The sequence below is a fragment of the Clarias gariepinus genome, chromosome 18 (assembly GCF_024256425.1).
Source record: "Clarias gariepinus isolate MV-2021 ecotype Netherlands chromosome 18, CGAR_prim_01v2, whole genome shotgun sequence".
Classification (NCBI taxonomy): domain Eukaryota; kingdom Metazoa; phylum Chordata; class Actinopteri; order Siluriformes; family Clariidae; genus Clarias; species Clarias gariepinus.
This window is the reverse complement of record NC_071117.1, coordinates 14,041,463-14,285,255: the sequence shown is the minus strand read 5'-3', so window position 1 is coordinate 14,285,255 and position 243,793 is coordinate 14,041,463. Positions and strand designations below refer to the sequence as shown.

Sequence of the window (243,793 nt, the reverse complement as noted above, 5' to 3'; positions counted from 1 at the left end):
TCTGACACTAAAAGGCCAAACTCTGTTATGGTATGATAATGCCTCTGTGCTCCATAAAGATGTGATTTGCTAAGGTTGGAGTGGACAAGTCGAAGATTGGTGTGGAAGAAGTCAAGCGGTCTCCATAGAGTGCTGACCTCAACCTTACTCAGTATCCCTGGGACAAACTGGAACACCAAATTCCCCACAGTTCTTCTCACAAAATATCAGTACCTGACTTCACTAATCTCCTTGTGGATAAACGAACACAAATCCCCTCAGCCACAGTCAGATCTCCAAAATCTACTGGAAATCCTTCACAGATAAATCGATGGAGCTATTTATAACAGTGAAAGAGGACATTTGCATGTGGTGGTTGGATGTCTAAAAACTTTGAGCCATGCAGTGTAGCTAATATATTTTCCTTATAATATATACAGTGCAGTCTTTTTTGCATTAGTGTTACATTTACAGTACTCAGATCTAACAACCAAAAGATCAGATCAGGGTTTAAGATATTTACAGTCATGCCACAGCTTCTCAATTAAATTTAAGACTGGGCTTTGACTTGGCCACTCTAAAACCTTTTTTATTTTTGACCCATTGCTGAGCATTGTGGACTCGCTGTTTTGGATCGTTGTCCTGCTGCATAACCCAAGTCACGAACTGATGGCTGGACATTCTCCTACAGGATTTTCTGGTAGAGGGCAAGTCATCCAGGTTTTGAAGCTGCCACACTACCACCGCCATGTTTGATAGTTGGTATGATGTTCTTTTAATAAAACATTGTTACTTTCATGCCGGATGTTATGGGATGCATACGTTCCAAAATTTTCTACTTTTATGTCATCAGTCTATAGATTATTTGCTCAAAAATATCAATAATTAAAATATTTCTGAAAAATGTGTGTTACTTGTGTGTGCTTTTTTATTCTGCATTGGCTTTCACCTTGCAACATTTGCCCAGTTTCTTTCTTCCTGTATTGTTAAGTAAAGACCTTAACTGAGGCAAGTGAATCCTGCAGTTCTTTAGATGTTGTCCTGGGTTGTTTTATAAGCTTCTGGCAGAGTTGTCTTTTTGCTCTTGGAGTAATTTTGGTAGGGGCTGGCCACTTTTGGGAAGGTTTACCGTGAGCTTTTCAACATCACAGTTCATTCATGATTCATGATTCACATTTAGAACTCATTCTCTACTTCGCTAAAGTACTTGTGTATGATTTAGCAGTCTGTGACTGTTATTCTGTGCTGCTGCAGACCTGCATTTTCCCTCAGGATTAATAAAGATTTATCTTATCTATTATCCTAATTAGCTTTGTTCCATCAATGAAATCCTAATTTGCCAAACTGTCGATTCATTGTTGTGTTGTACATAAAAAAGATTTATCTCAGGATCTTAAAATGTTTCCCAGCATGTTGTTAATGAAACACAGGGGTATAATAGTGATAAATTATAAAGAAGCTACACACAAACACACAGGTATCTTTGAAATCAGTTGATTATTACAGGCCACTTTTAAGCATTACAAATGCCATCGTTAAAATGAACTGATACTCAGTTTGGAACACATCCCACAAATACCTCACTCTTGGGGTGTCTTAAAAAAATTATTGGTGGCATATAATTCTACTGAACAACTTTAACTAATTTGAGGTCCAGTTTCATGACTGAATAGCTGGGTTGAACAATGAGAGAGCTGACTGGGAAACACAACAATCCCATCTTCTCCACTGAAATATTCATATGATCTAATACGAACAAATTAAATTTATTCTCAAAAAACATTAAAATAAAACAAATTCTGTAAAACTATATATGCAATTAAAAAAAAATACAAAGCCAGTAAGATTGCAAACTAATTCTTACATATAAAACAAAAGTAATTCAACATTTCAAAATATATCTAAATTCAATCAACTTGTCTTTGGTGGGAGTGTTCAGTCACATGGTGTTATTCTCATTGTGTGTTTGCGGTGGAAGTTTAGCTGGGTCGTTAGCCTCCCACAGCTTGTTGAACTCGTCCATGTAGGGTTGAACGAGCTCCGGTTCCTCGGTCACTATCACGTTCTCCTTGTTGCTCTGCACTGCGGTCATGGTCCAGTTGAGGGAGCCAGTGATCAGCTTCCTGCCGTCCAACAAGGCAAACTTATGATGCATGTGCGTAGTGATGATCATTTCGTGTCTCACACAAATACCTGAACATGGGAAGAGTTACAAATAGAAGAGATTAGAATTATTACAATCAGATTTCCTAATCTACACACAGCCGTAAATTTGTGGACACCTGATCCATCACACCCACAAAGCTGGAAGCAGAAAATTGTCTAGAATGTCTTTGAATGTGGTAACATTATGATTTCGCTTTACTGGAGCTAAGAGGCCCAAAGCTGTTGCAAAATTACATTACCTCTGAGCACATAGTGAGATCTATCAAGATGTCATGGATGCGTCCGACGACCCATCAATGAGAAGACTCATCAATAAGCTGTGCCTCATATGTCGTTTGTTGGAGGTGAGATGGAAGATCTCATGCGGTTTCCTAGAGCCCTGATCTCAATCCTAGTGAAAACCTTTGAGATGAACTGGGATCAACATTGATTAAACCCCAGATCTCTTCACAGCACATCAATGCCTGACCTCACTTATGCTCTTTTAGCTGTATGAACACAAACCCTCACAGCCTCACTCCAAAATCTAGTGGAAAATCTCCCCGGAAGGGTGAAGGCTACATTTCCCTGGCAGTTGGATACTTAACATGGCTTGATAGATCAACTACAATTGGTGTAAGAAAAAAATATTATTTTTTTAATACTCTACATAAAATAATGAATAATCTAAAATTAACTGATTTCATCCAACATAAAAATGAAGGCCATGTCTTCTTTACTAATTTGGTTCAAACTGAATAATCATATTTGTAGTAAAGCAAACGTCACCTTTATTTGTCTTAAACAAAAATGATCACATGGCTTGCTAACATAATAAACACGGCACAAGACAGAACATGATGAAGTTGTGTGGTGGTGTAATTAGAGCTGTGTACGCCTTTGGGCTTTCTGACGAACACACAACTTCCTGATACATTTGTCCGGGTAGAATAAAATGCTTGAACCCCGTCGAAGCGAAAGCACTACTGGCCTTGAGGCTTATGTGTGTGCGTGTGTGTAATATAAGCACATGCTTTTAGGACACAGTATGCTGATTATGCCGTCTCTGTACACAAGGCCAAACCCTTTTTAACTCATTATGCTCATGCGCAGGGATGACTGCTACCTGTTAAATTACACTCTCTGATGCAACCATGACTTAAGCTATTGTGTGTCCACACAGGTGGAACAAGCTCGCAGATGATATTAGGTGTGCCCCAACTGTCATCATTTTCATGTCACCTGTTAAACCTCCTGTGCCAAAGATAAAGCGTACAGTAGACCTTAGACCTTATGTGTTTTCTTTATTAATCGATTATATTAATTAATCCTGGTGATTTATTTATGCAGGAATCTAAAATATGCTACTACTCCACGATATAAACAGCATATGTACTGTGTGTTCTAAACAGATTCCTCTGTACACAATAATTTATGTATTTCTTTTGCTCTTTTTTAAGTTTCCACAGTGTCTGCTAGTTTTTTTGTTGTTGGATTCTTCCCCGATTTTCTCTCTAATTTAGTCATGTCCGAATAACTTTAACACAGTGCGGTGATGAGACTCTTAGCCGCAGTAAAATATTTGAATTGTGCAAACGTTTTAAAGGCCGTATGTCCTTGAATGACAATCCCGGCTGAGGTGGCTTGGCCCAACACAGCCATTCCCATGAACATTCAGGTTATGACTATTTGACATACAGTAGATAAAGAAGGGGCATCTTTAACGTAGCTGTCCATACCCGCCTTGCGGAGGATGCCAATCTGAGAGCCGTTAATAGACATGTAGTCTCTATCCGTAAGCACTTGCACCCGCACACCCTGGCGGTGTAACAGCAGCACGGCCCGGCTCAGCTCAGTGTTGGAGAATGAGAACATACAAAGGTCAAGCGACACACGTGCTGAGAGAAGGTGCTTCAGTAGTCTGGAAAAGGGCGTGTCCAGGCCATGAGGGAGAGGACACACACTGTGAATGAAAGGAATAGTAAACAAAGTGTAATTAAAAATCAATAAATAACAAAACAGTAGGAGCAACCAAACAACCACAAACAGCCTCCTATAATTTTAATGCAATATAATAAAAATGTTACCATGGTCGATCCCTGCCTGTATTGTACAAGTGCTCCAAACATGCTGGCGGTGAAGGAAAGAACAGGACCTCTTTCAGGGGGTTACGGGAACCTCTTCTGAACCATAGATGCCGAGTCAGCAACCAGTCCAACCCTTCCCGGCCTAACGCAATAGCAACTGCCCCGAGGCCTAGCAGCTTCAGTAACTCCACCAGCATCTTCAGTAACTACACCATCTTGTACGACACAGACAGAGGAGAGGTGGTAAAAGTGAGATGTCAAATATGCTAATAAATAACCTGCAGGATAAATCAACTTTACACTGAAATCTGCATGTCTTTGGACTGTGGGAGGAAACCGGCTAAGCACTATATCAGTCGATGCCACTGGAATATATTTTAATACATTCATGGACCCGTAATCAGACTACGATTAATGGAAATTTGCATGGTAGTTAATTCATTCATACATCTTCTATACCGCTTTTTCTTGTATAAAGGGTTTAGGGCACTAAACTTAACCTAAGGCGGAGCTACACCTTGGACAGGGTGCCAATTTATCACAGGACATACATACAAACTCACTCTCACACAATTTAGCAATTCGGGAACGCCAATTAGCCTAAACTACATGTTTTTGGCCTGTAGAAGGAAACCGGAGTACCCAGAAGAAACCCACCAAGCATGGTGAGAACATGCAAAGTCCATGCTCACAGACCTCGAGGCAGGAATCAAACCCGGCCCGTAGAGGTCCGAGGCGACAGTACTAATCACTACGCCACCATGCTGCAGACACTGAAATACAGTATATTTTAACAAATTCATAAACCCTTAATGTGACTAAGACTAATGTAAAATATACTTGGTTATTAAAATTAATTATTGGTCATTGTTGTGATTTAATAGAATGATCAAAGCATTTAACCAAACGTCCGCAGACTTTATTTTTTAGCCTGATTATGATTAGTGTATTGTGCTGCACCTGTACATCCGGGTAACATTATCTGGCACTTGTTTGACAGCTAGTTAGTTAGTTGGTTAGCTAATTTAATAAGTGACCAAAAATACAAACTTATTATACATAAGTCAAGGTTTTCTGCTCGCTTTTGACTTGTGCAACTAAAATTAATTTTCTAATTCACTGTTATATCCCAGGGTTTATTTTCACAGACAATTTTGAATAATGACTAACCGTTGAGCTAACATTGATAACCGGATGCTACCGTTTCCATAGCTACAAGCAACCGGACGCGATATTAAACCAGACAGACATCTTTAAAATTAAAATAGTAGTTATAATAATATTCACTAAATCTAATTATAAACAATAGAATATTGTCTGGGCTACCTGTATAACCAAAAAGAATCACTTCCGAACAGACTGTTTGCTTAAGCCACCTCTGGAAACCGCAAATTAACAACTCGGTTCTTTTGAATCGACTCTTTTCCTAAAGAGTCAAACTAATTGACTCAAAATTCAACTTTCTCTAAAATAGTCGAGTGGCTTAATTTGTTTGAAGTATAATATATTGTAATCTGTAAACATTTTTTTTATTTGCTTGCGTTTCCAGGGTAAAAATTACACTGTAAATTCCCTTAGTGACTCCTTTAAAAAGAATCGATTCAGTAAAGTGACTCACACGCTGAGCACGCTGTTATGAGTTCAGGGAAAACAAGTCGAGGTTAATAGCTCCCTCTAGTGACACCGAAGGAGAAGTACCTTCGCAAGAGTAGAGATAGTGAGATAGTTCTGCAAAGTGTTCTCTTTCTCTCCCTCCCTCACACACACACACACTCACACACACTTGTTAGAATTGTTGTACTTACGGCAAAAGGCAGGGTGCCAATCCAATGCAGGGTACACACACGTATGCACACATTCTGGGAAATTTGGGAACGCCATTCGGCCAAATTTGCAAGTCTTTTGGACTTTGGGAGGAAACACACCAAGCACACAGACCTGACAATACATAGATTTTACATCTACCAAAAAATGAAAACGTACCATTGTGCAATTTAACAAAGTGCAAGTTGAATATGTAGATATATTCATACAATAAATAAATAAATAAATAGGTTATGGCCAATAAGCTTCTGTGTAGATATAACAGTATGAATAGATAATTACAGTACATTATAAAAGAAAAAGTCTAATAGCTGTATTATAAAATATCCAATATATGTAATAATTAGTAGTAAATATGTAAGAGCGTGCATTTCCTATATGCTACATTGAAACTTTTTTTTTATACATACTGTTCATTTAGAGAATTTTTTAGATACTTATTTTAAATTTTAATCATAAATTTCATGAACTGATTTTTGGCATTTGATTGACCAGTGTATGATTAAAGTACTTTCATTACCTCTGTCTTGCATCACTCACTTTTTGCCCTGCTGTCACTTTGAATTGTTTTATCTCACTTGCACTAGTCTGTCCACTGAATATTCATCCGTAATGACTGTATTTTCACATATTCATCTCATTCTTTACATATATGTATATATATTTTATATATTACTTTCTGTTTTCTGTTAGTCATTTCTCTTGACGCGTGTGTCACAGAACAAATCATGTCACACTTCAGAGGGTGCTGAAAACCACCGAACAAATCATTGGCAACCAGCTACCCACCCTGGAAAACATGTACAAAAGACGCTGTCTACAAAGGGCGAGACGCATTATCAAAGATTCCTCTCATCCAAATCATGGACTGTTTAGTCATCGGACAGGGACTACAGATGCATCAGAGCCTGCACCAAGGGACAAAATAAAAAAAAAAAAATAATAATGGCTGTTAATGCACTAAACAGCTGATCATAGACTGTTAGCTAACACATCACTGCACTGTCACTTTCTGTTTATATTACACTGCTCCGTTTTTTACCACTATGCATCTTTGCACCATCAATAATCATGCTCATCATTGCACTACTCTACTGTATATTCCACCACTGTACAAATAAGAACTCACACATGTACACATGCATATCCTGTCACTTTTAGGCATGTAATGTTCCAGACATGCTAATCCACTACAATGTTTGCACAGTTATTCATTTACATCGTATTATTCTGTACACTATTATAGACATAGACCTATATATACATATCTATTTCACATCTTTATTGTCTAATGCACCTTCTGTTTACTATAGCACATTCACTGCGCAATGTTGCACAGTTATGTTGTACATTATTATATAACTATATATACCATAACTTTATTACAAAATGCATCTTCTGTTTGTATAACACATAGTATGTATTTATTGTAAATGGGCCCCTTATGCACTTCTGGCTAAATGCTAACTGCATTTCTTGGCTCTGTGCATGTACTCTGTACGATGACAATAAAGTTGAATCTAATCTAAACTAAAAAAATTTTTTACTGTATGCTCTACACGATTGACAATTTTAAATTGTCTATTGTGTTACTATCCTTGCTACTGGATGTTTTAGATTTCCTCATGAATCAATAAGGTATCTATCTATCTATTTATTTATCTATCTATGTGGTGTAGCAATGTTTCATAGGTGACAGAATCATAACTCCTATCTGTCGCCACTAGGTGGAGCACAACACCAATTTTTCTCCAACCGTTGTGCCCGCCACTATCTACTGCAGGACATCCAGTGTCTCACAGAGAAGGACCAAATGTTTCATGACAGCACAGATGGAGAGAAGCATACATCGTGCACATGCTATAAATAAACTTATTTCTAAAACTAAATAGGATCCTGATAACAATCGTTAAATATATTTATGATTTACAGTAAAATAGGGTGTGATGCCTAATGGATGCTGCATCCTGTTTGTGGGCGTGATGCTAATGGACCGTTAGCACAAAACCGGAAGTACGTCCATCTCTTGAGAAAGACCCAGGTTCATTTTTTTTTTTTTTTAATAATCACGGTATAACTTTGCACATCTCTCTATGGTACAGATTTTGTGATATGTGTAAATTAGCTGCACTAATCCATATCTCAATTACATTACAAAGTATATAAATACAACATATTTTCCAGCATTTAAACAGAACAGTATATACTGTAAATAATAGTATCTATAGTATATAATAGTGTATATTGTATTTTATATATAAATATATATAAAATAAATATACTCTGCGTGCGTCCTAAATCGCACCCTAAAGCACTAGGTAGTGCGCTTAAACCGCTCTTATATCCCTTAAACCTGGTAACCTAGACTACGTTTAAGTGTAGGTCTGCTTGCGGATAAAAACCGTCTGCTAACGGATACGGCTCGTGCTCACTCCTTCAGAACGGTCCATTGGTCCGTTTCTGGTAATATGGGTGGGACTTGAACGACGCTCGATCCGCTGATTCGTTGAGTCGGAAATGTGGGCGGGGAAGGAAATTGGACGCTAGTAGGAGCACGCCACGGTTTCCTAAAGGCGCAGAGAGAGAATGGGAGAGGGCTCGGAGATGTGTCCGTAGTGTACAAGAGAATGAGATATAAAGAATCATATCAATTAATTCATCAATGAATAAATAAGATAAAAGAGAAAGCGTGTCTTGTTTACTGAAAGGACGGTTGGAAACGTTTGGATATTTACTTGATTTCATCTGTTGTTCTCAATAAGACCGGAGAGGATTGTTTGTTGGGTAAGTCTGTTCATTTAGATTATAATTAACCCCAGGCTGTTGGTGTTAACTGTGTTGAGCAAAATGGAGAGAGTGTTTTTGGGGGGATGTTGAGCCTCCCAGAGGCGGTTAGGAGTCAGGACTGACGCCCTGCTGCTGCTCCTGTGCTTCACGTAAGCTGTTATTGTCTCCTCCAGTAATGAGACAATTCATTCTACTGGGGGGCAAAAACTATTGCGCATGTCGCTAAGAGACATATGTCTCTCCGTATATTTATGTCTATGCCAGTACGTGATAACAAGTTAGACACAAAACAATGCTACAGTCAGAAATATGGAGCTCCTTGGGCTGGTCATTCATTGTGCTAAAGCCATAGACACATTACTCTTGTCTCTGTGTGTGTGTGTGTGTGTGTGGGTCCAGTTAAAAAAAATCCAATCAGAACCTAATTATAAACTCATCCTTGATGCATCTCTTGATATAATCTTCATCTTTTTATCACCGTGACACATTTTTAGTAGTGACAAATCTAAAATGTCCTTCAGGTGCTGGTTTTATTGTCCACTTGATGTTGGGTGTGTTCAAACTCACCCCGGTGGACACTACAGCATTAACACACACACACCCCGAGTTATAAAATCAACTAATTTTCCTATTAATGTTAATCTAAATGCTTGATAAAATCCTTAGAAATGCTTCATTATGCTTAGTTTGGACATTTGTATTTTTGTCCTGTCCTGTCCTGTCCTTCTTTAAAAAAAAAATTCTCAATTCCCTGTAAAGTGCACGTTTTTGTGCACCTCTTAACAAGACGATGAGCCGAATAGGGTGTGTGAGATCCAAAAAATGTGCAGTGCGACACCAGGATCAGGAACGCTGCCCCACATACTGTAGACTACGCAGGAAGTCACGTCTAAGGCAACCGGACCTGCACCTTTTTTTTTCTTTTTCTTTTTTACTCATAGACGTGCAGCTGTCTTGTTGTACATCTTCATCGGCACTAATCCCACTTTTAAAATATATGGTTGATATTAATGCATCTCGGGTTACGTCTGCTATTAATCAGATGGTGACATCGGTTCTTCAGGTTACTGTTGCACGCTTATATGAAGCACCAGACAGTGTTCATGTCCTGTATTTACAGTGCATTCAAGGTCTGTGTCAAGTCACTCAGTGTGTTCGTGGCATAAAACCTGTCTGAGAAACATGTATGTCAAATCTGATCCGATGTCTAGCCAGCGTGTCTGATTTATCTCTGTCCTAATTCCAAGACATAGAACATCCTATATGTTTGGTTAAAGTTGCTCTATATTACTGACCTGCCTCTGTTCAAAACAAAAACTCATTTATTTAGAATGGCTTTTGATGTTTAATAAATTTATGTGTTTTGTTTTATATATTTTATTGCCATGTTATTGTGATGCTGTCAAGCACTTTGGTTCAACATAGGTTGCTGTAAGGTGATAAATAAATAAATAAATGTTGATTGATTGAAAGAGCTTTAAGTTGTTGCGAACTCATCTACAGTAATCATTTCTGTATCACTAGCACAGGTAAACTTAAATGCATCTCGGTTTATGTTTAGATCAAAACACCATTTCGAGTGATGAAAACACATCAGTTTTATTCCGCTTTTCAAATTTAAAATGGAAAACTGTGGGAAAAAATCTGTTAGGTCTGCTGTGGATCTAAGGACAATGTAGTGTTTTGAATTAAGGTCTTCTTTTCATGTAATTTTTCACAATTCCAAGATGGTAGAACCTGGAGAAAACCCACCAAGCACAGGGAAATTTAAGCAATTTCCCTCTGGGATTAATAAAGTTATTTGAATCTTGAATCTTAAATCTTGAAAACATGCAAACGGCATGCACGCAGACCCAAGGCAGGAATCGAAACCTCGAAAAAGTTACAGTTAATTCTCGATTTTTTGCACAGCCCTAGTAGGACTTACTATAATTGCAATGTCAGTTTCTGTGTTTGGTATTTTAATTTCATGTTCAGCTGCTTTACATTATAGCGTAAAAAAAGCACCGCTCATCCTTACACAAAAATGTGTTTTGTTTATGTTGTCAAATCATTTGTTAATTCTTGCTTAGCGCTACTTGAAAGCAAAAACATGAGCCCACACACTTTATTTAAAAAGTGTATTGTTTATTTTTGAACAGAAATAATTAAACCCCTTCCTATGAAGAAAAAAAAAATTGTCATTAATAAATGTTTATGTAAATAATCACTTGCTTTTGTTCTTTTCATTATATCATAACAAAATATTTTAATAGAAGTCTAGAGGAGACACAAAAGAATACCATAACAAGACAAGGTGGGCAAGACGTTGGCCATCGGTCTTGCTCTTGTCAAAAAAAAGTTGTCACTTTGTTGACTTCCGATGCACGTAAAGCTTTAGCGTACATCACCAAAGCCACTATTTCTTACAGCACCGTTATCATCAGGGCTTACATTCCCCTGGTTCCCTTAACTTTTTGCATTGTTAGCTGAGAGATAACGTTGACACATAAGGATTGTGCTTCCTTTCACTGGACGTGCATTTTCAGAAATTGACTTTATTTCTCATTTTTCAGGCCAGTGCTCTGGATTATGTCTCTGCACATTATTTCTCATTTCGGTCATAGTCAGACGATTTCCTTGCCATTATCACCATAGTTTGCTACAGAATGGACACAAGGCCTCGTTGTTTGCTCGTCGTTTGTGCCAGTGTGTCTTGGCTGAAAGCAAACACAAGCTCGAGGTGCAGTGTTTACCCGTGTGTGCCTCGGAAAACAGGCCATGACGCTCAATCGACGGAGGTTACACGAGGTGAAGCGAGTCACGTCACCAGGATCTCGTGCAGCATTAAGCGCGTCACTGACAGATCGGTCCAATGTAACCAGAGGCTGAATTACACTTTACATCCTGCTTGAGTTTGAGATGAGGAGGAAACGGAGACCGTTTCTGCTGCAGAGACACCTTCTTTCCCGTCATACCCCGGTGCTGACATCCACACCGGACTGAACGGAAAAGGCGACAGCAAGTAGTTTTCCACCTCAGGAAATTCCTGCTGAGCCTTAAGCAGAGACAAGACGAGGATGGTTGTCTCGCTCTGAATATTCTCAGTCTTATTTACATTCGTCTGCTCAAGCCTGGATTGTCATGGTGTCTTGGTTCTACTGTCAGCATTGACGTGGCCATGACTCTCGAGTTCGAGTGTACATAAAACAGCTTTCTCTTCAGCATTTGTAGCCTGAAAAAGGTGGTGGAGTGATTGTGATCCAAAACCAACCAGAGTCCATAAATTATATTGATCTATACTATGTTTTGTAGAGCTTCTTGGCATTTTTATAGCAAATAGGATAAAAATGTGCTCGTCCAGCACTTTATACGTCAACATGGGAATGTTGTCACGTCAGAGACATGCAGAAAGGAAGTGGACACCAAATTGTTTACTGTAAACTGACATCTTTTAGAAGGCCCAGGTCATGACATGTTTTTTTTTCTTTCCTTTTTTATTGAATTAAACTACAAGGGTCATTCAAGCCAAAACAGTACTTTTGATTGTGCAAAATAACAAAAGACAGTTATGAGAGTAAAACCTTTTAAAAAACTTTTATTTCTCTATATAATCCCCTGCTACACTAATGCACTTATTTCAGCATTTCACTTGTGCTTATATACCAACTAGGTTTTCTCAGTATGCCAGAGCCATGATTGGAGTTCCTGCTTTACATCTGAAATGCTGGCCTTCCAGGAACTTCTTTAACGGCCCTAACATGTGGAAATAGCTTGGAGCAAGGTCAGGACTGTATGGGGGTTGTGGCAATAACTCCCAGCTGAGTTCCTGTAAACGTGCCAGTGTTGTTGAGGATGGGTTCCCTGTTGAGTCTGGTTCCTCTCAAGGTTTCTTCCGAATGTTATCTCAGGGAGTTTTTTCTTTCCACTGTTTCCCTCAGCTCACTCATCAAGAAAAATCTGATAATTATGATACAAACCACTTATTTCCCTGAATTTTTATTTCGTAAAGCTGCTTTGTGTCAATATAAATAAAACTGAATTGAATTGTTAAAATTGTCTCTTTGCCCAAAGTTGGTAACAAATTATCCATTGATTTTCAAGAATCACTCACTCAATGGTCACAGGAATGAATGCAGTGGGCTCCGAGACACCACGGCCAGGATTGTCATTTACCGCCTTCTTTAAACACTGGTGCCATTTAAATGTTTTATGCGGATAAGAATCTTATCACCATACTGTGCTTGGAGTCTTCTGTAAATGTCAGTTGGTTTTACACCTTCAATCACAAGTTCAACACTTTAACGTAATTTAAGAGTCCAGTTTTAAGATTTCTAGGCACGCTTAAAGATGGGTTTATTACAATTTGAAAAGAAAAAAAGTAATAGTCATAGTGTGATCAGGTTGGAACATCATTCCAAGACTGTGCAGTCTGGCTTTGGAATTCTCCTGATAATCAACTCTGAAATACAAAAATACTTGACTACATTTAGAGAAAGAGAAAGATTAATCGTAGACACAAGGATTGGATGTTTTCCTTGCTTTTAAGGAAAGTGTAAAAAATGACATACTTTTTGTCCTAGTTGTGACCTTATGGAAGAAGAGTTCCCCAAACTTGTTGCACAGCTCTCCTGTTCGCTGGTGGGGTGTGTTTTAACAGTTTCTCATTTACGTAGACACTGAAACAGTGCATATGAAGGAGGAGTGAAACAAGAGGATTGCATTATCTAAGGGCAATTTTAGTTGAAGCATTAACATGCGCCTATTTTGGAGGACCTCTGAGTTAACTTTTCAAAGAACCATTAGCAAACTTGATATCAGTTTTAGACATCAGAATTGGCAGTGGAAGCGTACAGTGACTCTACCACCGTACCACTTTACAAGGCAAACTGCTGATCAGGAAAATCTGAGGTGGATAGTTTTGCCCTGTGCTGCGACATGTGGAAACCAAGTGTGCTGTTTGTGGTGTGAGCTGTTGAAGAAGTCTTACGACTTGGCACCAGAATATCTGATGAAGAAATCAGCTGCCTAAGGACTTACTCATGCTCCTCATGGGGAAAGATAAGAAGAAAGGTTTGTTATGTATTTGAAAATGTGTGTGTGTGTGTCCAAGGTCACCATTAGTCCATTAGATGCACGCCTTTGGGGTCGTACTGTGCATTATGTCCATCTTTTTCAGAGTAAGTTCTCTCCCTCTCTTTAATCTAATGAGCTTTACTGTATATAATGGATGATGAGAACTAGAAGGGGACTTTGATGCTTTGATCTAGCATGCTTGACACATACACCCCTGAGGGATCCCACACAAAAGACTGGACTCTAAGGAGGTGTCGTCTTTCCAAAGCCCTCCTGAGGGTCTGAGATTTGGGGGGGAGGGGGGGGGATAGGTTCAAAGGGACCTGTAGGCCAACGTGGAGGACAGTTAGCAGGCAGGGAGAAACAAGAAAGGAGATCCTTGGCTACTCAAAGCTCTGTCACTGCACAAGCAGGTGGGCAATGGTGTGATGCAGAGTGTCTGGCTTTGGACACAGTCATTAATCTAAAGCTGACTCGTCATCTGTAGTTTTTTTCTGGATACACCCCGGTGGCACCAGTCCCCTCTTGATCATGTTACATTAGGGGGAAAGCAAATAATGCATGGCTGTGTTTTTGTAGTCCACTGGGTGGTGGTACTAATTGAGTCTTTATTAGCGCTACTTCTTTAGATATTAGCCTCATGGCGTGTAGATTGCTAATGGGTTAGCTGTGGTCGGTCTAGAAATGGTTTCCACCCCAACAATCATACAGTTCTTTTAGCTTTTCATCGATGGCCTTGGATGCCACAGCTCTCCTGTGAATCATTTCCAAAAGAGCTGCTTGATACAAACTCGGCAAAGAAAACGGGACAGGAGGAGGGAGAAGAAGTGAGAGTGAGAAATAGAGACAGCTGGAATCTACATGTAAGAACTGAATCAGGAATTATAAAGCAATCATCGTTGTCGTATTGAGTTGTAGAGTACTACAACAACATAACTGGACTGTTCGGTTTTATTATAATTATATCGTAATGTATTGTATAAGTCATGACTGAACTGCTTAAAGCTTAACGCTTTTAATAATAGTTTGGGCAAGCATAGTATTTAATAATGCACCAAAGCCCATGCTTAAGTCAGTACAGGGAAGTGTTTTATATACTTATTTGGGTATTGGTGATGACACCCACAGTGGCAGGTGGTGTGCTCCATGGCGTGACTCTTGTTAACAGCAGCCTGCAGGTCAACAGCAGGTGGCTTGAGTTCGTTACCCCCTCTTGCATAATGAGCCAATCAAACGCAACACTGCGGTCATGTGACAGGAAGCAGTTGTCCCAGGACACTTCATGTTTGTGCAGGTCTAAGGTTAATCCAGAGCAGTTACTTATGTTATGTGTCAGAGTGTAAGAGATGCCGCCGTGTGTGTTCCACATGACGGACTCAAATAATCACTAAACACTAGCACTGTTATCTTTTTTTTTTTCCCAGTCCAAATTCAGCCAGGCTCTGAAACAATCCATTGTTTCGCTGATGACCTTCTTTGTCTTGTCCTTGAAAGTAAAAAAATATTAGTGCTTGTTTCATTGTGTGTGTCTACGCAATCCCCATGTCTAGCCAAATTCAAACCCAGTGATTTTCCACAATGACCCATATTGGTATTTTTAAGCGTTATTTAGGTGTGCTGATTTGTGAGTAGAGTTTGTCCCCATAAAATAAAGTTAGATTTGGGGTCACCAGTTTGGATTTGGTATCCAGTGAAGTTCTTAGACACCCTTGAATTAACGCGGGGAATACGCTGTGTGAGATAGATTAAGGTTATGGTGAAGGATGTTATGTACCCTTTAATAGTTTGCTGACTATTGGAGTTCATCGCAAATCACATACTAGTGTGCTGAACCGTGTTCCAAAAACATGCAACAATGACATGCCAGGTATGTTGTGTAAAAGTTGGCATCTCATGTATATTCTAGTAAATGAATTACTCACTCAAATTGCTCCAAACGGTTTTGATCGTCATCTTAGGACCAGCAATTTGTGCAATTTCTTGATCAATATGGTGTGAGTGATGCATACTAACTTCTGCTCCACACTCCACTCCAGGAGGTGAGAGCTCATTAACTCAAAAGAAGAAGAAGGGGTAGTCTTTCAAAACCTTTTTGGATAATTCAGTTTTGGATCGTTAATGTTTGAGAGTTTAACTAAATTATTTTAAAGGTGCGACTCAATTCTGAATAAAAAAACTGGTTCATTGATTCAATTGACCAGTTATATCGCACAGTTATATCGCTTGACTGGTTATATTGCACACACATACTGCACACACATATTAAGATAAGGTAATCTTGAAATTCTGTCTCAAAGTAAATGATGATTAGACAGACATTCAAAAGCTCCTGCAAAGACTGTGATGGATAACTGGCTTAGCAGATAATGCTTGTTCAACGGAAACTAATAGGAAGAAGCCCTCATCATGGCAGAGAGTTTAAGGACTTGACATAATGTAGGGCTACACAAGTACAGGGGTCATCTCCTGTTGGACTGTGAACCAGGAAACATATTTAAGTGGAACCAAACCAAGTACTTAAATTTACTGTACCTAAAACCCCCTCCCCTTATTTAGATCTTCAAAAATAATGAATCACGCACCGCATGTCTGTTCCTGCCTTTTATATTCTAATAAAAATGATCTTGGCACAGCATTTTTCGGAAACATGTTCCCCATGTGCTGCCTGATTTATGGCTGTAAAATGAGCCTCATAAGACCAGACATTCATCACCATGAAGGATGTAGTTTCACGTTCACCTGAAGCCTTCAATGTGGAGATGCTGCTCACTACAAGAACGAAAAAACAGTAAAATGTGTTCTAGTTCTTGAAAGATATATTATAATGGCTCTCTGTCTTGCGTGCTCAGCCATGTTTGACCTCTTCTGACCCCAGTGATCTCACCATGACGACAGCCTTTTCTCCAGCCAGCTGGAATAGCCATTATGGAGGTTCCTTCCCCTCCCAGAGTTCAGCATGTTCTCATGCAGGGAGCTTTGGACAACCGAGGCCACTCCTCACAGTTTGACCTTAAAATCTCCAAGAGTGCACACTCGAGCATTCAAGTACTCAGAAACCTTAAATCGGCCAAGTGAGCTCACTCCTCTGGGTTCTCCGAAAGGTTGCTCAAAAATGCAAATCGGAAACGATCCTAAAGAGAGTGAGAGCTGCTTCTCAGTGTGCTGCTTATCATTCCATGTGATCTTTTGCTCTATTTGCCTTAAATTTTGTAATGGGAGTCGGTAACTAATCCGTATTGTGGATCCAACTTGGCATGTTTTGGTAATTAAAATGGATTTTTCATAATCACTATTTTTCATAATCAATAGTTTGAAATGCACAGAAAATCGTCCGCTCATCTATGTACTATTATCAATGATTCTCCCATCAACAGTTTAAACTATATCTTAGTCATTTTGCTAGCACAACATGGAGTGCTAATATACATTTATTACCATGTAACAGGATGTTCTTTAAAACCCATCAGTACATCTGAATTGAGGGGATCTTCTCATGATAGCTGTAAAGATGTTTCTAGAAAACTGATACGGAATAGTGATGAAACTGATCAATTAATTAGTTAAGAGTCATCTGCAATTCCTCACATTTCAGATTCACATTCAGTTTTCAACAATGTAAACATCAAAGAAGCCAAATAAGACTTGGCTGATTAAGTTTAATTAGCAAGGTTAGAGTAAAACAAAAAGTAAAGTGTAGACTCTGGATGAAGGAAGTAGACATGCCTTGTGTTCAGTTCTCGCGTTGATAAGTATACATGTCAGGGTCACCCGGTTTTAAAAGTCATCACCTACACAGGCACCGGCAGGATTACATTTCACAGTCTGCACAAGAACTGCACATTTTTGCCCCTTACAGATACACCACCATCAAACCGTACTGTATGGATTTCGAAGGCCAGATTTTATGCTACTGTTAAATCCTTACTGCGTACAGCAGGTCGCTTTTTATTTTTAAAACCGTAAAAAATGTTCATGCTCAATTCTAGGCTATGTATTTGCCTGTTTACACACAAGTCAAGTTAAATGTGGGAAAAGCTATAAATGTGCATTGACCTTCAGACTCCGGTGATATAAAAACTTACCAAAATTATAAAAATAAGGACTACAGCTGTCACAGGATTACACCCGGTCACATATTTACATAGGCCTATCTGTTTACTTAATTTTGTGTTTTTCTTGCAATATGATCTATATGCATATCTTGCGCTACTTAAGCTAGGATTTTTTTTTTGGCAAAAATTAATGTAGGACATCGCATTGTTTAAAGTATGTACGGAAAAATACACTTTTTTGTATGTCAACTACAGCACAGTTGTTTACTGTGATGTTCTGCTGGTCATGCGCTGCAGCTTTGTTTCAAATCCATCTGTTGAAACCAATAATTATGGAAAGGATAATGATGGACTATCAACATCATTGAATGTCAGGGAGGATTATGCTGAACTTGGCGCTGAGAGAGAGAGAGACTCCACCGCGTGCTAAAATTACAGATCCATGTCGAGGATCAGACGCCACTGTATCTGATCTCTATCTCTTCTCTTTCCCTGCTGTGTTAAGCAGTTTATCTTCCTCCGTGTTGTTTCCTCTCGCTGTGTTTTACTGTTTATAGATCTATTTTTTCTCAGTTTATCTGTTTTCATTCCTTGCATGGCCTCGCGTTCACATTCCATCTCCAGAGCACGACCTTTTGAGAGAACAGTATGTGTAGCGATATAGATTGTGTAAGATAATGTGATGGCTTACATATTTTAGATAAATACTGTAACAATTATGTGAGAGTTAGGAAAATTGTTTGCTGACATGTTTATGAATCAGACTAGCTTTATGGTAGAGGCATGTATTTGAGAAGCATCTGTCTGTAAAAATAAACTGTAAAATCTTATAATTTAAAATAGATAGATAAATTTGTATAGATTTATGACTCTCCAAATTTTAAAGGTAAAATCTAAAAAAAAATCATGTTACGCTTACAAACTTTATGAGTTGGAAATGATAAATGTGAATAAATATAATTTATTATAATATGTTACTCAAACATACATACTGTAGTCCTGTCAGCAGCCAACATACATGTTACTAAATGTGATTTAAAAATTGTCTTGATAATAAATATCGATAAATATCCTTCAGTATGGGATCATCCCCATTTTCCCCTGGTCTTTATAGCAAATAAAACACAGTTCCCCATCGCTCAATGTGTTTAATGAAATTATTTCTGGACACCTCCAAAATAACATTAAATGATAACCATTGGTTTTGTTGTGTTTAAAAAGTTTTGAATCTTTATTCCTATAAGATAAACTGGATAATAATATAGAAATATTTTATTTTGAATTGGGTCACATTTGTCTCAAACAGAATACTTAACAGTAAATTTAGCATGAACAGGAAATGCACTAGGGAACATTGGACCCTGGGATCGTTGTTATTCCCCCTTAAATACAAGTTTAAATTCCTCTCAGAAACCCATCACGTCGGCTCATCACGGCTACCCTGTTAAGACGTTTTTAGTGGTACCTAATGGGTTTCTGGTGTTCTATAATGGTAGTGTAATGGATTGTGCTCTTTCTAATGGTTTCTGAGGGCTTATCTAATTAGATTTTGCTGGTCATCATCTGCCCATGAAAGAAGGCGCTTTTGGGTTCTGGGTGAATTTAATAGTAATCAAAAATCTTTAATAGAAAACTATAGAAATTGTTAAACCAATTTCTGTTAATCCAATTCCCAATTCCTTAATGGAAACGCAGGGAGATTTGACTAATGGATTTTTTTTTTTTTCAGCAGAAAATATATTTTTTTGGTGGAGATTGTGACCTTTAATGTATTCATGATATAAAGTCCTCCTGTCAGGTTCGCTCTTTTGTAATTAGTTGGCTAACATCAACAGTGAACATTATTATAGTTTATAAACACGACTAAAAATAATAATAATAATTCTGTAAGCAATCCTGTCAGTTTCTGTAATGCTAGCTGACTAGCTTTAGCAGTGAAAACGACGGGCACTAATGAGTGTGACTTAAAAATCCTGTCAGAAATTCTGTCTGGTGTGGGTGTTTTTTTTTGTTTGTTTTTTCAAATACATCTGCCTTTTTTGCTAGCTACCGCTTTGCTAGCTTTTCTGTGAGAGATTTACTTACAACAAAACGTACAAAATTAGCTGATTGATTTTGCTTCATACAGATGGTTGGCAGTAGATTATTTTTGATTTACTTGTTTTTTTTTTTCAGGCAGATGCTCAAATAATTTAATAGGGAATTTCCACTGGCAGTGTGAAATGATTCCAGACTTTACAGAGGAATATACTGACTAAAATAAGTATATAGATCTTGCCTTGTGTATACTTTTCTGTTTTTTTTTTTGTTTTTTTTGTTTTTTATGAAGATGATGATTTTTTTTTTCCTGCCTTAGTGCAATCCAGAGACTTTCAAATTCGCTAAACGTGAAATGTGGTTGAAACCACATTTTGTGTGTGTGTGTGTGTGTGTGTGTGTGTGTGTCCTGGAAATTATTAATCCTTTGACCAACACTAACTCATCAGCTGCACCACAACCAACAACTCACTTCCTTTTCATTTTGTGAAGTGGAACATATAAAACGAAGAGTTTTTTTTTTCTTCTTTTTTCAGGAGCTGACAGGCTCGGCTGGAGAAACCAATATGAGTAGTATTGAACAGCGGAAAATACTCACATACTTAAATATCTTTTTTCAGATTGTGAAAGATATGGTCTTGGTTTCAAACTCGTATTAGAAACTTTAAATATGGCCCAAGTATGATGTTATTACCAGCACCATCGGTTCAGTTTTAAATAAATATTGAATTAGGGTCATAAATATAAGTAGTTTGAATCAATATTTAATTGTGACTTTTTGTTCTGTTGGCACTTTGTAAGCAAAACTCATCACTGTGATTCCCATGTGTCGTAAAAAACGAAGTTATCTATATTGCTGAGTCCTGTGGTATTGAGTCGCAGTTACGCTTTTGAACATTCTCATGTTTCAGGTTTCATTCAATATTAGATGTCTTCTTTAATTCTAGTGTATAGGGGTGAGGTGTATGATTTAAAGAGCAACTCAAGTGGCCCTTTTCTTCCACGCATTTTTTATTTTTATTTTTTTTATTTGATCGTCTACAGCGGTACTACTTTATTTTTATAATATTCTGACGGTTCGATACTGACAGCACAAAAAAAAAAAATTAAAAACGCTTTAGACACTAACTTAAAAAGCTTCAGGCACTAACGTCCAAGTATTGTTAATTAAATGTTTGTTTGTATCTCAGACAATGTGAATGAAAAAGCCTGAGCTGCATGATTATTATATAAAAAAAGAAATGGAGCCAGAATGTTTGGAGATTTATACTAGGTTCAGTAAGACAGACTAAACCTTTGTATGTGTTGAAATCGTGTCAGCATTTGCAAAAGCTTCGCAAGAAGTTATTTATTAAGGAAAAGCACCACAGTTGCCTGCAGTCTGCCAAGTTTTTTTTTCCATTTTTCTTTTTTTTCTTTCTTTTTTTTTGATCATTTACAGTTTACCTCTCATTAATATTTTTTATCGAATTTCCACATTGATTTGCCTGAAATGCGATTCAATTATTTTTTTTATTTCCTCTTTAAAATATCCATAATTATAATACTGTTCTTGCTAAAAATCACAGATTGTAGAACCGATAATCAGGACACAACAGTAAAGTCGTGTGTATGTGAAGTGAGTCTCAGAGCAGGGTGTGGAGTTCTCGGCACACGGGCCACATGATTGCAGCTGGTTGAAGGTCTCTGTGTTTATTGTTGACTTTTCGGTCTCTGCCCATGTGACCTCATCATGCACTGAGCAAAACCAGAAACGGAGGACGGCTTCGCTCTCTAACGCCGATCTGAGATCCGTTGTGTATGTGGTCGACAGGGTGGACGACATATGATGAAGCCGTTTCAGATTGGAGTCATCGCGTTAGCGCCGTCTCAGTAACGCGTGCAGTGACCCATTTTCTGCCGGACACACTCCCACATACACGACAATCACACTTAGAGCGGATTTTATGAAACGAGCTTTGAATCAGGTCATGAGTCATGCTTGGTCACAGTCCACATCACAGCAATAAAACAGAAGAGAGAGATTGTTTCCTATCAGATGTGTTTGATGTTCACAGAGGTGTGTCGTTACTGAAGAAGTACACAGAGGAATACACACTCAGAGGTGACGCAACCTTCTCTGTTACACATCTGTAAATCCCTTGGTCAGAGTGGTGGCTGCTTCATTCTGGTGTTACTCTAAACGACACACCAATGTGCCAGACGGAAACGGCGAGCCCGGTACATGGATCAGGTTTGCAGGTGGTACACGCTGACTTTGATGCCCACAGACCGTTCCAGGGTCATCAAGGTTACAGTGATGGAGTGTGTTGCTACTTTCTACAGCATACCATATTAATTTCACTGTCCAGGTATAAACGTGACGTGCATAGAACCTCTTATGCAGAAGTAGCTGTTTTCTATTGTCTGTGTGGTTCCTCAGGGTGGGGTATTACTGAATGCAGGATACACCAGTTACTTCCAGTTAGACTGGAATAAAGCCATGTGCACCGCACCCTATATAATTTATATGCTATGATATTACTTGCTAATCTTTACACATTTATGTAGAAGCACAACAAAAACATCTCCCTCTTCTGACCAGTAAAATGCCACTTAAACGTACAAGGCATGTTCAAATCAATCTAGGACTTCTGATATAATCCCCTCCCCGCTGCACTAGTGCTTGCATGCCATCAAGGTAGAATGTTTTTTCCGAGCCATGATTGGGCTGGCTGCTTCACGTCTGAAACGCTGGCCTCCCAGGAACTCTTTTAATAAAACCCTTTCTTTAATGAAAAAAATAAAAGACTAGTTTAATCACCGAAGACATTCTATTTTTTTGCAGGACAATGGACAACCTCATACCACTCACCGCACCACTTCCACATTACAGGAACTTAGCCGCGAGTTATTGCCACGTCATGTTCTTCTTACTACCCTACGGTACACAGCAGCCTTCCTTTGATTGTACATAATAGTAATGATCGGTTTCACTGCATACGTTCGCAAATAAATCTTATTATGGGCTATTTGACAGGTTTATAATAACGCACCATGGGGTAGGAAAGCAAAAAGAGAGAATAGGGGAGGAGGGGGGATGGGAATGAGAGAATGAGTGCGGCTGTTCTTGATATCTGGTGTCGCCGTGGGAAAATTCCATCTGCATGGCTCACTGTAATTCCCAGCGTTTGTGTGTGCATGCGTGAGATCAGACAGAGGCCATGGAGAAGCCTAAAGCTGACACTGGATTTGCGGTCATGCAGCTTAATTGAATCCAGAGCATGGCATGGTCTGGTGTGGAGAATTTGACACGAGCGTCTGTGTGGCGCTAAGAGAGGGTATGCGTCCGTTTGTGGAGACTTGAACGCGAATGCTAATTCCTGCCGATTCATTTTCCAGTTTTAACCTGGGAATACATCATTTAAACATAACCCTCTGATCTGTTTACAGTCCCAGCTGTGGCTGTCCTGATTCTGGGATTAATATTAATTTACATGAATAAAACAGGACGGACAACTCGTGCATTATTTAGCTAGCGGTCTGCACAGAAAGTGAGAGTAATTAGTAATGCAGTAACATATTGGAGGCTACTGAGCTGATTTAATTCAGATAGTACAGATGGAAAAATGTTTATTCTGTTCGGCGAAACTACAGATGGTTTATATTTTATTATTTTTTTACTTTTTTAAAAAAGTTACAAAAGTTTTTTTTTGCATGATGCATTTTCAAAATTACGCAATTTATTTAAAGTGTTTTTATTAATTAGAATAGACTTTGGAAATAATATTTACAGTGCCATCTGTAACAAATATCACAAAACAATGCCTCATGCTTTAAGTAGAAGGTGTTCACAAACATGTTTAGCATTATTAGCTCTAGATGGTACGATTATTCATTGTCAACTTCTTTGACAGAGTTGATAGGGACAGAGTTATTTTGTACTATTATATTGTTACATTATAATTGTCTTGAGATAAATCTGTAGATAGTTGTTTGTTAAATCTGACATGCTGAATGTTACCAGGGAGGTGGTGGTGCGGTTAGCGCTGTGGCCTCACACCTCCAGGGTTGAGGGTTCGATTTACAGTCCAAGGTAAGCAGAGTAGGTTAAATGACATTGCAAATTGCCAAGAGTGTATATATGTGTGCGTGTTCCCATGTGTGTGTGTGTGTGTGTGTGTGTCTAGGGTATCCCCGCCTCGTGCCCAAAGTCTAACGAGACTCTGGACAGTATGAGCCATATATAGCGATACCTGATGATACAGTAAGCCATGTGTGTGTGTATATATGTGTGTATATGTATATATGTGTGTGTATGTATGTTTGTGTGTGTGTGTGTGTGTGTGTGTTTGTGTGTGGTCATGTGACCCCTCAGGGAAAGCTAGACCAGTATTCAAAGTAACTTCATTACCCATAAAGTCATTTGCATATATTACATGTGGCTTTGGAAATATGGGCACTGGTGGCTCAGTGGTAGGTGTTTCCCTGCCATGCGGAAGGCCCGGGTTCGATTCCCAGCCAGTGCCCAAATCCCAACCACTGGATGCAGTGCTGGTCTCAAGCCCGGATAAAATGGGAGGGTTGCGTCAGGAAGGGCAGCTGGCGTAAAACCTGTGCCAAGTTGTAGTGCGGACTGGGTATTCCGCTGTGGCGACCCCTTGCCGGGAGCAGCCGAAAGACCAACAACAACACGTGGCTTTGGACACACAGTTTTGTCAGTAGATGATCTTGCTGCTCTTCACTAGCGGCGCTGACGGTCAGTCCGGATTCTACAGTCGTGTGTCTCTAGTTGATTCGTATTCCTGAGAAAAGTGCCGTCTGGTCAATACTAATGCGTTTCCATGCTTCGACTTGAAAGTGATGATGCGCATCGATTTTCTGTTCCATGCACACGTCCTACATCAGCGATGTTTTTATTTAAAACCTTGCTTTCGCATCTAAACTGTTGTTCATAAGCTTAAACGCAAAGGTCAATGCAAACGCTGAAGCCTAAATACAGGCTCGTTGTCATAGTTACACGTCCTTATAATGTTTATGTAGGCATGGGCGATGGTGTGTTGCGGTTAGCATTGCTTTTGCGGTCCATGCTGACTCACTGTGGTGTGTGTGTGTGTGTATCCTCTCTCAGAGCAGTGTAATGCAGAAATCAATACGGCGCAGCAACCAACAGCAGCTGATGCTAATGAGAGTAAAGTCAGCCGCACTGTCACACCTCTCTATTAGTACGATCCATCTCCCCCCTTCTCTCTCTCCTGTACAGTGTGTGTGTGTGATCAGTGCCGAGTCAGCTTCTCCATCCTTAGCTGTCTCAGCGCTGGGATTTTTCCTCTGACATCACCTCCTTTACCGAGTCCTCATACCCCACACCCCCCGTTTCCCGTCCGGGGTTTTATCTTCCGCCGCAGCCGTGCGCTGAGCAGGAAGTCGGCCTGCGGACGGACGCACCTGGCAAGATCCCGACAGGCGCAGAGTATAGAAAGTACAGTGTATCTGTATGTGTGTAAAGGGTTCCTGCGGTTTACGGAGCATTCATGTGGTTTACAGCCATGGAGAATGAGGCTTCTGTGATCTTCACACGCTTCTCAGCTTATGTGTACACACATTCACTAAGCTTTAACGAAAGGGTCATGTTGTCCTGAAATGTGCCTCATATATACAGTAATGTTTAAGTAAAGTCACATGCAAGTAAATACCGTAGAATAAGGATTAATAATTTTTGTCTTCAAAAAAAAACATAAAAAGTGGCGAAAACATATAAAGCCAAGTAAACAGTAATTAAGAATCTGGCGTATTTGACCCTTTAGTCTTATTACTCTTCTATATAATTTGTGCAGTTTTATAAGGAAATTAGTTACTAATTTTTGCTCAGCGTCCTACAAAACCACCCACAGATCTTCCAACGACTTTCTGTTGCACCTGCTTCTTTTTTTTATGCAAAACCATCAGCTTCAGTTTTGTTTTTTTGAAAAGTGGTCGCTTATATAATGTGCTGCCTTCTTTTTTGGCACACACAATATTTCCTTTTAATTCTATGGTGGATATTGATGTTAGAAAATCTGAATTTATTACATTTCTGCATTAAGTCAATTCAAAAAAAAAAAACAAGACTTTTGCTGAGTATGCGGCAAGATTTTTCATATCTTTAAAAACTTTTAGTAGATTAGTAACTGATATTAGCAGCTAGTATTAGCCTGTTTCTTTATCCCTTGAGTATTGGACATGCGTGAAGCTTTTTATTTGTCCTTTAGTGTTTGGTAGCTTTGCTTTTGATGTCAGATTGAAAGTAAAGGCAAATGTCTGATTCTTGCTGTTAAAGTTCAGCAAGGACATCTGCTGCAGTGCGTTCTGGGAAACCAGGTAGGGTAACCTATTACCTGAGTGATCTGTTTTAGGATATTGTATTGTAGAAAAAATAAGGATATTGTATTCAGAATTCTGTTGCCACCAGGACAATAATATACAGAGAATGAATACACACAAGCACAGAGTGCACAGTATTTACAAGTTATAGGGCAACAGAAACAACCAGAAAAACATTAGCTATAGACTATATAGATATAATGACTTATATATCTTGAAGCCTGTTTCTTGGTACACAATTAAGTATCAGAGTGAGACCTCACACTGGCAGTGGCGTCTTGCTTTTTAAACGAGATTCACGACAGCAGGAGAAGCAACACAAAGCAACTGCGTGTTCGACATCGTTTAAACTGTTAAATATAGACTTCCACTTACTTTTTAGCCCCATTAACTTCAAAGCAGTGCAGAAATGGAAGGCACACAATTCAGAACCAAACAAGTCCTGATTGAAAAACTGTATTAATTACATTTTTAGTATCTAAATCAAAATAAATATGTCTGTAACGGATGTGTGATTATCACCGAGATAAGTTCCCCGGGAGTGGGAAATGAAGAGAAAGTGTCTTTACTGAGTCTAGGGGCAAATGTTGAACTGCCAGTAAACATCATGACTACATAGCATTCATCTCAAAACTGCTATATAATTATTATTGAAGGGAAGACAGACATGAGACAAAGTCGTCCTGGCTGCTCCAGCTATGACGCCGAATGCAAACTTTTTTTGTCAAGGTTTTTTATGTTGTGCAAGTACCAGTAGATTACACAAAACTGTTTGGATGCCAGGAACTACTTTAAAGACCCAAACATGTGGAAATGGCTTGGAACGAGGTCAAGACTGTTCTCGCACCATTTAAATGTTTTTCTGCGGCTATGGGTCTCATCACGGTACCGCGATGTCAGTCTTCGATGTCAATCCAGTTTCGTTCCTAAGAAATTTCATCACCGGTCTCGGATTAACTCGAACACCCCTCATCTCTTCACCTGATGTTTTTCCAACACTGGTTTTGCCTCGATTTATTTTTTGGCATATGATTTCCTGGATCATAACTGACCTTGTTTTAGTTTTATTGACTCATGATTTCTTTTTCTCCTGACTCACTGTCTAAAACCGACACAAAGCTTTTTACTCTTCTCATTCCTTTTATAAAATCTTTTTAAAGCAGGTATTCTGCAGTTTTTTTTTTCCGACACACTTTTTTACTACCAACAAAAAAGAGCCAGTTTAACCAGTAAACTCTGACTTGCTCGGGTTTTAGTCATCTTGTGATGCTAATTTTGGACACAGCACGTGAGTTTACAAAAGAGCACATGGTGGGCAGTTTGGTGAGACGCCTCTTTGTCATGCGAGACGCACACAGCCCGGCTGCCGCGCAGACAGACGGCTCGCACAGTTGCGGCCCAGTGCGCAGCTGTGATCTGAGTGTTTTCTTTCTACACACATACACACATACAGTCTGTTCTTTGTGTCTTGATGAATGCCTAGGTGATTTATTTATTTATTTTTATCCTTGTAAGTGGTTTGTTTGTGTTTGACTAAGTTCATAGAAATAAAAAATAAGGATTGAGCGTAAAAATTACTTTTTTATTTTTGTGTGTGTGTGTTGAGGGCTGTTTTATCCAAAGGAGACAGATGCACTCACCCACGCAGCTGGTATAGCTTATACTTGTGTGTGTGTGTGTGTGTGTGTGTGTGTGTGTGTGTGTGTGTGTGTGTGTGTGTGTGTGTGCTTTCACAGCGTTTTCTACCACACATGGCTGAATCGATGTGGACTAAAAGCAGTTCTTGATGCAGCTCCTTTAGTCCCACTCTGAATATGTCTCGTTTCTTCTCTCTGTCCTTTCTCACCCAGGTTTCTTTGGACCTTACTGGATTGTAACCTGGTCACTGAGAGAGAGAGAGAGAGCATCTGAAAACAAAGGTAGGCTGCTTTGTTTTTGTTGCTTAATGTGTGGATGTGGGTAAGTGTGCATGTACGAATGATAAAATATTTTCCAGAATTTTCAGCTCTGATTTGTCATTATTTAAAATTGACATAGTATAGATACGATTATTTCATTTTTTCTGTCTCAGAACCAGGAGAAAAGTAAAATGAGTCATGGGTAGTGATTCGGCTAAATCATGGCTTCCGGGAGTGTGTCACGTGACTTGGAATGATTTGTAGCTTATCAGCATAGGATATGAATAAAAAATCTGTGAAGAAAAGATATCTTATGACTCATAGGTACGTTTTTGTAAGTCTGTTCCTCGTCATAGGCAGTAGGAACGGGAATCACCAGTCACCACCAGGTACGATATTATCAAGGTGCTGATTCAGTTCATATGGTGATTCTGTATGTATCATGATTTTATAAATTTGCAATCGGAAGTTAATATTTTAATATAAAAAAATATTTAATATTTAATATAAAATGTAATATCTCAAAAGGTTTATACATTAGCTTTATTCAAAAACTTCACAAATGAATTGAACGTGAGTAATTAAATGTAGCCAATTCTTTATAAGCATTTAAATAATAAAAAACTTACTTACACAGTCATAAACAGAACGATATGCACTGAAATGCTTATATGACCATCCATGATCTTAAAATCTAAATGATCAATAAGAAAAAAATTAGGGAATGAGAATACGAATAGAATATAGAAAATTTTAACTACAAATACAAGAGTTTAACTCTTAACTTAACTTAAAGCTACATTAACTGACATGAAAATATGTGAATTGTTCCAAGCGTACCACCGTATCCTAGAATATATAGGAAGAATATAGGATATATAACGTTTTACTGCCTTAAATGCCTCCAAAGTCTCAAAACTGATTGATCATCAGCAAGCGCAGAAGCACACTACTTCTAAGGCACGCGATTTTCAAAACTAATTAGTGCTCGCAGTGTTTTGAGACTGGTGTAAGCGTGTGTAATGAGGGGATTTTGAGACTAATTTGCTCACAGAGTTTGGAGGAAAAAAAAAACACATCTGTGGCTTTTAACACAGAAGATTTTTTTATGATGTAAAATGTCTTTCTGTTGCGCCACTCGAAAGCTTGCGTGTTCGGTACAGAATTTTTTTATACCTGAAGCTGATTGGTTAATCGCCAGTCATAGACGGTCAAGCTAAAAACCAGCCAATTCTCATCACTGGGATGAAAGACCGGTGCATTTCCAGTATAAATGTCAAAATTGTAACAATTTCAATCGATCAATTTTTATCGTAGAAACCCGTAGTCCCTCATAGCGCATTAGTGAGTAATTCTTGTTATCCGTTGCCAAAATCTTCTGCTTTTCCATGCCTTCATGTAGTGCCATCATATTATCTGCAATTTGCCCAGAATGCCAATTTTTGTGGAAGACCAAGCTTGGACCAATTATTTCTTCTTTCTTATGTGTGTACAGAGCTTTGTGATCAGCTCCTTTTTTATAATGTGCTGATTTGTCATGGCTTGTGGTAGACAAAACTCAAAGCGTTATTTTTTCCCCCGAAGTTTGACCTACATAGCAACAGTAACCAAGTGTGGGTGGAGCTTGGGATCAATCCATCATGGTTTACCCAGCTTAGTGGTACAGTACATCAGTAATCAATAATTAAGGAGCTTAACAGCAGCATGAAAGAGGTTTTTGTTCATAATCGTAGTAATGTTAATAATTCAAGATAATTAAGATCCTTCCCGGAAACTGCCTTTATTTTATTATTATTTAAAAACGCATAACATGCAGTCATTTAACTGTGCTGTAAATACCAGATCCGCGAAAAGCCTCGCAGCAAGTTGATTCGAGCTCTTCTGCTTCGAGAACCGAGAATAGCTCAAAGATCCAGTAGACCGTGTGAGCTCAGGCTGTGAAATCCTTCCGAGGAAGTGAGTAAAAGGCGATGAATAACCAGCACGGCAACTCCTGCTGCGTGATGGGTGCCTGGTATCTGAACGCATGTTTTTATAGATTACAGGGCAGAAGAGTCTGAGTGATATCTGAGTGAGGATTACAGATGTAGGTGAAGGTCTGAGAGGAGAGTGGGATGAACGGGGTGGTGACAGACAGAGCTGGGCTTTTTGAGGATAAGATTCAGTTTAACTGAAAACATGCGAGGCTGTGATGATCCCCTGAGAGTACAATTAAAGATGGAGTGTTGGAATTTTTACTGCACATCCAGGGATTGCGAAACATGGAGTCGGCTTCCACTGGGGCTGGAGTCTAGTAAGGACAAGGACAGTGTCCTCTTTTTAAATATATAGTTCTCACAGTATGCAGTTAAAGTTAGAGACTTTAGCACATAGCCACTCCTCCTTTACCGTGATTGACTGGCACATGGGCCACTCCTCCTTTACCGTGATTGACTGGCACATGGGCCACGCTTCCTTCACTGCGAATGACTGGCACATGGGCCATGCCTCCTTTACTGCGACTGACTGGCACATGAGCCACGCCTCCTTTGGCACATAGGCCACACCTTTATTGTAAATTTCTGACACTTATGCCATGTCTTCCATAATGTGACCACTCCTCATTTGGGACAGCCTGACACATATGCCGTGCCACATTAAGTGAGACTTCCTAACATATAGCCCACGCCTTTTTCGGGACTGCCTGATGCATAGGCCACGCCTTCTTAAGTGTGACTGACTGACATATAGGCCGTCTCTTTTTTTTTTTTTTTTTATTGGGACAGCCTGGTGCATAGGTCATGCTACGTTCAGCACTACTGCCTGACACATAGGCCACGCCTCCTTCACTGCGATTGCCTGACACATAGGCCACGCCTCCTTCCCTGGGTTTCACAGGAACATAGACCACTCCTCTTTCTATGAAACTGGAGCTTGCGTAGCACATTTGTCTGCCTGTTATTTAAATCATGTGGTGTGTTAATGGGATTAAAAAATGTATCATTATTATTACTGACCCACTGACACAACTGTTGCTAATTGTAGCTCAGAATAACACAAAGCCATCTTCTGTTCTGTGGTAAACAATCCTCAGCCAGCTGCCTCCCAGGGTCAAAGGTCATGGACCAACTGGAGTACGACGGTGTGTCGCAGGCCTTCAAGGGGAAAATGGCATTCCCAGCTGCTCAGCTAAGCACACATGGATGCACACACACACGCACACAGAGCGGGCAATTTTTTCCTCTTCTATGGTGCTGGTGCGTTTAATTGCCTGCAGTAACACTTAAAGCAGCCACCTGCTACTTTGTGTTTGTGTGCATGCTAATGTTTTATGTGTGTGTTTTTATTTTACTCATGCACTTTTATAAATTATTTTTTAAAGTAATAAATCACGGAGACGATCTAAACCGAAGTAATTTTCCAGGGAAGTGCATGAAAAATTCCCAGCCATTCCCTCAAATGAGCCTTAGTGTTAAGTGTTCTGTTAAGAGATCCCTGTTCACCCCCCAGAAAGATGAAACTGTGACGCATATTTAAGGCAGCTGATGAGGAAATGGTCATGATTTCATATCAGTACAGAGGAACGACGTCCAGACAAACACTAAAGTCAAAGAAATGTCTGGAATGCGCAGCGAAGTAGAAATAAAGTGTTCGCAGCATTAATGAGTAGCAGGAAACAAGGAGAGACACAATGGAGGTGATAATTAAACCAAACTGTCTAAACTGTAAAATTTGCACACCGTGCAACCATACTTCTATGGCAGGTCGCAATATGTGCATCCAGTTCAGTGTTTTCTTCGAAGCGACATCCAAAACAAAACTTACACACACATAAACAAAAGAGGTGGAGCTTTCAGCATTTTTGTCCTTATTGGTCATGATCTGGATTAAAACATGTAGGAAAAACTAAGGTCCCTGTCATGACCAATCAGGACAAAAATGCTGAAAGCTCCACCTTTTTTGTTTGAGTGTGTAACACGTCTGCACACCCTTCCCACACTGCAGAGACTCTGCAAAAAACTTCATTTTGAGGTGTTAAAGCATCCTCCCTATAGTCCCAATCTCGCTTCACCAGACTTTCACCTGTGTGGCCCTCTGAAAGCAGTCATATGAGGACAAAAGATTCACTTCTGATGAAGAAGTGAAGACAGCAGTGCATTCATGGCTCACAGCTCAGCATTTTTTCATAACATAATGAGGGAATATGAAAGCTTGTGGACAGATGGAGAAAGTGTTTTGAAAAGCATGGAGATAATGTCGAAAAATTATGTATTTGTCTTTCCCAAAAATTCATTAAAATAAAGTCTACAGCCAGAGTGAGGAAAATTTTTGACCCACCTTGGTATTATTATTAACATTGGATGGAATGTGATGAAATCTTGAATAAATACACTGAGTGTTTTAAATCTCAGAGATTTGCAGTCACAAGGAAACCGATGTAAGATTTTCCATCCAAACCTCTGATTGTTAGAACACGTAGACGATATAGCTGGAAATAAGCGTGACGATGACTGTATCCTCTTTCGCCTGCAGTAATCCCAGGAGCCCGGATGTTCCCGCTTCCTCACACAGTCACAAGATGCCAAAACATCCTCTCCTCTATCACGCCGCCTTTAAAAAGTTCTTTGTTAAAAAGTCAGCACTCTTTCTGCCTCTTAGCGATCAACCAATGTGTTTGAGCCTCACTCTGAAAAGACGTCAAGTTTAGTGCTGTTAAAAGCATTGTGTCTAACCTGGTGCTACATTCTTTTTTTTGATGTCGTACTATATATATTGTATATTATAGTGTTATAGCAGATTTTACACTGTCTGAGTAAAGCTGGTCTCTTCTGAACAGAATCTGCAGTCCAAGACATCGAGACAAGATGTTCTTCTTTTTGTTATGTCATGAACAGTTGTGAGAGCGGTCAAGCTTACTCAGAGATGACATCTTGGCTTGCAACTTTCATTTTATTGCATAAGGCTACATTAGATACATTAGTGGTCAAAAGAGGTAGAAGAACCAGTGCATCACATAGATGATCGCTCAGAACAGTATCTAGGGAACCAAGCCAAGTCAGCGACCTAGGGTTTTTTGCCTGCCTTTTTTTGGTTCATTGGCTTTTTTTTTTATTGGACCAGACAGGCTAGCCTTTGGTTTCTACGGGCCTGCATGATCCTTGGGTGCCCATGATCCTGTCACCAGTTCACTGATATATAATTGATATTTAATATTAATATGTTAATGATATATGGTGTTAATGTTATGACTGATTGGTCTGTCGGATATATAGTCATGATGTATAGTTTGTGTCCTCAGGTTTTTGTTTTTGAGTAACAGGAGAGGAAGTTCTGGTCTTATGCTGTTGTAGCCCCATCGGCTTTAGGGTTTGATGTTCTTGTGCATTCCGGGATTTTTTTTTTGATTACCACTGTTATAGTTGATCAGCAGTTTTTTTTCCCCCCAATAATCATACCAACCCTACTGGTAGCAACATTCAGGACACAATTGAAATCACACCTTTTTTGTATTATTCTAAAACATAGACCAGGCTCTTGTCCTGTATCTGCATGATTTTATGCATTGTGTTGCTGCCACATGATGAGCTGATTAGGTAAATGTTTAAGTGTGAATGCGTTACTGATTCTCATAAATATTCTTCCTAAATGTCGTTGTTGAGTTTTCTCCCTTAAATGAAGGATGTTTTAAGGAGACACTATGGATCTGCTCTCATTCCATTCAGAGTGCTTAGATTAGATTTCTGCAGTGTCATCTAAGGCTGAGGGAGTGATGTCAGCGCTCCCTGCAGTCCAGCCATCACTCAAAGCATGGCTGTCTCGATTCTCGCTCCGTGGACAAATTGCTGTCAAGCCAATGAAGACGCATGTCTCCACCAGGTCATTAAAACACACATGAATTAACGGCTGTTTCACTGTGTTTGTCTCAGTGATCGTAATACTGACAGCGCACACACACACATCTCCTGCGTCACAAGCGGAGCAGTGCTATGAAAACAGCTGTGTGTATGCACACACATGTTTGAGCGTGCACACGTGTGTAGAGATCTTATCTACTTTTGAGTAATGTGGCTCTTTTTAAGTATTTCATTACAGCTACTGTAATTATACTGTCGCCTCACAGCATCATCATTTCATAATGTCTTAGTTAGTGGGATTCAATTTAGTTTACAATTATTTAAAGCCTTCTGATGGATTTTAATAATCAAGACTCCATAGTTGAATACAGTCACAGACTAGGATGCTGCTTTGCGCTGGTATCACCTAAATCACTCGGGGTAAAGAAATGGAAGGAATGTTCCATTATAATGTCAATATAAGTAATAATAAATTTAGTTTGTGTTATTTACTCAGTGTAACCATTTATAGCCAATATTAAACTTTCGCTGAAATCTTTAAAATTTATATCATATATATATACCTCGTATATAAAGAGCCTCTCCACCGGGTTGTTGCTTAGTCTGCTGGTCTTTAATCAGACATGGAAATAAAATTTTTAGCATCTCTGATGAGTGAATCAAAGATATATTGATGTATTAAAGGTTTTTCTGTGTAATATTTCATCTTCTGCATTAACACACAGACTTTGAGGAAGCCCTGAGACCTGTGTAGTAAAATACGGAACCTTTAATAGAAGTCCCAGTCATATTAAATATGCTGTATAAAACAAAAAAACAAAATAGAATGAGAATATTACAATATAGTATGATGTAAATTGTTGAGTGTTGAATAAACCTTGTGTTTGAAAACTTAAGAAGCACATCTTTATATGTGACATGGTAATGAGCAGGATTGTTTAGTTACTCAACTTTATACCATATTGAACATTAAAAGGATCAAAAAATGTGTCCAATAAACTGTACGAGACGTCCTTGTCCAACAGGTTTTCCTGCCGACCAGTAAAATGTTTAGTAATTTGTTGGTTGTCAAAAATGTTAGAATATATATATATATATATATATATATATATATATATATATATACACATACTGTATATTCATTTTTTTTTTAAGAGTTTGTTACAATTTTAAATAAACGTAGCAATTTATTTGCTCCTACCAGACAGGTTGCTGTGGCGCCTGCGAACGTGTTAACAGTTTAGAACGCACCACCTATACGACTACTGATAAACTACTACATTTTACCACAAACTGCAAATATATATACATCTTTTAAAAATCATTTTACTACATCGATTTTTGAGTCAGTGTGGCACTACAGGAATCGCCACACAAACTAATCACGATATTTAACTGATTCGATTTTTTTTCTCCCGTCTCTAATTTATACATTTCTCCACTGTGTGTGTGTAAGTGATGGAGAGGCTCACTACAAGGAGATTGTGTTTCAGAGCCATATGAGTGTTGCTAGGGAACTGAGTGTAGAAATGCAGACTGAAATAGACAGAGGGATGAAGTGAGTGATGACAGAGAATGCAGAGAAGGAGAGAGAAAGAAACCGAGAAGCACAAGAGACGAGAAGAAGGCAAAGAACAAGGGATCCAGACCCAGTCGAGCCAGCTCGTCCTTATAGTAGTCCCCCCCCCCCAGACCGACATGCGTAGACTATCTCACACACGTTAAGCAGAGGAATGATCCGTAAGTGTCCCAAGTGTGTGATGTGTGAAAGCGATATGAATATTGTCCCTGTGTAAAGGCACAAGTTGATCGTTCTAATGAAATGGTTGCAATTACCCTGAGACAGATGTCATGCTGCGTAAGATGATACACAGGATTGTGTGTGTGGGTGTCAAGGTTGTGACAGACAGGAGTGAAGAACAGACACTGAGATATCATTTTGGATTAATACAATCTAGTAAAAATCTAGCTTTTGACATGAATGACATTCCAGCGATTTAAGTCACGATGCGTTGGAAATGTGGATGCTACTGTATCTATAAGCTAGCAAAGGACAGGCGCTAGTTTATTTGTATCATTTAATTATGCTACATATAGATCATTTAAAGACAAAATTAATGTAAAAATGAGACAGAATTGTTGGGAATGTTAACATTTTCCTCAGCTGTGTCGATAGATTTTTAAAAAGAGTCTGAAATTGTACTCTCGTTACACCTTAGCGTTAACGACCAAGCAAATTTTCACTGTGCTAGCAAACACTGATTCTGCCTGGGGAGTCTTATGTAAACTCTCAGTCTTCTTTGTTGTTTTTTAAATATGTGTGTGTGGATTCTTCTGTTTGTGTCCATACAAGTACTTTTATTTGACACGACCTCTTGGGTAATGTTGACTTTGCCTTTGTTCTCTCCTATCCTGGTGCTTTTATAGACTTTGTTAATTCCTGTCCCCTTTCCGCAAAGATCCACAATGCCCCTTCATCCTTCCAAAAAAAACCTCAAAGAAGCTCGTAGGGCGTTTCTACATTAGGCACAATTGATTTGTACTGTACCCAGGAACGATTATTTTATTATGCTCTTTGTACTCGGGTACAACAACTTGGGTATTTACAGTACACTCTCCAAGACAGCAGGTGGCAGTATACACTAATAAAGTTAATCTTCGTGCTATGACAAATATTATTGATATTTCTAAAAGAAATGTCAAGTGCAACACATTTGCATTTTTTGTATTTTATCAGCTTTGGCTGTCTCAGTCAGAGGATGAGTTTGGCGTTTGCTATGCGCGCAGAGATTTTGAGAAGAGACCAACGCACCAACGTTGTGCCTAAACAAAGATCTACTTCTACTTCCTCTTCATAAACGATTGGCTTACATATCTGGAATGATTGTGGTCAAAATAAACCAGACCTTGGGGTCAAGTTTTCCCAATATTATGAAAATGCCCTTAGGCTGATCCAAGATCCAGGGATTAACACGGTCCTCAGTCACAATACAGAACTGATCTGAGATCTGTGTCAGAGCATCTTCCCCTGGCAAGGAACTTACATGCATCTCCCTCGAGCCACCCATGCCTCTGCTTAAAACGTTTAATTAAAGATATTTCTGACCTAACGTGATATCTGACGTCTCGGATTTCTAGGTTCAATGTGTTGCCATTTCAGTGTGTGATGAGAGCAGTGTTCGATACTGAAACACTTAGGACAGGTCTGAGATCAGCACTTTAAAGGCAATCTTACCTGAGCTGTTTTTTTTAGTTTAATAGATTGTAATTGTTACTTTCAGCTATTGTCTTTTGTTTAAATCTTCTACAGTACAGCACTGTTAAATTCTCAAATTAGTCTGTGTAGAAAGCGTTTATAAATCATCAGCTCTAACTGTAGCAGGTGTGTTCAAGTCAAAACAAGACTTTTGATTGTACACAATAACTGAACACGGTTTAGTTTCTCTATATAATCTCTTGCTATACTAATGCACTTATCCCAGCGTTTCATTAGTGCTTTGATACCATCAATGTAGAAAGTTTATCAGTACGCCGGAGCCATGATCGGACTGTTCACTTCACGTTTGAAACGATGGCCTCTCAGGAATTCCTAATAATAAACAGATACAAATGTATTTTGTTCATTAACAAAGAAAAAAAATCAAATAGTTGGTGAGTTATGAACTCTTTATTAGAAACACAGGAGCTAGCATAATTGACCAATGCAGTAGGATATGAGACAATCACAGCTATATAGTACATATTGGCAATCAAAATAGCAGTGGATAGTGCACTACTGAAGCTGTAGCAAGGTAGAGTAAGTGCTCCCATAGACTTCTACTGATATTTAAAGGACTAAGGAATTTAAATAAGATAGTCTTTTTTGTGTGTGGTGATGTTATTTATAAGTTTCCAATACTCAGGTTTAATGGTCCCTAATGTAGTTTTTGTAAGCGTCAGCTTAACTAAAATTTATCTGTAGACAAAATTTAAGATAAAAAAAAGTTTTAACATTAAAATTTTAAGCATATAAGTATGGCAGTTTTTCAGGGAAAGACTAAGGTGCATGGACAAATATATCTTATAAAACTTTAGCATGTAATAAAGAGAAATAAGCAAGGTCCCTTTGAGTAGACATCTGCGCCTGTATTCACAAAGCTTCTTAGATTTCTCTCAGAAGTCTCCTATCTTAGTTTAAAGAGTCCTAGCTGGGAGTCTTAGACTAAAAGTGATTTAGGAAACTTCTCAGAGCAACTCTAAGTAAGGAAAGTACAAAAACCTTAACCTTAATGAGGAGCTGTGGTTGACCCCGTTACTAGGGATGATGCAGCAATTCAAGGACTGTGATTGGTTAATAAACTCTGACCGCTGCAAAGGTCTTGAAAATAGAATATACATGATTATACAATTTCTTCTTTATATTTTATTATCATGACTACAGGCTACTTTATGCAAAGTTTCTGTTAAAGGCTAAATATCTTAAAGATAATAAACAGCCAAATGTTGAAACTGGGATCAAAATGGCTCAGCTTTTACCAATTTACACGATTGTAGGACAGTCTATTTAAGTTACACTTTTGGATGGTATGCACTCAACAGTCCAAGAGAGATTGAAGGGAGTAAAACAACAAGAAAACCAAATTAGACAGAAGAGCAGTGTTTACTTTTAGCTTTACGTGTTCAGTGTTTGGAGAATATTTTTTCTTTCCGACTTTTGTCTTGAGCCTCTTAAAAGTCATCCTCTCTATTTTTAACAATTTTTACTTTAGGAGTTGTTTTTAGGGCTAAGATGTTTTGTGAATCTTTTTAACTTTATTAAGATTTAGTCCTGAATTTAAGGAGAAATTCTAAGAATTTTCTTAGAATTTCGTCACTAGGAACAACTTTTAGGCTTAAGAAGCTTTTTAAGTACAGGTCCTGATCAAGTATATAGTCCTTAATTAAAAAAAAAAAAAAAAGATATTTTTGTAATTATATTTAGAACTACTTTTTAAAATAATTTCAAAAGCATCTTTGGGTTTAGAAATGTTTTATATGCCAATGTCTTCCCATGTAACTTCATACACTCTCATAGCTCTTACAGTGACATCATACTGACAAGAATTCTAGCACATGAAATGTTTTGCCACAAATGAGGCCGTTCCATCAGTGTAAATCTGATATCTATAGCTCCATCCTAACCATGAGGAGCCAGAGGGCTAATCTGTCCTGTGAGCAACAGTTAAAAGTGTCTGGTTTTGTAACGGGAATTCCCGCTGCAGACTTCTTCCTCTAGTTAACAGTAGCTCTTGTGTAGTGAGGGCCTTCAAGCCAGGTAACGTCATCTCCAGTGGCTGCATTTTTTTTCTGTAATCCTAAAGCCCTTCCTTTTTTAACAGTCAGAACTCCATTCGTTTTTTTTTTCCTCCCTCATTGGCTGTACCAGCGCAAAGCCCGTTCTTACTCCGGAAGCTCACACCATAGAAATATAATGTACTGGGGTAAAGGAGTGGGTGGTGGCACACTACTAAAAATACCCCTCCTTTCCTCCACACCCAAACATTAATCCCCAACAGCCATTCAACATTGTCTCTTTACAGTTGCCCATCACAATTGGCCATTTGTAGAGCGATGCAGCAGTGTAGATCTCAAAAGGTCAGTCGGGTCGTTTATGAAGCCGTACAGTAGCGTATTTGCCAAAGGTCACTTAACACTACGACCCTTCATTCTTTTCATTTGCAAGTTCATTTACCGGGACGTATTGAAATGTCACCAGCAATGTTGTGATAACTTTTTCAACTCGGGACTTTTCAGCCTAGACGTATTGTACAGTAACCTGCTCCTGTGGTTTAGAGATAATAAACAAACATTCTCATGAAACGGCTAAAAACGCTTAAAATGCAAAAATGAGTGTGGAGTCACGATGGAGGCGTTAAGCAGAAGTCAAACAATATAACGGATATGACTATGTTGTTGTTGTTTTTATCCATGTGCAGACAGAAGCTTGATGTCAAACAATCGTCCTGTAGGTTTTTCCATCTAACATGACGAAGTCTATTGTACTGAAATACAAATGTATTTAAAATGTCTGTGACTGCCTCACATCATGACCTGATTTGAGATCAGTATACAAGGGCGCATCACAGAGTTTTCAACTGAACACAGGTAGGCATGATGCTAGTCAAGTGAAATGTTCACACACACAGACAGGCAAGTACACACACACACACACACATCACACGCACACAAGCTCTCCTCCGATAATTCAGTTAGTTTTTAAGCAGCAGGTGGTGAAGAGCACTTGATTAGATTTGAAAAGGGAGCTGTGTATGTTTTCAGGGATCGTAAGTGTGGGAGTTAAACACACACACTGAGGATGTGTGTGTTTTTAAACGGTAAGGAGGGTTAGGTCGTCTGTCTTTTGTTTCCTTTTATTATTTCCTTGCCAACCCTGATTTGAGTTTGTGTGAGCAAGAAAGGAAAAAAGAAAGACAAGACTGAGAAAGACGTAGAGAAGGAGACAGAGGGTGGGAGAAACCTAACCGAACCACTCATGGGAGAGAGTTGAAGTGTTCAACTCATTGTTTCTTGTACACACACACACACACACACACACACGCACATGCACATGTACACATACACTCATCTTGCTTTGGTGTCAATGTCCAATCTTTACACCCAATCAGTCTTTCAAGATTTAATGATCCTGTTTAATGCACAGAGGGTGCGTTTACTTTTGCAAAATATAAGATGTTCAATATTTTAAAGTTATCTGCTAAAATTGTTTGTGTGCATGTTTGTCACTAAGACTTCACATACTCGCAGGTGGTGTTTTTTTGTTGTTTTTTTTAAACAGCTGCATTTAGACACGCACACGAGGGTGATGAAAACAAACCTTGCAGCTGTTATGAGTGTGTCAAAAGAACATCTCTGTCTACTTCTAGCACACACTTTTATCATATGTGTAGCAACACACAATGCCTTTCTTTTCACACACTAAAGTTTTTTTATTATTATTCGGACAAACACAATGAAACCCTTTATCCTGACCTATTCACCCTGTTTTTTGTTTTTTTAAATTAAGTAAAAAGTTGAGTTTTTTTTGTTGTTAACAAAGATTAAGATGAGGCAACTTAAGGCTTAAACGTGAAATTTTCATTTCCAAATTTAGTCGTCTCACTTTCTCCTGGTGTCAGTTTCTCAGAGCGAGCGAGAGATGAATGTCCTCAGCTGCCCTTTTTATGCATGTAGTGTCTAACCACACGGAGAGTTGATTTTCTCACTAGGGTTTAGCATCTTGTGCTGATTATAGCCACGTGGAAATGCCGTGTTAGATGTACATGCTGAAGAAATGAAACATAGATATAGGTAAACACATATGAAGAACATCCATCTGTCTCGCCATCCAGTGAGAGATGGATGCTTTTGCATTTCATTACGGTTCAGTAGTTGACGGGCATCGTCAGTGTATTTTTCTATGCGGTAGTATGCCAGGGACGTCGCCTCAGAAACAAGGATGCCCTGAGTCTCTCAAGGATGTGCCGGAGAAAAGGACATTAAACAAAGTGCTTTTCCATCATGACCAACTTTGACCACCCAAACAGAAATGTGTTTAGTAAAAAAAAAAAAAATTCCGTTGCAAAACTGCTCAACTGACAGACTCCGGAAACCCCTTGTCCCCAGAGCCATTCAGCTTTTCAGCACCGTTCTGCAGCGGCATGGGAATGTGGACTCAAGGATCAAGGGTTAAGGCTCTTCTGTTCTATACATCATGGTGCACACATCTTTAAGCTTCAGGGTCTGCTCACTACTCTCAGTGTTGCATATTATGCCAACATGCATTAGACCCAGTCAGTTTTTTGCACAATTATTACAATTTACACTGTTACATAAGTAACACTTCCACGTTGCACTGCATTTCACTTGTTGTTATTGTTCATGTGATAAAAAAATAAAACGAATATTTAATATTTAAGTAAAAACTTTAAAGTTTTACTGTTAACATAATTATGGTTAGATTTAAACAAAATAATAACACATCAGCAGTTATGACCTGGTCGATCTTTGGCTTCCAATTCTAAAGATGTATGTTCGAGGGAACCACCCTCTCATTCTACGCCCTGGTAAGCCGTGGTTTTCATCTTAAACAACACTTTGCCTACTTTATAACTGCTTAAGTAAGTCGTTTAGAAACAGATACAAACCTACAAAGCTTAACTAGCCCCTGACACAAGGCAGTCCCTCTCCAACCGCTGATCAGGGGACCTACTTGGTGATTGTACACCCCATCAAACTAGCTTTTTTTATTTAACATTTAATTTAGGAATTAACCCAGACGTTAAGCTGATATTCTAAAGCAGAATAATTAGAGATAAAAAGGGAAACTTACAAGATTTGCAGGACTCTCAACCACCTCCATGGTTTATTTTTTTTCTTTCACTTTTGACGGCATAATACCAGTTAAAAATACCCTGAAAATGACACTAACTGTCAGTCGCGAACTGTCTGTCTGTTAGCAGAGTGAAATACCTGGTTAAATAAACAAATCATGATCAGTTAATAATAATTTATGTTTGTGGATTTGTTGTATAAAACGGCTTCCGTGCCTTTTATCATCACATCCGTGCTGATATTCATCACAACAGCACTCCCTCTTGCGTGATATTGCTTAAGTAACAAACACAGACGGACACAAATCCACTGACCTGTATCAAGGAACAGTGTCAATCCGAAAGTTAAACTGACTCTCAGGGTTTCCCCTGCTGGGCTCTAATACGGGAAACCACATGACGTGATGGGGAAAGAAAAATAAGTTGATGAACAAATAAAAAAAAAAAAAGTAGCTGAGATTTAAACTCACAGCATTTTGTTTACTTATGTAGAACTTTAACCCTGAGGGTTAAAATCCACAAAGAAGGAAAAGTGTGTCAAAGTGTTTTTTTTTTCTTCCCCCCAACAGTTTACTGTGAAAAGTGATGTTGTAATTTTCACATTGTGTTTTAAGTTCATGGCTTTTGAAATGTAAAAACAATTAGTTTTGATCCTTTTTGAGAGAATAAAAAAGCTTTATAAATTTCATTTAGGTGTTTATAGTAGAGTAAAATGTATGACAGAGTTGCATACATAACTAGCTTGCACACACTTTAGTGTTGGGAATTCGACTCTGATACACTGATAGGCAAGTTTACGCACTATATCGAGTATAATTAATTAAAGAAGCATTTGGGGCAGAGGTGCAGCACATACAGTATATAGCTGGGAATTTTTTTTAATAAAAGTTATATTTTATGATTGTTTTTTGTGTTGATTCATGTATCACCTCACTGACCAAAACCAAATTTATTATTTATTTTTTTATGTACGTACTGTATGTTCACATGTGCTTAAGTTTATTTAGGATTGTAACAAAATCTCCACAAAAAAATAGGAAACTTCAATTGCGATATTTATAAAATCGTGATGTTAATAGAATCGCAATACAAATTGAATCAGCACATACTGTAGGTAGCAATGATAATACCGTATTAGCTGGTCCCTGGCCATTCCCGTGCCTAATGGTGAAGGAGCGCTTTGACAGGGTTTCCTGTCATTTCTGCTGTATTCACACTCTGACCCTGTGCGCTGTAGTAGTCTGCTCAACATCACACACTAGCGCACTATCAGACCTGCAGGATCATTCCTTTATCTAGGTTAGTACAGTATGATTTAAATGTTTTGATCTACAAATAGTAATGTGGTTTGTTGGACAGTAGAGGGCGCACCGTCATCACCTTAAACCCTTACAGCATTCCAGTTTAGGTTGCCTGCAGTAAAATCATACTCCTAATCATACTAGGTTGACTGGTTTCCTCAAGGTTTTTTTTTTTTTGGGGAGTGTGACAACAGCTGATTTTGCTCACCATGAGTAAAGAGAAACACCATGTGTACCAAGTCACCAGACTGTAGTTGAACCCCATGCTGAGGGTGATGCATGGGTAGGCACTGTTGCCATAGTGAAGACTAAGAGCAAAAAAAAAAAAAAAAGGGATAGTCTGAAAGAGCAAATAGCTGTTTCCATGGCAACTCTGCCAGTCTTGGGAGACGTGGTGAGGGTTGCCATGGAAACCAGGTTGCACCCATTGAGTTGGCAGATTCTGTCTAGCGACTGACGTTATGCCAAGAGTCTTCAAGTGGTTTCTGTCTCTCTGAGCCTGTGTGTGTATGTATTAGCCTAACCCTAATGCTCTCATATGGAGTGTGTGTGATGGATGAGCCGAATGAACACGAACATCACGCCAGGTTTCAGCAGGTCTCTGGCTTAATTTTCTGGTTCCTGCTTAAGGCTAAATCTTTGTGTTTAAAATAAAATCATAGCAAATGTTTTCTGATACACAGTACTGATGTGCTGCTGCATTAAAAAAAAAAAAAAAGCAGCGTCATTCTACTTAGCCAAATTAATGACATTAAATATTTAGGGTTATTAAGCTATCCCAGTAAAAGCATGATGCTCCGTAACCATGGACACTGTTGATATGACGACCACGATGGAAGACTGATGTAGCACATAGGAATTGAGATAGAGCGCGGAAGGTTGACGTGCTCCGAGGCATGTCGGTGTTGCCATAGCGACAGGAGACAAGACTAGCAAGGTGTGAGAAATTGAAATTGCAGAACGCAGGCTCTAAAGTTTGTCTCTGTCTGTGTGTGTGTGTGTGTGTGTGTGTGTGTGTGTGTGTGTGTGTGTGTGTGTGTGTGTTGCAGATGGAGCAGGTGTCGGATGATGAGCTGGACCACGCTGCCGAGGAGGACAGCGATAAGGAGGATCAGGACTTGGACAAGATGTTCGGAGCCTGGTTAGGCGAGCTGGACAAAATCACGCAGGTCACACACAAACACACACACATCTGTCTCTGATCTTGTCCAAGGAATGTGTTAGAATACTGTATGTTCTAATGCTTTTTTTTCATGCATATTTGTCTCTTCTTTCCAGAGTCTGGATGATGGACGTCATCCAGGAAAAGTCCAGAAAGCTCCTCTCAGAGAAGAGACCAACCTAGCCAACTTCTCCTACCGATTCTCCATGTACAACATCAATGGTCAGCACACACACACACACACACACACACACACAAGCATGACAACAACTGTGTCCTCTTGTACATCAACCCTCAGAAAATAAGTGAGACTTTTACATTTTGCCTCTTTTCATGTGAGTCTTGTCATGATTGACAGTTGTATTGCACTCTCACTGGAAGTTCCGCCCTTTTCTCGCCATCTTAACACTGATACTTTCTGGTCTCCTAACAATTCTTCAACTTGATTTTCATTCATCTTCTAAAGAGAATAGAGATTTTTCAAAAGGTAAAAAAAAATGTAAAATTGTAAATGTAAAAAAACCAACACTTTTCCATGCAAAAGATTTTTGATGGACTTTTCTGGCTGAAAGATAAACTAAAGTGTCGTTTTTAATGGTAATGATATTTCTAATTAGTATAAGTATGTCAGGAGTTTAAGTGAAGGCGTAAATCACGAACATTGTGAGTGAAGTCGCTTATATCCAAATGCAGTAACCAAAATCTTTCAGTGACAAGAGAGCAGGAAAAGCTCTCGTTACTTCTGCTACTAGTTAAAAAAATAATCAAGTTCGCCATCAGTTTTCCACGACATTTCCCTCACTGTTATCGCCCCCCACCTTTTTCTCCTCCACAGAAGCCATAAACCAGGGTGAGCCAGTGGACCTGGACGCCCTCATGGCCGACCTGTGCTCCATCGAGCAGGAGCTCAGTACCATCGGCAAGCCTTCCTCCTCCTCTTCCTCCTTCTCCTCGTCCTCCTCGTCCTCCTCTTCTTCCTCTGGTCGCCCCACCGACTTGAAGTCTCGGCAGCGGGCTGCACAGGGGCGTTCGGCCAGCGCTCGCCACGCCGGGGGCAGCAGCGGTGGGAGTGCGTGCAGCAGCAGCCAGGCCTCTCCGGCAGGTACCGTGCGAGCGGGTGGCGGCCAGAGCCGACCGATGGCCTCCAACTTCTCTTTGGACGACATCACGGCCCAGCTGGAGCAGGCGTCACGGAGCATGGACGAGGCCGCCCGTCAGACCTCAGAGTCGCCCGCGATCAACTCTCAGCTCAGGCGTGTGGGCTCGGTGGGCGGGGCCAGCGATCAGGAGGCGCGCTCAGTGGGCCGCTCGTCGCGATCGAGTGTCAACTCCGTCTCCGCCTCCAGCATGGACTCGCTGGACATGAGGGGACAAGATGGGGACGCACAGAGCCAAACGAGCACAGAGGTACACACACACAGATGCAACACATTACACCATCTAATCCAAACACCATTCACAAACGACCTTTATTTACATGTTTATTTTCTTTCATCATTTTTTTTATGTTTATTTTTTGCCTTTGATTACAAATAATGATCACGAAAAAAAAGACTCACACAAAGACTCACACAATAGTTCACAAAGTTTAGAGAATGTACAGAATCAACCCACAGAGTTCAGAAGTAAGTGATGTAAGCCTGTGGCTCGTTTCCCAGGGTGCTTTGCACTCTGAGGTCATAGAGGACAATGGTGCTCCCAGCTCCAGGGTGAGAATACAATAGTGGCAGATTTCACCAGGCTTTGGCTCGGCTGTGACCGAAAATTGAATTAGACTTTGAAACAGAACGAAACAGATGTGAGGGATTTCTGCCTGCATGACACACACACATAGAAACAGAGAGTCCCAAAAGGATTTTAAAATAAATCTTGAACCGCCTCGGTGTCTTTTACGCCATTATGGTCACTGACGGTTTCTACCACACTGTGTTGTAACACTTGATTCTGACAGCAGCAGCTCTGACAGTTAATGCGGTTCTATGGATTTCACATTTTATAGACAAAAACTCGAGTGGACGCTTCACATAAACCAGATTTTAAAGCCTGTAATCGTCGACACGGTGAGGGTTTCTGTGAGGCGGGTCTCTAGTTTGAGCAACACAGAAAACTTTCCAAGATCGAGGGTGTTGCCTCAGCAAGCTTTCTCAGTAATACAACCAGCTGCAAAAAAAAAAAAAAAAGTATTAAGAGCCGTATATTATACAGTAGGTCTCTATGTACACAAAACAGGCGTCACTAATTAGTTCGTCTGACCTGGCTGAAGAGTTGCGTTGAATAGAATCAACTGGTTTAGATAATGGATTGAACAAATATATATGGTGGGAGTTTAATGTCCTGAAGCTAGTGAGCCACAAAAATGGCGTTAATAAGGAGATACTCGAGTGAACAGCGAAGTTCTGTGGCAAATTTCTGAAGCAATCAAGCAGGCAAGTGACACCAGAGTACTGCAGACGTCTTTATGACTCTCTGTCCAGCCGGATCCAGCAGGTTTTCGAAGAATAATAAACGACTTCATACTAAATATTGATAGTCGTATAGCGACTTCATTGCATTTGTTTTAATACTTTTGGCCATCACCGTTATATTTGAATATTAAATCATATGCTATTCTTAAAAGAATTAAACTCAGTGTGCTGCGATGCTGGCATGTGACATGCAGTTGTAGGAAAATAAGTTTTTGTTCAGTCACACTTAAAATAATCGACCGGTAATGTCTTCTTTAGTCTCATCCTATAGGATCGACATCATTCAGACTGTATGTCTCAATCATTACAAGTGTGTTTTCACCTCGGAGCCGTTACACAACTGACACACGCACATTTTCGCTAAATCCAAGATTCGCTTAGTTTATCGATACATCCATCAGAGACTTAATGAAATTAAAGCTGCAACATGCAAACACACACACACACACACACACCACACACACCACACACACCTACATGCACATCTATTAAAGAATTTGCACTGGCTCTACTACAGTAGAATCAAATTACTTTTTTAGATTGGTTTTAATGAAAGCCAGATGTGGTTTAACAAGTTTTGTATCATGATGTCATTCTGTGGTGTGTGTGTGTGTGTGTGTGTGTGTGTTTGGGCTCTTTTGTACTGTACATATAAAAACAAACTCCAAACAGGAAGCAGATGTTAAGGTTCTTGTGTATTATCTTATTATCTACAGACCAAGGGGTTTGTACTGGAATAAACTTACGTGAAATGAAATATAAGCGTGTAAAATCTAAAATCAGGAAATGAGAAGAATATAACATAATATTTAATATTGTACTACGGAGTAATGGGAAGATTTGACTTGTTTTTTGGTGCGCAGTAGGAAACAGCCCAGCGTGTGACTATACGTGTGACTGTGAGTGTGCGACTGTCTGCAATTAACCCTCTTGTCCACTGTGTGTAATTGCAATTACCATTTCAGCCACAGCTAATTAATTATCATTGTGATGCCGGTTATTCATGTGAATGCATGTGTTGGAAACCCCATGACAGCATGACATAGCACCACCTCCGCCTGCCCCTTTTTGTCCAGTGTGTCATGATGCACGATGAGCATGACCGAGCCGACACAGTTCCGAGATCCAGCCTGCTTATATTAATATTCTACCTAGATATTAATAGGAGCTTTATCTTGCTGATTTCTAAACTGTGAGTTTTTTAGATGAGCTTGAGTATAGAACTAGGGGCAATAAGGAGCAATTATTAATGTTTAAAAATGTAAATAAACTTTTTGCAATTTTTATGATCATAGTGATATTTATTATTATTATTATATCATTAGATCTGTTTGGGAAGTAGGGTTGGGTAGTCTTGTAAGTAAAGAAAAGCGGAGGAACAAGCTAGTGATTTCAGCTGCTATAGCATGAGTCACATTAAATGCAATCATTAGGGGTTAAAACATAATTGCGGCTCATTAATAAATTACAAACTGTGAATGCTGGCAAATCACTGTAGTATAAGAGGAATAAAACACTTCAGGATAATAACACTAACAGCACATCCTCAAACATTTTATTCCCTAAATCAATTGCACATGTATTTAAAGATAGAAAGAAAGTATATTATACGTTAGAACCGTATTGACAGCTTTAAGAATAAAGACGACGTGTCACCTAATTTTATACTTTAACTTTTCCTACCACCCCCTTCGCCTGCCTGCATGATTGACATGTCTCTCTTTACCTGTATGTATGTGACGTCCCCACCTGGCCTACCCCCATTTCCCAGCATGCCACATTGAGAAGGTTCAATGGTAACGCCGCCAGACGGCACCTAGACTTCACCTCCCGCGAGGGGGAAGTGGATCAGTTCACTGTAAGTGTGTGTGAAGAACATGAATGTGTGTTTGTGTTTGTAATTTCCTCTAACCACTCAGAGTGTCCAGTTATATATTCCTATAATTGACATAACTCAAGCTAATTATTAATTTATAGTAATAAGCTGATCAGTTAATTGGTTAGAGTTAGTAGGTTTCCAGGACCGACACCAGTTTCTGTCTATCCTAGCAATTTTTTTATTAGTACTTTTTTTAATTTACTTTTTATTAGGTTTACATACATTTTATTAACACTCTCTGGCCATTGTTGGGTAAATCTACCATATAGGTCACTTCCTTTTTTCTGGAAGTTAATTCTATATTCTAAAGTTTGGGTTGCTGCTGTTGTAGTTTCTATGATTAGTTTACTTCCACAGTTGCCATGGTTTCCCTGAAAGCATCGCAGAAGTACAACATCCCAACTGTAAAAGATATCTGTGTTAGGGAACATATGCAAACCACCCTTCCGACCACACAATTATACTGTATGTTTCCGAATTACACATATTCTGGAGGGAACTGGTTATGTGTGAATTTTATGATTGCAACACATCAAGGTAGGTGGTGCTTGATCAAGGGCTATTTTCCGAAACTAAAGGTTTCGCCCATTTTGAGTGTTTAAATGAATGGTGAAAACTCAAGTTTTAATGTATGAAAATCAATCCCACAAGTCCTGGATTTTTTGGGGAAAGAAACATAACATAATGTTACATAACAATGTTGCCAGCTTCCATTGACCTTCAAATTGTGGTTAATATGTTACGGTGATTGTCCAGAGCACTGACATGTAACAAACTGTGCAACTGTAAGAGCTACAAAGTGACCATCCTAACCTGTGTGGTAGGTCGACCTAATAAAATGGCCAGTAAAGTTCTTAATTATATGTTAAAGACTCCACGTTTCCATTTCTGATTGAACGTTTAATAACAACACAATTCAATAAGGCTTACACCGCTGCACTTAGTGACTCCCGAACTGTTATTCATGTTTATTTAGTATGATGTTTTTCTTCCCATGGTTTATTTGTTCACACTTCTTTGTTTCCTTATGTGATTTTTATCTTTTATTTCTCTATTCAGTTAATATACCACGATCAACACGTGCATCGCTTTCACACTCTTTTCAATCACCATTTGCACATTTTCTAGATTGACCAGATCACGATAATTGCTCATTGTGCACTGACTGATCTTGTTTGTCTTTCTCCTTGCCGTTGTTAAAGCACTCGTACCTGGACAGGGAGACCTCTCTGATTGTCAAAAGCATTGCAGGAAAGCCTTCTCACCTGCTGACCAAGGTGATGCCTTTCGCTTGCTCCTTCCTCTTTATTTTTTACTCTTTTGGCATGCAAATGACCTGTGTTTATCACCTCCTAACCCCACCCCTGGAATCAACTGGTTTTCGTTGCTTCACCCTTTCTGCATCTGCCATGCCCACATGATTAGAAGCTCCTCCCACTTTCTTTCTCTCCGCACAGGAGTTTTTTTGTTATTATTCCGAAGGTGCTGGAGCAAGTTTACAATTAATCCCTAAGCTTAAGGTAATTTTACATGGCCTCCGAGTGGCACAGTGGTAAAGTTCTCGCCCTATTATCCTGAGATCGCTGGTTCGACCCCTGGGTGATGCTGTAACCTCTCGCAGCCGGAGGTCTAGAGAGAGCTGATTGGCCGAGCTCTCTCAGAGGGGAGGGATGAGAGATACTTTGTGCTCCCACAATAATTACAGCCCTACAGCCAATCAGAGGCATCTATGAGCTCACGCAAGCGGAAGGAGCGGATAGCCCTCAACAGTGAGTGAGCGAGCAGTTCGAAAAGATGCGGTAGTAGCCTTAATGTGGGAGCCCCCTACTGACGGGGAGGAATTGGACACGACTAAATGAGGGAGAAAATCGGAAAAAAAATTATACTTTTACATGACTAGATGAGCAAATCTTGAGGCCTGACCAACCGGCCTGTCTGAAAATCATGCCCATTTTTTGATTAAGTGTATTTTTCCTGTAAAGAAAATAAAAGAACCATGAATGTTAAAGTTAAGAGCACAGAGAAGTAATTTGTACAAAGTACAGTTACAGCTTTGTTACTTTGGTAACACTACTTGTGCCAACAAGCTGTAAATAAAGATAAAGTTCCTCCTTAGGGGTTTTGTGCCCAGTTTTCAAATTGTGGTTTAATGAGAATGTTTTAGAGTGTGCTCCAAAATGTATCAAATAAGAGCTACAGTGCTTTCAGAGAAATGAAACCCAGATGGTCTGTGTATTTTCAGACAACCCAGACATTACAGGACATAGTTTATACATTAAATGATGTTACTATTATTATTATTATTATTATTATTATTATTGTTAAGTCCTGATCTAGGATTGTTTTTATCCCTCAAATTCCTGTCACAGTGTAATGAGGTTCTACAAACTGAAGAAGCCTTTTTATCATCTCTGTACATGTAGAGTGCATAGGTATAATTTTTTTTATCTTCACACCAGCAGAGCGTGTATGTGTATATGTATTTTCTATTATGAATTTTCTATATCTGAGAATTTGAATACAAAGTGAAAGTCTGACAGTGTGTGTGGTCTAAAGGTAAGGCAAGTCATGTCGCCTCGACTCCGAATCCCAGGACAGAGAAACTGCTATGACGGTATTGCATTGTGCTCTTTTTACATTTTTTTTATTCTACAGTACCCTGACCCCGCCTTGTATTCAGTCAGTGAGCGTTCCTTCTTAAAATCAAGCACCATCTCCACTCTATCATTTAGTTGTACATGTTTGTGGGTGGTTGTTTGCATGTTTAGTGGTTTGAGGCTTACCATGTATTTACAAAAAGAATCCCAATTTGACATAAGTGGGAAATATGTTCTGGCTGCGCAAAGTAAACATGCACATGTAAACATTTCTAGAACATGTGATGCCTCAAGGTGATGTTAGTCCTTTTACGAAATATAAACGATCATCATCTGTGTCTCACACACAAGCACAAATATTTATCTATAACCATAAGATGGACATATTAGACCCGGACATCTCGTGGTATTCCATACACGGCAGCATGAAGTCACTTGACTGCCACATTTGTTTTCTCTGGCACTCACCTTATGGGTTCATTTAAACTTAGTTGTGTCTTTAAAACTAACAGCTGTTCCCATGAGTCCTAGCACTGTCCTTATGTGCCCTATAAATACTGTCCACACTTTATTATCATGTTCCCAAACATTGTCTACATGTTTCCAAATACCATGCTCATGTCCAACACTGTCCTCATATAGCCTGACACCATCCACATGTGCTCCAATGCTGTGCTCATGTGGTGCCCTGACACCATCCACTTGTTTTTCAACACCGTCTCTATGTACCCTGACTCCATCCACATGTGCCCTGACTTCATCCACATGTGCCCTGACTCCATCCACATGTGCCCTGACTCCATTGACATGTGTCGTGACTCCATCCACATGTGTTTCAACACCATCCCCATGTCCCAGTGTGCCCTGACACCATCCACATGTGTTTCAACACCGTCTCCATGTGGTGCCTTGACACCATCCATATGTGCTCCAACACTCTGCCCATGTGCCCTCACAACGTCCACATGTGCTCTAACACTGTGCCCATGTGGTGCCCTGACACCATCCACATGAGTTTCAGTACTGTCCCCATATGCCCTCACATCGTCCCCATGTTCTCCAACACCATCCACGTGTGCTCTCCAACAAAGTCCAAAAACATCCTCCTCATGCCCAGCAACATCCCTATGTGCCCTGACGTCGCCCCCAGAATGCCTTTTGAAGCTATAATTTATAAGATAAGTTCAGAAGCATCTCAGTTCAAAGTTATCTTGTTGTTGTTGCCAATTTTAATTCACTGATTCCATCAGTGACTAATTTAGTCTGCATGTCTGATTTGAAAAAAAAAAATTTTTGCAAAACTGTTGATTTGAATAGCTTTCAGACTTGTTTCCTGAAGGCATATTCTTGAAGCTTCTCAACAGCCAGAATCATGAAGTGCTCTAAAATCTTCTGTTAGACTTCTGTTGCATTAAATTTGGACTTGATAAAACACAGTCGGGAAAACACCAGCAGATGGCATGGCACCCAAAATCACTACTGACTTTGGAAATTTCACCCTGGACTTCAAGGAATTTGGAGAACCGTCCTCCAGACTCCCTGGGACCTTCCAAATGAGTGCAAAGATGACTTTCATCTAAAAAGAGGACTAGTTATTTTATAGAATAATTTTACATGTAAAAGTCAACAATCTGCATGAACATTACTCCAAAATGCTATCTCGTATCAGTGGAAGCTGTGAGCTTGTGTCTGGCTTGAGAGAAGGTCTAAGTCTCTCTTTGTTCCCATCACGTCCAGTCTCAGTGACTGACGTAAATGTTCATCACTGATTCTTAATCCTTTTGCAGTGTTTATTAATTGTATTCTTGAGAAGGTTTGCTTACAGATCCTGAAGAGTTTAGGCATTTTGATACCGTGCTTTTTAATGTTTTGTCCCCAAATGCGTCTTATAACAGTAGCAACGCAGTTCTGGAATTCAACCAGCTCCATTTAATAATAGGGCAAGACATCATCTGTCAGCACCAAATGGATTTTGTAAAAGAGGGATGATTTGCATGTAGATGAAGTCCCCAGAATCGTCTCCCTGTTGATCAGTTTTAACGCTTTCACACACTTTCGGTCTCAATGCCTTTTTTCTGCTTGGGAATGCGATCAGTGGTTTCTTAGTAAATATTCTCACAGAAAGATAGCAAAATATTCCCTCAGTTAAAAAGAGCTAGGTGCTAATTCAATTCTGGATCTGTCAGCTTTATGACAGTTTTGTTTTTGGTCTGGAGAATGTGTTGAGCTTAAAACGCGTGTTAAAATTCTGCCTCGGAACAATTACCTGACTTGTATGGCGCATGACATCACCATAATCAGAGCTCAGACAAAACCTCTAGCAATTGTCATTGGTTAAGCATTTTTGCTCTACTCAAGTTTCGCATTCCAGAATCCACTTTGCCACACAAGACTTGTTTGGCAGACGCCCTCATCCAAAGCAACTTACATTTTATTTCACATCATCTGTTGAGGGCCTTGCTCAAGGGCCCAGAAGTCGCAACTTGGTGGTGCTGAGGTTTAAACCTGGGACTTTTCCGATCAGTAGTCCAACACCTTAACCATTGAGCTACCCATCAACAAGGCCAAGAAGACCTCGCTTTGTGCCAGCTATGCTAAGCACATCGCCAGTTATCACATTTTGCTTTGCCCAGTAAAGTCCCAAATGTTTTATCATTTGGTGATTTTTCTCAAATCCATCCAGTCTTAATGGTGTTACTTTTGAGGCTTCATAGAGCTGCAAGCTCTTTCCAGATTTTAAAATCAAAAAAGATGCTCCACAGTGTCTCACATATCATTACTCTCATCACAGACCAGTCAAAAAGGTTTCACTTTGTGCTACTAAAGTTAAACCTTTATTTGTCACATATACATTACAGCACAGTGAAATTCCTTCTTCGCATATCCCAGTGTAACTGGGGTCAGAGCGCAAGGTCAGCCATGATACGGCGCCCCTAGAGCAGTTAGGGTTAAGGGCCTTGCTCAAGGGCCCAACAGTGGCAACCTGGTGGAGCTGGGAATTGAACCACCGATCTTCCGGTCGGTAAACTCAGTGCCTTAGCCCTCTAATCGACCACTGCCCCACCGAAATTTCTAAAGTTTCTCTCATGATAAAGTTTCTTTTCTAATAGAATCTGTTTTGCAAAGACAAACTTCAGCAGCTACCCTTTTCCTTCAAACAAACTCCCCATCTGAAATAGATTTGTCGCTGCATGCTATTAGTTTGGAGACCTTAAAGCTTGCCCGGATGCACAACTCATTGAGTTGAGCTTGCCTTTTAAATTCATCCTGCTGTGTTTCCAGTCCTTTTGTTTGTTTCTTTGCTTGCACCTTTGTTTGCATGCCATTATTTGGTTTCATAATCATGACAGACATCTTATTATATGCAAACTGACACAGCCTCTTGTCAAACCAGATAAATCACAGCTTACCGGGTATGAGTGAAGAAACGATTGCTTCCCATAGCTTGTCAAATCACCCTGCATTCCATCATGTTTTTCTCTTCCTGAACTTCACTGTTCTTTATTAAAGAAAAGAAAATACTGTACTAATCGACCAATATGGTCAGCTTTTTTGTCAGAAATCAGAGAAAATACAGCTACACTTGACTTATAAACTTGACTAGGTCATAAAAACCGTTCTTTTCTGAACCATATAAAGGTGACATGGAATATTCCCATGCCGTAAGGAAAAAAAAAACTCCATTGATGTAATAAACTGGTTTTAAAGTCCTGACCCTATCATAACACTGCCTTCAGAGGCTTGTACACTGGCCACTATGCTTTTCTTTATGCGCTTGCCTTCTTACCCTGATAAGCAAATCGCTTTGGAAAAGGAACAATCTGGACTTATCAGACCACATGACCTTTTTCCATTGCTTCAAAGTCTAATCTTTATTTTCCCCAGAAAGTTGGAGGCTTTTTTACTGATTAGTCTCACTAACAAGTGTTTTATCTTATTAAAAAAACAGCTCTTTAGTCCCAATCCTGTGTTGATTACAAATCTCCTTAGTGGTTTTCTTTGCCTGATCCAGCCCAATAATTTGATCCTTCTGAAACTGTGACTTTTTTTTTGTTTGTTTTTGTTTTTTTGGACAATGTTATTTCTCAAAGCATCGGTCAAGAATATGTTGCTGATATTGTTTACAAGTTTAAAATTCCTTCAAGAGGGCTGCACTTGCGGGCCCCTACAAAAGAGACGAAGAAGTATTAGAGTATTTCTTAAACAATGAAGAAGACGAGAGACTGAAACGGGTTCACTTCATTTATTCTGTATGAGGAAAGAGACAGCACGGCGAATTACAAAACATGAAGCAGAGAGAGAGAGAGAGTGAGGGAAGAAGAGGAAGGGGGAAGAGAAGGCAAGCGACTTCAAAGAGAATTTGAATATTTTTGTAACAGCCTCTGCAAAGCCTGTTATCTCTCGCTCTCTCTTTCTCTCGCTCAGCTCACAGGAATCTACCCTTGACAAAGACCTGCAAAATTTCTCCATGCACATTTTTCCTTTGTTTTTTTCCCCCCCGCTACATTCTTCTGAGTTTTTTCATCTGCATCATTTTCAATTTTAAATATGTTAATCCATAGCGGATCTCTCACTCACTCTGTCTTCACCTTCCTCACTATCAAGCTCTCTGGGCCTAAAGCGTGACAAAAATTAAGGGACAGTGGATTATTTTTCCAAAGGGCGTAAATAAAAAGTATATAGGGTCGATTGCCCCGGGTTTGATTGTAAATTTCCCGAACTGATGCCATTCCTTTTTCCACACCAATATAAAAAGGGGGTGATGGCAGTAGACGCCCGCTCGGACTCCGCGATAGGCCAACAGAAAGAAGGTCAAGAAAATGCTGCCCTTTGATTGGCTCTTAGGCTTTAGCTGCATACACTGATTGGAGCAGAATCTTCTGGGGTGCTTCTGGTTTTTATGATGGGGATTAGTCCAGAAGATTGGACACAGTCCCAGAGAATTGCAGCTGCTCTGCAGAAAGAGAAACGAGTGCAGAGATATGAAGCTGTGGAGTAAGACCGTGAGATACTGAGAGAAGGAAAGAGAGAGCACAGAAGAAGGGTGTAAATGGGGAAATGCAGCAAAAGGAAGACAGTGAAGGGAGGAGAGAAAAGGAGGGCGAAAATTTAATCGGGATACGCAGGATGACAGAAAAGAGAAAGAAAATAGAAAAAGTTCATAGATAAAGAATGATTGTGAGAAAGAACTGGAAGAGAAAAAAAATCAAGTAAGGAATTGCCTGGAGGAGTCAAGACAGTAAAGAACATTCAGAGATATATTGTAAGAGAAGACAGGAGCTGAGAAAAGAAGAGAGAAAGAGCAAGAGACGGGCAACGAGGTACAAAAAGTTATGAGGAAGCAGGAAAGCAGATATAGACGATCAGCGCCATGGAGAGAGACCGTAAAAGGAAACTAGTGAGACAGACGGAAAACTGGAGAGAGAAATGCAGAAAGAGGAGTGAGACAGAAAGAGAAGAGGTAGAGTAAGAGACAGGATGAAGAGTAGAGGATTGAAGCTGAGAGATCGAGGGAAAGAGAAGAGATGGACTGAAAAAGAGAGACAGACACTTGCAGTCTCTCTCTCTCTCTCTCTCTCTCTCTCTCTCCTGACCCCTCCCTCTCTTCCAGAGTACAGTGTGTAGAGCTGAAGATCAGCAGTGTGTCTGCTAACACCTCAGCCTGTCTCCATGTCTCCAGCTGTGTCTCGTGCTTGGACACATCATATATACACACAGACATTTCAGTGCGGTTTTGCATTACACACCTTCTGACCAACCAGGATTAACTTTTGTGCTGTCTTTTTGTCTTTTTCGCATCATGGACTCCGTTTTTTAGATGAACACATTTTTTGGCTTTTCCACTAAACCAACAACCGGGCTCCTGATCTGTTCTCCTGAACGAATCGACGTCCGGTTTCGTCCGTGAAATTTTCGGCTGCACGTCTTCATTACCGTGGACATTTTTTTAATGTGGAAAAGCAGCCATTCGTTCTCCTAGGGGTAGGTGCTTGGCGAGACAGGACAGGATGTGTGAGTAGGTCCTGAGCGCACGCAGAGACACAAGCTGCCGTGTTTAAAGAGCGAACATGGACATGATGACGGCGTGCTGGAGGGGACAGGTAGGGCTGATTGTAACAGGACATGAGAGGACGTGAAATCCACCTGTCGACTTTCAAAAAATGATTATTATTCAACATACAATGCTCTTGCTGGTGTGAAGGTATTTTTGTGCATGCATGTGTCTTTGTGTGTGTGTGTGTGTGTGTGTGTGTGTGTGTTGTAACATTGTTTTGTGTTTGTAGGAGGAGCAGGCTGCCAAAGCTAAGGCGGAAAAAATTCGTGTGGCTCTGGAGAAAATTAAGGAAGCGCAGGTCAAAAAGGTAGGTCTGCCAAAGGGGTGTGTGTGTGTGTGTGTCTTGGTTCCAGGGTTCAAAAATGTATTTATTCAAATGGCTAATAAAGAGCCAGTGGTACATGAAAGGGGAAAAAACTGACATTTTTAAATTGTGAAGGGTTTCATTAAAAATAATAATAATTATTATTATTATTATAATTTAATTTGCTTAATTTGGGAAAACAATTAATAGCACATCATGATACAATTTAATATGAATTTATCAATATATTATCCAACTGTTGTGTTTTTTTTCCTTTTGAGGTTATTGTGTTTCTTTTAATTCAGCACAAATATGTTTTTTGTTTGTTTGTTTGTTGTTGATTTTTTTTTTTTTTTATCCGTACTAATTATTGGTCACAATAGTTTATTTTACCAACTTTAGTTGATGTTACAGGCTGTTAGATTTAATTCAAGATTAGTTTAACAAAATGAGCCATTCCTGCAAAACTTAAATGTAAATTATACGTTTATACATAAAGAAAATAATGCATTATACAAAAGTAATGAATAAGGGGGCATGTTTGTATTTAATTTTATAAAAAAAAAATTTATTAACTGTCATGGGTGGTTCAAATTGCACGTCTTTTAGAATAACTCCTCCTCTATTCAAAGGTTCTACTTAACATAGTCTACATCACATGCGATGCAACTGAATGCCCCACTGTTTAGGGTGGTTTGTCTTCAATTCTGGTTTCCCCTTTATCCATCACAATGCTCTTGTCAATGGTGTCATCTCCGTAAACATTCTGTAGAGACCAATAAGCGCAACAAGGGGGGGGTTTAAAAAAGGATTGGGTGCATAATCAACAATGGTACAAATGCATGGTTTGTGATGGAGACCATGATGAGTAGTACCTTTGAGGAAGAGTGACTCTACCAACATGTGCATTTTGGACATTCTATGTCAAAAAAAATGTATGTCCACTTTTGCATTACTTTCAGTACAGCTCTTATAATTTTTCATTTAAAGGATTCACCTGCATTTTTTTTTCTGACACTGCTTTTATATATATATATATATAGGGTGCTATATATGCTATATATATGCTTTTATATATATATATATATAGGGTGCATTATTGATATTTTTGAAAAAAAATTATTAATGAATTTCTTGCATTTATTTGCATAATTACACGACTAGTAACATATAGGGTGGCATATTAAATAATGTTTTTATATTCCTATCGATATTATATTGTCAAGTTATAATAAAAGCAAGGCTTATTGATCTGTTAAAGATGATTCAGCAGTTAAGCCCAATTTATATTTTGGTTAAATTGGTTCAATCACCAAAATCTGTAGGAGTAACTGAGCAAGCTGAGCTATTTAAAAAAAAACAAAAAAAAACGAGGATATTGTTGCGCATGAATATAATAGAGCTCTGTATGAGCTGCCTGAAAGCTGGCTGTGCAGCATGCCGCAGTCAGACGAGGAGAGAGAGCGTGCTAGAAAATAGGTCAGTGTGTGTGTGGAGTGATTTAGTAACAGAGGAACGGTGCAAAGATTGACACAGCGATACATTTTTTTTTCTCCCCTTAATCGATGTTTATACATCCTGGACTAGTTTTTCAGTCATGGAAGAATAAAGTTTAGCCACTGAGACTGCATGTGCTCCTGACGCTGTACACACAGCAGCTGTCAAATTAAAGGAAAATCCATCATAGCGTCTTATTAAAGTGTTTGACAAGTCGGCGTTACAGCTCCAGTGCACCTTGGAATGTCTCAAGAGTGAGATCAGGACTTAATCGGTGTTCAGTCCTGGTGACCGTGAAAGACAAAGCATCAAATCATTCAGTAAGCTCTCATTGTCTGTGGAGTCAGTCTGAAGAGACCACGCCCAACAGGATCAAAAAGTTTATTATAGGATAAAGCTGATCTGTTTGACTAATTTGACTGAGATTTACACACAGTGACTCGCCACTCATGGCTGTCTGTGAGTTTATTTATGTGGAAGAGGGCAGATAGTGTTATGTTGCCCTGTGATGTATACATATCCTAAATTCGTTTTAATGCACAGATTTTTTAGAAATTAACGTGACTGCCCAAACACACCTGAGAGATGCAATATGCATGTTAACACAGTATGACGAATCACCACACAGTGACAAATATTCATTATGTTAGAGTTCTCCACTGTGCCCCCTACACATAGTATTGTATATGGGCAAGTACAGCACAACCTCAGCATACTTAAATATAAAGAATTTAATTCATTCTGGAGGCAAGTTACATTTAGGCATTTGTCAGATGCCCTTATTCAGAGTGACTTGCATTTTTATCCTATTATACATCTGAGCAATTGAGGGTTAAGGGCCTTGCTCAAGGGCCCAACAGGAACAACTTGGTGGTCATGGGATTTGAACCCGGGACCTTCTGAATCGTAGTCCAATGCTTTAACCATTTGAATTGTCCCATAAGAAATTATGTAAATGCAGATCATCTATTTCAACCACCCAAAAATATTAACAATCTAACAAAAACGTCTGAAAAATCATGTTGCTTCTGAACACATGCCGAAGGCAACGTTGGCATCGTTGCTGACTCCTTCAAGAGGGTTTTTACTGACTGAAAAAAATGTACAAACTCACTTTATCTGGCTTTTCACTGACGCAAACAAGATTTGAACGACTCCCGGATGTACGCACAACTTTGCCGGCTTTCGGTTCGTTCATTCGTACGCCGAAAATGCTTCTTGGGCCAAAATATCAATTCTTAATGTTAAAAATTCATAAGGAAGGGAATTTTATGGCAGCTCCCATTGTATATGAATGAATGTGTTGCCCATACTTTAACAGCAAGTATATTTCTGCCCTTAGCCTTCAGTTGATAGCTGTCATATGGTGGGTGGGACTCGACCCATTACAGATCAGTTGATCATTAAATCAATTTTTTAGTTAAATTGTGAAGTTTAGAAAAATTCCTGTAATTACAACTGGAAATCCTCCCAGAAAAGCCTAACATTTTGCAGTTTATTGTGACTATAGTATCTCATGATCTGACCAGTCCTTGTTCTTGTATATTGAGGAGAAGGTTTTGTCAACATAGTGGGGACGTTGTTGATCGTTCTTAAGTCAATGTTAACAGCTCTTTGTCCAGAGCTGAGCTGAGACGAGTCGTTTAAAGCCCAGTTCATAAGCGAGTGTCGTCTCATTGCACCAGTACGTTGAACTAAACACTACTAGACACATATTCACACACATGAAGAATAAACTGAGAGAAGCTCAGTGTGCTGAATGAGCCTCTGTTATGCCTTCGTTTCTTTATCAGGAGCTTATGAGGAAATGATGATGTTCAACCACAATAACGCAGCTCAGTGTAATCTGATGAAAAAAAAATGCCAGGTTTAATAGCATGCAAAGTTTATAAGCTTATGTCATCTCCTTTCAAGAATGTGCAGAGGCAGGAGCATTTAATGAACCTATTGGTACAGTTAAAGCTTGTCGAAGTGAAGCATTTGTCCGTTTATAGGTCGGATGGGGCTGGTTAACTTCATGCCTGATGGCGGAGATTTCTGTGCCAGAATGTGTTATTCGTAACAGATGTACTAGTAGTGCAAAAATAAATATCAGAGATAGGCAGTTTGTTATTCAGTGTATTTTCATAATGGCTGTAGAGGATTTTGTGTTTGTAAATGCATCATTTATGTCTTTTTACCATAAAGGCAAAAGAATAATTTATACTTTTGCAAAGAAACTAGCAGTAGTTTGAAATTAGCAGCAGTTTGATATGTCTCCTCTTGCTCTCCCTCCTTCCTGGTCAACAGCTGGTGATCCGCGTGCACATGTCGGACGAGAGCTCGAAAACCATGATGGTGGACGAGCGTCAGAGTGTGAGGCAGGTGCTGGACAGCCTGCTGGATAAGTCCCACTGCGGATACAGTCCCGACTGGGCTCTGGTGGAGACCATCACCGAGCTACAGATGGGTACGTGCTCCCATTGTTTAACAGACGCAAGAGAACTTGTACGTAAAGCTCATTTGCGGTGAGCCTGAAATTCAGAAAGAACAATACAAAAGGGTTTTTAGACTGAATCCTGTTTCCTGTGCCTAAAATAACAGATTACTTAGTCTACGTTCATGCATCACATTATACCATGTATTACATTCACTGTACATTGCGTAAAAAAATACATCACACTGTATGTAGAGAGCTCCTGCTCTATTTATTAACTTTTTATTTTCAACTAGTGAAACAAAAAAGCCAATTCACTTAAAGGTGAAAAATAAACAGCAACGCTTTGCCTCGAGTGGTTTTAAATTTTAGTTCACAAACATTCTCTCTCTTTGTTTTTGTTTTCAGAGCGTATTTTTGAGGACCATGAGAACCTGGTGGAGAACCTTCTTAACTGGACCAGAGACAGCCAGAACAAACTCATGTTCATCGAGCGGATCGAGAAGTACGCACTCTTTAAAAACCCACAGGTGAGACCTTTACGTTACCTTTAGAATCACATTACTTACGGACATCACATATAAATACACTTAACTGTCTGGTCCTAATGTTTTTCAGAACTACCTACTAGGAAGAAAGGAGACGTCCGAGATGGCTGACAGAAATAAGGAGGCACTGCTGGAGGTCTCGGATGCACACACGCGACACACATAACTGCACACACATGCTGGACTAGATTTAACTGAAATATATGATACTGTGGGCAGATGTTACTACATAAGTAACATACTTTTAAAATCTCTTTCCCATATCTCTTGTTTAAAGGTGTTGGATTAAGACTTTGTGTGTTCATAAGGTTTATAAATTGTTTACAAGCTCCAAAGTCTCTGGTTTAAACGCAAACTCTTACGCAGAAAACCTTATCGGAAAAAAATTATTCTTGTACTTTTTTTTTCTATGATTTTCATTTAGCATTCATTCCCAACATTCAGTAACGCACTCATACAGTATTTGTATTCTGCTTACAGCTTTTTCTCGTATGGCGAACTCTAAATTATAGATCAGAACAAAGTTAAAATGGAAGCCATCCTCTTCTTCTCGATCTGTTAACACAAAGATCGAGGTGGTAATTAATGCTAACACTGAGTGTGCATGTGTGTGTGTGTGTTCGCGTAGGAGTGTTTTTGCAGCGGCTCTGTATCAGTGCCTGAGATTGAGGGAGTGCTCTGGCTAAAGGATGATGGGAAAAAGTCCTGGAAGAAGCGCTACTTCTTATTGCGCGCTTCTGGCATTTACTTCGTGCCTAAGGGCAAAGCCAAGGTGTGTTTGTCCTTGTATTTTATCCTGTATTTTATTACTCATTTGTGTGTGTGCAAAAGGGACAGTAAACGAAACGAGTTTCTCAGTGGTATTTCCTGTTTATGGATCCACTTAGTGTAGTGTAAACCATATGTCTGTCTACTTTAACCCTTCGGGAATAGAGACGCACAAAACATACCGTGTTGTTCTCGAAGCACGTTAACCTCACATTTACTCTGAGATCACTATATTTTATGTATTTATACGTCCCTTGTGTCACCTTCATTCCAATTAATAAGCGTAATGGAGTCATAAAAAAAAAGAGAGAATGACATCATCTTTTATCGTTTCTCCTGCAGGCCTCTAAAGACTTGGTGTGCTTCCTGCAACTGGATCATGTAAATGTTTATTATGGACAAGACTACCGGAGCAAGTATAAGGCCCCCACTGACTACTGCCTCGCTCTCAAGGTGTGTGTGCATGTGTGTGTGAGAAACTTCACTGAATTCCAGTATATGTCATACTTGGTCAATAAGATCAATCTATGCACGCCTGGAAACATTGGGTCCCTCGGGTTTGACGCTGAAACATCCTGTATGTTGTAATACTGTTAGTCCTCCATTTCAGCCCCTCCAAGGACTGTCGTATATCAGAGCCATCTGACTGCCTGCCATTTAGCTGTTAGTCATACCAGACATGCTTTTTATATCTTTTTTTCTCTGCTTATGGAATTTCCCCAGTAACAGCGTATAAGATGCACAATGTTGATATGAGACTTGTGCATTATACACAACACAAGGTTCGAAGTTAAAAAAGGAAATAAAAACATAATAACTCTAATAAATCAATGTCGACAGTGTAGGTCACAGCAATTCAAGGACTGTCCTAGCGGTTGTGACCTCTTATTCTAATGAATGATTGATCATTTGGCATTGGCGTCCCACAGTATATTTTGCTACTCAAGCAGAATTGTGCACAAAGATACAGTTGGAATGTACCAGCTTGCTAAAGCTAATTTCATTAAGTTTTATGGTAGGTTTCCAATAAGGTTCAAACTAAGTTACAGGTTTAGTGGTTAGCACTGTCGCCTTGCACCACCAGGGTTGGGGTTCAATTCCCACGCCGGGTCTGTGTGCATGGAGTTTGCATGCTCTCCCCGTGCTTGGTGGGTTTCCTCCAGGTACTCCGGTTTCCTCTCACAGTTTTCAAAGACATGCTGGTTAGGCATATTGGTGTTCCTAAGATGCCAGTAGTGTGTGAATGACAATCGGGCGTCGATCCCTTAAGTAACTGCCACAGACACTATGGATATATCTTTAGATGTTCCGGATGACACTCATAGGTGATGGACCAAAATACCTAAATACCATACAGGTCTAGACACACACAGTATGCATTTCTATATTAGAATGAACATAAATGCATATATGTGTGTGTGAGCAACAAGCAGGATTAATGATATATGAGTGAGAGTGAATCTTGTAGAATACTGCCTGAGAGAGATCTTTTAGTACACTATTTATCCTTTGTATTGCCCATCATTTTCCACAGGACCAGCATTTATGTATGTGTTTTCCCTGGGACTATACTACTTAATATTCCATTCATTCTGTAAAATGTTCTACTGTCTGATTAAGGCGTGATTTATAGTGCGTGTATTTTACAGCTTGCATTGATGTGCTGCCCTCTGGTGGTAGCTATATAGCACCTCATCAGAGACGTTGTAGAAATCGTGTCTGTCATGCTAACACCCTGGCTTATCCTCCACAGCACCCTCAGATTCAGAAGAAGTCTCAGTACATCAAGTATCTGTGCTGTGATGATGTCAGAACCCTGCACCAGTGGGTCAACGGAATCCGCATTGCCAAGGTACACAATTTGCTTCTAAGCTCACCCAGCTCATGTCATGTCTTTCAACCAGCTTGATGTTGATCTGCGGACTGTGGTCCATGTTTACTCTATTAAACGCATACGATTTTTTATAAGAGTTGCAATATGTGTGTTTCTGCAGTATGGGAAACAGCTGTACCTGAACTATCAGGAGGCCATGAAACGCACGGAGGCCGCCTATGACTGGTCATCCCTATCCAGCTCCAGCATCAAGTCTGGCACCAGCTCAGTCAGCAACCCTGGTGCGTCAAATACAAACCTTAACAGTTTTTTTGTTAAAATCTTTAACGTTCCTAGAAGCTCCAACTTGATGGTGTATAATTTAACGTTATGTCAAAAACTATCACTGTTGGACCTGATCTATTCATACCTGATCTGCACATGCTATCACATTTTATTTTATTTTTTTTAGGTAGGTAGTAGTTATTCTAGTGGTCACAGTATTATATTAGCTTTGGGGGTTTGTTGCAATAAAGCCCACAGTGATAAACAGCTCTTGGTGGAATGTAATGAGTGCTTCGTTATTACTCTTATTCCATCTACTCCTAATTGAAATTAGATGTGCATAATCACACACACAGTAAGAGAATTTATAGCATTTAGAACAATGTCTTTCTAATTTATAACTTTTGTTTAAGAAGTGAGTCATTTTGCTTTACCCAGAGTTGCTGGATCATAAAAAATCTTGATATTTGTATGACCTAGTAGAGTCACAATCCAACCATTCAAGTCAGACCGACAGCGGGGTGTCAGATGGCACTTCATCCACACATGCACGATCACAGAGTGTCGTCAGCTCCATCTTCTCTGAGGCCTGGAAGAGAGGCACGCAGATGGAAGAGAGTAGCAGGGTGAGTTTTGAATGCCTAAACTAAAAGCTCTTTTGCAATCTTGTCTATGGTGTTCTGACCTCACCTAACCCCTCTTGGAATCACCACAAGTTTCCAAGTGCCCTAAGGCCAGTTATACCACTTAGCATGCATCCAAAATATCTTGCTTTTTTAGTACTTGATCTTACACTGAGTGCCAGAATTATTCTACGTATATTTGGTAAATATGGGTTAAATATGCTATGGAAAATGTCCTTGTGGTTAATTTTTCTAATCTCACACCTAAAGAGAAGAAAAATTTAACATTTAACTGATTTATATTTATTCTAAGAATTTATTTTTATATTACCAGTGATTTCAAATTCTGACAAGTGACAACAACTTTATTCCTAGTATTTACATGGAGACCGACTTTGTCACATAAGATGACCTGGTGTGTATTTCATTTATTTTTTTGTTTGTGTTTTCTCCTTAGTCAAGACCAGAGTCAACACGTTCAAGTCATTCTATCCACAGTGTGCATGGTGGCCACTCCAGCCATGTTCACTTTAACACCCCTCAATTGACGCAGCAGCATCAATCAATTTCAGTGCCACACCCACATGCACAATCAGCCTTGCAACCTCGTGGTAGCATTACTCAAACAGCCATTCAAGCTCCACCTCAGCCTGCACCAGTTCTACCCCTGCCAACACCAGCTCCTCCGCAGCCCCCGCAAGCTCCACCCAAACTCTCTCCAGTTCTAGCCCAGTCCACTCCCATTTTGCCCCAGACCTCATCAGCTCCACCCCAGTACTCTCCAGTTCTGACCCACACCTCTTCAGTACTGTCTAAAATGTCTCCAGCTCCGCCAACACCACCCCCTCCTCCTCCTCCTCCTCCTCCTCCGCCACCACCTCCTCCCATCTGTGTCCATCACTACTCAGGCCCACATATATTTGCGAAATATAGCACCATCAACCGCCTGAAGAATGCCTCTCAGACTCCTAAGCCACACCCCCAAGCACAGCAGGTGCTTCCAGTATCTTCCTCCCAGCCTTTAAAGTCTCACATAAACAATATTCCACCAGGAGCAATGGTCCCACCCCCACCACCTCCTCCTCCTCCACCACCCATGCCTGCTCCTGGTTCTGCCATGGCTGTTCTGAAACTTGGCCCTTCAAGCCCAGTCTCTGTACCTTCATTCACCCCACCACCCCCACCAATGCCATCTCCACCTCAGGCATCCATCAAATCCCATATTCTTCCATCTCCACCTCCAACACCAATCCAGTCCTACCCTCTTCCTCCACCTCCACCTCCTGTCCAATCCCAATCTTTTTTTCCACCTGCACATCCAACATCTACCCAATCCCACTCTTTCCCCCCACCTCCACCCCCAGCAACTATCCAATCCCAACCTTTTCCCCCACCTCCACCTCCAGCACCTGTTGAAACACACTCTTTTCCTCCACCTCCACCTCCAGTACCTATCCAGTCCCATCCTTTACCACCACCACCTCCAGCATCTCACAAATCCCACCCCTTTTTTCCATCTCCAGTGTCCATCCAGTCCCAGCCTTTTCCCCCACCTCCACCTCTTCAGTCCCAAACCCTTCCACCAGCCCCCTTCCAATCTGAGGGTTTTCCTCCACCTCCACTGCAAACTAACAACCTGCCTCCTCCACCCCTGCCACAACCAGCCCCAACTCCGTTAACTTCCAACGGCCTCAAACACATTCTAGCCCAGAAGTTCCCCAACATACCCAGGGATGTGTCCTCTCCAGGCACTCAAACTCAGTCACCACCACCCCCTCCTCCTCCTCCACCACCACCCCCTGTTCCTCCTGCCCCTCCACTCCCTCCTCAGCAGCAGCCCCCTGCTCTAGTACCACCTCCCCCTCCACCTCCTCCACCTCTGCTATCATCTGCTTTAGGGGTAACTCAGGCACTGGCTAAAACCTTCACTGGAGGATTTCCACCTCAAACTGCACCCAAACCATCAGGCGTTGGCATACAGGTGTCTTCAGTTTCTCCTCTTCTTCCAGGTCCCCCACCACCACCTCCCCCACCACCTCCACCACCTCCTGCACCATTGAAAACTCATCCACCACCTACACTACCCAAGCAGCAGAGCATCACCAAAACAATGCCCTCTTTGAACCAGAGCTCTACTGCATCATCTTTGGTCAAACAGATTGCCAGCCAGTTTCCAGGTGCTGTTCCCTCAGTGGGCAATCATGCAGAGGGTCACAGACCACCACCATCAGCACCTGCAGTAAAGACTAAACCAAAATGGCAACCAGGTGGACAAATTCAACAGCAGCAGCGGTCACCTGAGTTTCCACCACCACCTCCAGATACCACACTCACTTTCCCACCACCACCGCCTCCATGCCCACCTCCCCCACCTCCCCCATGTCCAGCACCACCACCACCACCTCCACTACCCCCTGCAGAGTTCAATTCTCCAATGAAGGTCCCTTCTGCATCCTACGGAGGAGGGATCAAGAAGCCTCCCCCAGCTCCTTTACGGGACTCAAGTGTTAAATTAGACTCTTCAGCCGAGTATCAGGAGTCCCGCCGAAATTTAGTGAGCAAGTTCAACCCCAGTTTACCATCATCTGCTCCAGTGTGTTCTGGATCTCCTACCAAGGATTCTTTTACTGGACCACCTGCCCCACCTAAACCTGGCAAGCTTAATCTGACCAATCTTCCACTGGGTTTGCAGAACAGAGTGGGTCAAAACCAGCAGCCCAGCACACATTTCCCCCCCCATGTCCCAACTGAGAACAACAGTTTCCCTCCTCCTCCTCCTCCCCCTCCCCCTCCACCTCCTCCTCCACCACCACCACATGTATCAGGTCTCCCAACTCCACCACCCCTACCAGGCACCCCAAAGGTAGCTGTTGTGAACCCTCAGCCCAAGCCTGCATGGAGCAAGAACTCTCTAAAGAAGACAGCACCCCCTACATTACTGGGCCGCAACAATTTAACACCAGAGCCTCCACCACTGACCCCACCTCTACAAGGAGGGTCCGCAACTCCAGCCTCTCCAAAAGGAAGTAGTCAGCCAAACTTTCTAGAGGACTTGAACCAGACTCTGAGGCGGAAGTCTTTGCGTAACTCTGCAGCCAAGTTGGACCCTGTGGCTACCATGGATGACATGGTACTGCCTCCACCTCCTCCAGAGCTTCTTGATCAGCAGAGACATAGTGGGAGTGGGTTTATGTCCAACAACATCTCTGGCTATGCAACAATAAGACGAGGTCCACCTCCTGCCCCACCTAAACGGGACAACACCACCAAACTGACAAACTAAGAGTACTGGAATGTCTGTGGATGCTCTTTGTTGATTCCTCAGCAGGGATGTGGATAAATAGCAATCGGTCTAACTGACTTTTAAACAATATTTAAACTGTCAAAATTACTCTCAGCTTTAAATATGCATCAGTGCACTCAGTAAAAAATTCAGTTTCAAATTATAAAATAAAGGAAATCTCTGCACCATACTGGTACTGCATGGACGAAAGGGCAAAAATTATATTAAGTAAACAAAACTGGTTTGTTTTTGGGTGGTTGAATGTGAAGAATTTATAGGCAATGAAATTTGGGAAGAATTTTGCCTTTGTTTTTTATATGAATTTATTTAAATGTATGAAGTCTTTTTTTTTATTTTGAGATGAAGTTGTTGGTGATGAAGGGTTGACAGTCATTGAGAGAGTAGTATATGTTAAGTGCTTTTGTACTGAGAGTCATAGGCTGGCCTGGCCCTTCCTATTTGCCTGAAAGAGACAGGGACTGAATATACTGGTGAATGTGCTTAGCATTCTTTAGGGGTGCTTTGGAATTTTCAAGAATGTTTGTGAAACGTCTTAAGTAGCAACTTTCTTAAAAATCAGTTCAGAAAATGATTCATGCTATTTATATCTAGGTAAAGGTCGACATACATTCTTTGGGAAAAGATTTGGGAAATATTTAATAAGGGACTTCTTATCAAAATAACCTACATAAAGAGACTTGTCATGATTGCTTACAAGATTCTGTGAGAGTATGGAATATGTTAAACATGTCTGACTTGCCTACACACTTCACATCAATTCAGTATTTTACTGTACAATATCGCCTGCTTTGTCCGTTTCTAAAAATGCTGTTTTATGTCAAGAATTCAGTCATCCTGGTTACAGTTTCTGAAATATCTTGAACTTCAAGTGGCTTGTTGTGTTGAGCTCATGTCCTGAAACTCTGGAACAATGTCCTAACTAATGGCTACTTATGATCTAATCCTTTAGTAGGAAGCAGTCAATGAAAAGTCCATCTTGTATAGACATGTCAAAAATTTTAATGTTTTGGTAAAATGACCAGTAGGATTTTATTTCACCAGTCCATATTACAACTTCCCTACTGAAATAACAACAATTTAAAAAAGAAATCTGACCACATAATAGCTGTTATTGAGCAGCAGAATGCAAAATAACCATGCCATATATGTATAAACATGTGTATTACCTTACAGAACCATGTATTCCACTTGAAAGGATATTTGTGTTTTTGAAGACAATTCAACAATATCATGTTTTTTTTAAGGTTTTTGATGATGTAAACATTAAATTATTAAAGATAATAATCCAGTCTTAAACCATGGGAACACGATGGAATAAATTCTTCTCTTTTAATGTTTGTGTCTAAACAAAAGTTAAATGAGGCAATGAAATGCTACATAAATGCTATAAATGTGTTTATACCATAGAATACCTAAAGGCATCTGTTAAATGAATATAAAAATAGAGCTTTGCAGATAAAGGTGGGTTGAACCACATGAAAAACAACTATCAGTATGTAAAATGCCCCTATAATTAACAGTTCGCATGAGTATAACAGCTGTTCCCTCTTTAATTAGTGTAGGGATGTGTGTGTGTGTAAATTTAACTTAATGGGTTTATCGATGAGTATCTGTGTGTACAGCCTAACCTTAACAACATAATTAGCTAGAACCAATGGCATAAGCAAGATGATGCTGTTTATTTTAACATTTGTTAAACAGAAAGCCCACAATGTGGACAGGTTATGTTACAAAAAATTTTACAGCATCATTTTTAAACATTTAAGTTATCTTCTTCTAAGTTAGGTAGCACCTCCGGAACTTTATAGCGCCTACACCTACACCAAAACCAGTCATACATTTCCAGAGGCTGTATTACTCTGGTTTTACTGGTACAAAAAAGTAGCCTGTAATTATTCGAGGTGGTTGCTCAAATAATCTTCATGGACAACACCATGGCGCCCAGGATATAGCTGTGGAGATGTGTCCGGGTCTGGAGAGGGAGTCGAAAGTACAGGCTCTGAAACAATTTTAACAAATAAACTAATTAGGCATTGAGAAGTACTGTGTAAGTTTAGTGACAGGTTTTAAGATGAATTAAACCTACTTAGATTGTAAAAAATGGTTTATCAAATCAAATGTACAAGATGTCTTGTTTGGGTTTCTTGTTCTTATCAAATCTGTTTGTTTTTACTTTATTATTGGTGAAAGTTAACACTAGAACATGCTGCACAAAACATTCCAGAAAAATAAATTGGTGTGTTTTAACATAACCCCCCTCAACTGGTGCATAAAATGGTATGATATGGACAACTCCCACTGCTCTGGGTGGATAATCGTAAGTGATATAACAACTATATCTATATAACTTTATCTGTTTAGCAAAGCCTTAAGTATGTGCTGTATCACAAGATGTAGATCAGAATTAATTCAATGAACACAAAATATGTCTATAAATTTACTTACCTCTACGACTAAGTCGATTTGGATCATATTGCCATCCAGTCCACATCTGAAACCACAAATTTAACAGTTTATTTAATTTGAATTCTCAGTTGGCCACTCAATTTCTTCCCTTGGATTCTTTTCTCAGGGGTGCTACACTGGATCATTTGATCTACATGTCATTTCCACAATCCACGCGTTTCTTGTGACTTGAACTGAGGATGCCCTCTATATCAAGTGGCAGAGTATTTTATATGGGCATAGAGTTAAGGGCCCAACGGTGGCCACCCAGCAGGAGTGGGGTTTGAGCCCCTGATCCTCTAAACAACAACCCAGAGTCTCAACCTCGTTGAGCCACACTACTCAGCAATTAGTTTAATTTTATTTAAATATTTTCGGCTATGCATACACCCTGGACCTGAGAGGACAACATGCTCAGTGTTTGGAGTAAGGCTTTACAGCTCTTTTAGATATAATACAGTATCTAAATGAAGTCTCATTTAGAAGTTTCTCACTCACCTCTTCACTGGACTCGGAGCTAGAACTTTGCGCAGGGCTGCATTTCATTGAGACTATATTAGTAAGCCTCTCGGTCAAATGTGTTCGCATGTGGCAGCCGGCCTCTCCCTGGAAAGGAAAAAAGAGATAGAGAACATTTAAGATAAGATTGGGATGAAATGGAGAAAGAGAAAACGAAAGCAGTGGTGGGTTAGTTTCCTGAAAGTCGTTATGCAAGAGTTAAGTAAACTAAACTAAAACTTTTGTTCTTTCATGGAACGTGTCATTCCAAACTGTGGGTTTCTTTGAATTTGCTCAGGCAGGCACTATTGGCATGGCACCAAATGGAGGTAAACTATATGAAAAGTTCAGAGTGTGGTTTTTTTTTTTTTTCAAGATCTGCCCATTTGCACACTGCTAATCTGTTACATTTGCTTTACTTTTCTTTTACAAATTCTGATTTCAAAGTGACCGAGTCACTTTATTTCATGACTTGGCTTGAAGAACTTGTACTTTTAGTCACTGTACACAAGCAAATGCGTACATAATCAATGAATGTTGCATGTTGTTCATTGATACACAAAACATGGATTTTAAAGGGACGATCCTATTTGCAAGCTGCAAAATAGCGAACATATTTTACTTAAAAGTAGATTTATTTGACTTTAAAGACCTGCCCCACGATACTGAAGCACTCAGAGCTCAAAGTAGTTTTTATTTTCCCTCAAAGGTAATGTTTTCTCAAGAATCCTCTTATATTAATTAAATATAACTTTTATCCTCTTATAATTGCTAACTAGCCAGCAGTTTGTTTGCTTATTTATTGCCCTAAAGAGATCCTCTCAGACATTCTGCCATGTCTGCTAATGTCAGCTAAAGCTGGCTAGTTAGCAGCTAGCATTCTGAGCATTTTATGAATAACTTAAAGTTCCTTTCAGAAATTTTTGTTAGAATAGTCAATATTTGGTGGCTAGGATTATGATTTAGCATTTAAGAATATAATTTTACCTAATATAAGTCACACTGATGAACACAGTTCACTGCTAACACTAGCCAGTTATAACAAACTTAGCAAGCTTGTCTGACAAACAGTTTATGTGAGCTAGCTTGGCTAACAAAATCTGTTTAAAAAGCATTTATATAAAGATATGTCAGATTCTATCTTGATCTATGTCAGTCAGTTTTATGAACCACAGAATTGTGAGAAATATAAGCAGAAATCACTGAGTCATGTAACACAGATCTGAGATCAGTTTTAGTGTTGTTCTTAACATTTCTGGAAAGAATGCGCATCAAAAGAGCTGGACCAAGATCAGTATATAATATCAGACAGGTTTGTGCTTACCGCAAAGAAGCCTCTCCGGTAGGCGCAGCCCTGAGGGTCGATCCCAGAGCCTTTCCGGCATTCAGTCTCCCTTATGCCAAATTTCAGCACCATATCATACGTGTTTGCCCCCAGTGGAACAACCTGGAGCACCGTGAAAGAGGAAAAACCTTCATTACATGCAGGATTCTTGGCACACACACACTCTTTTATTAGTTATTAGTGCACAAAATTAACAATTAAATCCATCAAAGTGTCTGCTCCAAGTGTGTGTGCTGTCCCAGGAACTTGTATTTACAAGGACTTTCGGGTAGTAAATTATATTATAGACGCCATTCTTAATGTCATTATAAATGTGTAACAAGTCGCAGGAAGCTTGGAGCCTATCTCAGGAAACTTCAGGCACAAGGCGTACACCCTGTGCTAATCCATCTTAGGGTACACATGCACGCATACAGTATACATACACACTTTGACACATTTTGGGAACACCAAGTAGCCTAAATTTGCAAGAATCCGGGTTCGATTTCCGCCTCTGTTCTCTCTGTGTGTTTGCATGTTTTCTCAGTGTTTGGTGGGCTTCCTCCTGGTACTCCGGTTTCCTCCCATAATCCAAAAATACGCAGATTAGGCTAAATGGCGTTCCCAAATTACCCTTAGTGTGTGAATGAGTATCTTTGTTTATACGTGTGTACCCCATGCTGTGGATTGGCACCCTGTCCAGGGTGTACCCTGCCTCATGTGTGACACATGAAGTCTCCTGATATAGACTCCTTATTCATACAAATTAATTCATTATTCATATTTAATTGTAGTGCTTGTTGTTTGCTCCAGTGTGTGAAAATTCTTTGGCTAAAAATGTTTTTTTTTTTTTTTTTTATGGAATTTTTACTGCAAGCATCCTGATATTTAAAAAAATAATAATAAAAATTTAACTTACTTTTGTGACTGTAGCCTTGGACACCCTGTAGAGGTGATACCGAGCGAACCGAGTGTTGATCTCATCCAGGGCCATCCTCAGTGCGTCATCTGCTTTAGAACTCAGTTCAAACAGAGGGAGCCCTGTTGGATGAAGGTAATTCCTGTTTTTAAACCGGTCGTCAAAAGAATAAATAAATTGAAAAAAATATATTTTTTATCATTTAGATTAGGATGGATACTAGTCCTCAAGCACAGTTTAGTCCTAAGGACTAGTTTTTTTATACTTGTACTGAAGTTGAGGTTTCAGATGTTCATTGTGAGTTCGTGAGTTCATTCATTTAAAACCCTTGCTCTGTTAGTGTGTGAGAGGCAGCTGAAGTAGAGACAAAGTGTACTGTTCTTTGAGTCTATTATGTGGACTATCAATAAGTTTGAATGTTCAAAGGCCATGGGAAACTGTAAAGCAGCTTAAACAATATAAATACAGCTGTATAATCTTGGATGGCAAACTCAGGTTTAATGCTCTCATATATATATATATATATATATATATATATATATATATATATATTTATTTTTTTTTATTTTATTTTTTTAGTGCCTTCAAATGGCTGGACCAGGCATTTGTTTCAGATTTGCAGTACAAAAAAAAAAATCATTGGATGCCTATGTTTTATACCACCAGTGTAAAGTATATACTATTCTCACTTGTTGATTTGATTTGTACTCAGCTTATTAGATACATTTTTTTATTTCCTGCATACAGAATGGTCTATATCAGAGCCGAGGTTTCATCAATTTATTGATTGTTAGAATATCACAGTCTAGACTTTGGCGTGGATGAATTTTTCAGCATTTGTACTACATTTAAATGTTTCTTTCTTAAATACTGTACATCATTAGAATTACATACAGAGAGTGAAATAACTGATTCAGGTTAATTTAACTTCCCATAGTCATTCAGCTCATCCATGGCTATGAAGCATAATAATTAGTGGTAATTTTAATATTATGAAAATAAAATGCATATATGAAACTCACCTAAACCTCCCAGGCACTGGAGAAACAGCACGAGCAGAACGCTGCACCTCATCTTTATCTGTCAATCAAACTTCAGTTTGTGACCAGCAGCACGCGCCGCTACCTTTAAATCCCCAGGGCCCTCCTCAGGTTGTGTTCTATTTCACAACAGTTCAGCCCTGATTTACTTCCCCTAACAACTTCCCTCATAAAGAGCCTTATCATTACATATAATTACATTTAGTTTTTAACTTTGTTTGCATTTCCACTGTTCTACCAAAAACCCAAAGGGCTTATACAGTGCTCCAATCTGAAACTCATAATTACTTAATCCTGATTCTTTCTTTTTTTTTGGCATGGTCCCCCTACAAAAAGGGAATAGGGAGCTTATTTTATTGGAATCAGACCTCCTCCTTTCCCAGTATGCCACTCTGTTTTACTTGGCCTCGCTCTTCTGTCTAGTCAGATAGATCAGGATCCATACTTCCTGGAACAGGCCTTCACTGTGTTAGTCTTATCACTAACCAGAGTACTGATCTAGGAACAGTTTTTTACTACAGAAAGCAGTATGTGGACAGTAGGGTCCAGATCTTAGACGTTTGTACAGTTATGCACAGGCTCGGAGACCTTATCTGTGGTCATGGACGCACAAAATGAAAGGTTTATCCAACTTTGTGAGAGCTGAGCCAACTGTAATGGATTAGGTAAATACAGCTAGTACTTAGTAGATCGGTTACTTAAGAAGTGAGGTAACAGTATTATGTAATCGCACTATTGGGAATTATTGTGTAACATCAATGATAGGAATGATTTTTGTGTAGCTGGAAAAAATATACAGTTCTGTTGTCTAACATGGCAAAGAACTGTATCAAATATTTACAAAATTCAACCTTCGCACTGCAGCGTTTAATAGAGTAGAGTATAAACCATGTCGACTTGGAATGCTCGTTTCAGTTATTTATCAGGGTATTTCCTGGTTCAGGGGGAATATTATTTTGTTAATACGGTGCTCATGGTTTTCTTAAAATAGATTTTTTCCTCATCATTCTACACACCGTACTCCACAATGAAAATGTTATAAAACATGTGTGATGTTACACACTCAATGTATTCTGTGTACAGGGTCATGGAGGGTCTGGAGCCTATCCCAGGAGCTTTAGCGCATGAGGCACGTACACCCTGGATGGGATGCCAATCCATCACAGGGCGCACATACATACACACACACTTATTTACACAATACAGTTGTAATTTGGAAATGACAATTTCCCTAATCTGCATGCGGGAGCAAACCAGAGCACCCAGAGGAAACCCACCAAACACGGGAAGAACATGCAAACTCCATGCAGACAGACTCGGGGGCAGGAATCGAACCCAGAATCAGGAGGTGCAAGGCGACAGCACTAACCGCTACATCACATGGTTAAGGCACCTTTGGCAGGAATAACAGCCTCAAATCTGCTTGTGAATGACACTACAATCTTGGCACTCCTTTCTTTTGGAGGTTCCTTCCATTCCTCTTGGCAGAATAATTTAAGCTCAACCAGGTTGGATGGTCAGCGTCGGTGCACAGGTTTGGATGCAGGCTGGGCCGATCCAGGACTTTCACAGAGTTGTGCTGAAGCCACTCTTGTGTTTTCCTGGCAGTATGCTTTGGAGAAATGTTTTGTTGAACTGTAAACCTTCATCCCAGCCTGAGATCTTTGAGCAGATTTTCCCTCTACACTGACTAGCTTCCCTATACATCTCATTTATAGTTACCCTTAGGTTCTTGGTTACATCTCCATAGATCCTCTATCCCTGATTACCCAGTTTGACTGGGTGGTCAGATCTGGGAATTCCAAACCTCTTTAATTTAAGAATGATGGTGCTCCTGGACATTTTCAATTAAAAGAAATGCTCTTGTATCCGTCACCAGATTAATGTCTTGACACACAATCCAGTCTCACAAGTCTACAGATAATTCTTTTAAACTCATGGCTTTTCCTACTTACAGTATGTGTATTGAATTCATTTAGGCAGAGATGGACTCAAGAGTTTACAAAAGTTGTAAAGGCATTTCAAGGACCACTGATAGGATTAGTCAAGAGCTCAAGCGTCATAACAAAGGATCTGAATACTTATGTAAATGGGATATTTTATAAATAAATTAAATATTAAAAAAATAATAATATATAATATATATATAACATGTGTTTTTACTCATTACCCGTTTGTCATTGTGGAGTATTTTGTAAAGAATAATAGTGATTATTATTAATATTAGCTTTTACTGTCTTCTTGTTTTATTTATATTTGATTTTCTGTGAAGTTACTGAAATTAAACAGAACAAGATAACATAAAAGTTGGACATTCTGGCTTTGAATATTCTACTGTACTTTAATGCCACTGCATGTGGATTATTTAATAAAATCACAACAGTTTACCATCAAAATTTAAACTCATATATTTTTTACATTTATATCTTTTTAAACAGTTTATATTTATTTAGAGACATTTGTCATCATTCCAACAGTTGTATTTGATGTTTTTTTACTTGGTATTTGCACCGTTGGCTTTTTTAATTATTCTGCGTCGCTTAAATTGCCCCATTGGGATAAATAAAGTTTTTTAAATGTAACCGAATTTAATTGAATAAAAACCAATAAAATTATTAAAATCCATTCTTGGTCAATGCCAACGCTAAACAAATAAATAATTTTAAAACAATTCAACACTGCACAATTTTTCTATACAAGCATTAAATATTGAATAAGCATGTATGCACCATAAATATTGTACGTTTTTAATAAGGTATCTGAAATGTTCTTTGTAATTCTAGTCCTCTTTAAAACTAGACGTGACCCAAAACCACCTTTCCTCAAACCATTTATTGTAAATATCCTTATAAATAAGTCTAATGAATCAAGTTAATACATATACTCTGTCCCAAAAATATTCATTATTCACATCAAGTCTTCAAATATAAAAAGAAGAAAATGCTTGTTCATCATGTAAGGCGTCTATCTTAAGAGAAAAGCGGACGTTTTGGAAAGACGGCCTCTGACCCGGGCAGAAATGAGACCAAAAAATAAGACCAAGACAAACGTGAAGATGCAAAGTGTGAGAAACAGTACTGTGTTTTGAAACAAACCAAACAGTCGGTTTGTTTGTTTGCAGCATGCTCACTGGACTCTAGACATTTTAGCTTCACCGTGCCAAGTGTGCTAAAAAAAATTACAGCTGATCAGAGGGCAGTTTTGATTTTTTTTTTTTTTTACTCTCTTATTTAAGGTTAGTCTTGGATCAGTTGAAAGGTCAAGTTACGAAAGTGGGTTTGTGAGCTAGGTAGGTCAAGCGCAATGCTACATTAAACTGAAGAATTTCTGTAGTATTTAAACTCCTTCAGTTGAAAACACCATCTGTCTTAAACACAATACATCTCAGTTTTCTAAAAACACCATAATCAAAAGAACAGTCTACAATCTGCAGGGGGGAAGTAAACATTCGCACTATGCACAAATCAGTCCCTTAACAGGAAGTCAGTTATAATGAGTTCTGAATGAGACAAGCAGCATGCTCTTCAAACTTCATCGCTCCAAAGTGCCCATCAGACTCTCCATGGCAGCCAAGAAGGATGCCCCAAACTCCTGATCGGAGAAGCGGCTCACGGACTGTCGCGCCCGACGCCGGGTCTCGAGTCGTGCTGCTGGCGTCATGGTGAAGATGCGTTCCATGGCATCAGCGTAGCTTTCTTCATCATCAGCCAGGAAACCTGTGATGCCACCTTCAAACGGTACCACAATATCCAACTTAGGACCACCAGACCTGTGGGCCAGAATCACTGTCCCAGCAGCCATGCACTCAACCACACCTGAGAAAGAGAGAGAGAGAGAGAGAGAGCGCAGGGGAATGTTTGGAGTGCTTCATTCAGAGCCAACATTACCATTCATCTAAATACATAAACAATAAATACATCAGCCATGACATTACAGTGTAAAATATAACACCCAATGTTGTGTTGTGTCCCCCTAGGGGGACAGGGGCAGCTCTGACCCTACAGGGCATGATCTCAATAAGACATGTAGGTCTGGGGGTGTGGTCTCCATGGAGCGGACAGGTTTGTCCTGTGCATTTTTATGGATGCTCGAACGGATTGGGGTCTGGGTAGTTTTGAGGACTGGGACTCTTTGCCTGCCACCACTATGCACGGTGAGCTGTGGAGCACCAAGTGTTCTGACAGCTTTCTATCGTGGCCAGCATTGATTATTTTTTTAGCAAGTTTTGCTACATTGGCTTTTCTGTGGGATAAGACAAAACGGGCTGGCCTTTGTTCCTCATAAGAACAAATGAGCAATGGTTGTGGTTGGCCATGATCCTGTCACATGTTATGGCTGATCGGTGTATAGATTACATCCTATCATCAAGTATTCAGAATACTACACTAATACTGGATAGTACGGGTAGGAATCACCATCGACTGCTCTATACAACATTATCATGATACCTAGGTGCCAACTAGTATCATGATTTCATAAATATCCCAGTGTTACAATTCTAAACAAACTTAGGAAATAGTTTGCTCCTGCTTTGGCATTGGTGGCTCAGTGAACAGTTTCCTGCCTGCCATGCGGAAGACCAGTGTTCGATTCCCAGCCAGTGCTCAAACCCCAGCCACTGGATGCTTAGCCGGTTCCAAGCCCGGGTACAAAGGGAGGGTTGCGTCAGGAAGGGCACCCTGCGTAAAACCTGTGCCAAAGCTTGTGTGCGGATCTGATGGTCCGCTGTGGTGACCCCTTATCGGGAGCAGCCAAAAGACCAACATCATCATTTTGGTGTCAGTGTGGCAATACCTGCTGGATTGCCACATAAAAGAATTCCCACACATACTTGGCATTAATCTGATCAAAGATCAGGACTTTTCTTCTAATACTAAACTTCCAAATACAAGAATCATTTTTTTATTCTCACCAATGCCAAAATGTTCGTTCCACATGGTGTGCAGCCCGATCGTAGCATCCCCCAACTCCTTCTTCAGCTCCTCAAATGGGATGTTCAGCTTAAACTCCACCCTATCGGCCACGCCCAGCTCCTGGCACAACCCCCTCAGCATCAACACCCTATCCTCATCTTCCTGGTTCCGGCATCCTCCAATTAGCACCAGCTTCACCAGGTCCCTCTTGCCAGGCCCCTCCCCACGTCTGTCCAGAAGCTTTCGGAAGGCTTTGATCTGCAGCCGGTGGTCTTTCTCTGGTCGAAACTGGGCCACAGATACTATGGTGTGGCACTTCCTGTCTTTGTCTTTGTCTTCTCCTTCCTTCTCCAGGGGGATGTCAAGGAAAGCCTGGACATCGCAGGGTGGGTAAACAACACTGGTGCGGTTCGGGGCACGCCACAGTGCCAGGATGTGACCCAGAGTCCAAGTAGAGTTGACCATGATCACGTCACTGCAGGAGCCGGCGAGACCGTACAGCAGGGCAAAGGCGCAGTAATACACCACCTTAATGGCGCTCAGAATGGGGTTATTACTGATGTAGTCTGCATTGTTGAACCTATAGATTAAAAAAAAAAAAAGATATGGTAGATATACTGTACATTATTACAATAATTAAAACTGAGCTAAACAGGCGATGATTCTTTTACGAGGGTGAGTCAATAATTATCCGCACTCCAATTATATTAAAAGTTTGGTTGGTTTTATTCAAGCCTACTGTCAGGAGTGAACATGGTACACCAGTTAAAGTTTTAAAGCATGCTTTCTCTCGATCTTGCTCCGTCGGACTTTCACGTTTGTTTCAGTTAAAGCAGTTCGCTTTTGATGAAGAACTGAAGACAGCGATGCATTCGTGACTTGAAGCTCAGAAGAGATCATGTCCAAAAATGCATTTTTGTATTTTTTTTCTAAAAGTGAATTAAAATCAATTCTAAAGCCACAGTGCGGATAATTTTTGACTCACCTTTATGTATGTATGTATGTATGTATGTATGTGTATCTTGTTCTGTTAAAACAGGTACCTGGGGTTTCTGTCACGGACCACTGATAACATGTCTGTGCTGATAGTGGGGTAGTGTACGTAGCTCGCCACGCTGCATCCACCAAGATAACGGAAGATGGGCAACGTGAACGCGTAGCCCATAGAATCAATGTAGAGATCAGGCGTGAAGGCCGTGAGCGCCTCCCAGCCCAGGAAGAGCGAGCCGATGCTCTGGCCCAGCAGGGTGAAGTGGGGATAGAGACTGGCCTCCACGAAAAGCCGATGTTTCAGGAAGATGAAGCGAACTGGACGTGGCAGGCGGATGTTAAAGCGGCGACGAGCACCATCCATGATCTGCTCGCCCGTAACACCCTGATCACCTGTGTAGATGACGAAATCTACATCTTTGTACCTGCAGTAAAGCAATGGGATACAGAGCTGAATACACTTATAATGCTAATGATTACATCATATTGGCCCTTGAGGACTGGATTTAGATAACTTGCCTGTACATTTTTACCCGAATTAACACATAAAATATTAATTAAATGGCTTCTAAGAGCCTTAACTCAAGTACATACCTGTTCTCCAGGGCTCGAATGGCACACCAGAGCACTCTTTCTCCTCCACCTCCTGCATTACAGTACGGGTGGAAGAAGGCGACAGCGGGTCGTCCATCTTGAGCTCGGCGTGCTTTCCTGCCAGACTGAAGCCAAGTGCGAATCCCAATGATGAACAGGAAAAGCACTCCCGTCAGGAACAGACACAGGTAAAAGCATGGCAAGAGCAATGACCACATCAATCTGCATCACACACACGGCAAGGAAGAAAGGAAGCAGTTTGGCTTACAATCAGGGGGGAAAAAAAACAACGGAGGAAGTGCTTACATAAACCTCTTATAATGCAGAATACAATTTTAAGTCCAAATGAAAACAGCATTGTTGGATTAATAATAATAATAATAATAGATTTTATTTGTAGGCGCCTTTCATGACACTCAAGGACACCTTACACACCATAAAAAAAAAATAATAATAATAATAAAAAAAAAAAATAATAATAATAATAATAATAATAAAATAAAATAAATAAATAAAATAAAAAACCAACAACAATAGAAAAGGACAATATACAAGCAATGCAGTGTTAAAAGTATGTCTGCCTGAAGAAATGTGTTTTTAAACGGGATTTGAAAACAGAAATAGAGTTACTATTTCGGATATCAAGAGGTAGTAGATTCTAGTAGTAGAAGCTCGAGATCCCATGGTTGCCAAACGCATACGAGGAAGAACCAAATTTGGTGACGGTGATGATCTCACATTTCTTGAAGGAGTATAGGTTAGGAGAAGATCTGTTAAATATGACGGAGCCAGATTATGTAATGCCTTATAAACAAAAAACAGAATTTTATAATGTATGCGCTGTTGAACAGGAAGCCAGTGTAACTGTTGAAGAACAGGAGTTATGTGGTCCATTGTAGGAGTTCTAGTTAGTATTCTAGCGGCTGAGTTCTGTACTAATTGTTAAAATTTCTGTACTAATCATTAAAATGATTAGACATTGCAAGAGTAGATCTTTTGTGCCATGTTAGGGTGTAACATTATAGAGCTTATATTCATTCAGAGCAACAGGACAAGCAATGCAGGCGAAGAATGCTGAATCCTCTCAGAACCTCAGATGGACAATGTACCATGACGCTGTTATAAATCTGAAGACAATTAGAGTTAGTCAGGAAGTTTGGCCTCAGGCTAAGATGGCCTTTAGAATGAACTGCGATTGTTCCTGGAAATATGCCATGTTATGAATATAGAAGCATAGGTGAGTTTCTTTAGGGTATCTTGTAGGGATGAGAATCACCAGGGCCCACCCGATTCGATATCTTCACAGTAAGTGACAATTTTGATTTGTATTGCGATTCTGTAAATTTCATGATTTAATACATTTTCCGGTTCTGTTTTTTTTTTCTCTCTAGATTTTGTTACAATTCTAAACAAACTCAGCAAATGACTTGCTCCTATCAGACAGGATGCTGTGCTGCCTGAAATAGTTTAGAGCGTGCCACCTGTAGGATTATAGAGGAACTGCAAAATTTCACTACCTCTTTTTTTTTTTTTTTTTAATGATTTTGGAGTACACAATACACGAATTGTCACACAACAGACTTGCAACACACCACTGAATTTTTTTGTCTTGTATGATAAATATGTTTGTCCTTAATCCCTCCTATCCTTATTTTCTTTCCATCTTTTTCATGGTTTCGTTGGAGAAAAGATCTTAGAAGCTAATTTTTTTTGTGAAGATTCACATGGCCATGCTGACTCCAAAGTATTTTTTTAAACTATCTTTATATGCGGTATATATTCAATATTTTATATATATTTATAATAGAGATAAACTGGTCATTCAGCCAGGGACCAGAATTGGTTGGGTTTCAGTTTGACTGGGCATGACCAGTGATTGGTCGTTCCGCCACAGATATAAACAATTCTGTACCGAGTACAGAAGCTTCCGAGTGGCGCATCAGAAACACATTTTTATAGTGTTTTGTTGTCAAAAATCTTGTGGTTAAAAGCCTCCGATCTGCCTTTTTCTCCAAACTCTGTGAGCGAATTTGTCTTAAACCCACTCATTACACATGCTTACAAGAGTCTCAAAACAGTGAGCGTAAATTACTTGAAAATCGCATGCATTAGAAGCCTCATGGACCTGTGTGTTCACTATCAAGTTGAGTTTTGAGACTCTGGAGGCATTTAAGGTGGACAGGTGGACGCACCTTTAACTTTTTTACACATTTTCATCCACTGTGGAAAAAGATAAATATTTGCTAAGTTTGATGATAAATAATAATTATGGCAGATCACAGAGATATGTGCTGCTCAGTCAAATGTTAAACTCTTGTATATGAAGTGATTTTGTATAGTTAAAATGCTGCTGTCTTTTTTTTAAGTGGTAAAACTAATTTTATAAGGAATGAGATACATTTAATTAATCGTTGAACCTTTTAAAGGTTTAAATTGTAACAAAATCAGGGGAAGTGTAATATTGAATCATGATACTTATAGAATCGAAATTTTGATCGAATCAGGACCTAGGTATCAGAAGGAGACTGCTGATTCTCATCATTAGTGTTCATGTGCAGCTATCGTGTGATGGAGAAGCGCTTATCTTCACCTCAGCAGCTACAGATGAAAAACTAATCTAATCATCACAGCATTCACAGTGAAATCTTGGAGACCTAAAATGCTGCCTTGAACTTTAGATCAAATTGGCCATGTTTTATCCAATCTACTGATAATGTCATGACTTAGACGGATCTGAGGATTCACCAAAGGACATAATATAATTTCAGAGAACTGATGACTTGCACTATTTCTCAGCTGAAGCTTATGAGTGTCAAGTTGAATTATTTTTATGCTATTAAACGTGTTACTCAGTCTATTTAAACTGTTTTATTTTCCAACACATACAATATTACTTCTGACACATTTACACATGGTAATATATTCACAAAACTAACACGCAGAGTCTAAAATACCAAAATCTAAAAAGTTCATTCATTATAAACAGTGAGAAAGCAAACATGAAGTTAAATTATTTCAACCAAACTAGATCATATCGTCTATGTTCCTTGTACATATTAAACAAATGTACAAAAATGAGTTTTAAATGTGGGTACGTCTATATTTAAAGTTTTAAACTATTATTACCTGATTAAATCGCACAAGCAGAAAGACAAGTGATCGTGTCCAGACATCTTCGTAAGAAATGACAACACAACATTCACACTTCCGGAGTCGCTTCCGGGTGCGTTCTTCTTCTACGCTTTATTTTAACGGTCTGTGTAAATGTGACCATGAACTGAGCATTTTCGCCACCTGTTGGACGGGAATGGAACTTATTATTGCCTTGTGCAAGAAAAGGACCTAAATTTGGGTCACACTCGTGGGATCTATTTCTAATATTGTTAGGGATAAACAAAATAGGTAAACATCTATGAGATATTATTTGGAAACTAATTAAATGCCCTAATGAAATAAGCGTCTACACTATCTACACTATCCTCAGTACTCATAACTCATCGTGGTCATTTGTGTCCTGCTGTCATTAATTAAACACAGATAATAAATTTTGCATTAATGGTCAATTTAAATATACACATACGTGTGTGCGGAAGGTTTTTCTCTGAGCGAGGACTGCAAAAGTTTAACTAGTAAAGTCAACATATCCAAATCAATACTGTTCACTGTCTCACGATTGCACAAGTGTGTTATAAGCCAACAGACCAAGGATGAGACCTCTGGGTTTATTAGCCATTTTAATATGTTTTCATTTAATTCTGAGAAAATGTTTCTGCACATCAGAACAGTAAGTACACTTTTTGCACCTTCAAGTATGTTATGTTTGTGTATGGCTAGATTATAGTCCAGATCATTGTGATTCGGTTCTGTTGATCATCCTGAAATCTGTCATGTGGTGTTGCTGAGAGATTTTATAGAATTGTTATTTTTATTTATATATATATATATATATATATATATATATATATATATATATTTATATATATATATATATATTATATCAGTAGTCAGTAGTCGCACCATCGTTGATGCAATCATGTGACCATCACAAGAGAGGCATACAGTATATTCTTCATGTTTAATTTTTTGGGGACTCCTCGCATGTATATCTTGAATCTAATGCCAAACATTTTTGGTGTTTATTCTTCTATAAACCAGAGACAAAGTTCTGTCCATCACTGCTACAACAGAGGAGCAAGTGAGCATACTGAAGAACATAACCAGCCATAATGAGGCATGTACTGTATATATACACACACTGTACAGTATATAGATATGAATTTGTACAGTAGTTGAACAGGTAGTAGCACTTAATCGGGCTTTTGACTTTGTATCTCGTGAATCTGTTGAGAGAATGGAATGAGTGTTCTATCATAGCTTGGGTGGCTCCAGTATTAATGTACAATGTTAAAAATAAGAAGAAGAAAGAAAGAAAAAATAAACATCAAAGGAGAAGGTATTGTATATACAGTACTGTGCAAATGTCTTGTGCCTTTCCTCATTACTTAATATTAAAATAAATTAAATGATGTAGATTAAAATAAAAGGCATGGGAACACATGTTTTATTGTAACACAATGCCGAAAGATCTACAACCTAGAAATTGGTTGTTTATGTAACAACCTCTGCAGCAACCTCATTTCCCCTCTCGTCTGTTCCAACATTCAGCATCACTGGTATCCTAATCACCGGCCTGATCATCTGTCTTCATCATCTGTACCTGTTTCTTCATGCTTTAGATGTTTTTTTTTTATATTTGAACGTTTCATAGGTCACTTCTCAGGTTAACAAACTAAGAATAGGAACTGAAAATGAGAGCCAAAGCAAAATATAAACAATTGAAATGAATCTTCTCTGTGTAGCTCAATCTGCTTTTGGCTTAAAGTATATAATACACAATTTCTGCGCCGTTAACATGGATTTTTTATATTTTTTATTTATTTGCTGTGGATCAGACGGTGCTCTGGCAGCCAGCATCTCCCAGTCACATCAAAGAGAACACACCGGTCCATCTGTACGTCCAGTACAGCAGCATATCTTTAATCACCGAGCTTCTAATCACGCATGGATTCTCCTTCAGGTAAAGCAGATGTCTTAAAGAACTACTCCTGAGTTTTACTGTAATCATTTTGCTCACTGGTATGAGTTTGAGCGACTAAGGATTAGGTCTGATCTCATAGTATCTGCTCATAGCTTTGCATTTGCCAGGATGACACAAACGCTGCATGTGCGTCAGTGTTCTCATATCAGACGTGTTGTGGTTTATGTAGCGTTCTGCTGGAAAACACGCAACAACTGATCCAGGAACAGACCCGAAACGAAACCACAGATCCCAGGAGTGGTGGCCTGCCTCACGAGAGATATCACTCTTTAGACGATGTAAATCAAGAGCTGCTCACGTTAACATCAAAAACGAAAAGATATCTCTGATGTTGTTTATTCTTCTGACTTATTTTGTTCATTTCATGATTGATCCAGATTTATTATTACCTCAATAAAACAACCCAAGATCATCCTGACATGACGCAACTCCTTCTCATTGGCTCATCATTTGAGAAAAATCCACTTTATGTCTTGAAGGTAGGTTTTTTATTTTTTGTTTAATTCTCATTCTTTCAAGGACACAAGGTCCAACTTTTTCTTGTTTTTTTGATTAAGAATTCATTTGCAAGTTTGGTGAACGAAGAGTCAACATTTTTGACAATTCTAATGATCTTCTGTGTTGTAGCTATCAGGAAGGCGAGGCCCAGTGGATAAAGCCATGTGGATGGATTGTGGCATTCATGCCCGAGAGTGGATCTCACCTGCGTTTTGCTTGTGGTTCATCAGATATGTGAGATTCACTGTAACAAATTATAGCACAATATTAGTTTTCAATTTATTATGTAATATACTCTTTTGGTAAAAAAATAAAAAAAATTTTTTTTGAAAAGCTAGCTACCTGGCAGCACGGTGGCATAGTGGTTAGCACTGTCGCCTTGCACCTCTAGGTTCCGGGTTCGATTCCCATCTCTGTGTGTATGGAGTTTGCATGTTCTCCTCGTGTTTAGTGGGTTTCTTCCAAAAGACCTGTAGATTGGGCTAATCGGCGTTACAAAATTGCCCATAGTGTGTAAAAGAGTGAGTGAGCATGTGTGTGTGTGTGTGTGTGTGCCCTGCAATGAATTCGTACCCTGTCCATGCCCTAAGTCTTCTGAAATAGGCAACCCTGAATACAGGATAAAGCGGTATAGATGCATCCCGCTAGAACCAAATATACAGCAGCGAATCAAAAGTTTTTGCACCCTTATGTGTTTTTCTTTTTCCTCACAACTTAAAAAATATCCGGCCTCAAATGGTTTTGGTTCTTATTTTATGTTATAATTGTAGCATACTGTCCAGTATGTCTTTAAAGATCTGTTTTATCCTAACAAATACATGTGCCGTAAGTCGAACTTTGTGTAAAAACAATTCATACAGCTATGAAAACTAATCCCTATTATAATTTGTTCCTGGTAAAAATCAATCAATTCTGATTTTGGACTAAACAAGCACAATGATTATAAAAACAATGCGTTTTGTACTCGTCCTTCCTCAGGCACTCATGTATTACAAGCATAACTCTGACATCACCAAAATGCTGGACAAGATGGACATTTACATCCTACCTGTCTTAAATCCGGATGGTTACAAGTACACATGGACCACGGTAAGACAGTGAGACAAAACAACCAAACAATATAGCAGACTGTATCCTATCTCAGCATGTCTCAGGACACGTGTGCAGATTTGAATGTGTAAATATACGTTGTGTTTCTGATCTCGTTAATGATTTGCTTCAGTAAGGTGTGTTTGGTGTCACTGTACAGAACCGCATGTGGAGGAAGAACCGGTCGACGAGAGCGGGCAGCTTGTGTGCCGGAGTCGACCTGAACAGGAACTTTGATGCCAACTGGTGCAGTGAGTAATAAAACCCTGGACTTTCTACACTGTGTTTCTTAACTACACGACTTATGGCAGGCAAATGTTGCCCCTATTTATTCGATTAAGTTCATCCTTATTGTTAATGAGCAGAGGAAGAGTGCAAAGCCAATGAAAGGCTGTAAAGAAAATCACATGAGGAGTAAAGTGTAAGGATGCGGTGAGGTGGCTGATGAGTCTGGAGAGTGATGAGACAGTAAACAAGTGTGCGGATACAGTGCAGATAGATTCATGGGCGGACTAATGGATTGTTAAGTAAAGCATTGTTTTTCATCAATTTTTCATCGCATTTCTCATTACAGGGAGAGATTTAAAGCTCTTGTCTACAATAATGCACACACATCGATCAGCCATAACATTAAAATGCAAAACATTCAGCCTAATATTGTGTGAGTTCCTCTTGTGTCACCTGGGAAGCTCTGGGCTCTCGGTGCATGAATCCACAACGAATCTATGGTGTCTGGCACATGTGGCATGGGTCCATTTGTCTTGCTTGTCTGGCGCATCCCACGAGTGCTCAATTAAATTGGGTTTTGTTTTTTGGAGCCTTTGGTTCTTTGCCTGCTGGGCCCAGTGCACACTGGGCTGTGGTGCACTGGGTCTTCTGGTGTCTTTCTATCATAGCTAGCATTGACATTTGTCTGTGATTTGTGCTGCATTGGCTTTTCTGTCGAACAGGACTTTGGTCCCCACAAGCCTTAATGTGTTAACATTTTTCGCCGATCACGGTGAATATTACAGATGTTGTAAAGTTAAACTATTTTTCAGGTTAAACAATCATTAAAGACAAGAACTTACATCTTTTGTTCTGCTGAACCCTTAACTTTCTGTTAATAAAGCGGTGGGAGCATCCAGCGATCCCTGTTCGGACATTTACTGCGGCCAGTATCCAGAGTCCGAGCCGGAGGTGCAAGCTGTGACCAATTTCCTGCGCAACAACAAGGACTCGATCAAACTTTACTTCTCCATGCATTCCTACTCGCAGATGCTGCTTTTCCCATACTCCTATACAAAGGAGCAGATTCCAAACCATGACGAGCTGGTGAGGCTTAACATGTAGAGCACATACATTAATAACATACAGTACAGTGCATTATCTAATAAGTAACTATTAGTAGTTTATTAGTAGTCTATTACTATTTAGTAGCTAGGTTATTATTATTATTATTATTATTATTATTATTATTATTATCTGTATTTCAGTTACAAATTATGCATGGATTATGGATAGTAAAGAGTATAAGAGTATAACTTTGCACTATATAATGTGTTTGTATTTGACTCCCTGACAGTTTAATCTAGTCCAGGATGCATCCCTTACAATACGGAGGCATTACAAAAGCCTATATCGCTATGGTTCTGGAGCAAAAACAATATGTAAGCTTTATTACTCATTTTAGAATATATTCATTATGCAGGGGAAAAAAGTCTTACACTTTTTTATAGCGTCTATCTACATTAATTGCGTTAAACGTTTTTTGCACGCTTTCACCGTGTCACTTCCTGCTTTCTCTCTTTCTTCAGATTTAGCTCCCGGGGGATCAGATGACTGGGCCTATGATCTGGGAATTAAATACTCGTTCACCTTCGAGCTGCAAGACCGCGGGCAATACGGCTTCCTCCTTCCCCCGAGCCTGATCCCTAACGCCTGCAATGAAGCTCTCGCCGGGGTCAAGACCATAGCAACACGTGTCTTAGGGAAACTGCAATGAATCACCACTTCTGCCTTCATCCTACATATATGAGCTTGTAAACACATAAGGTTCACACTGCCCTCAATAAGTTCATGTTATTCCAAGTCTTAACACATTCAGCTCATAATAAAGCACTTGTGTGATCGGTGTGTGATGTTGAAACTTTGCTGTGCAGTGGTTCCAATAATGGATGATGTTCCAGTAATGTTTTCACAATGATATACTCATGAATCATGAATTCAATTAGTCTTAGAAGAAATTATTTTTAGAATTATTAAGATAGTATTTAGTATTGAAATGCAACGACTGTTACAGTATATGTGTGATACAAGTAATATGGTATGATACTGGTCAATCAGCATTAGTCATTTTCTACTAATCTAAAATCCAAATAGTAAAAATAAAACAATAAAGCAAGTTTAAAGACAGCAAAATGTAACCTAGTTGTTATTTTGTTGATTTCTAACTTTGGTTAGGAAAACATAAAAGCCACCAAATTTGCACCAGTTAATCAGATTTGACCTGCTGAAATTATTTGGAGCTGGGACACAGGGAACTCCAACTAAGCAGGGGCTATTAGTTCCACAGTAAAAGTAATAGACTAAGCAGTTACTGTACATTTTTCTTGAACTTGAAGAATAAATAGTACGTGATTTCGACAATTTGGCATCAAATACTGTATCCATCAATTTTCCAGCTGCTGTTTATGCATGCAAATCACAAGTAGGACAAATAAACTGATGCACACCAGTGACCGGATGTAAAACATCCTCCTTTAAAGGTATTTAGTATGTACAGTATACTACCCATATATGTAATATGAATTCACATTTAATTTCTCAGCTTTTTATGTTTTAACTACATCCCAATTTCTATCCAGGGCATAATGTGCTGTAGAGGGTTGTAAAGAATTTTGGTTTTGTGCATTAACAAGTCTTTATTTCTCTCCAGATTACATTAACATCACTTTAACATATTAAAGGCTTTATTAACATGCATACAATATGTTACTCAATGCAAGACAGTTTTCTACATTAATGACCCTTAAAAGACATTTCATTTTTTTAGTTTATACCGTAGATGATCAGTAGTGCAATACATTAGCACAATACACAGCCCCGTCTGTGAGTGGGACAGTCAACTCTGCTACTTCTTCATGATGTGAACCAGTGATGTGAGAGGATCTGCTCGAGGGTTGGTCTTTTCTTCGGGTCTTGTTGCAGACACCACTTCAACAGACTGCAGGAAGCTGTGGGGCCAGGATTATATATTATATTCCAATATAACTGGTTAAATCTTGATATTTGATAACCTTTTGAAACTTCATTTAATACTTATATTTTCTCTCAACTAATCATTCTTTAAAACATTTCCATAGCTCTATAAATAATTCTAGATATTCTGCTGTGTAAGGTTTTTAGCTTTGTGTATGTTTGAATGAATAGTTTCCTCACCTTCAGACAGATGATCAGGGAAGTCCATGTGGCCTTCAACGATCTCTTTCACTCTACAGAAAACATCTCGTCCACATAACAGGTTGTACAGAAGAAGGCCAAGACCCCAGACGGTGGCAGGTTTTGCCTTGTACTCTCCTTCCACAAACAATTCTGGTGGGCGGAAAATCTTGGTGCCTAAATAAAAGGCAGAGAATGAGTATTATCAGTAAGATCACAAAACTTATGCATCACTAAATTCCCATCAATTCTATTCACATTTGAGGTACCGTTAAATTCCTTGTAAGGGGTGTCCTTAAGCAGATCACCACAGCCGAAATCGATCAGCTTCACTTCAATTGTCTGGGGGTTTACGAGAATGTTTTTTGAGTTGATATCCTGGTGGAAGACACCACGGTCACGGCAATGACGTGCAGCCTGAATCACCTGCCGCATGATGGTTCGAGCCAGTGATTCAGACATGTTTACAGTTTGCTGGTATTTGAAGAGGTCCACACAGGGGTCGGGCCGCTCCAGAACCAAGATGATAAATGAGGGTGTCTCGCACCATTCCACCAGCTCTATCACAAACTGACACTGAGGCGGCTTGCACACGATCTCCATTAGTGCCACCTCAAGAGGAAGACTGTGTATGTCACCGGGCTAAAAACAGGAGTAGATAGAGTTAGGATTGCATTACAGTGAATGTGAGGTCAAACGTCATATTAGTCAACTAATGATGAGTGAGAAATATGTCTGTGATAAATGAGTTTGGGTTCGAAATTCATTTTCATCTGAAAAAAAACCCCACAAAAACAATGAGTAAAGTTCACTTACCAGAGTGATATATTGCTCATTTGGACGCTTAGGCGTGAATTTCACGACCACCTGCAACAAAGAACTAGATATTTAGCTTCATTGAACACTCATCTAACTCATTAAGGAACTAGCCATAGATATATAATTATGACTCAATTTAATACATTTTAATAAATTAAGAAAACATGTAAATATTTTTATAATTTGGTACCTAAGTAATATTTAATGATTTCTAAGTCTTGTATTATATTCAGCAGTGCCAGTTAACTCTATCTGTGCAGATATTCACCTTTTTCCCATCTGATTTCCGAACTCCTGGGTAGACGGCGCCAAAGCTCCCTCCTCCCAGCATACCATCCAAAACGTATCGACTGAAAATGTTTTCTGTTGAACAACATTTTTAAAAAGAAGAAGAATTTTCAGAGATCCAGCTCTGTGATACTTCCACAGAGTCTAAAATAATAATTAATGAAATATCTGATCAGTGTTCCTGTTTTCTGTCTCATACCTGCATTTTCAGTCTTCTCTTTTTTCTCTGTTCTCCTCCTCTTGTTTGCCTTCTCCTTGGGCTGGGGCTCAGGTTCTTTATGATGAACATCCAATCTTTTTCTCTTTAGATTCCCCTTCCTTCCTTTTTTAGTGACCGAGGAGATCGTCTCAGTCTTTTCTGTCTTCACCTTCTGCTCTTCTTTGCTTTTCCCCCTCCTTTTAGCCAGCTTCTTCCTAGGCTGGGCCTCAGGTTCCTCATAGGCAAGATTCATCGTCTTTCTCTCAGTATGCCTCTCTTTCCTTCCCTTCCGGTCACAATCCATTACTTTTCTTTTTTTGTGGTTTGTGTCATGAAAGACGTTTGTAAATGGAGTGTTGTTTCCAGTGTGCTTTCTTCTGGCTTTAACCAATGATGTGAGCAGCTGGTGTATTGTGATGTCATAGTGTTCTGATGCTTCATGAGCCTCATGTTTAAAACAGTGTCATACAGTTGTTTATCCCCCATTATCTCCCTCATAGCACAATAGCATTTTTTTAAGATTCAAGATTCAGCATTTATTTGTTAAAAATAGACTAAGATAAGATACAGTTCCTCCAAATGCTGTGCATATAAGTGAAAGTGCAGACAATCTGAGAGCTTTTGCTTAGCTATAATACTAAGGCCCCTTATGTTCATTTATATGAAAGCGTCACTTGGCATTTGATTGAACTCAATCCATACCCTACACAGCGTCTGACGTCAACGTCAATATGTCTTGTAGAAATTACAATAAACGATTCCAGTTACCTAAGGTCATGCATAGCAAACGGCTAGCGGTTGGACACTTGCATTGCAGCTGTCACTGCTGCTGCCAACCATGCTGCCTAAGTAGACATCATTTAATTTATTTATCTTCTTTACTGCTTATTCTATACAGGGTCACAGGGACCAGAAGCCTGTTCCAGGAGACTTTAGGTAAAATATTGGGTAAACCCTCAATCGATCACAGGGCACACACACACTACAAGCAATTTGGGAATGCCAATTCGCCTAATCTGCATGTCTTTTGACCTTCGGAGAAAACCCACTAGGCACAGGAAGAAGTTGGAAACTGCACATACACCTGAGACAGGAATCAAACCTTCAACCTGGAGGTGCAAGGCCACAGTGCTAACCACTACACCACCATGCCATGTCTGAGTTTTATGGCTTAATATATTTTTAACTGATGAGATACATTTAAAAAAAAGACCACCTCCATACAGTTATCATGAATGAAAAAATATGTTAGCTATGGAGACAAAGCTGTTTTTTCATTTTTGGTACATTTGGCTATTTTAACATGGGGGGCTATTGATTGACTCACTTTCCAGTATCACAGTATCACTCACAGCCCCCAGTGGACATTCGAGGTACTGCATGTTTTGGCAATTCCGCCTTGGATTTATTTGTCAGAACCAGGGGTTGCCACTTGGCTCCCACACACACAGCCTTGAACCCAGTTCATAAAACGCAATGTATCTGTTTATTTTATTAAAGTAATTTCTAGTACTGTGTACAAATGTGTGTAAATGCTATGTCACGGAACGTGTCTCGCGCGTTTGTGAAATCAATATTGCGTTTGAATGAAAAAATAAATAATTTAAAAAACTTCCTTTTAGAGGGTGCAAATTCGTGGCAAAGTGGGCAATTCAGTACCACGCATAATACCAGAACTGAGTCGGTAAACGCCACATGAGACGTCCAGGCACCCTCCCACAATGCTCTGTCTGCGCTCTATCCCAAACGACAGAAGCACTCCCTACAGAAGCACACTGGGTAGTGTACAACCTTGTGTGGTTTCGCTCCTTACCTAGGGAGTCTATCTATTCAATAGGCAGGCGTTTGGGACGCGGCCCGAGAGATTGCGGAGTCTCGCTACCTAGCATCATGAAGGCGGCTTGGGGAGCCCCGTTTAACGAGCGGAGATATTTTTATTGTGTGTAATAATAATAATACACATTTCACAACAGTTTATGAAACTGGACACCAAGATTAACTAAACATTTCGGTAAGAGTTTTCTTCTCTTTTTTAAAAGGAGAAATCATATTGCTTTGTTAGCCGGTTAGCTTGACCGTTGGCTAGGTCGAGGAGCTAACGCTGCTAGTTAGCTGGATAGTTAACTGGATAAACAGGACCTAACTGAAGCTGTTTTGCATCTATATATGATAATGTTACTGATGAGAGGTATTAACCTATGAATATGAACTTTGGAAATAGTGTTTATGTACCTAATTACACTCGTCCTGAGCGGTTAGCTGTTTTGACTTGCTAGCATGCTAGTGCTAATCCCCTGGAGCTGGTGCTCAGTGTGGGACTTTCAGTTTTCCTCAAGGTTTAACGTTTGTTCCTGTCATTATTATTCTGTAAGTCACCTGAGAGGAATAAATTAGAAACATACTGCTTTATTCCTACTACACACAGTTTTTTTTTTTTATATAATAATAATAATAATAATAATACAAAAGCTCTTTTCTTTCTTTATATACAGTATGTGTGTGTATATATATATATATATATATATATATATATATATATATATACACACATATACACGAGGTGGTTTTAAAAAGTTTTGAGACTAGTTTTGGAACAAGGCACATTCGCCGGGAGCTTTCATAAGTCAGTGTGCCAAAAGACATCGTCCTGTTTACATCAGGATCCGTGCTAATTTGACCACGTCTGCGATTTCATCATCAAAAAAAATCAAACGTGGAATTCTGTGTGAAACTAGGCAAATCTACTACAGAGACGTTTGACACGACTTGGCAAATCTGAGGCGATGATGAGTCCTTCGAGGTTTTTTTTAGTGGCATGCGCGCTTCAAGAGCGGAAAACGAAAAATGACGTAACCATGCGGCAACTTGTGCATGATGATTGTTAGAGGACAATCCGCAACATTGCTGCCACTGTCGGTGTGTCATATGGAACAGTCCGGGTAATCCTGACACGTGATTTGGACCTGTACCATGTTGCTGCCAAGTTCGTCTCTAGGCTGAGCGGAAGAAACATCGCGTCGAAGTTTGCAGGAAACTCTGTCAGTGTGCCGTGGATGACCCGTCCTTCATGTCGAGGATCATTACCGGTGACGAAACATGGATGTACGGGTAGGACCCTTAGGCGAAGCAACAGTCTTATCGGATCTTTCCGTTCAAGGCTACTGTCTCCCCAGTCACTGCTGTTCAGGTGTGAATGTATTACATCAGTTCATTTGCAACTGCGGTGCAAGCAAAAATGCATGGTCCATTTGTGATTAGCAGTAAAGAACAGCAGTGATTTAAAATTATTATTATTTTTTGTGGTCTGAGGGTGTACCTCGTGCCGAAACAACTTACGGAAGAGCATAAACATAAGCGTTTCGATATCTGCAAACAGAATATGGACCGATACTCTCCTCTAAGGAAGGTAAATCATTACTGGTGATGAGACACGGATTCATGGAACGTAAACATCCTCGATTATATACCGAGAAAAAGTCAATCAACTAGAAAATTGACGCTTACAGTTTTCTGGGATTAGCAAGGAGCAGAATTGGAACATTATCGGGAAAAAGGTTCAACAATCAACAGTGCTTGTCACAGTGAGACACACTATTGAAGAGCTAAAGCCTAAACTTTGGATTTTACACTGAAGATCTTGCATGACGATGCCCGTCCTCACACTTTTGCCCACACTATCACTCTGCAAAAACACTTTGTTTTGAGGTGTTAAAGCATCTCCTCTATAGTCCTGATCTCACTCCATCAAATTTTTTTTTTTTTGCAAATATTTTTATTGAAAAAAGGAAAAACAATACAGTACTTGCAGTTACAGACATACAATTTGCCTTTCATTTTTCTAAATAAATATATTTATATATATTAATTATTATATATATATATATATTAAAAATATATTTAAACAAAAACACTCAAAAAACAAAGAACAAAGCCCACCCTCCCCCGTCCCACACGTCTCAACACAACCACCAAACATATTACATAAATATAACAGTAACGGGTATACATTTAATGAAAGCTATGATATCCTTTTGTGTAGAATTAAGTGTAAGTGAGCAATCAGGAATCCCAAATATAGCAATCAGAGGACTAGGTTGGAGAGTTACCCCAAGAACAGTCGACATAATAGCAAAATAACCTGTCCAGAAACCTTCCAGCCCAGGACACAGAAAAAAACATGTGGCTAAGGTGACATTTATCACATTTGTTTTCCACATCTGGATACATTTTAGAAAGTCTAGACTTGGAGAAATGTGCCCTGTGTGGAAGAGGTGGAAGACCGTACCCTCGCTATTGCCTGTTCCCAGTAACTCCATCAGACTTTCATCTGTTTGGTCGCCTGAAAGCAGTCCTACAAGGATGAAGATTAGCTTTTGATAATATGTAAAAATTTCTGCAGCCTGTATATATACGGCTTTTTAAAACCATCTGACCCCCAGAAGTGAAAAAGGAAATTAGCATAGACTCTTTCACTCATGTTTTTTTTTTTTTTTTATTAATCCTTGTGTAATACATCTTTATGAATGTACAATATGACAATACTGTATATTTTTTGTCTCAAGCCCTGCAGAATGTCCAAGATCAGGCGGAAGGTGACAGTGGAAAACTCGAAGACCATATCAGAGAGCAGCAGCAGTACGAACACTCCATCCCGCAGGCCCAGCGTCTTCGAGAGACTCGGACCCAGCACGGGCAGTAATGCCACAGAGGTGACGCACAATCGCGTTGACTACACAGTCTCTGACATTTCACTTTGACATCGAACAGCGCAGCATCTTCTGACTTTGACTTTCATTTTAATGTCTTCCAGACCCAGTGTAGAAATTGGTTGAAGACAGGAAACTGCAGTTACGGCAACACTTGTCGCTACACGCATGGAACTCCGGCAAGAGGCAAGAATTTTTCTGGAGGATTCAGCAGGTGAGGAGGCTTTCCTTCAGCCTGGTTCTGATGGACATAATGACATGCCAGGACTGTCAGAACAGCACACGCAAACACTTGTGTGAAAAGCAGAGGTGGGGAAAGTACACAAATACTGTAGTTGTGTAAATGTAGAGATTCCCTAGGGCAAAAATTATTGAAGTATAATTACATGTACACTTGAGGAAGAGTAAAAAAAAAAGTAGTCGGCTTAATCATAGTCTTGTAGGATGTAGCGGAGTAAAAGTGAAAAGTATCCTCTAATAAATCTACGTAGGTTAAAAAAACATATGCGTGAAAAAAATCACTTGAGTGCAGTACCGAGGTAATTGTACTCAGTTACCACAACTGTTTTTCCACCATTAGTGAAAAGCTGCTTTCATTACACCTTAAGACAAAGAAATAAGACAAAAAATCCTTGAGATGCTTGAGGTAAGAAATATGTCTAAATGATGCAAAAAAGTACACAAGATTAAGTTTTTTTTTTTTTTTTTGCTTTCCAGAGTTTTTTTTTTTTAATTTAATTTTTTTATGTGGCTGAAACATAAAGTGTGTTAAGATGTTAAGAAGCATTTTTTATATTGATCATGGTGTGACCAGGGAGACATGTGTGATTGAATCTGACCTTCATCAGTGTCATTTGAAGTAGTTAGGGATTTATGTGGAAATGTGAAAGTGAGGAAATAGTGCTGCTGTGGGTAATAAAGACAAATCAGAACGCTTTAAGTTTATATAAAAAAGTCACATTCTGTTCATTCTCATTAAAACATTGTAAGTGAAATGTTGTTTATAATTACATTTTAAAGTTGTTTACTGGCTCTATAACATGTATACAGGATATGCGGGGAAATTGATTCAGCTATGAATGCTGCTATTTTTAAATGCTTTATTCAATCTTTAATAGAGACCCACTGGTCGATCAGCCAGTGACGGGAATCGATTGTTTTTCAACTTGATAAATACGTAAGCATTTAAAGTAGTGCAACCAGAAACAGCATTATGATGTTTAACATTATGAAAAGTCACACGTATTCAAAAGCCTCCAAACTCTCCAAACAAATCCTATTGGGCTATGTTTACTTACTTATGTCTAACTAATCTGTGAAGCTGTTGAATAAGGCTATGGTATGTACATTTTAAGTTTAAGATACAAAAAAAAAAAAAATCTGAGAAAAACAATACCGAATCAGAATATTTATAAAATCACAATATTGACAGAATCACAATATAAATAAAATCGACACCCAGGTATCGTGATATTGTATCGGCTGGTGACTGCCAATGTGATTCCCATTCCCAATATACAAAGTGCTCTGCTTTGTGTGTGTGTGTGTGTGTGTGTGTGTGTGTGTGTGTGTGTGTGTGTGTGTGTGTGTGTGTAGGTCATCTGAGAGGCCCACTGGTGATCTCCGGGAGAGGATGAAAAATAAGAGACAGGATGTAGATGCAGACACTCAGAAAAGAGACCAAGACGAACCTACTTCACCCACAACTAGAGTAAGGCCGATTTAAAAAAAAAAAAAAATTATTTCTTATTTTTTAACAAATCAACCTATGATGCACCACTCCTTTTGGCCGGTGCGCTAATGTGACTGTGTGTGCATGTGAGTAGCAGAGAGATTCATCCCGAAGCAGACACAGAGAGAAAGAGGATATAAAGATTACTAAAGAGCGAACGCCAGGCAGCGAAGAGGAAGCAGCAGAGTGGGAGGCCAACCGTGAAGGTGAGACAGCCCTCTGAAATAGAGTGGATCGAAGGATACATGTGGTAGATTCATCACAACATGAGTCTGAATAATAGATACAAAATGTGGTTAGAGATGTTAATTTTTAAATTGTCTCCTTAATTATAAATGTTTAAAACATAAACCTTTCTTGTAAATCCCTTTTTTTTAATGCAAAGCATTTTTTTAGTCTTCAGTCCTTTTTGAATAAAAAGTAACACTATCAAAATGTCTTTTAAATATTTAGGACTGTGAAATGATGATTAAAATGATGTTTAACAGTTTTTTTTATTTACTTATTTATTTTTCTTTAATGCTCACCCTCTTTCTTTCTCCAAAAGACTCTGATAACGGTGACTACGATTACGAGTTATCCCTGGAAATGAAGAGGCAGAAGATCCAGAACGAGCTGATGAAGCTTGAGCAGGAGAACATGGAAAAACGGGACGAGCTACTCATTAAAAAGGTGGTACAAGCCCTTATGTATTAAACTGTCTACACATTGAATGAGCTGCCATTTATTTTATGTAAACTATATAAATGACATGTCTGCTTGACAAGCCCCCCCCCTTACTTTTTTTTTTTTTTTTTTTTTTTTTTGGAAAAGGAATCAGTGACCAAGGCCAGGACCAGCAGCTCTTCTAAAGATAAGGTACTTTAGCTCATATATATATATATATATATAAAAATCCTTTTCCCCAGGTTAGAATAAAACTGCACCAGATGAGCAAACAACTCGCTTTTTCTACTACGCAACTTTTAAAACTTTACATTTTGTCCACCAATTCTCGAGGCAATCATAAATGTTTATAGATTTTTATAGAATTAATTCTGCTGCAATACACACTATTTTAAATAAACATTTGTTTATGCTGCATATAACTGTAATCATCACGAATCTGCAGGGAACATAAGCATTGACTTGGCATTTTTAAAACAGCAAAAAAAAAACCACTATAATCTAATCTGCCTGTCTAAACGTGGTCTATCCTATTTACATCAAGGCCTGGTGTTCTGCTTGAATGGCACTATTACACATTTTGTGTACTGAAATGCATCTTGATTTTTTTTTAGGGGTCTCCCGATCACACCAGTTTGAAGAATTCGCCCCTGTCCCGCAAGTCCAGCGGCTCCCCTAAAAGAAAACCCAGCGGTTCTCCTAAACGCAAGTCCATTGGGAAAGTCAGCAGCTCTGGCAAGAAGGAGAAGAAATCATCCTCTTCGTCAGTCATCTCCTCCCCAGTGGTAGAGCAGAGCAGAACAGAGGATACTGAGAGCAGGTACATTTAAACATGTTTTAAACGAAATGCCCTCATTGGCTTTGAAATGAACCGGTTCCTGGCCTGTAAGGATATTTACAGTACCAGTCAAACGTTTGGACAACAACAGTTAAGTGTTATTTTAAGACATGATGGTCAGCTGTTTTGAAATAGTTTGTGCAAGAACAGTATCGTCGAGTGCGTTTGCAAAAGCTATGATGAAACTGGCTATCATGAAGACCTTCCCAGGAAAACAAGACCAACATCGCACAAAAATGCACATTTGCATATTACACACTCATTTGCACATGGTTTACATTTTCCACACCTGGAACTTCTGCTCGTATATTTGCTTACTTATTATATTCATATTTCATATTCTTTGATTATTTTCTTTTTTTATACTTAATTTTTCTTTTTAATGATCTGAATCTTATTTCATACTCTGAATACTGAATACTCTTTTCTTTAAATGTTTACGTCATGGGCAGTCGTGAGAGCATTTCATTGCACATCATACTGTTTATGACTGTGTATATGACAAATAAGATTTAAATATGAATTAAGATGAGTAATAGAATGGATTTTTGTCTGTCTGTGCATGCATTGCATAAAAACTACCGAACCTGTTTTTCACGGTGTTTGACTGAGCTTGAGGTAACATCATATCGGCTGTGTTTCATCACAATTGGCCTACAGGAAGAAAAAAAGATGCTAATTTGAAATTTAAAGAGAAAACACCTTTTTTTATCATTAAGAAAATAAATTTAAAAACCAATCTTGAAAAAAAAACATTAGTTCATCCCAAAATTTAACAGAAATTGGCGCTGTACAATTTTTAATTACGTGCTTAAAATAAAAACAGGAGGTCTGCAAAGATCTAATTTCTGTTTTAATAATAACTGTGTCAGTTTTAATAAAACAGGGTTTTGTGGTTACACACAATGGTAACGCTATTTGTTTTAAATACTGCAATTACATAAATTTAAAGGCTATAATGTCTCACTCCTGGCTCGGCCCTGATTCATGTCCCCAATGAATGTCTTGACCATGTATTTGTAAGGTACCAGGTGTGGCGTTGTAGACTAAAAAACATTGACCAGGCCTAAACTGCTATTCATACTATGTATGCTATGTTTTTTGTTTTTTTTTTTGTAAAAATGACTAATTTAACACTCTAATCTTTAATCAGATCGTCCAAGAGTGGACACAGCAAAAAGAAAGGGCCGCGCACGCCCAGCCCCCCTCCTCCTGTGCCCTTGGACCTGCCAGTAGGAGGCAAAAAGCACAAGGGCAAGCACAAGAACAAGGAGAAGAGTGAAGACAAGCAGAAAGAGACCAAGGAGCGGGGCAGGGACATCGATAAGCACAAGGAGAAGAAAGAGAAGCGCAGGTACACGCCTCTTGTGAACAAGCTGCCTTTATAGGATAAAACTGAAGCAGTTTTCGCTTTTATATTTGTTTTATGCTGTAACACAAACTGTAGATAAATAGATCTTTTAATATTAATGAATACCGTGGTGGGTGTTGTAGGGACCGCTCTGACAGCTCCCACAAGGCTAAGCGATCGGTGACATCAGAGGAACGTTCTGGAAGTGTGTCGTCTCCTGGGAGAGAGGTGTCTCCCCAGACCAGGAGGAAGTCCTCATCCCCCAAACCTGTCAGCCAAAAACAAAGCTCACCACAGAGGTAAGCAAAACCAGTGCAGTTTAACCAGCTAAAGCACTGGATATGCTATGGCCACGCCATCTTACATTTACATTTAGGCATTTGGCAGACGCTCTTATCCAGAGCGACTTACATTTTTATCTCATTACACATCTGAGCAGATGAGGGTTAAGGGCCTTGCTCAAGGGCCCACCAGTGGCAACTTGGTGGTTGTGGGATTGAACCTGGGATCTTCTAACCCGTAGTCCAATGCCTTAACCACTGAGCTACCCCTGTCCCCCCATCTTGCCAAGTAAGATTTATTTTTTGCTCACACACTTCCTCTGGAAATACAGTGAGGTCAATAAGTATTTGATCACCCTGTGATTTTACTTAGAAATCATGGAGGGGTCTACAATTTTCAGCATAGGTGCATAGGAAAACCAAGGAGTGGCTCCGTTAGAAGCATATGGACTATTTAAAAGCAAAATAACAGGTCTTTGTGGGTCAGAAATCTGGCTGATAAGCAAATTGATCATGTACTTATTTGACACAGTAATTCACAAATAAATTAAAAAATCATACAATGTGATTTCCGGATTTTTCTTTTTAGATTCTGTCTCTAACAGTGGAAATGCACCTATGCTGAAAATTGTAGACCCCTCCATGATTTCTAAGTAAAAGAACTTGCAAAATCACAGGGTGATCAAATACTTATTGACCTCACTATATATGTAAAAGTGGAAAGTGGATGTTGACTGGAATTAGAGATTTTTAGGATGGGGCGACTGATTCAAGCTAATGGAAGAGCAACTTTGACTGAAATAACTACTCGTTACAACTGAGGTATGCAGCAAAGCATTTGTGAAGCCACAACACGCACAACCTTGAGGCAGATGGGCTACAACAGCAGAAGACCCCATCGGGTACCACTCATCTCCACTACAAATAGGAAAAAGAGGCTACAATTTGCACGAGCTCACCAAAACTGGACAGTTGAAGACTGGAAAAATGTTGCCTGGTCTGATGAGTCTCGATTTCTGTTGAGACATCCAAATGGTAGAGTCAGAATTTGGTGTAAACAGAATGAGAACATGGATCCATCATGCCTTGTTACCACTATGCAGGCTGGTGGTGGTGGTGTTATAGTGTGGGGGATGTTTTCTTGGCACACTTTAGGCCCCTTAGTGCCAATTGGGCATCGTTTAAATGCCATGGGCTACCTGAGCATTGTTTCTGACCATGTCCATCTCTTTATGACCACCATGTACCCATCCTCTGATGGCTACTTCCAGCAGGATAATGCTCAACGGACATAATTAAATCAGAATTGCATGCAAGTGTGCCAAGTCTGGAAAAAGAAACACATTGTGTGATGAACGTTTATTAGCTTTATATCACAGGCACATGTTTGATATCTTTTTTTTTTTTTTTTTTTTTTTTTTTTTAAATACTTGTTTTGTTCCCTTATAGGTCTCGTACCCCACCGCGTAACCACCGGAGCCCATCTCCAACAACCCGCCCTCACCACTCTCCCTCATCTCATTCCGGATCTTCGCACCAGCGCCACTCTCCGTCTCCTCGCCGACGTCGTGGCTCCGCCTCACCGTCCTACCAACGAGACCTGCTCCCCCCCTTGTCATCCTCACCTACAGCGGCTCAGGCCTCACGCCGCTCACGTTCCCGTTCGCCTTCCACACCGCAACGGTCGAGCCCCGCCTCCCGCCATCACTCGCAGGGCCGGGAGCGGGAAAAAGAGAGAGGACGTGGGGAGAGGGAAAGAACCCCCACACACGACAGGCGCCATGAACGGCGAGATGGTACGAGTTTTTTTTTTTTTTTTTAACTCATAAATCTATAATTGTTAGATATTTGGTAATCTATTTATTCAGTATTTTTTTCTTTCAACATTTAGAAAGTCGTGGAAAGCGTGATAAAGACAGCGGACGGGATGATCGCAGCTACGAGACCGATCAGACCTCCTCGCGTGAAGACCGCGAGACACGAGAGAACCGAGACCGCCGCTTCGACCGGGACCGACGAGACACGCGCGATGATCGCCAGCACCGCAGCAGTGACGCCAAGGACGTGCGCGACACCAGAGACCGGACCGGCAGGGACTCGATGGAACAGAGAGAGCGAGATCGGGACAGGGAGAGGGAGCGAGAAAGAGAGAGGGAGAGGGAAAGGAATGATGCTCACAGGAAAGGTGATACATCGGTGCAGGAAGAGAGAAATTACGGAAGAGGACATGGTAGAGAAGAGGGGAGGAGCGAGGGCAGGGCAGACAACAGGAACGAATCTCGAGCAGAGAGGATGGGACGAGGGAGGGGACGTGCATCGGACAACCCCGAGAAGGGTGAGGAAATTATTCCGTCTGATGTTCTCAAAAGATGATGGTTTGTTGTTAATTTGTTATTATGCCCCCTACCCCTCTTCTCCGCACCAGGATCGGCTCGTGGGTCTCGTACATCGCAGGCAGACACCGGCGGCCATGATGGATGGGAGTCTCGTAGCAGCGGCCTAAGGGAGAGAAGCTCAGAGAGAAACACGGAGAGGGCGACAGAACGAGATCGCTATGACGGTGACAGGCAGCGTGGTGAGCAGACCCGAGATTCGTCTTACGACCGGCGTGGTAGTCAGGCAGACAGGGATCGCCGTGACCACAGGGACAGAGGTTATACATGATCTCATTCCTTTAAGACCTTCAAACTGATAAACATTTTAAAAACTCATTGCGTCAGAGTCATAACACGGCTTCTTTTTTCAGCAGATCAAAGAGCGCCTTCACCAAGTCGCCACCAGGGCCGTAGTGAGGACGCGGAGCGTGACGAAAGGAGGGACGACAGGAGAAGTGACAGAGGAGAGGACAGACGGGAGGACAGGGGCCGCGAGCGAGATGTCCGCGAGCGAGACCGAGAAAGGGACAGGGAGAGAGAGAGGGAGCGGGAAAGAGAGAAAGAGAGGGAGAGAGAGGCCGAGAGGGAGAGGGAAAGAGTCAGGGAGAGAGAGCGTGAGAGAGAACGGGAGCGAGAGAGGGAACGAGAGCGGGAGGAGCGCGAGAGGGAGCGAGAACGAGAGGAACGTGAGCGGGAGAGGGAAAGAGAACGAGAGAGAGAGGAGCGGGAGAGGGAAAGAGAGAGGGAACGAGAGAGAGAGGAGCGGGAACGGGAGAGGAAGGAGAGGGAACGGGAGAGAGAGCTGAGAGAGAGGGAGAGGCAGAGAGAATGGGAGGAGAGAGAGAAAGGCAGGGAGGAGAGGCGGGACAGAAGAGAGGAGGTACGAGATGAACGCTCCGTCAGAGACACTCATGAAGAGCGTAAGAACGCGTAAGTTTCAAAGCATTCATCATTTAGTCGTGTTGATCGAGTGTGGTTAGTGTAACTAAAAACCTTCTCTGCTTTACTTTGCTAGTGGGCGCAAGAGGCACCGCGTGGAGAACACGCCCAGCCCCCGGCCCTCCCCTAAAAAAGTGCGCGAAGGGAGCCCTGCAGACAGTGACGGCTACAACAGTACAGAGGAGAAAGGTAATTAGTAAAAGTGGACAATAAGTGAGAGATTGCCACTGTAGAGGCAGAAGCACAGACGACTACAGTACAAAGCACAAAGTGTTATTGTCTGGTTTCACAGAGCTCTTTTAATCGTGTGGTTTTTTTTTTTTTGCGCAGGTGATAAACACAGACTCTTGAGTCAGGTTGTCCGTCCTCAGGAGCCAAGCCGTTCGCCTCCTCGCGCATCCGTCGAAGACAAGTCCTCACGCTGGAGGGACAATGAACGTCGCGGCGACAAGAAGGATGTGCGCGGTCGGCACGAAGAAGCAGAGCCTCGTGCTGATCGAGGCACGATTCGGGGGATGGAGCGCCGTGGGGATCATCCTTCAGAGAGTTCTGTAAACACGCCAGCATCTGAGTCTCGAAGGGGTAAAGAGCAGAAAGATGCCATCACGCCACCTGCCCCCTCAGCTGCCGTCCCCGAGGTACGAGAGCCTGTACCGCTCAGCCACGAGGAGGGCAAGAAGAAAACAAAGTCTGTAAAAAAGAACCTGAAGAAAAACAGGAAAGAAGACGAGGGCAGCACTGGTGGAGATCGATTTAACCCCGAGCCCCCGGCCCCTTCTGTTTCCTCAGTGCCCCCTGAAGCACCACGCCCACTTCTCTCACCCCCTAAAATGGGCAAAAAGAAGTCTCTGGAGAGGAGGCGGAAGCGTTCCCGAGGTGCTGAGTCTGACCAATCGGAGGATGAGCAACCGATCAGCAAGAGACGCCGCGGTCCTCAGACACCTCCTCCGATCAACAAAGAGGACTTGCCTTCCCAGCGAGCGCTGATGTCTGGTCATGCTGCGGTGGCGGCGGCAGCAGCGCCGCTCAAAATGGACACTAACTTCAGTGACTGGTCCGACGAGGAGGTCCCGGAGCGCACCGAAGCTTCATCAGAGCGAGCTCCTGAGCGCCTGCTGCCCCGCCGGAACCCACCTCTAGCTCCGCTGCTCCCCGATCCTCCCATGGTGATGCACGCCCTTCCGCTGCAGCCGCTGCTTCCGCAGCACATGTTGCGCAAGCCACAGCAGGCCGATCAAAGGCAGCAACGCAGTAGCAGCATGGGTAGTAACCCTAGTCGGGCAGCGTCGCGCCGGCTCCGTTCGCCCTCCAACGACTCGGCCCACCGCACGGAGGACAGTCAGCCGGGGCCGCGGTCACGTAGAGCACGCGGACAGGGCGCTAATTCCCGCGACCGTGACAGAGAGCGGGACAGGGAGAGAGAAAGGGAACGAGAGAGGGAAAGGGTGGCAGCCACCGAACCCATCGGAGTAAGGGAGGAGAGGAAGTCGAGGATCGACCAATTGAGGAGAGGAGAGCCGAGTCGCAGCACTTCATCAGGTAATCGATTCCTGATGCACAATACACCCACAACTTGTTGTTGCTTGTGGTTGAATGCAAAACAAATTTAACAAAGATTTTTGGTCATCAAAGTTATTCTCTATGAATCATCAAAGGAACACACCAAGTAATGCAACTGTACTTTTTTTTTTTGTTATTGTTTTTTTCAGACCGACAGGACTCGCGTAGTCACAGCTCTAGACGCAGCTCTCCGGAGTCCGAGCGGCAAGGACGCTCTCGCGCCGGCTCACACGACAGCCGCGAGCGTGACCGGGACCGCGAGCGCGAACAGTTCGACCGCGACAGGAAGGAGTACCGACAGCCACCAAACCAGCCACCGCTATCACAGCAGCGCGACTGGGAGCCAGAGCCCCGAGTGCCAGAGTGGGGAGGTCGAGGCCGTGAGCCCCTCCTACTCCGCCCCAATCGGGAGCCGATCAGAGAGCGTGATTTGCGCGAGATGCGCGAAAGAGAAAGACTTCTGCCTGAGGGACTGCTCCCACACGAACGCATAGACCGCGACAGGGAGCGAGAGCGGGACAGAGACCGAGGAGAACGAGAGCGCATGCTGCCCTTCGAGCTCCCGCTGTTAGGGGAACCCAAGAGCCGAGCGGAGATGCGGATGGAGCGGGGAGACTACGAGCCCCTGCTGCCTCGAGAAGCCCATGTGGACATGGACAAACCCAGCGCTACAGACGAGCCGCATGTACCGATTGAATCCTGTGAGACCGAGAAGATAGACAGCCTTGATGGTAAGATGGTTTTCTGAATGATTGTACATTGAGAGAGTTCCAAGACCAGGCTTTAACTGTTTTTTTTTTTTTTTTTTTTCTTGTAGAGGATGAAGGGAAGGGTGAGGACGCTCAGTCAGTGGTGTCAGGTGGGGAGGAATACGAGCCCATCAGCGACGACGAGCTGGATGAGATCTTGGCCGACAGCCAGAAAAGAGACGATCAGCAAGATGAGGAGAAAGTCCCAGGTACAGAGACAGAATGTGCATCGTCTGAGGTTAACGTTGCAGAATGAATGAATGAACAGTACATTCAATTCATACTTAGAATGCCTCCTTGTACTCTCACTGCAAACCTGACATGCTTTTGCGACACCTACTTACACTAAGCATCATTAAAAGAGGCAGGTTTTTATTTGAGTCAAACTCGAGATGTTGATTTATGCTATGGCTTTTAGTAGCCAACTGACTAACGCAGTGGTCGGCAACTGGGGTGGCTTTTTTAAATTCATCTGCTGCAGCTCCCTGTGGCTTTGGAAAATAAATATTAAGTATATAATTTACATTTATTTTATTTTAGTTTGTTCTTTCTTTATTGAGCTTTTCGAACCCTGGTTTCATTCTGGTTTACAACTGACCAACTGCACGCTCAAGCACACGCGGGAAAACAATAATGGCACACAGAAGCAGACGTCATTTTTGGTTTGCTGCAAGTGGATAATTTTAGTTTTTTTTTTGTTTTTTTTTTCCCATAAATACGAGGAGGACTCAAATAGACACAGAGTTTAAAAAGGGTTTTGTGGCTTCCGGTGTTTTCTTTTTTTGTGGGAAACGTGTTAAAGGTTGCTGACCCCTGGTCTAACATCCACCATTCTCTCATTTTAACATCAAGCCCTTTTTACAACTTTCACATATTATTGATCTTATTAAGCTGATTTGCTGATCTTTAAATTAATTGATAAAATTTTTTTTGGTGCTCTGTAGGACCCTTGGACGTGATCGATGTAGACTGGTCTAGCCTGATGCCCAAGCAGAAACAGGAAACTCGGGCACCAGGAGCTGCGCTGCTTAGATTTACACCCGGAGCCATGCTGTTGCGCGCGGGTGTCTCTCGCCGTCTGGCCGGTCCTCAGCTCCTTGCGCGTGTTAAAGATGTCTGTGTTAAAGAGCTGGAGGATCCTAAAGGTGAGGAAATGACACAGATGATTATTTATGATGTACTATTTTTATTATTACTACTATTATATTTACATACAGTATAAAGTGTATGTGTGTATATAAGAGAATATTAATTATATAATTTGTATTATTTAGCCTGCACTAACAATTGTAAATATAAGCTATAATTCGAGTTGCACTGCACGTATTGTTTAAATTTCGTTATACAGTGGTGTGAAAAACTATTTGCCCCCTTCCTGATTTCTTATTTTTTTGCATGTTTGTCACACTTAAATGTTTCTGCTTATCAAAAACCGTTAACTATTAGTCAAAGATAACATAATTGAACACAAAATGCAGTTTTTAAATAAAGGTTTACGTTATTAAGCTCGTCTCAATTTTGCTAAAAAACATCTCAATGATTGCCAAGACTTTTGGGAAAATACCTTGTGGACCGACGAGACAAAACCTGAACTTTTTGGAAGGTGCGTGTCCCGTTACATCTGGCGTAAAAGTAACACAGCATTTCAGAAAAAGAACATCATACCAACAGTAAAATATGGTGGTGGTAGTGTGATGGTCTGGGGTTGTTTTGCTGCTTCAGGACCTGGAAGGCTTGCTGTGATAGATGGAACCATGAATTCTACTGTCTACCAAAAAATCCTGAAGGAGAATGTCCGGCCATCTGTTCGTCAACTCAAGCTGAAGCGATCTTGGGTGCTGCAGCAGGACAATGACCCAAAACACACCAGCAAATCCACCTCTGAATGGCTGAAGAAAAACAAAATGAAGACTTTGGAGTGGCCTAGTCAAAGTCCTGACCTGAATCCTATTGAGATGTTGTGGCATGACCTTAAAAAGGCGGTTCATGCTAGAAAACCCTCAAATAAAGCTGAATTACAACAATTCTGCAAAGATGAGTGGGCCAAAATTTCTCCAGAGCGCTGTAAAAGACTCATTGCAAGTTATCGCAAACACTTGATTGCAGTTATTGCTGCTAAGGGTGCCCCAACCAGTTATTAGGTTCAGGGGGCAATTACTTTTTCACACAGGGCCGTGTAGGTTTGGATTTTTTTTCTCCCTAAATAATAAAAACCATCATTTAAAAACTGCATTTTGTGTTTACTTGTGTTATCTTTGACTAATAGTTAAATGTGTTTGATGATCAGAAACATTTAAGTGTGACAAACATGCAAAAGAATAAGAAATCAGGAAGGGGGCAAATAGTTTTTCACACCACTGTATATAGTGACCATAAAGAATCTTCAATCCGTGCTTTTGTTGTTAGACTGGTGCTCTGTTGTCTAAATTGTTCTCACTGATGTTTTTCAGATGCGGAAAAGCTGTTCGAGCACGACCTTGGAGCGCTGAACATGGCTGCCCTGAACAGGAGGACGGAGAGAGCGAACCTGCTGAGAAACCTGGGGCCATGTGGCAAGGCTCTCTGTGCACGCCGAGACATCGCCATCCGTAGGCAACTCCTCAAAAACGACAAGGTACCATGCACAACCTGATGGTTCTGTTTTTTGTTGTTTAAGATGACATAAGATTATCAGATGTGTTTCCTTGAGAAAGTACTTTTACGACTGGGATTGAATGTGGGTTTTAGTAGCTGAAATGGTCTGTAGTATTGGTCTGTAGAGTCACTGACGAAATCAACGTGCAATATTGTTGATGAAAAAAGACGAGACTAAAATGTGGTTTAAAAAAATAAAAACTAATAAAACATCTGTATTTTTTTTTTTTTGTCAACATATGATTTTAACATTCCGCTGGGATACGGTGTTCATTCATTACTGCGCAAGCAGCAGTGTTTCCCAGGTCATGGCGCACAGCATATCAGAAGTAGTACCGGTATATAATTTTCTTCATATTGAACTGGAGAGAAAAAGCCGATGTGTAGTAATATATCGGAGGGGGAAACGGTGTGGGCACACAACTGCTGGTAAAAATACTACAAACCTGAAGAGACGCATCAAGGCATACCATAATCATCCAGTTTTACAGTTTTTTTTTGGTAATTGTTACCACATGATACAATAATTATATTAGACCTTATTTTATTTTACAGCCAAACACATTAAGCTAATAGGTTAGCAAATGATCGTGACCCATAGGAGCTATCCCTACAACAGTCTAAGTGTGTAAATTTATATAAAAAAAAAAAATCATAAGACTGTCCATACTGCTACTAATTATTTGTAGCTACATGTGGACATGCAGCAGTTGTTGTGATGGGTAAAAATAAATATAATGAGCTAAAAAAATCAGATGAAAAGATACGTTTTAAATGTTAAGATAATTATTTTGTGAAAAACCTTAAAAATGGTTTTGGCTACACTAGATTGACTGTAGGGTTAATAAACAAAAATATTATTGCTAAAATGTTATGTTTTAGACTAAATTACTTAAGGGTTCCTCTAACTAAAACTTGACTAAAATGTCCAGAGTTTTAGTCGACTAAAACTTGACTAAACAAAAATACAATTTTTTGACTCAAAATATGATAAAAACTAACAGGGACATTTATCCTCTGACTAAGACTAAAATTGAAAATAGCTAAAAAGGATGTCAGTAACTAGAGTATTCAACTGTTATAAGAACGCCTATACATTTATTTATATAAATTTTTTGTGTTTTAGTTATTGTGCAGGAGCTGCTAGTTTTTTTTTTTATCTTTCGGGCATATTACTTCCCCTTCACATTATGGTCAACACAGCTGTAAATTTGACAGCATGACAACACGCGTCAGTTTGCCGCATCCTCAACAGGACAAGAGGTGTTGGAATTTTCAGATAGTGTTCCCGAATTTTGTTGTATTCTGTTAACATCTGTCTACTTGTCTTGGTTGTGGTCTTAGGGGACGACAAAGCAGATCTACACCAGCGCTCCAGTGGTGGACCAAGAACTGCTGCAGCTCAGTGTACGTCTCTTCAAGAAGAAAATGGCTGCTGGGCAGGAAAAAGCCGACTCGGCGTCCGCGGCTAATAATAATAATACTACCCCAGCTGAGGTGTGTGTGTCTTGAGACGCCTCAGTGAGTAAAGTGTGTGCACACTGATCACCCGGACTTGACCGTCTCGTGCTGCAAAACACTGAAACTGTTTGTGAGTCAGTGATAACGGAATATTAAGCGCCGCTACACAGGACCATAGAGACTGGAGGAACACTAGCCTATGAAGATACTGTAGAAATTACGAAAGCCAACGAACTTTCTAAGTGTGGCAGAGAACTTTTGATGAGAACTGGCCTGGTAACGTTTTAGAAAAACTTTTTTTCTTTCTTTTTTTCCCTGCATTTATACCAGAGTTGCTTTTTGTGTTTTGTTTGATGTACTACGTATTAGAGTTGTGCATTAAAATAATCTTTGTCATTTTTTTGTCTCCATTTCTTTTTTAAATTCCTTTCCTTTTCTTCCTTTCCTTTTCCTTTGTTTTATCTGCTATGACATACAAGTTACCCAAAATAAGAATTTATTTACAAGATTATAAGAGAGACTATAGACTTTGTTGTTTGTCTTTTGGCTTGCTCCTATCAAGGGGATTTTCGCACCCCTGTTTTTATGTTGGATACCCATCCTGGTATCACCTTCCAGTTTTTATCCAGTCTTGGGACCGTCACTGCATCCAGTGGCCGGGATTTGGGCGGGAATTAAACCCAGGTCGAAGGCATGGCAGGCTTTAATTAACAAAAGTAAAAAAAAAGCCCTGGTCATAATAAACAGCTCAAAGATTTGCCAACATTTTGCCATTTTCTCCAAAAATAAAGGGCAAATTAAATAATGTACTTTTATTAAAATAAAATGTAAAATAATTTTTTTATTAAAATAAAATAAACTTTTGAATTAAATTAAATACAAATTTTAATAAAAATTCAACGATACGGTATATAACCATATAATTTTGTTTTATTTTAATTAAAAGTAAAGCCACTTTAAAAACTCTTGATTGTGGCTAGCATTATGTCGTGTACCAGATGACGTGTCTTCCCAGAGCATATTTTTGAAAGTCATACCCATTTTCCGGCAAAACCCCGCCTTTTCCGCCATGTTGGACTCGCTTCTCAATTTTCTATTGGCTAATCCTTCGTCGAACTGTCCAATCCTTGGCCTACATGTGAAAATGAACCAAGGGTATCCAATCACAGTGGTGGGGCAGGGCTGGTCGGATTACAGGTAGAAGAAAAAACGCAAAGCAACTGTCGAACTAGAAAAGTGGGTTACGCAGGCAGGCAGATCCGCCGTGCTGTAACTGGCCTGCGCGAACCGACCGCAAAGCAAATGATCCGTTTCTGATATCGGTGTTGTGTTTGAGTTTGTTTTGACAACCGCTGAATGAAGTGTTAGCTCGTCCACAGAGACCGAGGAAGAGGCACAGACTATAATGATGAAGATGATGTTTTCGCGAGTCCGTTTGGCGCTGATGTCCGCGCTGCTGCTCCTCGTACAGGATGCTGCGGCTTTCTATCTTCCGGGTTTAGCTCCGGTCAGTTTCTGTGAAAAACCTCAGGACGGGAAGGACGCTCAGAGGGAATGCCAGGTAACCCACTGTGTTTTATTTAACCTTTCGGCTTTTCTCTACGAGACGAAATGAAAACAATTTCAGTGTCATATCTCGTATTAGTCCTCTCGCGCTAGCTAGCTAGCTAACTAACTAGCTAGCGCTATTAGCTGCTAATCATGGCGCTAATATACACTCAGGATTTTTATTTCATTTCAACGGTGACTGTTTAACGCTCATGTCTGTATTTGAAATGTGCTTGGCTCTGAACGGTTACTTGCACTTTCGGGATTTTTTTTTTTTTTTTTTTTTAGCGTTTTAGCTTCTCTAAGGCTGTTTATTACTGTGGGAGCGGGTTGTGTCCCGAATCACTTTCTGGAAAATTTACTGCGCTGCCTCCACAGGCAGGAACATACGTTACTTTCTAGCCTGCTTAGCGCACTAAGAGTAATGAGTAAGTGAAATGCAGTGGATTCAGAACACAGCCAGTGAGCTAGCTTAATACAGTGCATATACGCGCGCGCTCTCCCCAAGTTCCTATGTAACGTCGGTTTTCATAAAATTAATCGTTATTATTATACTTTGTTAGACTGATTCCTGTCCGTGACGTAACTTTTGACGAATTTAACCATTTCAACATCAATCGTTTGAATGGAACAAGGAAGTCATCCGTGTCATCTGTTCATCCATAAACGATAACAACCGATTAAAGGTCAACGTTCATAATTTTTCAGTAGTGTCTTTTGTGACGTCATCGCCATTATAACTCAGTTTTCCTCTTTTTTGGCGGTTATTCCACTTACTTAAGAAGTTGTTATCCTGACAATACTAACAATGCACTCACTTATCTGCTAAATATGGGTTATTAAACATATGCACTTATTAGATCAGCTAAATGTAAGCAGGCATTGGTGGCCCAGTGGTAGGTTTCTTGCCTGCCATGCATGAGGAAGGCCCCAAGTTCAATTCTTGCCCACCCCAGCCACTGGATGTAGTGATCCTGGATAAAATAGGAGGGTTGTGCCAAATTTGTGTGCGGATCGGACAGTCCTTTGTGGCGACCCCGTAGGGAACAGCAACCGAAAGACAGACAGCAATAACTGTTGAAGAACTAGTTATGAAAAAGAACTAGTTATGAAAAAAATTTCAGTACTTGTAATTATTTCCAAGGACTGAATTTAAAATGAACATTAGTGATCAGGGAAGATTTAGCTTAGTGGTGAATTAGCTATGATGCTCCAGATTTGCTGATATGTTTTCCTTCCAGGTTTTCTTAACATCATCAAAACGTAGAGACAAAGTTTACGCAAGTTTGCGGTTACGTAAACCCATGTAAATCAGTTACTGCTAGAGACGCTCGTGTCCTACTTTTCCTATACACTGGGCATCACTAAATGACCCGGGCCGAGTTACAGACCTGCTCGGACCCTGATGTTTTTATATATTAACACACCAGTAACCTAAGTGTTTTTTTTTTTTTTTTTTTTGCCTTGATGTGGGCGAGGCTTTCTTTGCGATAGTTTACAGAGTGAGCGGAAGCAACATAAATGAAGGCACAACAGAGCATGACCTACTCCTAATGAAGGAATGTAGACTATGAAAACCGAACCTCTGAAGATGAATAGACAGATCGATGTATGTTATTCTATGCTTGAAGTTTAAAACTTGCGTTTTTTCTTATATTCCGAAACCGTAGCGATAATGAAAAGCAGTGATGTGAAACGGCGCTATGAGAGAAAACACCCTATATAGAGCAAATATAGCCTCAGCAGACCGAGCTGAGAGCTTGTGAAATACTCAAACTGAGATCCTGTTGTGACCGAGTCCTTTCGCATTTATTTACAAGTTCAGTAGAAGATTCAGTAAAGATGGACACACACATATATATATATATATATATATATATATATATATATATTAATTAGTATTATACACAAAGTTCTACACGTGTAGAGATCTGAATTCTATAAAAAAATACCAATGGTATATAAAAATTCCCCTGTGGTACCCCTGCTTTTCCCCCATATGCTTGTTTGTGGTTCTTTCTGAGACTTACCACTGAACTGAAAGCCTGCACACTTCCCTTGTCTACAAAAGCCAGCTCTGTGAAGATGAGGTGGGACTGGAAGAACTTGAGTAACCTGCACATAGCCTCGAACTCAACCCCACTCAAAACAATTGAGATGAACAGGAATGTTGACTCCCCCCGGCCTCCCCGCCCAACATGGCATCAACGCCTGAGCTCAGGAACACCAGTAACACTCTGAGAGAGAAATGACCTTAAATCCCAGATTTTTTATTGGTGTTTAACCAACCAAGCGGTTGGAATCCAGTAGAGTTAATTACCACCAACTCTAGGTCTCATTCTCCCTCAAGTCCAGCCTTCCCTTTAAAAAAAAATGATGTGTGCCTTTTATAATACTTCTCATAGTGCTTGATTATTCTGTTATACGAACAATTTGCTATCAGTGACGTTATCATTTTTATAATAACGTAGTTATGTTTTCTTGTTTCCATTTCGGTAGTAGCAGCTACAACAGTCAGGGGCATGAGTAGCTCAATGGTTAAGACGCACAGGTCACAGGTTCAAACCTTAAGGCCGCCAAATGTATTCTACTGTATGTAGCAAGATTGACATTTTTTATTTCATAAAAATAAGTAGGGCATGAAAATATGCTGGCCAATTTCCCAAGTTCAGTGCCCTTTGACCTAAGGAAATTTCTTTTTCAGAAGCACTCCATCAGCTAAATAAACTTCTCGTTCGTTGTAATTTCTGAGTCGTCTGATTTATCTTATCAGCTCTTATAATATTAGATGATCTTTGTCCAGTTTTGCTCTTAATGTATGTTTGAATTTCCTCTGTCTGTATTAACTGCTGTGTTTATTTCATTTCATTTGATTTTGCAGGACAAAATCGAGCTCTTCGTGAACAGATTGGATTCTGTGGAGTCGGTCTTGCCGTATGAATACACAGCGTGAGTAGTGTTGGTTTTTTTGTTGTTTTATTTTTTTTTTATCTGACCTGCTTTGTAACATTGCTACGGTTTGTGGTATGCATTGCGTCAGCTGCGCGTTAGGGATTTCTCTCTTGGAATGTGCTTAAACATCTTTTTTTTTTTGCAATTCTCTGTGACAGTCAAGCAACCTCGACAAAAGATTTCCTCACCTGTTTAGGCGGAGCTGTTCAGCCGGTTCGACCGGGCATCTCATTTTGTTTCATCACGATTTCAATTTTGAGCCTTTTATCATCCTTAGAGGGCACTTTTAAGCAGCGTGTAAAGGTTAATACGAGGTGTAACTGCAGGACAGAAGAAGGACAGTCCTGACATGAACACTGCGTTCTTCTCCTCCACGTCACAGTCCAGCAGCCTAAGGGGTTCAACTCGATATTTTTTACCACACCTCAGACTTGTAATGTTGTTTAAATAATCTGTATATATACACAATGTTTAAGGTGTGTCACTCGTCAAGCTGGATTTACATGAGCTCAGGAGTGGGACGTTATTATAAGTAATAGCAGGTGTCATTTACAATATAAATCAACATCCAAGTGTAAAGTATCATCGCAGTGAACAACCTGGCAGGGACACTTGCAGTAACACAGATTAAAGAATATCTGCATCTAGATTCCAACGCTGCGTGATACCGTTACCGTTATAGAGAGCACTCACACTGCGCCAGTATTTCAGCAGCTCTTAACGTATACGGCTATCGTATACACTCTCACGATAGATGCGTCGCAGTCCGATCCAGGATTTTAGCCCCCCAACCCCTGAAATTCTCGTTACCCGCCATAGACGACACTGCCTACTGTTACCTTCAGTAAGGATGCAAAACTCACCCAAAGGATTTTGATATACCTTTCCTAGGGCATTTATACAATAATCACCAAACCGGGCCGATGTGATCTAAAGTCATCGAGAATGCAAAATTGCAGAGGGATTTTTGATATCTCAAACGGGTCAGTCGTGACGATGCCTCTAACTTATGCCGAAAACTGGTTAATAACTTTCCGGTGTGCCCGGGTAGCGATGGCGCAGGGTGCTTGAGCCCGCTCATCGCTGCTTGAGACTATATTTTTATTTTTTTCATCTAAAATGTTTTCCATTCACGTCATCTACTCATCAATAGGCACGTAATACAGATTTAAATATTCCAGTATCTTTATTTGTAGCTTTTGTGACATGTACTCTTGATCAACAATCTCTCACTCCTCAGCACAGTTTCTTCCAAAAATATTGGAACAGAGGGACAGATCTTTATTTTCTGATAAAAAATTTTTTTTTTTATTAATGCTAACACAAAAAAAGCATAATAACACACACACACATGACATGACTGCGTTCAAATATTACATGTCATGACCTGTTTTGTGCTTGTTTTTGGCCTTAGGTTTGACTTCTGCACCGTCGAGGCTGAGAAACGGCCATCGGAAAACTTAGGCCAGGTGCTTTTCGGGGAGAGAATTGAGCCATCGCCTTACAAGGTAAGCACACACACATCTCATGCTTTAATTTGTGCGCATCACTCAGTCAGGGTTGGACAAGATAATCATTGTACCAAACATTAAACATTTTCTGAGTAGCTCCTGTTTCACGCAAACATAAACCCGAGAAATTATAGTCATTACGATACATTTCTCTGATATTAGTCTTTTTCTATAGATTGTATAAGAGATAAGGACCAGTACAGAGAGAAGGAAGGACGGCATTAATAAGTGTGTTAAACTAAAAAAAAAGAAAGAAAGTTTTTACTCATTTGGTTGAACTATTTGTTTTGTATTTGAGTAATGTGATATTGTGATATGCACAGTAAAATTTTTCTCCCGTTATTTTTATTATTACTGATATTTTTAGAGATACCATGGTCGCGCTTTCTTATCCGTTCATGCCCAAAGCATTTGAGGTTGCTAGGCCTTCCGGCACACTTGCTTAAGGTGGTGATGATGGAGAAAATAAGGAAAATCAGGGTCTTGCAGCATAAGTAGACATTGCCATCTGCATGTAGTGCGTCTGTTGATTGGAAGATCGGGCTTCTGGGAGATTAAATCGACAGAATCGACAGGCCCATTATATTAACTTTAACGTCTTCTGCAAACACACTCCCTAGGCCAAACACACTCCCTAGTGTTATTCAGAATGTGTAGGCTTTAAATAGTATTTACAATATATTAACCGAGTGGATAGAAATCAATCCTGTCAGAGTTGCAGCAGAAAAGTTTGTTTTAGAGGTGTTTGTTGGTACGTGGTTTTAGACACAGCTGTGCAGTTAGAAAGTGTTTTTTTTTTTTTCTTCTTCTTCTTTCTTTTTGTTGTGTTTTTAAGGCAGTTGTTTAAGCCCTCATGCTTACAGACTAATCACAGCCCATCACCTGCAATCCATTCAACCAGACAGAGAGGGTGAATACGAACACAATCTTATGAGATTATGTGGGACAAAAACCACAGAGGCTCGGCCCTCCACTTCCCTTAAATCGCTTTTTGCACTGAGGACAGCTCTGTATCTGTAGAGCACAGAAGACACACCAGTATTTCTTTTGTATTTCGGAGACTTGAGCACACCCCTTTGATTTCTGGATGTCATCAAGCACGTCTGACTCTTTAGGGAGGGACTCTTTTTAGCGACCGGCCAAACAACACAGAAGCAACGCTATGATAAGAAATGAAGAGAAGTTTCATTCAGGGTTGGTGATCCGGTCAAGCTGAAGACTCGCGCCTCAGCTGGATTTTCTGCCAGACTAGCTCTGTATAGGTCTGTAAAGGCTCATACAGGATTGTTAAAGTAATGTCTGAAATGGAATACAAGCTAGCCAGAATGGCTTAGGATCAGGAATCCGCGCCACATCAGTTGATGTAAATTGTTTTCTGGTCTGAGAACAGACGAACAATCGTCCTATAGATGACATCTGGTTGTTGTCCCCTCCTGCTCTTCTTTTTTTCCCCACTCTCTCTCACTCTAGTGTCTCCAGTAAACAAACAAAAAAACAACAGTATTTTCTTCAAGTCCAACTTGATTTTCTTCAAGTTTTGCTTGTTTTTCCAAGTCACGTTGCGGTTAAATGGTCAAATCCTTACACCAGGTTTTGCCCAGGTTTAACACGATTACACCGTAACAGTTTTTCCTACAGCAGTGTGTTCCAAGCCATTAAATCAAGATGTAGTAAGGAGTGTAATGTGGAAACCATGTTTACATTTCTAGTCTGTATAGACTGTGGTTTATACAAACACTGCCATAAACCCCTATTACTACACATCTTATCCACCAGCATGATTAACATTCTCCCTGCCCGTTTGGTAAATATTGTCGCCTGTAATTATGAAGCTTTACAGTACGAAACTAAAGGACAAAGGTCTTTGTTAAACCACTTAATGCTTTAAAGTTCGACCAGATAAATCAAGAAATATTTATTTACTTTTTTAGCGAACTCAAAAAGTGTGCCAAGTGATAGTCATTATTTAATTATGTCCTTTTAACAGTTTTCCTTCAAGCAAAAAGAGACGTGCAAGCATGTGTGCACCAAAAAATACAGCACCAGCAAAGCAGAAGATAAAGCCAACCTGGATTTCCTCAAGAAAGGCATGCTCCTTAACTACCAGCATCACTGGTAAGTCTTCGTTTTCATCCTCTTTCGTCATCTTGCATAGTAAGCACAACCTCTGAGCACTAGATGACCAGCATTTTATTTTCCCTCATCTTGCTCTTTATTGTCTTTGCAGGATTGTGGACAACATGCCTGTGACCTGGTGCTACGATGTAGAAGACAATCAGAAATTCTGCAACCCCGGGTTCCCCATCGGGTGCTACGTCACGGAAACCGGCTTGGCCAAAGATGCCTGCGTCGTCAATGTGAGTGTATTGGGTGTTTTCACTGGGGGCCACAGGATCGACTCCAAAGACATTTGACCACAAAGCCTGGTTCATTTTGATCAGTGGGAACGCAATAGTTCTGGACTCCAGAGTATGTGCTGCCTGTTCATTCTGTTTCTCCCTCCGTATGCAGGCGGAGTTCAATGAGAGAGACACCTTTTACATCTTCAACCATGTGGACATCACCATCTTCTACCACAACGTGGAGAACGAGGCCCCTGATTCCAGACTGGTCGCTGCCAAGATGGAGCCAAAGAGGTACCAGGACTGTTTATAGTCTACAGACTAAACCTTACCTTGGCCATGAACTACTTTTAAAATAAAACATATTTATTTTGCTACATGTATAAAATTAAAAAGCAGGATTTAGGTCATTTATGGGAACTTTATATCATATTCTCTTTCAATATCACACTTGAGGTCATGCTGTCGTACTTATTATCAGCACAGCTGTGATGCTTATCAAATATTACAGCCATGATGTTACAGCCATGATATTACAGCCATAATCCCAAAATGATTGCACTATGGAGTTGGAATGGGAATCACCAGGGCTCAGCCAGATTTATTATCATACCGATTCTTTTTGTATCACAATTTTACAGAAATCATAATTCTTTTAACTTTAAACACAAACATATAAAATAAAATTTTAAGTATCTATATTTTAAAAATTACATGAATATTAGGGTCAATATGGGATTTAAATAATTAAAAAAAACATTTTGACATTTTTGAGGAAAAAAAATTTGAGAGAAAAAAGTTGTCAATTTGCGATTTAGAAAATGAGCTAAACTAACAAGTATTTCCTTGTTGGTAATTCCACGGTAAAAGTAGATTTTGATAAGATCTTCCACTCCAGGCATAATGTGCCACGAGGGATGTCTGCCCAACCTTGTAAAGCAAAGTGTATACAAGGTTTCCTTCCTTGTTAGAAGAAACCACACAAATTGTCAGGCTTTTTTTTTCTCGTACATTTGCAAATAATTTTTTTGTAATGTTCTGAGTTTTAAACTCGTACGTTTCAAGTTTTTTTCTCATAAATTTGAATTTATGAAATTTGGCTTACAACTTGAAAATTCTGAGTTTTAAACTTTCCCTGCCTCTATTCTTCCAACTCCATCTTTTTTCCATTTTTTTTTAATCCCATATTGGCCCTGTTACTCCATCAGAGTTGGGCGATACATGAACCGCCACACAAAAGAAGCACGCTGGATAAACCAATCAATTTCTCCTCACCATTTCTACTACAGTATGTAGCACCGACCTGCTTCATGTCTTGTTCTCCTTCTTCGTTTAGTTTGTAGTTTCCTGCCCCCTAGTGGACATGATCACATCATGCACTAATGTAAAGCTCTAAGCCAGCCCTCGTGCCTGACGCTCATTGTTAACAGAGGTACACACCAGGTCTAGGCGTAAGTGTTTGCTGCTGATGGTGATGTTTTGTGCTGTGCGTTGTGTTATCAGCTATAAACAGAGCAATCCGGACGCTCCGGACTGCACAGGGCCGCCCATGAGTCTGCAAAACAAGCTCACAGGAGACATCAGCATCCCCTACACCTACTCTATACTGTTCAAGGTCAGTTCTGTCTTACTTAACCCCAAACACTTTGTACAAGGGTGGGTTAGCTCTCAATGCTCAACAGAGAAGAAATACAGATTTGCTTTAGCTCTTTTTATCTGACTATAGTGTCCAATCGGAGTGTTGTTTTATCGGTTACAGGAGGAGCCAAACATCCGATGGGCCTCTCGTTGGGATTATATCCTGGAGTCCATGCCTCACACCAACATCCAGTGGTTTAGGTGAGCCTACACGCAGAAACACCCAAAATATACGCGTTTGTGTACAAGATGCATGAAAAGAAGTAAGAAGATTCTACAAGATGTTTGTTAATCTCTCGTTTCTCGTGTGTTCGGCCGCAGCATCATGAATTCCCTGGTCATAGTGCTCTTCCTGTCCGGTATGGTGGCGATGATCATGCTGCGCACGCTGCACAAAGACATCGCCCGCTACAACCAGATGGACTCCGTGGTCAGTCTAGTACCTTGCAATACTACACACACTACAACACACACGCTGTCTATGACCGTGACACAGATGATATCTCGAAGAAGCGAATCAACCACTGTGAAGCGCTTTATTCCCTTATAGTTAATTTTTTTTAGTCTCTCTCTCGTGTTGTATAATAACTACGAGACTCCTCATTAAAAAAGGTTCTTCTTTATTTATTTTGCAGTCTTTACTCTATTTGAAAACTGATCTGTTTAAAAAGTCGAAATACTGGAGACTTCTTCCAAAACCGTTAATAAACCCCTCTCCTTAATGACACGTCTGTCGTACGTTGTGCAATGCAGCCAAATGTTTTTCTATAAAAATTAATTTTGTATTTCGTGTCTTGGACGTTCTCCGTTTTATTCTTACTTCCAAGATTCTGTTTTAGTGTCTGTGTAAATGAAGTCCCGCGGAGCCACGCCCCACCATAGAACAGCAGAGAAGGGGCTATTCTCATACGAGGTCATTATGGGGGGAAATCTAAATGGGCATGTTTAAGCCCTGGCAAATCCAGAAATGCAGGATATCGGGGTTGGTTGGTTGGTTGTACTCAAGACCCATCTTGATTGACTATAATTTAGATATGTCACTTTAAATACCACTGAAGAGTCTGCTGTATATGTGAGCTCGTCTCATTCAGTCTGTCTTTCACCTCTCTTCATCATCAGTCGTTTATGTTAAAACATTTTTTTTGGCTGTCTCACACACTGTCAAAGCACGCCAAACCCGCAGGTGGCAGTATAACCCTAACTGTAGACACGGTGCGTGTGGCACACGCCTTCAGAAACCGAAATTGCACTGAAGATAAGAGTTTCTAAATATTTACATCTTGGTGGAATTTTTCCCAAGAAGTCTGTGACACGATACCTAGTTTGTACAGGGACGAGTGACTGAGACATACTGAAGAAAAAAAAAAAAAACCTGATTGTGTTGACAAAGCCCAAGTTTTCTTAAATTTATTTATTGTTTTTCATCATGTCTCCTTCAGTCAGTCTGCCAGCTTTATAGTCTTTTAAGCATCTCTTTCTCTCTGATGTTAAGTCTACCCGTCTCTCTCTCTCTCTCTTTTTCATTCATTCAGTGAACTGATGCAAAGTGATATTTACAGGTCCCCCCCCCCCCCTCCAAAAACCCTCCTCTAAAAGCCACATCCAGATCCTTTAACCCCAACTTTGTGTCTGTGTGTGTGTGTGCGCGCGCGTGTGTTGTACGGCTTCTATAGGAGGATGCTCAGGAGGAGTTTGGCTGGAAGCTGGTCCACGGCGACGTGTTCCGTCCGCCGCGTAAAGGAATGCTGCTCTCCGTTTTCCTCGGGTCGGGAACGCAGATCTTCATCATGACGTTCGTTACTCTCTGTGAGTTCCTCTTGATCACACCCGCTCTACGCTCACACACTGTCGTGACTTTATAGATCGTTATCACCAGTCCATTTATATAGCTGTTAATCTTCAGGTCTCCGTGTGACCCTGAATGAATTATTTGTTCTACGCGTAGTTAAATTTTATAAATTTTCACATTTATAGGTGTGTTCTGTTTTTCCTGAAATCGTTACCACTTCCCTGTAGTTAGATTTCCCAAGGCAATGTCAACACCAGCTTTATTAAATAAGGCTTTTGAAGAACTCATGTCGTGATTAAACATTAACCTGACATGCAGGTTAATGTTTAACAATAAAATTAGATCTTACTTAATATCCCGTCTCTCTCTCTCTCTCTCTCTCTCTCTAGTTTTTGCATGTCTGGGCTTCCTGTCTCCAGCTAACCGGGGTGCTCTGATGACGTGTGCCGTGGTGCTCTGGGTGCTGCTGGGAACTCCAGCTGGTTACATCGCTGCCCGATTTTACAAGTGTGAGTACATGGCGAAGACGCTAATCCCTCACCTCTGACCCTGGAGTTCTGTCAGAGCCTTGTGCAGGTCATTAGGTCTAATCAGTGTCAAAAGGGGCCCCTTCTTTACTCGCGTACACACTGCCAGTGTCATCATGAGCAGTTTGTCATTAAAAAAAAAGTAGAAATTCTTTTCAACATAACTGTAAATGTAACGAAGATGTAACTAAAATGGTAACCAAGAATTTTCCCATAATGCTTATCTGTTGCCTGCCTGTGAAGCCTATAATCAATAGCCGGCGTGACGTTTCATAACGGCGTTGTCTGTCATCGTTACACTTTTCTTTTATCGCATCTCCTCCTAAACCTTTTATACGGTGGCTGAGAAGTGCAAAACAAAATAACGGAACCAAAAACAAAATAACGAAACCGAATACAATATAACAAATCAGATTGTTTTCAGTTGTGTTATTTTGCTTTTCGGTTTAGTTATTTTGTTTTGCACTTCTCAGCCACCGTGCTTTCATGGGTATTTAGCCAACCAGCACTTTTATTAGGATGCATAGATTTGCACTAGCTATTTTTTCTTATTTATTTTTCCGAATAATAAAAAAAATGTATGCAATGAAAAGGAAAATGGTTGAATCCGCACTGGTTCCTTTTTAGATAAGGTTCGCAAGGTGTGCACTAGCTTCTCATATATATATATTTTTAGTGATCTAATACCATCCAATATACTGTAACAGTCAGATGTTAAGCAGTGTGTCTACACAGTAATACCAAAAAACGCCACAAGGTGGCACTTACTTTAATTCTGGTAGATTTAGAGCTGAATGTGTATTGAGAAGAAGAATTCCACTATCATGCTGCTCTGATTTGCTTCCTACACACGTCTCCTCAGTAACGAGCAGTGCTGGGTGTGACTGCTATAGTCTACAGGTGATTTATATCTAATAAATGCAGCGACATGGACAAGTGACTTGTATAGCCGATGTTTAATTCTGTAGATATCCACTAGCTATTTGATTGGATCAGTGTCTGGCGTTGGCGTCGGCATCATATATCTTTATTAGACTTTTCCTCTGTGTACAACTCCTCTTAAACCATTTGACTTATACTTCACAGAAGCTGTATCAGGAAATGTAGATGTTCAGTAGCTATTCGATCTCAGGTATATTAACATGAGCATGTGTGTGTTTGATGCGTGCAGCGTTCGGAGGAGAGAAGTGGAAGACCAACGTGCTGCTGACGTCGTTCCTCTGCCCCGGGTGAGTTTTTTTTTTTTTTTTTCCAGTCATATCTCCGTCTTAAGTCCGATCCATTTCTTAGTTTTGTTTTTTAATGTATTTTAAACGAAGCCTGTTTTTTCTCATACAGTGTGGTGTTTGCTGATTTCTTCCTGATGAACCTGATTCTGTGGGGTGAGGGCTCGTCGGCCGCCATGCCCTTCGGCACGCTGGTGGCCATCTTGGCCTTGTGGTTCTGCATCTCCGTCCCTCTGACTTTCGTTGGAGCGTACTTTGGCTTTAAGAAAGCTGTGAGTGCATACAAATACTAGTATGACTGTTAAATATGCTGATTAAAAGCTTCTTTGTTGTCGTTCTAAAGCATTACGAATAAAACTATAACCTTCGGCATGACTTTAATTGTCAAGTTTATAGGCAGGCACGGTCGGTAAATTGTTTGTGCCTGTTTTGGCCAGGTGTGGTTTCATCATAGATCATCAGTCCAAAGTTTTTTTGTTTGTTTGTTTTTTTGTATTAATTGTTGGTGGTTTTTGTGTGTCTCAGGGCATCGAACATCCCGTACGCACCAATCAGATCCCTCGTCAGATTCCAGAGCAGTCTTTTTACACCAAACCCCTCCCAGGGATCGTGATGGGCGGCATCCTGCCCTTCGGATGCATCTTCATTCAGCTGTTCTTCATCCTCAACAGCATCTGGTGAGTTCTTCCCTGACCAGCTGGTGTAAAAAAACTAAACATATATATAATATAATATAATATAATATAAAAATTCATAACGATGCATGTTTAAGATATTTAAAGGCAGTCTTGGATGCATGGCAGAGAGCGGGATTTAATTTCAAAGATCAGCTGTGGTTTGTTCCATAGTAACGCAGGGTTTGAAAAGAATATTGTCAGAGAACAGGATTATGATAATATTTAAATCATGGAGAATTTTGGACAGTACATGATGAGTCTCATCCTAATGGTGTCTGTGCTTTGTCTCCAGGTCCCATCAAATGTACTACATGTTCGGCTTCCTCTTCCTCGTTTTCATCATCCTCGTGATTACTTGCTCTGAGGCCACCATCCTGCTCTGTTACTTCCACCTGTGTGCTGAGGTACGAATCACATCAGTTTTTTTTATGATTTATTTATGATGGTCACCTCACTTACTGTGTTGATGAAAATCGCTGGTAGACGAAGTACACAAATCCTGTTCTTGAGTTTAGTTTCCCTAATAAACTATTACTCCAATAAAATACTTTGATTTTATTAAAAATATTTTGCTTAGCTTATATAGCCGATGTAGATATAATAGATGTTGCAAAATAATAATAATCACCCAGAATGGAAATGTAAAAGTAAAGTACACTCACGAGTTACATTTTCGTTGTCATTGTCCACCACTGTTATTAATAATAATAACTATTTCTGACACACCTCCAGTTACTATAGATAAAAACCCTAACGCTGTTGTTTTGTTTTGCGTTCCTCAGGACTACCACTGGCAGTGGCGCTCCTTCCTTACCAGCGGGTTCACAGCGGCGTATTTCCTCGTCTACGCTGTACACTACTTTTTCTCCAAGCTGCAGATCACCGGCCTGGCCAGCACCATACTGTACTTCGGCTACACAATGATCATGGCCTTGATCTTCTTCCTCTTTACAGGTGGGTGGGTTGGTGTGGATTTGGTGAAAGATATCAGAATCGGGGATGGAAACTCCTCACACACCTCCATCACTGATTATATGCTTTTCGTTACATTTGAATGAAGCTTTAGTTTATCATGAGAGAAGATTTGCACATACAGTACTGTGCAAAAGTCTTAAGCCCCTTTAACAAACCCCCTCATTTCTCCATATTTTGCTTCCAAAGAGCCAGGCTTTCTCGTTTTTTCTGTCTTTTTTTCAGTCTCATTTTTGCCAAAATTTGAGCTCTCGTTTTCGGAGGAATTTTTTTTTTATTTAATTTTTTTTAAAGCCACATAGTGATCTATAAATCATTCAAGCATAAAAAATCACATCTAACATAAGGCATGAACCGGTGAGAATCAGGTGATTAGTATATCGGTGATGCTGAAAGCTGAGTGGTTGGAACAGACGAGAGGGGAAATGAGGTCGCTGCTGAGGTTGTTACAGAAACAACCAATTTTTAAGTTGTATCTTCAGGCAATTTGCAGTCTGTCACAGTAAAACATTTGTTCTCATTTATTTAATTTAATTTAATACAATTTAAATCAAATTTAATTGATTATGAAGCAGTGAGCGGTGACTCTTGCCCAGTATTTCATTTAAGAGACAGCAGTTTGTTTGTTTGAATGTTCATTTCTCCTGAATTAAAGCGTAAATTTTACGTTTAATCTTCACAGGAACGATTGGATTCTTTGCCTGTTTCTGGTTTGTGACAAAAATCTACAGCGTTGTGAAAGTGGACTGAATTCGACCAATCAGAGCCTGGACTGAACTCTCTCCTCCACTACTGTCTTTAGCGGAGAGACAAGACCGCCATCGAAGACGCCGTTTTCCCCAGCTAACTAACAACTCGATATACATTCTACAGATCTTAAGCTTCCATTGGAGAGAGAGTGTGTGTGTGTGTGTGTGTGTGTGTGTGTGTGTGTGTGTGTGTTTAAAAAAAATGTATTTGTGTGTGTATGTTTTAATTTCACACATACTTATTAAAGAAGAGCACTCGTATAAAGGGCACCATGCACCCGCCCAGATCACACAGCTACATTTTCCTCAACCTTAGTTTCAGATTGTCATCTTGTAAATATCACATTTCTTCCTTTTCACTAACGTTAAAGTGCATCAGTTCAGGTGTAGGTATAGCGGACATGGTGGTACAAATATGACTCTGTAAATATATCCTTTTTTCCTCCTCCTTAAATGCTGAAATTTGTCTAAAAAAAAACTTAGCCCCCAATTTTTTTTTTGAGCGAGAGTTGTGTGTTTGCGAGGAGGGGGGTGGTTTCCAATTGTGTGTGTGCGTTTGTGTGCGTGGACTACAAACCAGTCGGCTGTCTTTTGCTTTTATTTATCTCATCATTTTAATTTGCGCTGTCTTTCTATTGATTTACGCCTCACTGCTTTCTTTGTGCCTCATCTTTAAGAGGAAAGAATAAAGAAGAGCTTCATCTTAAAGCACCAACATGGGTACACACGAGTGGAAGCTGATACATGAACTCTTAACAAAGTGCTATTTTCTTTCTTTGGTTTGAGGAGGGATGAAATGTTTCTTTAAGAACCCTGACTGCACATGTGTTAAAGAAGCTGTTCTGCTCTTTGGTTCTCTCTGATCCATTTAGTTTTCTGCATGCACAGAAGCTGACTTGAGATCAGCATTCTAACAGATGTTTCGTACATATTAACTTAATACATGCTTTTTTTTTTTTTTTCATATCCGTACCTTAATTTTTTAAAGAGCCTAGTGGGAGGGGAGCAGTCGAGGAATAGTATGTAGAAATATGTGGATGGAGGGACTGTTTTTTTGGCGCAGGACCATTTACTGTATATAGTCATACAGTGTAAGCAGACGTGTAAGTTCTAATGGTTTTGGTTCACACTGATCACGAGGGTTTTCTTCACTGATTTAAAATAGTCATGATGCAAAGTGGGAAATTAATAATGGAGATTTAAAAAAAAAAAGGATTTTCTTTTTTTTTGTCCCAAATAAAATCTGCCTTTTTGAATGATTTACTGTATGTTTTAAACAAAAAGTTGGACAGAACGATTGTGTCTTTCAGTCATTCTCTGTGCTTCATTTATCATTGAAGCTGTGAGGATAATGTAGGTTATCAATAAATTAAGTCTTGTTCACCTAAACTTCTGTACAAATGCGATCGACTTTAGCGGAAAAAATTAAAATTTTGAAATTGTGTAAAAAAATGTTTTTACACCCTTTGAGCATCAGCATTTATCACAGGTGTAAGCATTGTTGTCACGGCCTTCCTGGGTTGTGACGATGCTGTGAATTTTTTTGCTCCTCCCCCTTTTTTTGTCACAAATGACCGAGGATAAAATTTATTTTAATATTACACAAAGATTACCAGAGTAATTACAAAATGCAGCTTTTAAACCATGATTTACTTTATTAAATCACGCACACACTTTAGTTAAAGTTTAATTTTTCTTGCCGTAACCAGGCCTGATTACTGCCAGACCTGGTGAATCAAGAAGTCATATAAACATACCCTGGCTGACAAAGTGAAGCATGCTAAAGATCTCAAAAAGAAATCTATCATGCCGCTATCTAAAGAAATTTTAGATAGAAGAACAGATGAGAGAAAGTAATTGGCCTTTTATTCTGGAAAGGGTTATGGAAACATTTCTATAGCTTTGCGACTCCAGTGAACCACAGTGAGGGCCGTTATACACAAACGTCATCACAGCAATCTAAGCAATACCATGATTCCCATACATGTTGTGCCTGTCCAGTTTTGGGTCTACGTTCTTCGCTGTTTTAATTCATTTATTAGAGAATGATAGGAGGTACAGTAGATTTGAGAAGGTACAGTATTCCTTAAAGGTTCAAAGCAGCACAAATTTTAAGCATACCAGTGACTTAAATCACTCCAGTGTTGTTAGAGGTCAGTGATATCCTGACCTGACAAATTAACTTAAATTGAAGATTAGTGGAAATGAGACTATATCATGTGTTTTATCTGAGTCCAGTTTTTCTGCGATGTCACTCAGACTTACTGACGTGATTTAGGACACATTAGTCTCCAAATATGAATGAGGGGCACTGGTGGCTCAGTCATAGGTGTTTGACCTGCCATGCGGAAGTGAAGACGTTCGATTCCCAGTCAGTGCCGGTCCCAAGCCTGGATTAAATGGGAGGGTTGCGTCAGGAAGGGCATCCGGCGTAAAACCTGTGCCAAGTTGTAGTGCGGACTGGGTATTCCGCTGTGGCGACCCTTTGCCGGGAGCAGCCGAAAGACCAACAACAAAGTCCCTAAATATGAACAAAATCTATAAAGAACAATGTTATGCGGTGCCTATTTTCAAATGACTTTTGATAGCAATTAAACTTTACTCATTTTACAAGCTACACTATATGTGTAAACGTATTTGACCAAACCTGCAATGACATTGTATTCAAATATATATCCATACTTCAGTATGGAGTTGGTCCCCCTTTTTCCAGCTATAACAGCTTCCACTTTTCTTAAGATTTTGGAGTGTTTCTGTGGAAATTCGTGCTCATTCACTCTGTAGAGCATTTAGGAGGTCAGGCACTAAGTTGGACAAGAAGGCCTGGCTCGCAATCTCCGTTCCAGTTCATCAAACTCATCAAACCATGTGTATAGTGTCTTTGCTTTGTGCACAGCCATGTTGGAATAGAAAAGGAAATTGTTGCCACAAATTTGCATTTACAATTAGCATTGTCTAAGATGTCTTGGTGAGAAGGGGACGGAATTCAATAATTAACAGGTTTGACCAAATACCTTTGTCCATACAGTATGGTAATATATGGCTCTGAGAAATGACCTGCGCTGTTGGTGCTATTAGTAACGTTACTTTAAGTGTAATTTTAGTCTTACACACAGACTTCTGGACTTCATGCTTCTGGATTAATGAAGAACCTCCTGTCTTTCTTTAAGTTCTTTGTGTGTGGTGCTGTTGGCAATAGATGGCGCTCTTTTCACTTCAGTTCATAGGCTTTTACTCAAAGTGTCAGAGTACAGTTTTTATCCAGAAATTAGAACTAACACTGATACTCCAAATCTAAAGTTTATCGAAAGTCAGGTTCTGTTCCTTCATGCAATCTACATATTACAGTATCACAAGTAAATCGGTCATTTTCCATTTATATTACAAAGCTCAAAAATTGGCTTCCCTGCTATACACCCTGGTTAACTATACAACATAATGAGATGGTGTGATTCTAGTAGAAGAGGGTTACAATAGAAGAACCTCACATAACTAATGTCTCACCTGATCGACTGTCTTAAAATGTCCCTGGAGTAAACGCTCCTCAATCCTCTACAGGTAAAGCAAAACTATGGAACATCACTAAGATGATGTTAAATATACTACAGCTTTAGACACATAAAGAAATTAACTTAATTTCTGAATATATATGAAATATATGCACTACTGGTTAAAAGTTTGGACACACATCCTAACTCCATGGTCTTTCCTGATTTTTTATTTCTTTCTACATTATAAAACAATGCTGAAGGCATCCAAAATATGCGATAATCTCCTTTAAACAGTTAGTGTCTGCTACTTAAGTGATTTCTGAGGCTGGTGACTCTAAATGAACTTCTTCCCTGCAGCTGAGGTAAGTTCCTGGGAAAGCCTTCATGAGAGGCAGTTTCATCAGGGTCTTTGATGGGTTTTGCAAATGTACTTGACAATACCGTTCTTGCAAGAACTACTCCAGAACAGCTGACCTTCATGTCTTTAAGACAACAACTTGTTGCCTAAATACCCAATTTAATTTGTTATTTCAGTTTGTTTGTTTGTTTGAAGCCAGGATTGTTCCAGAATGTAGAAAATAAATCCAAACGTGTGTCCTGACTTTTTGATACTCTATATGAACTGTTCTGTGTGGAGATTCCACGTCAGCAACCCACACATGTGGTATTCATGCATTCTGATAGAGTAGTGACACACACACACTCTGCTAGCAGCAGATGCTAATTGTACTTCAAATGTAATTTTAGTCACACAGAGACATTTATTAGTCAAATTAACCAACATGTGAGGAAAATGTTAATATTCCTGACAGTTTAGTCTCATTTCCACTGTCATTTTAGCTTTACAATGTTTACACTAGCAGCATGCTAGTTAGCTAGTCAGCTAACTCATTATTCTCTTTCAGAATTTGTTTTTGTTTTTTTACATCCATATTTCTGATTAGCCTAGCATCCTTACTCTCATGACTTTACCACTTTTAGGCTTCATGAATCAAAAAATCACAAATACATTTAGTTCAGTTTTTAAATATTTGTGTGGGTTTTTTTGTTTGTTTGTTTGTTTTTAGGATTTTAAGGTTAAAAATTCTTCCCTTGCTTAAAAGGTTTCTATCCCTCCTAAGTTCTGTTGTCGGTACCTTGCATAGAACCTTAAATTTCAGAAAATAACATTTCAAAAGAGAACCAGTCCTGCTTTGTGGCATAGTTTTCACATCCTTTCCCTTCTTTATGATAATTCTCACATTGGGACGCACTGCTGTCTGAAATACAGCACACAGTTTGAACATATCAGATGTTCCTGCTTATAGAGCTCATTTTCTAAGTTTTACACTGGATGCACTTCATGACACAAACCCTCACATTTTGTCCAGGCTTGGGACCGGCATTGCATCCAGAAGCTGGGGTTTGGGCATTGAACCCGGGCCTTCTGCATGGCACGTGAAGAACCCACCGCTAAGCCACCAGTGCCCTTGTGTAAGTAAAGTCACAGTAGCACTTTCAGCTTAAAAACTTGTTTTATATCATTTTTGTCTTCTTAATAATTGCTTCTAAGTTGTGAACCATTCCTGTTGTGTTTTAATCTTTCATCACTTCTTGTTAACATAAGCACGAGCTTCCACCAGAGCGGGTTCATGTTCATGGCTCACCTCACCGCTCTGTTCATGACTGACCCGAGCTACAAAGCTACCTAACACATGGGTGAATCCCAAATACTTCTCTAACCCACTACTTTGTGTATGAAACAGGGGGCATCTACACTCTACATAGTGCACTAGCCTTCCATTTTACCCCATTTGGTATTCAACCGAGGAATAGTGAGTTAGCTGAGACTGTACTAAAGATTAAACTTAAAAAAATACTTTCATATCAGATAATACCTGATTCATCGAATTTCTTGTAAGTGTAAATTGTGAATATGCTCAATATTAACCAGCACTTTTTCCTCTCTGACCCTATACAGCCTAATGACGTGGCAGGATCAGAAGAGAGGTTCTTTACTCGGCAAACGGGAATGATTTCTTTAGTAGTCAGAAAGCAGTCATGTTGAACACAGCTGATTCTTTAGAGAGAGAGAGAGAGAGAGAGAGAAAACTTTATAATTCTGCTTTAAACACCTCAGTTGTGAGTCACTATGCTGACAGCATGCCTGTTGTGCGTGTGTGTGTGCGTGTTCCTTGTTGAAGTTCCAGATGGCAACTTCACTCACTCTTTTGTTGTGTGGCCTTCCTTTCAAAAATAAAATAGAAAGGAAGAAAAAAAGAGTTTTACTGCTTCCCTTAAATTGGCTTGGCCTGTATCTGGATGAAATGGGGACAGCCTTTGAAAACGGCCTGCAATCCCGTCTAAGAACATTCCTTCAGCATCCCGATATATATACAATAGTGAAAGGAATCCCAGCATTATAGGCATGGCACTTTTACACTGATGAGCAACACTAAGACATCTTAGATGAGTATTAGATGGTGTGACTGAAACCATCCTTTTACTTTTCAGAGATGACATTTCAGAGATGACATTTTGCTTGCATAGTTAACTTTTTTTTAAAGACAATAGGAATAAATTAATTGAATATAGACTTACAAATATGTTCACACTTAAGTATTTCTAAGCATGTATTTCTTTTGGATAAAATTTGATGTTTGTTCAACATTTTTGTGTTTTATTATATTCTACAGTAGATTGATAATGTTGTCTTGTTGGTATAAATTATTTACCCTGTTTCAAAGTATATTTCTTTCCCCAGATTGCCATAGCCCCAGTGGGAAACCAACAAACCAAATATCAAAAATCACACGTTTCGACACATTATTATCCACCATTATTTTCTGCCAACAGATTAAACGACAATCTAAGGCATGTTTTACGAGTTCAAATTCCATGTCACGGTGTTTGAGCATTGCATCTATTGCTTTCTTCGTCTCCATCATCCCTCCACTCTATAGACTCATCCTATTGTGTGTGAGTCAGCTGCTGCTGGGAAATGAAGGAGGAGGACATGCATTAACACCCCCACACACTCCTATTCACTACAAATGAGCATCTGGAGCTTTTTTTTCTTCTATTTCTTTTTTACTCTGATCTGGCACTCTTAAATAGCTGCTAACGCTGATTTCAGATCAGCTGAGAGAGTAACCAGCTAAACTACTTTTTTTTCAGTAGCTGAGTCACAACATGTGTGTGTGTGTGTGTGTGTGTCTGTCTGTTTGTGTTGTAATCCTCCCTATTAGCGCTGTGTTTGGCCTGGGATTCTGGTCCCCCAACACTTGAATGAGGGAGAAACTATTCATTGGATCAAAGGAGTGAGCGGTTTTCTTTAAGTGTGGCTCAATGGAGGAGGACGTGAGCGGAAGCATCAGCAAGCAAGGCCAGTTAGGTCAGAGGCTCTTGTTCACATGGAGTTAGTTCATTGCATTTGGATTTATTCATACGTGGAATGCATTCATCTGAGGTGGCTTACAACCGAGGCGGAATCCAACCCAAGCATTTTATATGTCTGCTCCATTGTTACAGTTCCGTCTCCAAAAGATTCTAATACCAGGACTGTTAACATAACCACTGGTAAATAAGAGGAAACATTGATGAACTTGAGCAAGATAATTTCACTCAACATGTGCGTATACTATAGCTCTGCAGGTATCTAAGTTTTGAGAATGGTTTTGCATAAGAGATTTATCTAACATCTTGGGACATTTCACTGTATAAAACTGGACTGATAAATCCCTTGAGTACCACTTGAGAAAACCCCTTAATCCATCTGTGCAGCTATGTACACGCTTAGGTTTCATTCTGCTTAAGCACATAGCTAAATAGTAGGACATTTAAGATCTTGCTCAAGTGCTTCCTTAAGGGGTTTATTGAACAATGATTAGGTTGGTTGTCTGGGGATTCGAACATTCCAGTGACTAACACAGAGTTATAATTATGCAGCTAAAATTGGGCTGATAGGAAAACTGACCTTGATCTGCAGCAAACCTGATAATAAATTAACACAACCCAAAACCCAAACTAGAGTTATATAGGTGATACATTCATAGACGGTTTATCATACAGGATGACTGTCAATGTCTTTATTTGAATTCTTTTGCTGTCCGGGGATCTACAGATTCATAGAGACACTTTTTGGGGACCTAGGTTCTACCCTAGTGCTGTTTAAGCTTGTGCACAAATAGTCAGGTTTTTGTTGTAACCGATCAGTTAAATACTTTATGTCAAGTCTGACTCATGTTTGGTTGGTAGGAATAAAGATCTGTAAAAGCATCAGTCTTCTGCAGTTAGGAATGATGAACACCTCTGTTTTCTTCCCAATCTCTTTACTGAGATCTTCAACTACAGAGAACATTAAAGAGCACTCATATCACATTTACCATAAACCAACTTTGAAGTAGAATGAAGGAGCAGTGAATTTGCTAATGCTATGACCTTGACCATGATATTCTCACAGATTGAAACGTTTCCATTTTTACTGATAAACAACCAGCTTGCCATATTACCACTTGGCCAATAAGCACCATTCTAAACCAATATATTATTATTTATACTGGTCCACCAGTTGGACTGAGTAATCTTTATAACCCTTCTGTCAACAAAGGGGTGTTAGCCACATTTCATGACTGTTTGGTTGTTAAAGCTTGTCCTTGAATGCGTTGGTATGTACCATATGGTAAATATCACAGAAGATTAGGGACTATAGATTATGGACACACTCCTCTTAAAAAAGAAAGAATAACCATTATGATTAAAAACTTAGGGTTTTAGTTTCTTTATCCACCAATTGAGAGATGAAAGAATTTGACATGGTGTAATGATGTCATCAGTAATTTATGACGGGATTGCTTTTAGGATTTTTTGCTTTGTTGTTTATGGTTGTTTGGTTACCCAACCAACAACCTCTGGATTTATCTGCCAAATGTACCAAATGTACAACCAAATGTAGAGATCCTGAGATCATATTGTTGCCTGTATCTCTACATTGCTTCATTGCTTCGTCATTTTCAACACTTGATAGAGAACCATATTTTAGCAGATTTGGCTAATTTTCTAGCGTTGCACTATACAATAAACTAAAACTAAACTGTGACAAAAACAAAACGCCACCCTTAGTACGATTAGATCCACTTCTCTGTGATGCCACACTCTGTTGTAAACCATGCTGTTACTGGGTATGTGCTGAATATGGTTATCCATCCTACACAGGTACCAGAGATTAATTTACTGTATACATAAGCTAGAGTCATTGCAGTCAATTTGTTGGCCAAGGAAACTGTTATCAAAGAACCCTTATGAGATGCTACTTGAATATCAACTGCTTTTGATATTACGGTCATAAATAAAACAATAGTCAGGTAGGATCCACTTTCCTGACTGCCAAAATTAATTTTCTTTTTTCATGTTGCTTTGCTAATTATGCGTATCAGTATTCACCACAATAGCTCCCAGAGCTGAGTACCTCAGCTTTCCCACTGCCTGGTACTAAGCTACTGAGCTAGGAGACCGCTTACCATCACGGCTGTAGAAGTAAAGCAGAGACATTATGAGCTAATACCCAACTGAGGTCATGTTAACCGTAGTGTGAGGTGTGAATGACCAAGCTCAGCTCATGAACTGACAAGAGTATGACTTTAATAAATGTTTTAATTATTACTAGCTTTAGAATGTTCACGTGTCTTCAGCATCAGTGAGTAACCCATAAGTGATTAACATTAAGTTGTTTTATTTGTCAGATACAACACTGAAATATATTCATATTGAATGTATCCATATATCCATAATATATTCATATATGAAATAAATATTAATCTAATTTATATACATTACTATAGGAAAATTTTTTTGATGCTACGACCATGGAATTGTGCCTCCTCAACAAAACTGAATGCATGACACGTCTGCTTGGAACCTTTGCTAGTTGCTGTTTTTTGTCCATTCTAAAACGGCTTATTCGTTTCACTTTTTTATTTCAGTCATGTCTCTTCCCCTTTCTCACCTCTCTCTCTCTGTCTTGTTGCCAAGTGCTTGTATCCCATGCAGACTAGTTCTTGTCTATTTACCAGCGCTTACTCAAGCCCCACTATCCTAATCAATTACTCCACTCAACCATGATTCACGCAAGTGTTCCTATGTGTGTGTGTGTGTAACGGTCATACATGACTCATTGTACGCGTCATGCTCTGACACATCATGCCACCATCTTCAAAGAGAGCAATGTGTATGATCTTAGCTTAATTAATTGTATGTATCTCAAAAAATTCTCTTTCTATTTTTTCCTTTTCCCAATTTGGACTATGGCACAATGAACAACCATATTCTCTTTCCTTCTCTCCTTTTTTCCCTCTTCTCATCTGCCCGCAACAATTGCTTATTCGTTGTTGTTTTTTTCCTCGGTCTCATAGCCTTCTGGAGCTTTTGTCATGGTTCCCTAAAAACATTCATCACTCTATACAAATTTTGATATGACTGGGTTCTCTCTCTCTCTCTTTCTTGCTTTCTCTCTCTCTCTATCTCTCTCTATCCATCTTTCTTTCCATCTCTCACCCCTATTCACCTGGGCAAAGGGGGCAGTTGTGCCCCTGTGTCTCGGGGGGCAGTTCTGTCAGATTTCCCCCAGCGGGGGTCTCTTTGTCCCCTTTCTCTCGCTCTCAGTGGGGGCAGGGAATGGCGGCGGCTCTGTGTCCGAGCTCGTCCTGTCCCACAATGCCCCCGTGTCCATAACGGATCGGCCAATCTGCTTATTTGGCTTGCTCGGAGTCAATAAAGAAAGCAAAGCCTCTTGGAAAAAAAAAGTGATCCCTCATGGGCGATGGGCCCCTCCCAAACATGTGTTTGCCCCTCCTTCAGATTGGTGCTTTCTTTCTAGTTCCTTTCTTCCTTTCCATCGTTCTTTCTCTCTGTGTCAATAGGGAAGGCTGGGTAACGGTTATATACTGATGAAGAGGATGTGTTGGTTAATGTTGATTGGTACTGACACACCACATCTGTTAGGGATGGGCCGACGTGTCATCAGCTAGGAAGAAAGAATAATAATAATATTTCACTTTCCAAATATTCTTCTTCTTCATGTTTAATGAACATACAAAAAAAAACACTTAAACAAAGAGAAGGACTTGTAACTAACATGCTGTAGTTGATTAAAGTTTCATTTAAGAGGGATCAGACCGGACTAAGACTCCTGAAGTTAATTAATCTGGTTTAATCCCGTTTTGAGGACTGACGCACCATAATCCAGCCTAATGATCCCTCTTTGAGAAGGGTGTGGAGGAGCTGGAAATACTCCTCTAGGGATAAGTTGCTTTTGATTACTCTCTGAATATAACAGGCTAGGGATTTATATGAATTGAGCTACTGGAGTAAGACTGTTGATCTGAGATAATACCGCCATCACCAGCACCTCCTTCTGGATTATAACATGGGCACTTAGGATCTGAAACATACTGTATAGTGTACACATGCACTGTTACATAACTTTAAATAATATAGATTTGCAATACTGTATATTACTGTACTAATGGTACACTTTAGCAGGGGCACCGGTGGCTCAGTGGTTGGTCTCTCGCCTGCCATGCTGAAGGCCTGGGTTTGGTTTCCCAGCCAACGTCCAAACTCCAGCCACTGGATCGCGTGCCGGTCCCAAGCCTGGATAAAATGGGAGGGTTGCGTCAGGAAGGTCATCCGGCGTGAAACCTGTGCCAAGTTGTTTACCATATTGAAGGGTCCGCTGTGGCGAGCCTTCGACAGAAGCAGCTGAAAGACCAACAACAACTAATGCTACATTTTAGTTCAGTTGGATAATCCACTTTTCCTAAAGATTCGTTATTTTTAACAATTTTCCCCTTGCTCATGTATGCTGTGGTAGAAAACTGAAAACATTTAAAATCTACAAATCACTTTGTCACTGTATGGCATGTGTTACTATTTAAAGCTTTGTTTAAACTATTTTTAGCTAGACTATACGAACTATATGGTACATGGTATGATAATAGTTTAATTAAAATTAAATATGATGTGAAACTTATTCTTTACAATAAAGTTAGGGGAAGTTTTCAGCAACTTTTTTTTGTTGCTTTTTTAAGGTTGTCAACTTTAGTTACACTGGACAGACTTGGTTGATTAGAAATATTTTGTTAATCAGTAAGATTTCATAGTTTCTTTGGGTTTATTGATTTATTTATATATTTAGTACTTACTGTAGATTAGATTTGATTAATAAATATCAGTCTTTTAAAATATGAAGGATGGGTTTAAATACAAAATTTGACAGTGATAATTATTTAAGTTTAATTTATTGAATTTCTTTCCATTTTTTTTCAGTTGCAAAAGTAAGTTATGTTTGGTAAATTTTTAACAGAACAGAACATATTTGATTTCATGACTGTTTATATATTATATTGGGGTATAGTATATTTTCGTAAAGCTATTTTGTAAGATAAAGTTACAATTTAGAATTGAATTTTGAAAGTTACTTGTAATTTATTAATGTAGCTTACCAGTAATTAATTTAGAAATGTATGGGATTTCTTTATAGTGTAGGTTATTAAATATTTTTTTCAGAAACTTTTATTAAAATTACACTCATAACTAAGTTTAATAAGGAGAAATATACTACTATAGTGCAATTATACTACTACTACTGATAAAAATATTAATAAATGGGAAACAGCCTGTTGTAAATTGTATAATACAAGAAACTAATTTCTCAAAATGATATGTATTTATAAGTGTATTGAAATTACAACACTCAATCCTTTTATAAATAAAAATAAAATATGTCATTTATGTTGTAATATAAGAGGAATATTTCACGTTGCGCTAGCAAAGCAATAAATGTGTTTTGAACGATATTTTTCTACCCAAACACTCAAATGCTCTCATGGCTGCTGTCATGTTTAAAGGACCTATCACTAGCTAGGTCACCTATCATAGTGAAACTTGTGCATGATGCCAATATGGAAATTCTCACAGGAATGTCATGCTGCTAATTCATAACTCGGCAGAATAATGGCTTCCTGACGCTTCCTCCATGATCCTAAACGCACCTCATACAAGCTCGAAAACATCAGCGGGATTCCCAGTCTGCCTTCCTTCTTTCCTATCATTCATCGTTAAACTGGCATACTTGCTGAAACTATCCCTTTAATTACAGAGTGAGTGTGAGTGAGCAGGCTATGATTGACTCGGTGGCCTTGTGGGGAGCGTGGCTGATGGGATTTGAGCTCCATTGAGGAGGCCACTGCTTCTTCTCTCCGCACAAAAGGAACAAAGGAACAAGAGGCCAAGGAGGACTTCATTTAAACCCTCTTAGAAGCTGGATGACACATACACACATGCACACACACACTTAACTGGGCGTTTCTGCATTTGAAGCGTGTCGAAAAACATGCCGAAGTCCAAGTAATAGAAAATTCAGTTTGCTAAGTTTATTAAAGGTAAATACAAACTGATGGATTGATGGATTTTTTTTTTTTTTTTTGGGTGGGGGGGTCTATGATGGGTCTATTAAAGTAAAATACTATGATTTCATTATGATATTTATTTAACTAAAGGTACGCTGAAATCCATTGCCAGCGAAAAGTTTTAAAATTAACTATTTTTGAAATTTCGAAAAAGTAAGAAGACATGAAATGATTGTAACATTGAAAAATCTACTTTAGAAATCTAACTGTAAAATCTACCTTGTCTAATATGTACTACAAAAAAAAATACAGAAACTGCTTTACCAAACCCATCACAGTTTGAGACAATGAAGACAATGAGAAAGTCTATATATTTTTTAGTTTTTATGTTACATTAGTTTAATTTAGCATAAATGAATTTTTGGAAACGTTTAATACAAGTTGTTCTGAAATCATAGGATTATCAACTTTGGTACACATGAACATGTACAATCATGATGTTTCTTTCAGTATTTTAAAATATTTTAAATTCTAAATTTGAAAATCTCAAAAAAAATCCTTTCCAATAGTCCTAACCTTACCCCAACCTTAAATTAATAGAAACTTTTACAAATTAATAACTGTTAATCATTTGTCAATGTCTGTTTATTGTCTCTTGTGATCTCATTAATGTTTCTTGTCCATTCTTTTCTGTTCTTTATCTTTAATGCTGTGCTGCCTTCGGCCGGACTGATGGTTAAAAAAAAAATACTATTTATACACAAACATATCTTTAAGCAAACAGTGAAACAATGAAAGCATGATTATGGACTTCCTCTTGGGACGGGGCTTTGATCTTTAACAATATGAGCAGTAAACACCCACACAGACACATCCTTGTTTCTAACACTTGTTATAGTGAAACATCAAAAACACTTCGAGCTAAAGCATGTTTATGTGATACTCCTGGGCTCACCCTTTGCTTCTTTGTCTACATGGGATATACACTCGGCGACCGCTTTAATAGGAACGCTGCTTGTTTACGCAATTATACGAAGGGCGTTCAAGTCAAACCAGGACTTCTGAATAACAGACCTTAGTTATGAGAGTAAAACCTCACTTTATTTCTCTGTATAATCCACTGCTACACTAATGCACTTATCCAACGTTTCACTAGTGTGTACAAAGATTTCTCAGTCTGCCTTCGACCTGCCTGCTTTATGTCTAAAACACAAAGGAGTTCCTGGCCTCCCAGGAACTCCTTTAATGTGTCAAAAATGTGTAAATGGCTTGGGCTGAGTTGGTGACAAGTTATCCATCAATTTTCCAGTACGTCTTCTATAAATGTCAAACGGTTTTATGCCTCTTGATCTGAACGCCCCTTATATAATCAGTCAATCATGTGATATCAGTGCAGCCATGAGTCATGAGCTTTAGTTAATGCTCATTTTAAATACCAGAATGGTGGGAAATCCTTTCTCTGTCCTTTTACGATGATGTGGTGGATGATGGCCTGTTTTTCTGGAACTGTTACTTATTTGAGATTTCAGACAGTCAAAACAGCCTGTAAGATTACACAGGTTGGTGCAAGAAACAAAAACAGCTAATGAGCAAGAGCTCAGCAGGCAGAAACACAGTGGTGATAAGAGGGGTCAGGGGAGACTGGCCAGACTGGTATGAGCTCTTTAGGCAGATTCGACTGGTTAAGACCGCCTGAGGTTCCACTCCTGTCAATCTGAAATTCAGATAGTCAATCAGATATAAATAGATAGAAATAACATCAGACCTGTTTTTTCCCCGGTTACTTAAATGTCCAGTTTTGGTTAAACATCTCACCAAAAACACACCAATGCAAGTGTTTTAAAAAGCCCAAGATGCTTTTCCTTTCTATAAAACCTTATATACAGTACTTATGCTGTGATTGTATAGTTTTGGCCGTTGATTGGGACTTTTGCATTGTTCCAAATTAAATCTAATTATTTCTGTCTAAATTCAGTTCAATTAAATTTTATTTGTATAGTGCTTTTAACAATTATAATTGTCACAAAGCAGCTTTACACCATCATAATAAAATAAAATAATATATTTTTTATCATAATTTACAAAACTTGTGGAACAGCTTATTTTGACTAATTAAGTGAATAGTTTGAAATAAATTAAATTTAATGTAAAGTTTTAATAAAGAATCTTTTAAATTAAGGTTTTAAATAAAGGTTTAACGATGATCCTGACTAATGTCGAGTGTATCGGTTACATAATCTTGTTCTTCGTTATGATTTGCCCGTTATGGTGCGTAGCATTTTCATGTAATCCTTATACTACATTTTGTATAACCAGCTTATTTATAAAAACAAGATTTAGGAACGATTTGATCTAGTTTTTATATCAGTTCAATTTCTCGGCTCACCTGTTTAAATTTTTTAATTCAAGATTCTTGAATCCAGTTTTAACAGAAATGTTTGTAATGATAATGTCTATAAGTTTGAAAGAATTCGGGACATACATAGCAGGTGTATAATTATTAGTACCTTAGAGACCAAAAATGCTTTCAGAAAAGATGGCAGCATCCTGTGTTCATATTCTAACCATCTTTAATAATTTAGCAATAATACTTAGAAATGATTGTACGTAAGCACTGAAAAACAAGGTTTTCCATAAACATTATTAGACATATTATTGGTTTGCATTATACAGACTGACTTCCTTTTTAACATCTCTGTGCTTAAATTTGTGGATTTGACTCAATTATGTCCTTGTAACTGTCCCTCTATATTCTACTACTGTATATTATTATATTTACATATATGATCATTATTACTATATGTATCAACATTGCCTTGAGTATATATTTAAGAGTCGCTCCAGTGAGAGTGTAATGCTTTAGTGAGCAGCTTGGCTTAAGCGTGCATTATTGATTGTTAACGCAGGCGTTATGTGTGGATAATGGTGCTCTGAAAACTGTGAAACTCCTTTGTCCTTCTCCACCATCACCTGTTAGCTGGAGATGCTTGGCGGACGAGGGCTTCCACCGCCACAAAGCGCCTCAGGCCGTGTGTCGTCCATCTCGGTAAATCCTGTCTCTGTAGGCATTGTTCCCTGACCTTCGACCTCCTCAGACCCGTTTCGAAACAAAACAGCGATGAGGGAAGCGGAATGCCTGGGAAAAGGTGGATGTTGTGGGCGTCCCAGTTGACCGGGGGGTGTTTGTTGGTCTGACCAGGGTTAAAAAGCAACATGTTACAAAGCCATGTTGTACAGAAAAAAACTATTTTAGCCCCCTGTTTAACAAAACAAATGTGATGGAGCGGGAAAATATATATACTGTATATGATGGCTTCCTTACTTTCCATCATCCTTTGGCTCTAACTTTTGCAATAGACACCATTTCTTAGTCAAATGTACTAATAATGCATTTTAAAATATTAAGCTGTAAAGTATGTTTTCTGGCTTGGGAGGTTTACAAAAATTTGACAAAAACATAAAACATAGCACCTATAGTACGAGGTACCAGGTAACATTCCAGACAGATGTGTATCAGTATAATTCTAAAGAAAACCATAATTTAACACTGAAGTTGATATGCATGGGGATTTACTTTATTAACTTTAATCTTAAACAAGTTATGTAAAAAAAAAAACAATAAATCATTTTTATTCAGAATTTATAGGAAAAGCATCCAAGTGCACAGCATGTGTGAAATTCTTGAGGTCTCTTGCAGTAGCATCCCAGGAGACTCCTGATGAAACTCCAGTATAAGCATGCCAAGAATGTGCAGAGTCCACACCGACATATAAGGTAATTGATTACTTTGATGGATTTATATTTAATGATTTTGTATTTATGAAATAAATAAACACTAAAGATAGAAATTCAATCAAACACATTCCAAATATTCATCCTTTACTATGAATACAAAACTATCCGAATCAAATCACTTAATATAAATTGCCCCTTTTCACTTCTCACTGGATTAGGAGACATCCGAAGTGTGACTGAGAAGCATTATGCCTGAGTGCTCCTTAAAGGAAAAACATCGTCTTCACTCATTCTGCTTGTTTTTCCTCCCATTTGTGTCTAATGAAAGTATGTATAGACCAAATCTCTCTCTACTGTATACATGTAACACATGACTGAATAGCACACATTGGAATTTTTTCTTGTACTGAAAACCTTTTTACTACAAACTCACTTGCAGTAGACAACTATATTGAATTCTGGTAAACGTTTATGTGAAAATAGTTTGTAGAATCGTGAACTATTCCGTCAAAATTTACAGTCAGGTTCCTGGAACAAATATTATAATTTTTTTTCCATTTGTCCTCTGTACACCACAACATTAATTTTTAAATTAAAGACTTTTTTAATGGAAGTCACGACTTTCAGATTCAATTCAAGGAGTTTCACAAAAGTTTGTCGTTAACAATTCAGAAATTAAAGCCATTTTCACACACTCCCCGTCTGCTCATAAATAATGGAACAAACTAACATACACTAACAATCAAAAGTTTGGACACACCTTCTAAGTTCAGGGTTTTTCCTCAATTCTATAGAGGTATGTCTGCTACTTATGATCTGTAAATCCTTCATATCGGCTCTAATCTGAGGTGCTGTTTGTTAATTAGTGATTTCTGAGGCTGGTGACTCTAAATGAATGTCTTCTCTTCAGCAGAGGTAAGTTTTGTTCTTGCTTTCCTAGGAAGGTCTTCATGTCTTCATGAGAGCCAGTTTCATCATGGTGCTTGATGGGTTCTTGCAAGAACTACTCCAGATCAGCTGACCTTCATGTCCTAAAATAATAACTAACTGTTGCTGTTGTTACTATTTTACCTAATGCCATAGTTTTAAAAATAATCCATTATTGTTCAAGAATGTAGAAACTAAATCCAAACTTGTGTCCAAACTTTTGACTGGTATTGTAATTAGAAACATAAGGATCACCTTTTATACTACCTTTAAAATCATTTGGAGTCAATGAATGCCTGAAGTCCAGAACAAATGGACTTGAGCAAATGCTGAGTTTCCCCCCTCAAGATGTTTTGTCAGGTGTCTTCAGCTGCTGCTTGTTTGTGAGTCTGTCTCCCTTCAGTCTTGTCTTTAGTAAGTGAAAAGCATGCTCTATTGGGTTGAGAGCAGGTTACTATTTATTAATTATTATTGATAATAAATTAAAATGTATTAATAAATTTAACATTTAGGTATTATATTTAATAGCCTATATTTTTATTTATTTACATTTATTTTTTTTATTTTTTTTTTTTTTTACCTTTTTTTTAATTAATTGATTTATGTTATTTATTTATTTTTTATTTAATTGTTAATGGTAAAAGTAAATTCTGGTGCAAATATTTTTTTTGGCACACCAGTCCAAAAAATCTTCGAAAAGTTTTCTGGTCTAATCTGTCCTTTCTGTTCTTGAGTGTTACCAGTGGTTTGCACCTTGCTGTGAAGTGTCTCTGTTTATTTTTAAAGACTCCTCTTGACTGTAGAATTTGACAAAAATTGTCTGGATGTTGTGAAATGTTTTTTCTTCACTAAATTGTCTTTTATGGTCTTCCAGACCTTTTGCTGTTGCTGATCTGTCAGTCTGCTATGTTTCGATATTTCGTTTTTTCAGCCTAATGATGGCCTTCTTCACTTGCATAGACAACTCATGTTGAGAGTTTAAGTGAACACTCAGAACCACTTCCAGGGCTTGAGATTTGTTTGGTCATTTCTTTCATTCCAAGCTGGGACGTACAGGGGTGGGGTGGTGGTGTCTCAGTGTGTTAAGGCTCTGAATTACTGATCGGAAGGTTTGAGCCCCAACTCCACCAGGTTGTCACTGTTAGGCCCTTAACCCTGTCTGCTCCAGGGGCGCTGTATAATGGTGCCCCCGCCTACTAACAAAAAGCAGTGATATGCGAAGAATAAAGAATTTAATTGTGTTGTAATATATGTTTGATGAATAGATGCTGAACTTAGTTGAATCAATATGAAGAAGTGAGGGGTGGATCAAGACTTTCACACACTCAGACGCACACATATGTATATATAGCTATATATATAAACCCATCAAGGGACCAGTGGTGACAGGAGCACCCCATGCTAACTGTCATTAACTTCACTTCGGTTGTGTTCTCGCTTTCAGGCTAAACTGAAGTAATTACTCTGAAGCTGTCTGCATTCCTGCCGTGGCCCCCTGGTTTTCCCGCTGTGCCCTGTTTCACCGCCCTGTGGAGAAATGACCTCGACATCTTTTCAGAAAACCCACATCTACCCCCATCAGCTGATATAATTAAAGTAAAGATGACTGTGATAATTTGGTTTAGAGACTGTAAAACAACATACTGGCCTTTGGGTGAAATGTGTTTGCTCTCTCTTTCCCTCTCCCTCGCTCTCCCTCGCTCTCTCTCTCTCTCTCTCAGTGCTTGTATGAGTATGTGATGAAGGTTCTGTCCCCTGCTGCTGTTCTGAATGAGTCCATCATGATCCCCTGCTCAGTTTTATTCCTGCCTGTTGATGCAGACATTATGCTAATCCAGCTTTCCTTCTGAATCGCTTCAAGTTTTATGGAAAAACCGAGTCTCATATGAGTATGTTGGATCCATAACTCCGGGACATGAAAATAGGAACAGAGAAAAGAAATAGAGGTTGTGTTTGGTGTTAATTCAAGGAATACTCCAGTATTTTAACGTATATCTATTCTTCACAATAACTTAAAAAATGCCCTGTTAAAAAAACAAACCAAAAAAAACCCCCAGAAAAATGCCTTCATTGAAATTAATTTAATATAGAAGTTTAAGGACAGTTTTTGGACTTTAAATCCATAAGAACATGACACCAATCACAATAAAACACTATGACACTATTACAGTAAAGGGCAAGAAAAGAGACTGCAACCTGCTGTTATGGAATTTTATACAACTTTCCTTACAACAGCTCATACAGACGTTTCTCATCATTCAACATCTGGCTTGTCCTGAGACTTTGATTACAACTGAATTTTGAGTAGACAGCTTTTTTTTGTTTTCTCACTACAGGGAAGCGTGTTGAAATTCATGTGTGTGATAGTGACACATTACCACCTTAGGCAGCAGATAAAGACTTGGTTGAAAACTGCCAGAGAATGTTGCTTGAAATTAAAACATTTCACTGCATTTATTTCCCTTATGAACATTTCCATTTTGAGAAGAAGCACAGCAAGGCTGAGGTGTTGAGGAAGAGGAAGTGGAGTGAGAGACGTGACGAGGACGTTGTTGAACACATGCAGCGCTGGGAGAATGTTGCAGTTATTTTTTTTCTTCTTTACTCTGTATGAGTTTCCTTCTTGTTCCTTCCTTCTTCATCTTCTGTCACATGAAGGGAGTCAGCAAGAGTGAGGGAGAGAGAGGGAGAGGGAGGGCAAGAGGACTAACATTTGTGAGTTTCCAGATGATGGAACATGATTAGAAATGGAGCTTTCATAGAACAAGGAAAAGTCTGAGAGAGAAACTACCAAAAAGAGACGAGGGAAAAGAGACACAGATGCTGTCATACATAACCACACTATATATAGGCCTATATATATATATAATATGATGTGTTTTATATTAATTTTATAGTAATAATATGATCGTATTATTATCACAATATTAACATATTTTTCAATATATAGGGTATAGCAATAAATTTAATATTAGAATATTTGCACAAGTTTCTCTTTTCATGAAGGGTGTGTACTTTTTTTGCTGACTCTGTGTATATACAGAATATTATATCCCTCTATAGCCTATACTTATTTAAGTTTAAAAAAATAAATCTAACAAAAAAAGAACCATTTTTTTTTAAATCTTAATCTAAATTCTTTGCAAACATTTAAACATTTTTTTTCTTGGTCCTGCCTAAATATTCCTCTCATGTATGAAAAACGACTAAAACAAGCAAAGATCTGAAAATGTATTTTCCTTTGAAGTCCATTCGATTTTCGTTTATCACATCAGCTTATAAAGTAAAAAGTAACGAAAAGTAAGAAAAAAACAACAACAACATATAAACACAGGATTCTTGACTATATGCAATATATTTGTGGACATTTTCTTCTTCTTTAAAAAGTCCACATGTCGTTCCTATTGTATCTATACTACTCGTTCCTTAGCGATCAGACAGCAGTTCAGTCATTTTATTCCTACCACAGGTTATTGATTTACTATGTTATAATAGGCTAATAAACATATAAATGTAACTAAACAGTTAATTTGGGATTAAAGCGTATACGACGTTTGATCAACTCGTAGGAGCGAATTTGTTCCATTAGCACGTGCATGAACTCACCTGGTCACCTATAATGTAAATGAAGCCTAAAGTTTTTAAGCTAGAATTAGCAATTTATTAATGACTAAAGCATTTAATCTGTGCACGTGTTTTAACAGGGACTGGAAACGGGGATGTTTTTATACAAGATAACAAGTTACGGGTAAGTAGTCTAATTAAACATTAATTACATTAATAAAATAATATAATTATTTAAAAAAAGTAATCAAAGCTAGAATTTAGTTTTGTTCGGTCTGTTATAATATTGTGGCATGCATGGGAAGATTTAAAGTATTATTGTTGATGTTGTTAATACGACTACAACAACAACAACAACAACAATAATAATAATACAGACATACATAGCTTTACTGTCAAATCCAAGATGCAACTACTACTCCTACTACTACTACTAGTAGTAATAATAATAATAATAAGTGAATAGTTTAACTGTCAAACCCTTAAAAACTATAAATCAATCAAGTAAATAAATAAATCAAATAAATAAATAACAATACACCTACTACTACTAATACTACTACTACAACTAATAATAATAATAATAATAATAATAATAATAATAATAATAATAATAATAAGTGAATAGCTTAACTGTCAAATCCTGGGTGCATAAAACAATGAATTAATTAATTAATTGAACAACAACAACAACAACAATACTACTACTAATACTGCTACTACTTTTACTACTACTATTATTATAAAATATTATTAATAATAATAATAATAAGGGAATAGTTTTACTGTCAAATCCTATACAAAAATATATCAATCAAATAAATAAATCAAATAAATAAATAACAATACTACTAATACTACAACAACTAATAATAATAATAATAATAATAATAATAATAATAATAATAATAATTGAATAGCTTAACTGTCAAACTCTATTAAAATAAATAAACAAGTACATAAATAAATAAATAAATATCAATAACACTATTATTACTACTACTAAAACTAATAATAGTATATATATATATATATATATATATATATATATATATATATATATATATATATATATATATATATATATATATAAAATTTCATATTATATTGAAGTAGAAGAAGAAGATATGTATTACAGATAACATTTTTTTTATTTATTCGTTTATTTCCTTGTTTGTCTACTTATTGCCCCCAGGGTTTGACAATTAAATTATTTATTGTCTATCCGTTATTTAGTGAGACTAATAGCCAGTGTTGTCCTGAAGAATGTTAAAAATCTCCGGGGTCGTTAAAAGGTGAGAAAACGAGACACCCTGGTATCTTTTTAACAAACTGGAATTGATGATTTTTCTTTTTTCCTTTTTCTTCATTGCATGTGGCGTCTGAGAGTCTGTGCAGTTTAAAGGGGAAAAACCTCTGCCCACGGGTTAGGGCTAACTTTATTGTAGAGAGGGCAAAAAAAATGAATCACCGCCGTCACCAGGGCAACCGGGTGGCATCCGACCGCATAATACCGGTTGAGTTCAAAGCGCGCGCCTGCGCCTGTTTACTGCGCGCTCATGTGCTCTGAGCCGTGAGAGCGCGCTTGTCCAAACAAACTGCACAAAAACCCACTGGCTTTCCGAGAGGATCTGTGACAAGACAAGAGGAAAGAGGAAGCCAGGGTATTCTGGATAAATGCCTTGTGTTTAGTCCAGAGTGGTACTTATAGAGAACATATCCTGCTAATTAAGTGCCCTTTCTCTAAGTGCCCTATATTTAACCAACACTTTTAAATTCCTAAAAAAAACAACAACATATGTTTCATCGCTTGTATTGATTTTGACTCATTTTAATTTAAGCTATTTATTTTCTGTCAGTTAACAAATCATCATAATCCTTACAGCGAAACATTTATACGGTTATTCTCCGCCTCGGAGTATTAACACTGTATGAAAAGAACTATTAGGGTCATGAAGCGAATTTTCTTGTTACTTTTATCAAAATAACATTTTAAATCAAATTTTAAGAATAGTAAATCTTTGAAAAGCTTTCGAATATTATGTGCTTGTGATAAAGCTAAAACAATATATGGATTAAATAGGAAATAAAATGTCTTAAAGGCCTTAACTTAATGTTTATAACGGGAATTCATTTACTTAGCTGGTAAATACATCATTCCAATTCAGTTTTAATTTTTTTAACTTTTTTTTAATTTATTTTAAATTACAACAATATTGGGCCGAATTAGAAAACTATTCTGATATATCTGTGACAATAATTAGCTATCTATCACTAATAATAATGATCTATCTATTAATCAAATCAGTAATATACTAGTTCCAGTCTACAGCTTTTTTAAAAAAAATCTCAGCAGTCTGTTTTAAATCCATCACAGTTGAGGCTTATTTAGAAATCCAGGCCACTTAGTAAAAAAGCTCACTAATCTGAGCTGAGCTAATTGTCTGTCTGTCTATCTGTCTATCTATCTATCTATCTATCTATCTATCTATCTATCTATCTATCTATCTATTCATAGTATTATCAAATATAAACATTAGCCTATTGATCTGAATTAAGCTATTCTATGGGCAACTTGTTAACTTAAGTCACTAGTGTATTTTACAAAAGAAAAGTTTGAAGAAGTCTCTAATAAAAATATGAATAACTAAAGAAAAAAATAGTGCACAATAGTCTTCGAATCAGATATAACTTCTGTAATGTTTGAGTTTTTATATTGTATGTTTTTCGTTCTGTTTTAATCATTTACAGTAAATACAGTATTCTGTTTTGCAGTAGTGTCTCCTATCTTTTTTTTTTTTTTTCAAAATATGTAGAAAAATCTTTTGCGCATTTACACGTTTAATGTGCCTTTAATCCCAGACTGCATGCCACATACAGTACAGTACGAACACAGTGAGTGGTAATGCACTGCAATGTTCAGGTTCATAAATACCGAATCAGCTGCAGCTGGGCGCGCGCTCCTTAAGATCAACATCAGGAGCGCGCGCGGGACTCCAGCTGTGGCTCGGTTTAATGCCCAGCTGCAAAAACAAAACAAAATGTTACTGGCTATAGTAAATGCTTTAGAATGTAATTTAAAAAAAGATAAGAGGGAGTGTCTGGGATAAAGTGCACCTCGTTAACCAGTGGTGTGTTATATACTGTATACTGCAACCTTATGCGCAGTGCAACAGCTGGCTGTATCACATAGCTTGCTGGTTTAGAGGCTGAAGCCGACCAGATGCGTGCGTAACCCTAGCAACAGTTCATTTTTTTTTTTTTTCATTTTTTTGAGACTCTTGGATCTGGTAATGCATATGCACATACACACCTCCTGTATTATCTTACACATATATACTTCAGTCTTACGTGCATTTTTCATTTATTTTGTATTAAATGTATGACAGGATTACATATAATCACGTAAACTACCCAGGCACGCTGCTCCTCTTACCAGCATATTACATTATTTTTATTACTATCGGTCAACATGTGCTGGTCATTCGTTTGAAATCGCCACCAAACATTTTAAAACAGCACCCCTACTCCTGGGGCAGGAGACGCTGAGCAACAGTGAGGAAAGATTAGTCACGGAGCCTCGGCGTCTGATTGGACGCGAGTAACGGATTAGGGATTCACAGCAGCCAATCGGAGCACAGCGGGGCTCTTGTAGTAAAGGGGGCGTGGGGGAGCGAGGAGACAGATAAACACAGTCAAAGCCGAAAAAGTAGTACATTAACGGACAGACAGGAGTAGGAGTGTTTTCGGGCTCTTGGCTGCTTTTGCGCATCAGTTTGTGCGTCCAGAGATCGACTTTTAATCTCCAGCCCATCAAGATAACTTATTCTGTGGGTTAAATTTTTTTCTAAAGATAAAAAAAAAAACTCTTATTGATCAGAACTTAAACCCGCATCCGTTGGGTCATGCAGGCTTTGTTTTGATTTGGGGTTATTTTGCGCACCGTATTCCCAAAAAGAAGCCTAGAGAAGTGAGCAGTGATGTTACTGGACGCCGGTCACCTGGGTCCTTTCTCCCGGCATCACCACGCAGCGGAGTCACACGACAGGGACGCGAGTTTTGCAGAAGCGGCGCATGTGGGCGCCTTCAAGCTGAGCCATGGTGAGTTGTCTCCGGGTCAGGGAGGGGCCTTCGGAGCCCAGGCTTCAGGCTACGCGGCTCTGGGCGCGTCATACGGAGGCTCCGCGTTCGGCTCGCCCCGAGACTTCCTGCTGCGCGGACGCGGCTTTGCGGATCCAGAGCGCGGCCTCTTCAGCCCGGCGACCGGAGCGCTTCACCCCTCGCACGCGGACCCACAGAGTCATCTGCTGTTCCCGGGATTCCACGAGCAGCACAGTTCAACCAACAACGCGCTGTTCGCGAGGCCGGACCAGTACCACCACCACCACCACCACCAGGTTTCCAACGCGCGGCCGGACCCCTACGGCCAGTACGGCTTGAACGTCGCGGCCGCACATCACCATCACCCGGCAGCGTTCTTCCGCTACGTCCGGCAGCAGTGCGTAAAGCAGGAGCTCGTGTGCAAGTGGCTCGAACCAGAGCGCGAGAAGCGCCGCTGCGGCAGAACCTTCGGCACCATGCACGAGCTGGTAGCGCACGTCTCCACGGAGCACGTCGGCGGACCCGAGCAATGCAACCACATGTGCTTTTGGGAAGAATGTCCTAGAGAGGGCAAGGCCTTCAAGGCCAAATACAAACTGGTCAACCACATCCGCGTGCACACCGGAGAGAAGCCCTTTGCGTGTCCGTTCCCGGGATGCGGCAAAGTCTTTGCGCGATCCGAAAACCTGAAAATACACAAGAGGACGCACACAGGTGAATACACCATTCAAGTCTCACAGTATATTCTCAAGCTATTCCACGATAAGTTGTCATAGTTGGTCGTGTTCATTTATTTATTAATTTATTTATTTATTTGCATTAATTCGTTCCAGGCCTCATAAAGTCATTTCCTGTTTAAGGCTAAAATCATTCCCATTACTTTCCACGCGTTTGTGTACACACATGTAATGAGAGGCACTTCACACGCTTTTGAGCTGCGCGCTTTTCCGGTCATCGGCAAGCGCGAGACGACGTGTTAATCCTCCATTTCCATGGTTACGTGATGCCATTGTGTGTGTTTAGATGCGTGTGTGCGGTACAGCAGGTCTAAAGATAGGACGTAGGTGTGAATTGCGCTTTTTTATTGAGGACTGAGTGCTAGCCATAAAACGGGCTTTAGAGTGTATGAGTGCAGAGGAAGGGCAGGATTGGCTCGTTCCGTGTTAATTCACCAGAGTTCACCATTTTTTTTTGTTGTTGTTTATAATTTTTTTGCAGGAGAAAAGCCATTCCTGTGTGAGTTCGAGGGCTGCGACAGACGCTTTGCCAACAGCAGCGACAGGAAGAAGCACATGCATGTGCACACATCTGACAAGCCATACCTGTGCAAACTGTGCGACAAGTCCTACACACATCCCAGCTCCCTGAGGAAGCACATGAAGGTGAGTTACACCAGATGTTTACAGCTGTGCGTCATGCTATGTGTATTAGTAGCCTAATTAAATCATATCAAGCTGTCTCTAAGGTCAGTGTGATTTTTTTTTTCTCAACAGGTTCACGACGAGCAGTCCAGTCCAGTGAACGAGTCCTCGCCGACTGGAAGCTCCGGCTACGAGTCGTCCAGCCTGGTGTCGCCGTGTTCAGAGACTCAGAGCACCAGCATGTCTCCAGACTCTGCCGTGCTGAACAGCAGCAGTCACAGCAGCATAGCGTCCAACTTCAGCGAGTGGTACGTGTAGGACCTCGTTATGAACTCTTTCCGCCCAGGCTTGTGACCAAAACTGTCAAGAACTGCAAAAAGGGACGCAGCCGGACTTCACTGATCAACAATGTAGACAATCCTCTAAAAGATAGTGATATTGTTTCAAAAAATATAAACGCATACTGTGATAAGTTATGGACAATTACAGGTTTCATTACCTACCCTCTCTGTGATGTTTTTAATGCCTCCTGTGATGACAATGCTACTGTCATTTCTCCAATTGATGGTTCATCACTTTTTCCAAAATATTTGTGGATTTTTCTCCATAAAATGTCATTTCTGTCGATTAAAATGTTCACTGTAAAATCTCTGATTCTATTCAGAGTCAAATGTACTGTATATATAAAATAAATGGTTTATCTTTTTTTGCTTTTTTGTTTATCAGTATTGCACTGTGAAAAGAATGCTATTATCCACTGTGTATTATAAACTATGAAGGATGTATTTCTCGTATAAAGAAATAAATATTTGTTTTTCTCTAAATATTTGTCGATGTGGATCTTTGTTTCTTGTGTTGCGAAATTAGAAAGAACATACATATATTATGTATATTCAAGAGCTCAACAATTAACCTAAACAATAAATAAATGGATAAATAAACTAATACATAAAACTTACCAGAATATATTGGAAAATATACACTTGCCTATTTTCTTTTTGTAGAAACATGTGGCTTATAAACTGTTGTCTAATTATTTTGTGTATATTTCTGTGGTGTAACATTCTAAGAGAACAAGACCTAAACAATAGCCTATAACATGCATATTGTAAAACAGTGGAAGCGAAATATTTGAGTAAAACAGTGTGGCCTATTACATGTGTAAAAAACAGTGTCCATGTTTTGTTTAAAAGTAATATTATTAATTTTAGTAATGAAATATAAATTTAAAATAATAAAACCCCAAGATATATATTGAAAACACAATATTTTTGAACAATGAACAATGGAAACTGTATGTGTATATTAATATTAATATTGTAGATTTAAACAGTTGTATAATACTATTAAAGCTTTTTAAAAAGAAATCTGGCAGTGTTTACAGCAGCATAAAAAAACCATTAGTTTATGTTTCACATCCAATAACAAAGATATATATATATCTTATATATTTATTTATATATATATATATTTATTTATTTATCTAAAAAAATATATATTTATTTCTTTTCCTAAACATTGTATTTTTCCATGTGGCTGTTTGTGTCTTGTGCTATAAAATAAGGAAGGATGATTATGTATATTGAAAAGCTCTTTAACAGCTTCAGTGACATTAATAGATAAATAAAAAAAATAAACAAATACATATACCTTACCAGAAACAAAGGATAATTTGTAAACCTTTATACAATATATTAATTGTAATGTCATGTTGTTGCATTGCCCCTGTCGCTCTTGTTTGCTCATTTGGCCTGCCCTTTTATGTTGTCTCTTTTGTATAAAAACATAGATAGTTCTTTAAATGTAAATCTGTCCTGTCCCAGCTAGCCGGCTTATTAGGTCTCCAAGTTAGCTAGTTAGTTTTTGTTAATTTATGTTGTTAATTTATGTTATTATTTTAATGTCTTGTCTCAGCTAGCCGGCTGATTAGGTTTCTTAGTTAGCTAGTTAGTTTTTGTTAATTGATGTTGTTACATTTATGTTTTATGTAGCACCTTGGTCCTGGAGAAACGTTGTTTCGTTTCACTGTGTACTAAACTGTATATGGTTGAAATGACAATAAAAGCCTACTTGACTTGACTTGACTTGAAACCACACCAAAGAAAAATATACACTTGTTGTCTACTTTCTTTTTAGAAAAAAACAAACAAAAACTTTTTATTTATACATAAGCAAGAAAATTATTTAGATCTTTAAGATGTAAATACAGACCTATAAGTATAAAGTTTCGCCTGAAAATGTAAGTTTGTCTAAAAGAGTCACAAGGACTTATCATAATGGGTCCTTAATTTATTATGGATTTTTATAAAGGAATTTGTATATAGTTTTACATAAACAGGTGAAACTATACATACAAAGTAAAACTTTAAAATATAATCACTTTATATACAGTACTTTAAATTTAAATGTAACACTTTATATACTGTACTTTATAACTGAATGAAAAGATTTAAACAACTCTCAGCAAAAAGATTTTAGGTAGTATGCATTTATTAGGAAAAGTATAGACAAAATCTTTAAAATTATATTTAACTGAATGTGCATATCACTTCTTACTTAGGCTAATTCATGTCTATTAATAACATGATTTTAAATAAAATATCAGAAAATAACATAATGTTAGAGGTTGAGTGGTTAAGTGGTGTATGAGTGGTAATGCATTAATGTGTGCATGATGAATACAATTAAATAATTATACACTAAAATAACTATGCAAGTAAATAAAATAATTATAATTATATATAAAATGTTTGCATTAAGATTTTGTTAAAATCTAATATATCAGAAACATTTGTGGATATTTAAAATCTGCATTATGATTTTATATCAAATATAATAGTTTTTAAGTTAAAATATAAATAGTTATTTGCAGTTGTAAAACCTACATTATACATTATAGGTTTCTACAATAACAAAATCTACATTATGAAAGTGTATGCTACCAGTCAAAAGTTTGGACATGCCTTCTAATTCCACAGTTTTTTCAGATTTCATTTTTTTCCTACAGCGTAAAACAATGCTGAAGGCATCCAAAATATACAATAATCTCCTTTGAACAGAAGTATTACCCCTTTTTGGATAGATATATACACATACGTTTTGGTCTTGCTTTCCGTGGGTTTTGCAAATGCACTTGACAATAACGTTCTTGCAAGAACTGATCCAGAACAGCTGACCTTCATGTCCTAAAATAACACCTGACTGTTGTTGTTGTTGCCTAATTATTTAATTCCATATGTGTTATTACATCATTTTAAAATCTTTAGTATTGTTCTATAATGTATAAAATAAATCACAATAAACTAACAAACATTGATTTAGAAGGTGTGTTCAAACTGTGTTTATGGGTACTGTCTATAATAACAGTTATTATTTTTTTCCATAGTACATCAGAATTATATACAGTAAATAATAGATATTATTTGCTGATATAACTCCTCTGCACGGTGATTGGCTAAAAGTGAAAACACCTCCAATGCTGCTGCTGTAGGTTACGTCCTGGATTTGCGCATGCGCAGTAGCCACAAGCACCGGTCATCATGGCGGCTTACAGGATAACGCCAAGCTTTCAAAGAGTCTTGCACGCTGTAAAGGTGAGCCTGTGATTCTCATTCTTTTAAACACAGACTCATAGAGGTGATAGTGAAAGCACAGCTTTAAAAAGTCATACAGAATGTTTTTTAAGTAACACGACATGTTGTTGTGCTGCAGAAGAAAAGCACTTGGCTAACTGGTTAGCCGAATATTACGGTCAGTCCCAAATACATCTCTTATGCCTGCTCTAGTGCACTTTTTCTAGGCTATGACAATGCAATCCTATGACGTACGTAGTGCACTATTCAAATAAGAAGGCATGTATTTGGGATTTGGCCTTTATTCTGTGCGTCTGAGTCCTTCAGAATGTTTAATGCACAAATTAGATATGCATATTGTTTACTTTTAGCAAGTTTATTTTTTTTAAGATGAGGCTAAGGTTAAATACGAGTCTCGACTGCAATTCAGCTCATTTAACAGTGTCTCAGAAAATATAATCACATAAAAAATAGCATTTTAATAAATACGAGCTCCACGTTAACCTTGTCCTGTGCTATCTGTCCTTTTTTTTAACTGTCCACATCACATGACCTAAATGACGTAATCATAGTGTGCACAAGGAGGTGTATTTACTCAGCATTATAGCTTTTATTGTCTTAATTTTTTTTAATCAGTATTTTGATATTTATTCTGGTATATGACTGAACCAGAATCAGTGTTCATCTGAAATAAAATACCACAGTGATTATAATTAATGGCACCCAGTTATTTGTTTGTTAAAGCAGTATCTTACAAGATTGAGTGAATATCAGCAAAGGCATCACATTTGTGCTGATATTCAGCACAACAGCACAACCTTGATTGTGATATTAGGCTTTCCACAAACACCATTTATTATCAACAGATTTGTTTGGCCAAAAAGTCATGAAAGTCAGCATACATGTTGGAATCTGCTGCCATTAGGACGCCTAAGCGTCAGGGCCCTGGGCGTGGCCTGTGGCTTTTACAGGAACATTTTCTGCATAGATCATCATGTACACTAGCACTTAACCATGTAAAAACCCAGTAAACACTTAGACGCTCTTCGGACTACGGCTCTTCTCAACTGGAAGTCAGTTATTTTTGTTTGCAAAATGCATCCAATAGAATTGGATATACTCTTCCTAGGGGTTTTATACGATCACCAGGAAACTGGACCAAGACATACGGTAGAGGATGCCAAATCACGAAGGGATTTTTGATATATCAAAAGCTTCAGCTGTGGTGAGAATTTGTGCCAGAAAGTGGTTAATAACTTCGTTAGTTATTATGTTTCATTATGGCACATTGTCCCTTTAAAAGCCTGTGCCCACTGTTCTCACTGTATTTTTGGTGCACCTGGGTGGCAATGGCTCAGGTGCTTGGGCCCAATCATCACTGCTTTATAACCATATTATGGTTTTTATTGGTTTTATTAATTTTTATTAGAATTTTTTTATTAATAGTATCATAATATTCATTCTGGCATATGACTGATCCAGGATCACTGTTTATTTGAAATAAATTGACAAACAGTGGTTATAATTAACAGAATCCAGTCAGGTTTGTTAAAGCGACAGCTACTACATTGTGCACTAACTTTCCATTTAATGTAATTAAATGCATCAGCCTGTGTGCTGACTTTCATGACTTTTTGGGATTCAGTCTTGTGTTAGAAGCTAGATAGCTTTGTAACCGTAAATAAAAAAACGGATGGTTCAGAGGCGATTCGGAGCAACTTAGAAGTCACAATTATAAAGTAGACATTTACATTTACATTTCGGCATTTGGCAGACGTTCTTATCCAGAGCGACTTACAAAAGTGCTTTAAAGTTTCTGTCATTAGATAGATTACACTGGGTTACTAGGTTACTAAGTGCCATCAGTCAAACACAGACTGATAGTACTTAGACAAACTGATGTTTAAGATGACATCATGCTATCAGATGTGTTTTTTTGCTTAAAGTGCCGTGACTGGTTTTAAATGTGTCTTTTGGCTGGCCGCTGCTCTCCCTTTAGTACTGCCGTCTGTACAGACCTACTTTCACCTACGCTGTGACCGACAGTTAGTGTAATTAGCGGTTATTGGTACACGTTGACATGGAGTGATACGTATAGTTAAATATCCCAGTGCTGTTACTGTCTATTATTATCACTTGTTGAATGCCTCTCATCCAATCAGATCAGTCATTCAGGTGTGTTAAATATTCATTCTTGTCACCCAGTCTTAGCCTTGGCTGCTTGGCTATATTTGTGTTAAAGCAAAACTTCACTTCACTACCTGATTACATCACTACGTTTGCATGATGGGATGTCCCATGTTACATATTTTGCAATATAACAGATTAAAATACCTTTAAAATTTTTATAAATTTTTTTTATGACTGTGTGTTTCAGCTCGCCTCTCTGCGGCCCACGTGCTGGCTCATAAGCCGCCATGCCTGCTACTCCACTGTGTGTAACCTCGATGAGAAGGTGAGCTTCAGCACCTTCAGTACTACTCAGAGACCCAGGATCAGGTCTGATCACTAATAGGTTTGAAGAAACGGTCCGGGGAATAGTCAGAGTAGAGGACATACGAGCTCATCCACGTGCTCACGTGGGACACACGTTTCCAGCAGCCCAGTCTCCAATACAAACACGGCAGCATCTTGGTGCTTTGATGTGCTGCCTTCAAACAGCCGGTGCCCAAAGGGGTGTGTGTGTGTGTGTGTGTGTGTGTGTGTGGGTTGGGGGGGTGTTTGGTACAGATTTAGGAATGCAACACACACATTTGCTTACTGTAAGGTATCACTGCTGGAATCCTGTGTGTGTATGAGTGTGTGTTTACTCAGGAGGCTACAGCGTACAGCTTAGATTAGTGAGTGAGCTTTTTACTAAGTGGTCTGGATTTGTAAATAAACCTCAACTGTGATGGTTTTGAAGAAGATTGGTGAGGTTTTTACAAAATCGCTGTAGACCAGAATGAGTATAAATACCAACATACTGATTAGATAGATAGATAGATAGATAGATAGATAGATAGATGAAAGAATAGACTATAGAATAGTTATTGGTTGGATACTTTTATATGAGTAATGAATAAACGTATAGATCTATTTAAAAAATATCTTTTTTAATAGTTTTTTTTAATGATTTTTATTTTTTTTTGATTTGTATATTTTTTAGCAAAATTTTTATTTTTATTTTCATTTTTTACAATTAAAAAAAATATATAATTTATTTTTTGTTTTTTATTAAGATTTTATAAAATCTTGTTCTTCTGGCCCAGGCCATTTTATAACGTAATATTTATTTATTTATCCTTTTTAAAAAATAAATTAATTAAAAAAACCTTTTAAATCCATTACATTATATCTATAACTTTATAATATATTAGTTTGTATAAATCGGTTGAATGTTTAATTTGTGTCTTCCATGAAATAGCCTTTGACGCTGATATGGCAATAAAACCTAATTTAAACAGACAAACAAACAAACAAACAAAATATGAAAGAATTTGTGAAAAAAAGATAAGATAGAGATGGATGGATCGGAAGGATCAAAGAATAATTAGATAACGGGTAAAATATACAGAATCAGCCAAAGAATCAGTGGATGGACTAACTGCTGGTTAGATAGATAGATAGATAGATAGATAGATAGATAGATAGATAGATAATCAAACAGATACTGTAAATAGATGGATGAATGGTTTATATAGAAAGATGAATAGATATGCTTGATGTATGGAGAGGTGTATCGTTAAAATATTCAAATAGAGCCACAGATGGACAGACACTGGTCATGGATGGACAAGTGGTTAAATTGTAGCAGTGGATGAGATTAGAAAAGTTGGACTAGAGAATGTATATTTAATAATGTTTAATAGTTTGTTGAATAGATTAATGTTAGATGAATGTGTTCTGACTGTAGGAGGACTGGCAGATAGACAAATACAGAGATGGACTGATAGAATGGATGAGTAGTCGCGCTGAAAGGATAGTGGGATGTGTAGTTATGAATTGTGATAGATGAATTGTGAGATGGGTTGTGATAGATGAATTGAAATGAACGGATTTGTGGATGAATCTATATTGAAATAGAAGTTGAATGGAGTGATGAAAGGATGGATAGACTGATAATGATTTGTGACTAATAATTTGGACACCTTTTATATGATAAATGTTCACGTCTATTATTTTTTAAGATTCAGTGTCGGGAAGAGAAAGTGCTCACACACACACACACACACACACACACATGGGCAAATGATTTGTTGTCAAAACGAATGTCCTAATCGCTCTGTGTTCTGGCTCTCTTCCTGCAGACCTTTGATAAGATCCTCATCGCAAACAGAGGAGAGATCGCCTGCAGGGTAAGTGCAGTGTGTTTGTGTGCGAATTATCAGAAAGAAAGTGTTTGTGTGTGTGTGTGTTGTTGAGCTTCTCAGGCACTTACAGTGTGGGGTCACTACAACATTGATGTATAGTCGTAAACTCATAACGAACATGTACACTGGCATTTAACACCAACACATTCTCATGTAATGATGTGTGATTTTTATTAATTAATTAATTAACTTTTTTTAACACAACTCTAAACGCTGCACAATAGAGAGAAAAGCAGCAAAAGAGCACAACTTGCATCATATTTAGGTTCATTGTTCTGTACCAGGCTTTGATTACTTTTCTTTTTTTTTATTTAACAATAAGAGCTTAAAACATTCGGAAGGAGATTAAGTTGTGTTGGGATTAAATGTTGTTTTGGGTAAAAGTAAACCGTTTAAATAACTAAAAGTGTTAATACAAAAAGGCAGGTTCAAAACGAAACAAAATATGCTTTGAGTTGAATTACAGGGGGTGTTCAAGTCAAACCGGGATTTGTAATGAAGTTACTGGTGAATGAAGTAAAACAAGCCGTAAAACGTTAGAATGATGCACAAGAAAGTATAAAGAAGTCTATATATCCGTGTGCGATGATCCAGGCCAAGGTGGATCCCTGATCCTTGAAAATCTTCAACTTTTTGTTGAAAGAGATGCGTCTGTCTGTGGAAACTGTACACACACTCCTTAACCAACACCACTTAGACGGCACACGAACTCGTGACAGGAGTTATTGCCACATCCCGACCTCGATCCAAGACATGTTTGGGACATTAAAGGAGTTCCTGGGACGCCAGTGTTTCAGACGTGGAACAGGCAGTCCGATCATTACTTCAGCATACTAAGAGAACTTTTTTACATTGATGGTATCCAAGCACTAGTGAAACACTGGCATGAGTGACATTGGGTGCATTAGCAGGGGATTATATAAAGAAATAAAAGTAAAAGAAGTGTTTACTTTCATAACTGTGTTCTGTCATTCTGCGCAATCAGTAGTCCCGGTTTGACTTGAATGACCATCATATTTTGCCCTAAATCTGAATTGTTTTTAATATTAAGAAATATATATATATATATATTATATATTCGGTTGTATGGTTTGTTTGTTTGATTGTTTTACACTATACAGAATAGTATGATTTAATATTTAACATCTATTATATTCACATAATATGTTTTCTGATATGCCACAGGAATATATTTAGGTACAGGAATTTATTATTATCCCGATCCAGATGTCACACTTGCTGCATAGTTTTTTGTAACGTTTTGTTTTTTTACCCTCAGGTAATGAAAACGTGTAAGAAGATGGCGATCAGGACGGTCGCTGTGCACAGTGACGTAGACTCGAGCGCGGTAAGCGGTTTTAGCAACAGTTGTTCAAGTCATGCGGAGAAGCTGCTGTTCTTCCACTTCTCCGTGCTCTCTTCATCCGTTCGCCGTTTCCCCCCCCTCCCCCGTGACTGATGGCTGTCACTCATCCCCCTCTTCCATATGCATGCGAAGGCTTTTTCACACAAAGTCCACGCCGTCCCCCCTGCTGTCGAACCCCGAACCGGGGGAGGGGATAAGGTTTGGGGTAAAAGCAAGGGGTTGGGGGAAGGAGTGATGTTGTGCATTTGATTAGATGCTTCTAAAGAGCTTTTAAATAAAGATCTCCTTAAACAGAACGGCAGGGGAGCGCTTGATCCGCATACGAGTGGAGTTTGGGTTAGAAGTCCATATTTGCTGGCTTTAGGGTTGGTCTTTATTTTTTTTTTCTGGACTTTTCATGAGCAGAGGGGGTTGGCAGCCTGTATTAATATGTTTATTAATGGTTATTTGTCTTGTAAACATGTTTTATTTCCTTACTTTGAGTATAATAATGATGTAACTTACATTTTTGGAACAATTATACTGTAAAATGTTGAAGAGTTAAGACACAATGTTTTCTAAAATCATTTAAAATAATTACTTTTCTACTGCCAGCCTTTCTCATATTCAAAATCTAAAAAAAAAAAAAAATAAATAAAAAAAGGGAAAATCTTTTTATAACTATTAATCTTTCTGCTTTTATACAATCTAAAAGATTCTTTGCATAATTTTAATGTTTTTCTTTTTTTAATTAATATTATTATTGTTATTATTAAGGGTGTTATATTGGCGTGTATTGAATTACTCCATTAATTTCCCATTTTCTTACAGAACATTTATGACATATCATAAATACGTAGCTTATCATTAAAGATCGACCAGTGTCCATTAAAAAAAACAAAAAAACATGATTTTTCTCACCCTGCTCTAATCTCCAGTATATTTTTGGAATTTTCATGATGTCTTTTGCTGTTAGTGTGTTGTTGGGAAGGGAAACCCTGGTTTCCTTCTGCCTCAGGACGATCCTGCGCTGCCTAAGGTGAACTTTCCCCTCGCTGCCAGATGGAGAACAGGGTTTATTGAGACAAATGGTGTAAGAGAACGAAGCTCTTACAAGGGCAGGAGACAGACAGGACACATGCATCCTGATTAAAGCACTCTGTAAAAACCACTGACCATGCAGATGGCTTGACGACCGCACCGTGAAAGAATTCGTGATGGGTTTTGTGATCGTAATTTAGTTAAAAACAAAAAAGGGGTTGAACTACAGTGTACTTTAATAACACAATACAATGATGGTGGAAATGATTAGAAAAGCACATGATACGGTATAAATAAAGATTAGTTACTGAGTAGTGCAAATTTTTTTCTCAGTGTTTGACTGAGGGGAAGTTGATTGTGAATCATGAGGTTTTAGAGATTATGTGATGGAATTGCAGGACTCCTGTTGCTGTGTCGTGTTTACTCTTATGAGGTGGAAAAAGTCATAGCACTTTAAACAGACCTCATAGCAGGTTTTCTAATATAGGACATCACATTCACAACCCCATCCAAAAAAAAAAGATGCACTTTATTTTGCTCAGTTTAAGTAATGTTTACAAAGAGCTATTTGGGCAACTACACAAAAAAACGAATAGTCCAGATTTAGTTTGCAAATACCTTTCAAACATTTTATCTCATATACCCGTGTCTCGTTTTAGCTATGTTTCAGGTTCAGATAATGTGTCTCCATCCAGAAAGATTCAAAATGTTAGTCTGATATCCCCTGGTGTTGACAAATGAAGATATAATAGAAGCTAACCTGAAGTGTCTGATCAGCATTGCAGAGATCCGATCACTGAGCTTTACAAATATATTTTTTAAGAAAACATAACTGAACTGAGTACTGATTCTTGGTGATCTCCTCGAGGCTGTAGAGGCTGCGAAGAGGATGAAACAGAATTTCTTGATGCTGCCTGGTTTAAACAGTTTTTTAAATGTGCCGAGTAAAAAGTGCAAGTATTAGTTAAAATGTTGGTTGCTGTGGGAACGGCATGCTTGCCGTAATTTATTCTCCCTCGGTGCAGTGCTTAGGATGGAAAATTGAATAATACTGTACGTCATGTCCAATCTCAATATCTCAGTCTCAAGTGTGGACAAGGAATTTGTGCCAATAGTGAATTTGCATGTTCTCTCTAATAACGCATCCCACCAGGGCCTCCCGTAATCACCCGAGCTCTGCTTTTACCCCTCTTTGACACCCGGGTCTGGTTTGAGTGCCCTCCTGTTGAGTGTTTTCACTGCACTTACACCCAGACTAACTCATTGCAGGCTTTAATAACCGTTAACGACTCAAATCAGTCATGATGGGGTTGAGAAAACTCGGCTCTCTGTGGAAACCCAGAGAGGTCATCGCTCTTGACCCCGACTCGCAGGACGACACTTGAGCGGCGCGCCGCGACGTCTCTTCCCTAGCGTTTGCGTGTTAAGTGCAGTGCCGTGAAAGGCGGCAGCTAGTTAGAGGGTGTTTTTTGACGCTTTCTTGTTGATGCAGTTGACGTTGTTAATGCTTCCCCTAGGTGACGTCTGTCACTTCATTACCTGGACACTATTCCTAATGGGCTGTCTGTCTGCGTGTTTGTGTGTCATCCTGTAACAAACTTTGTAACCACCTGTACTAAAAACTGTATATGTTTGTTACAAGTGTGTGTTTTGTGTTTTCCTTCCCCCCTCAGGTTCACGTGAAGATGGCGGACGAGGCCGTGTGTGTAGGTCCAGCCCCGACTAATAAGAGCTACCTTAACATGGACGCCATCATGGATGCCATCCGAACCACAGGAGCTCAAGCTGTGAGTGTGTGTGTGAATGAAAAAAAGTTCATCTATACAAGAAATCAAGTGTGTTATCTATTAACACCGTTATCTATCTATTGTTCACCCAGGTCCACCCGGGCTATGGCTTCCTGTCAGAGAATAAAGAGTTTGCTCGGAGGCTGGTGAGTAGCGTATGAGTATGAGCTTTATAACTCATCGAGAAAAGGAATCATGAATGAAAGAGAGAGAGAGAGAGGGCTTAAGAGGCGAATATTCAAATGACTTTTTTTTTTTTTAGGGTTGAAGTTAGAATGAGCCACTTGTATGCTGATCTTTTGTACACACACACACACTCTCTCACACACTCACACTCTCTGTGTTTTTGTAATTAACACCTCACGGCCCCCTGGAGTAATTTAATTAAAGGTATGAGGGCTAAGGTGAGATGATTTACATGCCAAATAGAAGCAGAACGGCCAAAAGGGTCAGAGGATGGATTCTCTCACTTAGTTCAACTGATTACACCGGCTTTTTTAACCAACAAATCATCGTTTTTGTAACATAAAACAGCTGTAAAATATGTTTTAGTACATGAGAAATTAAAATAATAGCAGTGGGATATAATGCATTACGACTTGACACACTTTTTTCTGAGATTGTTCGAGTGCAATGTCTCTTTATGATTCATTCCTTGCAAACTGTTTTCAAAAGCAGCGTGTTTGATGTGAAAGTTCAGTATTATTTATTTATTAATTGTTTATTTAAGGATTTTTAAATAAAGGCTTACAGGTGAAGATTTTAAAACTATGAAATAACACATATGCTTAAGGTAGTTAAGTAACAACAACAGGCAGTTGTTATTTTAAGACACAACAGTCAGCTGTTCTGGAATAGTTCTTTGAAGAACCGCTTTGTCAAGTGCATTTGCAAAAACCATTAAGCACCATAATGAAACTGGCTCTCATAAAGACCTTCTCAGGAAAGCAAGACCAACAATATGGAAAAAAATAGCAAAGATCTGCTATAAAGGTTTTATGAAGGCATAAGTAGCAGAAACATCTTGATATCAACTGTTTATAGAAGATTATTACATATACTGATCGTTGTGTCTCATCTGAATCTGATCATCGGAAATGGATTTCTTTTTTAGCAATATGACGCAAATGTGCAACAAGATGCACAAAAAAAAAAACACCCTGAAAAATTACAGGTGTAAAGGTCGACCCTCCCCATAAGACATTTCTACCATGGTGGTATTATGGTGTATAGGACCACGGTACTTATTTATGTTCACTCTTTGTGTTTAACTGTTCACAAACTGGTATCCTGTGTGGTAGGAGTGAATTATTTGCTAATATTTATGTTTAGAAATAATTATGGCAGATGAGAGAAGTACATACTGCTGCTTAGTACAAATCTGGCTTTTTGTTTAATTTAATTGAAGTTAGTGTTAAACTCTTGTATTTGAAACTCTTTGGTTTATAAGTGAGAAAACTAATGTTATAAGTAAAGGGCTACATTTAATTCCTCAATTACTTCACTTCAGTGAAGCTGTTAAATAAAGCTAAGGCATAAAACTTTTAAGGTTTTAAAAGGTTAAAGGTCTCGTTATCCCAACTTGAATCAAATCGGCACCTAGGTATCGTGATATTGTATCAGGTGGTAACTGGTGATTCCCATCCCTAATACTTTGGTACATATACTTTAGTATGGCACATAGTATATATCACGGTACTTTGGTGAATACCATGGTTCTTACTGGGTAGAGCAATGGCTACTAAAGTTTAGCTCAATATTCAACTGTATGTACTGTACCTAACCAGAAGTGTTAAAAAATATTGGATACATGTGTACCCAGATGTTCACCACTAACCCTAAGTGAGGTGGTACATAGCATAGTACTACAACGGTACCCAACGAAGTATCTGAAGTGAATGTTGTATATTATGGTATGTACTAGAGTTTATTTATAGTAGACTATAAATCATACTGTAGTAAAATCTTTCATGGATAATTCTTAACTATAGAGTTACATTAACAGAACATTTTATGCACCTCATGATGAAGAAATAAACCCAGAGTATGACATTGATATAGGGGGGAAAATCATGGTACACAAAGCTGTCCTCTGTATCTCCAGAGATAAAGGTTAGTTTGTAGATGCGCTTCAGATAAATTCACTTTCAGATTAGATTTGAAATGTATGGGGACAGGGATAAAGAGTGTATAGGGTGTGTGACATTCTGTAGCTTCAGAGCTCCAGCAACAAAAGTAGAAAACAAAACACACACAAAAATAATAATAATAATAATAATAATAATAATAATAATGTTGTTCTATGTTCATAATATGTAAAATTTCATGTTTTTGTGAAATCGTGTCTAAGTCACGTCTGGTACCTGCATTATGAAACACAGCCTCGTGGTGTCAATCTGGGTCATATTTATTTATTTATTTTCTTTGGCCTTACAAATATGTATGGTACCATGGCAACTCCACCAACCCCCCACCTCCTTGTGCCAACTTGATCTCTTTATTCTTCCATCTTGCTTTTTCAAAGCGCAGGATTTGACACTTTGTAGTAAAACAAAGGCGGAGGCTGTGACTGTGAGTACACTCGAGCTCCTGCCTTACTTTTTTATTTATTTATAAAAATAAAAAAAAATTCTTGCTGATGTTTTGATCCCAAAATATCGTTTCTCTGTTCCCTGGATTGGGTCTCCTACTGTGGACTTGCGCGCACACACACGCTTACACTCGCGCACGTGCACGCGCAGCGGGACGCTTCTCTGCAGTGCCATAGAGGACGAGGGATGAGAAGGAAAAATGTCGAAAAAGTGCCCTTGATCCATCACTCCTCAAATACACACTCATCTAACACACTCACACAAGTTGTATCATATGCACACTGATGTGCGTGTGTGTAAGAGAGAGAGATTTTCTCAGTCACATGTCTCTGTATAGTAACTAAAAAGAAAGCAAGATGGTGAGTTTTTTTTTCTTTTTTTTTTTTTTTTTTTTGCCCTTGAGCAACCAATAGTAGTGCAGCGGCATAATGACGTCATGGCAGCAAAGCGTAGCGGGGTTCCTCCAAAAACTGCTTTGATCTCAATCTGGCTCAGGCAGGAGGCATACTGACACACACACACACACACACTCTCTCATACATTCAACCTTGGCTTCACCTTCATGCTCAAAATACCAGTGCCGCTCCTTACTGTGCTCAAATCCAGCTGAACGTTTCATCGACATTTCTTTTTGTTCTTTTCCCTTTTTTTCCAGCACTAGATAGAGATTAAAGTCTCAATTCTGGCATTTTATTAAAATATGAGAATAAAAATTTCAGGGAAAATATTGTCAAATATTTAAAATGTTTGGTATTAAAATGTGAACGCGAGCAGCTCAGTCACCAGCTGATCAGAGACCTCCATGACTGCTGTAGCAGTCGTAGCCTGAAATCATAAAACGCTCGCATGATTGACATGTTTGTCACAGACTCCCAGGCTGCTGCGCAACACGAGCCGCACTAAACAAGACAGCATAAACACTGACAGTCAGGATGGTTCATCACCACTCCTATACACGTCCACAACAATCAGATAGAGTAAAAAGTCTTTTGGAAAATTCAGAAACATAGTTCTGGAATTTTTGCCTCCTCTTGCTTCACTCCCCTGTTATGTGCACTAGGCGCTGTAACACACATGGTAGGAATGGGAATGACCTGGTGCCATCTGATACGATATCATCACGATACTGATTTGATTTGTATTGCATTGCTGTAGTAGGTAAATATCACGATTTTACAAGGGTGAGTCAAAAATTTACCGCTCTCCGGTTGTCCTAAACATTCTGTTGTCCGCATTGTCTTATCAGTGCTTTCCGATGAAGGATACTGTCTCCCCAGTCACTGCTATGCAGTTGTGAACGTGTTTTATTAGTTCATTTGTAACTGCGGTGCGAGCAAAAAATAGACGCCCCGCTTGTTATTTGCATGAAAGATGATCAGCATGTAGTGATTCCTTTTCTGTGGACCGATACTCTAAGGAAGGTTAATGTTAGCTTAGTGAATGGAAACATCCTCAATCGCAGACTGAGAAAAAGTTCAAAAATCAACCATCGGCTGAAAAAAAATGTTTACAGTTTTCTGGGGACCTCAAGGCGCAGTATTGGAACATTCTCAGGAAAAAGGTTTAACAATCATCAGTGGTTGTTACAACTAGATGATTATTGAAGATCTTAAGCCTAAACTTTGGGGCTTTGTGAAATTGCATGGCGATGCACGTCCGCACACTTCCACACACACTGTGGACACTGCAAAAAAGTTTTGAGGTGTTAAAGCATGTTCCCTGTAGTTGTAATCTCGCTCCATCAGACTTTCACCTGGACGTGTATAAAGGTCCCCTGAAAACGACCTGAAAAGCAGTGCATTCGTGACCCGCAGCTCAGCCTAAATCATTTTAATAAGGGAATACGAAAGCTTGTTGACAGACGGACAGAGTGTATTGAATAGCAAATGATATCTTAAAAAGTTAATTTAAATAAATCCTATAGCTAGTGTCTGGATATTTCTTTTCACTCACTCATAAATATCCTGATAAAAACTTTAAAACCTTGACCTGGTGATTCTTAATTATTTTGCCATTTAGATATTTTGTAGTTTTACAGCTTCTACTTTTTCTTTAAAAAAAAGTATGAAATAATAACATTATTTAAATATTTATAAGGTTTTTTGTTACGAACTAAATGGAAATTTATTATATATATGATTTAATTATGCAAACAGTTTTGCTGGTTGACCTTTTCATGATGGAAAAAAGGTGGTTTAATTAAAACAACTGAACATATTTAGTTTAAAATGTTTAAAAGTTTAAAATGTTTTTTTTTTTATAAATGTAAATTTCCTTAATTTTTAACTTTTTTTTATTAATTACAAATTATTTACAATTATTACAAATAAAAAATAACTAAAAGGTTGTTATAAAGTTTCTTATATCTTGAAAGTTTTATTCAACAGCTTCATTATGTAATCAAATGTAGCTTGTTCATTATAACATTAGTTAAATAGTTATTACAGTTAGTACAAATAACCTCTAATACAAGAGGTTAAAATTTAACTTAAAATTAAATGAAACAGTTAAAGCTTTAGATTGTGGCACTTTGAGATTATACAGGAACATTTGACCACCTTAAATGAAAACATTCATAAATTAAAAATTAATAATAAAGAAAAAAAATCTGTTTTGGAGTCAGTGTGGAGATGCAATCGCCACACAAAAGGATTTTTCCTTCCGTCTCTAACATGCGCTAATGTTTTTGTATATCACAGCGGTTACAGAATTATTACAGCTTTACTAATCCATCAAAGGATAAATATTAAAATTCATCTTGAAAGTCTAGAATTAAGAAAGAAGAAAAAAGGAAAGTGCGATAGCTCTGTGGGTTAATTTCTGCTCCTTGTGTTAGCCTTCTGTCTAGACTAGCTCTAACTTTGTGCTCGTCTCTCTGCTAGCTTTTGCTCTTTGTCTTAGTTTTCTCTCTGCACGTTAGTTTTGTAGTCTATATTAGCTTTCATTTGTTAAATTAACTTTCTCTCAAGGTTAGTTTTTCACTTCCTGGACTTGTGCTTCTTCTCTAGGTTAGCCTTTGCTGTTTGTTAGCATTTGCTGTGTCTGTATTAGCTTTCTCTCTCTCTATGTTAGCATTCACTCTGGAGATTTGCTTTCCTTTATTTCCTTTTTCCTGAATTATTGAAATCTTTCTCACTGGGCTAGCATTCATACTTGAAACATTTTTCTATTTCTCTTAAGGTTTGTTTTCATTTGCTAGGCTTGTGCTTGTTTTCCATGTTAGCTTTCGCTGCTTGTTAGCCTTTGCTCTCCATCTTAGCTTTCTCTCTCCGCGGGAGAGATTTTTTTCTTAGAATTAGCTTCCTCACTAGGTTAGCTTTCACTTCCTGGGTTTGTGTTTATCCTCCAAATGTGCTTTCTATCTCTAGGCTATCTTTCTATCTATGTCTAGCTTGCCAGCATTGTGCTTGTTCTGAAGATTAGCCTTTGTTGCTTGTTAGAATTTGTAGTCTTATCTTAGCTTTCTCTATGTGTTAGCTTTTACTCTCTGAGTGGGTTAGCGTTTATTCATTAAATCAACCTTATTGCTGAGTTAGCGTTCACACTTGCAGTCTTTCTTCACTTTTGCTGTCTAGCTTTTGTTCTGTACATTAGTTCGCTTTGCCACTGTGTTTTAGCCTTTGTGTTATAGTTTGCGCCACTTTGAGTGTAATTTGCTTGGATTTTAACAAATTGTTCACTTTTTACTGTTTCAGTCAAAAGGTCAAATTTACACCGATGAGAAAACAGTTGTGTTGAAAAACTAGTTGTCATGATCTCCATGTTAAGATCGTTTAGGACAATTAGTGACCTGCGGAGAAAATGGGCGATTGTTAAAGAGACAATCATGACCACAAGGGTTTTGAGGAAAAACCTCCAGGAGGGACATAATGTCTACAATCAAGGTCCTGATACTGGCGAATATATAAAGAATTTGTGCACAAATCAGTTAATGTGACCACATTCGTCTGCTGTTCACCCTGACGCTCGTCTACACCGGGTTTTTGTTTAAACATTGTATTTCTTTAACTAGCAAGGAGTTCGATGGCATTCACTTCGGCAATCTCCCCTCAAACCACTTTATAGCATTCCACAAATCCCCATCCTCTCCTACACACACACATGCACACACATACACAGATGAGTGGGCCGTCCGCTGCTTGTGTGTGTGTGGAAATGAAGATGTCATTACATTAGCAGTTGAATAGTGAGCACCCCCTCCACAGACACTCACATATGAATACAAGGTGAATGAGCCCCCTCATTGTGAATGGAAGCCCCCTCTGCCTGACAGTTAGTACACTTTTATGCAGTGCAAACGACGGGCCGAGGCCTCAGGCCAGAGCACGGCCGCTCCAAAGGACCTGTTAGCATTCCCTCTATGGCCTCTTTACCATGGCAAAGGCACATCGCCTCTGAATAGAGCAGAGGAGATTGACTTCACTTCAAGTGGCCTTTTCGAGGGATTAGGAAAGTGTGCGCGCATGTGTGTGTGTGTGGTCGGTCATGTCACTTTGCCCTTTAGGACTTGTCTAAGACAAGATGTTGGAATGTTGTGCTTTAAAGCTGTGACTAAACGAGCATCACTATGATTTTTTATTCATTCAATATCTATCATCTCTGTCTCTCTCAAATATATATATATATGTATTTTTTCACATTCAACATTTACATTTAGGCATTTGGCAGACACTCTTATCCAAAGCGACTTACATTGTTATCTCATTATATATCTGAGCAGTTGAGGGTTAAGGGCCTTGCTCAAGGGCCCAACAGTGGCAACTTGGTGGTTGTGGGGTTTGAACCTGGGATCTTCCGAACTGTAGTCCAATGCTTTAACCACCATTAAACCTACCTAATTTATTTGTTTTCTTTTTTTTTTTTTGCATTATCTATCTATTTGTCTATCTAGGTAATTTATTTATTTACGTTATTTTATTATACTCAAAAAATTTTATTTATACTTTATTTCCTTTCCTGTATGTGATTTTTATTCCCCCTCCATAACCACCTTAATGAGAGATTCATACATTTGGATGCAAAAGTTTGTACCCCCATGGTGGTTCAATGAAAAGAAGCAACCTCCCTCAGGAAAAACAGAAAACAGCAGTATGCCAACATTTCCACATTTTTTTTTTTTACCGCTCATGTCAAACTTTATTCTTGTTTAAAGTTAAGTTTATTTCTGGGGAACATCGACATGACAAGTTATTTCCTTTTATCACTCACATTATAGCAGCTGTAAATAACAATGCAAAAAAACATGATTTTGGCTGGTTTTAGCTTCACACTTACTAATGATTTTGACTTTTGAGTTCACTCTTACACTCACACACAGACATACTCACACCTGGAGGTGTGAAACTGAGCAGAAGGAGGGAGGGAGTGTGTGAGTGACAGCTGAATAGACAGAGATGCTTTATTAGATTTGATTAGTCGGGTCCTACGGAGAGCTTTTAGTCAACAATGTGTTCTTCAACTGCAAACACAAACTTCTCAAATCACATGAGTATTGACCAGAGCCTGAGTCCCGCTGTGCTTAAGACTGATTTATCATTTTATTTTCTTTGTTTTTAGGTTACACGTTACAGCGTAAAGCTCGATAGTGTAAAGTAAAGCGTAAGGTCTCATTTAACAGTAATGACTGAAAAGGGTAACAATAGCTGATGATTCCTAATTATTTTCCCATTTAGATATTTTGTAGTTTTACAGGTTCTACTTTTTCATGATGAATTAATAATATTATAAAAATATTTATAAGGTTTTCATTATGAACTAAATGCAAGTTCATTATATATCTGATTAATTTTGCAATTAGTTTTACTGGTTGAAAAAAATGTTGGTTTAATTAAAACAACTATTTAAAAATTTTAGTTCATTATTTTCATTTTCAAAGCTTATTCCTTTTTGTTTTCAAGTTATTTTAAAGTTTTTTTTTCTTTTACTTTTTGTATTACAAATTATTTTTAAGGTTAGTTTCGACTTGTTTTTTTTGACAATTAAATACAATATCAATTTAAAATGATAAAATATTTCCAATATTTGTTGTTTAATATATATTTTTTAGCTTTATTGATGTACAGGTTGGATTTTCTCATTGAACTATAAAAAGGAATAATTTGATAAAGTTGTGAGATGGCTTTTACAGAACACTAATAAATAAAACATATAATTTTTTACTTTACAACTCAGTTTAGTTCAGCTAAGGTGATTCAACAAAGTCAGAAAAAAGATTCATGATCTTTAGAAGAGAAAAAAATATTGTGTTATTAATGATTGTAGCTAAAGTTAACTAGAAGACAGACATTAGACATTGGTTTTAGTGACCGGTTAATATTTGTTAACCTGGTCAGTTTGGGGAGATAGTTTACATCAATTACTGCAGGTAGCGATGGTTTAGCGAATGTTTCTGTTTAAAGTTTAAATCACTTTGATGATGTAACTAAGGAGCGTATTTGAAATGTGCTCAGAGTCCAAAATCATGATTTAAAATCCCCAAATAATAAACTTTCACCTTCCAAATTTTGCCATGTCCTGTAAAAGTGATCAGATTATCCAGTTTATCAGAATGCAGAGTAGAGAAATGTTTAGCAGGAGGATTTAGTCTGCAGCTGGATTTCTTTCCTCTTTCTCTCATCTACTTTTCCTCCTTTTTTTTCCCCCTCATGACACTAATTGCATTGTTTTGCAGGAGTCATGGGGTCAGATCTGTCTCCTAATTACAGACTTCTCTCTGTGCTGATGAGCGCCCCAGGCCTTTCTATCTGTAGTATATTAGCCAGGAAGCAATAATCTCCCGATTCTCGAACGGGACAAAGACTAAAAAGTGGAACCCATCTTCCCGTGCCACGCGAGAGCTGGGGTTTTCGGGCTGCTCGCGTCCTCGGGTGACGCTCGAGGCTACGCTGGGCCACACTACAAAGTCCAGATCATCAGGGTGCATTAGTGAGGAGGATTTAGTTTGCAATGGTGAAGCAGCAGGGTACCTGCTGCATCCTTTTCTGCTAACACTGTAGTTTGAAGTTGAATGAGCTTTTTAAATGCTTATATATGTGTGTAATGATTTGAAGGAAACTTTTGTTTTAGGTCACCAGATGTTTAATTTCTTTTAACAGGCGGCTGAGGGGGTCGCCTTCATCGGTCCTGACACGCACGCCATCCAGGCCATGGGCGACAAAATCGAGAGCAAACTCATCGCCAAGGCGGCCAAAGTCAACACCATTCCTGGCTTCGATGGAGTCGTGAAGGTGATTCATGCCTCGTAAAATGATTTATATCAGAAAGTGAAGCAGTTAAAAATTCTTACTTAATCACCAGTCTAGCACCAAGACACGGTCACAGAAGCATTGTATTCATGCCAAAGACATCACTTTTCTCAACCATACCCCAGCCAAGCTACAGTTTTCCTTTTCCCATTCATATACATGTGATAAAATGTCGAACATTCAGGATAATAGAGCAACACACTAACACACTGGCAGCTTTGAAATAATACATTCAGGTTCCTACATTTCAAAATTGAAAAAACTGATCAAAAATGAAAATAGGACTGAAGCAGCGTTAACATATAAGGTGAGCTGGTTAGTCTAATTTCATTCAGTTATTTTCTGTTTCTTCCTCAGCAGATCTTGTTAAACGTATCAACTCTTTGACCCCCATGTGTGCAGGGTTGCCAGGTCTCAGCAAAAGTTTAACACAGACTACATTTGACAGAGTGTAAGAAATGACCAGAAACTATTCCGGGAAAATAGCATTTCCGTTTTTTTTTCTCTCTTCCAATATACTGCATTTAAAACCTGTACACTGTGGTGCGCATGCATTTCTAGACAGTGGCACGTCTGAAATATGGGACGTCTTCTGCTTTTAGCTGAATGTGTCCTTTTAAGTCTTGCAGCTTTCTGTAGCCGGAAATTAATGAATTAATTCATTTACTTGCTTACTTATTTATTGGAAAGTACGTTTTCAGTTGCCATGGTGATTTCTTTAACCCAGATTGAATGATCCAGAAGGTGTGCCAGAGTATATGCTTGTGTATGGATGTTTTATTCAGTTTAGCTAGTATCTTTGTACAGTTTAATTTTCATCTTTCTGTGTAGTTCTCACATACAGTAAGTTTTATTGCTGCTGGATATAAATGCTTGAGTTACACAATCAAACAGTTACGTTGTTGAAAAGGGTTTTAACCATGAATACTAAGATATTGGTAAAATCATTGAGAATAAAAGTTGTTATAATACGTTTAATAAAATAAGTTTTACATAAATACTAAGTTTCATAATCTAGTTGGAATTCTTAATTTGGATTTGTGATATTCAGTTTTGGTGTTGAATTGTTCTTTAAAATTCTTCTTTAACAATACTTAAAATCTATTCTGTTCTATTTAGCAGGTATACGAGCTGGTTTAAATCAAAAAGTTTAAAATGTAAATAATAGTTAAGAATATAAAATATGTTCAGCTTAGCTTGGAAGTAAAAGACCTTCAGACATTTACGGAAAAAAAAGTAGGAACAAACACAGATCCGGGATGATGGAGGAAATTCTAAGTTACGAGTCGGATTTAGTTGAATCCAGATTAGACTTTTGGCTTGTGCAGTTAGTTTTTAGCTTTGGAAGAGTACCTGTGACAAATTGCGGTATCTGTGAGAATCAGAATCAGAATCAGTTCATAGAATCTATTTCAGCATCAGTGTCTTTTTTTTTCTTTTTACAAGTGTTAGCTGATTGTAGATGATACAAGGGAATCGCCTCAGATTGACCGGTTATGAGCCGCGGTTTTCATTAGAATTGTTATGAATGGACAAAGATGACCGTACATGTACAAGATAAACCATCTGAAGCAGTGAATCAAACTTGAGACGACATGATGGAGTTAGAGAGCATGTCAGATTTGCACATTTAAACCTCTAAAGTCTCTACGTCCATCCCCCGTCTCTGTTCTAAATGTGCTTTAACGACCTCGTGTAGTGGCCGTTTTGACACTTCCTGGCCTTATTGGCTCCATAAAGGGGTGCTCCGGAGCTCAGCCACAGCAGACAAAGGCAGCACGTCGGAGCAGCAATTACCATATGAGAGAGAGCAGTAACGACCGCTGTGCCATCAGCCAGATCGCTATCGAACCCACACACACGCGCTAAAACACCACTCGTTTAGCTTAGGCCGTACCTGTGCTGTGGGGTTTCTCACCTCGCTCTGATTACATTCTGTTTGTGGAAGGAGAATAACTGGGTAACTAGGTGCTTGTGTGTGTTTTGAGCTGGGACAAAAGTGCCATGATGGAACAGGATCAAGGAATGACAAATAACATCCTAGGATATTTGTGCAAGGAGACAAACTGTAGGGAAGATGAGAAAAGTAGTGAAAGCACACAGAACTTGCCCTCTGTTGGTTGGGATGAGGAACTGCACCACCATCCCGTCTTCATCCTTATCACAGCAGCACATGCAGATATGATATTGATAGAGTGATTAATTATGTCATGGTAAAGCATTACCGGCTGACAACTGAAAATGTAAAAGTAACTGATATTAGGATGAGACAAAAATATTCAATCTGTTGTGAGACTCAAACCCTTCCCCACACGCATACAATCCTTTTCATGTGTATATTTTTGAAAAATGTAGTTTTTATTCTTTCACTTTCCAAATGATTCTCACACATAAGTGTACAGAGCATACTTAAAATCAAGGGGCAAAGTTCAAGTCAAACCGGCACTTGTGATATTTGCAGAAGCAAAATAGGATGAGACTTTGGGCTGCAGTAAAACGTTTGAATGGTGCAAGTAATTTAAAGAAGGCCGTATGTTTGTGAATGACGATCCCGGCCGTGGTGGCTTTGGGCCATCTCAGACATTACTGTACTAAGACTAAGTAAGTGGAATGCCTGATCTTTCGCCAACTTACGTTAAGTTAAGCCTTAATTTGTCACATATACATTACAGCACAGTAAAATTCCTTCTTTGCAGTGTAACTGGGGTCAGAGGGTAACACAGGGTCAGCCATGATACTGAACCCCTGGAGCAGACAGGGTTATGGTCCTCGCTCAAGGGCCCAACAGTGGCAAACTGGTGGAGCTGGGGATTTAACCGCCGATCTTTCAGTCGGTAAATCAGTGCTTTGGCCCTTTGAGCCACCACTTTGCTTATTTAAAAAAAAAAAATTCAAACTTTTTTGTTTTTTGCACATGGAGACTCATCTGTCTTCAACACCGCTTGCACATCACAGGAACTCGGCTAGGAGTTATTGCCATATCTCCTGTACAGGCCTGAACTCACTCCAAGCCGTTTCCACATGTTTGGGCATGCTTGGAGTTCCTGGGAGGCTAGTGTTTCAGATATGGAGCAGGCAGTCCAATCATGGCTCTTGTGTGCTGAGAAATCTTTCAGCCTTGATAGTATCCAAATCCTAGTGAAACACTGGCATAAGATTATTAGTGTAGCAGGGGATTATATGAATATAGGAGTGTTAACTTTCAAAACCCAGTGCTTACTTCGCAGTTTTCAGAATAATTCATGTCCACACTTGTATTAAGAGTTAACAAGATATATTTTACCTCTGTGTTTTTCTAAATAAACCTCATCAATGCCTAGTTATCATGCTGTTGAAACCACTATTACATCATCACCTTTTGAATTTTATTTTCTAAAACATAGTAGTCATGAACATATTTTACAATCATGCTTTATAAATGCAGTTCATTCTAAGTGCACCATGAAAGCATGCTCATGCTATAAGCATGTTTTAATATGGATCTGTTACTTATGGATTATTAAAATGTGTTTTATTTAGAATGCAGAGGAGGCGGTGAAGATTGCGGCAGAAATCGGTACGTAACCGTGAAGCACTTCAAGTTTACTGAGGTATCTGTATTGGAAAAGAAATACAAAATGAAGCTTGACTTAACCTGGATTAAAGTAATGCACCAGGGTATTTAATTACATTCCTGATGTGTTTGTGTAAAAGTGATCTTTTCCTGGTTTAACTCAGTTAATCACATTTTACGCTACCTCACTTCACTTTGTACATTAGGTTTAAAGAAAAGGCGCTGATTTATAATCATCGAATAATCTGTAATGGAACAGTTCATTCAGAATACCAAGTGGGTGGATTCTTCTCTTAACACAACGTGCATTCCATCAGCCTAACCCTGTCCAAGGTTTTCCAAAATTGCTTGAAAGAAGTCTATCTGAAATCTGTCTTGCCCAAAATCATGTCTGTGAATGTCTTACTTAAAACACATCCAGTTCCTTTTTTAGTGCTGACACTTAGACAGCACTGAGTACCATGTGATTAAGGATGCAGTGGGAAATATGTTGAGGACACGCTACACAGTCTTTTATCCGAAGCGATGACATTTTTTTTGCATATTTCGATCCAAAAATCCAGCTGTGTCATGTAAATAAATGTGAAAGTTGCTTATCCATGGGACTTTGGGGCATTAGCTGTGGCTTTTACCCTTTTTTAAAATACAGAAACAACGCAAAAAAAAATTGCGCTAAATAATCATGATCTGTTCTGTATAGTATAGTGCCAAAAAGTATTGTTCTGTGGGTCACTATCTGGGTATGTCATGTCCGATACGTTTCTATACACCGATTCATCACACTCCAACACTAACACCATTGCCAGGTGAATGATAGCATATTAATAGTAAACTGGAAACTGGATCATGGGTACACAAGGCCCATCTACGCCCACTGGAACCAATGGCCAGCCTGCCTGGTTCCCGCCAATCCCCAAAAGAAAAAAGCCAATGTAGCCAAATTTAAGACTGTGTATCTGTGTGTTTAATGGTGCATCCTTTCTTAGCACAGCACATTCATACTTATTTCTAAAGCATTTTTTTTCTTATGTATCTTAAAGTTTAAGAAAAGTGATGGGCATAAGTGTGTAGTCATGACCAGTTAGCAGCATTAACTTTGGACATTAGTTTCTGTGCAAAACAAGTAAAAGAAGCACACCTGAGACACCATGTCTTTGTAGATCAGCTATATTTCTAGAAATTATTACTATTTAACTTTTTGATATGTTTATAATGGTGATTAAAAAAAAAAAAGTACTTATATGTTGAAGAAATGTACTTTTTTGGTGGTCTTTTTCAGGTTACCCAGTTATGATCAAAGCGTCTGCAGGTGGTGGTGGTAAAGGCATGAGGATCGCCTGGAACGATGAGGAGACCAAGTGAGTGATGACTGGACAAATGTGTAGCCCTTTTCATAATTCTATAAATTTTAGAAGATGGAAAGGTACTGAGCCCCTAAATGGACATAAAATGTGTAAAAAAAATAAAATAAAACAAGAAGACAAAAATAGACCTTAAATTGAAAGGTCTTGCAAAAATCGAAGTAAATATATATACTTTAGCATATATTTAAACTGTGCTAAAAACACAGCTGTATAAGTATAATGTTCAGGCTTTCTAGCTAGTTATAGATGAGACTGAATCCTTCTAACCAATCATAAAGCGGTAGGCAGGATTTATTAACGTTAGCTAACAGGTTTGAATTTTTTTTTTTTTTTTTTTACTATTTTTTTAATTTACTTTACAAAAAATGTAACAAAAATGACTCATCTATCAATGACTCTTACATTGACCAAAGTATACTCCAACCCATCTTAACAAAAAGGACTTTTTTAAATTCTGTATACTTTTTTTCCTCCTGTCCCTTTTTCCCCCTACCATGTCACTTAAGGGACTAATAAATGATAAAGTATAATAATAATAATAATAATAATAAATTACAACGGCACTAATAAAAAGTCGCTATTTAATCTGGTCAGAATTTGAAACATGACAGTTATAGATGGCTTTTGCGCACCATGGCTTTTGTTTGCTGAGAGTATAAATGTACAATACTTTTATTCGTGTTATTCATGAAAAAGTGGAAAATAATCGATTTAGGGTGAAAGATTTATAGATTTTAAGGATTAAACGTTTGGAATTGTAAAAAGCATTTAAAAAGGTGCAATAAAAATTTTATAAAATTAGTTTATAACTTGCCTGAAGAATTTGCTAAATAATTATAATATAGAATGAGTGCAAAAAAGAATGTTTGTCACCCAGCACTTCTTTCTGATCATTTAAAAAAATAAAGTAATTGTTTTATTTTATTTTTTAAATGGTTTTACTTTAGTATTTATATTTATAATATTTTTTTAAAGTTTTTATTTTAAATATTTGTTATAAAATAGCAAAAATCTATATGATAAATATTTTGATTTCTTTTTAGATTGTCAAACATTTTATATTTAGTTATTTAGTCGTCCGTTAAATTCTATTGTTGTTGTTTTTTTTTTTTATAAACTTGTTGCTAAAATATATGTTGAATTGAAAACATAAAATGTCTGGTTTAAAGTAGAAGCCGGAAACATCTAACTTACTGATTTACTTTTCTAAGACTTTTGGATTCTTTGCTAATTTGTGAGAAAGACTTTGTTAAAAGCTCTACATAAATAAAATTGAATTGAATTGATTTAAAAATGATCAACTAAAATATATTTTATTACGTAAAAGCATTTTATTAAGTTTTTTTTAACTGGTTGAATACATTTTAGAAATGTTTTTTCGTACACAGTCAGTGTGTGTTTAAAGTTCCTTATTCCTGACGGCTTTTTCTTCTTACAGAGGACTAAAACAGCATAAAGTGTGCACAAAGTCTCATCCTCAAATCATATCATTTTACAGCGTTTTTCCTGATGTGTGTTTACAGCTTGATTTGTAGCTCGAGTTTTTCCCACAGCGTATAAACACCCAGTAAAGTCAAACGCTGTCCCAGAGCAGGACATAACCCGGTTTATACCGTCTGCTCCTTTCAGACGTGCTGTTAGTGAAGCCATGACACCTTCCTCTTATATCCCTCTGCCTCTGGAGACAGACTCTCTGATAAAACTCTGAGCAAACGAGGACGCCTCTAACGGCGTTCCTTATCTCTGAGGAGAAGTCATGCCTTTGTTTGAGTTGTAAATTGGGTTTTATCTCAAACCACGAAAATGTGACAGAAGGTAAGAGTGAAGTGAGATTAAAGAGATCTTAAACTGATAAGACGTCGGCTTTGATACGGTCACCGTGTTGCATTGTTGACTCTTCGAGCACCGCTTCACCTGACCAGTCCGAGGAGGTGTGAGGACACCAAGTCAGATCTGTACTCGTCTGTGTCGCCTTAGTCCAAGTATCTCTATAATCAAGACAATATCTCTTTATTGTTTTGTTTGTCATGGCTTCAGATCGGTAGAAAAGTGTGGAAACTTGGACTCCTGTTTTGTCTCCTTAGGGAAGGGTTTCGTTTTTCCTCCCAGGAGGCTGCGTCCAGTTTCGGAGACGATCGACTCCTGATTGAGAAGTACATCGATAATCCGAGACACATCGAGATCCAGGTAAATGTTTAGAATCTGATGTTAAATCAGACCCTTTTTGGTGGATATCATCGTCTTTCCTAGTAAAGTCAATTTAGGTTTTCAAGATTAATTAATTAATCCTCATTAAACACATCGAGACGAAATAGAGTAATTCAGCCAAATGTAGTCGATCAGATGTTAAGGAACTACAGAAGAAATGTTCCCTGCCTCAAAGCACATCCGGTGTTTTATTAATGTCTCACAAACTCATGAATGTCTGATTTTAGTGTCTTCTATAAACATGAATAAAACCGCACTGTGTAACCGAGCGCTATAATGTTGAGCTGGAGGCCATCATTCACACTTTTCAAAGGAAAAAGATTTTAGATGAAATACAGTCACGTTTCCTTTGTAGGAATCAAACAAAAATGTTTGTTTAAATTGGTAGCACATTCGGCTGCACCGTGGTCACATTATTAATGTTTTATAGTTTGTGGAGTTGTGAGAAAGCTGCACATTATGTGGTTGATGATGATGTAGTGCAATTTAAATGACATTGTGTAGTTTAGCAGAACAAATATAATAAAATGTAAGCATGCATCTGTAGAAATGATTGTGCATGACTTAAACATCCATTATGTTTTAATTGTATTGCAGTGCAAAAACATCATTTGTTAAATTATGTGTATAATAGTGTGTGTGTGTGTGTGTGTGTGTGTAGGTCTTGGCTGATAAGCATGGAAATGCTCTGTGGCTGAACGAGAGAGAGTGCTCCATCCAGAGACGCAACCAGAAAGTGGTGGAGGAGGCACCCAGGTGTGTGTGTGTGTGTGTGTGTGTGTAAGCAGTAAGGGTGTACTTAGTATTGCCCATATGTTGTTTAAAAAAAAAAAAAAAATTTTTAGCCTCATTGAGAAACAAAAAGATATACAGTATGATGTTCGTCTGAGCTTGTATTTGCGTGATACTACGACCCGCTATGATCACACACACACACACACACACACACACACACACACACACAAACACACACACTCACTCACTCATCGTCTATATCGCTTTATCCGGTATTCAGGGGCGCAGGGGGGCCTGGAGCCTATCCCAGGAGGCTTAGGGCACGAAACGGGGTACACCCTGAACAAGGCGCCAGTCCATCATAGGGCACACACACACACACACACTGTGGTTAATTTGGGAACACCAGGTAGCCTAATCTAATCTTTGGACTGTGCACAGAGAGGCGGGAATTGAACCCGGACCCTGGCGGTGCAAGGCGACATTGCTAACCACTAAGCCACTAAGCGCATCGCATCCACTACGATCAGATAAAACTAAATGTACAGTATAAACTAATAAAACTGTATGAGAGTTTGTAACACGTGTAAGTGTGTGTGTGTTTGTAGCACATTCCTGGACCCGGCCACCCGGCGTGCGATGGGAGAACAAGCCGTGTCTCTGGCGAAAGCTGTTAAATACTCCTCAGCAGGCACGGTTGAGTTCCTGGTCGACTCCAAGAAGAACTTCTACTTCCTCGAGATGAACACACGCCTCCAGGTTAGTGTTTGTTTATGTTTCCTAAAGAGACACACTGAAATACACAGCTTTTGAATGCAGATGATTGATGAATAAATGTGTGTGTGTGTGTGTGTGTGTCAGGTGGAGCACCCCATCACTGAGTGCATCACAGGGTTGGATCTGGTGCAACAGATGATCAGAGTTGCCAGGGGTTATGAGCTCCAGCACAAACAGGAAGACATCCCTATTAACGGCTGGGCCATGGAGAGCCGAGTCTACGCCGAGGTACGCAAACCAATCACACCGCGGAACTGACAGGTGCACGGGCCACGCCTCCTTCACTGACACTGACAGATACATAAGCCACGCCTTCTTCATTTGCAGTGAAAGATTAACACTTTAGAATTGTTATAATCTTGGAATAATATTCTCTTTCTTTGGTTTTCATTTTTATATATTTTTTTAGGATCCCTACAAATCATTCGGGCTTCCCTCCATCGGTCGACTGTGTCAGTACGAGGAGCCAGTGAACCTCACTGGTGTAAGTATGCAACGTTTGCCTCATTTCAAATTGAACCAGTCTCGGCCATATTATTAGGTATACCTACACTAAACCTGCTAATCAGCCCATAGAGCATGGAATTTTTTGACTGGTAGTTTCAAAAAATTCTCAGCAGTTATACGAGTGAAAGCTGTCAAATGTCCAGAGCTGATTCACCTGAATGATCTCATTCAAATAAAATCAAGAGCTGGCTTCTTAACAAATCGTTTTGTTTTTTTTATCAGTACAATGCTGAACAGGGTTCTAGCTCACATACTGTTTCAGATTAAAGCTCGCGCTCATGTCCGTTCAGGATTCTAGCCGTCTCTGTCTGTGTGTGTGTGTGTGTGTGTGTGTGTGGAGCATCTGTGAGCTTGGTGTGTTTGGTCAGGATGCTCACAGCTCAGATGTGCTTTGAAGCCGAGACTGTGGGGGGTTTCGCCTCTTTACAGCTTTCCTGCCTCGAAAGTAAACATGTAATTGATACCAGAGCTCAGGCCATCCTGTGTGTGTGTGTGTGTGTGTGTGTGTGTGTGTGTGTGTGTGTGTGTGTGTGTCTATACTCATTTAACCGCTAATGTGCCCTATTAATAGTAATTAGTATCAAGGTATTTATAGTGTGACGGATGGCTCCGCCTCGTGTAGCAGGTACACCAGAACGTTTAACTCTCTCTCTCTCTTTCTATACGGTAAAGAAAGCAAGCGCTGTCGAGGACAGGAACACACACACACACACACACACACACACACACACACACACACACACACACACACACTCCACTCATTTTTACTAGTCTTGTATTGTGGTGGTGTGAGGCCTAAAATAGTACAGCTTTGAAATTCGCTATTGTCCTCCTCATCTGTTGTTTGTTCTTGACAATAAAGGCGAAAAATATGCATTAAAGAAGACTTTATATAACCATATTGTATAAAACCGGACTTCCCCAGGACGTCGTAAAACTCTTTGATCGGGACGCGTGTCTGTCTTCTCCGATAAATTCAACCGTCGCTGTGTCAGTGAGTGCTGCACTGACTGAGTTATATTTGGGTTGCGTAACGCCGGCCCACATTTCACCGCACTATGCTTTCGGAGGAGCGTTTCTGTTTTTACTGTTCAGAGATCGTTGTCGTTCTGTTAGCGTTAGCGCTCGGCTAAATGTATGTTCGCACTAAACATATATTAAAGCAAAATGCATTAAAAGACAGTACTGGTGTTCGAGAGTTTACATTAGGGACCGTTTCCGAGGACACTCGAAAGTCCGGTTCATTTTGATCAGTGAGAACACGATCGCTCGCGAAAGGTGCAGGAAAACGTGATCTTGAGAACGACACAGCTACAGCGTATTCGGGCTGGGATCGAATCAGATCCCACGGACTCTACGGAACCAAGAACGGAATTAGATCTGACCTCTTACTTGGAGCTGATACGCCAGGAAATCACACAAAAGCACTGCTCTTGACATTTTCCACCAAAATATCAATAATATCAGACAAAGCGAAAGTTGATGTCCTTGTTCAAACCAACTAGGTCTGAAAAGCAAAATACAAAGTCAAAGTCAACCTTATTCTCGATTCTACTACGTGTACAGTGCATACATATAGAGAACTGAAATTAGGTTATACTCAGTCCCCTTACCTACAATACTAAGCACAGAAAGAAAAAATAACCTTAAATAACACAAAATAAGACACAGTGGTAAGACAATTGACTAACTGTCCTGCAAAAAGGGACAGATAACATGACAGAAGGCCGATATGGTGGAACAGTGCAGATAAGAGCTTTTAGTTTGTTTAAAGTGACGTGTTTATAGCACCTACACGAATAAATAATTATCTTTAAGAATTGTCTTTTCTTCTATTCTTCTATCCCTTTAATCATGTTATTTTTCTTTATCCATTAATGATAACTTATGTGTTGTACAGCAGCAGGTGAAGCTTTGAAGATTTCACTTGGTCTCGATAGTCTGTCCCGATACTAAATGTGTCTTTTTATTTTTATTGTTTTGTTTTTTATTTATTTTCTTTGTCCTTTTTCTCTCCAGGTGCGTGTGGACAGCGGCATTCAAGAAGGAAGTGACATCAGCATCTACTACGACCCCATGATCTCCAAAGTAAGAAGGTTCATTTAGATGCTATTGAGACGGTGTTGTGAGTTTTACAAATTTGAATTGTGTGTGTGCGTGCGTGTGTGTGTAGTTGGTGACTTACGGAGCTACGAGAGCTGAGGCACTAAAGAGGATGGAGGATGCGCTGGATAACTACGTCATCAGAGGTTTATTTCCCTCTCTCTCTCTCTCTCTCTCTCTTTATTTTTTATTAAATCAAGTAGGACTTAATTGTCACAGTAAACCGAAACAGGACCAAGGTGTCTCCAACATAAATTAACAGACTGAAGTAGCTAATTAAGACATCCAGTTAGCTGACTAGCTAAGACAAACCAAATCGACACCAGGAATTAACAAAAACTATCTACGTCTCATACAAAGACAACATGAAGTGCACGTGCAAAGTTGCAAATAAGAGCAATACGACAACACTTACATTGTGTCCATGTGATGTATTAATCTCTTTCAGTGTTAATTCAAAGCTGATTTTAGTTCTAAATTCTCTCTCTCTCTTTCTCTCTCTCTCTCTCTCTCTCTCTCTCTCTCTTTCTCTCTCTCTCTCTCTCTCTCTCTCTCTCTCTCTTTCTCTCTCTCTCTCTCTCTTTCTCTCTCTCTCTCTCTCTCTCTCTCTCTTTCTCTCTCTCTCTCTCTCTCTTTCTCTCTCTCTCTCTCTCTCTCTCTCTCTCTCTCTTTCTCTCTCTCTCTCTCTCTCTTTCTCTCTCTCTCTCTCTCTCTCTCTCTCTCTCTCTCTCTCTCTTTCTCTCTCTCTCAGGTGTGACCCATAACATTCCTCTCCTGAGGGAGATCATCGTTCACCCGCGTTTCATCTCAGGTGACATCAGCACCAACTTCCTACCTGAGGTTTACCCCGACGGGTTCAAAGGTCACCCGCTGTCGGCCGGCGAGAAGCGCGAGCTCCTGGCCGCTGCCTCGGCCCTGTACGTAGCCACGCAGCTCCGCTCGCAGAAGTTCCTGGGACAGCTGAGGTCAGTGACTGGAAGTGACTTAATAACGATCTTAACGTATCTTAATGTCTCTAATCAGGATCTGACAGAGGGTGAGAGGTGAGGCGTTCAGGAACTGAGCAGAAACGCCTCTTAAGGCTATAAATAAATGTCGAGTAGAACATGTGTGAGAGATCTGGTTAATTAAATCCCAAGCACAGGTTTTTTTTTTTTTTTTTTTTTTCTTATTTGGCCTTTTTTTCCCTCATGCTCATCTTATGAACATCAGCACCGTGTTTTGTTGCTTTAACACTATCCTGGGCTGAAGATCAGACTCCCGATCCCTAATATGGATACGGTTACACACAGCGCCATTCTCGGTGTTACTGACTCTACTAAACGTTTCATTATTTTTACTTAGATTTGTAGGACCGGCCAAAAAACACACGCTCCTCCGAGCCATCTGTCCAAACATCTCTCCCTCTCCTTCTCCCCTGCCTCCACTTTTTTTTCTGATCGTTTTCTAAAGTTATTCGTGTGTGTGTATGTGTGTGTGTGTGTGTGGTTCCCTTTGTAGTGACTGCAGCCCACCATCGTGGAAAAAAAAAAAAACCTCTCCCACTAATTGATTTACTTTAGATCTCGTAACAGAGGAGCTGTCAATCAAACAATGCCCTCTGTGTCTGCTGGATGTGTCTATGTGTGTGTGTGTGGGTGGGTGTGTGTGTGTTCTGGCTCTACATGTGTCCAGCATCAGTAAGGTTGCCGTTCTGTAAGCAGGAAGTCAGGGAGGAAGGATTAGGCAGGGGACAGACACAGTTTTTGTGTGTGTGTGTGTGTGTGTGTGTGTGTGTGTGCTGCTTCTTTTGTTATTGAGATAAACTGTGTTAAAGTAAAAGTTTGTCCTTTGATATCCGGGAGCGTCTGTACGGTGAGCGCCAACATGAGAACGAAATGAGAAGAAAGTTAAGACACTATAGATTGTATAGTATTACTTTATCAATAGTTCAATAAAACATAAAACTCGGCAACCTTACGATATATTTAATATTTACCTGTAATGTGGGAGACACCTTTAAAGAGACTATTGAATGATCGGAGGCTTTAACGTTTGACGTCTCAGTAGGGTTCGCTCACAGAATGATTATTGTAAATTATTGATATTGCGGGACAACTGGTTTCTGTAAGAAGTTGTGTAAAGGGTGAAAGAACGCTTTTAGGGTTGTTGAAAGGCGGAGGTGTGTAAAACTTCATAAAATCTAAAACTGGGGATGAATAGGACAAAGAAGTAAATCGGACATAGTGCGTTTAAATATACGCCGACCTTTTCCTAATTTTATGTTAATGTAGAATATGATGATCATCTCTGCTTTCTAAAGTTCAGGTCATCCCTGTGATATCTCTTTTCCTCCAGTTTCTACAGAAATAGGAACTTTTATTAACCCATTACCTCACTCAGCTACTCATACAGTATCTCATCTGTTCATGGGTTCTATCACGTAATATAGTGTTAAGTAAAAAAAAAAAAATTCCGCACTCCGGGTGTAGAATTTACTTTAAGAAGTGACATTTTTCGTTGTCTTCACTTCTTCATTGGAAGTGAATATTCATCCTAGTAGGGCTGCTTTCAGGGGAGCAAAGAGGTGAAAGTCAGATGGAGCGAGATCAGGACTATATGGAGGAGGCTTTAACACCTTAAAACCAGGTTCTTGCAGAGTGTCGACAGTGTAGGCAGAAGATCACGACACACTTGGATATCTATAAGCACTAATTTTCCAGCTGATGGTTGAATTTTTTAAAACTTTTTTTTTCAGTCCGTGATTGAGGATGTTTCCGTTCCAGACTCTGCCGTTTACTCTCAGGCTGGTAGTGATAAAGAGTCCGTGTCTCATCACCAATAATGATTCTCTTTAAGAAACACTCACCTTCCTAAAAGTATCGGTCCAAATTATGTTTGCAGATGTCCAGTTGCTCTTGTTGCTTATCTGTGAGTCGTTTCGGCACCGGGTACACCCAAAACGAATCATTGCACATTGCTGTTTTTTGTGCGAATCACAAGTGGGGCGTCCATTTTTGCTCGCACCTCAGTTACCAATGCACTGATGTAACATGTTGACACCTGCACAGCGGTGACTGCACAGACAGTAGCCTTGAACGGGAAAGCGCTGAAAAGACGAAAAAAATGTGCAAACAACACAAGTTTAAATATAACCAAATTGCGGATCATTTTTGACTGACCCTTTTATGAGGATGGTTCCTGAACAATGCATTTGACATTTGGACACACACTCATACTGAAACAGAAACTCTTTTATTATTTTCGCCTGGCCTTAATATTCTTCTACACCTTGTTGCTTTTATATTGTTGTATAATCAATCAAAAGTGTAGATTTGACAGAATTTTTAATTTATTCATTTATTTTTTTAGATAAATGATTTTGGATAAGTTGCTGTTACGGACGTGACATTTTCATGCTACAGATGTGACGTGTCTGAATCAGCCCGCTACAAACTATTTAAAGAACATGCGTTAGTGGTGAATTTTCGATATAATACAATAATTATGAAAAAACAACCATTAACCATTTGAACTAAATACTAGTAATAAAGCGATTATTGCTGATATTTTTATAAGTTTAGTCAGTGTAAACAGATGTCAGTATGTTTACGTTTGATCACCCTGCTTTCTTTTATAGTTGACATTTGCATGGAACTGCCCGTAAGACACTTGTGTGTCCATAATCCGTCTAGTGTTTGCATTGAACTGTAGTTGTGTGTATAATTTTTGGTTTGTGTGTGTGTGTTTTTTTTTTTGGCAGAGTCTCTAACACTGTTCAGGAGAGGAAGAACTGGGAGCTGTGTGTGGAGCTGGACAAAGCATCTCACGTGTTGCGTGTAACCCGCTCTGGACGCAGCTACACAGTGAGTGTGTCCATTTTTCTCAGGTTCCAGCAGTCATCATCATCATTCAAGATTTAAAATTTGGTGGGGTTCCTCCGGGTACTCTGGTTTCCTCCGACTGTCCAAAAACATGCAGATGAGGCTAACTGGCATTCTCAGATCGCCCGTAGTGTGTGTGTGTGTGTCCTGAGATGGATTGTCACCCTGATTTAAGCCCTCCCTTTTTTTTTTCCACGGATTTGTCCATTGTCACCTTGGACACTCTATCTGCTGAGAAATAAATCATAGGAATAAAGGCGGAGCCTGACATGTCACTCAGTCAGCGTGTGTTTGCACACCTTGTACGTTCTCTCCCGGCCCTCGAGGGTCCATATGGATCAGGGTGCTCAGAGGGCTCGTGCTGATCCGGGATCATCACCCCATTCGTCCGTGTAATTGGATTATGCGAGGTTTAAAGTCAGCCTCTGATCCTGGATCAGCTGTGCGCAGTTGACCCGTGCGAAATGTCATTTCCGTCCAGGTCTATCGTTTCCCCGAGCCGAGGACCGGCTCCGCCCTGCGCTCACGTCCATCAAAGAGGACTGCAGATCTGGGGTCGGCTCCCTGTCTTGATAATAACCAGCTGATGACTAACATGATGTGGGATTTTATTTATTTATTTTTTTAAAGAATATTTTTCATGACAGCATCCCTGCTCTCAAATTTAGGAGCTTGTTATTGCTTTACTGCGCAGCGTCATGGTCATGTTGTTTAATCGTTTAATCATCATAAAAGGGGAGTAAAGTGGAATGAATACCGTGTGCTCCAGGAGACCCTCTGATCCCAGCTCACCTCTGTCCTCCCGAGACGTGTAACAGGGAACGGGGCTGTAATGTTCGCCGCAGGACGCCACTTCTAACCCGGACCCCCTGCTTCTGAGGGCTCGGGGGTCCTGAGGGGTTTCGATGGCCGCTGACAGGGAAAGATCTGTACTCATGTTTAGACAAGTGGTTCTGGGTTGAAAGTGAGCTCCCAGCTCCTCCTCCTCCTCTTCTGTTACTGTTTTCAAGTTTGCTTTGTGTGTGTGTGTGTGTGTGTGTGTAAGAAGGTGCAGATGGAACAGGATTGGGTTTAAACCAGAGCTTCTGAGTTTTTTTTCCTTTTTTTTTCCCCTTAAAGGCATCAGGTGGACTGGAGAGAATGTGCTCGTACTCCAGATGTCCATCATTCCTGCTTTTCTTTTTTATCTCTCTCTCTCTCTCTCTCTCACCCAGACACACACTCACACAAACACACACACACACACATTGGGGCTATTTTATTTAAAATTGCAGAATGTTTTTTTTTATTTACGCAGCAGCGATTATACACTACCTGACCAAAAAAAAAAAAAAAAAAAGCCGCCATTTTGAAAGGTTCAAATTATTGGGCTGCATTAAGCAAAGAAAACAACTTAAGAGATCAAATGTAAGATCATTTCAACACATCATCAAAACCTGGATGAAGTTGCATGGCCAAAAAAATTCAAATAAAATAAATCAACAGTCCAGAGCTATGTTTAATAGTGAAAGTAAGAGCAACTCCATACACACACACACAAACACACACACACAGTGTGATGAGAACTCGCAGGATTGGGACTAAACAGCTGTGTAACCATAAGAAAACCAAGACTAATCAGAACATTTTGGACTTTGGAGCAAATTTAAAAAGGCCGTGTGGTCTGATGAGATCGGGATGAAAGTGGAAGCACATGAAGCGATTTACCCATCATGCATAGTGTCCACTGTACAAACCTCTGGAGGCGGGGTTATGATCTGGGGTTGCTTCAGTTGCTCAGGTCTAGACTCTTTAATAATATGTAATGTGGCAATAAAATGAAGTCAGCTGGTGACCTGAATGTACTGAATGACCAGAGTATCACATCTATATATCATCATATTCCAGAAGTCAGCTTGTGAAAGAGTGTGTGGATCTGGAGGCATGAGGAATCATTTTCACACATGACCGGTTTCAGGTGACATAAGGACTGCATGCAGTAACTCGAATTTAGATTTGAAGAACTCAAAAGATTATAATCACTCTTCACAACCGCGCTGAGCAGAAAAGCACCGAAGAATCACTGAGTCAGGCATTGAGGTGGATCGGCTTCCTCTCATTGAAGACTAGGATGACTTTGCACGCCCATCAGTTTCCATTTTCTAAACTGTGAATATATTTTTCGTTCGCTTTGATCTGTTCGCTTTGATCTGTTCGCTTTGTGATGAGATTAAGATGTCTCGTTGTAGTGATTTTCTTTGTAAATCGATTTTTTTACACTTATGTATAAAAGATACAAACACAAGGTGTAGCTTTACTGCTCAAGTTTCTTCTGTATGTTTTTTTTATTAGGAGCCAAAACATTTAAAAACTAACACTGTTAAGCCTGTAACACACACACACACACACACATACATGCAGATTAAACACCTGTAAGGACAAACTAATACACACACTCGTCACTGTTGACACTGATCCTGAATTTCATTTTAGTACCACATGCTGACCCATGTCGTGTGTGTGTGTGTGTGTGTGTGTGTGTGTGTAGGTGGAGATTGACGGCGAGAAAGTGGATGTGTCCGGAGAGTGGAATCTGGCCTCTGCACTTCTGCCCCTCACCATTAACGGCAACCACAGAGTTCTACAGGTGAACACACACACACACACACTCTCTTCCATCATGTACATAGACAAGGGTGAGTCAAAAATAATCTGCACTCTGGTTATATTAAATGCTCTGTAGGGGTGGGTGACATAACCAAAATCTTCTATCACGGTAGAAGCAATTTTCTACCTCAATAACGATGTATATCACAATATAGCAATTTGTATCTGAAAATGCATAAATAAAAATTTAAACACAAAGAAACCGTTTTACATAATGTTATTTTATTTAAACTGTGAATTGCTGAGGTTTGAGGTTTGCCTCCATATTTGTTTGGATGCTTGGATTTCAGATGATAGAAAGGGTTTGACGTGTTTCCACTTGTTAAAACAGTGCACTTGCGTACCTTGCAAATCATTTCGTCTCATTCGTATCACTTTTCTTATACCCAAACCAATTCCACACCACAGACGATGCACCTTTTTTCTTTACAATCTCCTCGTTGTTGGTTTCGTCACATGTAAGCAAACTCACTGCTGCTGCACCGTCTTCTTCCATTGTCGAAGTGTATGTGAAGCCAAACACATCAAAAGTGGGACGAAACCGTGGCACCTGAATGAACCAAATATCTGCGCGGCCCAGTGGACCAGCGCAGCGCGACTATCTGGATAGCGCAGAGATGAGAGTAAACGGCAGTGTATGAAAGGAAACATCTTCAATCACAGACTGAGAAAAAGTTCAAAATTCAACCATCAGCTGGAAAATTCATCAACGCTTAGAGCTTTCTGTGATTCTCAACAGCTATTATTGGGACATTCTCAGGAAAAAGGTTCAACAGTCGACAGATGTTAAAGCATCCTCTCTATAGTCCTGATCTCGCTCCATCACCCGTTTAGTCGTCTGGAAGCAGTCGTACGAGGACGAAGATTCAAGTAAAGACAGCGGCGGAATTTTAATAAGGGAATACGAAAGCTTGTTGACAGATGGACGGCGTATTTTATTGAAAGGCAAGGACATTATGTCGAAAAGTGACGTATTTTCTTTTCTTAAAGTGAATAAAATGGATAATTTTTGACTCACCCTCATACATACGCAATCTCATGAATACCTATAGAGAGAAAGTGTGTGTGTGTGTGTGTTGTGATTGACTGTTTCTTGTTTCAGTGTCTATCACGTAACAGTTCAGGCGAGATCACGCTGCAGTATCTGGGCACTTCGGTAAGTCCGCCTCATTGATCCCACCTTCACACACACTGTGTGTGTGTGTGTGTGTGTGTGTGTAAGTCACTGCTTATTATTGATATTTCCTAAAGAAGTGTTCAGGTCAAGTACATTGTAGCAGTAAGGATGTGTATTGTGTGTCTTACTGGGGCGTGTATCCTGTCCTCATACACTTATATATAACTCTCACACTGGCAACACCCTCCTGAACTCGTCCAGGTGTCCACAACACCTCCACAAATCACCACGTGCCACCCATGATGCCACACTCCGATCTGCCCTGAACAATAACCGGCACAGAGTCGAACCAGCCCGAAGTCTAAACAAACAAACAGCGGTTTAAAAAAACGCACCATTACAGGAAGAGAGCGTAGAGGTGCCGCGCATGTGTGTGTGTGTGCTCAGCATGTGGGCCCGAGTGCTCCTTTAAAGACGGCGCTAACTGTAAGCGGCTCGCCTCAAAGCGCTAGCGGGCTAAACGCTAGCACAGGAGTGGTTTCCGGTCATTCTGTGGGGTTTGGGGTCACCCAGGCCACGATCTCTCCTCGGCTTCTGTCCGGTTCTCCGGCAGGACACTAGGAGCCTGCTGGGAGTTTAACGGTTTTTAGGGTTTCCCCTCGTCTCACAGGGGACCTCCACTCCCACACAGGTGCCCGTGTGACCCCTGTAGGAATGGAAACGGCTGTAAAAGGAGGCATGTTGTTGAAAAATGACAAAATGATGCTTCCTGTGTACTTTCAGGGGTCGGGATGTTTTTTTTTTTTTTTTTTCTAAAATGAGTTATGTATCAAGTCCTGAGAAAGATCACATCAGTTCCTGGATTTAGAAATGTATATAAGTGTAAAATCAAGGCTCTGTGGTGGACAGTGTGATCACTATCAAGGTCACAGAGGTCATAATATTGTGTTTATTATATAAACTGGCAGAATCATGATTTCTTCACTATTTTTTTTAAACATTGTTTAACGTTTTTCACATCACTCTTAAGAGAGTAGTACAGTCTACTCAAAGTAACTAAAGTAGATAGTTTTTTAAATTATATTTTTTACATAAAAGCGTATACGTGCTGCGCTTCAGTGAAGAGAAGTTTCCGCCTTGACCGCAGCATCACGTCGTCCTAGGAATAGCGAGAGTAGCGCAGGAACCGTGAGCCCTGGGTCATGTGGAGGTCTCTAACTTTATGACCTCGCGTGACCTGTCATACAGGACGATGCAAGACTTCCTCAGTTGAATTTGTGGAAAAATAGGGCACTTCCCTCCTCATCCGAACCTTCCGGACGTTTCTCAGAGCGCTGTGATTAACGAGCAAGTGTCAGGCACGCAGCTAAAATTAGCCTCATTACAGGATGACATCACTGCCAGTGGAGGCCGGTGTCAGGTCTTTCTCTGCGCACACACACACACACACGCACACACACACACGGTCAGTACAGCCTGCCTGCGAGCCTCTGAAGGTCGGAGTGTGAACAGGTGTGTGTGTGTGTGTATTCAGCTCTCTGTTACTGCTGGTGTGATGACATCATCTTTTCGTTCCTCTTCGAACTCGTCCCGACACTTAAGTATGAGTAGTCGACAGAAATGCTCTGAGGATTTAGATTTCAACACCTTCATAGAAATTGTTCATAGTTGTCAGGTTTTAATAAGTGCTTTAAATTCACCTCAAATTTATTTTATTTATTTTATCTTAAACAATAGGACAATAATGTATCTTGGATTTAGATTTCGAGGACAAAACATAGCTTTAATCAACAAAAATACAATAAAATAAAGATTGGAGAGAATTTAGAAAATTACAGCTTTCTTTTACTTTCTTTCTTTCTTGTTCAACTTCGTCTTATCCCCCATCTTTCTTTCTTGTTCATTTTTGCTTATTCTTTTTTCTCTCTGTTTTCTTTCTTGTGCAAAATGACTGCTTCCTTTTTTCATTTTGCCTTTCTTTTATTTTCTTTTTTCTTAATTTATCACTATTTATTTATTTATTGTGTGTGTTTCTTGGTTATTTTTTCTCTTTCTTTCTTTCTTTTTTTCTTTCTTTCATTTTTCTATCTTGTCTTTATCCCTCACATTTCTTTCTTTTTGTCCTTTCTTTTTTCTGTATCTATTTCTTCCTTTATTTTTCCATTCTTTGTTTTCTTCCTCCTTTTATATATTTTCCTGATATAATAAAGCGGTGGCGGTTAATAAACATTTACCTTCATCAGCAAATCAAAACTTTATTAATATGCAAATTAGACGCTTTCACTGCTGCAGGAGCTCCATTAGCATACTGAGACCTGATTGGCCTTCGAGTAACTAAAGTCATCGTGTCCAGCCTGCGCTCTCAGCATTTCCTCACTAGGACTAAATATTTTAGAAAGAGTTAAGAATAATGTTCAATTTTTACTTGAATAAAAACCAGTGTAATGGATTCCAGTACCTGTTTCATTTTAAAGAAAGTGAAATGAGACAAAGTCAGTGTTGGAATAAAAATACTCTGTGAAAATAATGATATAACAACTCATAGGTTGAATCGGATATTGATATTTGCCTCTGATCTCGTTGTTGTTGCTCTTTATGATGTCATCGCTCTAATTAGCCTGCGCAGTCTGAGCTAATGTTCTCTCTCTCTTCCACGCTCTTCTCTTTCTCTCTTGCTTTCTGCAGCCTATTATAGCTAATAGCTCTCCATTATGACTGTGATGTGCCATAGGCGTAGTGTTATTGCCTGTGTGTGTGTGTGTGAGAGAGATTTTCTTCCCCTGCATGTGGAGAGCTGAGCTGATCTCAGTCTAATTGAGTCAGTGTGTTCTCTCTCCTGACTGTGCTGAGGTTTAGCTGTGTGCAGTGTGAGTGCGGTGAGCGACATCTACAGGCAGACACGAGCACTGCAGTGTGAGATGTGTAGGAGTCAGCAGGTGTCATGTTATTAATTAGTGTGTCAGTGTGTGTGTCAGTGTGTTCTGCAGATTTAAGGACGTCACTGCAGATGTCTTTATCATGTATGTGTGCGACAGGAACAGAGAATCTGTCTGTCCAAATGATTTATATGTTTCTATTTTTATTACCTATTTTATTTTACATGACCAAAAATATACATTACAATGCTGTGATTTTTTTTTGTTGCAGATTTGTCTCAATTAAATGACTTAGATCATTAAATCAAATCAAATATTAATTTTACACGAAGATACCCCGAGTAAATACAAAATGCAATTTTTAAATTATGATTTCTTTTATAAAGGGAAATAAAAGTGTAAATGGCCCTATGTGAAAAATATAATTTCCCCCTAAAACTAATAACAGGTTGTGCCACGTTTGGCGGCAACGAGTGCAATTAAGCGTTTGCGATAACAGAAAATCAGTCTTTCACATCGCTGTGGAGGAATTTTGGCCCACTCTTCTTTGCAGAATTGTTTAAATTCAGCCTGATTAGAGGATTTTCGAACATGAACAGTCGGCCTAAGGTTTGTGCCACAGCATCTCATTCAGATTTCAATTCTGGCTATAACTAGACCAATCTGAAGGATCTTTTTATTTATTTTGTTATGAGGCATTCAAAACCATTCTTTTTTTCACATACACTAGGGCCAGGCTTGGACAAAAAAAATACAATAAATTAGCAATGGGGCAAATACTTTTTCACAGCACTGTATATACTAATATATGTTTTGCATTCATTTCTTTGACATGCTGAATATCACAATAATGATTAACATTATATATGGATTATATTTTATTTTATTTTTTTCCTTAACTTGTTTATTAAATTATTTACATTGCTGTCCAATTAACAGATTTATTTTACTTTTGAATGTTTGTTTGGTAATAAACCAATATTTTCTCCATCATACTTTTCAATTTCAAAGACGTTTTTTAGCAGTATTATTTTATAGTGTTTATCAGCAATGTTTTTCATCAAGGGCTTATCTTGTGTCCATGTACTTGTGTGTGAATAGTGTAAAGAGACATGTGTGTTTAACACGCTGTGTGTGTGTGTGTGTGTTCAGTTTAAGGTGCGAGTGTTGAGTAAGCTGGCGGCGTCCCTCAGTAAGCACATGCCCGAGAAGGTTCCGGAAGACTCCAGCAGCATCCTGAGATCTCCCATGCCCGGGACCGTGGTCGCCGTTTCTGTCCAAGCCGGAGACACGGTAAGAAGAGTGTGTGACGTCCTGTCTGTCCAACAATCTCAGTGTCCCTCAAACATGAAGTACCTCAGGTTGTATTATCTCTGAGTAGTGAGGATTGTCCACAAGGTGGTGCTGTTAACACTCACAACGCTCCTGTTGATGTGGAGGAAAGCAGCATAAAGCCTGAGCAGCTCGAATGAGAGAAAACACACAGCGGTTTCATTTAACTGAGCTGAACATGCAGGGTTCGAATTTGGTCATAATCTCATTCTCATGCCATTTTAATGTGTCTTCATTATTACCAGTTCCTTCAGAGCGCTTGCACACACATGAATCACAATCACAGGAGGGTTCATGCATCTGTTTTACGTGTGCGGAGAAGACCGAGCAGTTTACATAAACTAATCAGACGATCATTGTGTGTTTGCTTCTATATCAGGGGCAGTGGTGGCTCAGAGGGTTAAGGCACTGAGTTACTGAACAAAAGGTCAGCAGTTTAAGTCCCAGCTCTACCAGGTTGCCATTTTAGGGCCCTTGAGCGAGGCCCCTTAACCCTATCTGCCCCAGGGGTGCCTGTATAATGGGTGACGCTGCGCTCTGACCCCAGATACACTAGGATATGCGAAGAAAGAATCCACTGTGCTGTAATGTATACAGTATGTGACAGATATTAATTCTCTGGTCCTAGATCAGACATATATTTCCGATACGTGGTCATACGACTTGATTGAGTCTGTGTAGCTTTTTGCCATTGCGCATGCGAAGTGCGCTCGTTGATGTTATCAGTCAGCACTGGCAGCGTGGGGATTTTATAGCAGTAATAGCAATCGCTGCTAAAAAAGGAGCTAACGCTTTGCATCTGGATTTCTTTCTTCTTCCGGACTTCAACAAATACAGCCGGCTAACAGCTTCCCGTCCTCCAGGGCAAAATCTCAAGCATATATTATTATTTTTTTTTATGTGCCAAAATAGCATCCGATGTTTGAAATGAACAATTGGTCGCACAAATAGGATGTGTTCGGGACGAGCAAAGACGTATCAATTTAGACGCGTGCCATTTTAGAGGACAGACATGTCAATGTTAAGAGTCAGCTGAAAAAAGTCTGACTTGCAAATCCGATCTGATCAACAAATTGGAAGTAAACAGCGTGGCTTGTAAAGTAAACGTAAACAATTGACTCGAGGTTAATCTCAAGGTTTTCGTCCTTATGTCCACTTTCTCACCCACGTCCCCCCTGGCTTGCCCATTAGGATTAAATTGATAAAGCTTTACATTTATGAATATATACACATGACACACACACACACATACACACACATACATATAGATAAATAGGTATAGATAGATACAGGTTGGACCATAAGAAACTATTTATTCATATAATATGCTCTACATGCTTCCCGTTGTAACAGATCGTGATATGTTTCATAAACTGTTAATGAAGACACATTAGCAGATCTGGAGATGTGTGCGCAGTGGCGTCGTCCTTCAAATGGTTTGTGTCTCTTATCTTTTCCTGATGCACCACAGCCTTCAAGTGCTCCCACGTCTGACCTGCTCCGGTTCAGAAGTATGATCTTTCCTGTGATTACGATTCATGTGTGTACAAGCGCTCTGAAAGTATTAATGTTAACATAATAAGGAAGACACATGAGAATAGCCTGAGAATAAGATTACGACCAATAACGATTCGATTCAATTCAATTTGTCGTGTAGAAAACTTATTAATGCAACACTGTAACAAAGCAGCTTTACTGGAACAACGTTTTTATTTTTACAGATATATTTTAATTTTTATTTCTTATTTTATCATTTATATTCCTGTACAGCTGCTTTGTTACATTTTGTTTTATACACATCAAAGTGAATTGAATTGAATCTCGGTGGGAAACCCCTGAATCTGAATCTTTCTTTTTTAAGACTACATTGTTGAATTAAATTAAATTAATCAATTTAGGTTGCATGACAGTAGACGGTAGACGGTTCATGATTACTTCCAACCTGGAACGAAATGGTTGCGGCGAATATTTTGTCTTATTTCACAGGAACAGGAGAAGCAAACCAGTCTTAAACAATGTGAACACCTGACCATGACATGATGCAAACTAAATAAACAACACTGCTGTATATTAGTTTGCTGTAGCATTACAGTTTCCCCCTCAGCGAGCCCAAACCACTTCCAGCATCACTATGCACAAACTGATCTCTCTCCTCTAAGACGTCTGGTTTTGCCAAGAATGGACTGAAAGGTCCTGTAAAGAGCCCTGTCTTTTAACCCCACCGAAAAAAATAAACACCTTTGTGTGGAAAGTGAAAAAACAGTGAAGGAGGACTCGATCTCAAAAGGAGAGAGAGATGTTGGGCGAGCATGTGCGTCTATCGGCTAGGTTTCGAGGTGGGGTCAAGGGTGAAACGCTGAAATGGACCAAATGATCAGGAGCGAATGATCACGAAGCGCTGCTGTGTCTTCTAACGGAGAGAACGAGCTGGAACGTAAATGGCGCGTATGTAATTACAGATCAATATGAAGACGTGATTGTGTGTGTGTGGTGTTAGCATGCATAACGTATACCCAGTCTGTGTGTGTGTGTGTGTCTAGGAATGTGCTTTTATTGTTTGTATAAGTGTGTGTGTGTGTGTGTGTGTGTGTGGCTGTCAGGTTGGATTGAAGGCGTGCTGATTCACAAAGGAAGTGTGTCATCTATATGCTGGACTCAGACTGCTTGGCTCCATTTAATACATTACAGCCAGGCTCTGCCCTCTTACAGTAATGTTGCCCTCGTGTAGCCGCAGCCACACACACACACACACACACACTCACACACACTTTCCCCTCGTACAGCCGCTAAGTGCTTGAAGGCTGATGACTCTCACACAAGCATGGGTATCCTGAAGTCTACAGTTCGACACGGTGCTTACAGCAGAGTCTACATTTCAAGGGCAGATAGATACTTAAGGGTACACACTGACACACAAATATTTACACAGAACGCGCGCGCACACACACACACACAGGGCACATGACTCACCCGGAGAAAGCCTGATTGATGAGGTAAATGTAATGCTGACATTTATTTGATGGAGCTCAGGAGGAAGTCATTAATGCTTTCGTTCCCTCAGACCGAGATGGAGTTTATCGAGTCGGATCCCGCTCACACGAAGGAGCACACTACTTATAAAGCCCTTCGTTTGTGAGGTGTGTGTGTTTGTGTGTGTGTGTGTGTGTGTATGTGTGACGTAAAATCAATGACTGTCTTGTTGAGAACACGGTAGGGCTGCTTCTTCATAAAGTGCGCACAACCGAACGGTGTTTTAAAACAGAACAGGACAGTTTTGTTAGCTCGTATACTTGGTCTATCGTACTATAGATCATCCTAAAGGAGAGAATGATTACAGTCAGACTAATGATGGACAAGAACATGGAGAGTGAAACCTTGGATTGCGAGTAACTCAGTCTGCGGGCGCTTCGAAAGACGAGCAAAATTTTAACTGGATAAACGAATGACAAACGCATGTCATTGTATGCATGTATGCATCTCTCGTGATCACTCCCCATGCTCACTCTGAATTAATTGGTAAATTCCTCTGTAAAATAAGTATTTGGTCACCTACAAACAAGCAAGATTCCTTTCTCTGACAGACCTGTAACTTCTTCTTTAAGAGGCTCCTCTGTCCTCCACTCGTTACCTGATTAATGGCATCTGTTATCAGTATACAAGACACTTGTCCACAACCTCAAACAGTCACACTCCAAACTCCACTATGGCCAAGACCGAAGAGCTGTCAAAGGACACCAGAAACAAAATTGTAGGCCTGCACCAGGATGGGAAGACTGAATCTGCAATAGGTAAGCAGCTTGGTGTAAAGAAATCAACTGTGGGAGCAATTATTAGAAAATGAAAGACATACAAGACCACTGATAATCTTCCTTGATCTGGGGCTCCACCCAAGATCTCACCCTGTGGGGCAAAAATGATCACAAGAACTGTAAGCAAAAATCCCAGAACCACACGGGGGACCTAGTGAATGACCTGCAGAGATCTGGGACCAAAGTAACAAAGGCTACCATCAGTAACACACTCCTCCGCCAGGGACTCAAATACTGCAGTGCCAGACGTGTCCCCCTGCTTAAGCCAGTACATGTCCAGGCTCGTCTAAAGTTTGCTAGAGAGCATTTGGATGATCCAGAAGAGGATTGGGGGAATGTTAATGGTCAGATGAAACCAAAATAGATCTTTCTGTTTGAAGGAGAAAGAATGCTGTTGATGAGTTGCATCCAAAAAACACCATACCTACTGTGAAGCATGGGGGTGGAAACATCATGTTTTCTGCAAAGGGACCAGGACGATCCGTGTAAAGGAAAGAATGAATGGGGCCATGTATCGTGAGATTTTGAGTGAAAACCTCCTTCCATCAGCAAGGGCATTGAAGATGAAACGTGGCTGGGTCTTTCAGCATGACAATGATCCCAAACACACCGCCCGGGCAACGAAGGAGTGGCTTCATAAGAATCATTTCAAGATCCTGGAGTGGCCTAGCCAGTCTCCATATCTCAACCCCATAGAAAATCTTTGGAGGGAGTTAAAAGTCCATGTTGCCCAGCGACAGCTCCGAAACATCTCTAGAGGAGATCTGCATGGAGGAAGGGGCCAAAATACCAGCAACAGTGTGTGAAAACCTACAGAAAATGTTTGACCTCTGTTATTGCCAACAAAGGGTATATAACAAAGTATTGAGATGAAATTTTGTTATTGACCAAATACTTACTTATTTTCCTCTATAATTTGCAAGTAAGTTCTTTTCTTCTTATTTTGTCTCTCATAGTTGAGGTATACCTGTTATGAAAATTACAGGCCTCTCCCATATTTTTAAGTAGAAGAACTTGCACAATTGGTCTCTGACTAAATACTTTTTTGCCCCACTGTATATATAGAGAATAAAAGTGCCTGAAGCAGGCTAACGTAGAAAAGGATGCCACGCCCACAATCTCCTCCCACATTACATTATGAGACGAATAGACGTCCTCACTTAGGATACTGAAGGTTTTAAATACAAACTATCATATTGGACATTTTTTTTAAAAACTCTACTTCACACTAAATAATTTGCGGTGCTTCGATCGATCTGCTCAAAATGTTTTATAGATGGGTTGTCTCTCGACTGGCCGATCAGACGATGAAACAAAATACCTGAGTCGACAGCCATCGCCAGGGAATATTACCTAGTCTCTTTAAAACATGTCAAATGTTTAGGTTTTTTTCTAAAGTAAAACAATGTGAGGAAACGTTTGCCAAACACAACAAATCCTATTCATCCGTTAATGACAAGAATAATTTGAGTATGAAAAGTTATACATCAACAAAGGCAGCAGACAAATCGCACAAGTCCACCCTCACTCAACTTCCTACAGCAAATAAGTGTTAATAAAAAGCTTGATTTTAAATGTAAAAATACCTTAATAACGAAAAGAGAAATAAAGAGAGTCTGATTGAGGCAGCCGGGGTTTACCATACCGCTCCATGCATGCGGGCAGACAGTTAGCACATATTTATCACTGCTGCACACAGTCTGGATGATAAGAGGAGTAGACGTAATAGGAAAACAGCAGAACGTCTGATATTTATAAAGAAATGCCTCGCTGCTAACTAATGAATGTCCATGATTGGCTCGCCGTATACAAAGGGCTTGATGTCTGTGTTTATTTGAAAACCTTTCGATTTGTCCTTCATAGACGCGGCTTTGTTCCATGTGCTGCACGTTATAACGAGAGTGTTGTAGGACATTCGGCTTTTTATATAAGCATTTTATTCTTTTTATTCGAGCGTGGACTATTCTATTGGTCTCATTAGCTAGTTAATTTAAAACATATGACAACTACAAAACAACAACACACTAAAACAACTCTTCTATTTGTAAATAGGACCGAACCCCCTCTCCTCACTTTGGTCCGACTGTTTGGTCCTCGATGTCTCCCTCAACAGTGAACAGAATCACAGGATAGACTACACCAGCAAGGGCACATGCTAAAGTAAAGCATCCCAGAGGGCTAACATTTGTTGTGTGTGTGTGTGTGTGTGTGTGTGTGTGTGTTGGCAGGTTGCAGAGGGCCAGGAGATCTGTGTGATTGAAGCGATGAAGATGCAGAACAGCATGACCGCTGCCAAAACCGCCAAGGTGAGCGCACACACTCTCATACACACACACACACACACACACACACACACACACACACATTCAGTCACCCACACACTTACTCACACCCTCCAGCACACAGATCATGATACATGATCCACCTCAGTATCAGTCTGCTCGATTAATCAGCGTGACATACAGAACGTCTTCTTCTACCGAGACACACTCGACTACCTTACAGAGACGAAGAACAACACGAGAGACAGAGAGACAAAGGAACACTCCATCTGCTCATCTCCATCTGCTGACGTGTCAAGTTATTTCTCTAGAATTGTGTGAAGCATTTTTCACTGTCTTGTGAGTGATCTGATGCAGGAAAGATCTGTTTAAAAGGCCAGAGAAATGTAGGACTACTTCACTGGCAATGACAGACACAGGCCACGCCTTCTTCACTGAGACTGACAGACACAGGCCACGCCTTCTTCACTGAGACTGACAGACACAGGCCACGCCTTCTTCACTAAGACTGACAGACACACAGGCTACGCCTTTTCTATTGATACACACACACAGGCCACGCCTTCTTTACTGGGACTCACACACAGGCCACGCCTTCTTTACTGGGACTCACACACACACACAGGCCACGCCTTCTTCACTGGATCTCACGCACAGGCCACGCCTTCTTTACTGGGACTCTCACACAGGCCACGTCTTCTTCACTGAAACACACACACACACAGGCCATGCCTCCTTTTCTGGAATTTACACACACAAGCCACTCCTTTCTCTATTGATACACACACACAGAGCACATTTTCCTTACTGGGACTCACACACAGGTCACGTCTTCTTCACTGAAACACACACACAAAGGCCACACCTTTTTCACTGGGACACGCACACTCAGGCCACGCCTCCATCACTGCGACTGACCCACAGGCCACGTCTTCATAACTGGGACTTACTCAGGCCACACCTTTTTCACTAACTCACACAGTCAGGCCACTCCTTCACTTAGATGGACACACAGGCCACGCCTCCTTCACTGAGTCTGACACAGGCCACGCCTCCTTCACTGAGTCTGACACAGGCCACGCCTCCTTCACTGAGTCTGACACAGGCCACGCCTCCTTCACTGAGTCTGACACAGGCCACGCCTCCTTCACTGAGTCTGACACAGGCCACGCCTCCTTCACTGAGACTGACATAATGAATCATTGTGTGTGTGTGTGTGTGTGTGTGTGTGTGTGTGTGGGAGAGAGACTCTGGGTGTACACACTTCTCTCTAACCCAGTGTATGTACATGTGGGTCAGTCAGGACGCAAACAGACACCATTAACCTGTAACAATAAATACTTTCTAAATGTATTGAGTCATTGAGGTACATTGTTACATTTAATGTTGTTTATCTGATGAATTATTGAGGCAGATGTTTAAGGTTAAAGCTCTGTTACACAACCGTGTGTGTGTGTGTTTCTCTTCCCTCAGGTTAAAAGTGTGCACTGTAAAGCTGGGGAGACAGTTGGTGAGGGAGATCTGCTGGTGGAGCTGGAGTAAACACACTCACACACACACAGACTTGTCTCCACTCCACTGTCTGGACACACAGACTCAAACACTACTAGACTGGAGTGATCGTCACACCTTTAGTCTTTGACTCGTCTCTCTCTCTCGCTCTCTCTCTCTCTCTCTCTCTCTACTCTGGTGATGTGATGGTTTTAAGCGTCTATGTGTGATTTTCCTGTCGGACTTCAACGGCCAATATTCACATAAACGTAACCTGACCCGTGCCTTTAAGCAACATCATGGTGTGTGATCACATGGACATTTCATTACTGTGTCATCTGAGAGCGCGGAGACGTTTTTGTACTTCTTCCGAAGATTGTGCTTCACACTCGTGCAGGCCTGATTTTGCTGAGTCACTGGCGTTTGTGCGTCGATGTAGGCGGAGCTTAAACAGGAAATAAAAACAGAACCCTGAGTAACACCTAGCTTCATGAAGAATGAAATAGCTCCGCCCATTCTGACCATGAACGTCAGTCACACAGCAAATCAGCACACGTGTGTGTGTGTGTTTTTTCTGCCTCATTTTACTTTCTCCCTTAATTGTTTGGAGGTGTGCATACTTTTTGGTGATTAAGGTTAAACCTATTTTGGGCTGAAAGGACCAGAAAAACTCCACACTCCATCCCTGCAGTGTGTGTGTGTGTGTGTGTGTGTGTGTTTTCTGATAAAACAGGACAAAGAAAGAACATCACCAGAGCCACCGAGTAGCTTCCTGCACTTATCACAGCTGTACACAATGTCATCATGGACCCGTGTTCTAACTGTAAATGTTAATAATAAAAAGAATCACTCTTTGTTATAATAAAAGCAGCTCTGGTGTGGAAAAGCGTCATTGTTCCGGTTCTGCGCGTTCTTGCATCTGAAGACGGTCACGCCGTCGTGCGCAAACACATCCTTTCGATACCCAATCAGCGAGAGTGCATGTGATGTGAGTGAGTGTCTCGGATTGATCTGCTGCAGAAACGATGATGTCACCACTTTCCCCACTCTTCGTCAATCATATGCTTCCTTAACTTCCTCCCTCCCTCCCGAGAGAAATTACAAATCCATCTTTTTTTTATGTTGTACTCATTCTTCATCTTTTAATGTAGCAATGCATTTTCTTTTTAGACATTTTAACAAATGTAAACAAAATGAGTCCGTCAAATAGGATCGCGCGACTCGGGCCGCTAGTTGGGGAGTTTCGCCCTGGCTACGGGTCGTCTCCCTGGAAACGGGTCTCTTGTTTATATGAGAGTCCATTAACGGCATTATCTGACTCTTCTCCAAACAGCTTTGTTTAAAATGTAAAATTAAGGGTGTTTTTTTTTTTGGGGGGGGATTCTCCACTCGTCATAAACAGAGTCAGCGACTCGGGCCTGGCGCTGTTTATAGTCATCAATTAATAATCCATCTCACTCAAAAAAAACTCTTCAATCACATATTCTCATTTTTAAATAAGTTTTAAATAAAAAGCTTTATTTCCAAAGGTAAGTTCAGAGTGGAGCTTGAAACGATCCAGGACTTAAGCTGATGCAGTTACTCGGTTGAACCTCGGGAGGCCGAGCCTAGAAGGCAGAATGATACCGAACCATGCTAAGGAGGAAAAAATCCAAGATGGCTTGTGTGTGAAATTACATGTTTGAGTTTTTTCTACGTGGTAAAGGACGGTCCACGGTATCCTAAACCGCATCAGTGAATCTGGAAGACATTCTGAAAACTTTGACGTTGTCTTGAGGCAGATTTGTCTCTGAAAAGTTTGATACCTGTGAGCTAATTAACCTTGTAGCGCTAGTGTGAAACTAACGACACCAGGCACGTGCTGACTGATGGACTACGTTTGGGTTTTAGTGGAAAAACGTTCCGTCTGTTTCTCCTACAAAATCCTTTTTATTTCAGTTAGGTGTATTTCTGTTTATGTTCCATACGAGTCCTGCATTGCATTGTTGGATCTTGTGCTTGACAATACTCACCTCTCTGCATGGTCATGTACTAACCACATCCCTAATGAGCCACTCGCTTAGAAGGAAAAAAAAAAAAACACTTCACCCTGAACTTGACCTTTTATAGCTTTGTTGTTTAACTCCAAAACACACACACAAACAATGCCCCGCGGAGCCTTGATGTGTGCTCGACAGCTCAAAAACAAACCTTTCTTTCAGAAATGTTATTACGTCCATAACTGCCAAATGTTTACCAGAAGGACCTTGAGCCTCATTTGCTAGCAAACGTCTCTGCCGCTCTGTCCGGCTGTCATTCTTCCCTTCCTGGAGTTTGTCATGTGTCTCCAGTCTCAGACGGTCGTGACTCTCATGACCAGCTCGCGGTTGTCGTTTCTGGGCTCCGTCGTGGCGTTTCTGGGCTCCTGGTTCCGGAGGTTGAGGCTGAGCAGCTGCAGGAGGCTGTACGCGCAGTGACGCTCCTCCTCTGATGAGTCCTCTGGAGCCGCGGTGATCGCCGGTACGGTCGTGCCTGGGGTGATGGTCACCGTGGCGGCCGTTGTGTGGGCGGAGCTGGAGGGAGAAGGGGAAGTGGGCGGGGCCACCCCTGCCCGATTGCTTAGGGGGAGCGTGAGGGAGCGCAGGGTGCTGCCGCCCTTCTGGGGGTCCTCCGTGTCTTTCAGCTTGTCGTAGTTGAGCACCTTCCACTGCTGATTCACAGCCTGCCAGCGGTGGAAGATACGAAACACGGACGGGCCCTCGTGCACGATCAGAGCTAAGGGAAACAGAAGGGAAAGAGAGTTAGCGAGTTAAACTGTCTCCAGCCTCTGAATCTGATATTCTTAGCTTTGTGTTGGAACTTATCCAATCGCACATTTAGCTGGAGGCATCGGGAGGCATTTGATTATAAAAGTAAAAGTTTTCCCAGACGTTTATAGATTTCTCTATGGTCTGATTAGCAAACCAGTGACATGAACTTAATATTAAGTAAAGGTCAACAAAAACAGTGCTTTAACCAACATAGAGTTTATTGTTCCCATTTGAAATTCATATTCAGTACAGATATATCTGTTCAAGTCTTTATTTAGTCTTTAGTGAGTTAACAAGTGTTAACATGGAGCTCCACTTTCAAGTAATCTGTAAAGGGATCGTTAGGATTTTCTAATCTAGTCTGTCTTAAATCAAAATTGAGGTGAATATAATTTTATTACAGTAGGACTTGGTCAGTATAAATACTCCTGCTCGACACACTGAACAGAAAGTAATCCGAGCCAAATTGCACAAACATCATTCCGTGCAAAAATGCATTCCAAAGTTCTGCTGAGACTCATATGAAGCTTCTACAGTCCCACTAAACTATGTCAAGTTTTTTTTAGATACAGCTAGTTCTGGTTAGGTAACAGCTAGTTCGGGAAGAACTATAAAAAGCTTTATATGAGTCTTAGCTGATGGAATGCATTTCTGCATGGAACGAGGGTTGATGAATTTGGCCCTGATCGTTGTGTGAAACGAACTTTACTTTCAGTGTGCTATAGTAATGTCCTACAGTAATGTACCTCAATTTTGATTCATGATTAGAAACCCCCCCTGAAATATCTCTTTAAATGTTGGGTATAAACAATAAATGAATACACAACAACAGTTGAAGGAATAGTTGATGTTTTTTTTAGTTGATGTCACGTTTTTATCAGTATTTAAGCTGAATGTAACAGTAATAAGAGTAATATGTACAGCAGCCTGGATGTAAATGTCCTGCTGTAATTTTTGAGTATAAATCTTGAGGCCACACCCATTAACTGAGACCGGTACTGTGGCTTTTTCTCTACATGCTGATAAGAAGCGAATCCAAATCGAATGTGACATGAAAGCAGAGTCAGCATGACGCACTTTCTTTTAAAGTAAAGTTGAAGGCAGTCAGTATACACACACACACACACACACACACACACACACACACACACACTTTGTCAGATTATTCTTGTAAGAAGCTGCCACTGGTTTGTAAAATAGCATGGACAGAAAGAGGAACACACACACACAGGACACACATATTTCATGTTCCTTCTTCTGAGGCAGTCTGACTGATTCGGGTCGGCCAAATCCGACACAAATATTATAAAGCTTGTGTCTGGCTTTATTTTTAAGTAACAGTGCCTGTTGGGTAGTAAGGACATAAAAAAAGTCCTAAACACACATTCGTATTAACAACATAGAAGAGATAAGTCAGACTAGGAAAGAAAAGTCTAGCCTTAAATCCACTATACAGTTTATACGGTGTGTTTTTACGTTTGATTTACATATTACATGTGCTAGGCTTTATATTCACGTCACTGACAGATTAGCAGCCTGTACCAGCTGTGAGACTTTTTCCTTCCAAGCTTATTCTTTATAATGGTACTATATACAGTACAGTGCCTTGCAAAACAGCACAGCTGACTTATGACATGAACCAGTGAGAAACTGGTACAGATGATGATCAGGCTGGTGATTAGTATACTGGTGATGCTGAAAGCTGAGTGGTTGGAAAAGACGATAAAGGAAATGAGGCTGCTGCTGAGGTTGTTATATAACAAACTAATTTCAAATTGTATCCTTGTAGCCTGTCACAATAAAACACTTCTTTCATTTTAATTCACATAACTGGATTGTATGTACTATACTGTACAGTACCAGTCAAAAGTTTGGACACAAGTCTGGATTACATTTCCACATTCCTGGAACAATACTGGATTTTTTCAAAAACTATGAAATAACACACATGGTATTGGACTTGCGTAACAGCAAAAACAGTCAGGTGTTATTTTAAGACATGAAGGTCAGCTGTGCTGGAATAGTTCTTGCAAGAACAGTATTGTCAAGTGCATTTGCGAAACTGATCAAGCGCCAAACTGTCTCTCATGAAGACATTCTCTTACCTTCAAGACCAAAACTTACCGCTGCTGCAAAGAATTACATTAGAGTTACCAGCCTCAGAAATCCCCAATTAACAACCAGATCCTTAGATTAGAGCCGTTATGAAGCTTTACAAGGCATAAGTATCGGATACATCTCAATATCAACTGTTCAAAGGAGATTATTGTGTATTTTGGATGCCGTCAGTATTGTATTTAAATTTAAGAAATTCAAATCAGAAAGGACAATGGAATCAGATGGTGTGTCCAAACTTTTTACTGGTATTTACTTTCTATTAGCGGCCAGCAAGCATTAGTTATTGCTTAGCCATCACATCTGTTCTCCTTTGTGTTCAGTCAGAAGAATAAATTAGCTTAAAATCCTTGAAAGTCAAAGCCACCCAGACTGTACTAATGCTGCTCCAGGATAAGTGCTCTTACAATCTAATGATTTTCTCTTCAGATGGAAAACACAGTTGTAGTCCAAAGTATGCTTGTCTAGCACCAGCACAAAAGAAAAAAAAATACAGTAATCCCCAAACTTTTGAACAAGTTCCTTTCCTGGGAGCACGTTCGTAAGTCGAAATTGGTTGCAAATCCGACAAAGTGGGTCTTATACACCTTCAAGACGAGTGTACAGTGTAAAGCATGAAAAACAGACAAACACAGGTTTGGTGTTTTAGTTTTACATTATACTCTCACAAAACTGGGAAGATGTCGGGGGAAGGACATGGCTACATGGTGTTTACTGCATGCTTAAACAGACGGCATTTTGTCTCAGAGAGGACTGTGGACTTTGTCTTGTTAAATATTTTCCGAAATTAGGATTATTCACCATCGAGACAGCTTCACAGAACGTCTAATTTCTATCATCGTGCTCCTGGACTGATTTACTGAAATGGTGAGGCCGACTCATTTCTCTCACACACACACACACACACACACACACACACACATACATTATACCAGACTTTAGACATTTTATACATTCACTTACACACTGAAAATATTGTATAGAATTGTAAATATTGGTATCTGGTGCACTGCAGTGTCTATTATTTGTGCAATACACATAAGCTACATTTGCAGTTTGTTCGTATTCGTAACTCGAATGTTCATAAGTAGAGGATTTATTTTAAAAGTAACCAAAGTGTACGTTTCTTTGCTTTCTTTGCCTGAGCAGTCCCTTTAAATTTGGTAAGAATAATAAACGCTAAATGCGAAGGCGCCTCCTTATCTATGAGTTAATCTCCTTTTCTTTCTATCACACCCCATCTTTCTGAATAAACACAACAGAACAGACTCTCTCTCTCTGCGTGCTGGACTGCAGTCTTTCTCATTACCGGTGAAGAATTTGAGCTGCGTATTGATTTAACAAATACACTCCGTCCACTAGAGCTGGGAAAATGGAAAACGAGGCTGAGTGGAGAGAGCTCTTGAGGCGACGCTTGAATTTTGATCAGTGAGTCATTTCCAGAGTCTGGCGAGCTTCACGACTTTCTTTTCTGTCTATCGCTTTCTCCCTCTCTCTCTCATCTTCCCCAAGATAACCATAAATTATTCTTGCTTATGGCAAACTGAATTAAGATGATATGACTGGGGCATAATCAGGCTCAAAATATTAAGTGGGTTCCATATTTAGCGGCGTGCTGTCTCAGCAGGTACTGTTCAAAAGCAGCTTGGGTCCGTTCTGTGCGTTTCTAAATAGAGGGAAGGTTCTCCTGAGCGTCTTCTCTACGGCTGCGATGGTTATTATGATAAAGCCTTGTCGACACTTTAACGGTGTTATACTGGATGAAAGATTATTTTACTCAAGCTGTGTGGGTGTTGGGTTTTTACTACTCCAAGAAATGAACTTTGTCAATTTTTGGCAGCTTAAACCAGGAGGATGAGATTCTAGGAAGAGATCCAAACACACTTTCCTATCATTTTATTGCTAGTCTATAGTCACATTTAGGCTTAATGTAAATGCTTGATACTCGAACTGGCGTTTGTTTTTCTACGGTGATTTATGGGAATTCCCATAAAAATTGTAATGCTCTTTATTCATTCACCTTCCTGGTGTAGGTTGCTGCAGATCCAGACTCTACTCAGAGTGCCCTGGCAGTGAGGTGGCAATGCCAGTATATTAAACCATGCACCATGCATTCATGTTTATGGAGAATTTAGCGTAGTCAGTCCATCTACTGGCATGTTTTTGGGAGGTGAGAGGACACCAGAGAACCCCTTGAGGGTATAAGTTCAGGATCAAGCCCAGGACCCTGGAACAGTGAAGCAGCAGAGCTCCTGTACGATGAAACCTCTCCACATGACGCTAAATACAAGCACCAGGTACAGTAGTATATAAACATGATGATGTTATTTCTGCAATTTTCACTTTTTTTTAGACGTGCAACACTAACTTAGCAAAACTAAGTTAACCATTAATTTTTAATCTCTGTTCATGACCTCCTGTTGGTGTTTTCCTGGGGAGAAATCCCAGCTATGTTTGGGGAAAAAAATTTTAAAAGGTGAAGGCTAAAACTCATCTGATGTATCAGCAAAAGTATGTGGACATCTGACCCTGACAGCCTTATGTACTCGTCGAACATCTCGTTATACATTTAGTCCTCACTTTACTGCTATAATATCCTTCACTTTTTTTTGTGAAGAACTTCCAGCAGATGTTCTAGCGTGGCTGTGGGGATTTCTGCTCATTCAATGATGAGAACATTAATAAGTTAATGGGGTGGAATTGTGTTCAAGTTCGTCCCAAAGGGTTTCAAACGGCTCTGTTCCAGGACACTCGAGTTGTTCCTCTCCAAAGTTGGCAAACCATGTCTTTCTAGAAAACTGCAAAGTCATCCTGGAATAACTTGGAGCCTTTTAGTATTAATTAAGAGAAACAAGATGTAGAAGAGCCACACACGAGTCTGATGGTCAGGTGTACATTGACCGTGTAGTGTCTACCAACAAAATGATTCGGATACTATCCCTCTCCCCATTTCTCATCAGACAACCTGGATCCGTGTTTGATGAGATGTTTGTACAAATTGAGCTAAATAATTGTGTCTAGTATTGTATCTGTATCTGTGTCTAGTTTTAAAATAAGTAAATATTTTAAGCGAATAAGCTTTGTTTTGTGTAATGTGGTCACATCATGATCACATCATAACTCACTTGAAAGTCCAACAACTACAGACAGTTAAGCATTACTGTAAGATACACCCTTCATTAACTGGATTTTGTCTCTTAGATCTTGTCTCTATGTCCCTGTTTTTTCGTTTTCACTCCATTCATCCACTTGTGGAGATGTCATGATCCATCACAGAAAGGACTTCCGAAGGACAGACTCATTGATCTCCCCCTTTCACACACATGAACACAGATTATTCACTGAAAAACAATCCCTGTCGGCCTGTACACACTGCTAGTCTCCGATCAGCCATAATAATTGTAAAAAAAAAAAAAAATATATATATATATATATATATATATATATATATTATTCTCTTTAATCTGCCCAAGGACTGTGTAAAAGCTTTCGCTCTCAATCCAATAGCATTGCCTGCTCCATTCGGGCAAGTCTGTCATCCTAATAGAGGGAGAGTCTTTCCCTTCCATCAGCACGCGCGGGTGTTAGAGCCTCGGCCTCTCGAGTCCTCGCCGTATTTCTCCTGTGTTTTTATGGACCGTCTGTGACACGGCGCTACAGAACGCCGAGTCTGTCGAAGCCTCGTATTTCACACACGGCTGTCAGGGAGGGACGAGCGCAGAGCCGGAGAAGCCATCAAACGCACTCCAGGTCCGTTATAGTGGACTGAAGATTACGGGGCAGCCTTTTATTGTCACAATTATGTTCGAGGAAATCTTCTCCACGCTCAGGTTGAGCCACTTGTCAGTCTCTCTCCCTCTCTCTTAGAGTGCTCCTCTGGCTTATCTTCGCTTCCTGTTTATCTCTCGCTCCGAGAACGTGCAAATCGCTCTTGTCACAGATCTCACAGGCAAAGCGGATTAGCAATTATCATCTGACACTTAATTAACAAACAATGCTATCATTTAATTAGGAGCGTCGCTTCTCCAAAAGAGCGGGAAAGAACAATAGCTAGAGTGACTTCTCTGTCATTTACACCCCGGTTTTGGATTGTTTTGTCTTTTCATGCCCAGTCTGTGGATTAGGACTGATCACACGTGTAGACCCCATTCTATTTAGCTATTCGGCAGACGCTCTTATCCAGAGTTCTTTGAAGTTTCCATCATTGAATAGATCCTTACACTGGGTTACTAAAGTAGGTTACTAACTACACCACCCACTAAAACATCTCAGTATATCTTCTTAAAGGATAAGACTTTAGAAATGAAATTTGGATATATTTAAGAGTAGTCAATGTGCAGCTTGTATAACAGTATAGATTTACTGTCCTCTGAAAATAACTCGAAATTGTTATCTGGCAACAAAAGTGAGAAACAGCTGTACAGCTTTAACCATGCATTGACACTTTGGACACAGTTTTAACATGTTTACTTTACTAGGGTGTACTTATTTTCGTTGCAAGTCTAGATGTTGAGTTATTGTTAAAGGACAGTTAAACTGTACTGCTATACAAGCTGCACATTAACTACTCTAAAGTAAATCCAGTTTTAATTGTTATAGTATTGGCCCCTGAGATCATATATAACGTGGTTGCTGAAATGTGAGGGGTGTACTTACTTTTGTGAGATACTGTAAATACCTTACCTAAAACTGTTGCAAAGGTTTTTTTGGTGTGTATGTGGAAGTATTCCACCGCCGTTCATTCCACCGCCAGAACGGAAATCAGTCTAGACGCGCGTCTTCCTCGATCGCTGAGATGGTGGGAGGAGCTAAGCAGTGCTGGAGGATCGGGGGGGATGTGGTGCGGTGCGGTCGGGGTATACAGTCAGGTATGTTTGAGTATGAGGTCAAAGGCAACATGGATTTACAGCAAATTAAACGTTTCTTTTTTTCAGTAGTCCTTTATTCATTATTGACTTTGGCACATATGTTTATTTTGAGAGAAATATTATTTAAAAGTCTGAGTTAATATTTTCACTGTGTGTAAATTCATCATTGAATAAAACAATTTCTGCTCTTTTTTTCCCCTTTGCTTTTAAAAAAATTTTTTTTACAGAGTTTTAGTATTTCACGACGTCCGCTTTAATGCTGTGAGACGTGTCTGAGATCAATTAGCTTTAGCATTCCTTTAAACTTTAATATACAGGCTGAAAAGATCTGCCCAAGCGGCTGAAACTTCGAGCTCTGCTCAGTCTAGACGAGTCTGTCTGCACATTTAAATTGTGAGAAAAGTGAACCTGGCAGCTTTTATGTATAAATATCTCAATTATCCGTAGCCAAGAATGAAGCCGCTGAATAACGCCCACGGCCTTGTCTTCGTCGCCTTCGGGTTTTTTTTCCTCGTAGGTTTTAATGCTGTTGTATCATAAATGAGCTTTGGATACGTGTGTTCTTTTGTGTAGTGTTACCACCATGAAAGTGGTGCTCCGGGGGACTGTTGGACCAATATGTCTTAATTGAGGTGGTTAAAACTGAGACATGGCTGAGACAATAGACTGTGTAAAAAGAGCTGGACAAACCCAACGTGACGTCACCCACAGGTTCTCAGGCTCAATTGTAGGAGCTCTTGGCATCACAGTGTTGGCAGGAGCTAACTCCGCCTAAACCCAGGTTGATCCGCAAATGGGCGGAGTAAACAGAGCCTGGCTTTTGTTTGGTACCCACTTATTTAATCAGTTACCACACACAAGCTAGCGAGCTTAGCTTTAGCTTAGCTAAAACACTAAACAATGGCGGCTAACGTCAATTTATTAACATTGCACTTCCTTTAAATTCCGTCACACACTACACATGGTCTCGGGTTGACTCCTGCATTTCTTAAAATGATTCTAGTTAGCTGGTTAGCATAGCAGACAGCTAGCTGTTTGACACCTGCAATGTATCTGTCACTCAAATTGGTGACACCCCTAATTATGTATACTTTTATGGCTGGATAAAATTGTAACTGACGCATAAAATTCACCCCCGTCATGAATCTAAACTCTAACTAAGGAGAACAAAACCTTTTTTATACCAAGCGGTAAGTATTTTTACTTACGTTGTAAAGTTGGGCCAATGAAACATGGATTGACTCGCTTTTGGAGCCAGCCCCCAGAGAACTGCATGTTCTGGGTTTGCGTGTAGAGTTATTTTTCTTCAAAATTCTACGTTGCCAAGTTTCTCTGTGATGCTACACCAAAGACAGTGATATTTTTGTTTGGGGTAAATATTATAGAAACTTGTAGTTTCTTTGCGCTTTCAGCATGAAGATTTTGATTCACTCTTTAATTTTACTGATAGAATATGAAAGAAATCCTCATAATTCTTAAAAATGTGCTTGAACACACTTCACACTTCCCATCCCTATGACATCATCAGAAAAAGGGAGAGAGGGAGGGGGCATTTTGCATAACCCTCCATTAGCCCAACACTGGGCATCACTCACAGGGAAGTCCCATCTCCTGCATTCTGACTGGATGGAAAAACGGTGAAACATACGTGAATCAGAATCAGAGTTTCCAGTGATGCCAGGGCACATGATCAGAGCTGGAACATCAGCAGACACATTTTTGGAGATCTCACAGACTTTGGTTAACTTGTTATTATATGGGAAGTTGAGTCGTAGCTTCCTGAGAGATGAAAATATCTTAGATCTTGGAATCATGCTTTATATAATGTAATTAATTGGGCACGCCCTGGATCGAGTATAAATAAAACACCACCATATGTAACGGTAAGTTTTGGCACTTTTTCTTGCATTCGGTTTATTTTAAATCAAACACGGCAATCAATCAAAGCAAAACAGGCAAAAAAATAAATAAATAAAAATCAGACCACATATTGGTCTAATCTCTTCAAAATCATGTTTATGTGCTGCATTTTATGGATGGTGTCTGAGGAAAGACTTCCTAACAGGTCAAGGGTGTCTGTTTAATCACCTCAAGGATCAAACTGCCACCTCTTCCTCCTTTCACTTCTTAAAATAACACTCTTCCATACCACTGTCATATTTGGCTGACTTTATAAAATTGTATTCTTACCTACGCTCTCACTCGCTCTCTATAACGCCTATCCTGTAAGGGGTTGAAAGAGGCCTGGACTCGGGGCACTAGATGGGGTACTAGATTGACAGGGTGCCGATCCATCGCCTAAGGAGGACTATGCGCCAGCTGGAAACGTCTGTTTCTCTAATCTGCATGTCTTTGGACTGTATGAGGAAACCAAAGTACCCAGAGGAAACCTGCCAAGCACAAGGAGAACATGCAACCTCTTTGTTTTGATGATGGATAATACCTGTCAACCAGGTCACTGACTTACCGATGCACACCAGGTCCATGAAGCCATACATGGCGTAGCAGATCTGGAAGAGCAGGTCCTGGCGCTGCCACTTGGCCGAGGGACTGAGCGAAGACCACACGAGCCACGAGATGCTGGCGATGAGGAAGAGCGAACCGAGCACCGCCGCTGCGATCTGCACCTTCTCGATCACTGTCAGAGAGATCGCCTGCCACTGCACGGATAGACAGAGATCACAAACGACAAACAAGACGGTAAGGTAAGGTAAACTCTGTGCATCTCATCTTATTTCTTGGAATGTGACTGAAGGTGGTGTGTACAGAAGGTCACCTGTAGCGGATTCTTGGTGCTGATGGCGATGACCTGGTACTTGTAGTAGCACAGCTCACAGCTCCACGAGCCTCTCTCGCTGATCCACTTGATCAGGCACGGCTCGTGAGTGCACCGCACAGAGCCGCTACAGCGGCACGGGCTCAACAGCTCCCCCTGCAGGACACAACACGAACACACTGTCGTTAGCGTTATGATTTATTTATTATCCAATTCCATGACGGTGGGAGGCGGCACTGCCACAGCGATCAAGTACTGCGTTGGGAGTCTCTGAAGACTACGCTCGTTAGAAAGCGGTGCTGCTCCGCTGTCGTCCTCTTGCACTACGAGTTAAAGAGTTAAACTAAATGTTGTGTTTAAGTCTCCTCTACAATAAAAACCTCTACAATCTCCATTATTCACCACGTTGTACTCAGAGGAGCTTCGGGACAACGCTGCACAGCTTGAATGTGCTTTCAGTAAACTGTGTGTGGGCGGCACACACACACACAAAACACTCACGAGAAAAGCCGCCGTGTTTGCATGAAGCTCTTTTAGCCAATTTGCTGAATGACTGTACATCCTTCTGTCACTGTCTTTATTATGAGAACACAAGCGCTCCTGATGGAGAAACATTGTCTCCAAGCACATTCTCTATTGAAGAATGACTGTGCTGAACCCGTTCGGGCTTAACGCCTCCTTCGTAAAATGTGTATGATACATAACACCATCTCGAGAGTCAGGAAAAGTTAACGTGCGATAAATATTCTTGTGTATAAAAACGACAGAGGGTTTTTCAGCTGGAGAGCTCGTTGTAGTATGTAAATGTATGTTACTGTGCTGCACTGATTTCTACTGTAGCTACACTGACTTATCTCAGGGCACAAGACGGGGTAAATCCTGTCTGGCGCGCCAAACTCACTACTGCACAAACCTAATCATTTGGAAACATCCAATCAACCTATAATGCAGTGAGAGGAAACCAGAGAACCTGGAGAATGTTTGCATTCATTTATTCATTTATTTTGTCGCTATTATGTCGTTTATCATGTACAGGGTCCTTGGGAGCCTTCAGCCCATCACAGGGCACGAGGTGGGGGTACACCCTGGACAGGGTGCCAATCCATCACAGGGCGCGCACACACACACACACACATTTATTCACACACTACAGGCAGCTTTGGGAACATCAATTCTACCGTCTAATCTGCAGGTCTTTGGACTGTGGGAGGAAACCGGAGTACCCAGAGGAAACCCACCAAGCACGGGGAGAACGGGAATTAAACCCGGACCCTGGAGGTGCGAGGCGACAAGTACTACCCACTACACCATTATGCTGCCTAGAAAACGATTTTTGATAAATCCATATTCAACCGCTATTTCTTTATGTTTTGTTATTTCTGTTGTTTGACTCAAAGCTTTGAGAGAAAGGATAGATATAAAAAGCTAAAATTGCAAAAACAGCACTTTCGATTGAAATGTGGTTTGTTAAGATAAAAAAAAATTGCAGCACACAAAATGTCTGCATATTTATATATATATATATATATATATATATATATATATATATATATATATATATTCCTAGTATTGTTTTGTAAAATAAACAAATCCTGCCAAAGAGGGAGTTTTTTTAGACTCTGTAATCAAGCGATCACACATAGGGGGCGCTATCTGTACATTGACTCACTTCTCTGTTAAACATTAGCACTTACACTTTAACTTGATTATTTTATAAAAATGATTAACAAAGCATACCGAGTGTTATAGCATTTTCTTATATATATATATATATATATATATATTGTTCTCCTCCTGATCGTCTCTGTTGTAAAACACAATAAAGTCTAGACTACCTCCAGGTCCAGACCGGTCAAGGCTGTTTTGCTCAGAGCAGTTGATCTGAGACTTTCGCTTAAAGCAGCATATAAAAATCAAGCATCTTCTCAGCCATGAAGTGAACATTAATATTAATCCTAAAACATTCACGCAGACTGGATCTCACCCAAAGCTCTCGTCTGAACTCGAGTTTGTTGAAATTGTTATACACAGGGAGGTCAAGAATCTTGTCTTTATCCTAAAACTTTAGTCTTGAGGGGAGACTCCTGGTCTACAGATTTCCATATCTCTCCTGTAAGGCTCGCTCATAAATGGCTTAGGAGCTGGGGAGGGGAGGGGAGTGTGTGTGTGTGTGTGTGGTGGGGGGGGGGGGGGGGGGGTCCTGAACCACAGAGAAGACAATAAATAAATTAATTAAATAAACAAAAAAACAAGCCATTTGCTGTCATAAAAACCGCCATAAACTTTCATCTCCAGAATCGGAAATGGACACGAGTCTCGGTATTTGTTGCCCTTGTTTATTTACTCGGGGGGGCATTAGCTTTCCTGCATTAGGAAATGAGCTTTCTGGACATCTGACAAAACAAGCACAACACACACGTTTCAACAGCTCGAAGATAGCACTCATATTGGGACACCATGTGTTGCCTTATTGGTTTCTACCACATAAAAAAAAAAAAAAGCTCTTCCCTATCATCATCATCATGGCTGTAGTGCACATTTACACACTCCTACATTGTACATAATGTACTCCTAGATTTCTGAAATATAATTTACACTCCTCTGACTTACATTAGTCCACCTATAACTATCATTAACTAGTTTTAAAGCAAAACTCATTTATTAAGAATAGCTGTTGGTATTTAATAATTATATCTGTTTTGTTTTGTAGTTTCTATTGCCATTTTATTGTCATTTATTTTAATTCTGTAAAGCACTTTGGTTCAACTTAGGTTTCTGTAAGGTGCTATATAAATAAATGTTACATTTAAGCATTTGGCAGACACCCATATCCAGAGCAAATTTATATATATATATATATATATATATATATATATATATATATATATATATTCCGATCAGTAGTCCAACATCTTAATCACTAAGCTACCCCTGATCCATTTTCATAGTCATATTTTTTAGCCACATCGAACTGTAGTGTACTGTACTGTACTGCGCTACTTTTTCAGCATTCACGTGTCAGTGCAGTTGCAGTTATCAAGTGTAGCAGAATGGACGTAGGACGATGTATCAAGTGCGTTCAATAAGTTCATCCTACCCATCAGTTTCTGCTACCACCAGAAACAGGTCATGTTTAGCTGCTTTAGTGCTCCGCCCATAAATCCATGCTACCACTCTCAGAGACTTTTTGGTTCATGTTCAGCTTTAAAAGTTTTTTTTTTATATACATTCATTTGGTGTTTTATTGTACATTTTAGCTGCATGGTTAATTTAACAGTCGTCTAACAGCTGATTGGTGAAAACATTCCGCAGATTGATTTTGATATAACTGTTAAATTTTGCTACTGGTCGGAAATTCTGTCAGGGTAAAAAACAAGAAAGATAAAACACCAGCAAAAGAGCTCGAGCACAAAGACACCAACAACATGAACCTGTGTTGTGAATACTCTTCTATATTACTATAGGTCTAGTCACATAGTTTTTATTATATACATTTTTTTTCTCATTGAAACACATGATGGATTGTTCAGATCTTTGAATGGTGGCTGATGTCTTCCGTACTTTCTTTTATTGTTCTCTACACCTAATGGTGATTAATAAACTTCAAAGACTTCAGTTATCCAACAGAAATCCAACTTTAATAAAAAAAAAATGTTCCCAATATTTCTTGTACTGGGAAGTCGTGGTCTGCCTTAATTTAATCACATTTTTCTTTTACCTTTCCTCATCCCTTTGCCACTACAGCCCTGATAATTACCAGCAGGTGCGTAGTTACTGACAACCAAATAGATGGTAGCAAATTTTGTCCTTCTAATTGCTTTAAAGAAGAAGGATTTTGAAGACACACCATGGAACCTGCCAGCTTACGAGCAACTCTTTGGTGTCTAAATCTAGTTTGTGACTGAGTTCTTGCTGTAGGAGTGTAACAGCACGCGAAAGTCACGTCTCAGGATGGTACAGTCAGGAAATTTCTTTTATTCCGTTTATTACAGTAAGTTGTAAACTTGTACAAACCTGGATACATGAAGAATGCACAAAAAAGCAAAGGACAAACAAACAAATAAACCTCGGCAGGTAATCTAGGTGCACTAAGTGGTTTAAGAACCGTTACAGTGTAGTAAATAGTGCAAAGAATTATTCTTTTAAATAATGAATGAATGAACTTGTTTATCTGACTTTTTAAACCTGTACAAATTTCAAAATTTTGAATTGATATTTGATTCTTTTACTACAAGATCAGCACTAAACTCAGCACTAGTTAAAGCTAGACTATTTACTTGAGACAAATAACTTCCACACTATGAATCTGAAACCCTTAGACTGCGGTGTAGCCTCTCAGTTCTAGGGTCCACGGTTTAACCCTGGTCTGTTTGCTGCCTGTGTGGACTTCTGCACGTTCTTTCCATGTCTTTCTGAGTCTCCTGTTTTAAATATAGCCAGTCCCATGCCATGCTGCTAGCTGGACTGGCTATGTTTATTGCCCCTAGCTATGTCTGAATGTATGTGTGATGCCCTGTGTAATAGCTTGCAGTCTCATCCAGGCTAAATTCCTGCTTCTCACTCAGTGTTTGTGGAACCACCGCAACCCTAATTAGGATAAAGAGTGAATGACTGATGGAAGCAGCTCTAATTAGGGCCCAAGCACTCTGGCATTATAATGTGCGAAGGGTCCTTTTGTTCTTTTCAGGATTTTTGCCCCCAGCATCCAGGGCTTTTTGGAGGTCTTGACAGGCTCAGAAATGATTGAAAATCAGCACACAGGTTTGAATCAGGACACAGTCATGGCACAGGGCCTTCACAAGGGATTTTGATTCAAAGCCCATATGCGCTTGCATGTATATATGTAACTTAGTACACATTTAGATCTCATTGACCTGAACAACTTATTCTATGCATGTCATGGATTTTGATATACTCCTAATAGGGGATTTGTATGATCGCCACCAAACCGGAGCCATTATGGTCTCGAGACATCGAGGATGAAAAACTCTGGAGGGTTTTTTGATGTCTCAAACGGTTCATGGCCTTAAACTTGTGGCAAAAATGGCTAATAACTTCCTTAGTTATATATTATGTCATAATGGTATTGGTATTTTATCTTTAAATGCGTGTGCCCACTGTGCCCTCAGTCTTTGAGCAACTGCTTGGGCCCGATCATTGCTGCTTTGCAACCTTGTTTAAAAAGTTTGTTATACTGTCCTGTGCATCCATATACTTTGGAGTCTATTTTTCTTTTGAAGTTGAAGTGGGAGGTTTGCTTTCACAGAAGAAAACAGATTTCTTTTATTGCACAATGTAAAATGTTTTTTTTTTACATTTGACGGAACATTAAATGATAGAGCCGTTGTTAATTTACAGTATTACACTGCACAAAATCTTCCTTAGAGATCTTTTTCAAAAAGAAATCATCTGTTGTTAAATTCTACATAGAACTTTTTTAAAAAGTTTTCCCAAAAACAAGACAGACCTAAGAACTATTCCATGTACTCTCGTACCTTACTTCAGCATGCATGAGAAGAACAAAAAAAAGCTGAAGGAAGGAAGGATAAAAATACACTTGCGATGGGCATGTCCTGCGAATGCGGCCTTGTGACCCCACCCATGTGGTTAAATAGCTATTCTGAACGTTACAGACTGGACCTCAACAGTAAAGACGCTTTGTTAGAGCTTCGGGTCTTGCCTCGTGTCTCAGACAGACAATAGCCGTTAAAAGGTGGGTCATGGGGTTGCAGGCTATTGATCTTCTCGAGCTGTATTGTAAAAGGAGAGGACAACTCCGGGACCTTTCAGAGAATAATAAACAGCTTGGTGATGGCATGGTCGTGTGTTCGTGTTTAGGCGAATAAAAAAAAAAAGACCCGACTGTTTAAGCACAAAGGCATTTCTAAAGCGGAGAGAAAGACTACTAATGTGCTTTCTCTTCAGCGCTCTGTGAGAGGATTGGAGTTTTCGAGAGACTCCAGGTTGGTAGTCGGCGGCGCGTGCTGAAAGCTCTGAGAATACATTTGCGTGTGCGGAGGACTGCTTTTCCTAAAGGAACACTTAAGAGGATTATGGTATAAGAGTCTTAAACTAAGAATTGGTCCTCTGCTCTGTGCAGATTACATTTGATTCGGAGGAATCTTACTTTTCTAGTCTGTGCTGCTTTATAACGCGAGAAATGACGATTTGACACGATTTGATTTTTGAACATTGGACTGTAATTCGATTTGATCCAATAACACTTACATTTGTTGTCTGATTTGCCCCAAACAGGTTTATTTCTTAAAAGGTTTTACATTTTTAAAAAACACTTAAAGTATTTATTAGGGATGCACCGAAATGAAAATTCTGGGCCGAAAACGAAACTGAAATTTTTGGATGCACTTGGCCGAAAACCGATACCTAAACCGAAAATGGCTTCATTAAAAAACATGTTTAAAATATTTTATTTTTGTTTGTATTAAAAAAATGTTGCATATTGCAACTTTGCTGTCCTCATCTGAAACTTTAAAGTGCTTCCAAACCGCCGACATACTCCGTGTTTGATGCGTAATGACAGCGCGAACGAGACGGGAGGATGGGAGAGGCGTTGCGACAATTTCGGCTTTTATTTTCGGCGCTTTCTTACGTTTTGGCCAAAACCGATAATGCTATTTCGTCCGAAGATTTTCGGCGGCCGAAATTTCGGTGCATCCCTAGTATTTATTAAACATTGAAGTGCTGTGTAACTTGTGTTGATTGCTTAAATGTCATGTCCTGCACAAAGCGATAATTTTTATTGACTTTTTCTACCACGCTTTTGTTTTACACTCCGGTCCAGTAGGTGGCGATATTTCACCAACTGCACATAAACTCAAGAAGAAGAAGTGATACGCTTGCAAAACTGCAGTATTTGTGGAAGATTGTATTTGCAGTGAAAGCTGTGGTACGCTTTTAAGGAATTAATTAATGTTGGACCATTTAACACTTGCAAACAATCGGTTTGAACAGATTCGAAAACTGATCCATTTAATTAATTAATCGGATAAAAAAAATTACTAAGATGCAATAATCAATTAAAATTGTACAGCTCAGTCATTTTACACTTACAAGCCAGAAACTCATCCAGGAAGGAGTTTTCCTGCAATTTTCTATTCAATTTAATTACATTTTATCGTTATTTTAAGTTTTGCCTGGTTAAACCACCACAACTATTTAATAATAAACATAAATGTTTAAACATCATGTCTCGTACAAAGCGATAAACTATTAGCTATCCCGTGCATTGCACTCCAGTCCAGTAGGGGGCAATAATGCACCTTTCTTTAATGCTAAGGCAAATTACTTTGCTTTTTATTGTTTTACTTTTTAATTACGTTGCAGAAAATGCAAGCGGTTTGCATTTTGTGCAAAAGCTGTGGTGCAATTTTCAAGGAATTGGCCATTTAACATTTGCAACTTTACAGAAATAATTTTAAAAGTGTGAATCGATTCAAAATCAAAAACTGACTCATGAATTTAATAAACTGAATCGATTTAACATAATATAATCGATTACATAATCGATTTAATCACAAAGCTGTAATTAGCAGATACAACAAAAAAACAAACAGACCACAATGTTGTGAATCTAAATAACACATTACATCCATGGTTCATGTGTGAGTGGGTCAGGTAGGAATATTACCTGAAATATTTGGAATAATTAATAGAGGTATATTATCTGGATAATCTGGAAAGCTGTACACCTATCAGTAATTATTCATCTTGTTTGCTCTGAAACATTAATGGGAAGTGTCGTGATTACGGTGTGTGTGTAGGTCAGGTTTGATGGAGCGCTTGATGCAGCATAGTCGAGCAGGAAATGAGGCCACTTTATCTAATTGAGTCGAGCGAGCCAATCAGTCAGTGCGCTCGCCTCACCTGCGGGCCAGCTGGCTGTTTTCCGAACACTAACCTGATGATTGCATTCCTCTGGATTTACATCCTGCAGCTAAGTCCCTGTCCCAATTGATCATTTATATGTGTGAGTGTGTTTGGACGCTGAATAAGAGGCATGGAAACTCAGCTAACCCGAATAAAAGTTGAGTACAATCCGAACTACTGAATGAGATGCACAGACACGGACTGAAGGCTGTCAGGAACAGCACATGGACACACGCTCATTCGTTTGTAGATATCAGTCTACGAATCAGGACTGACGGACTAAAGACGATGGAAATGTCAAGTGTCAGAATGTGGGATTTGTCAGGAAAATCTACAACGGGAAACGTCTGATAAAACCCTGTTCGGCCAAGCCGGTTCGCTTGTCTATGATTATCAGGAACACAACCCGAGAAAGAAACAAGAGGAGTATAATGAGGAGAAGGAGCAGGGAAGTGAGGGGCAGCTCAAGGACTTGCATTATGTATCTTTTAGCTTTTTCTTATTAAAATTCGTTTAACAGTCAAAGCTAAAACACTATCACGCGTGCCGTTTCCGAGCCCATGTAAATAATGTACAGTAGTAACGTTTAAACAGATCGAACATGCCTCTGATTTATCTTAAACCTCTGTTTTTTTGTTGTTTTTACTGTACTTACAGTGTCGTGAACAGCCTGTGCAACCATTATTATGCTCACTAATAAAGCTAAAATGATTAAAACAATGGCATTTATCTCTCCTCTTTACGAACCGATTCGTCTCCAAACAACGACACAGAGGCGGTGTCGGATAGAATTTTCAAGCGACATGAAGAGATAAGACGAATTATCTGTTTCGGTCCTGGAAGCCCTTCGGCAGAACACATCACGGAGCTTAATGATTGTGTTGCCGCGGCAGAGCTGAATCTTACATAAGAAGTTCACTAAGGGCAGGAGCGCGCGCGTGTCGGAGAACATTAGCGTCGCTCTCGCTGTCTCTCCGCTACCTTTTCCCTGGCCTTAGGTTCTGTATCGCTCTCTCTACGCAAGTAAACCCGACTGTTAATGGAGCTGGATGTGACACGTGCTGGAGGAGGAAGGATGTGATGAGACAGAGACCTTTCGTGCTCCTGTCTGGGAATAGAAATTTAGAGTAAACTAAAGAGAGGAAAAGATGCGTATTTAACAAGAGACAAATCTGTTGCGTACTGACAGCAAAGCATGGTGGTGTTGGCATCATCAGCAGGGAATCGGAATCTGATCTGAAGTGGCTTAAAACCAAGAACTCGAATGGGTCAGAACGGCCGTGTGTAAGAATCCCATTTTAAAAAATGTGGCGCAAAAATTGCTGCTCGCTAATAATTTCGACACGATCCGTCTTTGGCAGGAGGAAATGGGGAAAAATCTCGGGCGGTACACATGCAAACATTTCTCAGTATATTATACATTTTCTTGTATAATATACCGCCCAGGACTATTAACCGCTGCCTAAGTACTGTATATTAAGCAGTGTATATAAGCAATTTTCCTTTGGGAATAATAAAGTTCTTTGAATCTTTAGTCTATGTTGGGGCCACCTGTACTGTCTGGGCAAAAAAAAGAAAAAATCACCATTGACATTAGAGGGGTCAAATTATTAGACTTCATCAAGCAAAGACAACAACTAATGAAAGGACAGTTATATACCATCCAAAAAATGATAAAGAGATTAAAGTCGCACTGTAAAAAAAAAAAAATCAACAATAAAAACCAGCGCCTATGTTTAATAGCGGAAGGTCAGTGTATTTCCATACACACCCAGCGTGATGAGAACTAAACAGGACCGAGACTAAACAGCTGTGTGGTGATCATAGGAAGCCACTCACCAAAAAAAAGGCTTGAATTGAGATTGAAACATTCCTTTAATCAAAGCTAAAGGTGACTGAAATCTTAGACTTTCTTTTGGCTATATATACATATACACATATAAAAGGTGAATTAACCGACTTTGACCATGGCGTGATTGTTGGTGTTCCAAGTATTTCTGAAACTGATGATCTACAGTTATCTCTCAGGTTTACAGAGAATGGTTTGAGTAAGAGAAAAAAAATCCAGTCCTACTGTATGTGCAAAAATCTCTCGTTGCCGGAGGTCAGAGGAGACGACCAGACTGACTCCGAGCTGATAGAAAAGCTACAGTAACTCAAATCACAGCTCGTTACAACTGTATGCTGAAGCGCATTTCTGTACACACACACACACACACACACACACAAAAGGTGTCTCAACTAGGTAAAAGAAAAGTTTATTTTCAGATAGGATCATATAACACCATTTCTTGTAATACTTAATGCTTTTTATCTCCCGATCCATGCTTTGTTTTTGGGAAATACGCATACATATTTATATTTTTATCAGTTAACAAGAAACACATTTGCTGAATACAATTTCATGCCCTTTAATGTCTCGAGTGTCTGGAACTTTTTTGATTTCAAATCTTTCATTGATCTTAATTATCATCCAGATAAAACTTGGCCAGATTCGATCATATGAATGAGTGTATTTTTCTAAAATGCAAAATTGTTACAATGTTTCACCCTAAATTTGACATCGTTACCGAAGGCTTTTTCCAGCCAACTGGAATGCTTCAATTTTTTTATACAGATCATATGCTTCTATAAGCCTACACCGATTTTAGTATCAATACTCATGAAGAAATAATAATAATTTGCATGTTAAATTATTATTGTTTGAAGTGAGACAGTATAACACTAAAAAATGCCCATTTTTGTGGCACATATAAAATCACCTTTCCAAAATGGCTGAATTTAGTAGCTTGAAATGTTTTAGGGATGCGAGACTGGGCACTTCCATGTTGCATAAACGTCTTTGGCGCACACATTTTCTGTATTATATTCATAACAAAGACAATAATAAACTCAGCACTAATACCGTGTTTCGGCCGACAGGAAGTAGAACCTTGACGCAGATTTGCTACGGCAGCTGAAGACCCACACCAGGGGCGAGTGCTAACCGCTAAGAAGAGCTGACGTTGCCTGTTATGATGCGTTTTTAATTTCTGCTGGGACATTTGGATGGTAGGGTAAAAGATTTTGCGTAAGCAACATGAAAGCAAAGATCCGTCCTGCTTTGTATCAATCAACGGTTCAGGGTGTTACTGGTGGTGATGTAATGGTGTTGTGGATATTTAAACGCCACAGCCAGTGTATTGTTGCTGATCATGTCCATCTCTTTATGACCGGCAGGATAACGCGCCATGTTATAAAGCTAAAATCATCTCAAACTGTTTTTTTAAACATGACCAGTGTTACACCCAAGTTACACGTTACAAAGTACAAATTAACGTGTTCGAGTACTTGGATTACTTTTTTTATGTAACGAGTAAACGCGGTAGGTCCACCCTTTAAGTAATTAGTTATTTAGTTACTTTTTCAAAAATTTAATCTGTTATTCAAACAATTTATGTAATCCGTGAGCCAGACAGCAGTCATTCCCAATTATTGTGTGTGTGTGAAAGCTGTCCTACAAGCCCCGCCCCCGATAACCCGCCCCCCTCTGTTATTCCTGCTGTTATACATATATATATAAAAACAGTAATAACATGTAATTAGTTATTTTAAAAAGTAACGTCCCCCAACACTGGACATGGCAAGTTTACTGGACTTAAATGGCCTTTACAGTCTTAGATCTAAATCCAATAGAAAACCTTTGGGACGTTGTGGAACGGGAGATTTGCATTATTTACTGTATATGATGACATCATTCATTATGATTAATGACAGAACAACACTGATTAAACAAAAAAAAATATCATATTGCAATTATTTTCAAACATTGTAATTTAAACTGTTTTATGTAGCTATAAAATCTACCAAAATTTGTATTTGAATGTATTTATCTAGGCTAACATCAAATAACTGAACAAATGATCTCAGTAAGTTGGTTTTTCATGATATTGATATTTAAAAATCCTGATCCCAGGATTGTGTACGTTCCCCTGGTGACTGGGTAGCTTTGTCCCCTCGGGGCATGACCTCCTCAAGACCTACCGGGATGTGCTGTGGTGTCTGGCAACGAGACAGTTGAATGCCAGCTCGAATTGGGATGTGGGGAATTTGAAGCCCGGATCAACAACCTTGAACTCTTACCTACTAAGCCTTATATGCAGCAGGCTGTGATGCACTAGGAGTTCTAATACCTTTCTGTCGTGGCTGCACTGACCTTTTTAAGGAATTTGTGCTACTTCGGCTTTTCTGTGGGATCGGACTTGACAGGCTTGTATTTGCTCCCCAGAGACACCTGTCAACAGTTTACTGGTGTAAATAACTGATACTTAGATACTTTAGTTAGTGTTAGTTTTGTGCCTGAGCGGCATATACAGGTTAGTCCCTACTTACCAACGAGGTCGTTCTGGGAGCATGTTCGTAAGTCTGATTTGTTCTTACGTCTGACAAAGTGAGTCTTATGCGCCTTTGACACAAATATACAATGTAAAGCATACCAATCCACTTGACTTAATCTGTCCAGTGAAATGTTATCTCTCCGCCTTTAAATCATGAGAGGTATCCTGGACACCATTTTGTCTTAGATCTGTTTTCCACTGTATTGGACTCGTTGAGGATTTTTTCACCACATTTTCTATCAGGACTACCTGTATATCTTTCAGAGAGAGTGATGCTGCATGAATAATTAGAGGTTACCCCCTTATTGTACCTGTTGTTCCGCTATCGAGAGAATCTTACATGAGAAACACACAAACAGATTCCTGCCTTTACCAGAGCTGTGTCAAAGAGCAGAGAAAAAAAGAGAGAGGGATGTTTTTTGAAGACGTGGTGGATATTACAGGCACGGACCTGCTAGTGCTAGACGTTTTTCTTTATTATTTCTAATGAATGTTTGACGACTATGTTTGAAATGCTCTAATGACGACTGTAAATCATTATATATTAAAAAATTTTAATTAAACAATCCGTAAATGCTGTTCAAAGTTTAAACTGATACGAAGGAAGAAAACATCCTTCTTACTCTGATAAACACATCGTTGCCATCGTTGCAAAGCATTTCATGTTTAAAAAAAAATCTGTAAAATATTCTATAAATCACATGCTTGTTGTTTGTTGTACTGTATGCATGTGGACACTTTTGTTCCAGCAAATGCATTGCTTTTGTGATGTCATATAGCGAAACACGTCAGTTAAAAATATTAGCAAAAATAAAAGAAAATGAAACAAGAAAGCTGCTTGTGCTGCTGATGCACCCTTGAGCAAGGCGCTTAACACTATGCTTTACCAGGAAGACTGCCAGGGTTAAAGTCATGTTGGCCAAGACTGAATGTATTCGGTTCACAAGAACAGACCGGAACAATCATAAACAGGCTCAGTATTTTCCCTGAGTGAACCCTCTAATGCATGGCGATGTTAAAAAAATGGAGTAACAGACTATAGTATGTTGATTTGCTTCCTGTAGTCTGGAAGACGTGAAGCAACGATGAGCGGGGCCAAGCACCCTGCACCATCGCCACCCGGGCACATGCATTTAAAGGGGACATACCAATACACTTTTTCTCGAGAGAACCACGGGTATCGGTGTACCCGAATGCGGCGATATTAACGTATTAACCGTTAATATTATAAAGGTCTCGATGTATCGTAATGCGATGTGTTTATTTTACCTGGTCCTGGTGTTGCTTGTAGTTTTTAGCTGATCACGGATTAATTACCACGGAGATAATTACTATAAACTGGAACTGATTGTAGTAGGAAGGCATTGTTCCTTAAAAAAATTGACTGTTTGAATTGCATGTTAAACGCTAAACTTTGTACTAGCTTTGCCAGCAGATTAGCAAAACAAATTAAAATATAGTTGCAAGCAACGATGACGGGCCCAAGCACCCTGTGCCATTGTCACCTCGGGCGCACCACACAACCTGTGTGTCATTTGAGTGTGTTAAGACCAACAAAAAGCCATCGCCGCCGTGACACTGAATATAATGCCACCCAGTATAATGCCACACAGAAAGTTATTAACCACTTTTCAGCGTATCGACACTATTTAAGGCACGGCTGACCCGTTTAAGATATCAAAAATCCCTCTACAATTTTGCATCCTCAATGTCTTTAGATCAATTCAATTCAATTCAATTTTATTTTACAACTGATATTGTCGCAAAGTAGCTTTACACAATCAAAAGAATTATTTAAGTTTGTATGGAATGCGACTGGTTATTAATTAAAATGGTCAGATAGTCCGGTTTGGTGGCGATTATTTAAATTCCCTAGGAGAAGTATATGTGGTGTCACTCAATATGATATCACACAGAAAGTTATTAACCAATTTTCGCCATAAGTTTAAGGCATCGTCACGGCTGACCCATTTGAGATATCAAAGATCCCCCTGCAATTTTGCATCCTCAATGTCTATAGATCACATAGGCCCAGTTTGGTGGTGATGGGATAAATTCCCTAGGAGGAGTATATCAAAATGCATCGGGTGTGTTGGCAAATTTACTCCCTGTTGAGTTGAGTTGAGCCCATGACATGCAGTGTGAGATTTTTTTCAGCTCAATGAGCTCTAAATGTGTACCAGGTTTCCCGTGCATACAGCAAAATGAAAGCTTCGATTTTCAAGGGCGAATAAAGCTTGGACGTTGGAGTTGGTAAAAAGGTCATGTGATCAGATGAGTTTGATGAGATTAACCCTATTCCAGAGAGATGGGCACGTGAGGGTAAGAAGGGATAACCATGAAGCGATGCACGCATCATGCATAGTGTTCACTGTACAAGCCTCTGGGGAAGTGTTATGATCTGAGGTTGCTTCAGTTGGTCAGGTCTAGGCTCAGCAACGTTGTGCGGCAAAAAAAAAAATAAAGCCAGCTGGTTACCTAAAGGTACTGAATGACCAGGTTATCACATCTATGAAGTTTTTCTTTCCTGATGGCACATGATGGTATATCCCAGCACTCAATTTGTGAAAGAATGATTCCGGGAGGGTAAGGAATCATTTTCATACATCATCTGGCCTTCAACGCATTCCGTGCTGTAATCAAAGCTGAAGGGAAAACTTTTTTTGTTGTTGTTTTTGGCCAGGAAGTGTATTTACAGTACATCATTTTCAAGATGCATTACCTTTTCCTCCCTGAATTACTACAAGTACAAATTATGAACCCTTCAGGTAAAAGATGCCAGTGGTAGTCATTTGTACTCTGAAAGCTCTGCTGTTGTTGTACAAATCGGCTTTTGAGGTACATCAACACAACTGCTTGTCCGAGACAAAAGCTGTTTGTGATAAATAACCAGGTTGCGACATTAAACGTCAATGAGACTACTTCTTGGAAAAGATGCATCTTTGTGAACGTATTTGCCGGGCCCGAAGGGGGAATTAAGATCTGTAGAAAAGGCTTGGGCTCAGGGAAACTGGAGCAAATCTAATGAGACAAAAACTCGTCGATTTAGAGGCAGCACAGAAATAAGGTGAAATAAAAAAAGAAAAGAAAATAAAAAACCCACCCCTGCACTCTAATGCAATTCCCACAACACAGAAATGTTTATATAGATTTTTTCTATCTATCTCTCTTTCACTCTCTCTCTAAAGCTTAAAAAAATTCCTGAGAGACTTCTAGCTTGGAAAATAGGTACTTCACTTTAAACGAGAAGCTTAGAAGGCGTCACGGAGAACAGCTCGTCCTGGCTGGCTTTCTACCAACCTTTCGGCGTGAGGTTCCTCAATCTGGGGATTTTTTTCCCCGTACTCCTACACAGTTAGGAGTTAGAGACTATTCATTCCTGCTGGATGTGTCCTGCTGGACGCTGCGCATCATGATGTCTAACGACGCGGCTCATTAATCAACACAGCGTGATTGAAACCGTGCGGGCGTGATGGTCTTCCGGCGACACCGCTCTGTAGATTTCCACTTGCTCTTTATTGAAGAACTCTTTCTTGTGTTTTTACAAATATGACCACAATGTAGACAGGAGGGGGGGTTGGGAAATTCATGTATATATTTTTTTCCATCACGTTTACCAGGTCTTGAGTGCGTCACTCGAAAAGAGGACCTTTCCGTATTTTCCTGCCCCTCTGTCTGGGTTCAGGGTGGTGGAGCGTTTATAAAGCACTCGTCCTTGTTTGAGGAGATACAGCGAGGAAGATGGAGATACAGGAAATGGAGTGATTCAAGGTCTGACAAATGCACACACACACACATACACGCACACCTCTGTTCGACAGAGTCTTCTCACAGACCCATCTGCTTCCTGCACTGCTCTCATTATAGACAAAGAACCATCCATCAGCCGCCAGCCAGACCTCCCTAACACACTTCACACACTGATGGATACCAGAGAGAAATATCCTGCTGGTGTGCTAGAGTGTGGGATATCATATGGCCGTAGAATGTTACCATTGCAACCAACTGTGGCGATACACTTTCTCTTAAGATAACCACGGGTATCGGTGTACCCGAATACGGCGATATTAACGTATTGACCGTTAATGTTATAAAGGTCTCGATGTATCGTAATGTGATTATTTGTAATGTGTAATGTTTATTTTACCTGGTCCTGGTGTTGCTTGTAGTTTTTCTAATTTAAAAGTGGTAGTAGCCAAACGCTAAATAACTAGCTGATCACGGATTACTTACTTTAAACTATAAACTGGAACTGATTGTAGTAGGAAGGCATTGCTCCTTAGAAAAATTGACTGTTTGATTTGCATGTTAAACGCTAAGCTTTGTACTAGCTTTGCCAGCAGATTAGCAAAACAAATTAAAATATAGTTCCAAGCAACGATGACGGGCCCAAGCACCCTGTGCCATTGTCACCTCGGGCGCACCACACAACCTGTGTGTCATTTGAGTGTGTTAAGACCAACAAAAAGCCATCGCCGCCGTGACACTGAATATAATGCCACCCAGTATAATGCCACACAGAAAGTTATTAACCACTTTTCAGCGTATCGACACTATTTAAGGCACGGCTGACCCGTTTAAGATATCAAAAATCCCTCTACAATTTTGCATCCTCAATGTCTTTAGATCAATTCAATTCAATTTTATTTTACAACTGATATTGTCGCAAAGCAGCTTTACACAATCAAAAGAATTATTTAGGTTTGTATGGAATGTGAATGGTTATTAATCAAAATGGTCAGATAGTCCGGTTTGGTGGCGATTGTTTAAATTCCCTAGGAGGAGTATATCAAAATCCATCGGGTGCGTAGTTCATTATTATGAGCTATGCAGCAAAATCTCATGTGAGGGCCCGTGAGGACCCCGGGCCACGTGACTCTCAGGCATCAGATTCCAACTCTTTGCCCATTTTTATGAGTTTTTGAGCATGTTAAGCCCCTTCAAATGTCCAAAACTTTAGAAAAAACAGTAAGATTTACTTGCTTACTACAATCTCCAGGCACCAATGATCTCTTTTACATCATTCTAAACGTTATGTCCAGTTCCAACTTTTGTGATTTTTGATATAGACTTTTACAAATTCAAAATCATGACTTGCCATGGCTCTGACGTCATTAGTTACAGCATAAAAGTAAAGCACTAAAGGCAGAGTTAAGGCAGAATACACAGGAGCTACATAAGGTGTGGAAATCTGATAATTTGGTAAGGTGAGGGCATGAATTCAAAATAATCATGTGCTGCAGGGTTTACTGTTCTCTCTCTACCTCTCTCTCTCTCTCCCTCTTTCTCTCTCTCTCTCTCTATATATATATATATATATACATAGGGAACCCAAAAATTATATATATATATATATATATATATATATATATATATATATATATATATAATTTTGGGGTTCCCTATATATATACAGTACACAAAATGACAGGATCTGATTTGAACTCATTAACTCATTAATTGTTCATTAACTTGCATATGCATGTCATGGGCTGTATTCAACAGGAAGTAAGTTATTTTAGGTTAAGTGCAAAACACACCCAATGGAATTGGATATTCCCTTAATACTGTATTTTATGTCATAATGGTTACTTAAACAAGCTCAAATCGAGTGACAGCACATTGGGTGACATCATAGCGTGATGCTTTTTTTCCAGTATCCAGGGCTTTTTGTCCTAAGATATGCTATGGCACAAGTGCTTGGGCCCGCTCACTGTTTCTTGCAACTATATTTTTACTTTATGGTGTTTAATAAGAGGTCAAGATTTTTTAAACTTTCTTCCATGTTCAGAAAAATTAATCTAACTAAAGTTGTAATCGAGGAACTGAAAAAAGCAAACTATTGAACATAGTGCTATAGTTTTTTTTAACTGTCTGATTTACATACAACAGAATTGAGCATGTATGCGTACACAATTATCCAGGCGGGTGTCTAGGAAAAGTGTATGTATCATCTGACACATATGTCACGAACTCCAGTGAGGTAACCTTTACATAATGAGATCGGCGACACTCCGACGGCACACGGCAGAGGTGAAGGACAAATCTCAGTCTCATAAATGCACTGTGGTGGAACTGGAGAGTGAGGAGACCTCGAGTCAGAGGGAGGATCTCATTACCTGCTTGTAGCTGCCCAGATGTTCATTACTTCAAAGGTTCTGTAGCTTGTTTTCCTGCCACTCTTGATGCTCAGGTCATTAAATTGGAAACGGTAGCAGTAACCAGGATTGACACTTTCTCTCATTAATTATAGCAAGACGCTTAGAGGTAAGAGTAAAAACCTGAAGAGTTTCAGATCTCTGATGATAGATATCCTGTGCCTTACCTGATCCCGTTTCCAGTGCATCCAAAAAACAAGATCATTTAACTGCTCGTTGAAATGGATTCGGTCACTCCTTTAGAAATGTACCAGCAACGGGCGGCACAGCGGGTAGCGTTCCTGGAGCCACGGTTCGATCCTGATCTCTCTGTGTCTGTGTGGGTTTCCTCGGGGTTGCCTGGTTTCTTCCGATCCTTGAAAAACCATGCCATACAACTATGTGTGTGTGTGTGTGTGTGTATGAATTTAAGGCCCTCTTACCTGATCTGCGCCCTGAAAACAGATCCTGCACAGCGGTGTCCGCGTTCCGCTCTCCGTGCAGCTCTCCAGACTCGATCTCTCGTCGAGCTTCTCCTTGGTGCAGTCCTCGCTCGAGCTCCCGCCGTCCGGACTCTCGGTGGCACTCCGCTCCGCTTCCCCGTCCCACGCGGAGGCAGAGGCGGCGGCTGCGTCCTCATCCCGCGTGCGGTCCGCCGGGGAAGCGGCGCGAGCGCTCGGCGCTCCGCCGTTCATGGCCGACGGTGCCGGTGCCGGCGGTGGCCTGAGCAGCAAAGCCTTCAGGTCACTGAACAAGACGCGACAGCGGCGGCCTCTCTGCTTTCCGTCGCGCCGCAGCATCGGTAAACGGCTCAGCGAACTCCGGCACCATCCAACACCGACACCGACAGCGCACCACATGTGCCCGCTTTAACCCGCGTAACAATGGACGAGCTGCAGAGAGGGGGGGCGGACACACACCTTTACCGCGCTAGCCTAGCAAACTGTCCCGGCTACGTCACAATAAATAAACGCGCCGCCGGAACGGCTCCGACAAGCCCGCTAGCTCCTGTGGGCTAAAGCTAGCAGATGAGGAGATAACGGCTTTTTCACGAGAGCGTTCCTGCTCCAACGGCCGCTGCACATCCTACACACATAACCGTCCACTGGCGTGTCGAGCGCGCGCGCCTGGCTTGCTCGAATCTTTAGGGTCGACTCTGAATCATTCTCAGTCAAGGTCTTAGTCAAATCAGAGGAGTCGATTCCGTGAATCATTTTCATCTAACATCTACATTACAACAGTTTAATCAGTTCCCGAAAAACAGAACTGACCTAAAACGCAGGATACGAGATGTTTACCGTGAACTGTTAGGGGAGGATACAGAGTTTGAAGAGGATACGTTGGCATTTAAAGGTTGCGATCAGAGAGTCGACTCCTTTCTGCTAATCACAAACTGACACACTCACTGAAGAGACCGCACGCGACATTTATTATTTTTTTTTACAAAATAACTCCAATAAAAACACCGGAAATGGTTTGGTTTGCCATTTCAATCCAGCCAGCAAAAATCAGTAAAACTATAATAAACCACACACACACACACACACACACACACTCATGCGCGGAGATCAGATTAGTGGTCAGACTTAAAGCGGCAGCGCGAGCGGTGTGCACGAGCTGACCCAGGCAGCGGTCCGGTTCGGTGTCAGAGAGGTAACACAGACGGATTCCCGGGCTGTTGCCTTGATCCTCCACACCCATTGGACCGTTTTGCGCCTCTCTCCTGCCATGACAAGTGCAGCTCCAAATATCCCTTAAGGTCCTCCTCCCTTAGGCGCCTGTCCGTTTGTCGCGAGCGCGAGGCGATCCTCGCGCGCTCCGGAACATATCAGATATCAGTGAGTGAAGGCCAGCGCTGTAGCGCGCGCGAGGCGGTCACCGTCATCAAATAAAAATGGAGGGGGGTTTTGGAGAAGAAGGTGGAAGGGGGAACCAGCACCGTTACCTTCCCGTTCTTCCCTGCCGTCGTGTCTTTCTGTTTTTCCTTTTTTTTTTGTTGAGCGTCTTCACCCTTCACTTCACTCGCGCTGCAGGTTTCAGCACCATGTTTTCCTGGGACAGCTCCCAGTTCCAGGCGCGAGCCCGTTCTCCGCCTTTCAGCTTCTCTGCGCGAGACGGGCGCGCGCGAAGGCACCAAAAAAAATTATCTTTTCTTGTCACTGTGTGGAGTAAAGCTTTTCTTCCTTTCTTTAATACGTATGCCTTTGACCTGACATCTGCGTTTAATCTACCTTTTAAAAAACGAATTAAGATATATAATTGGAGCTTAATAAAATTTTAAATGTACACGACATACATTTAATGTAAATAAAAAAAGGTTTTGCCTTTACATTGGTCAAAACACTATCTTTTAATAATATCTTTACGTTTCATACATTGGAGGACCAGAGGGCAATCTCAGATTATAAATTTTTTTTTGTCTGTATATCTGTATGTCAGAAAACTGGCTGGACTCAGCTGCTTTTAATGTAACTTTACCAGTCCATCAGTATTTGTCTGAAGTTAAACCTGCACCATAAATGAAATCAAAATGTTAAGTAGAAGTAAAGTTATGAGCAGTTTTATGGCAAATCACAAACCACAAGTTTTGCATGCATCAGAAAACGAGGCGCAAGATACTGAACTTAACCTTACAAATTTAATTTAGGTGGGATTTAACCTGAAATAATAATAATATCATGGACTTCATTTGAATTGATCAGCTTATTTTTCGCCTTTTAACTCCTCCTACTAACTATTTATTTATGCCAGTATACACTATGGACAAAAGTATTCGGCCAAACCTGCAATGACATTGTATCCAAATACATGTACTGTACTTCAATAGGGAGTCGGTCTCTTCTTGGAAGGCTGTCCACGAGTGTTTCTTGGAAATTTGTGCCTATTCATTCTGTAGAGTATTTATGAGGTCAATCTCTGTTCTAGGTCATTCCAAAGGTGCTCGATGGGGTTGAGGTCAGGGATCTCTGTGGGTCATGTCTTTATAGTCATATAGGGGGCACAGTCATGTTGGAATAAGAAAGGACCTTCCCCAAACTGTTGGAAGCATGGCATTGTCCAAGATGTCTTGTTATGCTGAAGCATTAAGATTGCCCTTCACTGGGGATAAGGGGCCTGATTCAAACATCTGACTTCAATGATTAACAGGTTTGGCAGGTTATATATATAAACAATTGTGTACACTTGAGGGTACCACCTGAGCAACACTAAAAGGAATTATAGTAGAGTTTTGTTTTATGATTGTGCAAAGAACTAATAAATAAAGTTAGCTTTGTGCCAAATGTAATTATATGGAAATGAGCTGCATACATTTTATCCGATGCAGATTCATAATTTTAGATGATTTTGTGAAGCTAATCTGTCTTGTATTTCTCATTTCATTTCATTGCGTTTCTTGTGTGCCATGCCATTTACAAATTGTTATGCATGACACTTTATTTCATCAGCAGCAGGATTTCAATACAGAGACAACATATGCTTTTCTGGGTACAGCTGTGGCTATATTTAGACAGTAAAAATATGTAGTGTTAAATTTCTTGTTACAGTCTTCTCCTGTCCCTAGTAAGGCTTAGAAAGATTTTGTTATGCTGCCACTTTGACAGGCTTCTTCTTCTTGCAAATCTGCAGAATTTTTCTTACAACCAACATGTCACACAATTGTTCAAGGTTGTATAAAGTGCTATTGTATGGAGTGCTCTGCACTTTGGCTGTGGAATTTATTTTTTATTCACTTTTAGAAAAGACAAATAACCTTCCTACGTAATCTCATATGTGAGGTTTCTACATATTGTATTTCTAAGTAAATCTTCATGCTCGTAGGGCTGCTTTCAGGCGTCCAAACAGGTGAAAGTCTGCAAATAAAATCTGGAGCGAGATCAGGACTATAAGGGGACTTTAACACCTCAAAATGTCCTTTTTGCAGAGTGTCGACAGTCTGGGCAATAGCGTGCGGACATGCATCGTTGTGCAAGACCTTGGATAGCTATCCTCTGCATTTATTCCGAAGTTTAGGCTTCAGCTCTTCAAGAAGTGTCTCACTGTTACGACCACTGTTTAATGTTAAACCTTTTTCCTGATAATATTTCAATACTGGCCCTTGAAATTCCCAGTAAACTGTAAGCATCAATTTTCCAGCTGATGATTGAACACATGTGGCCGTCACATCTGTATGTAGTTATTCCCCAAACTGTTATAACAGTAACCGTTACTGGAGTAATTCTGTAGAAATCCAGCCTCCCTTCACTGGAACTAATCAGCACAACCATGTTCCAGCATTACACTGCAGGTCAGCTCCATGAAGACAAGGTTTGGCAAGCTTGGGGTGGAAGATCCCAAGTATCCTGCACCAAGCCCTGACCTCAACCCCATTGAACACCTCTGAGATTACTGAAACACCGATTGGACCCCAGACCTCCTCACCCAACAGCAGTCCCTGATCTCACTAATGCTTTGGAGGCTGAATGAGCACATGGACAGCCTTCTCAGAAGAATAGAGCTTATTATATATATATATATATATATATATATATATATATAAAACAGTAATTATTAGCCATATTTAGATTTTTAGTTAGATAGGTAATTTAAGCAGATTTTTTTGCTTATATCAAAAATATTGATATGTTGCACTGATTAACTTATCAGTTGTGCTATTGCTATTCGTATTGCCCGACAGGAAACTCAGTGAACTCCTGCTAAAAATAACCTGAGCATGGAGCTTCCTTTGTTCATGTTCACAGCTTGTCAACTCTCTCGGCCCGTTTCTTTTTATGGCCTTCAATTATAGACAACACAAAGAGAAAGAGTTTGTTTCTCAGCTGAACTGTGGTCCAAAGTTCGTAAGTGAATGTTTCATTACAGAGAGGAGAGCATCAGATCCACGATCTGTATTTGATGATATGAGTATGAGAAACACAGGACAAG

General features: G+C 39.6%; 11 protein-coding genes across 21 annotated transcripts; 6 read left to right on the top strand and 5 right to left on the bottom strand.

Moving 5' to 3' along the window:
• Positions 1-1,457: 1,457 nt before the first annotated feature.
• pld6 (phospholipase D family, member 6) lies at positions 1,458-5,615 on the bottom strand. The gene is made up of 4 exons (XM_053477427.1): positions 5,538-5,615; positions 4,212-4,426; positions 3,864-4,087; positions 1,458-2,172 (listed from the first exon to the last, which is right to left on the bottom strand). The coding sequence occupies exons 2-4, from the start codon at positions 4,406-4,408 to the stop codon at positions 1,919-1,921; spliced, it is 675 nt and encodes a 224-aa protein (XP_053333402.1). The 5' UTR covers positions 4,409-4,426; positions 5,538-5,615; the 3' UTR covers positions 1,458-1,918.
• A 3,010-nt stretch (positions 5,616-8,625) lies between these two features.
• On the top strand, positions 8,626-70,738 carry raph1b (Ras association (RalGDS/AF-6) and pleckstrin homology domains 1b). 8 transcript variants are annotated; one of them, XM_053476708.1, is made up of 17 exons: positions 8,626-8,819; positions 28,159-28,227; positions 44,739-44,858; positions 44,968-45,073; positions 45,687-46,258; positions 49,088-49,174; positions 50,398-50,472; positions 58,077-58,154; positions 61,938-62,097; positions 62,473-62,594; positions 62,683-62,748; positions 63,241-63,384; positions 63,723-63,833; positions 65,134-65,232; positions 65,375-65,495; positions 65,962-66,104; positions 66,559-70,738. In XM_053476708.1, exons 3-17 carry the CDS (start codon positions 44,739-44,741, stop codon positions 69,382-69,384), a joined length of 4,830 nt encoding a protein of 1,609 aa, XP_053332683.1. In that variant the 5' UTR covers positions 8,626-8,819; positions 28,159-28,227; the 3' UTR covers positions 69,385-70,738. The 8 variants fall into 8 exon arrangements, with proteins under 8 accessions (XP_053332683.1, XP_053332682.1, XP_053332689.1 ...); XM_053476707.1 differs by having other exon boundaries at positions 65,959-66,104; XM_053476714.1 differs by lacking the exon at positions 49,088-49,174.
• Positions 70,489-75,697, bottom strand: spp2 (secreted phosphoprotein 2). 2 transcript variants are annotated; one of them, XM_053476718.1, is made up of 6 exons: positions 75,614-75,697; positions 74,592-74,713; positions 73,673-73,795; positions 72,349-72,456; positions 71,851-71,896; positions 70,489-71,404 (listed from the first exon to the last, which is right to left on the bottom strand). In XM_053476718.1, exons 1-6 carry the CDS (start codon positions 75,663-75,665, stop codon positions 71,298-71,300), a joined length of 558 nt encoding a protein of 185 aa, XP_053332693.1. In that variant the 5' UTR covers positions 75,666-75,697; the 3' UTR covers positions 70,489-71,297. The 2 variants fall into 2 exon arrangements, with proteins under 2 accessions (XP_053332693.1, XP_053332694.1); XM_053476719.1 differs by having other exon boundaries at positions 70,489-71,377.
• Positions 75,698-78,448: 2,751 nt separating this feature from the next.
• Positions 78,449-85,442, bottom strand: alg11 (ALG11 alpha-1,2-mannosyltransferase). The gene is made up of 5 exons (XM_053476455.1): positions 85,255-85,442; positions 82,129-82,350; positions 81,588-81,959; positions 80,544-81,124; positions 78,449-79,446 (listed from the first exon to the last, which is right to left on the bottom strand). Exons 1-5 carry the CDS (start codon positions 85,299-85,301, stop codon positions 79,163-79,165), a joined length of 1,506 nt encoding a protein of 501 aa, XP_053332430.1. The 5' UTR covers positions 85,302-85,442; the 3' UTR covers positions 78,449-79,162.
• A 348-nt stretch (positions 85,443-85,790) lies between these two features.
• Positions 85,791-91,022, top strand: cpb2 (carboxypeptidase B2 (plasma)). Its single transcript, XM_053477194.1, has 11 exons — positions 85,791-85,912; positions 86,284-86,359; positions 87,081-87,205; positions 87,396-87,504; positions 87,604-87,705; positions 87,854-87,958; positions 88,703-88,813; positions 88,974-89,064; positions 89,925-90,127; positions 90,378-90,462; positions 90,610-91,022. The coding sequence occupies exons 1-11, from the start codon at positions 85,836-85,838 to the stop codon at positions 90,795-90,797; spliced, it is 1,272 nt and encodes a 423-aa protein (XP_053333169.1). The 5' UTR covers positions 85,791-85,835; the 3' UTR covers positions 90,798-91,022.
• A 649-nt stretch (positions 91,023-91,671) lies between these two features.
• LOC128506646 (serine/threonine-protein kinase pim-2-like) lies at positions 91,672-93,946 on the bottom strand. The gene is made up of 6 exons (XM_053477195.1): positions 93,540-93,946; positions 93,321-93,415; positions 93,050-93,100; positions 92,503-92,875; positions 92,234-92,410; positions 91,672-92,028 (listed from the first exon to the last, which is right to left on the bottom strand). The coding sequence occupies exons 1-6, from the start codon at positions 93,841-93,843 to the stop codon at positions 91,934-91,936; spliced, it is 1,095 nt and encodes a 364-aa protein (XP_053333170.1). The 5' UTR covers positions 93,844-93,946; the 3' UTR covers positions 91,672-91,933.
• Positions 93,947-95,412: 1,466 nt separating this feature from the next.
• zc3h13 (zinc finger CCCH-type containing 13) lies at positions 95,413-113,227 on the top strand. 3 transcript variants are annotated; one of them, XM_053477142.1, is made up of 21 exons: positions 95,413-95,550; positions 98,102-98,248; positions 98,350-98,459; positions 99,842-99,956; positions 100,072-100,183; positions 100,525-100,649; positions 100,791-100,835; positions 101,258-101,463; positions 102,635-102,835; positions 102,976-103,131; positions 104,563-104,909; positions 105,005-105,448; positions 105,539-105,766; positions 105,863-106,418; positions 106,504-106,616; positions 106,758-107,966; positions 108,137-108,718; positions 108,805-108,945; positions 109,681-109,881; positions 111,187-111,350; positions 112,715-113,227. In XM_053477142.1, exons 2-21 carry the CDS (start codon positions 98,111-98,113, stop codon positions 112,880-112,882), a joined length of 5,361 nt encoding a protein of 1,786 aa, XP_053333117.1. In that variant the 5' UTR covers positions 95,413-95,550; positions 98,102-98,110; the 3' UTR covers positions 112,883-113,227. The 3 variants fall into 3 exon arrangements, with proteins under 3 accessions (XP_053333117.1, XP_053333116.1, XP_053333118.1); XM_053477141.1 differs by having other exon boundaries at positions 105,860-106,418; XM_053477143.1 differs by lacking the exons at positions 95,413-95,550; positions 98,102-98,248 and having other exon boundaries at positions 98,429-98,554; positions 105,860-106,418.
• An 825-nt stretch (positions 113,228-114,052) lies between these two features.
• tm9sf2 (transmembrane 9 superfamily member 2) lies at positions 114,053-130,151 on the top strand. The gene is made up of 17 exons (XM_053477136.1): positions 114,053-114,392; positions 117,261-117,328; positions 118,746-118,839; positions 120,830-120,957; positions 121,070-121,199; positions 121,354-121,478; positions 122,688-122,799; positions 122,944-123,023; positions 123,144-123,252; positions 124,496-124,628; positions 125,001-125,120; positions 126,310-126,367; positions 126,477-126,636; positions 126,890-127,041; positions 127,334-127,445; positions 127,824-127,995; positions 128,696-130,151. Exons 1-17 carry the CDS (start codon positions 114,237-114,239, stop codon positions 128,761-128,763), a joined length of 1,977 nt encoding a protein of 658 aa, XP_053333111.1. The 5' UTR covers positions 114,053-114,236; the 3' UTR covers positions 128,764-130,151.
• A 23,526-nt stretch (positions 130,152-153,677) lies between these two features.
• Positions 153,678-156,015, top strand: zic2b (zic family member 2 (odd-paired homolog, Drosophila) b). Its single transcript, XM_053477301.1, has 3 exons — positions 153,678-154,680; positions 155,185-155,348; positions 155,460-156,015. The coding sequence occupies exons 1-3, from the start codon at positions 153,846-153,848 to the stop codon at positions 155,643-155,645; spliced, it is 1,185 nt and encodes a 394-aa protein (XP_053333276.1). The 5' UTR covers positions 153,678-153,845; the 3' UTR covers positions 155,646-156,015.
• Positions 156,016-158,839: 2,824 nt separating this feature from the next.
• pcca (propionyl-CoA carboxylase subunit alpha) lies at positions 158,840-208,814 on the top strand. Its single transcript, XM_053477263.1, has 23 exons — positions 158,840-158,920; positions 161,277-161,354; positions 163,189-163,236; positions 164,531-164,599; positions 167,311-167,424; positions 167,517-167,570; positions 177,110-177,241; positions 180,779-180,815; positions 182,092-182,170; positions 184,261-184,363; positions 185,046-185,140; positions 185,728-185,878; positions 185,981-186,124; positions 186,306-186,380; positions 188,423-188,491; positions 188,577-188,652; positions 189,258-189,471; positions 192,249-192,351; positions 194,897-194,995; positions 196,118-196,171; positions 200,161-200,301; positions 206,378-206,455; positions 207,905-208,814. Exons 1-23 carry the CDS (start codon positions 158,867-158,869, stop codon positions 207,971-207,973), a joined length of 2,136 nt encoding a protein of 711 aa, XP_053333238.1. The 5' UTR covers positions 158,840-158,866; the 3' UTR covers positions 207,974-208,814.
• Positions 208,815-209,057: 243 nt separating this feature from the next.
• Positions 209,058-240,792, bottom strand: marchf4a (membrane-associated ring finger (C3HC4) 4a). Its single transcript, XM_053477264.1, has 4 exons — positions 239,314-240,792; positions 220,471-220,626; positions 220,162-220,354; positions 209,058-210,676 (listed from the first exon to the last, which is right to left on the bottom strand). Exons 1-4 carry the CDS (start codon positions 239,728-239,730, stop codon positions 210,255-210,257), a joined length of 1,188 nt encoding a protein of 395 aa, XP_053333239.1. The 5' UTR covers positions 239,731-240,792; the 3' UTR covers positions 209,058-210,254.
• Positions 240,793-243,793: the final 3,001 nt, after the last annotated feature.

Coding starts and splice junctions, on each gene's coding strand:
- zc3h13 (XM_053477141.1), top strand. CDS start 98,111: ATGTCCAAGATCAGGCGGAAGGTGACAGTGGAAAACTCGAAGACCATA. Junction 108,946..109,680: donor AGATGAGGAGAAAGTCCCAG/GTACAGAGACAG, acceptor GGTGCTCTGTAG/GACCCTTGGACGTGATCGAT. Junction 109,882..111,186: donor AGAGCTGGAGGATCCTAAAG/GTGAGGAAATGA, acceptor GATGTTTTTCAG/ATGCGGAAAAGCTGTTCGAG.
- cpb2 (XM_053477194.1), top strand. CDS start 85,836: ATGAGACCTCTGGGTTTATTAGCCATTTTAATATGTTTTCATTTAATT. Junction 87,206..87,395: donor ACGCATGGATTCTCCTTCAG/GTAAAGCAGATG, acceptor TGGTTTATGTAG/CGTTCTGCTGGAAAACACGC. Junction 87,706..87,853: donor ATCCACTTTATGTCTTGAAG/GTAGGTTTTTTA, acceptor TCTGTGTTGTAG/CTATCAGGAAGGCGAGGCCC.
- LOC128506646 (XM_053477195.1), bottom strand. CDS start 93,843: ATGGATTGTGACCGGAAGGGAAGGAAAGAGAGGCATACTGAGAGAAAG. Junction 93,416..93,539: donor AGAGAAGACTGAAAATGCAG/GTATGAGACAGA, acceptor GTTGTTCAACAG/AAAACATTTTCAGTCGATAC. Junction 92,876..93,049: donor ATGAGCAATATATCACTCTG/GTAAGTGAACTT, acceptor TCCTGTTTTTAG/CCCGGTGACATACACAGTCT.
- spp2 (XM_053476718.1), bottom strand. CDS start 75,665: ATGAGGTGCAGCGTTCTGCTCGTGCTGTTTCTCCAGTGCCTGGGAGGT. Junction 74,714..75,613: donor CCAGTGCCTGGGAGGTTTAG/GTGAGTTTCATA, acceptor TTCATCCAACAG/GGCTCCCTCTGTTTGAACTG. Junction 72,457..73,672: donor ACCGGAGAGGCTTCTTTGCG/GTAAGCACAAAC, acceptor TTTCCTTTCCAG/GGAGAGGCCGGCTGCCACAT.
- zic2b (XM_053477301.1), top strand. CDS start 153,846: ATGTTACTGGACGCCGGTCACCTGGGTCCTTTCTCCCGGCATCACCAC. Junction 154,681..155,184: donor ACACAAGAGGACGCACACAG/GTGAATACACCA, acceptor ATTTTTTTGCAG/GAGAAAAGCCATTCCTGTGT. Junction 155,349..155,459: donor CCCTGAGGAAGCACATGAAG/GTGAGTTACACC, acceptor TTTTCTCAACAG/GTTCACGACGAGCAGTCCAG.
- tm9sf2 (XM_053477136.1), top strand. CDS start 114,237: ATGATGAAGATGATGTTTTCGCGAGTCCGTTTGGCGCTGATGTCCGCG. Junction 126,368..126,476: donor ACGTCGTTCCTCTGCCCCGG/GTGAGTTTTTTT, acceptor TTTCTCATACAG/TGTGGTGTTTGCTGATTTCT. Junction 127,996..128,695: donor GATCTTCTTCCTCTTTACAG/GTGGGTGGGTTG, acceptor TAATCTTCACAG/GAACGATTGGATTCTTTGCC.
- pld6 (XM_053477427.1), bottom strand. CDS start 4,408: ATGCTGGTGGAGTTACTGAAGCTGCTAGGCCTCGGGGCAGTTGCTATT. Junction 4,088..4,211: donor ACAGGCAGGGATCGACCATG/GTAACATTTTTA, acceptor TTTCATTCACAG/TGTGTGTCCTCTCCCTCATG. Junction 2,173..3,863: donor TGGCATCCTCCGCAAGGCGG/GTATGGACAGCT, acceptor TCCCATGTTCAG/GTATTTGTGTGAGACACGAA.
- marchf4a (XM_053477264.1), bottom strand. CDS start 239,730: ATGTGGTGCGCTGTCGGTGTCGGTGTTGGATGGTGCCGGAGTTCGCTG. Junction 220,627..239,313: donor GTTTTCAGGGCGCAGATCAG/GTAAGAGGGCCT, acceptor TGTGTCCTGCAG/GGGGAGCTGTTGAGCCCGTG. Junction 210,677..220,161: donor CATGGACCTGGTGTGCATCG/GTAAGTCAGTGA, acceptor TGTTTCCCTTAG/CTCTGATCGTGCACGAGGGC.
- raph1b (XM_053476707.1), top strand. CDS start 44,739: ATGGAGCAGGTGTCGGATGATGAGCTGGACCACGCTGCCGAGGAGGAC. Junction 45,074..45,686: donor CTCCATGTACAACATCAATG/GTCAGCACACAC, acceptor TCTCCTCCACAG/AAGCCATAAACCAGGGTGAG. Junction 63,834..65,133: donor ACTACTGCCTCGCTCTCAAG/GTGTGTGTGCAT, acceptor TATCCTCCACAG/CACCCTCAGATTCAGAAGAA.
- pcca (XM_053477263.1), top strand. CDS start 158,867: ATGGCGGCTTACAGGATAACGCCAAGCTTTCAAAGAGTCTTGCACGCT. Junction 158,921..161,276: donor GAGTCTTGCACGCTGTAAAG/GTGAGCCTGTGA, acceptor TGTGTGTTTCAG/CTCGCCTCTCTGCGGCCCAC. Junction 182,171..184,260: donor TGGAACGATGAGGAGACCAA/GTGAGTGATGAC, acceptor TTGTCTCCTTAG/GGAAGGGTTTCGTTTTTCCT.
- alg11 (XM_053476455.1), bottom strand. CDS start 85,301: ATGTCTGGACACGATCACTTGTCTTTCTGCTTGTGCGATTTAATCAG. Junction 82,351..85,254: donor TGCTTGTGCGATTTAATCAG/GTAATAATAGTT, acceptor TGTGTGATGCAG/ATTGATGTGGTCATTGCTCT. Junction 79,447..80,543: donor GAACGAACATTTTGGCATTG/GTGAGAATAAAA, acceptor TCTCTTTCTCAG/GTGTGGTTGAGTGCATGGCT.